At 46.8% G+C, this 283,945-nt stretch overlaps 10 protein-coding genes, 1 non-coding gene and 4 pseudogenes across 31 annotated transcripts; 8 read left to right on the top strand and 7 right to left on the bottom strand.

Moving 5' to 3' along the window:
- LOC118731520 overlaps nt 1-19,400 on the top strand; it is a 38,270-nt pseudogene extending 18,870 nt beyond the window's left edge.
- Nucleotides 19,401-26,915: 7,515 nt separating this feature from the next.
- Nucleotides 26,916-29,903, bottom strand: CHP2 (calcineurin like EF-hand protein 2). The gene is made up of 7 exons (XM_036460225.2): nt 29,771-29,903; nt 29,477-29,549; nt 29,311-29,391; nt 28,306-28,436; nt 28,075-28,136; nt 27,252-27,374; nt 26,916-27,071 (listed from the first exon to the last, which is right to left on the bottom strand). The coding sequence occupies exons 1-7, from the start codon at nt 29,835-29,837 to the stop codon at nt 27,018-27,020; spliced, it is 591 nt and encodes a 196-aa protein (XP_036316118.1). The 5' UTR covers nt 29,838-29,903; the 3' UTR covers nt 26,916-27,017.
- A 19,410-nt stretch (nt 29,904-49,313) lies between these two features.
- LOC118731673 lies at nt 49,314-49,420 on the bottom strand. Its single transcript, XR_004991931.1, has one exon. It is a non-coding gene; the product is annotated as a U6 spliceosomal RNA (small nuclear RNA).
- Nucleotides 49,421-54,562: 5,142 nt separating this feature from the next.
- ERN2 (endoplasmic reticulum to nucleus signaling 2) lies at nt 54,563-71,609 on the top strand. 4 transcript variants are annotated; one of them, XM_036460251.2, is made up of 22 exons: nt 54,563-54,856; nt 55,157-55,262; nt 55,627-55,660; nt 55,888-55,960; nt 59,487-59,559; nt 59,681-59,788; nt 60,087-60,188; nt 60,958-61,222; nt 62,930-63,008; nt 63,093-63,240; nt 63,354-63,475; nt 65,102-65,257; nt 65,517-65,646; nt 68,180-68,264; nt 68,383-68,572; nt 68,649-68,748; nt 68,821-69,020; nt 70,105-70,252; nt 70,327-70,454; nt 70,903-71,026; nt 71,099-71,166; nt 71,247-71,609. In XM_036460251.2, exons 1-22 carry the CDS (start codon nt 54,770-54,772, stop codon nt 71,475-71,477), a joined length of 2,757 nt encoding a protein of 918 aa, XP_036316144.1. In that variant the 5' UTR covers nt 54,563-54,769; the 3' UTR covers nt 71,478-71,609. The 4 variants fall into 4 exon arrangements, with proteins under 4 accessions (XP_036316144.1, XP_036316143.1, XP_036316142.1 ...); XM_036460250.2 differs by having other exon boundaries at nt 65,499-65,646; XM_036460249.2 differs by having other exon boundaries at nt 65,496-65,646.
- Nucleotides 71,610-82,968, bottom strand: PLK1 (polo like kinase 1). Its single transcript, XM_036460253.2, has 10 exons — nt 82,308-82,968; nt 81,489-81,657; nt 79,610-79,754; nt 78,729-78,822; nt 77,361-77,580; nt 73,690-73,845; nt 72,867-72,944; nt 72,533-72,687; nt 72,260-72,442; nt 71,610-72,089 (listed from the first exon to the last, which is right to left on the bottom strand). The coding sequence occupies exons 1-10, from the start codon at nt 82,710-82,712 to the stop codon at nt 71,883-71,885; spliced, it is 1,812 nt and encodes a 603-aa protein (XP_036316146.1). The 5' UTR covers nt 82,713-82,968; the 3' UTR covers nt 71,610-71,882.
- Nucleotides 82,969-94,758: 11,790 nt separating this feature from the next.
- DCTN5 (dynactin subunit 5) lies at nt 94,759-121,366 on the bottom strand. The gene is made up of 6 exons (XM_036460265.2): nt 121,214-121,366; nt 120,451-120,519; nt 109,641-109,759; nt 105,346-105,457; nt 101,237-101,339; nt 94,759-96,320 (listed from the first exon to the last, which is right to left on the bottom strand). Exons 1-6 carry the CDS (start codon nt 121,259-121,261, stop codon nt 96,223-96,225), a joined length of 549 nt encoding a protein of 182 aa, XP_036316158.1. The 5' UTR covers nt 121,262-121,366; the 3' UTR covers nt 94,759-96,222.
- Nucleotides 115,458-116,949, top strand: LOC118731594 (40S ribosomal protein S4, X isoform-like). The gene has a single exon (XM_036460264.2). The coding sequence runs from the start codon at nt 115,557-115,559 to the stop codon at nt 116,346-116,348; it is 792 nt and encodes a 263-aa protein (XP_036316157.1). The 5' UTR covers nt 115,458-115,556; the 3' UTR covers nt 116,349-116,949.
- Nucleotides 121,367-121,493: 127 nt separating the features above from the next.
- On the top strand, nt 121,494-148,904 carry PALB2 (partner and localizer of BRCA2). 7 transcript variants are annotated; one of them, XM_036460241.2, is made up of 13 exons: nt 121,494-121,673; nt 123,974-124,033; nt 124,166-124,268; nt 127,418-128,839; nt 131,554-132,215; nt 132,505-132,576; nt 134,803-134,964; nt 136,240-136,325; nt 136,819-136,977; nt 137,938-138,054; nt 142,356-142,443; nt 144,582-144,730; nt 148,397-148,904. In XM_036460241.2, the coding sequence occupies exons 1-13, from the start codon at nt 121,626-121,628 to the stop codon at nt 148,605-148,607; spliced, it is 3,339 nt and encodes a 1,112-aa protein (XP_036316134.1). In that variant the 5' UTR covers nt 121,494-121,625; the 3' UTR covers nt 148,608-148,904. The 7 variants fall into 7 exon arrangements, with proteins under 7 accessions (XP_036316134.1, XP_036316133.1, XP_036316137.1 ...); XM_036460240.2 differs by having other exon boundaries at nt 131,410-132,215; XM_036460244.2 differs by lacking the exon at nt 144,582-144,730 and having other exon boundaries at nt 131,410-132,215; nt 148,397-148,526.
- On the bottom strand, nt 148,431-185,904 carry UBFD1 (ubiquitin family domain containing 1). Of its 5 annotated transcripts, none has more exons than XM_036460262.2 (7): nt 185,744-185,904; nt 185,223-185,555; nt 184,180-184,388; nt 180,836-180,901; nt 180,617-180,722; nt 177,384-177,466; nt 148,431-148,563 (listed from the first exon to the last, which is right to left on the bottom strand). In XM_036460262.2, exons 1-7 carry the CDS (start codon nt 185,766-185,768, stop codon nt 148,531-148,533), a joined length of 855 nt encoding a protein of 284 aa, XP_036316155.1. In that variant the 5' UTR covers nt 185,769-185,904; the 3' UTR covers nt 148,431-148,530. The 5 variants fall into 5 exon arrangements, with proteins under 5 accessions (XP_036316155.1, XP_036316152.1, XP_045426226.1 ...); XM_036460259.2 differs by lacking the exon at nt 148,431-148,563 and adding an exon at nt 171,499-174,986; XM_036460261.2 differs by lacking the exon at nt 148,431-148,563 and adding an exon at nt 175,667-175,969.
- NDUFAB1 (NADH:ubiquinone oxidoreductase subunit AB1) lies at nt 156,901-168,938 on the top strand. Of its 2 annotated transcripts, none has more exons than XM_036460267.2 (5): nt 156,901-157,109; nt 165,628-165,750; nt 166,763-166,850; nt 167,899-167,997; nt 168,663-168,858. In XM_036460267.2, exons 1-4 carry the CDS (start codon nt 156,948-156,950, stop codon nt 167,988-167,990), a joined length of 465 nt encoding a protein of 154 aa, XP_036316160.1. In that variant the 5' UTR covers nt 156,901-156,947; the 3' UTR covers nt 167,991-167,997; nt 168,663-168,858. The 2 variants fall into 2 exon arrangements, with proteins under 2 accessions (XP_036316160.1, XP_036316159.1); XM_036460266.2 differs by having other exon boundaries at nt 156,902-157,109; nt 168,788-168,938.
- LOC118731671 lies at nt 183,115-183,233 on the bottom strand (annotated as a pseudogene).
- Nucleotides 185,905-185,999: 95 nt separating the features above from the next.
- EARS2 (glutamyl-tRNA synthetase 2, mitochondrial) lies at nt 186,000-204,642 on the top strand. 6 transcript variants are annotated; one of them, XR_006739513.1, is made up of 10 exons: nt 186,000-186,305; nt 188,651-188,806; nt 191,401-191,590; nt 193,528-194,000; nt 194,716-194,824; nt 198,041-198,194; nt 198,322-198,431; nt 203,081-203,216; nt 203,349-203,530; nt 203,664-204,642. XR_006739513.1 is itself a non-coding variant. In XM_036460254.2 (10 exons), exons 1-9 carry the CDS (start codon nt 186,152-186,154, stop codon nt 203,457-203,459), a joined length of 1,614 nt encoding a protein of 537 aa, XP_036316147.1. In that variant the 5' UTR covers nt 186,000-186,151; the 3' UTR covers nt 203,460-203,461; nt 203,664-204,642. The 6 variants fall into 6 exon arrangements, 4 of the variants coding, with proteins under 4 accessions (XP_036316147.1, XP_036316148.1, XP_036316149.1 ...); XR_004991903.2 differs by having other exon boundaries at nt 198,301-198,431; XM_036460254.2 differs by having other exon boundaries at nt 198,301-198,431; nt 203,349-203,461.
- Nucleotides 204,643-214,441: 9,799 nt separating this feature from the next.
- On the bottom strand, nt 214,442-241,875 carry CDR2 (cerebellar degeneration related protein 2). 2 transcript variants are annotated; one of them, XM_036460219.2, is made up of 5 exons: nt 241,577-241,875; nt 230,311-230,423; nt 219,525-219,673; nt 217,769-217,930; nt 214,442-216,268 (listed from the first exon to the last, which is right to left on the bottom strand). In XM_036460219.2, exons 1-5 carry the CDS (start codon nt 241,653-241,655, stop codon nt 215,434-215,436), a joined length of 1,338 nt encoding a protein of 445 aa, XP_036316112.1. In that variant the 5' UTR covers nt 241,656-241,875; the 3' UTR covers nt 214,442-215,433. The 2 variants fall into 2 exon arrangements, with proteins under 2 accessions (XP_036316112.1, XP_045426225.1); XM_045570269.1 differs by lacking the exon at nt 230,311-230,423.
- Nucleotides 241,876-244,223: 2,348 nt separating this feature from the next.
- On the top strand, nt 244,224-245,811 carry LOC118731519 (annotated as a pseudogene).
- A 29,873-nt stretch (nt 245,812-275,684) lies between these two features.
- Nucleotides 275,685-275,785, top strand: LOC118731684 (annotated as a pseudogene).
- Nucleotides 275,786-283,945: the final 8,160 nt, after the last annotated feature.

The following is a 283,945-nucleotide window of genomic DNA, read 5'->3' as shown; positions in this document are numbered from 1 at the left end:
GCAGATAATCAGTGATGCTCTCTCATCGTGGATGTTTCTTTTTCTCCCTCTCCCTTTCTCTCTGAAATTATATATATATATATATATATATATATATATATATTTAACAAAATGGCTTGGTTCAGGAATGCATCCTAAGATGATAAAAATATGAAGAAAGGCAAGGACGTAACTGCCCAAACCTTGGGGCCATGATTTCCGGGGGGGGGGGGGGGGGGGCGGGAGGAAAGGGTCCAGGACCCAAAGGAAAGGGAGGCGGGGAGTTCCTATTTCTTGATCTAAGTGGTGGTTACTGACTGTGGTATTTGCTTTCTGGAAACCCCTTATGCTGTCCGCTTACGCGTTATGCATTTTTCTACGTGTGTTACATACCCACCCACCCCCCAAAATTTAATCTGTTCTACAGTGTGTGTTCTTCACACTTCCAATGACAAGGGCTCAAACCCATCCCAGGGGGTCCAGCAGGTACAGATGCCGCGTCCAGGCTGCTAACCCCTCCTTCTTGTGCCAGTTACAGCTTCGTGACCATTCGTGGCTGCATGGGCATTGGTAAGGTGGCGATGGAAGTGGGCAGTGTTTATTTCCATCACAAGGTCAGGGCTCCTCTTCAGCCCACCAAAATGCCAGGAGCAGGAGCAGGAGAGGGGGCAGGAGCAGAAGCTGGAGTTGGGGCAGGAGCAGGGGCAGGGGCAGGGGCAGGGGCAGGAACAGGGACAGGGACAGGAACTGGGGCAGGGACAGGGAGGGGCAGGGGCAGGAGCAGGGGCAGGGGCAGGGGCATGAACTGGGGCAGGGACAGGGGCAGGGGCAGGAACAGGAACAGGGGCATGGACAGGGACGAGCAGGGGCAGGGGCAGGGACAGGGATGGGGGCAGGGACAGGGACAGGGATGGGGGCAGGGACAGGGGCAGGGGCAGGGACAGGGATGGGGGCAGGGACAGGTGCAGGGGCAGGGGCAGGGACAGGGATGGGGGCAGGGACAGGGGCAGGGGCAGGGGCAGGGACAGGGATGGGGGCAGGGACAGGGGCATGGGCAGGGACAGGAACAGGGGCAGGGGTAGGGGCAGGAGCTGGGGCAGGGGCAGGGGCAGGGGCAGGAACTGGGGCAGGGATAGGGAGGGACAGGGGCAGGAGCAGGGGCTGGGGCAGGGGCAGGGGCAGGGGCAGGAACTGGGACAGGGGCAGGGGCAGGAACAGGAACAGGGGCATGGACAGGGACGAGCAGGGGCAGGGGCAGGGACGGGGACAGGGATGGGGGCAGGGACAGGGGCATGGGCAGGAACAGGGGCAGGGGCAGCGGCAGCGGCAGGGGCAGCGGCAGGGGCAGGGGCAGAAGCAGTCATAATCCTAGTGGTTGACTCCTATATGGACGTGATTGGAACAAGGCTAGAATTTCCACAGCAGGTGAGCTTCTGAGAAGAGTAACGTGCTCTGTGCCCCATCAACTGAGAGAGGAGAACAGAGACCAGAAGAACAGCTCCCTGGAGGGGAGGGCGGTTCAAGAAGACCTCCAAGGAAATAGAAAGAGCAGCGAGGGGATGGCCACCAGGAGCCTAGGAGGAGCCATGTTTCAAACGCTGTGGTCATGTTCAAAGGCTGCCGAGTCCTGTGGGAAGCAGCTGAATCGCTGGTTTCCAGAGCTGCGATTCCTGTAATCTGCCATTTTCGTCACGTGGGCGCATTGCCACTGAAACCCGTTAGTGTGAATTGCGTTTTGCACGGTAGCTCCGGAGGAATAAGCTTCTCCCAGTGGCATCTCTGGGACCAGGATGAGCTGAGTGAAGAAAGGACGCTCACCTTTTTACTTTCTATGTTTCCGAATTATTTTAATTTTTACAAAGGGCATTCATGCTTTCAAAATTTTAAATGAAGGCATTCAAATAGCTACATGTCAACTAACAGTAGCATGATGATGTTGAAAGAAGGGGCCAGAAGCCCTGAGCGTGGAGGGGCAGGGAACTAGCTGGGGGTGAGGACAGATGGGTTGGGAGGGTGAGGGCTGAGGATGTCCCAAGTGTGGGCGTGACAGACAGGTAGTGAGGGGACTGGATCTAGCAACTGCGGAGGGGTGTGGTTTGCATGTGGGGGGAGAGGGGGAGGAGGGGGATACAATGGGAAGTAAAGGGGTAATTGCTCCCCACCCCCAAGGAGAGATACACACCCAAGGAAGAAGCCAGAGCAGAAAGCAGAGGCAGGGTGCAGGTAACAGCACAGGGTAAACCTAGCAAACTGTGCTCCAGCTCACCTGGCCTTAGATCTACCCAGCGCGGGTCTGGCAGGCAGCTCAGCTGGTCAGAGCGGACTCCTGACACACCAAGTGCGGCATTCAATCCCATAAGGCATCAACCGATGGAGACGTGGAAAAGTGGAACAACAAGTTGATCTCTCTCTCTCTCTCTCTCTCTCTCTCTCTCTCTCTCTCTCTCTCTAACAGAATATCTTTCTAACAGTATATCTTTTTGAAGAAGAAGAAGGAGGAGGAGGAGGGGAAGGAGAAGGAGAAGAAGAAGAAAGTAAGCCCTGGCCAGCTTGACTGATGGATAGACCATCGGACCAAGGACTGAAGGGTCTCAGGTTGGATTCCGTCAAGGGCACATACCTCGGTCGCAGGCTCAATCTCTGGCCAGTCAGGGTGCGTGCAGGAGGCAGCCATCAATATGTCTCTCTCACACTGGTTTCTGTCTCTCCCACTCCCTTCCTCCCACTCTCTAAAAATCGATGGGAAAACATCCTCGGGTGAGAATGAACAAAACAAGAAAACAGAAATTTGCAAAGTGCCCTTTCATCACATCCTAACAAAACATTGATTGGATCTTTTATTTGATTTTTCAGTCTTCCTTACTAACTTCATTAGCAACAAGGACCTTATGGTGACACAGGGAATACTCTGAATTGCTTGCTTCTCACCCTGGCCAGTGTGGATCAGGTGGTTGAGCATCATCCCAGGCACCAAAAAGTTGCCGGTTCAATTCCTGGTCAGGACACACAGCTAGGATGTGGTTTGATCCTAGGTGCAGGGAGGCAATGATGTATCTGATGCATCTCTCTCCTCTTTTCCTCTCCCTTCCTCTCTCTCTCTTTCAAGTCAATAAAAACATTTAAATAAATTGCTTCTCTCATCCTTGAGGGTGAGATAGTAAGTTTCACCTTTGCCTGCCACGCATGTCATTTGAGCCAGCGGGCAGGAAAGCCGTTTGTGGGGATGTGGCCATGACGATGCAGATTCCGGGAATACATGGTGGGCAACTGGCTCCATCAACACAGAAGGTTCCCCAGGTTGTTCCATGGACGCTGCGCTCCTCAGCCCTGCATCTTACACCATCGGACTGTGGGCTCAGCGGTGTGGAGCGGTTGCAATGCAGTCAGACTTCCTACTTCGAGCTGTGTCCACCAGGGGGCGTCCCTAGACCTCTGAGAGGAGTCAAGGGGAAGCGCATGAAAGGGAGGGAAGGGCGCCTTCTCCATGGGAGGTGAACAGCCTGGGCCGGTGGCCACATCAGCTGCCCCCATGCAAATAACGCCCGTGCGTCCCGTCCCGTTTGTCGGTCAGCTCACGCTCTGCCATGGCAGAGTCAGTAGTGGTGATAGGGAGCTCTTAACCCAGAGGCCACACGCATTTACCATCTGTTCCTCACAAATAAAGCTTGCCCACTGGCCCTCCTCCATAAATGGCCCCTGGCGCTGACCCATGAGGAGCAGCGTGTCAGCGGCCGCAGGGCAGCACCATAGCAGGCTGCGGGGGAGGCACCGTTACTACCGCCCACTTCCCGGATAGGATCCGGAGCGGCAGCGGGGGTGAACAATTGCCCAGAGTCTCGCAGACAGGAACTGTTGGGATTAAGATTTAAACCCAGACAGTCTGGTTCTAGAATCTGCATTTTATTTATTTGTTTTATTATGTATATATTTTCCATCGTTTTTGTGTGTTTTTTTAAGACAGAGTGGAAGGGAGGGAGAGAGAGAAACATCGATGTGAGAGAGACACATCCACTGGGCCAGGGATCAAACCTGCAACCCAGGTCCGTGCCCTTTGACTGGGATTGAACCCTTGATCCTTCAGTGCATGGACCAATGCTCTTAACCACTGAGCAGCCCCCCCCAGGGCTAGCGTCTGCACTTTCAACAATGTGTTTTTATTGATTTTCAGAGAGAGGAAGGAGAGGGAGAAAGAGATAGAACTATCAATGATGAGAGAGACTCATCACCCTCCTGCACATCCTCTGCTGGGGATGGAGCCCGGAACCCAGGCATGTGCCCTGACCAGGAATCGAACCGTGACCTTCTAGTTCATAGGCTGCCCCTCAACCACTGAGCCACGCCGGCCGGCCCAGAATCTGCATTGTTAACCCTCACTACAATGCTCCCTAAGGTTTCCATAAAGGGAAAACAAAAACAAAAACAGCACATATGAACACTCATACTCTTCAGAGCAACAGAGGAAGCTGGCAGGAAAATGACACCTATTCATTACAATAAATTATTGAGTGAAAACATATTTTTAATCTAAAATTCCGGACTCCGCCGTCTTACAACCAAGTGTCAGGGCAGACTGCAGACATTGCCAACCCTGTGGGCCTCACAGCATTTCCCAGCAACGCGTCCCCTGGGTGCCCGCAGGGGACTGCTCCGTCCTCTGGGTGCCCTGCAGGGAGTCCTCCGTCCTCTGGGTGCTCTGCAGGGGGCTCCTCCGTCCTCTGGGTGCCCTGCAGGGAGTCCTCCGTCCTCTGGGTGCCCCGCAGGGGGCTCCTCCGTCCTCTGGGTGCCCGCAGGGAGTCCTCCGTCCTCTGGGTGCTCTGCAGGGGGCTGCTCTGCAGAGGAGAGTGCAGGGTGGGGGGACGGGACACGGTCTGCAGTGGGAGGAGGCAGAGCCCCTTCAGACTGAAGCAGGAAACGGGGAGCCTCCCGGTGGGAGCTGGCATCGCTTGGCTATTGCTGTGTAATGAGTCACCCCAAAATGAGCAGCTTAAAGCAGCACGTATTCATTAGCTCACACAGTTCCCAAGGGTCCAACACACGCTTCTGGGCCACGTCTTCGCCGAGGCTGTCACCACGAGGCCGCGGCCCCCTGAAGGCTCCAAGGGGCAGAGGAGCCCCGCCCCCCTCACCCCCAGCCCCCCCTCCCGCCACAGGCGCAGCTCCCGGGCGGGCGGAGGGCCCGAGGCCAGGCCAGAGGCGCAGGCCTCCCACTCCCCCCGACCGCACAGCCGCAGGCTCCATTGGCCACCGCAGGCCGCCCTGACGCCCCGGGAGGACATTTCGGAAGCGGTGCTGGCACTGGCGGCGGTACTGGAGAGCAGCGAGGGCAGGCAGACAGCTCCTCGCAGGGCAGCTCGGCATCCTACAACCAAGGTGCCGCGTGAGGGACAGAATCCCGCCCAGCCGCTCCCCCTGCGCATCTTGAGCAAGGTCATCCCGCGGCCGTGCCTCCCGGTCCCGCCTGGGAAACAGGGACAATAATAGCTCCTGCCCGCGGGGCTGCAGGAGACGGACAGGAGTTACAGTCTTACTCTCAGAACGGTGGCTGGCACAGTGTCTGCTGGCCCCAGTAAGCAGCTTTTCCAGGGCCACTGAGCCGGGAGGCATGGAATGGGGCTTTAACCTTCACCCTTGGGGCTCGTATCCCGCCGTGTGACAATAGTTCTGAACCGTGTGATCTGGCCAGTAAGAGCCTCCCCTCCCCACGGCCATGCCCACCGCCCAGCAGCAGCCAGCATGGCAGGTTCTTGGGCGTTCTCTGTAAAGTGGCTACATGTATTGCACGTCATTCTTCAAATGGCCATTTTTAGAGCCTAAAAAAACAATGCTCAGCGTTCAGTCCCAGCAGACGCCCTATCGTGGACGTAAGGAAATATCTACAGAGCCCAACAATGTGTCCGTCTGCCCCGAGGAGCCGCCCTCGGCTGCGGACAGAGTCCGCGGAACTCCGGGCACCCGAGGGCCCCCCCATCTCTCCCACGTTCCTGCCTCTGGCTCACATCCAGGCATGGCGCTTCCACATCGAAACGCAGCGGTGACACCAACAACACGGTAAAAATGCCGGTGCTCGCTGTACATGGCTGGCATGTATGGGTTAGGCAGAGGGGCCAAAAGCAGGTTCAGACATATTTTTAATGCACTGGATTTACCTAATATGGATAGACCATTTCTAGGCAACCTCTCCAATGCTGCGCTCGGAGGAGGATGGGAATTAAGGCACAAACTTGGGAAATCCTAGGGAAATAATTTTTCTGGCATTGGCACAGTGCCAGGTGGGACCTGTATTCAGCTGCTCGCAGCAGAGACCCAGGACTGAGCAGCTTGGGTCTGTTCTGTGACGTGAAAGACGAGGGCTGGGGTGGCAGCTCATAGAGCTAGCTCCCTGGGATCCAGGCTCCTCCTGTGCTCAGCATGTATCTTCAGACCTCAAGGTCAAGGTTAGTTGCACTCACATTGAGACTGGAGTTCGTGCCCTACGCAGACAGAAGAGAAAGGACAAAAGATGAGAGGGCTGTCTTTTGCAGCTGAATTAATTACTCCTCTTCCTCGGGCTTGCAGGCCTGCTCACATCTCGCCGGCTGTCCGAGGAAACTGAGCGATGCTGTGCTTAGCTGGGCCCTTGGCCACTCCAAATACAACCAGTTTCCACCATTAAAGAAAGGGAAGCAGATGGGCTCCAGAAGGTATCGTGCAGTCTCCAACAAGAGGTATCACTGTGCTTAAGACGCACAGAACTCATTTCCCCCAACCCTGTGCCTCCCCTCGGACCCCCAGCCCTCTAGGTGGCACCGTTCTCTAACCAGGTGCTCCGGTGCCACCCTGTGAAAGTCTTGGATCCTCCTTTTCCTTCCCCCACATTCAAGCCTTGCATGTTTTGTTGACTCTTCCTCCCAAATGTCCCACGTCTTTCTAAACAGATCTAACCTCCACGTTCACCATCCCTGTCCAAGACATTCCCATTCCTACCTGACCTCCCAGCTCCCACTCTTTTAACAACAGTTTCTGCCCTAGCCAGTTTGGCTCCGGGGATAGTGTCGGCCTGCCGGCTAAAGGGTCCTAGGTTCGATTCTGGCCAAAGGCATATGCCCGGGATGCAGGCAGCCAATCAATGATTCTCTCTCAATGATATTTCTATTTATCTTTCTCCCTTCCTCTCTGAAATCAATAAAAAACACATATATTTTTTTAAAAGAAAAAAAAATTAACATTTTCATAGCAGGTCCTGGGGGCCTTCTAGACCTGCTGAATCAGGATCTCTAGAGCAGAGACCCAGGCAGCTGCACTTTTACAGCCTTGGGTAAGCTGTCCTTAATATTAAGTGCATTTAACAAAATGTACCGCTTCAAGCACTTTAACCTCTGCCATTCGGTGACATTACATGCGTTCACAATGCTGTGCCACCACCACCACCATCTTAGCTGTAGAACTCCTTTGTCATCCCAAACGGAAGACCTACACCCAGTGAGCATTCAAAGCCCATTCTCCTGACCGGCCAGTGTGGCTCAGTGGTTGAGCGTCAACCTACGAACCAGGAGGTCATGGTTCAATTCCCCACCAGGGCACATGCCCAGGTTGCAGGCTCAATCCCCAGGGTAGGGCAGCGATCAATGATCCTCTCTCCTCATTGATATTTCTATTTCTCTCTCCCTCTCCCTTCCTCTCTGAAATCAATAAAAATATATTTTTAAAAACCCCTCCTGCCCCACCACAAACCTGCTTGCTGTTCCTCCGGATCTGCCTACCCTGGACGGCTTGTCGGTGAATGGACAGGGGCATGATGTGTGCAAGCTCTGTCCAGGTGGCAGCGTGTGCCAGGGCTCCCCCCCTCTTTACAGCCAGTGACATTCCATTGCGTGGACACAGCACACGCTGCTAATTTTGGCAGAGATTTGGGCTGCTTGCCCCTTTGGGCCACCGTGAATAACGGTGCTGCGAACATTCAAATACAAGGTTGCACACCGTACTCGGTGGTTTGGTGTAGACCTTGGAGTGGCATTGCTGGGCCATATGCGGATTATGTCTTTAAGTTATTGAACTATCAAAACTGCTTCTATTCTGTTCCCTTATTTATTCTTCACACAACAACCAAAGTGACTTCTTTAAACATTACAACAGATTATGTTACAATCCCACTTAAAACTTTCCAGTGGCTTCCCATTTCTCTTAGAATAAAATTCAAACTCATTATAGTGGCTGAGATATATAGTATGGCTGCCCCTCTTCCTCCACTATACAGCTTACCACTCTCTCCCGGCTTACCGTTCTTCCCTCACTTCCCTGGGCTGGCGGCCTTTCCCTGTTGGCCTTGCTCTCAGCCTGCAGGCCCCGGCTCGCGTACACCTCCTTCGCCAACCACCTACCTAAGTGCGCCCCGCCCGCCCTCACCGCTGCCTGTGAAATCACCCTGCTGTATTACTTTACAACACTCACCTTTCTGTGAACTTATTGTTATTACGCTTTTTATTTCTTTTTTGTTTCTTGTTAATTCTCACTCAGGGATATTTTTCCAATGACTCTTAGAGAGAGTGAAAGGGAGGGGGAGAGACAGAGAGAGAGAGAAACGTTGGTGTGAGAGAGACACATCAATTGTTGCCTCCCGCTTGGGGGTAGGCTACTGGGAGAGGGGTTCAAGCCTGCAACCAAGGTATGTGTCCTTGACTGGAATCAAACCTGGGGCCCTTCAGTCCACAAGCCAGTGCTCTATCCACTGAGCCAAACCGATTAGGGCTGAACTTACCTTTTTTATATATTCATTTGTTGTATTATCTGCCTTCCTCTCTAGAATATGAGCCCTATAAAAATGGGATTGTCTCTTTTTTAAAATATATATATTTTTTATTCCAGAGTGGAAGGGAAAGGGAGAGAGAGATAGAAACATCAAAGATGAGAGAGAATTATTGATTGGCTGTCTCCTGCATGCCCCCTAAGGGGGATCAAGCCTGCAGCCCAGGCACATGCCCTGAGCTGGAATCGAACCCAGGACTCTTCAGTCCACAGGCTGACGCTCTATCCACTAAGCCAAACCAGCCAGGGCACAATGGGATTGTCTTGCTAATCCCTGTAACACTTGTGTCAGAGAGTTCATGAATATTCATAACTAGTTAAGCAATCATTCATTGAATCTGAAAATATTGCTCCGAGTCAGGAAAGGAAGGGTCGGTAGGGATTTCAAAGAGAAGTCGATGACCTGAGTATTAAATTAAATAACTTTTGTGAATTACTTTTGTGCCGGGGAATGACCAGCAGACCTCTTAACTATTAAGTAAGTATACACAAATATAATTATGAGACTTCAAATGTAAAACTGGAAGAAAGTCAGGGAGAATGCTTCTCTAAAGGAAACACTTAATGGACTGGAAACCACATTTCCCAGCAGAGTGGCGCTCTGACTTAGAGCACCAGACCTGACCACTTAGGAGTGGCGTGACCGTGAGAATATTGCTTCCCATCCACTCACACTGTGGGCTTCATAAAATGCCTAACTCAGGGGTTTATTGTAAGAATTAAAAATGAGGTGATGCTGTGGGGCGTGGCTCAATAAGAAGTTGCCATTACTATTGTGCCTAGCGGTACAAGGAAGAGGCAGACACTGCACGGAGTAAGGAGTATGGTTGATGGGGGCAAAATGGGATTGTTCATAGCAGCACAATTTTCTTTTATATATATATACATATATATTTATTTATTTATTATTTTTTTTATTAAATTATTATCTGTGTACATATTTTAACATTGCCCCCCCCATACATACCCTCCCTCCCCAGAGTTTTGTGTCCATTGGTTGTACTTATATGCATGTATACAAGTCCTTTGGTTGATCTCTTATCTCCCCCAGATCTCCCTACTCTCCCCGCTATAATTTTACAGTCTACTTGTTGCTTTACTGTCTCTATATCTATCTTTTGGTTTGTCAGTTTATTATGTTTTTTAATATCCATAGATGAGTGAGGCCATGTGGTATTTCTCTTTCATTGACAGGCTTATTTCACTCAGCATGATGTTCTCTAGTTCTATCCAGGTTGCTGCAAATGATGAGAATTCCTTCTTTTTTATGGCAGCATAGTATTCCATTGTGTAGATGTACCAAAGTTTTTTTTTGATCCAATCATCTGCTGACGCATAGCAGCACAATTTTCAATAGCTAAGATCTGCAAACAGCCCAAGTGCCCATCAGTAGGTGAGTGGATAAAAAAGCTGTGGTACATTTATACCATGAAACAAAGATTCGTGCAAGAATGAGCCTTTCTTCCGCTGGCTGCCGGCACCACCTTCGCTCTGCCCAGAGTCGCCATTCTGCTCTAACCTGGAGCTGCCTTTCTGCCTTCCCTCACTGCCCAGAGGCCCAGAGCAGCTGGAGTGGTGCAAAACGCCTGCATCGTTGCCATGGTGACGACACAAGCGTCATGCCCCCCCCCCTCAGAGCTTGCATATGCAAATTAACCTACCAACTTTGTTGGGTTAATTTGCATACTCGCTCTTTTGATTGGCTGGTGGGAGTCACAAAGGTATGATGGTCAAGTAGCATGTTACTCTTTTGTTTTGTTTCGTTTTCACATTTGTTTATTGTTTAAAGTATTTTCCCCCCCATTGACCTTCCCCCAGCCTCTCCTAACCTCTGCCTCATGCCCTCATTTCCCCTCCCCCGCCCCCTGCCAGTGTCTTGTGTCCATTTGTTGTGCTTACATGCATGCATACAAGTCCTTCAGTTGATCTCTTACCCCCCTCCCCAACACTCCCCAGCCTTCCTGCTGTAGTCTGTTTGATGCTTTACTGCCTCTGTATCTGTCTTTTTGTTCATCAGGTTATAATGTTCTTTATTTTCCATAAATGAATGAGATCATGTGGTATTTTTCTTTCATTGCCTGGCTTATTTCACTTAGCATAATGCTCTCCAGTTCCATCTATGCTGCTGCAAATAGTAAGAATTCCTTCTTTTTTATAGCAACATAGTATTCCATTGTGTAGATATACCATCGTTTTCTAATCCACTCATCTGCTGATGGGCATTTAGGCTATTTCCAAATCCTAGCTATGGTGAATTGTGCTGCTATGAACATAAGGGTGCATATATCCTTTCTGATTGGTGTTTCTGGTTTCTTGGGATATATTCCTAGAAGTGGAATTACTGGGTCAAATGGGAGTTTCGTTTTTAGTTTTTTGAGGAAACTCCATACCATTCTCCACAGTGCTGCACCAATCTGCATTCCCACCAGCAGTGCACGAGGGTTCCTTTTTCTCTGCATCCTTGCCAGCACTTGTCGTTTGTTGATGATAGCCATTCTGACAAGTGTGAGATGGTACCGCATTGTCGCTTTGATTTGCATCGCTCAGATAATTAGTGACTTTGAGCATGTTTTCATGTGTCTCTTGAATTTACTTCTGTCTTCTATTTAGGTCCGTTGCCCATTTTTTTTATTGGATCATTTATCTTCCTTTTATTTAGTTGTATGAGTTCCCTGTAAATGTTGGAGATTAAATCTTTATCAGTGATAACATTTGCAAATATGTTCTCCCATACAGTGGGCTTTCTTGTTGTTTTGTTGATGGTTTCTTTTGCTGTGCAAAAGCTTTTTATTTTGATGTGGTCCCATTTGTTTATTTTCTCTTTAGCTTCCATTGCCCTAGGAGCAGTATCAGTGAAGAAATTGCTTCGGCATATGTCTGAGATTTCACTGCTGGTGGATTCCTCTAGTATTTTTATGGTTTCCCGTCTTATGTTTAAGTCCTTTATCCATTTTGAGTTTATTTTTGTGTATAGTATAAGTTGATGATCTAGTTTCATTTTTTTGCATGTAACTGTCCAATTTCCCAGCACCACTTATTGAAGAGACTGTCTTGACTCCATTATATGTTCATGCCTCCTTTGTATAATATTAATTGAACATACGTAGTTGTTTGGGTTGATATCTGGATTCTGTATTCTATTCCATTGATCTATATGTCTGTTCTTGCACCAGTACCAGGCTGTTTTGAGGACAGTGGTTTTGTAATACAGCTTGAAATTTGGTATTGAGATCCCACCTACTTTGCTTTTCTTTCTCAAGATTGCTGTGGCTATTTGGGGTCTTTTTTTTTATTCCAGACGAATCTTTGGAGAGTTCTTTCTAGGCCTGTGAAATATGCCGTTGGTATTTTAATGGGGAGTACATTGAATCTATAGATTGCTTTAGGTAGTATGGATATTTTAATGATGTTGATTCTACCAACCCATGAACACTGTTTATGTCTTCCTCTATCTTTTTTTTCAGTGTCCTGTAGTTTTTCGAGTATAGGTCTTTTACCTCCTTAGTTACGTTTATTCCTAGGTATCTTACTATGCAGCAGTAAAAAAGAGGAATCTCTTACCCTTTGAGACAGCATGGAAGGACCTGGAGAGTATCATGCTAAGTGAAATAAGTCAGTCAGAGAAAGATAAGTATCACATGATCTCACTCATATGTGGAATCTAAGTAACAAAATAAACTGATGAACAGAGTGGATCCAGAGACATGGAAGCATGGAACAGAGTGTGAAATCTCAGAAGGAAGGAGGGGGAGGGTGGGTGGGTGAGTAGGGGGTAATCAACCAAAGACCTTGTATGCATATATGCATCACCCAGGGACACAGACAATAGGGTGGTGAAGGCCTGGGCTGGAGGCAGGCTGCAGGGGGTCAATGAAGGGGAAATGGGGACATATGTAATATTTTTAATAATAAAGAATTATTTTTTTTTTAAACTGGAGACAATTGCCAAAACTGGTTTTGCTCAGTGGATAGAGTGTCAGCCTGCGGACTGAAAGGTCCCAGGTTCCATTCCAGTCAAGGGCATGTACCTTGGTTGGGGGCACATCCCCAGTGGGGGGTGTGCAGGAGGCAGCTGGTCAATGTTTCTCTCTCATCAATGTTTTTAGCTCTCTGTCCCTCTCCCTTCCTCTCTGTAAAAAATCAATAAAATATATTTTAAAAAATAAAAATAAGAACTGGAGACAAAAAAAGGAATGATTATATTTCATTTTATGGTATGATTTGAGGGTTTAAAGTAAACATATTATGTCATACTATATAAAGTGTGTATGTGTGTGTGTGTGTGTGTGTCTATGTTATAGATAAGTATAAGTGTACTTTCTTTTGATTTTTCTGTAGCAACATCCCAATTGGTTTAATTATTTTGGTTTCATGATAAATGTAACTATTTAACCTAGAGGTTAAACACATATTTAAACATATGACATATGTTAATTATTCAACATAAGTATGTTTTCTTTATTTTGCTTTCACAATGAAGGTTAACTGATAAGGTAAGGCCCATCTTCCTATTCATCTTTTAAATGCCTACTTCCTGTTTGGCCACCATGGCTCACTGAGCGTCAACCCATGAACCAGGAGGACATGCCCAGGTTGGGGGCTCGATCCCCAATAAGGGGTGTGCAGAAGGCAGCCAATCAATGATTCTCTCTCATCCTTGATGTTGCTTCCTCTTCCTTCCTCTTCCTTCCTCTCTAAAGCCTACCTCCTTCCCTGTGGCCATGCGTGGTAAGTAAAAGATGGCACCTGTCCTTTTTTTTTTTTTTTAATATATTGATTTTTTACAGAGAGGAAGAGAGAAGGATAGAGTGTTAGAAACATCGATGAGAGAGAATCATCGACCAGCTGCCTCTTGCACACCCCCTACTGGGGATATGCCCGCAACCAAGGCACATGCCCTTGACCGGAATCGAACCAGGGACCTTTCAGTCCGCAGGCTGACGCTCTATTCTCTGAGCCAAACCGGTTTTGGCGGCACCTGTCCTTTAATCGTCCTCCTTGCTGGAGGAGTCAGCCTGGCCTCACTTGCAAGATTGGTGACTGGTTTCACATATTACGGCCGAAGGGAAGGGATCCAGTTTGACGCCCAGGCTTTTCCACTTCCTGTCTCTGGGAGCCCTGGCTGCCAGGGAAGACACCAGCCTTCACGTAGCTGTGCGGTGAGCCGGCCTTCCAGGTTTTCTATCCACACGCCACCCTCTGAGCCAAGTCAAGTTGGACCTGCAGCCCTGTCTGCCCACTGAGCACCACAGTGGCCTCAGTCTACACACATGCAGGCCTGCCCACTGAGCACCACAGTGGCCTCAGTCTACACGAATGCAGGACTGCCCGCTGAGCCCTGCCGCAGCCCTGGCCCACGGTCCCCAGGTCAGTTTCTGGAGTGGCAGTTGTCTTAGCCACCATGAATTAGGGTGACCTGCTGCCCTGGGACGCATCACATGACGGGTAGCGACTCCCTGGGCGGGTAGATTTTCCTGCCCGTTGACCTCAAGTGAGAGTGTGACCTGCTTTGGCCAGGGCGTCCAGCAGACAGGGCGCTCGGGTCCGCGCAGACGCCTAGCCATTGTTCCTGCAGCTCCTTGGCTGTCCCTCCCGTGGGTGTGGTCCTGCAGCATGAAGTCACGTGGAGCAGAGCTGCACTGACCCACAGGCAGCAGCAGGACCCAGTGAGCAAGAAGCCCCCTCAGCCATGGAGATGAGGTACAGCTGCTCCGCGGCCACTCCTAGCGTGAGGCCTGCACGCCACTCCTCCCCGCTTTCAGCGTTACTGGGAAAACTCGTTTCCGCGCCAATGCCCACGAAAGAACATCCAAGCCCATAGGAAAGTTTGGTAAGAGCATATTGAGCCAAATTGTTGAGGACATGCCTGAAAGCAAGATCTCAAGGGATTGAGAAAATGCTCTGGGCCAAAACCGGTTTGGCTCAGTGGTAGAGCATTGGTCTGCGGACTGAGAGGTCTCGGGTTCGATTCCGGTCAAGGGCATGTGCCTTGGTTATGGGCACATCCCCGGTAGGGGGTGTGCAGGAGGCAGCTGGTCGATGTTTCTCTCTCATCGACGTTTCTAGCTCTCTATCCCTCTCCCTTCCTCTCTGTAAAAAATCAATAAAAATATATTTTTTTAAAAATGCTCTGGGAATCTCAAGCTCCTGGCCATGGCCAAACTTTGGAAGAAACAGCAACAGGAAAAGGAGGCTGCTGAGCAAGACCCAGATAAGGACATTGATGAGAGTGAATCCTGATCTTGTTCATGTTTTATTATTTTTATAAATTAATAGTTTGGAAAAAAAAAAAAAATGCTCTGGGAAATGGCAGGTGTGCTGTTTCTTTTATGCATTAGAATCAAAGGGGACACCAAGGGAGAGTTACAGGAAATCCACTGGTGGCGCTAAGGAGGCAGGGGTGGGGGGTGGGGAGGGTGGGGGGGTAAGCCAAGCCGGGAAATCTAGGGCTGAATGAGTACTAAGCCAAGTGGAGGAGGGCATGCTCCGCTCACGTTGCAGGCTCAGCATAGCTAACGCTCACAGCACATAGAGATGGCATCAGGGAGTGAGACGACGATGCGGGGTCCTGGGTCTGTGCTGCGGTGCCGATGGTTTGCCCGCAGGGGCCTGGGGCAGAAAGTTACTCGGACATCTCGAAGGCGTGCTCTCTAGATCATGAGAACAGTGGCAGGGCTCACTTGAGGTAAAGATCTGGGCCAAAAAAGGAAGCTAAAGGCCTGGGACATGACCACCTGCCATGAGCTGACCAGTTGGGGGACTTCATGTTTAGACCATTCTGCGTTGTTACTTTTGGCCATTGAGTTTGAGAATCCTGCCATGCAATGCGGGCCCCCCCAACCCCCCAGCTTATCAGATGTAGTAAAAGGCCCCTTTCCAATCACAATAGAGTGAAAATGTCACACGTGTTTCTGGCATCCCCAGCAGCTACAGGTATTCTTGTTCTGACTCATGACAAGGGCCGTCTTTGAGGGGGGTGGACTTCTGGTGAAGATTTTCCTCAGTGATCAAAATAGAGGGACATAAAAGGAGCTGTGTATCTCTAGCCACTCAGACACCCTTTCTACACTCTGTCCTATGAGGACTCAATGGCTAGAGCTACAGCAGCCACCTTGAAGCCATGAGTGAAAAATCCTGAGAATTAAAAGCCAAGTATACCAAAGAGTGGAAGATAAATACCCTGTTTCCCCGAAAATAAGACAATGTCTTATGTTAATTTTTTTCTCCCAAAGTTGTGCTAGGTCTTATTTTCAGGGGATGTCTTATTTTCGGGAAAACACGGTAAAATGTTGGATCCTTGCCCTAGCTGGTTTTTCTCAGTGGATAGAGCATCTGCCTGTGGACTGAAGGTCCCGGGTTTGATTCTGGTCAAGGGCATGTACCTCAATTGCAGGCTCAATCCCAGCCCTGCAACCAATTGATATTTCTCTCTCTGTCTCTCCCCGTCTCATCCACTCTCTCAAAAAATCACTGGAAGAAGTATCCTGTGTGAGGATTAACAACAATAGAAAGAGCTTGGATCCTTAAAATTGTTAGCCACTCAAACATTCTAAGACTGCCTACCACCAAAAATATCTTATAATGTGAGTTAATTATCTTAATTGTTTAAGCCATTGTTAGTTGATCATTCTGTTATTTGTAGCAAACCAAACTAATTCTTCCTAATAAAAGAGTAACATGCAAATTAACCATCACTCCACTACACCCACAAGCCAGGCCCACCGGCCACGCCCACCAGCCAATCAGAGAAAGTATGCAAATTAACCCAACCAAGATGGGTACAACCACAGAGAGCAGGAGGGAGGCTTGGATTTTCCTGGCAATGGAAGAAGCCAAGCTTTCCGCCTGCCCTTGCCAGCCTAAGCCTCCTCTCAAGTCTACAAAGTTTCAATTATAGAAGATACACAAACCCCCAAAGAAATGGCTGCTGGCCATGGAGTGAGCAGGAGGCTTGGCTCTGCTCCAGGCTACAAAGTTTCAATTGTAGAAGGTAAATAAATTCCAGATACCAGGGTCTCCGCTTGGGTCGCCAGGGGGTATGGCTGGCCTGCAAACCATCACAGGCCCCTCACCTAGGCTGCTCCACACCCCAAGGGAGCCCCCACCCTGATCCGGGACACCCTTCAGGGCAAACCAGCTGACCCCAACCCATACACCAGGCCTCTATTCTAGCTAATAAAAGAGTAATATGCAGATTGACCACACAAGCTGGCTGACCCCATGTGGTCAAAGATCCTGCCCCCATGTGGACACAAGATGGCCACCACAAGATGGCCAGCAGGGGAGGGCAGTTGAGAGGGACCAGGCCTGCAAAGGAGGGCAGTTGGAGGTGATCAACCCTGCAGGGGAGGGCAGTTAGAGTAATCAGGCCTGCAGGGGAGGGAAGTTAGGGGTAATCAGACTTACAGGGGAGCAGTTAGGCATCAATCAGGCTGGCAGGGGAGTGGTTAGGGGGTGATCAGGCTGGCAGGCAGAAGCGGTTAAGGGCAATTAGGAAGACAGGCAAGCGAGCAGTTGGGAGCCAGTAGTCCTGGATTATGAGAGGGATGTCCTACTGCCCGTTTAGGCCTGATCCGGTGGGCAGACAGACATCCCTCAAGAGGTCCCAGATTGAAGAGGGTGCCCGCTGGGCTGAGGGACCCTCCCCCCTGCACAAATTTCGTGCATCAGACCTCTAGTTAGCATATAATTACCTGTTGATTTTGCCTTTCGGATATATAGCCCTCTTCTTTCTGGTAACAGCATTCTGGTTCTCCTTTAGTGAATCAGCACACACCACACACACACACCACACATACGCATGATACATTTGATTGAAGCGAGATTGCATTCTCCAGGGTCTGGAGAGAACATGTGACCAGGCTGGCCAATCAGAATGGTATGTCCACCTGGCCGCAGTGAGGAGCTGGGGTTCACTGCTGGGAGCTTGGGCAGGACTGTGTGGAGAGCTCTTTCCACTGAGATTGCTGTTTACGAATGAAGCCAACACTAAGAAAAGCAGAGCTGAAACAGAAAGACTCCTTTCTGATGACACCATTGAGCCTCGAGGACTCAAATTTTCCTGGTCTACCTTTGGACTTTTCTTCCAGTTATATGAATCAATAAAATTTTATTCTTCCATAAACTGGTTAACAGTGGAAAAAATCCTATCAAAGACCAGAGTTCTAGTTGACAGATAAGGCGCAGGGGCCTCCGCGGAAGTAGTGGAGGGGAGGGGAAGGACAAGACACAGCAGCTCTGCCAGGTGGCTGCTGCTGGCACCTGCGTCTTCCACAGATCACAGGACCTGCCAACTCAGTGACCAGAAGCAACAATACAGAATGGTCTGAAGGGCAAAGTGCCCTCCCCAAGGTTGTACGGAGAACCCAGAGCTTCTGTCGCACGTTTTGCGATATGGGGCAGAGCAGCTCCACTTGAATATCCTGGAAGCTGTCCCCTCGAAGGAAGAGGACCAAGAGCTGGAGAGGAAAGCAATAGAAGAACTCCTTAAAGAGGCAAAACGTGGGAAAACAAGAGCACCTATGGGTTGGTACCAATAAAAGATTTCTCATTAACACAATTAAGAACACACTCCCCACAGGAAGAGCAAGATCATGAACAAAAAGAGGGCGATGAGGAACCTGCGAAGAGCCAGAACCAGACAGAAGAAAGCCGGAAGAAGCACAGAGCCCACCCTTACAAGCACAGCTTCCACGCTCGAGGCTCAGTCAGTCATTCTCCCCCGAGGAAGCGGAGCAGCCAGGACAAATATGAAAAATGGTCACGCAAGCGATGAGGCAGCGAGGGAGAGCCAGCAGGACTGTCCCCAGTCACAGTGCTGCTATCTGCGGGACACTGGGATGTGCAGAGGTTATTGAGGACATGCCCTGAGCTGGCAGGGCAAACACCTAAGAGCAATTTTTACAGAGGGTCCTTTGTCCTTGTGACAAGCAAAAATGACATAGAAACTCTTCAAGGAAATTAGTACAAAGGAACTTGCTTTGAATATGTGTTGGCCAGTGTAAGCTACTTCCGCAGTGTGGTACACATTTGTGTTGTTTCTATTCTATTTCATTAGAAATTGGTTCCAAAATAAATGTAGAACATAAAGGTTTGCAGAGATTGTAAAAACTAGTTCCAGTTTTTCTGGATGTGCTACAATTGTAGTCATTTCTCAAACTTTCTCAAAAAATGAAATACTTGTAAATCCTATGTGTTACATTTCGGAGTGACAAATTTAAAACTTAGAAATAATTTTTAAGAAAAGTTATAGCTTTCCAAGGGCTATAAATTAACAAGAAACTCTTTGATAACTCTGCATTTGCTTTCCTTTAAGTGAACAATGTAGGAAACTCTCAAATGGCTTTGAATTTAGTGCTCCATCACTGGGCAGTGGTTAAAGATTGCCTGTGCACTCTCACACTTATTCCTGAGATAAAAGTTTTTTTATAGTTAGTTTCTTTTGAATATGTAAGTTTTAAGGGTGCTTTAAAGAGAAATCTCTCAAAAGTTAAAGTGGACATAATTCTTTTAATGCTACGTCTTATTTAGCTAAAAACCTATAATAACCACTCTTAGTATAGTTGTTTCAGAAATCTTTTGATTTTAAATAAAAATGCATTTACAATGAAAAATAAATAAATATAAATAAATAAATAAAAGGGCCCAGACACAGTCTCAGAGCTCTGAACCTCAAGGTATTTCTACTGAGCCACACCCGTGCTCAGGCAGGGCTATAGCAGGAGCCAGGTCTGCACATTGCCTGATTAATATCTAGTTTATTGTGTTGGCTGGGTGGGGCTGAGGGCAACTTAGTTTCCTTCTATGTGAGAGTCGGGTTCAGAATTCTGACTGTCTTCCTGGTCAGCTAGGGAGAGGCAATGGTCGCCACCATAGGTCCCCCCAGTGTCACCACGGGTCCTCTGCTTGCTCCCTGCACACACTGTCCCTGCACACACTGTCCCTGCACACACTGTCTCAGTCAGTCACCTTGGCAACAAAAAGGGCTTGGTCTGGAGCTCCCATCTTCTCTCCAGGATGTGTAGATGGCTTCTTCCAGAAAATGCCAGCTCAGGCCCAGCCCTTCCCAGCAGCTCTGGAGCAAGTGGGGACAGCTCCAGTGCCCCCCCAGCACACGGGGCCCCTCTCCAGTGAGGATTCGGGGCCCAGACTCAGCATTGCTGCACCCCAGCATAGCACGGTACTCCCCCCGCCCAGGGTGTACTGTTACCTCAGCCCCTAATGTGCCCCAGCTCTCCAAGCTTCCAGGCTTACCAAGTCTGCACACAAATGTCAGCAGAAGACAGTGGCTTTCAGCATTTCCAGCTTCGCAGTACAGCGTCTGTCCCATAGCCCTGCCACTCGTCCCGGGACCCGACCTGGGGAAGGGCCTCCATTTCCCTGGCCAAGCTCTACCGATCCAGTCTGACCAGCAGGCAGCCCGAGACCCAGGATGTCCAGCCACCGAGGCTGCCTCCACATGGTCCCTTGGGACGCAGACTCCCAGGACCACTTCCTCACAGCAGCCCAGCCAGCAGCTCCCCACGTGCAGTCTTGGGGATCCCCAGTGACCCCACTGGTCGTTGGCACAGAGCAGAAGCGGACGGGAGGCCTCTCCCGAGAGCCTGTGGCCCGGGGTCTGCTCGGCGCTGTGGACACTGGGAACCGCTAGGGACGCTGACACTAGGAGTCGGCCTGGCTGGAAGCTTTAGGTCAGGGTTTCTGAAGTTTGGTCTTCGGCTGTCCCACATCTCTCATTTAAAATACAGATGTTGGCGCTCTACCTCCCCGGAACACACTTTGCCTTTCCGTCCCCCTTCCCTTTCCCCTCCCTGCCCCAGGCACTTTACCATCAGCTTCCTCACTCCCAAGCTCTGAGGGCCCTTTCTTTGCCTCCATAACTTGTTTCCTAAGCCCATTTCTTCTAGGAATTACTTCTTCTACCTCTGTTTTACCAAATAAATGCTCTCTTACAGCTTGGGTCTTGGCTCTGAATTCTTTTGTGGCCGGAACCCAAGCACAGAGGCTGCTGATCCCAGGTCGGTCTGACCCCACAAGTCAGCACCTCTGTGGTCCCTGCCTCTTGCTTCCCAGGTTCATCTATGTGGTAATATGCATCAGCCTACAGCAAGCATGTCAAACTGGCGGCCTGCGGGCCATATGCAGCCCACAACGAATAATTTTGTAACCCAGCCAATATAATGGTATGTAACAAACGTTTTAATAAAAACTTCATAACTTAATTTTTACAATATCCTGTTGTACATAATTATTAATAATGAACTACAATGTTTGCTAATGACTGATGACTATACTCGTGTTGCATTCATTTCCCTTATGTACCTTATACTCAGGCACTCCGTTTCTTGCCACTAATATTAGCAGCTAATATTTTAGAGCTGATTGCCACGTCTTGGACTGACTTGTTTGGTGTGTGCAACAGGAAATATTTTGCTTTGATATAACAAGAAAAATAGGTTTGTTTGCATTACGCTTATTAATTTGTGCAGTTATTCAGTGTCTGGTAAGTTAATGTTCAAGAAAAAATATTAATTTTTATTAAAATGTTCTATTATTTTATGTTAATGATTACTGATTTATTTCAGCCCTTTGTATTCAGCATGTCTCTATCGAAATAAATCTACGTTTCTATGAAAATTGAAGCTTTTGCTTTTTTGTGGCCCATATAAACTTACACCTTGTTTATTTGACCCGTGTTAGCCTTGGAGTATGGCATGCTTATTGTAGGAAGTCTGTAAAATGAATTTGGAACTGTCGATATATTATTAGGTCCGATCAAGTCATTGAATCAGCACCCCTACGCCTGGGAGCTGCCATTTAGATCACTTTACAACCACCATTCCCTTGTGCTTAACCCATGTTCAACAAACTGCGGCTCTCGAGCCACATGCATCTCTTTGGCCCCTTGAGTGTGGCTCTTCCACAAAATACACGGCCTGCGTGAGTCTATTTTGAAGAGGTGGCACTTGAAGAAGTTTAAGTTTTAAAATTTTGGCTCTCAAAAGAAATTTCAATCGTTGTCCTATTGATATTTGGCTCTGTTGACTCATGAGTTTGCTGACTGCTGGCTTAGACCACATTCCACTTGCTAAGACCATTATCCTTCCCCTCAGGACCTTCCTGGTACCCGGACCCACCCAGAGTTCTCATCCAGAAAAAGCCTGCCTAGAGTCCTTTAAAATCTCTGACTCCCCACCCCACCATTTGGGGGCTCAGCCCATCTGGCTTTCCAGAGGACCTGGTTTGCAACCCCTTACTACAATACTTCCGACCTCCTGCATTCCTTTCAACGACCCAGCAATTATGTCTCCTGCTTTGCTCAAGTTATGTTTCTTCAAACTGAAAGTGTGTCTAAAATGTCTTCATAAAGTCCATCTAAGAAATGCTGGTTGTTTGCTTTTTTGTTTATTATTGGAACTTGAGGTTTCTAATAGTTTAGAGTTCAAATTAAGTTGGAAAGAAATTGTATGGTTTTGGTAATAGGATTATAAGATATGGAATATATTTTGAAGGGAAAAGAAAGTGAATTGTTTTAAAGTTGGTTGTTTCTGAATGAGTAAAGAGAGTTGGGAAAGTTGTAGAAAGGTTTGTGAATGTTGTAGGTTTGTAAAGAGAAATGTTAGAAGGAAGTTATATAAATGACAGGCCAAATTGAAACTAAACTTAATACAGTAAATACATTGCTCTTAATTTGACTCCAATAAAAATGACAGTGGTTTTAGGGAGGAAACGTGTTTCAATAGACTCTAAACTACAGCTATCACTTTTAGCCTCTACTTCGATCAGTTGTCTTCAGAGTTTTATTTTTCACCTATGAGTTGCATTGGATCCTGAATTTTTCTAGTGTTCTTAAATATTTGACTACAACCCTCCAAACTAATGCTTAATTTTTCTCCAATTCTTTGTCTTGGAATTAGTGAGAACTAAATGTTTTTTTTCCTTCCACTGGACCATTTTTTCTAATTCTTGTCATTCTAGCTTTTGCCCCAATAGGTATTTTTAATAATGTTTTTATTGATTTTTTTTTTTAGAGAGAGGAAAGACAGAAGTATTACCCAGGCTGGGAGGAGGCTGCAACCAAGACATGTGCCCTGGACTAGAATCAAACCCAGGAGCCTTCTGTCCACAGGCCCACGCTCTATCCACTGAACCAAACCAGCTAGGGCTGCCCCAATATGATTTATAACAGTGTTTGTCTCCACCAGCTTACAAGTCCTAGTCAGACTCAGGAAGTACCACCTCTAGACACCCTGACGGAGAGCGAGGGTCTCTGGGCTCTGAGATAAAACATCACCCCTTTTCAGCAGGAAGCAGCTACAGAAGAGTCCCTGTGCCCCTTTTCTCAGAAGAATTCAGAGGCAAGGTCTGGAGGGGGATACTGCAGGCAGTTAGACAGACATGAGCACAGCAAGGACACAGACCAGGTACTGGGGTCACCAGGTGGACAGCCCCAGGTGCCAAGCAACAGGACAATCAATTTTAGGGTTTGGGCCTCGTCCCCAGGTGGCTCTTCCTCCCCTCGCTTATCAAGGGTCATGTGGTTTGGACCCCTCCCTGCAGGTAACATCCAGGCCTCAGGTGTTAGTTCAGCTCCAGGACCAGCTGCGTGAATAACAAGCCCCTGCCCTGGTGCCGGCCAGTTGGTGGAGACCACAACGGAGAAAGGACACCCCTGGAAACTGCTGGCTGTCTTAGTGAGATCTTCCCCAGGGACCTCCCCTACAATCTTCACTTCTAAAACCCATAGGAGGGAAGACCTGTGTGCTCTCCCTCCTAGGAGAACACCTGTGCCTTCCCCATTTCCTTCCCCTGCCCCCCCCCCATTCCCCCCAGGCACCTTCCATCACCTTCCTCACTCCGGCTCCCGCCCTGTTCTTTACCGCTATAAATTGCTTCCTAAGCCCATTTCATCTAGGAATTACTTCTACCTCCGTGAGTTACCAAATAACTGTTCTCTTACAAACATAAATAAATAAATGAATAGATGATAGATAGATAGATAGATAGATAGATAGATAGATAGATAGATAGACAGATTTTTCTGGAGACTCCAGGAGCTCTCAAAAAGAGCAAAAGGGGCCAAGGGTCTGAGTATTTTATTTACCATCAACAAAATTTGAGAAACACTATAATGGGGAAAACAGACCAGTTATAAAGAAAGTCAGCCACCATCTATCATCTCGCTCCTCTATTTCTCTTTATATACAAATCTTCCCCACATTGCCTGGAAACAAGAGCCACTCTGAGTTTTATCCCTCCCATCCCCCCCCTTTAATAGGCCCAGAGACTGACTAAACACCCTCAATCACAAAGTCTGTGTTCAGGTGACAGTCCTAACCAAAACCACACAATTCCCTCAGCAATCAAACACCCTCTCTGCTTCCTCCCTCAACTAGGAGAGTCCTCTGTCAGAATCACACTGCAATGGGAATGCTAGCGTTGGGATGGTCAATGCCCACCCGACAGTACCAGAGGCCCAGGCTGCACAGTGACCTGTGACCTCAGACTCCCAACGTCAGGAAATGCCAGGAGGCAGACGCTCCCACAGCCCTCTCACAGCATCCACAGCACGGGCAGTGTGTGCCCCATTCTGGAAAGTGCACTCCGTCTGAGGTGGGCTTTGTCCAGAGTGCGGAGACAAGGCGCTGAGAGCCGAGTACTGGTGAAGTGACCCAGAAGCACTGGTGGGAGGGAGACAGGACCAGGGGGCCAGCCCGGGGCTCTCACAAGCAGCGTAGCACTGGGGCAAACGAGGCCCTGCCTGCTGGGGGTTTCTGTGCCTGTAAGTTGCCCCTTCTGAGGGTAAGAGACAGTATTAACCACAATTTCTACCTGCCATTGGCTGGGGCCTGCTCCAAGGGTCAGTAGCTCCCGGGTGCTCCAACCCGCCCTTCACACAGCAGCATGCACGCTTGGCCAGCAAGGCCCTTGTGCAGTGTCACCATGCTTGTGGGGAGAAGCCAGGAGGATCCTCAAAAAATTACAATAGCCTTGGCTGCTTTGGCTCAGTGGATGGAGTGTCGGACTGCGGACTGCGGACTGAAGGGTCCCGGATCAATTCCAGTCAAGGGCAAGTAACTCGGTTGCAGGCTCTATCCTGTCTCTGGTTGGGGGCCCTTGCCAGTGGCAAGTAATGGATCTCTTACATCGCTGTCTCTCTCTCTCTTTCTCTCTCCCTCCTCCATTTCACTCTCTCTAAAAATCAATGCAAAAATATCATTGGGTGAGGATTAACATAACATAACATAAAACAAAATAAAATAGAACTACCATATGATCCAGCAGGATAATGAAATCAGGGTCTCAAAGACACTGCACCCCATGTTCACAGCAGCCTCATCCTCAGCAGCCAGGACATGGGAACAACTCAAATGTTCATCCACAGAAGCATGTGGCGCCTTCTATTCCAGTGTATGCTTGGCTCCGTGGCTAGAGCATCAGCCCGAGGACTGAAGGGTCCCAGATTCGATTCCAATCAAGGGCATGTACCTCAGTTGCAGGCTCGATCTCCACCCTGGTCAGGGCACGTGTGGGAGGCAACCAATCAACGTGCCTCTCTCACATAGATGTTTCTCTCAGTCTTTCTCTTTCCCTCCCACTTTCTCCAAAAATCAATGGAAAAGTATCCTCGTGAGGATTACAAAAACAAAAAGAGGAAATCCTACCCTTCGTGACAAAGTGGGGGGACCTGGAGGCATTGTGCTGAGTGAGATAAGGCAGCCACAGCGTTTTCGGATGGCTTGTTATATAAGGCCTGTAACAGCCAAAGCTATAGAAGTAAACAGAATGGTGGTTACCAGGGCGTGGCGCGGGGGACATAGAAAACCGCTGTTCAATGGATATAGTTAGTTACACACGGCAAGCTCCAGAGCTCTGCTGTTCCACATTCTCCTCCAGTATGCCCAGGCCCATTAAGGTTCTGTGCACTTAAAAATTTAAGCAGGTAGGCCTCATGGTGAGTGTTCTTACCACATAAATTAAAAAAAAAAAAAAACACACGCAAAAAACTAAAAAACAAAGGGATAAATTTTGGGAGATGACTATGTAAAACCTTGATTATGTCCAAACTCATCAAATTGTGTGCATGTGGTGTCGCATACCAATTAGAGCTCACGAAAGCTGGGGTCGGGAGCGCTGGCAGGTGAAGCCTTGCTGGAGTGCTAACCACGGGCTCTCCTAGACCGCAAAGCCCTGCCTGTTGCCTTGGCCAATGTCTGCAGCGTGTGCGTTCCCCACAGCCAGTTCCCCGGTGCGGGGCGACATTACCCAAGGCAGAGTTGGGGCGAGATGAGCACAGGTGGCTCTCACGTGTTGATACAAGACAATCCCAGCACAGACCTGAGCGAGGGCGTGGCCAGGACAACCAGCATCTCCCAGAGCTACGGCCACGTGCTTTGCTACAGACCTAGAATCTTACAATTTTATGTGACTTTCACACTCCTTTTGTGATATGTCAATTTAAACATCCCCAAGGATTTACTCTCAAAAAGTTCGATTTCATAGCATAGAAAGGTATGTCTTATTTATAATGTATTATCTCTCTCCTCCCCTCACCCAAATCACAGCAGCACGCACCCATGGGACCAAGAAGACCTCATGGTCAACTTCACGGTGATGGATAGCTCTTGTTGTCTGACCAGCACAGACAAGAGCTACTAGCACTTCGTTGTCCTCTAAGCAACCATCCCTTACCCCACCTGAGTCCTCAGCACCTACATTTCCTCCCTCCAACAGGTAGCACATGACACAGGTCTGGCCAATCAGAACGTTCCATTCTCCTGGAGAAGGGACCAGGCCCCAGGGAGCTGATGACACTCTTTGCTAGAAATCTTTAAAAAGAAAACCTGTTCCCACTGGACTACTGAGGAGCCGCTGGTGGCCAGACCCTTCTAGAATGAAGCCAACATACACACAAATGAGAGAAATGGAGAAAACTAAGGCAGACAGCATCCTCTGAGCTCTCAGCTCAGCTCTGCCTGAGGACACTTTCAGACTGTTATCTGAGCCACCGCACCCCTTTTAACTGAAGTCCCTTTGATTTGGGATTTCAGTCACTGGCGTCCAAAATGTTGTTGGCTGATTTATAGGCCTGACATCAAGTGAGTTGGACGTTAGTGCACGCCCATCCAGCGCTGTTGCCTGGAGCCTAAAGAGAGTTCAGTGTAGAAGAAGGGTTTATTGGAGCCCCTCCCTCCGTGCGGGCTGAGAATGAACACTGGGCAGAACTGGTCTTTTCAAGCTGGCCTCACGCACAAAGGTCACTTCAGGATCCGGATGCTCATCTTCTGCTCGATGTTCATCTTCTCCAGGGACTGGTGGGGATGGGTGCAGTTAAGAGAACTTGAACTTCAGCCCTCTAGTCTTCCAACTTCCTCTCCCACCTCACGGCCCCCAGGGAACCCCTCTCTTTCTGCCCTCCTCCTCCAGGCTCCATTTCCCTGTCCATCTGTCCTGGGAACTCATCCTTCCAAGTCCTCAGGCCCCGTTCTGACCTTGGTGAACTCCAGGAAGGACACAGCCCCATCCCCATCTTCATCGGCCTCTTGCACCGTGCGGTCAGTAATGCTTTCCAGCTGCTCTTCCGTCACCTGCACCCCAACCATTAGACGGAGCACCTGGGAGGAGGAAGAGACGGCCATAAAGAGGAGGCACAGGGACTACTAGCACCCTCCCCCAACCTTGTCCATGTCGCCCCAAAAGTTACAAAGTATTAACGATTTCATAACCCACTCTTCCTTTGTTCACCCCTTCCCATCACATCCACCAATAGTTTCCCCTACTGCTCCTCAGTGTAAGCCCTCACTACCCCTCACTCAACTCAACAATATGCCCAGCCCATTCTCAACTGCAGCCTCAGAACCCAGCCTCCACCCCAGCCTCCACCTCATCCTCCAGCCAGTCCCAAACCCCCACTTCACTACCTGGATCCCAGTTTTTCAATCTCCATTGCCGTTTGGGGCCAGATAGCTTCTTGCTGGAGAGGAGGGGCTGTCCTTTGTAGTGGAATGTTTAGCAGCATTCCTGACCTCCACCCTCTAGGTGCCAGCCCCACCACCCCCTCCCCAGCTGTGATAACCAAAATGTCTCCAGATATGGGCGATGTCATTCAGGGGGCAGAATCACCCCCAGCTGAACCACTGATCTATTCCCAACCTCATTCCCACTGCTTCCCCATCTCTCAACTAACCCTCACTCCAACCCCACCCATTCCCATTGCCCAGGCCACACCCCCAAACCATCCCCCACCACCATGCCATTCAACCCCCCCAACCCCACCCCGTGCACGCCACATCTCTGCTCTTGTGCCCTCCCCACCTGTAGCATCTCGTGCCTGGAGATCTTTCCATCTCCATCCAGGTCGTAGAGCTGAAAAGCAACTGGGAAGAATGGGGAGGGAGAGGAAGGTGGGTTTCCCTCGGTTCTGGTCCAGAGGGGCAGGGAGGGGCAGGGAGGTCGTAAGGGCTCACAAAGGGAGTGGAGGGTGCCTGGGGCCCTCACGGGTGTGGAAAATCTGGGGTCTCACTTAGGGGGACCCTACCAACTCACAGCGAAGTTTGTTCATTCTGCTGTTGAGGGGTTCGGGTTGCATGGGGTCCCGGGTTCCTGTGTCCTCATCATCTACAGGTCGGAAATGAGCCAGGACTCGGGCAAAGTCGGGGAATTCCACTCGAAGGCTCCTGGGAGGGTGAGAAGGGGGAGGCAGAAGCAGTGATTACCTTGGCCTTCCTTCTGCCCCCATCCCTAATATCCCTCACCTTTCTCCGCCAACCAAATCTCCCCCACTTACCCCCCACTTATTCTCCCCACCCAATCTCCCCCACCCATTCCCCCCACCCAATCTTCCCTCACCTATTCTCCCCACCCCATTATCTCCCCCACCCAATCTCCCCCAATCATCCTGTTCACGCATTTTCCCCCACCCAATCTCGTTCTCATTCTCCCCCACCCAATCTCCCCACCCATTTCCCTCACTCATTCTCCCCCAACAATTCTCCCCCACCCAATCTCCCTCACCCATTCTCCCCCACCCAATCTCCCTCACCCATTCTCCCCCACCTAATCTCCCTCACCCATTCTCCCCACCCAATCTCCCCACCCAATTTCCCTCACTCATTCTCCCCCACCCATTCTCCCCCCCAATCTCCCCTTCCAATCTCCCTCACCCAATCTCCCCACCCACTTTCCCTCACTCATTCTCCAACAATTCTCCCCACCCATTCTCCCCCACCCAATCTCCCTCATCCATTCTCCCCCACCCAATCTCCCCACCCAATCTCCCCACCCAATTTCCCTCACTCATTCTCCCCCACCCATTCTCCCCCCCCAATCTCCCCTTCCAATCTCCCTCACCCAATCTCCCCACCCACTTTCCCTCACTCATTCTCCAACAATTCTCCCCACCCATTCTCCCCACCCATTCTCCCCCACCCAATCTCCCTCATCCATTCTCTCCCCATCCAATCTCCCCACCCAATCTCCCCCCCGCCCCCAATCTCCCCACCCATCTCCCCCCACAGTGCCACACAAGCTTTTCCCTCCATCTCCCCTCACCCATCAGGGAAGAAGCTGTCTATAATGCGATCCCCCAGGGGGTTCACGGCCAGGGCCCCGATCTGCTGCAGGTCCATGCGGCTGGAAAGGAGGTTCAAAGTGAGGAGGGAGGGAGGATGGAGACGGAGGGTCAGCGGGGCACCGGAGGTCACAGGTCACCCCTCACCTCAGATAGCCCTTCTTGTTACTGTCCAGGGCCCGGAACCGGTGGTAGAGGCGGAGCAGGGTGGCCTGCGAGACTGCGGGCGGGAAGGGACAGGGTGAGCCCCCTGCGCCCCCCAGAGCTCGGGGGCGGCCGGAGGGCGCGCGCTGCTCGGACCCGGGCGGCGGGAGGCTGGAGGCGGCGCGCGCCCCCGGAGGCTCCCCGGCCCGCGCCCCCGCGGACCCCGCCGCCCCCTCGCCTCCGGCCGGGGAGCCTGGTGCCCAGCCGGGAGCCCGCCCGCCGCAGCCCGGCGCTCACAGCCCGTCTCCCGCCGAATGCGCTCCGCGTCCGGCACCTGCGCCGCGCGCGAGCCGCCCGAGCCCATGGCGCCGCCGAGTCCTCCGCCAGCGCGGCCGCGGCCCGGCCGAAGGCCACCGCCAGGCGGGGCTCCGGCTCCGGCCCCGGGCCCGCCCTCCGCCCTCCGCCCTCCGCCCGCCCGGCCCCGGAGCAGCGCCCGAGCGGCGGGCACAGGCGGCGGCCCAGGGGCGCGGTCAGCGGGCGAGGCTGGGCGAGGCCGGTCCCCCGCCCTCCGGTCCCCCCGCCCGCCCCGCCCCTCCCGCCCGCCTCCGCGGGCCCAGCCCTCCCAGCCCCGTCTCCCGGGGCCGCGAGTAGGGCCGGGGTAACACAGGCCCCTCTGGGCGGGGGGAGCGGAGCCGGTAGGTCCAGTCCGCACGGCCGGCCTGGCCCCTCCCCAGGCAGGGGGAGCGGGAGCGGTGTCACGGACTCCCAGAGGGGGGCAGGGGAGGGCCCCGGGCCAGAGGGGGCGCAGGGCTGAGTGGAAGGAGCCCTGCACTTGGCACTTGCATCGCAGCCCAGCCAGGCACTGGCTGCCTCCTGTCTGGTCCGCACACGCGGCTGCTGCTGGATGAGCCGGTGCTTTCCAATCAGGAGACTGAACCAGACCAGAGTCCCTCTCTCCCCAGAGGCCGGAGTCTGGCCCCTCTCGGCCTCGCTGCTGCAGCTGGGAGCAGCTGCCAAGTTCAAATGGAGCCCGGAGCCCGGGGCGCTGTCCTGGGGTGCAGCGCCCACCCAGCCCGCCACGCCCTCTGAGCCAGGGCTCTGGTAGACGCCCCAGCCCGGGGCTGATCAGACCTCTGGCCGTGGGCTCGCAGGCTTCAAGCACACCGCTTGTGCCAAGCGCTCGCTTGCATTAGCACACACACTCCACAGCACCTGCTAAACTGTGTCCCTGCTTTTAAAAAAATATATATGCATATACTTATTGATTTCAGAGAGGAAGAGAGAGAGAGGTAGAAACATCAATGATGAGAGAGAATCATTGATGGGCTGCTTCCTGCACGCCCCCTACTGGGGACCCAGCCTACAATCCATGCACGTGCCCCTGACCCTTCAGTCCACAGGCTGCCGCTCTGTCCACTGGGCCACACCGGCTAGGTGTTTTCCTGCTTTCATGCGGCGGAGGCTGCCCAGAGAGCCAGATGTGAGCTATTGTAAAGCATGAGAGAGAACCACATGGCCCCCAAAGGGGCAGTTTTTTATTCTTTATGTATCAGGCACAGGTGCAAATACAGTATGTCAGCCATGTTAAAATTTCTCAGGAAGGGGTAATCAGAGGGAAAACTGTTCCTTAAGTGGCGACAATAATGAAAACAGAAAGGCTGAGAAACTTGGCTGTAAAAGAGCAAGCGCCCCAGGTGTCCAGTGTGACTTTATCCTCCCCTGCCCCTCCCCCATCACAGTCTCACATTCCCCAGGGGCCGCTCATTATGCTCATTACAAGGGTTCAAGTTCATATCCGCCCCGGAGAGAGAAAAGCTGGAGAAACAATTGAAGCTCCAGCCCCAGGCAGAGACTTGCATCAGAGAAGCCTTGAAAATATTGATCTAAGAAGTGCTTGCTTCTCTTCCTGGTACTCCAAGGATTAAGCAACTGGCAGAAGGAATGCTTGGTTCCCCCTCTCTCTCTCTCTCTCTCTCTCACGCGCGCGCACACACACACACACACACACACACACACACACACGGAACGCTGTGATCAGGCTGGGAGTGCAGTTGGGGTGAGGTTCTGAACCAGGGGGGGTACGGGTCCCTGGGACATTGCAATAATCACCTCAGGCCAGCGTGGGATGCTGACCTTGGAAAGAGCCTCCACAGCTATAATCTCTGTGTCAGCGCCACTTGGAGTGGATGCGGCCAGAGAGTAATTAACTACTCCCATCCCGAGCCTACAGGAGCACTCACTGGAACCCACTCCTCTTCGCACACAGTAGCGCTTACATCAGCTTCACGATATCCGATATCCGTAGCCTCGTCTGTTTGGGCATTGAAAAGGGAAATGCTTGGGGAGGATTCCCCCTGCAGAACCCAATGGACTGGCTGAGGTTTTTTGTGTGCTTTTTTGCTTTGAAGCTGTATAAAATGTGCTGACAGTTCTCAATGAAGAAATACTAAGATTCAAGTGGTGAGAAATGCAGATGCAAGAATAGTCAGGAAAATATAGAACTCTTACAACTCAACAGGAAAAAAGACAAGTATCCCAATTATAAATAAAAAAAATGTTTGCATTGCTTTGTTTCTTAAATATTGGTCACCTGGAACTTATATAAATCTCAAACATTAGTTAAGCAAACAATGCAAGCCTATCAAAAAGGACTTTAAAGCTTACAGAGCTTTGAAAGTTCAACTTCCACAATGGATCTTAGCCAAAAGGCCGAGAAGCAATAAAAGTTCAACTTTGAAAAATACGGCAGAATAAACATTTTTCTTTACAAGACTTTGAAGGAGTTTGGCTGAATTTTGAAATTATCATAGTGTGGTAAAATGGATTGAAGAGGCAGAAGCCAAAGTCATATGACCTTATCTTCCAACATAAATGATGTCAGTTAGGAAAAATGTAAATTATTTTTCTGGTAGATACTTTTATCCAGTTCTCTGGTATGTTATAAAATGGCACATTCCAAATATTATTATAATCACGCCTAAAGAGAGCACTCCTTTCTTAACCATTTATGTCCATATATTCCCATCACTATAAATATTAAAGTGTTTACTGCCTTGAGCTCAATCAAGGCGTGGTGTGACTTTACAGTGAATCCTTTATTATCCTGCAAGGCATGGCATAACTGACTGTATGTAGGATGGGTAGTTCTCATTTCTTAACTAGTTGCTCTGCTCTTGCTCGCCCACATAGGTACAGTATCCGCTGCCGCTCCTCATCCTGTGGGGACCGGCCTCCCTCCACTTCCTTTCCTCCTGGGAAAGGAAGCAGGAAGGCTGCCCCGGGCTGTGCTGCCCCGTTTCCATCACCCCATCGGACAAGACCTGTGAGCGGCAAGGCTTAGGCCCTCCCCCCAGGACAGTCCCCTGCACCCAGGAGAGCCGGTGGCCGCTTCGTCAGCTGCCTGGGGAGGTTCTTGGGTGAGTCGGTGGGGAACCGTGGGGAAAAGGCGGAGGAGTGCCATTCCTTCTGCTGCTCCACCAGGTGTGAGCACCAGCTTGTCCCCCTCGGGTGTGTGACCATTGCCTGACTCAGGGGCTCAGGCAGCTGACAGCCCTATCCAGTTTTGCTGGCTGGCCCCTTCCCTGGAGAGGTTTCAGAACATTGTCGGGGTGTCTGCTGGCCAGTTCACCCTGGGCCTCTTGCTGTATTTCCCACCAGCTTTCACCTCTTCTCATTCTTCTTTTCTTCTTCCAGGTAAACTTGGGGAAATTTAAATGAGTTAGCCATGAAATAATTAAAGCAGAAATAATTAAAGTAAGAAGAGCAAGCAGTAAGAAAGCCCAGCCACACAGCAAATTTATCTTTAATTCTTAGATCCGGGTGCCATGCGGGAGCTCCAGAAATGAGGGGACAGCAGAAAGGAGAAAAATGCCATCGTCCCATGATGCCATGGCAGCAAAAGCCCCACGTCCAGGTGGAAGGAACCCAATTTTTAAATGAGCACAAAAACTTGCATGGATATTTCTCCAAAGAAGGCATACAAATGGCCAATAAACACACACACACACAAAGTGTGCTCAACATCATTAGTCATCAGGGAGATCCAAATAAAACCATACTGAGATATCACTTCACACCCACTAGACTGGCTGGAAATTAAAACAAAACAAAACAAAACAAAAACAACCGAAATAACAAGTCCTGGCCAGCACGTGGCACCCCAGGCATTGCCGGTAGACATGAGAACGGTGTGGTTGCTGTGGAGAGCAGCTGGGAGATTTCTCAGTGAGGTAGACACAACTTCCCTGTGAGCAATTCCACTCCTAAGTGTATACCCCAAAGAATTAAAGCAGGTGCTCAAACAGAAACCTGGACATGAATATTCATAGCAGCATTACTTGTAAATGAATGTAATGGGTTTATATAATAGAACATTTTTCAGCCATAAAAAGGGATGAAGTACTGGCACATGCCATGCATGGATGAACCAGAAAACCACTACATTAAGGAAATAATCCAGTCCCAAAGGACCACATATTTTATGATTACATTTATTATAAAACTAGAGGCCTGGTGCACAAAATTTGTGCACAGGGCGGGGGGGGGGGGGGGGGAGAGACATGGGTGTTTGTCCTTCAGCCCAGCCTGCATCCTCTCCAATCTGGGACCCCTTGAAAGCAATTGGACATCCCTCTCACAATCCAGGACTGCTGGTTCCCAACTGTTCTCCTGCCTGTCTTCCTGATTGCCCCTAACCCCTTCTGCCTGCCAGCCTGATCACCCCCTAACCACTCCCCTGACAGCCTGATTTATGTCTAACTGCTCCCCTGCCACCCTGTTTACCCCCAACTTCCCTCCCCTGCCAGCCTTGTCACCCCTAACTGCCCTCCCCTGCAGGGTTGATCACCTGCAACTACCCTCTCTTGCAGGCCTAGTCCCTCTCAACTGCCATCCCCTGCTGGCCATCTTGTGGAGGCCATCTTGTATACACATAGGAGCAGGATCTTTGTCCACATGAGGGCAGCTATTGTGTGTTGGAGTGCTGGTCAATCTGCATATTACTCTTTTATTAGATAGGATAGAGGCCTGGTGTATGGGTGAGGCCAGCTGGTTTGCCCTGAAGGGTGCCCCAGATCAGGGTGGGGTTCCCTTGGGGAGTGGGTCAGCCTGAGTGAGGGGCCTGTGGTGGTTTGCAGGCCAGCAATGCCCCCCGGAAACCCAAGCGGAGGCTCTGGTATCTGGGATTTATTTACCTTCTACAATTGAATCTTTGTAGCCTGGAGCAGAGCCAAGCCTCCTGCTTGCTCTGTGGCAGCAGCCATTTCTGTTTGGATTTGTTTACCTTCTATAATTGAAACTTTGTAGCCTTTTGTGGAAGCTTAGGCGGCTTCCACTCAAGGCTACAAAGATCCTGCCCCTGGCTTGTGGGTGTAGTGGAGTGATGGTTAATTTGCATATTACTCTTTTATTAGATAGGATGTTAAGAATAAGCAACCTATAGAGACAGTATATTCATGGTGGCTTGGGACTTGGGGAGCCAGAGGGAAAAGGGGTTATAGCTAAAGGGTATGGTGTTTGTTTCTGAGGTGGTGAAATTTTCTAAAATTGACCGCAGTGATGGTTGTACATTTCTGTCTATACACTAAATCCATAGAATTGTGCACTGTAAAGGGTGAATTGTATGCTATGTGAATTATGTCCCAATAAAGCTATTAAAAAAAAAAAAAAGACAAGAATAGCCAGGAAAGCTCTGGAGGTTGAACTAGCTCTAATGGATTTTTAAATACACTTAAAGTTCCAATAATAAATGTGGAGATAGTGCCGGAATATACTGTACATAGACAGATAAGAAACACAAGAAAGTCAGAAATAGATCCAATACATATGGGGATTTGGCGTGTGATAAAAGTCACACATCAACTCAGTAGGGAAATGTGGATTATTCAATAAAAGACACTTGGGACATCTGCCTTTTTGGGGGGAAATAAAGCTTCTTATATCAAAATTAATTCCAAACAGAATAGAGGTTTAAATGCTAAGCAAAACCATCCAATAGCAGAATAACACTTAGAAAGATTTTGTTCCCATCCTGAACTGGAGAAGGCCTCGCAGGGTCTTGCAGAGTCTTTTGGGCTGCAGGTTTTATTTTAGTTATTTTATTTTAAGACACCATTATAGGGTTTTAAGCTGGAAAGTGAGAGAAAGCAATTTCTGTTTTGACAGCATCACAAGAATCGTTCTGGCTGCTGTGTGGAGATTTAACTGGGCAAAGTGGCAGCCGAGGGGCCACAACAGTTCAAGCGAGAGGTGAGGGTGACCAGGTTGTGGCAGTGAAGGTTGTAAAAGGGGTCAAATTTGGGTCCCATTTGGAAAGGAGAGTCCGCAAGATTTGTGATGTACCGGATGGAAGAAGTTAGAGAGAGAGAGGCGTCAAAGATAACTCCCAGGTTTTAGTACTAAGCAACTGGAAGGTGCCGTAGCTGAGGTAGTGAAAGAAGGAAGGAGTACCTTTCAAAGGAAGAAAAATGTAAAGTCCTTGTACTGCTCATTGTACATCCTAATACAAACATCACATAGTTAATCAGATGTGCGAGTGTGGATTTCAAGAGAGAAGTTGGGACAAGGGTTATGTTTTCTATGTTGTGTTTTTACTTCCATTTCATCTCAAATGTTTTCTAATTTTCTCTGTGATTTCTTTGACCCATCACTTGTTTGAGAGTGTTTCATTTCCTCATGTTTATTAATTTTCCAGTTTTCCTTCTCTTATTGATTTCTAGTTTCATTCCATTATAACCAGAAAGAATGCGTGGTAAGATTTTAGTACTTTCAAACGCATTGACACTTGTTTTGTGGAATGGCATTGGACTTATCCTGGAGACTGTTCCATGGGCATTGAAAAGAATGTATTTTCTTCCATTTGTTGTGTAGAGTCTTCTATATGTCTGTTTAGTCTAGTTGTTTATAATTTTGTTTCAAGTCTTCTGTTTCCTTATTCTGTTCTGATGTTCTATCAAGAAGTAAGAGTATTGAATTATCAAACTATTATTCTAGAACTGTCTATTTGTCCCTTCAATTCTGTTTATGTTTGCTTTAAATAGTCTGGGGCTCTATTGTTTGTTGCATATCTACACTAATAAAAGAGAAAAATGCAAGTTGACTGTACTTTGTGATGCTCACCAGCTAATCAGGAGTGGGTATGAAAATTAACCCAACAGAGATAATGGGTTAATTTGCATACACAAACGCTGAGCAGCCAGGGGCGGGGCGGGATGCTTGTATCATTGCCATGGTGATGACACAGGTGTTCCACACCCCCTCAGCAGCTCCGGGCCTCTAAGCAGCCTGAGAAAGTGGAAAGGCAGCTCCAGCTGGAGTGAAGATGGTGCCAGCAGCCAGGGAAGGAAGGCCCATTTTTGCACGAATCTTCGTGCATCAGGCCTAGTATGTGTATAATTGTTATATATCCTTGGGGAATTAACAGGACTATACATTTTGAGAGTTATTAGTGTGTAGATGGTATTTGACCTACGGCAGCACAGCCAAGGGTTCAGTGAGCCTGAGGGAGGGCGGTGAAGGATAGATAAGAAAGACAGACAAGAGAATCAGCTGGGTCTAGGTGGATCTTCTGTGCCTGGCTGAGGCCACAGAACGGATCCAAACTGCAAAGCTGATGCTTTATTTATAGTCAGGGATAAACAAGGTAATTTACAGTGTTCTTTTAAGTTTCACTTGTTTTGGCAGCACTTGCTGCCCCTCCCACAGCCCATTAGCCACCCAGGAAAGATCTAGGGATCAGTCACAAGATCAAGCTTAATTATGCTTAGAGGACTGTGCCCTCCAAGCTGGGACTTGTTTGTTACTTTGCCAGCAGGTCAGCCTGAGGCTTAACCCTATAACCACTCCCTACAGTATTAAAACTATGAAATTTGGTAAGATCATCTATGATGTGAATGGAGAAGAGAAGGCCCAGGACTAAGCACTGGGAACCCCTCAACATTTAGAATTTATGAAGAGGAGAAGGAATTGACAAAGGAGGTTAGAAGGAGTGGCCAGTGAAGGAGAAGGAAAATCCAGAGGGTAGCTGGCCAGCTAAGTGAAGAAAGTAAGTCTGGTAGTAACAATCAATATATTCAGTCCAGCAGGCATGGCTCGGTGGTTGAGTGTCAACTGATGAACCAGGAGGTCACGGTTCAACTTCCAGTCAGGGCACATACCTGGGTTGCAGGCTCAATCCCCAATGTGAGGTGTGCAGGGGGCAGCTGATCAAATGATTCTCTCTCATCATTGATGTTTCTATCTCTCTTTCCCTCTCCCTCTCTGAAATCAATAAAAATATATTGTAATTTTAAAGAACGAGTTAATATACTTATACATGGAAGTTCACAGCTCAAATGCCAAGCTGGAGTTACAGGGCCGTGGTGTGGATTAGCTGTATCAAGGGCTGGCACACTTCTGCAAAGGTCTGACTATTTGAGGCTGGTAAATCCCACAGACTCTGTCACAGCCACACAATTCTGCTGTTGAGCAAAAAGCAGCCACAGGCAATTCTTGGACGTTGCTGTGCTCCAGGAAAACTTTACTTATACACACTAAATTTTGAAATTTATACCATTTCCAGGTGTCACAAAATATTGTGGGGTTTTTCAACTATCTGAAAATGAAAACACTATTCTTAGCTTGTGGGCAAGATAAAAACAGGCAGGTGGTTGGTCTGGCCCCCAGGCCATTGTTTGCAAATCTGCTCTAGATTATAATTTATGTTCTCTATAGTTCTGTGCTCAGAAAACCAATATACTTTCTCTTTTAAGTTCCCCAGGGAAATGAGAATTTGCGTGAAGACTGGCTTAAACTGGAACCCAGTGGACTTACCATCTTGAGTGCCTCAGAGGCTAATGGATGGCCATCGTTTTTATAGACCCTTGGGACAATTTCTCCCATCTGGGGAAGGAATCTCAGAACTAAAGCCAAAGGGGGGAGAAGGCTAGAGAATCTGTTTTGGGAAAGGGCTTGAAGTAGGACAGTTCTGGAGGGCATGACAGCAGGAGTCATCCCTGGAACAGTGCAAGAATGACCTGGCTGACCTTGCAATTCCTAGGTGTATAGAAGGTAGATAACTAAAAAGAAGCTATTAAAAAAGAGAAAAGAACACTTCCTACAAACTGTTAAAGAGAGATCTCCAAGATGATTTAAACAAAAAGAGTAAATTGCAGAACAGTGTGAATAAATGTGCTATCTTTTCTGTAAAAGATTGAGAAATTTATCCTATATAATAAAAGCCTAATATGCAAATTGTCCCCTTGGGCGGTCATTTGACTGGCAGTTTGATCACTCGCTATGATGTGTGCTGACCACCAGGGGGCGGCACAGAACATAATCAGCATTGAACTGATGGACTTCAACAAGAGTGGATCGTGGTGGGATGGTGGAGCAGGTGAGAGCGTGGCAACAGGCCAAGGTGGGGCTGCGGGGTTGAGAGGCTGGAGGTGCAAGCTAGGTCCTGATCCCCACAGGCCACCCTGATAGACCCCACCCATACACAAATTCATGTACCAGACTTCTAGTTATCCTACCTAATAAAAGAGAAACATGCAAATTGACCATACCTCCTCTACGTCCACCAGCCAATCAGAGTGAATATGCAAATTAACCTAACCAAGACGGTGGTGACCATAGAGCTAGAGTGAGCAGGAGGCTTGGGTTGCCCCCTGCAATGGAGGAAGCCAAACTTCCCGCCTGCCCTGGCAGGCCCTGGCCTTTGCTCAAGGCTACAAAGTTTCAATTATAGAAGATAAATAAATCCCAAATACCTGCTTCCAGCCAGCCCTTGCCTCCACTCAAGGAGGTGCTGAAAGAAAAAAGAAAGAAAAGAAAAAAAGGAGGGGCTGGGAGCTTGGGTCGCCGGGGACCTGCAAACAGCCATCAGCCCCTCACCCAGGCTGCCCAGCAGGACCCCCACCCTGATCCGGACACCCTTTAGGGCAAACCAGCCAGCCCTCACCCATGCACCAGGCCTCTATCTATACCAGTGGTTCTCAACCTTCCTAATGCCGCAACCCTTTAATACAGCTCCTCATGTTGTGGTGACCCCAACCATAAAATTATTTTCGTTGCTACTTCATAACTGTAATTTTGCTACTGTTAATGAATTGTAATGTAAATATCTGTGTTTTCTGATGGTCTTAGGGTCGCCTAAGATGGTTACATTATGATTCATAACAGTAGCAACATTACAGTTATGAAGTAGCAACGAAAATAATTTTATGGTTGGGGGTCACCATAACGTGAGGAGCTGTATTAAAGGGTCGCGGCATTAGAGAGGTTGAGAACCACTGATATATACTAATTAAAGGGCAATATGCTAATTAGACTGGGAGACCTTCCAGGAGACCTTCTGGACGTTCTTGTGGACAAAGCCATGGCGGCGGGGCTGAGGGAGAGGCGGTCAGAGGCCTCGAGGGGAGGGCAGTTGTGGGTGATCGGGCTGGTGGGGGGACAAGGCTGTTGGGATAAGCAGACCAGCAGGGGGGCCAATTGGGGGCAAGCAGACCAGCAGGGGGGCCAGTTGGAGGTGATCAGGATGGGGGGGGGGGCAGTTTGATGTGAGCAGGCCAGCAGGGGGGGCAGTTGGAGGTGATCAGGCTGGGGGGGGGGGTATTTGGGGGCAAGCAGGCCAGTGGCAGGGGACAGTTGGGGGTGAGCAGGTCGGCAGGCAGAGTGGTTAGGGGCAATCAGGCAGGCAGGCAGGTGAGCAATTAGGAGCCAGCAGTCCCAGATTGCAAGAGGGATGTCTGATTGCCGGTTTAGGCCTGATCTCTGTAAACCAGCATTTGGACATCCTTCAAGGGGTCCCAGATTGGAGACGGTGCAGGCCTGGCTGAGGAACACCCCCCTCCCCATGCATTAGTCTATACTAATAAAAAGGCAATATGCTAATTAGACCAGTTGTCCAGCCTTCTTTTCAATGAAAGCCATGGTGGTGGGGGCCAAGGCAGAGGCAGTTAGGGGCAAACAGGCCAGCAGAGGAGGACAGACAGTTAGGGGCAATCAGGCCAGAGGTGGGGGGGTAGGGAGAAAGGGGAAGTGTGCAGTTAGGAGTGATCAGGCAGGCAGACAGAGGAGTTAGGGACAATCGGGCAGGTGAGGGGTTAGGAGCCAGTGGTCCCAGATTGTGAGAGGGATGTCCAAGGGGTCCCAGACTGGAGAGGGTGCAGGCGGGGCTGAGGGATCCACCCCTCCATGCATGAATTTCATGCACTGGGCCTCTCGTGTGTATATATATAATTTGCATAAGAAAATCTGGAAGGTACCTAAGAAACTGGTCAAAGAGGTTACCTGGAAGGTAGGAGGGAGGACACGGCCCAGGATGGGCACTAGCACTGGAGGGGACTTTCAGACAGTTGAAGGCTGTCTCAAATAAACGCAGTGGCTGCCAGAGGACCAGATGAGGAGCCAGGCCACCTCCCCACACTGAGGCTCCTTCGTTTCACATGTTGGTTGATTTGATAACTGACCACTTGTTTTTTCTCTTGCCTGTTTTAAACGCTCTCTTAGGTTTCACATGCACCAGCGAAGAGTGAGCTGGTGAAACCCTAGGCTTCTACCCTCGACCCCCAAAATAACAGAATCCCAGGCCTGAGCATGCTCTCTCTAGCTGGGACCTCGCGGGGGTCTTGTATGCTCCAGGGCCTGTAAGCAATAAACTCTTCCGCTGCTGAAGTTTCCTAAGGGTTATTGCTGAAGGGTGTTTTGCAATTGTGATAAGAAGTACAGGGTCAATCCAGTTGCAACATTGGTTTGGAAAGGGAAGATGTCTGTGGGAAACAGGCATTCCTGGCAGAGGGCATTGCTGCCAACAGACTGAGACCGTCCCAAACAGTAATGTGTTGACCCTAGGGCAGCTATGGTGACCCGAGGCAATAGAAAATTCTCAGCCCCGCCGAAACTGGTTCTGCTCAGTGGATAGAGAGTCGGCCTGCGGACTGAAGGGTCCCAGGTTCGATTCTAGTCAAGGGCATGTGCCTTGGTTGCGGGCACATCTCCAATAGGGGGTGTGCAAGAGGCAGCTGATCTATGATTCTCTCTCATCGATGTTTCTAACTCTCTATCCCTTTCTCTTCCCCTCTGTAAAAAAATCAATAAAAAATATATTTAAAAAAGAAGGAAAGAAAATTGTCAGCACCATTGTAATATTATGAGACTACCATCATATATGATCGTCACTGACCGAACATCATTGTGCAGTGCATGACTATGTTCCATCTGGAATGCTTTAACCCATAATTATCTTGAAACTCAAAACAATGATAGTGAGTGAAAGCCAGACCCCCTCAAAAAAAGAGTGTTAACTGTATGATGCCATTTATGTAAAAACCCACAAAATACAAATCAATCCGTAGTGAAAGGAAGCAGCTCTGTGGCTGATGGCAGACAGAGGGGCAGGAATGGAGGGAAGGAGAAATTACAAAGGCACCCTGAGAAACTTTTGGGCATGATGGTTATGTTCACAATCTCTCTCTTTTTAAAAAGTATATATTTTATTGATTTTTTTTTTTTACAGAGAGGAAGAAAGAGGGATAGAGAGTTAGAAACATCGATGAGAGAGAATCATCAATCAGCTGCCTCTTGAACACCCCCCTATTGGGGATGTGCCCGCAACTAAGATACATGCCCTTGACTGGAATCGAACCTGGGACCTTTCAGTCTGCAGACCAACGCTCTATCTACTGAGCCAAACCAGATTTGGCAATGTTCACAATCTTGATTGTGTGGTGGTTTCATGGGTGTATGCATATATCAAAACATTAAGCTGTGCCTGGCCAGCATGGCTCAGTGGTTGAGTGTCAACCTATGAACCAAGAGGTCATGATTTGATTCCCGGTCAGGACAGATGCCCAAGTTGTGAGCTCGATTCCCAGTGTGGGTAGTGCAGGCGGCAGCCGATCAGCCGATCAATGATTCTCGCTCATCATTGATGTTTCTATTTCTCTCTCCCATGCCCTTCCTTTCTAAAATAAATAAAAATGTATATATTTTTTAAAAGCATCAAATTATGCACTTTTAATATGTGCATTTTGTCAATTATACCTCAATAATCTTTAATTTCACCATTTTTTCTATTTTTAATTTCAATTTTGTTATATTTTATAATATGTACATCTATAATATTAGGTCAGAAATTATGTATGTAATTTATCAATGCAACTTTCTCATTGGAAGAGGAGTGTAATCACAAATGCATGGAACTACCTGGTTGAAGCCTGTGGCAAAGCTCACATGCTTAATTGCTGCACTCTACTGCCCCCTGCTGTCAGCAGGTTTTGTGGCCACCCTTGACCTAAACTTGCTTAGAATTTTAATGAGGAAATATGAATTCAGAGGCAAATATTTTTATCAAAGATCCAGCTAGAACCAAATTATTTTACATAAAACACACACATGCATACACACCTGTAACCATGCCTACACATACACATATGCCCACACACATAACATACATACATAACATATACACAATACACACACTTGTATACATATCCACACAAAACACCCCCCCACCCACACACACACACATACACACACATACACAAACACACACTGCGGCTGGAAAATAGTGGTGAGAGATCACAGTGCTGGTACACAAATATTAGATACTACACAACAGCATAGTTGCTCAGTAAGCCTGAAGCATTGTGTTTGGGGAATGAGGTTTCTATTACAATATAGTTTATTACAAAAATTAAACAAAACTACCTGGGGGTTGTAAGGGCTGCGAGGGTGGGGAATAGGAGATATCTGTAATTCTATCCACAGGCCCACGGGACCCTCCCCCAAACGGCTGTCCGGAGCCGATTCGCCCTCCTCCAGCCCAGCCTGCGGGTTCCTGGCGCCCAGCGTGGGAGGAGCAGAAGGTGCAGGGCCCCAGCCGGGGCTGTGGCCTCGGACCTGGCGTGCTCTCGGGAGCTGGCTGGCTCCTTGCCTGCAGACCCTTCTGCCCAGGCCCTGGCCGGCCCCGGCCGCAGGGCTCCTCCCCTGGGCCGCCACAGCACGTGGCGGCGGGCACGGGTGGGGGGGTGGGGGAGTTGCGGGTTAAGCTCACAGCCTCGCGGGGAGGAGGGGGCCAGGCAGAGCCAGGGCTCAATCTCTGCCAGGGCACTGCCTGTTTGTAAGAACTTGTTAACTCGAGTGCATTAACCTGTGAAGCTTACTTTGGTCCTCTGTGGAAGGGGAGCGAAGAAACCTTCCTGGCAAGTTATTGGCAGACTAGGTAGGTGATGTGTGTGACGCCAGGAGAGGGCCTTATATTTTTCAGCAAAGCTGCTTGCTGCTCAGAGGGCGGAGCTGTGAGCGCTTTACATCCTCAGATGGCGGGGTGTGGACACCGGGCTGCAGCTGCTGGGCCGACGTAAGGAGCTACTGCCCTGCTAAGGACTCACAGCACGTGTGCACAGCGACTGTGACATACATGGGATAGAGCGAGGTGTATTTTTAACAGCTTTTTAAAAAAACTGTTTTTTTGTTGGTGGTGGTTGTACTCCTTCATTAGTATCCCATATCCCCTCTAGTCTTCCACAAAACGTTTGCTAACAAATCGATATATTGCTTCTGTGTTTTTACCCATGCTCATAGAAAATAATCTGCATCAGCCCTGACCGGTTTGGCTTGATGGACAGAGCATCAGCCTGCAGACTGAAAGGTCCCAGGTTCGATTCGGTCAAGGGCATGTCCCCAGTGGGGTGTGTGCAGGAGGCAGCTGATTGATGTTTCTCTCTCATCGATGTTTCTAGTTTCTCTTCCTCTCCCTCTCCCTCTCCCTTCCTCTCTGTAAATAATCAATAAAATTTATTTAAACATAAAATAAAATTAATTAATCTGCATCCCTATGGCTTTACAGAAATGGTTCCTATAATAACGGTCACCCACACATAATTAAAGCATGAGATTTACTTTGAATCTTTGTGGTGACAAATTCAGGCCCCTTTCCTTTGGAATAAAGTGAGTTCATTGTCCAAAACAGTAGATTCCTATACTGTCTGCATCTTGCAATTCTTACTTGATTGTAAGTCCTGGAAGCATCTTTCCAGCGAATGAACACACTACTGCCAAAAATTCTCTACCCAGCAAAGCTATCACTCAGAATCGAAGGCCAGATAAAGAGCTTCACAAATTTTAAAAAAAAGCTAAAGGAGTTCATCACCGTCAAACCAGAATTATATGAATTGCTGAAGAGGGTTCTTTAGGAAGAGAAAGAAGATAAAGATAAAAATTATAATCCACAAATATGTAACTATCAACAAGTTAAACTAAAAGCCAACGAAATTAAAAAACCTGATGAACAATATTAACTGGTGAATATAATAGAATCAGAGGTATGGAAGGAGAGTGGACTGACAATTCTCAGAGAAAAGGGGAGAGAGGGATACAGGAAGAGACTGAACAAAAACTGTGCACCTATGGATGAGGACAATGGGGGGTGGGGAAAGGTCAGAGGGTGGGGTGGGAACCTGGTGGAGGGAAGCAATTGGGGTGGGGGGAAGGAACATTTGTAATAATCTGAACAATAAAGATTTATTTAAAAAAAAATAGTATGATAAGCCCCCAAATACTCACAAGTCAGCTTCCACAGTTATCAGCACTCTGCTATCATGCAGCCTTCTTTTTCCCCATTTTTTAATTAAGGTATTATATGTGTACATATCTTACCAGTGCCCCCCCCATTCCCATACATGCCCTCACCCCCCAGAGTTTGCATCCATTGGTTATGCTTATATGCATGCATACAAGTTCTTTGGTTGATCTCTTGTCTCCCGCATGTCTCCCTAACCTTCCCACTATAATTTGACAGTCTGTTTGTTGCTTTACTATCTCTGTATCTATCTTTTTGTTCATCAATTTATAATGTTCATTATTATCCATAAATGAGTGAGATCATGTGGTGTTTTTCTTTCATTAACTGGCTTATTTCACTCAGCATAACATTCTCCAGTTTCATCCAGGTTGCTGAAAATGATAAGAATTCCTTCTTTTTATGGCAGCATAGTATTCCATTGTGTAGATGTATAGTTTTTCTGATCCAATCATCTGATGAAGGGGATCTAGGCTATTTCCAAATCTTAACTACTGTAAATTGTGCTGCTATGAACATAGGGGTGCATATATCCTTTTTAATTGGTGTTTCTAGTTTCTTAGGATATATTCCTAGAAGTGGGATTACTGGGTCAAATGGGAGTTCCATTTTTAGTTTTTTGAGGAAACTCCATACTGTTCTCCACAGTGGCTGAACCAGATGTCAATCCCACCAGCAGTGCACGAGGGTTCCTTTTTTCTCCACATCCTCGCCAACACTTGTCCTTTGTTGCTTTGTTGATGTTAGCCATTCTGACAGGTGTGAGATGGTACCACACTGTCATTTTGATTTGTATCTCTCAGATAATTAGCGACTTTGGGCATGTTTCCATATGTCTCTTAGACCTTCCTTCTGTCTTCTTTTGAAAAGATTCTATTTAGGTCCGTTGTGCATTTTTTTTATTGGATCATTTATCTTCCTTTTACTAAGTTGTATAAGCTGCCTGTAGATGTTGGAGATTAAACCTTTATCAGTGATAACATTTGCAAATATGTTCTCCCATACAGTGGGCTTTCTTGTTGTTTTGTTGATGGTTTCTTTTGCTGAAAAAAAAAAAGGGGGGGCGTTTTATTTTGATGTAGTCCCATTTGTTTATTTTCTCTTTAGCTTCCATTGCCTTAGAGGCAGTATCAGTGAAGTTCTTTTGGCATATGTCTGAGATTTTGCTGCCTGTGTATTCCTGTATTCCTTTAGTATTTTTATGGTTTCCTGTCTTATGTTTAACCATTTTGAGTTTATTTTTCTATATGGTGTAAGTTGGTGATCTAGTTTCTTTTCTTTCTTTCTTTCTTTTTTTTTTTTTCATGTATCTGTCCAATTTTCCCAACACCATTTATTGAAGAGACTATCTTGACTCCATTGTATGTTCATGCCTCCTTTGTCAAATATTAATTGGGCATAGTGGTGGGTCAATATCTGGATACTCTATTCTATTCCATTGATCTACATGTCTATTCTTGTGCCAGTACCATACTGTTTTGAGAACAGTGGCTTTGTAATACAGCTTGAAATCTGGTATTGAGATCCCTCCTACTTTGTACTTCAATGGCTAATACTTCCAGTACTGTGTCAAACAGGAGTAGTGAGAGTGGGCATCCCTGTCTTGTCCCTGTTCTTAGGAGTTTTAGTTTTTGCCTATTGAGTATGAATTTCTTCTTTCTCGGGATTCCAGATGAATTTTATTCCAGATGAATTTTAGAAGAGTTCTTTTTAGGTCTGTGAACTATGCCATTGGTATTTTAATGGGGAGTGAATTGAACCAATAGATTGCTTTGGGTACTATGAACATTTTAATGATGTTGATTCTACCAATCCACGAACATGGTATGTTCTTCCATCTTCACATCTTCCTCTATCTCTATTTTCAGTTTCCTGTAGTTTTCCGCATATAGGTCTTTTTCCTCCTTAGTTAATTTTATTCCTACGTAATTTAGTTATTTTGGCGTGATGGTAAATGGGATTGCTTTTTTAGTCTCTCTCTATAAGTTCACTATTGGTGTATAGAAAGACCATAGATTTCTTGGCATTAATTTTGTATCCTGCTACATTGCTGAATTCATTTATTAAGTCTATTAGTTTTTTTATGGAATCTTTTGTGTGTTTTTTTATGTACAATATCATGTCATCTGCAAATAAGGACAGCTTTACTTCTTCTTTTCCAATTTGGATGCCTTTTATTTCTTCTTCCTGTCTAATTGCAATGGCTAGTGCTTCCAGTACTATGTCAAACAGGAGTGGTGACAGTAGGCATCCCTGTCTTGTTCCTGTTCTTAGATGGAATGGTTTTAGTTTTTGCCCATTGAGTATGATGTTTGCTGTGGGTTTATCATATATAGCTTTTATTATATTGAGGTATGATGCTTCTATTCTCACCTTGTTGTTTTTATCAGGAAAGGGTGTTGGATTTTGTCAAATGCTTTTTCTGCATCAATTGATATGACTATGTGATTTTTATCTATCAATTTATTTATGTGATGTATCACAGTTATTGATTTGCGGATATTGTATCATCCTTGCATTCCCGGGATAAATTCTACTTGGTCAAGGTGTATGATCTTTCTGATGTACTGTTGGAGCCGATTTGCTAGAATATTTTTTTGAGGATTTTGGCATCTATGTTCATGAGGGATATTGGCCTATAATTCTCTTTCATTGTGTTGTCTTTATCTGGTTTTGGTATTAGGGTGATGCTGGCTTCATAAAAGGAGCTTGGAAGTGTTCCTTCCTCTTAAATTTTTTGGAATAGTCTGAGGAGTATAGGTTTTAGTTCTTCCTTGAATGTTTGGTAAAACTCTCCTGTGATGCTGTCTGGCCCTGGGCTTTTGTTTGCTGGAATCTTTTTGATGACTGCTTCCATTTCTTTCATAGTTACCGGCCTATTGAGCTGTTTAGATTCTTCCTGATTGAGTTTAGGAATGTGTCCATTTCGTCCAGATTGTCCAGTTTGTTGGAATAGAGTTGTCCATATGATTTTTAACAATCTTTTGTATTTTGACGGGTTCTGTTATTTCACCTTTTTTATTTCTGATTTTGTTTATTTGGGTCTTCTCTCTTTGCTTCTTGGTGAGCCTGGTTAGAGGCTCATCAATCTTGTTTATCTTTTCAAAGAACCATCTCTTGGTTTTGTTGATCTTTTGGATTTTTTCTTTGGTCTCTATGTCATTTATCTCTGCTCTGATTTTTATTATTTCCTTCCTTCTGCTTACACTGGGCTTTTCTTGTTGCTCTTTTTCTAACTCTTTGAGTTGTAGAGTTAGGTAATTTATTACCATTGTTTCTTATTTTTTGCAGTAGACTTGTAGAGCTATGAACTTCCCTCTCATGACTGTTTTCACTGTGTCCCATAGATTTTGGATTGTTGTGTTTCCATTGTCATTAGTTTCCATGATTTTTTTTTTTATTTCTTCCTTGATATCTCCAGTAACCCAGTCATTGTTTAATAGCATGTTGTTTAGTCTCCATGTGTTTGATTTCTTTGAATTGTTTTTATTGTAGTTGATTTCCAGTTTTATGACACTGTGATCTGAGAAGATGCTTGATATGAATTCTATCTTCTTGAATTTGAAGAGACTTTGCCTATGTACCAACATGTGGTCTATCTTTTAAAATGACCCATGTGCACTTGAGAAGAATGTATATTCTCTAGCTTTGGGGTGAAATGTTCTGAAGATGTCATTCCATCTGGTCTAGTGAGTCATTTAAGACTGATGTTTCTTTGCTGATATTTTGTTTAGAGGATTTGTCCAATGGTGATAGTGGGGTATTAAAGTCCCCTACTATGATTTTATTGCTGTCAATCTCTCCCTTGATATCCTCCAGAAGTTTTTGTTATATATTGAGTGCTCCTGTATTGGGTGCATATATGTTTACCAGAGTTATTTCTTCTTGTTGGATTGCTCCCTTTAGTATTATGAAGTGGTCTTCCTTATCTCTTGTTATGTCCTTCACTTTGAGATCTAATTTGTCAGATATAAGTATTGCTACCCCAGGTTTTTTTTTTTCTTTTCTTTTCTTTTATTTCCATTTTTCCTGGAAAACCTTTTTCCATCCCTTCATCCTCAGTCTGTGTGCATCTTTTTTTCTGAGGTGGGTTTCTTGTAGACAGCAGATATATGGGTCTTGTTTTCTAATCCAATCTGTTACCCTATGTCTTTTGATTGGGGCATTTAATCCATTTACATTTAAAGTTATTATTGATAGGTACTTATTTGTCACCATTTTTATTCTATACCCCTGTGTTCCTTCTTCCCTTCCTATTTCTTTTTTTTTTTTTTTTTTTTAAATATGGAATGCTTCACGAATTTGCGTGTCATCCTTGTGCAGGGGCCATGCTAATCTTCTCTGTATCGTTCCAATTTTAGTATATGTGCTGCCGAAGTGAGCACCCTATTTCTTTTTTTATAGCAGACCCTTTAGCATTTCTTGCATTGCTGGTTTAGTGGTGATAAATTCCTTTAGTCTTTTTTTTTTTGTCTGTGAAGCTCCTGATTTCACCTTTAATTTTGATTGATAGCCTTGCTGGGTACAGTATTCTTGGATTCAGACCCTTCCTTTGCATGACTTTGTATATTTCATCCCATTCCCTACTGGTCTAATGAGCTTCTGTTGAGAAATCAGTTGCTAGTCTGATGGCAGTTCCTTTGTATGTATAATAACTTTCTGGCTCTCTCTGGCTGCTTTTAAGATTCTTACTTTGTTGTTGGTGTTTGCCAATTTAATTATAATGTGCCTTGGTGTCAGTCTTTTGGGGTTCATTTTGCTTGGGACTCTGCGAGCTGCTTCAATTTGTGTGGGTTTTTTCTTCCCTATATCAGGAAAGTTTTCTGTTATTATTTCTTCAAACAGGTTTTCCATTCCTTGCTCAGTTTTCTCTCCTTCTATAACCCCTATTATGCAAATATTGTTTTGTTTTGTATTGTCCCAAAGTTCCCTTAGGCTCTCCTCCTGCTTTTTAATTTTTTTTCTAGAAGCTGCTCTACATGAGTATTTTTTTTTCCATCTTGTCTTATAACTCACTGATGCAGTCCTCTGCTTCTTCATGTCTACTCTTGATGCTTTCTATTGAATTCTTTACAGTAGCGATGCCATTTTTCATTTCTTCTTGGTTCATCTTTATTTCCTCTTGGTTCTTACCTACATTGTCGAATTTATCTTCCATTTTTTTTAGCCACCTTATGACCATTTCCCTGAATTCTTGCTCTGATAAGTTGCTTGCCTCTAAATCGTTTACTTCCTTTTCTGGTGATGCCTGCTTTTCTTTCATATGTGGAGTGTTTCTTTGTCTCCCCGTGGTCTCTCTTCTCAGGATGTCTGGTTATGTAGTTCTCTCCTTTCCATGGTGGAGTGAAGAGCTCTTGAATTTGCATGTTTGCACCAATTGGGGACCGGTGTTCTGGGGCTCACAGATGTTTGGTGGTCGCCACAGTTGTGGATTTTCAGGTTTCTGATAAGATCCACTTTCCCTTGCAAGGTGGCACAGTTTTCCATCTCCAGCCTTCTTTCTAATGTTTGTCCATATATGGGCATAATGTGATATATTACTTTTTAAGTACTTGTTACTTTAAAAAAATTTTGTTTAACCATTTCTCTGACTGCTAGTGATTTTGAATGCATTTTTGAATGGTTATAGTGGTTCTGATATAAGTGTCTACTCATAGCCTTTGCATATTTGGGGGTTGTTTTTTTCTTGTTGATTTATACAAGCAGTGTGTATGTGTTCATCTTTATCTTCTGTGTTGCTCATATTTTTCTAATCACGTGTTTATTTATGGTATCTTTTGTCCTTCTAATGTTTTTTCTTTCCTATACTAGAGGCCCAGTGCACAGATTCATGCATGGTGGAATCCCTCAGCCTGGCCTGCGATTAGGGCCATTGGGGCATCACACCCACTTCCGATCAGGGTGATGGGGGTTGGCCAGCCCAGGAGGGACCACAGGAGGGCTCCAGAACATATCTGGCCATCTTGCCCAGGCTCTATCAGCCTGACCCCAACAGCAAGCTAACCTACCGGTTAGAGCATCTGCCACCTGGTGGTCAGTGCACATCATAGCAACCTGTCCAGTGATTGACCGAATGGTCAACCAATCTGTTGGACACTTAGCATATTATGCTTTTACTAGTGGCCCAGGGCACAAAATTCATGCACTCGGGGGAGGGGTATGTCCCTCAGCCCAGATTGCAAGAGGATGCAGGACAGGCCAAGAGACCCCACTGGTGCATGATAGGGGCGGGAGAGACATGAGAAGTTGGCCAGCTGGGGAGGAACTGCGGGAAGGCTCCAGGGCATGTCCAGCCCATCTTGCTCAGTCCCAATCGCCTGGACCCCAGCAGCAAGCTAACCTACTGGACAGAGTGTCTCTGTCACCTGGTGGTCAGTGCACATCATAGCAAACAGTTGAGCAGCCTTAGCATATATTACGCTTTGATTGATTCAGTGGCCGACTGGACACTTAGCTTATTAGGCTTTTATTATATAGGATTGTATAGGATGTTACAAATATATTTTTTTCTTTTATAGCTTTTACATTTTTTAAAAATATATATATTTTTATTGATTTTTTACAGAGAGGAAGAGAGAGGGATAGAGAGTCAGAAACATCAATGAGAAAGAATCATCGATCAGCTGCCTCCTGCACACCCCCTACGAGGGATGTGCCCGCAACCAAGGTACATGCCCTTGACCGGAATCGAACCCGGGACCTTTCAGTCCACAGGCCGATGCTCTATCCACTGAGCCAAACCAGTTTTGGCGCTTCTACATCTTTTGATGTAGAAGAAAATACCCACAAGCCCAGCTTGTGTGGCTCAGTTGGTTGAGCCTCATCCCATGCACCAAGAGGTCACTGGTTCGATTCCCTGTCAGAGCACATGCCTGGGTTGTGAGCTTAATCTCTATTAGTGGGTATGCAGGAGGCAGCCGATAGATATTTCCCTCTCATCAAAATTTCTCTCTTCTTCCTTTCTCTCTCTAAAATAAAATTAAAAACATATTTAAAAAAGAAAGAAAGAAAAAGAAAGAAAGAAAGAAAGAAAGAAAAGAAAGAAAGAAAGAAAGAAAGAAAGAAAGAAAGAAAGAAAGAAAGAAAGAAAGAAAGAAAGAAACTACCCACAAAACAAAAAGACAGCCCAGTGGATGTGGCTCAGTGGTTGAGCATCAACCTATGAACCAGGAGGTCAAGGGTCAATTCCCAGTCAGAGCACAGGCCCTGGTTTTGGACTCAATCCCCATTGCGGGGGAAGGGGGGACTATGCAGGTGGCTACATAGATGGTTCTCTCTCATCATTTATGTTTCTATCTCTTCTTCTCCCTTTCTCTCTGAAAGTAATAAAAATATATTTTTTTAAAAAGAACAAATAAAAATGAGGCAAGCCTGTGAATGTTGTCCTGAGTTTGGAGCAGCAATCGCAAAGGTCTCTGGGAACATGAGGAGGGGTTGCTGAGCAAAGGAAGGGTGGAGGACCCGTGGGTGCCCGCCAATGGGCTCTGGAACAGGAACAAAAAGAACAGGATTTAGTTGAGTTGGAGGCACAGCGAAGAAACTGATCACAATCATAGCAGACACTTGTGCTGCCTGCCTCCTCCCCTTTAGAGAGCCCGGCACCCCATCCCCAATTGCTGAGCGTGGTTACTAAGGGCTCAGCTAACGGAAGCTGCTGAGCCTGGGAGGCCATAGCCAGGCCCTGGGAGCGGCCAGCAGCCCAGGCTGGCAGGCCAGGGAGCAGCAGGCCGGCCTGCGGACTCCCTGTGGGAGAGGCTAAGGGTCCTCCAGCCGAGCCCCATGCCGCTGGCTTCTTTCTCCCCTTCACCCACTTCTCTCACAGGCCCCTGGGCTCTGCTTCTGGGAAGCCCAGCTTGGGACGGGGATGCCGGTCTGGTGGCCAGGTGAGAGGGCTGCGTTGGACAAGCACCAGGAAGGGGCTGGAAGGTGGGCAGAGGCGGGGGCCGATACAGTGTCGTTAGGTCAGGGGCCGGTCAGGGAGGGTGAAGGGTGGCAGGGTGGGAAGGCTACTGAAGGCCCAGCCATTCGGAGCTGTGAGGGGGTCCGGGTGGGGGTCCCGTCACGGTCACAGGCGGAGGGGAGGCTCTGGGGAGGCAGGAGGGAGCGCCAGCCCCGCACCCCGCGGCCGGGCGGGCGGCTGGGGCTCCCGCAGCGGCTCGGGCTGGGGCTCCCGCTGGCGGCGGCGCGGCAGGTGAGAAGGGGCGACACCGCCTCCCAGGTCAGGTCGGGGGCGGGGGGCGGGGGGAGGGGCCGGGGGGCGCGGGGGCTGGAGCCGCGGGGCAGCAGGGCGCCTGGCCCTTCTCAGCCCGGTGACCCCGCGGGTCCCTGCGAGTGAAAAACTCTCCGTTTGGGGAGTTGCCGGCGTGGACAGGCTCAGGGGACCCGACACCCCGCCTCCCCGCTCCGGGGCGGATGCGGACGGGGCTGCGCGAGCGCGGGCTTTGCGGAAGGGCCTCCCCACCTCCTGGGATCCCCGGTGCCCGGGAAAGGCTGCCCGTGCCCAGTGGTACAGCCATGGAAGGGGGGCAGGGGTGTCACACAGGCCTTTCTCCCGGGAACAGCCGGGCTGGGAACCGGGGAGCGCGATGTGGCCTGGGGCAGCCCGCCGGAGGGGGGCGCAGGCAGGGAGGGGTACGCAGGCAGGGAGGGTGGACGCAGGCAGGGAGGGTGGGCGCAGGCAGGGAGGGGCACGCAGGCAGGGAGGGGCGGGCAGGCAAGGAGGCAGGAGGGTACAGGCAGGGAAGGGGCAGGCAGGGAGGAGGGGCGCAGGCAGGGAGGGGCGCAGGCAGGGAGGGGCGGGCAGGCAGGGAAGGGGGGCAGGCAGGGAGGAGGGGCGCAGGCAGGGAGGGACGCAGGCAGGGAGGGGCGGGCAGGCAGGGAAGGGGGGCAGGCAGGGAGGAGGGGCGCAGGCAGGGAGGGACGCAGGCAGGGAGGGGTACGCAGGCAGGGAGGGTGGGCGCAGGCAGGGAGGGTGGGCGCAGGCAGGGAGGGGGTGCAGGCAGGGAGGGGTACGCAGGCAGGGAAAGGGGGCAGGCAGGGAGGGATACGCAGGCAGGGAAGGGGGGCAGGCAGGGAGGAGGGGCGCAGGCAGGGAGGGGCGCAGGAGGCCCAGCGCTGAGCTCCGCCTGGAGTGCCGGGGCAGGTAACGGGCCGTCAGCGGGCGCCCCACGCCCAGCGCAGCTCCGAGCCCACCCCGTGGTTGCCAAGTGGAAATGTGAGCCCAGTGCGCTGACATCTGGTGTTTCCAGAAAAATGTGAAAAATCGGAGATCCAGACTTTCCAATATTTTAATTGGCAGTTAATTTAAAAGCTGTTTTTAAATGCGATTGCGGTCAAACCAAGTCCTGTGCGAGCCAGGGGGCCGCAGCCGCTTCCCCCGGCCCCTCCCGCGGGCCGCCGCGCAGGTGGCAGGCGGAGGGCGGCGGCGCCTGACTCCCCACCCAGCGCAGGTCCCGGCGCGGACGTGGCTGGGGGGGGCGGGCACCCGGATATCAGGGCTGCAGCCGGAGCTCAGCCTCGCCCTGTTTGTTCAAGGAGGGGCGAGCGCAGCGAGCTGGCCGGCAGGGGCCAGGTGGAAGGGCCGCTCCAGCCTCCCCAGCACCCCAGGCTCTATTGGGGGGCGCAGCCTGGCACCCAAAGTGCTGAGCTGGCCTGGGGGGACGAAGGAAGGGGCCGCCCTCAGGGAGGCAGACCGGGTGGCCAAGGAGAAGGAGACCGGTGCTGGGATTTCGGAGATGGTGGTTCCAGTCCCAGCCCTGCCATTAGCTGCCTGCGTGGCCCGGTGCCTTACCTTCCTGAGCTTCTCTCTCACCTGCACAAAGGTGAGACACAGCCTGGCCTCAGGGCCTCGGGACCAGCGGCGGCGCCCCCTGTAAAGGTCTTGTGTCTCCTTTGGGCACCCAGAAGGAACTGGGTGGGGTGGGGAGGCTGAGAGGTCAGGGCTCCGCTGTAATGGGTCCCTCTCTAGGGTCAAGGAGATCAATGCGTGGAGCCAGCAGCTTCTCCAGTCATCTTCCTTCTCTCTCGTCTCCAGGGGACCAAGGAGGCACAGCCAGCCCTGCCTGGGCAAGAGCAAGGGATGGCCCCAGGCCCTCAGGGGGTGACTTCGTTTCCCACTGCAGGTCCAGACCCTCAGGCGGGAGAGCCTCCTCCTTGTGTCCACCTTGGATGGAAGTCTCCACGCACTCAGCAAGCAGACAGGGGACGTGAAGTGGACGCTGAGGGATGGTGAGCAAGGGGCGGCCACTCCTTCCTCCTTGGACCCCGAGTTAGAGTGGTGTCACTATGACATAGAGGGTAAGAACATGGCGTCTAGCCTCTCACAAGCCGGTGTCTGAGGGCAGCTTCGCCGCTTAGCAGCTGTGTGGCCTTGGGAGAGTCACTCTACCTCTCTGAACATCAAGGTCCTCACTGTGGACGGAAGCCAGGGGTAATGGTCCTCCCTGCAGAGCTCTCAGGGAGCATGCAGTATATACTCGTCACATGCTTGGGTTGGGGCCTGGCACTCGGTAGCACCCGGTGAGTAGGAGCTATGATTGTGGGTGGGGAGTCCGGAGGGGGCAACTCATGCTCCCCGTCCCTGTCCCTGCAGATCCCATCATCCAAGGGCCAATGTACGTCACCGAGTAAGTGAACCTTCGGCCTTTTAAGGGCGGGGGGGGGGGGCATCTGGGGGATGGCGTGGTGACTGAAGGGAGTGGGGGTGGAGGTGGGGGTGCACGGGGCCCAGAGCTCTGTGGTGTGTCCTGTGAGGGTGGCTCCTACTTGCTAGGTAGTGGGGGGAAAGGGTGTCTTTGTGAAACCAGGACAGGTGCCTCCAACCCCTCCTTTCCCCATTCCTCTCTGCTCACAGAACTGCCTTTCTCTCAGACCCAGCTGATGGCAGCCTGTACACCTTGGGGACCCAGAAGCAGCAGGGATTGATGGTGTGTTTCCTTCAGTACTTGGCGGTGGAGAGCCCGAGCTTTTGTTAGGGAGCACTGAGGGGGCAGAGCGACAGTCCAGCCAGGAGCTGAGTGCTCTGCAGAGGATGCCAGGGCATCCTTCTCCTTCTCCCTTCTCCCTCTCCCTGTCCCTCTCCCTCTCCCTTCTCCCTTCTCCCTTCTCCTTCTCCTTCTCCCTTCTCCTTCTCCCTTCTCCTTCTCCTTCTCCCTTCTCCCTTCTCCTTCTCCCTTCTCCCTTCTCCCTTCTCCCTTCTCCTTCTTCCTTCTCCCTTCTCCTCCCTTCTCCCTTCTCATTCTCCCTTCTCCCTTCTCCTCCCTTCTCCCTTCTCCTTCTCCCTTCTCCTTTCTCCCTTCTCCTTCTCCCTTCTCCTTCTCCCTTCTCCCTTCTCCCTTCTCCCTTCTCCAGCCTCATCTCACAGTGCCCTCTTTCTTGTCTTTCTTTCTTATTAGGAGGTTGGGGTCTGCACATTGTGCCATTCTGGAGACTAGAGTGGCTGGAGGGGCTACCACAGCCTGACATCCTGGCATCTGGTGGCTTGAATGAATGAATGAGTGAATGAATGAACTTCCCTTATCCGCAATAGGTGCCCTCAGTCCCTTTCAGGAACATGGGCCTTCTCTGTCCAGGTGGTGAGGGCCTCTTGTTGGTGGCCCTCTATCCCCAGGAGCCCAGTTCTCTTCCCTTAGGACTGTGTCTGGGATACGTCTGGCAACAGCTCTGTATATGCAGTTTTGAGCTTTTTCTGTGTATATAACTTTTCATTGATATAATTTCAAGTAGAAGAAAAAATGTAAGAATAGTACAAAGAAATTCATTTCCTTCACTCAGATCCATTAATTTTAACATCATATTTGCTTTATTTTTTATTTTTTAAAATAAATCTTTATTGCTCAGATTATTACAATTGTTTCTCCTTTCTCCCCCCATAGCTTTCTTCCACCCGGTTCCCACCCCACCCTCTGCCCTTACCTCCCCCTCGCCATTGTCCTCATCCATAGGTGTATGATTTTAATCCAGTCTCTTCCTGCACCCCCATACCCTTTTCCCCCTGATAATTATCAATCAACTCTCTTTCTTTGCCCCTGATTCTAATATATTCACCAGTTTATTCTGTTCCTCGGATTTTTAATTCACTTGATTTTTAGATTCACTTGTTGATATATATGTATTTGTTGATCATAATTTTTATCTTTTCTCTTCTTCTTCTTCCTCTTCTTAAAGAATACCGTTCAGCATTTCATATAATACTGGTTTGGTGGTGATGAACTCCTTTAGCTTTTTCTTATCTGTGGAGCTCTTTATCTGCCCTTCAATTCTGAATGATAACTTTGCTGGATACAGTAATTTTGATTATAGGTTCTCACTATTCATCACTTTGAATATTTCTTGCCACTCCCGTCTGGCCTGCGTAGTTTCTGTTGAGAAATCAGCTGATAGTCGTATGGGTGCTCCCTTATAGGTAACCAACTGCTTTTCTCTTGCTGCTTGTAAGATTCTCTCTTTGTCTTTTGCCCTTGGCATTTTAATTATGATGTGTCTTGGTGTGGTCCTCTTTGGATTCCTCTTGTTTGGGGTCTTTGTGCTTCCTGTACTTGTAAGTCTATTTCTTTCACCAGGTGGGGGAAGTTTTCTGACATTATTTCTTCAAATAGGTTTTCAGTATCTTGTTCTCTCTCTTCTTCTGGCACCCCCTTAATTCTGATGTAGGTTCGCTTGAAGTTGTCCCAGAGGCTCCTTACACTATCTTCAACTTTCTGGATTCTCTTTTCTTCTTGCTTCTCCAGAGGAGTGTCCTTTGGCTCTTTGTATTCCAAATCTTTGACTTGATTCTTGTGTTCCTCCAGTCTGCTGTTGGATCTCTGTATAATATTTTTTATTTCAGTCAGTTTATGTTTAATTACTAGTTGGGTCTCATTGAATTTATCAGCCTTTTCTATGAAATTCTTGAAAAACCTTATAACCATGATTTTGAACTCTATACCCAGTCTTTTGTTCTCCTCCCTCTCTTTTGTTTGAGATCTATTTCCTTGTCTCGGCATTTTTGCTGCTTCCCAGAGTTGGTAGGGTGGCTTTGTGTGTTTGGTATCCTATATGGCCCAGTGGGTCAGCCTCCCCAGTTACCTGAGGTAGACACTCTTGGTGCTCCCCTTTGTGGACTGTGTGTACAGCCTTGTTGGAGTTAAGACTTGATTGTTGTTGGTATCACTGGGAGGATTGACCTCCAGGCCCATTGGATGTGAGTATCAGCTGTGTCTACTCCGAGATACCTTCTGTATTGGAGACAGTCTTATAGGATCAGACTTGCAAAATTGCAAGAGCCTCTTGCTCCGCTTGGATGGGGTGGAGTCTCAGGGCTGAGCTGACAGTCTTGGCTTCCTGTCAGCCCTGCCCTTGTGCACTCGCCTGAGCTTCCTCCTGACCTCTGCCTTCTGTGGCTCCCCTGAGTTTCCTCCTGACCATCCAGATTCCCCTGCAAGAGCTTGGGTGCCCCAGCGGCTGGCCCAGAATTGGGTTGAGTCCCTGTAGTCTGGAGCTTCTGACTCCTTCCGCTATGGAGAGGCCACGGCAACCTCTGCCATCAGACCTCTTTGCGCGCACTCACTTGTGCGCGGCTGTAGACCCTGCCCACTGGGGCTCCTGCCTCCCCCAGTCTCCCAGTCTTCAGGTGCCTTTCTCTACAGTCCAGACTCCACCTGGGTCCACAGGGTTTTGGCCAGGATTGGGGTTCAGTGCAGTTGGAAAGGGTTCAGTGCAGCCGGGGGCTTCCTTTCCCCTCCCGCCAGCCAGGCATTCAGCCGTCCTTCCTCTCTGCACACGAGCATCTCCCTACCTCAGCACTTTGTGTCTCCCAGTCCAATCCATGAGCCTCTCTCCTTCTTTCTAGTTGTAGATTTCCCACTCCTCCAGCTTTCCTGTGGTTTTGGATGATGTCTGTTCTGTCTTTTATTTATTTTGAAATTGTTGTGCGAGGCGGCAGCTTAGGTGCTTACCCAGGCCGCCATCTTGGTTTCTCCCCATATTTGCTTTATTATTCTCTTTTGGTAGATGGTAAATAGATTAATAGGTAGAATGCTGAGAATATTGCATTTTTTTCCATATAAAATGTCTTTTTCTGAACCTTTCAAGAGCGAGTTGCAGGCACTATACCCTTTACTTCTAAAGCGCTGTATATTTCTGAGGCCTCTTTCCCACGTAGCCTGAGCCTGTGTGTAAATGACTGATGCCAGGAAGTTTAACAGTGGTGCATGGCATCACCTACTCCAGCGCGTGTTAGTTCTGTGAAGTGTCTCAGTGGTGTCCCTTACTGTTCCCTGGCCCAGGGTCCCTGCCGGAACCGGCCCAAGTGGTTGTCCTGTCTCTCCGTGTCTGTAAATCTACAGCCGCTCCCCCGCTTCTCAAAGGCAAAGCCCAGCTACTGGCCTCTCTGGGAAATGGAATAATATCTACGAGGATAGGCTGTGTGAGCTCTTCCGCTCTCACTCCTCCCTGGAATGCTTCCCTCCTCAGAAACTGCCGTTCACTATCCCTGAGCTGGTCCACGCCTCCCCATGCCGCAGCTCCGATGGCGTCTTCTACACGGGTAAGCGCTTCTCCAGCCCAGCCTGTGGCCGGCCTGGCACCAGGGACAGGGACCTAGGTCCTGATGGGCCGCACACCCCTCCCGGCCATCTGGAGGGCTGGCACTCTCTCCACCTCCACAGGCCGAAAGCAGGATGCCTGGTTTGTGGTGGACCCTGAGTCAGGGGAGACACAGATGACACTGACCACAGAAAGCACCTCCGCGCCCCGCCTCTACATCGGCCGCACGCGTGAGTCAGGCCCCAGCTGCTCCCCAGCCCCGGGCAGCCCCCCCTTTTGCTCTATCCAGGCCTGGCAGTTGCTATCCAAGTTGAGTGAGGCCAGTCTATCCATTTGTCAGTCAACAACTATTTCACTGAACAAAGAACTGGAGATAGAGCAGCAACCAAGGTAGATGTGGTTCCTGGAATGCCCAGCCTCTACCCGGGCTGGGTGTTCAGAAGCCTCACCCCCATAAGATAAGGCCCGCTGAGGTGGGAGGAGCATCACGTGGGCATGCCTGGTAACCTTGCTTCGGGGCATCCTCAGAGTACACGGTCACCATGCATGACCCCCAGGCCCCCGGCCAGCGCTGGAACACCACCTACCGCCGCTACTCAGCACCTCCCATGGACGAGTCCCCCGGGAAATGTGAGTGCCACCTCTCTCTGGAGCAGTGTCCCCAACTCAGGGATCCCTGAGTGGCATCCGTGACCAAGCTCACCACATTTTTACCCATTTGACCACTTCAGGGACCCCACATACAACACCCAGCATGACCCTCCTGTACCCTGAGCAGCCCTGACATCTTCACTCCTCCACACTCCAAGTGAGCCAAACCAGGTCTCCCTCCATCCTGGGCAACTCCAAGCAACCCACGCATCCTGAGCAGTCCCCAAGTGTCCTCAGTGGCCCCCAATGTTGAATGACCCCTGAAAGACGACCCTGACCATCTCCTTGATACTATGACTGTTCTACCAGACTTCCTGATTCACCTTGCAGGTGCCGCTTGGTGCCCCCTGGTTCCCTGACTCCACCACTTCACATGAGAGATGGTAACACTTACCCATCACATGCCCCCAAGTCACCCTGTTACTCATCCTCAGTGGTCATCAGCCAGAGCATGAGTGACTGACTGCTCCACATCCTAAGTGATCTCTGTCAAGCAACACAGTCACTTTCAGATGACCTTGACTGACCCCTACATCCTACCCAGCTCCCTGTTGACCCCAAGGGATCAAAGTGCCCGCAGTGAAATGACTGACTTTACCATGTCCTGCAACTCTCCAGGTGATCTCACCTGAGCTCTACACCTGAGTGACCCTCCTGATGGTCACCCCCAGAACAGCTTCCCACCCCAAGATGCTCTGAGGCGCTTCCCGCCAGAGCTCCCTGAGCACATCGCCATCTTTCTTGGCAGACATGAGCCACCTGGCATCCTGTGGGATGGGCCTGCTGCTAACTGTGGACCCAGGAAGTGGGGCCGTGCTGTGGACACAAGACTTGGGCGTGCCTGTGACGGGCATCTACACCTGGCACCAGGACAGCCTGCACCAGCTGCCCCACCTCACACTGGCGCGGGACACCCTGCACTTCCTAGCCCTCCGCTGGGGCCACATCCCACTGCCTGCCTCCCGCCCCCAGAACATAGCCACCCACTTCTCTGTCTTGGACATCCAGCTGCTGTAGGTGCTCATGCCTGGGGACTGGGGAGGACCCTCTGGAAGGGTTGTAGCCCAGGCCCAATGGGCAGGCATGATGTCTGACCATGACATGCCAGTACAGTTGAACTAGGGTTCAAACTATTTCAAGCTGGTATTGACCAGCCAGTTGGCTATTAATAAACAACTAGTGCCCTCATCACCCCTGGTGTGTTCCAGGACCCCCAGGTAGCCCCACTGATCAGCAAGTGACAGGGTTAGATCTGGCCGAGGAGGGGCCTCCCGGCCTCCACTCCAGTGCTGCAGCGGGCACCTGGTCTGCTTGGCAGGTGCTGTGCCTTATTGGTTTTTGAGACTAACTGTCATCCTGCCTTAAAGAACTCAGAGCCTTAGAGTTCCCATCTTAGTGAGCGAGAGACAGGCTGGGAAAATCAAGGATTATCCTCTCGGTTTGTTCTGTAAACACTAATTGAGCACTTTCTGTGTGCCAATCACTTGTTAGGCTCTAGGAGTACAGTACTGCTGTCAGTGTTCCTACCTGCGGAAATCTTAGAGTCCAGTAAGGAGACAGGGGTGTGAAGAGGCAATTGTGTGTGCTAGAGGTGGGATGAGAGAGGTTTGCCAGGGGGATGTGCGGGAAGAGCATCTACACTGAGATGGGGGAGGAGGCAGTGGTGGGACACTTCCTGGAGGAAAGGGCCTCTAAATAGAAACCTAAAGGATAAATAGGAAAGCGGGGAGGCTTCAAAACAACAAGCATTTATTACTTTTCAGGCTTCTGTGCGTCAGCGGGCTGGTGTTCAGATCTGGGAGGATTTAGTAATTGTGTGCGGTCAGCTGGTGGTTGGCTGAGTCTGGATGCCCTCGGATGGTCCACACACCTTCCTCATAGTTGATGGGCTATTGCCTAGAGGGTATCATATAAGGTCTCTCTGACCTCATCAGGCTAGCCGGGGCTTCCTCCCTGGTGGTCTTGGGATTCCAAAGAACACACGAGAGGACAAGCCCCTTTGCACTTCTAAAGCCTCTACTTGTATCACGTTTGCGATGGTCTCACTGTCCCAAGCAAGTCACATGGCCAAGACCAGAACTGACGTTGGAGGGGACTATACAACAGTGTTTTTCAACCTTTTTTGGGCAAAGGCACACTTGTTTCATGAAAAAAATCACGAGGCACACCACCATTAGAAAATGTTAAAAAATTTAACTCTGTGCCTATATTGACTATATATAAAGTAATTCTCTCTCTCTTTTTTTTTAATATATTTTATTGATTTTTCATAGAGAGGAAGGGAGAGAGATAGAGAGGTAGAAACGTCGATGACAGAGAAACACCGACCAGCTGCCTCTTGCACACCCTCTACTGGGGATGTGCCCGCAACCCAGATACATGCCCTTGACCGGAATCGAACCTGGGACCTTCCAGTCCGCAGACCGATGCTCTACCACTGAGCCAAACCGGTTTCGGCTAAAGTAATTCTCTTGAATAGGAATCAAATAAACACAAAGAAAGTATTTTATAATTACTTTATTATGAAATATTAAGTAAACAAAATAGTGAAAAATTATAAAATTCTTGTCTTGTCTGCACCTACGGCACACCAGGCAACATCTCGCGGCACACTAGTGTGCCGCGGAACAGCGGTTGAAAAACGCTGCTATACAAGAACATGGTGCAACTGAAACACCACAGCCATTACTCATCCCTCTCCTCCCCCTCTCCCCCACTAGGATGACGCTGTATATAGGGAAGGATGAAGCTGGCTTCTATGTTTCCAAAGCACTGGTTCACACAGGGGTGGCCTTAGTGGTGAGAAGGGGTCTCTGAGGGGCTGAGAGGAGGGGATGGAGCAGAAGAGACCCCTCACTCATGACTCTCCATCTTCTGCCATAGCCTCGTGGACTGACCTTGGCCTCCATCGATGGCCCCACCACAGATGAGGTGACACTTCAAGTCTCAGGAGAGCGAGAGGGCTCACCTAGCACGGCTGTCAGATACCCCTCAGGCAGTGTGGCCCTCCCTAGCCAGTGGCTGTTCATTGGTGAGATTCCCTAGCTCAAATTTGGAATAGATGACAATGAAGGAAGTGATCCTGGCTTCTCATCTGGAAGACTGAGGTCACCTTCAGCCCATGGGCTTTCCCCTGTCCTTTAGGACACCATGAGCCACCTCCAGTCCTGCACACCACAATGCTGAGAGTCCATCCCACCCCGGGGAGTAGAACTGCTGAAACTAGACCCTCCAAGAACCTGCAGGCCCCAGCCCTATTATTGGAGGTCAGTGCTAACGGGCAGAGGGAACACTGGCTGGTTTGGCTTGTTTGATGGAGTGTTAACCCTCAGACTGAAGGGTCCCAGGTTTGATTCCAGTCAAGAGCACGTAACTTGGTTGCAGGTTTGATCCCTGGCCCCAGTCAGAGCATGTGCTGGAGGCAACAAATCTGTTTTTCTCTCTGTCTGTCCCTCTCCCTTCCACTCTCTCTAAAACTAAATGGAGCTGAAACCAGTTTGGCTCAATGGATAGAGCGTCGGCCTGGGGACTGAAGGGTCCCAGGTTCGATTCCGGTCAAGGGCATGTACCTTGGTTGCAGGCATATCCCCAGTAGGGGGTGTGCAAGAGGCAGCTGATCGATGACTCTCTCTCATCGATGTTTCTAACTCTGTATCTCTCTCCCTTCCTCTCTGTACAAAATCAATAAAATATATTTTTAAAAAATAAAATAAAAATAAATGGAAAAATATCCTCACATGATGATTAACCAAAAAAAGTAAATTCATAAAAGGGCAGAAGGCTTGGAGGGAGACTTGGCAGGTGAGTGGGCAGCGATAGGACATTTTCCTTAGCCTTCTATGAATAACATTTGGAGTGGGTCAATTGACCTCACACAATTTCCCAAAAGGAAAACTATTTTTGTTGTTAGATGTGTCAAAAAGATATTGGTCATCTAAACTGTGAAACATGGGTCACAGTTTTCTTTACAAACAGAAAACCTGTGAAAGCATGCTCTCCTAGGAGAGAATTGGACAAGAATCACTAGTAGTTCAGGGTTAGAAGGAACAGCCCTGCCTGGGCACCATGGCTTAGTGGTTGAGTGGTGACCTATGATCTATAGCAAGGTTTGATTCCCAGTCAGGGCACATGCTGACTTGATTTTCAGTGTGGGGCCTGCAGGAGGCAGCCAATTAATGATTCTCTCTCATCATTGATGTTTCTGTCTCTCTCTCCCTCTCCCTCTATTAAATCAATTTTATTTATTTATTATTGATTTCATAGAGCAAGGGAGAGGGAGAGAGAGAAAAAACAAACAAACAAAAAAAACCCATCAATGATGAGAGAGAATCATTGATAAGCTGTCTCCTGCACTCTCCCCACTGGGGATCAAGCCCACAACCCAGGAAACAAGCAAACTTCTGTTTCATAGGTGGATGATCAACTACTGAGTCACGCCAGCCAGGCTATGAAATCAATTTAAAATATATATATATATTTTTTAATTAAAGAAGGAACAGCCATGACCTGGAACAATAATTCTCAAGTCTGGTTGTTCATTAGAATCACTGGATGCCCACTCCAGCCCCATGAATTAAGAACCTCTGGAGATGGATAACTACATTTTTTTTTGTGTGTTGCCTCAAAACTATCTGTATTTTTTAGTGACAGTCCAGGAGTTGCTGGTCACCAGCTAGGTTTGGGACACCCAGATGCTTCAGGACCACGGAGAGCGCCCGCTCTGCACCATGCGGGCACTCAGCGCTGCCCCGTCAGCACCGCGGAGAGCGCTGTCCCCACCACACGGGCCACTCACTCACTGCCCCTAAACTAAACCCAGCCCTGTGCTGGTGACAAAGGCTAGGGGTTTCCCAGTGACAGCAGGTGCTGAGTGAAAGCCCATGTGTTCCCAGCTCCTGAGTCTGAGACGGAAGGAACCTTGGGACCTGGAGCTGCACCCTGAAGAGAACATTGCAGACTTGTATCTAGGACTGGGACCCCAAGACCTGCTGGTGGCCAGCATCACTGCAATCCTCCTGGGAGGGTGGATTCTCTTCTTCATGAGGCAGGTAAGCCTACCACCCAACCTTGGGTCTGTCATAGGGGAACCCAGGGAGAACTCTGCCCTCTTTTCCAAGACACTCAGCAGCTCCAATTCTGCCCCTGCCACCCTCCCAGCGGCACCCGAGCCCCTGTTACTGCGCTGTCTATGTTTGTAGTCCAGTGCAGGGCGTCTCGGGCACTGTTACTGGGGCCCCCACAGGCAGGGCATAGCAGGGCTGAGCCCTCCTACGCCCTGTGTTTCAGCAGCAGAAGCCGGCAGAGAAGCAGCAGCAGGCCCTCCTGGCACCTGAGGGCCCCCCTCCCACCTCACAGGGTGCTCTGCCCCAGCTCCCAGGGGCCACCCCACAGGACCAAAGCCCCTCTGAGCAAAGCCAGCCACTGGAAGACCCTGAAGGTGAGCTTAAGTGGCAGGAAAGGGCTTGTCAAGGACAGAGAGTCAGTGTGTTAGGACCCACTAGTGGAGTCGCTGAGCCTGAATGAGTTAAGGATATTTTGAATAGTGCCTGCTATGTAGCCGAGCACTCTAGAAAGGTCTGCCATTCTTTTTTATTATCGTCAAAGATTCTGGGTCAGACAGACCTGGGTGTGGACCCAGCACCATCTGTCTCATGGAAATGGTAGCACCTAGTGACATCCCCTCATTGGGAGAGACCACCCGTCATTGTTAAACCACACAGAGGCGCCGGGCAGAGTGGCTCAGCTGGTTAAGTGCTGTCCCCTGCACCAAAAGGTTGCGGGGTCCAATTCCCATTCAGGGTACATACCTAGGTCCTAGATTCTGGCTTCAATCCCCAGGCGGGGCTTGTGTAGGAGGTAGTTGATAGCGCTCGCTCTCTCTCTCTCTCTCTCTCTCTCTCTCTCTCTCCTCTCTTTCTCTTTTCTCCCTCTCTCTTCTGTATCTCTTTCAAATCAATAAAAACATATCCTCAGGTGCAGATTAATTTTTTTAAATCAGCCCTGGCTGGGTGGTTCAGTTGGTTGGAGCATTGTCCTGTGCACCAATAGGTGGTTGATTGATTCCCAGTCAGGGCACATGCCTGGGTGTGGCTCTGTCTCCAGTAGGGGCCATGCAGGATGTTTCTCTCTCTCTCTCCCTTCTCTAAAAGTCAATAAAAAAAACTATTCTTAATTTTTTTTAATTTTTTAATTTGTTTTTTAAAAATATATTTTTATTTATTTCAGAGAGGAAGGGAGAGGGAGATAGAAACATCAATTATGAGAAAAAAAATCATTGATTGGCTGCCTCCTGCATGCCCCCTGCTTGGGATGGAGCCCACAACCCAGGCATGTGCCCTTGACTGGAATCGAACCCAGAACCCTTCAGTACACAGGCCAAATCAGCTAGGGCAAAAAACAAATAAACCCCTATTTAAAATCATACAGAGGTGATGGTATTAATATGTGTGCTAAAATAATATCATATTTGCTAACAGTGACAGTAAATTACCTAGATACCATTTGGCACCATTTCCCCTCTTTAGAGCTTTTTATTTTCTAAACATTCTCTTTTTTCTCTCAATTTGCTCCTGTAAACAATCCCTTCAAGCCTCCTCTGGTGCACAGACTGCGCCTTGGGCCTTCCCCATGCTCTCACTGGTCTCCTCTACCAGTTCGGCTGCTTCTTCTTTGGCTCTGGGCGGGGCTGTCCTTCAGTCCTTCGCATAAACTGCCGCTGGCACCTCCTGGTCCCGCTCAAACCCAGCCTCCTGCCCGGGAGCCTGCACTCAGGCTAAAGGGCACTGCCACGTGGCTCAGTGTTTGGTGCTGCTCCCAACTTACACCTGTGTGTTCACCTTCCTCTGCAGAGGGAGCAGCTATCCTGCCTCAGGGGTCACCCTTTTAGGAGGCCCCCCGCCGAGCCCTGAGCAGCAGCTCCTGTCACCTTACAGGCTCGGGGTAGGCTCCACTGCACCCCAACGCACTCATCTCCTTGGCGCTTTGGACCTGAGACACCCCATGTGGTTCTCGTCCAATGGCCCTGTCCTCCCTCCGTACTGTCCTGTTGCTCTCACCACCACAGCGCATCAGGCCCCAGTCACTGACAGGGTTCATTCCGCCCCAGGCGTCCTCTCAGGTACTTACAGGTCACATCACCAGGCATCCTCCGAGACCGAGAGGATGCTGAACCCCAGCCCTGGCTCAGCCAGGACACCTGCTTATATAAACACCTGCTTTTTACCCGCTATAAAAATAACCTAAGTGATCGCAGTCATTCAGTGCAAGCATCTGAGCACACAGCACCCGGGGGGCCTGTGGTACTCCTTGGAGACACTCTGTGGAATACTGGCCTTCCTCTATTACACACATTTGGAAAACAACGATGCTTTCACTTCTCTTGTTGCAAGTGCCTACACTCTTTACTTTGGCATCCTCATGACTGCTAGGCGGAGCCTAGAGCAGACAGCAGCTGCTCGGCAGTGTGACACATAGGGGGCCGGGTGAGCACAGGGGCACGCCTCAGGTGTGGGGGGACTAGCGAGGTGGCTAAGCTCTGGCCCCAGGACAAGATGGAATTCCCCGAGAGAGCTGCGGGGAGCGGGTGGAGTGGCCGGGTGGCACCCACAGCACCGGCAAAGGTTCAGAGCTGAGGGAAAGCAGGTGCACACGCTGGAAGCTGGAAGGAGGGCTGCACACTCAGGCCCACGTGTAGGCCAGCTGGGCCAAGGAGCAGAGCCACCGCGGGAAGACGGAGGGAGTGCTGGGGACTGTGCCCGCTGCGGAGCAGGTGCCTGGTCTGTCTTGCTTTGCAGATGAGAAAAACCAAGGTCCCACAGCTAAGCGACTTGCCCCGGCACACACACAGTGCATGCAGCACCAGGCGTGGGGCCTGCGCAGTCTGGCACCAGGCTGGGCATGGAAGGGGAAGGAAGGGGAAGGCCGGGCCGGGCAGTGGTGGCCCCCTGAGACCCCGCCCTCCTCTCCCCTAGCTGAGCAGCTCACTGTGGTGGGGAAGATCTCCTTTAACCCCAAGGATGTGCTGGGCCGCGGGGCAGGCGGGACTTTCGTTTTCCGGTGAGTGGCAGCCAGGAGCCAGGCTGGAGACGTGGCTCTCACAGCTCTTCCCGCGTGGTCCCTTGGAGAGCTCTCCTAACCTTTGCCCTCTCTGGACCTCCCTTCCCCCACCCGCCAGGGGACAGTTTGAGGGGCGGGCAGTGGCTGTCAAGCGGCTCCTTCGTGAATGCTTTGGCCTGGTGCAGCGGGAGGTCCAGCTGCTGCAAGAGTCAGACAGGCACCCCAACGTGCTCCGCTACTTCTGTACAGAGCGGGGGCCCCAGTTCTACTACATCGCCCTGGAGCTCTGCCCTGCCTCCCTGCAGGAGGTGAGGCTGGGGCGCAGGGCGGTGTGGGTGAGGGCCGGAGGGTCCTGGCCGCAGTGACCTTGTCCTTGCTCCTCAGTACGTGGAAAACCCGGAGCTGGACTCCTGGGGCCTGGAGCCGGAGACAGCGCTGCAGCACCTCATGTCTGGCCTGGCCCACCTGCATTCTCTACACATAGGTACCCACCCGCCCCCCTCCCCATCTCCCTCCCTGCCTTCCCCAGGGCGCTCAGCTGCCTCCGCTCTCACAGTGCACCGGGACCTGAAGCCAACCAACGTGCTCATCACGGGGCCTGACAGCCAAGGCCGAGGCAGGGTGGTCCTCTCTGACTTCGGCCTGTGCAAGAAGCTGGCAGCCGGCCGCTGTAGCTTCAGCCTGCGCTCAGGGGTCCCCGGCACAGAGGGCTGGATGGCCCCTGAGCTCCTGCAGCTGCCGCCCCCCGACAGCCCGGTGAGTCCTCCACCACCTGGCCCAGCGCCTCCTGCCCAGGCCCAATCACACCGTGTGAGCTGAGCTTGCTTCTTCATCTGTCAAGTGGGTCATTCATCCTTTCCTACCTAGAGCAGTGGTTCTCAGCTGGGCACTATCCACCACCCAGGGGCCCTGGTAATGTATGGAGATATTTTTGGCAACCACGTGGTGGGTAGAGGGGTGTTACTGGCATCTACTAGGTAAAGACCCAGGATGTTGCTAAAGATCCTTTGGCCACGCCCCACAAAAATTTCAGGCCCCAAGTGTCAGCAGTGCTGAGGTTAAGAACCCGGGCTAGAATGGTTTCAGCTCTCCCCTGCGCTGCAGAATCACCAGGAACTTAAACGGGCCAGCTGCCCGGCCCCACATCCAGTGACCCAGCCCGACCTGCTGGGGCAAGGCCAGGGTTTTCACATGCAGCCGGCGCTGGGTGGAGGGCGGGGAGCATCAGATGAGCGAACATAGTTGGAGCGCAGTGCCTGACCATAGAGACCTAAGTTTGGGGCCCCAGGTTTGTGTGAGGAAGCAACAGTCATGGGCATAGATGACAGCGGCACAAAAGGAGTCGGCAGGCAAAGCTGCTCCCACCCTGAGGTCTAGAGAGACAGAGGGAGCCACCGCAGGCCCAAGGACAGAGGCACGGCTAGGAGCCTGCCAGGTCCTTTCGCTTTTTAATGAGTGGCCAACATTTTCACTTCCTGAGTTCTGGAGCCTCTTGGGAGGCAGCCAGCAGAGTTTAGTGCAGGGCGGCTATGGACAGTCCTCCCCGCTCCCCCCTCGCCCCCTCTTCCCACCTCCGCCTCCTGCCACACGCCCGGCTGGCTTCACTTCCCGATGCTCCCTGCTAGATGTGCAGGAATGGCGCCTGGAACCCGAGCTAGCTCCGTAGGGGCAAAGATTTGGGTAAAAACCATGGGACCCTTCAATGGTGCAGAGGGGAGGGCCCTAGCTAAGGGGCTGCCTCTCAGAAGCATCCCCGAGTTCTCTGAGCCAGACGCCCCTGGGAGAGGCCAGACAGCCGAGTCCTGGGCGGACGTCCTCCTTACACGCCTCCCTCGCCCAGACCAGCGCGGTGGACATCTTCTCCGCGGGCTGCGTGTTCTACTACGTGCTCTCGGGCGGCAGCCACCCCTTCGGAGAGAGCCTCTATCGCCAGGCAAACATCCTGGCAGGGGCTCCCCGTCTGGCTCACCTGGAGGAAGAGGCCCACGGTGAGAGGGACCGGCCCAGCAGAGGGGGGAAGCAGGGCCTGAGGCTGGGAGCCTGACGCACCCTCTCCCCACAGACAAGGTGGCTGCCAGGAGCCTGGTGGAGGCCATGCTGAGCCCCCGGCCGCAGGCGCGCCCCTCCGCTCGGCAGGTGCTGGCTCACCCCTTCTTCTGGAGCAGAGCCAAGCAGCTCCAGTTCTTCCAGGTCAGGGAACCTGGGGACGGGCTGGCAAGTACCAAGGGTGGGTCCTGGGCAACAAGGAAGGGGAGGCCGGAGTGGCCAACAGAACAGGGACTTGTCTAGCTGCACTAGGCAGCCTGACTCCGCACCTGAACCAAGATGGAGCAAATCCTTAACTGCCATCTTGGTGCTCCAGTCCACTCGTGTGTGTGTGTGTGTGTGTGTGTGTGTGTGTGTGTGTCCGTCCCCAGGCCGCCCCTTGTGAGAGCACACCTGCTTCTCTCAGCCCTAGTGGTCACTCGGCTGAACCTGTGCCAGGGAGCCCATTCCACCGGGCATGAGCCTGAGCAAAGCACTGTCCCTGAGCCCGTTTGCCCCTGTGAGATGGAGAACAGTGCCCACCCCTGGGTTGGTGAGGGCCTGGTGGGGTAACAGGAGCTGGTCACAGGCTCAGGAGCTCTATGGGACCTAGGACGTCAGTGACTGGCTGGAGAAGGAGTCCGAACAGGGGCCCCTGGTGAGGGCGCTGGAGGCAGGAGGCTGCGCCGTGGTCCGGGGCAACTGGCACAAGCACATCACAGTGCCGCTGCAGACAGGTAGGGCCGGGCACGAGGGGGCTGGAAGGGGAGCCCAGTGGGGACTGCTTAGCCCACGTTTCCCGCCCACAGATCTGCGAAGGTTCCGGTCCTACAAGGGGACCTCGGTGCGAGACCTGCTCCGCGCCATGAGGAACAAGGTGCGTCTGGGCTCAGGGGCTTGGCTCTCGCAGAGGCTCGGTCTCCGCTTCCGCTGAGCCAGGCCCGCTCTCACCCACAGAAGCACCACTACAGGGAGCTCCCGGGTGAGGTCCGGCAGGCGCTGGGCCAGCTCCCCGACAGCTTCGTCCAGTACTTCACTGACCGCTTCCCGCGCCTGCTCCTGCACACGCACCGCGCCATGAGGAGCTGCGCCTCCGAGAGCCTCTTCCTGCCCTACTACCCGCCGGGCCCAGGGACCGGGGAGCCGTGCCCAGGAGCTGCTGGGAGCGGAGGCCGGCTGGCCGGCTGAGGAGCCCGGCCTGGGCTGAGGCTGGCTCACGTGGGAAAACCGCAGAGGCTTGGAAGCCTGGGGACAGATACCGAGCAAAAGACGTGCCGAACGCCCAGGCGCCAAACACCCTCGGAATACAAGAAGAAAAAGAAGATTCTCACGTGTTTAATGTGTATAAAGGCAGGGAAAGGACAGTCCTGAATCCAACAGCAATATTCTGTACATACAGTGCGGGTGAGAGGGAAGGAAGGGGCCATAGAACCCACACGCAAACATGTACAAAAATAACTTACACAGCCCCGGCTGTAACGGCTGTCTGCACGCCCAGGCTGGGGCACGCTATAAAAGCCAGCACCCGGGGAGCTGGCCAGAACGGCCAAGGTGCTGGTGGGGGTGCTGGGGCACCAGTCCCAGGGGGCGGGCCTACGAGGAGGCCTTGAGGCGGTTGGCGGCCGAGCGGGAGCTCAGCAGCTTCTCCACCATGGTGCGGGCGTAGCGGAGCCGGCTGGCCAGCTCCTTGGAGCAGCCGAACTCCTCCAGGAGGCTCAGGCGGTACGTGCGGAAGTCCCGCTTCTCGTTGATGTACGTCACGGCGGCCATCAGCGGGCACAGGATGAGCTTGGTGTGGTCCTAGGGGGAAGGAGGGACAGACGATGACCAGTGAATTGGAGGTCCAGCTGTGTATGTGGGGGGGAACAGAAGGACAGTCCAGCTGGTCGGGGCCCTCACCCCACTCCCTTCCTGCTGCCGAGGACAGGGCGCACGTCTCCCCGCCCCGCCGGCCCGCCCCCCCGGCTCGCCTGGAAGAAGTTGATCTGCACACAGCCATTGCTGAGGTGCAGGATGATGGCGCTGCGGGTGCGGAACCAGGTGCGCAGGTAGGGCAGCCGGGCCAGCTCGTCGCCTTCCCGGGGCGTGATGTTGGCCCCTGCCTTCAGCAAGTGCTCGCTCATGTAGTTCCGGAAGTACTTAAGGAGGGTGATCTAGGTGGAGAGTCAGAAGTCCAGAGTTAGCCCGCCCCGGCCCTCCCCTCCCAGCAGCGCGGGCCACGCGGGCGGGAGGCCAGCACCCACCTTCTTGATCAGGGAGTTGGGGTGGGAGTTCACGGTGAGGTAGGACTCTGTGCCGTCGCGCTCGATGTACTGCAGGCTGTCACCGTCGTTGTAGAGGATGAGGCGAGTCGAGTCATTGAAGAGCACGCCCACGCTGTTGTCACACAGTTGATATCCTAGTGGAAGTGGGGAGACCTCAGAAAGGGGAGCAGGGGGACACAGAGGCGCTGGCACTCGGGGGTCCGGGGTGGAGCTGGGAGAGTTGGGAGAGGACCTAGCAGCCAAAAGAGGCTGGGACAGGTCAAAGGGTCACAGGTCGCACCGGGGTCAGCCACCCATTCTGGAAGAAACCTACCGAGGCCGTACTTGTCCGAATAGTCCACCCACTTGCTGACCCAGAAGATGGGGATGCAGGCGGGATCCTCCGCCTCCTCTGGGATGGAAACAGACAGATGATTGGTCAGAACCAGGCTCTTACGCTCAGTGAGCAATTTGAGCAAAACCCAGCCTTCGTGGAGCCTGCATTCTAGCCACAGGGACAGAGACAAATCAAAATAAATATGAACAAAATATTTAAGTTGCTTCTATCATGGTGAGAGTCAGTGGCTGGCAGATTCTCTAGTTTTCTAAGTTTGAGGATTTAAATATTGTGAGAAGACAATTCCAAATACATCAAAATGTTATACACAGTGACCGCAATAACCCCTTCTCTACCACAGAAAACCAGTATGGGAACCTCAGAGTCTGAGGGGTGAGAGGTGCCAGAGGTGAAATAAAGCCGGCACGGGGGATGCCAGTGCTAGGAGCGGTGCCAGGAAATGCTCGAGGGGCCCCCGGAGCAGACATCTGAGAAACACGTGTGAGCCACGCAAAGCTCTGAGGCTGGGCCCGTCCTGGTCTGCTAATTCAGCCGTCTCGAAGGCCAACCAGGAATTCACTGTTCAGAAGAGACTGTGTGGACAGGTACCCAGGCCGCATTGAGGTGCGGGGAGATGGGGGACAGAACCCAGGAGTCAGAAGGGAGGGGCCAGACCATGGAGGGCCTTGGACGGCAGGCTAACTCATCGGGATTTTAACCCACAGGAAATGGGGGAACTGAACACACTATGAGGACAGGGCCCGGGCGGGGCCGCACTTGGCGAGCGGAGACTTCCCGGCCTCGCGGCTGCAGTACCCACCTTGCCGGACCAGCCCCCGCTCCGAGGGCTTGGAGGCGTTGACGCTGTTCAGCTGCTGCAGCATGTCCCCGAGGTGGCAGTCCAGCGCCTCGCTGGCGTCGCGGACCACGGGCTCCTCCTTCTCCCGGGGCCGCTCCGGCGCAGGGTGCTCCGTGCCTAGGAGAGGAGACTGGTCATTGGCTGGGAGGGCGCGGCACCCGGCCACAGCGGGCCCTCGCCCGGAGAAGACCCCTGTTAGCTCTGTTGCGTTGGTAAACAGTCAGTGCCCGGCCCTTGGAGCTCAGGCTCTAACAGGCCCCTGAACTCACTAGCACCCCCAGCACCAGGCAGACCTTTAGGAAGGTCCACAGCCTCACACGGTCAGACACGCAGAATTACGGGCACCGTCAGCATCCAGGGCAACGGGAGGGGAGACCGGGATGAATTAAGCGGCACTTAATAATGGAAGAGATTTCCCACCCTAAAATGTGCCTTATATACTTCTATGAGCAACAGTCTGAAAAGATCCACACGGAGACGGGACATTGGTCACTTCTCAAGGTAGAAGCATGATTTTGTCTTGAGCTTATCTGTGTAATTCTTTTCCCACTGCCATGTGCTCATTCCCCTCGTGAAATATGAAATCCTTCTCTACAACATTTACAGATCAGATTTTCAATTTTAAAAACGATGCTGTGGTAAAGACTTAAGTGTGAAATATTTCGGATTTGCCTTTAAAACTCTAGCAAAAAAAAAAAGGAGGAGCATGTGGAATATAGGAAAATGTAACTGATTGGTTTTAGAGAAGAAAGAAGAGGGAGAGAAAGACAGAAACATTAGTGATGAGAGAGTCATTGATAGGCTGCCTCCTGCAAGCCCCCCACTAGGGATGAAGTCCACAACCCGGGCATGTGCCCTTGACCAGAACCGAACCTGGGACCTTTCAGTTTACAGGCCGACAATCTATCCAATAAGCCAAACTGGCTAGGGCCAGTTCTCTCTACTTTTGGGTAAGTTTGAAAATTTCCATTTACGAAGTTTTTACAAAATGTTTTATGTCCAAAAATTAAAGCCAAAAGAAGAAAGCAATCCTTAAAATAACACAATTACATGATAGCCCAAAGAATAAATATCCATGAGTCCAGACTGACATAACTGAATAAATACATGGGAGAGAAGCACCAGCTCCTCCTTATGGAAGAATTCCCATGAATGAATGTGCAGGGGCCAGGAGAGAAACATCACTGTCAGAACACCATGGTAACAGCTGCCATGGCAAGAGCCACCAGGAGTGCTGGCATTGGTGGGCGGAGTCTGAGGAGCAACCGTCTCCCAGCAGCCCCTGGCAAGACACGTTTTAATGACCAAGAGAAAACAGTGATGCTGCAGAGGAGAAGCCCATCAGACACCAGCAAGACCAAGTGATCAAGACTGACATCACTGGCCTGGCCCGTGTAGCTCAGTGGTTGGGTGTCAACCCATGAACCAGGCGGCCACAATTCGGTTCCTGGTTAGGGCATATGCCCAGGTTGCCAGCTTGATCCCCAATAGGGAGCATGCAGGAGGCAGCCCATCAATGTTTCTATCTCTCTAAAAAATCAATAAAAACATTAAAAAAAAAAAAAAAAAAAAAACTGACATCACCAATAAATGTCAAAAAATTAACCCAAAAGAAAAATAGATAACTTAAAGTAACAGTATTAGATTATAACCTAAGCAAATGAACTTGTATATTAAATTAATATAATTAAATTGATACTATATCCACACAGAAAAGTATTTCAAGTGATATTTTTTCAAACTATATTATCTTTAGTGAAATATATTCCCAGAACAAATAGAACTGCAAGACATTCATTCATTTAACATTCATTTAACAAAAAGGACTAGTTTGTATATGTTGAAAATGTATGTGTATTAAAGTAGGGAGACAAGATTTTCTGTTTAAGAGAAAAGAATTACAAATTTAAAATCAAAGAAGTAAAAACCCTAAAACATTTTATTAGAATCACTTGTAAATTACCAAAAGAAAAGTAGTAACTTCACAGTAGAAAGATTACTATAAAACAAGATCGTATCAACATTAAATTTCCTGCTGAAATTGGTTTGGCTCAATGGATAGAGCGTCAGCTTGGGGACTGAAAGGTCCAGGGTTCGATTCCGGTCAAGGGCATGTACCTTGGTTGCGGGCATATCCCCAGTAGGGGGTGTGCAAGAGGCAGCTGATTGATGACTCTCTCTCATCGATGTTTCTAGCTCTCTATCTCTCTCCCTTCCTCTCTGTAAAAAATCAATAAAATATATTAAAAAAAAAAAAAAAAAACACATTAAATTTCCTGAACCCGATAACTGTGCCATGTGCTGTGGTTTAGTAAAAGAATCTTTGTTTGGAGAGATAAATACATTGAAGTATTAAGTTGTAAAGATTAAGATATATAACTCAAAAACAGTTCAGAAAAAAGAGAGGGGAGAGAGGAAAAAAGGGTACTGATGAAGCAAATGTGAAAAAATATGTGAATTGTGGATCTGGCTAAAGTGGATAAAGTTTTGTCTATTTTCCCAAGTTTGAAATATAACAAGTTAAATAAAATGCTGAAGAAGTGTGAATCAGGCCCTAGCCGGTTTGACTCGGTGGATAGTCTCTGCGGACCCGTCCGTACCTCGGCTAGACTCCTCCCGGCCTGCGCCCCAGGCCGGGCATGTGAAGGAGGCGACCAATCGATGTGTTTCTCTCACATCAATATTCACCAATATTTCTGTCTTTCCCTCTCTCTGAGAAACCAATGGAAAAATCCCCGGGTAAGGATTAACAAAACAAAAAAAAATGTGAATTGGAAATATCACCATAAACTCAGCCGCACCCCCCCCAGCCCCCCGCCACCCACACACACACACACACACACACACACACACACACACACAGTATTTCCAATTTTGTCCTCCGAGGAGACCTAGAAACAATAAGAACCTAACCAGTGGTGTGTGGTGTGATAAGATGTCCATCCTTTTAAAGACACTCACTGAAGGTAGGGGATAAAATGGTCCGGTGGCTGCTATTAAGTTTAAAACCTCAGAGGAACAAAACAGGAGGTGAGGCACACGTGGCACACTCTTCGGGACACGAGCCTGGTGGGTGCTCGGAGCCCACTGCCCTCAGGTCTCTGTGGACATTTGAAGTTTCTCAACGAGCCACACAGGAGTGAGGATTAGAATTTCTCAGGTGTGCCGTGCAGTCCACTCCGCTCTTGGAGCCTGACAGGTGTGATTCAGCCGTGCTCGGTCTGTCTGTCTAACACAGCGGTTCTAAGCCCTCCTAATGCCAAGGCCTTAGGCGACCCCTGTGAAAGGGTCATGACCCACAGGTTGAGAACCGCTAGCAGGGTGGCCTAAGACCATCGGAAAACACAGATATTTACATTACGGTTCATAACAGTAGCAAAATTACAGTTATGAAGTAGCAACGAAAATGGTTTTATGGTTGGGGGCCACCACCACATGAGGAGCTGTATTAAAGGGCCGTGGCGTCAGGAAGGTTGAGAACCGCTGTTCTAACAGATCCAAGGCACCTTCCTGCGGAGGACGGGGCCCTGGGGAGAGTCCGTCCTGCTGCACCCTCTGGGCCAGCCACCCACACACTGGGAACCCAGGCTCTTTGCGGAGAGGGTCTGTGGTCTGCCCAGGCCTTGGTTTACCTTTATTGAGGACTGAGAGAGGCTTCCGGTTGCTGGGGTCCAAGCTGCTGGGAGCAATGGAAAACCTGGGTGGGATGGTGAGGCAGGTGATGGGCAGTCGGGCGGGGATGTAGCCAGAGGTAAAAAACTCATCGCTGAGCAGCTCGTGGACGGTGGGGCGGGCAGTGGGGTCCGTCTGAAGCATCTTCTGAATGAGGGAGGCGGCCACGGGGTTGATGTGCTGGAGCAGAGACAGGGAGAGCCATAAGCCACGTGTGGAAGCCCCAGGTGCAGCACGCCTGGGACCTGCAGCCTGTCCCCATGCAGCCCTGGTAGCACAGGCCCAGACAGCGACTACACACAATGCGGTTCCCCCTCAGCTTTGCTGAGCTGACAAGCGTGAGAATGGTGATTCTCCTTCCTCTTGATCTCAGATGGAGCTGAGGTTTGTCCCTGAGCTTGCTCCTGCATGATTCCAACCGCTCCCCACTAGACTGGAGAACACAGGCTGTGGGGTCACAGACACCTGGTGTTAGTCCCAGGTCTGCCCACAGCACCAGTTCATCTGTAAGATTGGCCACAGTACCAACCTGGAGCCCCGGTGAGACGGTTCTGTGGGCTATAACCCAGCACAGGTCAAATGCATAGCAACAGCCCAGCATTAACTCCACACCCACTGTGTGCCAGGGAACATCCTAAACACCCCATTATTCACCCGTTACCTGCACAGAAACACGCCAGGGGTGGAGCCCTGTGACCGCGCCCTTGCAGATGAGGAAACGGGGCACAGAGAGGTATGTGCCTAAGAATACGCACTCAGTGTTCGCACCAGCACCCACAGGGAGGCAGTCCAGCAGCTCGAGGACCCACCCCCTGAACCGTGCCATGCTGGGTCCCATCGGACAGTTAGCTGACCCTCTAGGACTCCGTCTTCATGGGGACAGGGCTCCTGGCTGCACACAAGAACGCTAACCAGGAAAGCGGCCCTGTGCCAGGTGCGTTTCACACCAGGCTGGACTCGGTGGTCCACGTCTGCCTGCCGAGGCAGCGGCTCCGGCTCAGACAGGCCACAGTTCAGAAGGTCCAGGCCGCTGGCCCATCTGCATCAAGTCCACTGTCAAAGCTTATACAGCACTTCTCCTGCCTCCGTCTTTTTGGTGTTTGTTTTCCTCGGAAATCTACAAACTCCCCTACCCTGGAAAACATGCTCTTGCGCACAGATGTTCAGTCCTGCATGCAGTTTCAGACATGGACCCTCGAAGGCTGAGGCTGGCTGAGGTGTGGAATTGACCTCTCTGTGTGTCCCCAGGTTCTAGCTGGCTCAGTAAATAGCTTTAGGGGCAAGGGGGTAACAAAACATAATCAACAACTCCAAGTGTTTTTAGTCACCTTGGGAATACTGTAGTCATTCTTCTTAATGCGGAGGTACGTCTCTTTTAGGCAAGATGTCTCAAAAGGTGGTTTGCCCACCAACAAGGTATACCTGTAAGCACAAGGAGGGATTTGGCTCAGGTTCTCAGCAAAACACAGGAGGGATGTCTCAGGCCCAGAGCGAAGGCCAGGCATCCTCTGGACAGTCCCTCTGCCCCTGAGGACAGTTCCCAAGCCCACGGAGCCGCCCAGACAGGACACGGGCAGAGGCTCAGCAGATGGGAGGTGAGGAGAACAGGGTTCTTGTGGGCCAGAGATTTTCAGCAAAAGCCAGCAGTGTTCAGGGTCCCAGAGGCCGCCAGCCCATACAGAACTCGTCACGATGGGGCTCCCCGCTCCTGCAGAGGCAGCTCTGTGTTTAAGAGTTCTGTCCTTGAAGCCTGGAGTTTTCATCTGAAATAGCTCCACTGGAAAGATATGAAGGCCATGGCCACCACTCACTCTGACTCCAGTCCCAGGCCATCAAAGCCACACCTGAAGGCGCTCTCCCACCTCTCAGCTGATGGCCTCGGCCTGGACCGGCCGCAGGCAGCGCTCCTGCAGCTCCCGCCCCATGCTGCTTTCTAAACAGTGGTTCTACAACTTTTGTGCACGGGATCAGCCAAGGACTTGGTTAGAATCTGGATTCTGACTTGGGTGCTCCATGTCTCTAAGCGATGGCGCTGCTGGTCTGTGGACCACACTTTGAGTAGCAAGGGGCCCGGCTGCAGGAACCCTACAGCCTACACCACTGTCAGGAAGAGACAGGGAATAGGCTTTGTTTTGGGGTAGTCTGCCCGCGGGACACAGGTGGGATTTCCAAGAGCCCCTGCGGAGGCCAGGTGGGTCCCCCAACTTACATAATGCACCCAATGGACCACACGTCCACCTCGAAACTGTGCCCTTTCTTGCTCAGCACCTCAGGAGCTATGTAATTGGGAGTTCCGCACAGGGTCTTCTTCCTTTCCCCGTCATATTCGACCTTGGTTGCCAGTCCAAAGTCCCCTGGGACAGAGGGAGGAAGGGGCAGTACTCAGATGCCAGCCTCTGTCATCTGTCACACAGACGGCTGTCTTTATGGTTCCTGTTGGGCCACCGAGAATCAGGCTCACCTGAGCCCTCAAGCTCTCCTCCTTGTACGCAGCCAGGCCTCCCCGGCAATCCCCCACCATGCCGGCCCCAGGAGGGGGCCTGTCAATGACCCCCCAACCCCGCTAAGCTCCTAAAAGGGAATTGGCAGGGGCAGAAACTAAGGGGTCAAGCAGGCAAACTTCAGGACTGCTACTAGGCAAGCCTGTGAGGAGCAGGGAGGGATTGGGACTTGGCAAACAGGGGGAGTCTAAAGGGAACCGCTGCTTTTCAGCCCAGCAAAGAGCTGCCGAGGGAATGCTGTCCTTGTACCGGGAGGTTTAGGAAGAGCTGCAGTCCCAGCCGCTGTGGCTCTGGTGGTTGGCATCGTTCTGTACACCAAAAGGTTGCTGGTTTGATTCCCGGCCAGGGCACATGCCCCAGTTGCCAGCTCAGTCCTGGTAGGTGTGCAGGAAGCAGCCAATCGATGTCGCACTCTCACTTCAATGTTGATGCTTCCCTTTCTCTCCCCCTCTCCCTTTCTCTCTAAATACCAATTTAAAACTTTATAAATAAATAAATGAATAAATAAAGCACCAATCAAAACTTTAATGTCCAGCCTCCCAGTTTTAAAAATGGAAAAATCATTTAAACTCTTTTAAAAACATATTGTCAGAAACAACAAGTGTTAGAGAGAAATGGAGAAAAGGGAACCCTCATTCACTGCTGGGGGGAACATAGATTGGTAGAGCCACTGTGGAAAACAGTTCGGAGGTTCCTCAAACAGTGAATAGAGCTATCATATGGCCCAGAAATCCTCTTCTGGAATCTACCCCCAAATTTTGAAAGCACTTATGAAAAAAAATATTTTTATTGATTTCAGAGAGGAAGGGAGGGGGGAGAGAGAGATAAACATCAACGATAAGAGAGAATCATTGATCCACTGTTTCCTGCATGACCATTACTGGGATGGAGCCCTCAACTAGAGCATGTGTCATGACCAGGAATCAAACCGTGACCTCCTGGTTCATAGGTCAACACAAACCACTGAGCAACACAGGTGGAGTGAAAACACTTATTTTTAAAGACATATGTACCCTTATGTTCATTGCAGCATTATTCACAGTAGCCAAGTCCACTTGGCTACTTAAATGTCCTTCAATGGATAAATGAGAAAAACAACTTAAATGTCCTTCAATGGATAAATGAGAGAAAAAAATGTGTTACATATATACAATGGAATACTACTCAGGCATAAAAAAAGAGGAAATACTGTCTTTTGAGACAATATGAATGAATCTTGAAAAGTATTTTGTTAAGTAAAATAAGTCGGACAGAAAAGGACAAGAACCATGATTTCACTCATGTGGGATACAAAACAGAAAGCAACAAACAAACAAAACAAACTCGTGGACACAGTCAACGGGTACCCGAGGGGAACAGGAATGGGGGAGGATGAAGAGTAAAGAGGGTCAAACATATGAAGGAGCCTAGACTCTGGGTGGTGAGTACACGCTGCATACACAGAGTATGTCCCCTGACACTTACAGGGATCAGCAGCCCGGACTTCCTCCCGGCTCCTCCTCCCTCCGGCCTCCTTCCTATTGCCCTCTCCCAGGCTCTTCATTCCCGTCCGTTGTTGTCGGGGCCCCTGCAGGCCCAGCACCTCACCTATTTTCACCTCTAGGTCCTCATTCAGGAAGAGGTTGCCTAGCTTGAGGTCCCGGTGAATGACCCGGTTTCGGTGCAGGTACTGGCAGCCAAGGACCACCTGCCGCAGGTAGTAGCGAGCCTCGGGCTCCGTCAGTGCTTTCCTCCGTTTGTGCAGTTCCAGGAGAGACTGGGGCGGGGAGAGGAAAGGAGGAGGAGGAACGGGGAGGGGGGTCGGTAAGGAGGCCCTCGATGGAGGCGGTAACATTAGGTAAAGGCAGCCCAGGACACCCCCAGCCCCAGCCCCCTCATTTCTCTTCCAGAACGGCGAGGATCTGGGCTCTCCCATAAACCTGGCCTCACCGTTCACAGCACCCCCTCTCCTACCAGCTCCTGCCCAAGCGCCTGGCCTGGGACCCCTCGGCCAGCCCCGCTCCCTGACCTCGGAGTCCCCAGTAACCCCTTCCCGCGCTTTTCGCAGCAGCAGACCCCTTTCCGGAACCTCCCAAGTCTAGCCCCCACCGCCCTCTCCCAGACACAGGCCCCGTCCGGAAGCTCCAGGCCCAGGGCACCACTGCCCCGGACTCCACCCTTAGCAACTCCGGAAGCCCTGGCGTCCATGAGCAGGGCGCCCCCCACCCAACACCCCGCGCCCAGCAGCCACCGTCCCCGCAGCGACGAGCCTCGGGCTCCATGAGCCGGAACCCCCGCTCCAGCAGCTCCCAGCTCGGCCCGGCTTCTCCCCGCCGCCCGAGGTCCCCGCACCCCCTCCCGGGCCTCCCCGCAGCTCCGGCCCGGCCCTCCACCCGGCCCGGCAGCTCGGCCCCCACAGACACTCACTCTCCGGCGGCAGAGCTCCAGCACCACGAACACGAAGTCGTTGTCCTCGAAAAAGCCGTGGAAGCCTACGACGTGCTGGTGGGCGAGGCTGCGGTGAATGGATATCTCCATGGACATCTTCTCCTTCTGGTGCGGCTTCAGCAGCAGCGACTTGGGCACGATCTTGCCCGCGAACACCTCCTTCGTGTCCGCGTCCGAGATCTCGAAGCACTTGGCGAAGCCGCCCTTCCCCAGAAAGCGGCCCCGCACGTAGCGCCGCCGGCTGCGCGGGTCCACCAGCACCTCCGGGATCTCCTTCCCCGGCGGCGCCGCCGGGGCCCCCGGGGCCGCAGCGCCCGGGCCCCCGGCTCTCCCCGGCTCGGCCGCCGCCCGCGCCAGCTTGCCTGCCGCCGCCGCCGCACTCATGCTCCCGGACTCCCCGAGCCGATCCGCAGGGTCCGGCCGAGGCTGACACCGCTCGGCTCCTCCTCGAATTCAAACGCGGCGCCGGGAACGTTACAAGGGCCTCCGCGCCGCTGATTGGCCGCGGGGATTTAAAATCCAAACCCGCCCGCCGCGCGGCACTCTGGGTGCGCTCGGCCCGCAGCCGCCTCCAAACAACGCGGCCCGGGCGGCGGCGGGGGAGGGGCCTTGATTGACAGGGAGTCGGGACTGTAGACACGTGGGGTGCCTGGGCCGTAACCCAGCCGGAGTTCTGGGCTTCTCCCTCTCTCGGAAGCCCGGAAGCCCGGAAGCCCAGAAGCCGGGGAAGTGCCTCCTCGGGGAAGCTTTCCTTAAACCTTCCTCCACCCCCACCCCATCTTCTAGAATATAAACTCCGAATAGAGACCCGAGAGAGAGCGAGCGTGGGAGAGCCTTGGAACCCGCCTCCATGCCATCAGTTCTCTTCCGAGCCAACCCCAATAAACTAAACTCCAAGTGAGAACAGGATGCTCGCCATAAATTTGCATCTTTATGTCAAGGTCCCTACTCCTCTCCTTCCGGTAACAGCTGCTTCTGTGACCCTGGCTTACAGAGCATCGTATGGTCCGGGGACCACCACCATTGCCACCACCTGGGAGCTTGTTAGAAAGGCAACTTTTCAGGCCCCGCCGCAGGCCTGAGGAGAGCCTGCCCAGGTGATGCCTACACATACTTAAATTTGAGAAGCTCCCTGCCAAAGAGTAGACCCTCAGTGTTTGGTCAGAGGGAGGGATGGCTGCTCGGCACAGTGCCTGGCAAACTGACCGGCCAATGCCAAATCTGGCCTGCAGGGGTGTTTTGTTTGGCCCCACTTTTTATTTATTTTTTTAGCCCCCATTTTAACATTTGGATTTATTTAAAAATCAAGAGCTCTCACAAAATTCAGATCTATGGCTTTTCCTGTAAAACAAAAACAAAACTAGCAGCTCTGGCAACTCTGTCTGCATTTGGTAAAATGTTCCCATTTTACCAAAGTTCCCAGCTCCCCACCTGCCACCTTTGACCGTTTGCCTACCTGGCTACTGTAGACACCTGAATGGCAACCCTGGAGTGGCAAAACAGCCAAGTTAGAAGCCCTTCCTGTGTGTCTCTGATAGAGCCCAGCAAGAGCCAACCGCATTGTAAGTACTTTACTGCCACCCGGTAAACTGAGCGGCAGCGAAGGTGTCCCTCCTCCCCCAAGTCCCAAGCTCCCGGTGCAATGCCTGGTAAAAAGGATGGCAAATGTTTGCTGAATAAGAGGGAGTGATGTTGTTTTTAATTAAGTCATTATTTTTTTTTAAATCTCTGTGGTGTAGCCGAAACCGGTTTGGCTCAGTGGATAGAGCGTCGGTCTGCGGACTGAAAGGTCCCAGGTTCGATTCCAGTCAAGGGCACGTACATTGGTTGCAGGCACATCCCCGGTAGGGGTTGTGCAGGAGGCAGCTGATTAATGATTCTCTCTCATCGATGTTTCTGACTCTCTATCCCTCTCTCTTCCTCTCTGTGAAAAATTAATAAAATATATATATTTTTAAATCTCTGTGGTGTATAGTCTTCTATTTTTTTTTATTGAAGTTGATTCTACATACAGAAAAAGTATACATAATTGCATGGCTCAGTGAATTTTCAAGCTAAACATCCCATGTAAACAGCACCTAGACTGAGAAAGAGAACACTACAGATAGATACCTCAGGTGTCCCCCTTGTGTCTTGTATAGGGGTCCCCAAGACCACTCCCTAGTTCGATGATTCACTAGGAGACTCATATACTCAAAATAGAGCCCTTCTTATGGCCATAGGCGATGTATTACAGAGAGGCTGTGAAGCAGAATCAGCCAGGGCAAGCTTCCCCGAGTCCTCTACCAGGGAAGTCACTGGACACACTTAATTCCTCCATCAATCGGTGTGACCACAGCAAAATGGGTGCTGACTCAGTGCCAGGGCTTTCACTGGGGCTGGCTGCACCCTCCGCCTAGTACACTCCAAGTTCCAGATTCCCAGAGGGAAAGCAGATATCCAGCAAAAGCACTTGGTTTGCACACAGTTTGGGCACGGGAAGCCACTCATCATTTAGCGAATGAGAAGAAGCCTCCTCAAGTCCAAGTTCCCAGTCGCCAGCCAAGGGCCAACCTTGCAAACAGGTCTTTGCAAGGAGACCAGTCTCGGGCTGCTTTATTAACTCATTTCTACACAGCTGACCCTTAGCCCTGGGCCCAGGCTTTTTTGCAGCCAAGTTCTTATCTGTAGGACCCCACACAGGGGAGACCCGACCTCCACTATACCTATAAAGGGTCCTGGATTTAGCTCTTCAAATGAAGTAACTCCCAGTAACCGTGAAAGTCTGTCTTAGGAAGCCAGATGGCCCCCCCCTTAGTTCCTGTCTGGCACGTTTTTACCTGGCCCAAGGCATCAACTCAGGTACAGCACAGCTGTGGCCTGTAAGTTCCAGCTGCCCCGAAGCCCCCAGGGCCGAGCTTACTATGTTAGGCTACACCAAGGACAGACAATGGTCAGGCAGAAGTAAACAGTGCCCCAGTGTAGGTAGCTCCTACTATGGGAACTCCCTCCCGAGAGTTCCCAGGCCAGTATGAAAAATTCACCCAGCCCAGCGGTGTGGCTCGGTGTTTGAGAATCGACCCATAAGCCCAGAGGTCACATCCTTGATCCCCAGTAGGGGAAGTGCATGAGGCAGCTGATTGGTATTCTCTCTCTTCGATGTTTCTATCTCTCTTGCTCTCCCTTCTTCTCTCTCTAAAATCAATTAAAAAGATATTAAAAAAATAAATTTTTTTTTTCAGTCCTTGGTTTTCCAGGGATTGCCTGAAGGCTGCCTGGAGGGAGGCGGTTCCCATGTTTTGTGTCCATGGTACCAGTTTACGCACCTCAGGAGCGTGGACAGCACTTGAAGGTGTTCTGATGGAAAGTTGCAGGAGCCTCCTCTGTTGTCATAGCCAGTGCTGCCGGGGTAACCACAGACTCAGCAGTCTGAGCTCAGAGTCCGCCCAGTGCATGGGGGGAAGCACTGGAAAGCTTCCAGAAGAGTTCTCATAAACAAAGATCAGAATGCTCCCCACCCCCAAGGCTCCCAGGTTTCTGTTTTCTGGTTACAAAGTCAGCATGCCACACCACTCAGCAACCCTAACTGCACACATATCCTTTTCTTTAAAAAATACTTTTCTTTATTGATTTCAGAGAGGAAGGGAGAGGGAGAGAGAAATATCAATGATGCTAGAGAATACTGATAGGTTGCCTCCTACATGTCCCACTCAGGGGATCGAACCAGCAGCCTGGGCAGGCGCCCTGATGTGGAATCAAACCCTGACCTACAGATTCAGAGGTTGATGCTCAACTTTGAGCCATGCTGGCCAGGTTCTTTACTTTTTTTGATTTTACAATGCACCATAGACATTCCCTGCAACAGATGAGACTCTGCTACTGAAACATAGAGGGCTGCAGCTGGTTAGCAAGAAAGACACCCAGAGCAAAGTATCCGCATAAGGTTAAAGCGCTGAGCTTAGCGAACAGGAGACTACACAAGAGGAATGTCTTCAACGCTCTTTTGTGGGGCCCTACAGCCTCCCGAGTTCCCTTGGAATGTAAACATTTTTGCATTCACATAACGCGTGTCTCCCTCCCTTCCCCCTATTTTTGTCTGGTTTTCTTCACCTCATCCTCTACCCGAGGCAAATCCTCAAATTCTCTTAGCTCCTCACGGCTCAAATGCATATCCATGTGTGGCCTCTTTGTATTCCTTGAGGTACTGAGCCAGCCCTTTGTTCTTTTCCTTTTGGCTTTTCTGGGTACATCATCCCCAGTTGGGTGCTTTCCTGCAGCCCTTGGTTCGATGGCTGGTTTTTCTTCTTTTGGTTTTTCCCTGACAGGCTCTGACTGGCTCTCCCTGGCTCTCCTGGCTGACTCTGGCTTCCTGGCTCTCTGGCTCCCCCTGGCTCTGACTGGCTCCCTGGCTGTCGCTGTCTCTGGCTCTAGGGCTCTCCCTTCTCCTCTAGTACTTCCTCATCTCTTGTCTCTCCCTTGTTCTTCTCTTTCCCTCATTTTCTAACCTTTCCTCGTCTTCCAGAGTACTAGCTCCTTGTGGCTTTGCAGCATTGAGGGTACTCCTCACTGCTGGCTTCCCTGGATTCTCAGGCATCCGTTCACTTTCCCTGCAGAGCTTTTCCCTGTTGAGATGTCCCTCCTTTTCCTGTCCTGTGGAATTCTGGACAGGTTCCTTCTTTCCTAGCCCGGCCACGTGCTGAGAACAAAATCACACAGACCTTTGCCCCCGTGCCCATTCCTTCTCACTCGTGTTCCTCAGGCAGCGACAAGGCCTTCACACTGACTGAAAGAACCCGAGTAATCATTCGGAGTTAGCAGACGGCTCAGGGTCTGACCACAACCAAGGAGCTACATTTGTTCAATCACCTCTTATTCTCAACCAGTCCTTTCGCCTGGAAGGATTGTACAAAAGAGGCCTAAAAGCATTCAGCCAGAAAGACATGTTCAGGAGCTGGTCAGGCTGTGTGAAGGCTGAGCTGTCTTCCCCAGATTCCTTTGCTGAGCCCTGACCCCAGCACCTCGGAACATGAACTCAAAGAGGTGACCAAGGTAAAATGGAGGCATTCGGGTGGGCCCCAATCCCATATGACAGGTGTCCTTATGAGAGGAGATTAGGACACAGGCAACACAGACAGAGGGGTGACCATGAGAAGATAGAGCAAGAAGGTGGCCACCTGCAAGCCAAGGAGAGAGGCCTCAGGAGAAACCAACTCTGCCAGCAGCCTGATCTCGGCCTTCTGACCTCCTGAACTGAGGAACTAAATCCTTGTGTAAGCCACCCTCTCTGTGGTAGTTAATGGCAGCCCTTGAAGATTAATAGAGGATGAAACTGAATTTTCAAAAATTTCAAAATGGGTCTACATAACCTCCTACTCTTTACCCAGAGTAGCCTAGAAAAGATCAATCCCTTTCTAAAGACAGCTATCCTATATAATAAAGATGTAATATGGAAATGGTTGTTACGGCATGAAGCGTAACAACTGGCATGAAGCATAACAACCGACCACATAACAGTAACAACCAGATCAAGGCTCAGCAGGAGGGTGGGGCAGAGAGATACAAGTGGGTGGCGGAGAGCTACAGGAGGGGGCAGGGCAGCAAGCTATGAGGAGAGAGGAGGGAGGGATGGCAGGGGGAGCTAAAGGGCGGGGCAGCAGAGAGCTACAGGAGGGCGGCAGCAAGTTACTGGCAAGCTACTGGTACACGGATTTGTGCACAGGGCTATTGGTATATAAATCATCACCCTGCCTTCCTAAGGTGTCTGTACCGGGGGAAATAGGAAAGCAGAGTCAGGCTATCAAACCACTGTGGCAAATTGCAGTAATCCAGAAAGCTGAACAATGTAATAATCCCAAAGGAGGCCCAAAGGCTGTTCTGTCAAAAGCAAACAGAGGGGTCACAGTTTCTGTAATGTGTTCTCTAACTGACAGCTTTTGGCCAGGATCACAAGTTAGGATGCAATTAGCCACTGATCAAAGAGCTGTTCAGCAGCTTGATTTTAGATGATCCCATCAGAGAGCAAGCCCTTTCTATGGCATGTGTATGTAACCCAAATGGCCCAGCCAGCATCTGGGACACATTTCCTAATTCAGAGCTCCACAGAGGGGATCCTGAGTCTCCAGAGGCCCCAAGGCCTGAGTCCTGCTCACGGCGCCTGTGTCTGCTTTCAGTCCAGCACAGCTCCCGCAGAGCTGAAAAGGCATGAGCAGCCAGTCTGCATTTTCAGCTTCTAGTCGGATGCCAACGATCAGGATCGGTGAATTTGGGATTCCGAATGAGCCAGCTGCTTTCCTTCAACAGCAGCAAAGGTGTGCTACAGTGCCAGAAAGTCCAAATCCAAGTGGCAAGCACAGCTTCCTTCTTATCCTATATAATGAAAGGCTAATATGCAATTCGGCCAAACAGTCACTATGACACGCACTGACCACCAGGGGGCAGACACTTAATACAAGTGATGCCTCCTGATGGTCAGTGTGCTCCCTCAGGGGGACCACCACTCAGCCAGAAGCTCTGAGCTGGGCTCAAGGCTGGCAAGCGCAGCCACAGTGGTAGGAGCCTTTCCAGCCTCCAAGGCAGTGCTAAGGATGTCTGACTGCTGGCTTAGGCCCGCTCCCCTAAGCTGAATGCCCCTCAGAATCCCCCGAGGGCTCCCGGACTGCAAGAGGGTGCAGGCCGGACTGAGTCCCTCTTCCTCCCCCCACAACCCCAGTGCATGAATATAGTGCACCGGGCCTCTAAAAAATATGAGAGAGCCCTAACCAGTTTGGCTCAGTGGATAAAGCATCAGCCTGTGGACTCAAGGATCCCAGGTTGAAGGATCCGGTCAAGGGCACGTACCTTGGTTGTGAGCACATCAATAGTAGGGAGTGTGCAGGAGGCAGATGATTGATGTTTCTAACTCTATCCTTTTCCCTTTCTCACTGTAAAAAAAAAATTAATAAAATATATATTTTTTAAAAATATGAGAGAAACACATCTATTGGTTGCCTCCTGCAAGTTTCCTACTGGGGATTGAGCCTACAACCAGGCATGCACCCTGACTGGGAATTGAACTGGTAACCTCTTGGTTCATGGGTCCATGCTCAACCACTGAGCCAGACCAGCAAGGCACTTCCTTTTTTTTCTTTTTAAAATATATTTTATTGATTTTTTACATAGAGAAAGGGAGAGGGATAGAGAGCTAGAAATATCGATGGGAGAGAAACATTGATCAGCTGCCTCCTGTACACCCTTCACTGGGAATATGCCCGCAACCAAGGTATATGCCCTTGACCAGAATCGAACCTGGGACCCCTCAGTTCACAGGCCGATGCTTTATCCACTGACCCAAACCATTTTGGGCTGGGCACTTCCTTTTTATCTTGTCCATCTTAGAGTCCAAACTGACACACTCAAAAATACGCACATCAAACTAGGTAGTCATCAGCCAATCTGGGTCAGACATTTGATTTCAGCAAAGGCTCATTATTAATTTAACTGCATTTTCAGATTCCAGATGTGCATTTCCATCCAGAGATTGCCTCTCTGTTCCTGTTGTCTCCCGCTTTCCAGAGGCGCCAACAGACCAAATCATAGCAACAATCATCAGTTATGGAGATTTGTTCTGGTTTCAATACCCAAAGAATTTAAATTCTAACTCGCTGGTGGCAAAAAGCAAGAAAGTTGTATATCACCAACACCTTCTTAATTTAATTGTATCTTTCTTTGATTGGGATGATTCCTCTAGCATTTATGAAATTATAAGCGTATATTTTAAATCAACTTTATCATATATGAAGATACAACAGAAACAAAAACACAAAATCATGTTTTAAAATTTTTTCCTTTTTTTCATTGCAAATTTACTTAACCCCTTGGCAGAAAATTCAGCACTTACAGGCTTCCATTTAAGGCCTGCAGCATTAACTCTTTTCTGCACAGATCCTGTCCAATAACAAACCCCAAGGGTAGCTATCCACTCTCCTAAGGTCAGAGTTTTTATTGTTGTTTTTAAAAAATATTTTTTATTGATTTCAGAGGAAAGGAGAGAGATAGAAACATCAATGATGAGAATCATTGATCAACTGCCTCCTGCACACCCTACACTGTGGACCAAGCCTGCATCCTGGGCATGTGCCCTGATCTCTAAGCTGTAAGATCCCTATGGGCAGGGTCTGGCTCCACCTTATTCTCCACTGTGTCCCCAGGACCTAGGGCAGTGCCTGGAAGTCAGCAATGGCCCCGGAAGTAATAAATGAGCAATGTAGCATGATGTTGGGCCCCTCTTCCTTGCCCTAAAGGGCAGCCAATGTACGTTCTACAAAAGCATCCCCCCTCCCTGGGGGCTCAAGAAGTGCTTCAGTGACCAGGGACTATGGGAGCTGGTCTAAGATGGCTGCACATTTTGCTAACACTAAATGACCAGGCATCTGGACACATTATCCCAACACTGCCAGTGCTGTATCAGGGGACTGCAGCTCCACAGAAGTTATCCCGGATCAGCAAGCTAGAACGGACCAGCAATGGCAACCATCCAGATCTGAGATTAGCTGAGGGCGAGTCAGAACACAGCGGGGGCTCAGTGTTCTGGATACCTGTGGACTCTCACCAGCCAGATCAAAGTGCGAAAAAAGGCCTCCCTAGCCAACAAGATCTCTCTTTATGCAAAGAACCTCCTAAGGATGTGTTAAATAGGAGCAATGTTTGTCTGATTTATTTCAAGTCTGCCATTACCGAAATGAGTTGGAGTGACTAAGAAAGGAACTGTGGCCTTAGGCTCTGAGTGAATTGGCTCACGCAGAATGATTAATTCAGAAGCCACCACAGATCCCAACCAACCACAAGGGCCCCATGCAGCCATGTGGAACAGAATCTGTCAACAGGAGGCTCACAAGTCAACCAGTCAATCTTGTTCCCTGCAATGTGACTTATCTGGCCTAGGGGGAAGTTAGTGAGAAGAGAGATTCACATTCAAGTAATCACCCCAATAAGTATGTGCTGGATACTGCCATCTCAGGAGCTCATGGCTAGTGTGGATTCAGACAATGACACAGGTACATAACTAGAATTCTACTAGACCTTGACAAGGACCCTGCCATAGTACTACAGGTCCATAAAGAAGCAGTTCCAAGCACAGGAGCATCCTCCAAAAGGCTCTTCATTGAATATTCTACGTTGGGCAAGCTACTTCCTCTCTGTGCCCCCTAATCTAGGCCCAGGCACCACTCAGGAGGTACCCCTCCCCTCCCAAGACCAAGAATGCTAGATTGGGTAGGGGTAAGGGTAGGCAGAGAGAAATGAAAAATAAAGACATCCAGAGAAAAGGAAAAGGCCTGACCTGGACATCTGATGGTTTTTCCTGTTGGCATCCATTCTTCCCTTGTCTGGTACTGTCACCTCCCCTCCAATACCACCACCAGCCCCAACTCTCAGTCCACATGGGTATGTGCCCCAGGCCTATCCGATCAGTGTATTCTGTCTTCCTAGCCACAATGATTCCTTGAGGCTAGATACCTCCCTGTTTTGGATCAATGACAGCCAGGTCCAGGGGTTTTGACAGGAAGAGGAGCGCTTTCTACCCATACCAAGCTATGGGGTCACTCAGGTAGCCTGAGGAGGAAGTCAATCCAAAGGAAAGCAGCATTGAGAGCTGAGGAGACGGGGCCCTGACCATGCTGTTGTGAGTTCTAGGATCCAGTCTGACACCCAATCTAACCCTGACCTTATAAGCTAATGAGCCATTAACTCCCCCTGTCCTAAGCCAACTGGAAAAAGTCCCAACCAAAGGCTCTCCCACTGCCCGCTCTACTGGGAGTATTCAGAAGACAAAATACTTTTTCCTCTGGGATGATGAAGGTAACTGTCTGATGACAGGTTGTCCCCAGGGAAGCACCTCCGTGGAGACAGAGTCCAGCTGGCCTTTCCCAGTACACACACAACCATCAACACACTTTCAAACAGTACCAGTCCATGTGACTGATTTTGCAGTAGTTGGTGTTTTGGTCTCCTCAGCACCTTGTTTTGTTAGTGGGCTTTGCTATTTCTCCACCATGAAGGGATGAAGGAAAGGTCATGACCCAGATCAGATTTATTATAGTGCTGTGCACCCTTGGCCTCAGGGAGTGATCAAAGAGGGCATGGGACTCACAATAAACCACTGAGAATCTTTCTCTTGGATTTTCCGAATTAGAACTGGAGGGAAAAAACTATTATTTCAGGGTCATTGAGCTGAGAGGACGTCAATCTGGAGATGTCAGCTGCCACCTGCAGTCGGAGAGAAGGAAGCCAAGACACAGCTGGGAGAGCTTGCTTTGTCTCACTATGGCCTGTGTTGCTGCCCAGCTGGAGACTAAATTTACAATCGCCCTTATTGCTGGTAGAGCCCAGCCACCAACCTACCCTGAAGTACTTGCCTATCCCTGCACTGTTAGGTGAGAGAAATGACCTTCAAGCTTGTTTGACCCACTGTATTTTGATGATCTGTTCCAGGAGCCCCATCTGTTCCTTTATTAATGTGAAGATGAAAAAGATATAAAAACAAACTGTCTTGATGGGGCTTAAATCTCAGAATACCACTGACCCTTCAATGATGATGTTATTACTTACTTCTAAGTGCCAGGAACTCTCCTTAATTTTTACATAGAACACCTCATTTCATCTGTACCAACTCTAGAAGGAGCCACTGGAATTCCCATTGTACAGCTCAGACACTGAGTAACTTGCCCAAGGTTCATATCTCATTGCCTCCCAAGCAAGTTTTTTCCATAATTTGTTGCGTAAGCCAATAAAATCCCTTTCTTGCTTAAATTGATTCAAGCTAGATTCCTGACACTTGTAACAGAAAGTGGTTTTAATTGGATTTTTATTTCAACTAGTTTGTACATTCCTCTATGGAGTGCCAATCGTATGGTACAGAATTTTCAGACACTATTAATGACTGAAAGCAAGATAACTCTCCTAAGACACCTGCTCGCATTTACAATAACTACTCAGACCACAGGTGTAGCTACAAGAGAGCAGGACACAAGGCCAGGAGACGACCTTCTCAGAGGAGACACTAGGCTTCTTGCCTGTGGCAGACATCATCAGGTGGTTCACCCCAAACCCTTTCCCAATCCCCTTCTCTTGTCTGCCTGAAAAACAAAATACTAATTTTCTCAGCTTTCTGTACAGCCAGATGGCACATTCTGGGGCAATGAAAGATGTAACTGGGAAGGATTCCAGCACAGTAACTGAAAGCATGGACTATAAGAGACAGAATGCCTAGGCTCACTATTGCATGAGCTGCATACATTTGGGCACTGACTTAACCTCTGTTCCCAGAGAAAAGGTGCACCGACCTCATGGTGGATGTAGAGATTAGATGAATTAACAAATGTAAAAGAACTCAGTAGAGTACCTGGTATGTGGTAAACACTCTGTGTCAGCAATTGCTATTTTAATCACCAGTGTGTGCCAATATGGAGCAACTTTTAAAGTAGATTGTTGATTCAAAGCAGTTAGGTGCAGAACAGCTCAGCTCATGTTTGATCACATTTGTATGATCATGGAGGAGCCGGTGTGTGCACATATACTAGTACACACCTGCTTGTGCATATACAGGTTGCCTCTGCCAGGAGAGACCAAAACCTGCCCAGAGTGGTAGCCTCTGGGATACTGGAGTGAGAAGACCTACTTCATTACCTGGCCCTTCTTTCCTAACTGGGCTGGACTTCTGGAATCATATACTTAAAGATTTTTAAACTATTTTTGTTTTAAGAGACTCAACCCCCTTCCCACTTTCTCTTAGTTTGCATTGTTCCCCAACAAAATGGGCAGTCAAGAAATTATGGCAATTATATTTCAACTAGAGGCCCAGCGTGTGAAATTGCATGAGACCCAGAGCCGCCCTGCATGAGCCCTGCCAACTGCGAGGTGCTCCATGCACCTTCTGGTGAACGGTTGTTTGGTCGTTAAGCCATTACGGCATCACGACCATAGGCCTTTTATAATATATATAAAGCCAGAAAAAATTACAAAAGAAAATGGAAAGTTAGTTGCATAAAATGGTAAGCTATCCAAACACAGGTGGGATGGAAATCTGTTGGACATGTCCTGGAAGATTTCTCTAGTGAGCAACAGGCTGTATTCTGCCAAATCTAAGATGCACCTTTTTGTGGCACAAAGGGAGAAGGGAGCTGGAGGAGAGGTCAGGGTATGACTAAAAAAAAAAAAAATTGCAATTATCACAGGCGACTGGTACAACAGGAAGCACAGAAGGTGTGCTCCTTGGGCAAGCTTGTCCCTTCTGAAGAGCCTGGGCTCTGGAACCAGACGGGCAGTGCTGTGGCTCCTGGGTCAGCCACTCCTTGTATTGGACCAAGTTACCTAATAGTCTCATCTGTAAAGTGAGAACAAGGTCATAAAGTGCTCGAAGAATAGAGGTAGCCATTGCTGGAGGGCAAGAGTGATCACCTTCAAATGAGTTGTTTGCTTGTCAATCTTTTAATGTACAAACATAAAAAAAGACAAAGCAGAAAGCAGTTTTACATTGAATGAGTAAAGATAATTACATACAGCTGCCAACCCCACAGCTGGATACTGAATCTCTACAGCTCCTGCTAGATCTTAACTCCAAGGCTGAATCGTCCCAGCCTCCTCACGGAAGCAGAGCATTAAGCAAGGCCAACATCCCAGCCTTCACTTCTAATCCTCCTTCTAAACCAAGAGGTCAGAGCAGAACCAGGGAGTGTTGCACTATTACCCAGAAGACAATATGAATGGCACTGGCGACTTCCCTGACTGCTCGGGAGTCTGCCACAGAGTGACTTAAGAGGCTCCTGTGTATACAGGTATTTTGGTCTGAATTGTAAGGTTTACAGCAAATACAGGATGGGTCAAATAGTTCTAGGCCAGGGAACAATTGTCACAAATGTCAGGTCTTCAGTGAAATAAGACATACTGCTGTCCCCAAATAACCTGAGGCAAGGAGTGGCTGCCTGACCAGTCCATCCACATGGGAGACTCAAACCTGGGACTTCGCAAAACCAAATCTAGGTACTGAGGGTCCTCCTTCTAGTGAAAGCCAATGGCCCTGCCATAGAATGCTTGAAAGTCTTTTCTTAGTCACCCTTGGTTAAAATGACAGTTCAGGCCCCAGCTGGTGTGGCTCAGTGGATAGAGCATCGGCCTGTGGACTGAAGGGTCCCGGGTTCGATTCCAGTCAAGGGCACATGCCTGGTTGTGGGCTCCATCCCCGTGGGGGGCGTGCAGGAGGCAGCCGATTAAAGATTGATGTTCCTATCTCTCTCTTCTTCTCCCTTCCTATTTGAAATCAATTTAAGAAAATTTTAAATGACAGTTCAGGTTATTTGGGAAAGAAATATTAACTACCCTTCCTTTCATGTTTCAGTAGCCAACAGGAATCCGGGCCCTGAAAACCCACAAACACTTTTTCTCCACAATTATGAGCAATTGCAGCAACTGGCCAAATGTGCTAGCAACAGGAAAGCTGAGAGCGAACCATGTGAGTGGGTCTCATGGTGGGGAACTCATGGCCACAAGCAGCACACTGGCTTCATGACTGCCATGCTGGACAGAGTGCCCTGCTCTGCAGCAGGTCTCAGCAGCAGCCAGCCATCCACATGACCAAGAGTGGGAGTGCTACGAACAGACGACTCTGTGTCCCACAGATAACGGTATGAAGTGAGTGTTAATAGGTTTGGTTTAAGCAGAACTTTTGGAGACAACGCCTCCAGATGGTCTATTATTAAAGTCTTAAGAGCTCAGAGCCGAGGATGATTGAGAAATTCAGAAGAATTAAACAAAAAACCCAACAACAAATAAGAAGGGGTAGAAAGTGTGAAAGACTAAGAGCTCATGGTAGATGCTGACTGGCTCACTATGTCCCCAAGTTCATCTTAGAGCTCAAGTGAATTCTACACGTGAGACAGAGACATTAGACCTGAGTCAAGGGCAAAAACTTCTGGTAGTAGCTCTTGGTGACATCGATCATCAGCTCCTGGGTACATTCGGGAAGCTCCCCGGAGAAGAGTCCTGGGGAAAGAAAGACCTGGTCAAGCATGGGGAGCCAGGGAGGCCTGCGGCAAAGTGCCGTTAAACCCTAGAGAGCCTTTCTTTAGTCAAAATTCTAGGTTTTCCATCTTTGGTGCTAACAGAATACTTCCACTGACCACCTTCTGGACGATAAGAATGTTTATGTGTGGGGAAATAAATAACCCTGCTCTCAAAATGGAGAAATCTATTCCAAGTAAAAGAGCTTAGCACATTATTGCATGATCTGAAGTTGAGGCATCTGTGACTACATCAGGGGTTGTTCCAGACATGGATAGGTCCATCTTTGAATTCTGGTGTGACACCTCCTGGGCAAGTCAGGGTGCGCACTCTTAAGGTAAGAAACTGCCCTGCTATTCATACATGGAATGAATCCAACATGCACCAGACAAAGAATGGGTCAGAGTAGGACAGAAATGTGCTATATACAGGGAGAGAAAAGATGGGCCTTAGATTGAAGGATATGCAGGAAAGAGGTATTTTCCTACACTAAGGCTGGAAGTGTAAACTCATACGGCCATTTTGAGTAATTAAGGAATAGCTAGCAAAACTTTTAGAAGTTCATACCCTGTGATCTGACAATCTCAACTTCAAGTATTTTTTCCACAGATAATCTTGCCCAATTGCACAAGGTAAATAAAAGCATCAATGCCAAAACCGGTTTGGCTCAGTGGATAGAGCGTCAGCCTGAGGACTAAAAGGTCCCAGGTTCAATTTCCGGTCAAGGGTATGTATTGTACCTTGGTTGCGGGCACATCTCCATTGGGGGTTGTGCAGGAGGCAACTGATCAATGTTTCTCTCTAATTGATGTTTCTAACTCTCTAACTCTCCCTTCCCCTCTGTAAAAAATCAGTAAAATATATATTTTAAAAAACAAATAAATAAAATAAATAAATAAAAGCATCAATGCAGTTTCTAATCATAAAAACCCAGGTACTATACAACTTCTAATGACCCCTTATACAGGGCACAGACTAATTATGCTGGGGTATATTTATGCATTCAGAGGAATGAGGTGTGCCCTGGACAGTGTGGCTCAGTTGGTTGGGAGTTGTCCTATGCACTGAAAGGTTGCTGGTTCAATTTCCAGTCAGGGCACACGCCGAGAATATCTACACACTGACAAGAAAAAAATATCCAAAATGTACTGTTAAGGAAGCAACTTTCCACACAGAATAGAGTATGATTTTGTTTATATAAACATAAAGTTTCATATATTCATATTATATACCCATATACCTATACACTCATATACAATACATACAAACACATACATATGCACTTTTATTTTATTTTTCTAAATATATTTTATTGATTTTTCACAGAGAGGAAGAGAGAGGGATAGAGAGTTAGAAACATCGATGAGAGAGAATCATCGATCAGCTGCCTCTTGCACACCCCCTACTGGGGATGTGCCCGCAACCAAGGTACATGCCCTTTGACCGGAATCGAACCTGGGACCTTTCAGTCCGCAGGCTGACGCTCTATCCACTGAGCCAAACCGGTTTTGGCTGACTTTTATATATATATACACACAGTGAAAGAAAATAACAGGTAGAAGTAGTGGTCTAAAGAAATAACACAATTTGGGGGGCGGGGAAACAACTGATAATTCAGGCACCTTTTACAAATAAGCAGCCCATGTTAGATTTGAAAATTCGTTTGGTCTGCACAGTATTTAATCTTTCTTAAAAATTAGTAGCCAAGCCCTAGCTGGTTTGGCTCAGTGGAAAGCATCTACTTGAGGACTAAAGGATCCCAGGTTCGATTCTGTTCAAGGGCACATGTCCAGGTTGCAAAGTCGATCCCCAGTGGGAAGAGTACAAGAAGCAGCCAATCAATGATTCTCTCTCATTGATGTTTCCATCTCTCTCTCCTTCTTCCTTCCTCTCTAAAATTAGTAACAATATATTTTTAAAAAATTAATAGCCAACATATAATTCAGAGATATCACGTAAACATTCAGATTTTTAGCTCCTCGTGATATTTAAGATCTCATAATCTCTCTCTCTCCCTCCCTCAATCTTTAAAGAAAAGTGCATTGCTAGAGAAATCTCTTAATCTCTTTTAACTTATTAAAGGTTCTTAGAACCAACTTATGGCTAACAGCAGAAGTCAGGGAAGCACTGCTAAATATTTCAAATCCAAAGAAACACTGTGTTTGGTGCTTCTGATGAAGGATCTAAGGTGCCTGGGTCCTTAGTGGTCATTGTATAAATCAGGAAACTGAGGCCTAGAGAGGGTGGGTTGTTCAAGGTGTGAGAGCTGGTTAATGAAGAAGTCTTGATGTGCACTTTGAGCCCTTATTTAGAGTTTAGTACTTTCTGCACTGTAATAAGATACTTCCCATGTTCATTTTATGTAGTTTCACAACAAATGCTAGCCATCTAAATGCTTCTGTTGGCAATCTCTATCTATACTAGTAAAAGGATACTATGCTGCCGAAGCCGGTTTGGCTCAGTGTCGGTCTGCGGACTGAAAGGTCCCGGGTTCAATTCTGGTCAAGGCATGTACATTGGTTGCGGGCACATCCCCGGTGGGGTGTGTGCAAAAGGCAGCTGGTCGATGTTTCTCTCTCATAAACGTTTCTAGCTCTCTCTCTCCCTTCCTTTGTGTAAAAAAATATTAAATATATATAAAGGATACTATGCTAATTAGACCAGGAGACCTTCTGGATGTCCTTCCGGACAAAGTCATGGTGGTGGGGCCGAGGCAAAGGCAGTTAGGGGTGAGCAGGCTGGTTGGGGGGGGGGAGTAGTTAGGGGGGCAATTGGGTGTGAGCAGGCCAGCAGGGGGTGGAGGGGGGTAGAAGGGAGAGGGGCCGTTGGGAACAATCAGGCCGGCAGGTACAGTGGTTAGGGGCCATCAGGCAGATGAGGAGTTAGGAGTCAGTGGTCCCATATTACAAGTTGGACATCCCCTGGGGGGTCCCAGATTGGAGAGGGTGCAGGCTGGGCTGAGGAACAAATTTGTGCACCGGGCCACTAGTCTTTAATAAGAGGCACAGGGTTTCAGGAAAACTGGCATTTGTGTTCATAACCACCTATGTTGGGCTATTACACTTGACCTGATAATGATGGGCTATTACTTAAATAATTTGCATAATCTGCCTGGCCTGGGGTCCTCTGAGTTTTTGGCTCCTGGTCCAGATTCTTTCTGTATGATTTGCCTCTCAATTTGTTCCATGACTCAGTTTCATGGTGTGGAGCCCTCAATGATCTCTGTCATCAGCCCTAAGTTGATCAAAGGACCTTCAATAAGTTAAAAGACATTAGGAGATTTCTCTAGCAATGAACTTACTTTTTTTTCTTTTTTAAGAGAGAGGAAGGGCAGGAGACAGGGGGTGAGGAAGAGAGAAGAGAAAAGAAAAGAAATAAAATATCAGTGTGATAGAGAAACACTGATCAGTTGCCTCTTGTACATGCCCAGAATGGAGACTGAACCCACAACCTAGGTATGTTCCCTGTCTAGGAATCAAACCCACAACCTTTTTGTGTATGGGACAACACTCCAACCAACTGAGCCACCCAGCCAGGGCACAATGCACTTCTCACCTCAAATGAGGTGTTTATCTGACAATCTGACCTAGCACTAGCTGAGAACAATTAGACATTTTCTCAGTGGAATGTCATATGAGGAGAATTACTAAATTAGTCTCTTCTTCCTCTGCAAAAGCAGAGATGCATGAAATAACAGAATGGCCAATTTCCACCCCAAAGAATTTGGGTGGACGATATTGTCCATCTTTGAAACTCTTATTCAGTTATCTGAGTAATGAGACTGTTTAAACTGGAAAAACAATTAAGCCACACAGTAGCAGATATCCATCTATGAATTTGTGATGTGCCTGTGTATACATCACAGAATTTCAATCATGTAAACACGCATACTAAGAAATAACTTTCTCCCTGGCCAGTTTGACTCTGTGGATAGTGTCAGCCTACAGACTGAAGGATCCCGGGTTCAATTCTGTCAAGAGCACATGCCTGGATTGCGGACTCGATCCCCAGTGGTGGGCGTGCTGGAGGCAACCAATCAATGATTCTCTCTCATAATTGATGTTTCTATCTTTCCCTCTTCCTTTCCTTTCTGAAATCAATAAATAATATGTATTTATTTTTAAAAAGGAAATGATGCTTAAAGTGGGGGAAATATGAGGTTCCATGTTCCTTTGATTTCAGTGTTTCCCAAGCTTTTTACGATAAGCATGTATTACTTGTTTCCTCACATGCTGTGTAATCAGGAACTCTTAGCTCATGAGGGGTTTTACCTAAGAGCATTCTGTCAGCCAAGGTCAAGAGGTGATAATTTACTTCTCTCAGCTGTCCTAGAGTTGCCATTGGTATTAGACCACGCTATACGTTAACTTTTCAATTTGGACATTTCTGGGCAGGGCAGGAAGTATAAGTTCAAATCACCAACCAATGTGCGCAGAAGGCCGTAGTTGGAATTCTCTGGAGACTTCCTTTTCCCATCTAGCCACCCACGCCAAGAGACGTGTCTCTCTCTGCTCTTCCTGAGCTGGTGGCACTCGTGTTCTATGTCAGCTTTTATTGAGGGACACCCTCCAAGAGGCCCTCTGCCATGTGTGGGCACAAGGCTCTCTGTCTTCCCCACACAGTATCACTCCCTCAGCCACTCCTTTCTGAAGACAGCGTCAACTGAAGCGTGCTTCCAGGGTCCACTTCGTTTCCTCTTTATTCTGACTCGTGAGAATGTCTTACCCAACTATGCATTTAAAAGGATACCTGGCATATTGTAAGCAGCATTCTCACATACTTTGTAGCAGAAGAATTTTTAAGTCAGCTAGACTACCATGCTATCAGAGACAGAAACTGCCTGCATTGCTTTTGTGAAAGAAAAGAAACGAGTTTTCATAATCAGTACCGACGGTTACCTGGGCAGCCTGAGAAGACGGTGAATGGTGGGACCACTGTTTCTGGAGGTAGTACTGTGTTGTCAAGAATTTTGCAGCAGTCTTTCAACACACACCGGCGCCCCTAAAATTACAATATTATTAACAGGAAATAGATCAAGAAATAAGAAAAAACATGGATGGCTATTTTATATTTTCTCATCTGTGATATCTTACAATAGCGAGGGATAGTGACAAGAGGCTTGGCCACAATTCTCCGCTTCAGATGGTACCTGACAAGCAGGAGGAGGTAGGAATATGTGTGCAAGTGTGCGTGTGAGTGTGTGTGTGGCGAGGGTGCACATTTCAGGTGGAGGTTATATGCTGGGGACGTCCAGGTTATCTTAAGCATTATAGACTATATGCCATTCACTCTTCTAAGGGTTCTGTTTAATTTTCTTCTCTTTATTTAATTTAGTGGACATATGTTTTGCTTGCTCAACATCAGTTCCCTTTTCCTCTGGTAACAGAACCTTGTGTTTCTGTTGGGAACCAGCCCTATGCCCAGCTCAGCCCATGTGCTTCCATTTCCATCCCACACTCTAAACGCCAAGCTGACCACAGAGACTGTCTAAAGCAGCGGTTGCCAAATTTTCGAACCTCATGGACCACTGGTTGGCCATCACTGGTCTAGAGCCGTGGTCGGCAAACTGTGGCTCGCGAGCCACATGCGGCTCTTTGGCCCCTTGAGTGTAGCTTTTCCACAAAATACCACGGCCTGGGCGAGTCTATTTTGAAGAAGTGGCGTTAGAAGAAGTTTAAGTTTAAAACTTAATTTGGCTCTTCAAAGAAATTCCAATCGTTGTACTGTTGCTATTTGGCTCTGTTGACTAATGAGTTTGCTGACCACTGGCCTAGAGATTGGAATGTGAGCCAAAAACCAGTCTGATGAATCTCAAAATCAGGGATTCTTCCGGGAACACTGGGGGAAAAAGCTCTTCTCAACGAAGTTTCTAAAGGATGGGACAGAAACAGGAGCGCTATCTTGTTTCCATGAGGAAAGACCCAGCCTGAAATGCTCATACAAAAAAGCAGAAAGGAAAAGGAGGCTGATTCTCACTTCTTCATTCGAAGCCCTAGAGCCACTTATGCAGGAAATTAGAATCCACTTCTACACTAATGACTCGTATTAGTCCATTCATCTGTTTGAAGGTGTAGTCTGAGCCTTCTGTCTGACTTTATCCACTGCTACCCATTTCCACTGCCATCACCACGGCATTCTGAGGGGAAGAGAGGACGTCTGGAGAGCCATCTGTACCCTGGGTTAAGGGGAAGGAGAGGCCTGAAAACAGTTCAGAGGTGCGCCTCAGGCTACTTGCACCAACTTACATTTACATCACCAGTTTCACTGTGTGAATTACCAAAGAATTTTACCAAAGAATATGAAAGATACTTTCATTTGGTTGTGACCAAAATTTCCCCATTATTAAATATCCAACTATACCCAAATAGGATGCATTTCCAGGAATTAAAAGACAGATTAATACAATAGATAGATTGCCAGATGAATTTTTTTTTTTTTTTTTTACCTCTAAAGCACTTATATTTCTAAGGTCCGATTTCTCAAGTGTCTACTAAGTTGTCTCTAGCTGGGTGGACAATAGCTTGGCAATACTTGGCAATAACTTTAGCTCAGAAGCAAGTCATTCCTGCAGCTATTCATCCTCCTTGCAAAGTTCTCTTCCATGAATTCCCTGATATTGGCAATTTCAAAAATCCAGCTGGTGACCAGCTTCCTCATAATTTCCAAATGACTCAAAGATGGTATCTTAGCTCCTAATAACTCAGACTAAGCACATGGAGCCCTGAATGACAGGAAAGAGAACGTGCTATGTAAGGCACAATACATTCACATACAGAGATCTGTGCACAGTGGGCCCTGACAAAGTGGCTCAGTGGATAGAGCATGGGCCTGCTGCAGACTAAAGGGTTCTGGGTTCGGTTATGATCAAGGGCACATGTATGGGTGTGGGCTTGACACCCAGTAAGGGGCATGTTTTTATCTCTCCCCCTCTCTTCCTCCCTGAAATCAATAATATATATATATATAGTGAGAGAGAGAAAGAGAGAGAAAGAGAGAGAGAGAGAGATAACAAAACAAAACAAGAGGAAGAAAAGGACAGGAATCTTCTCACTGTGTATTACCAGCCTGCTTTGTCCACTAACTGACCATTCTGCCCACTCAGAGAATGATGTTAATTTTAGTTTCAGAGCTTTCTGGGTAAAGACATCAATTAGATATCAGTAAAATAAAAAAATGTAGGTACTTCTAAGGCATAATGAATTGGTAATAGTAGAGAAAGTTAACAGCTAAAACTACTTCTTTTTCTTTCCTGGAGAATTTTCCTGAAGGAGGTCAAGAAGTGCATGTTGCTAGCATTAAGCTACCTATCTCTCCTGATGCAAGTTATTCATCATCTCTGAGCCCTAGTGTCATCTGTGAAACAGGACATAAAACCAACCTGCAGGGATGCTGTCAGGATCAGAGTGGTAAATGCGTAACTCACAGCACAACAGCGCCTATTAATACTGCCTGTTGGACTTTTCCCACTGGCAACTGGGCAATTCTGATTAATACCTAAAACTTCACATATTCAAACAGTCAAGTCTACCACGTGGATGCTATAGGGAGGACAGTGTGTCATGAGGCACGCCAGACTCTTTGAAAAGATACTTATATTACTTGAGAATCTGTAAGGTTCAGCAAATGAGGACAGAACTACCACTACTGAACAATGACTATGACATGACAGTCAACTGATACATTGAAAAGTGACCCAAGAAGCAGAGCACCTGACAATGGGACTAGACTTTCCGGGCCTGGGAATAGCATCTGGCTATGACCTTTCAAATGTCTGCTGCAGGGCTAAAGGACAGGGCTGAAGGCCTAAGCTGCTACGCTGAGGTCTTCTTGGCCACAGAACATACCAGAAAAACCCAGCTGTGGCTTGGAAAGCCAGCTTGTCAATGGGATGAGGGACAGGCTGGATTCCACTATCTCCCCCTTCCTTCCACGGCAGGCCAAGACAAAGGCTTTCTGCCTCTAACACTAAGCACTCTGGAGGAGCATACCTGGCAAAGCAACCTCCTCCCTTTATTCTGAGTAACAAGTCAGGTTGGAATGGTCCTCGCAGCAAGGTGTTCTGCCCTGCACGGTGCCTGTGGCTCCTGGGACGTTAGCTGCACAGCTGCTACAAGTTTTCTGATACTCCAGCATCAGAGTCTCATCCAGAGCAGAGAGCCAGCTCTGTGTTATTAGGAGCAGCCATGAAAAAAATATTGGTTTTTCCTAGAATATGGTCTGAAGTACAAGTTTAAAGTGAAGGAAACATTTTCCCTATACAGAGTTTGGCTCTGATCATTAACATTCTTATAAATCCTGCCTGAAATCAAGCTCCTCATCTGTGAAACGCCAAGAAGCCCAGCCTTGTGAAGCCTGAATGGACCAAACCAACTGACACCAAGTCTCCTGGGACCAGATCCTCCAGGTTCTGCTGAGCAAGGTGCCCCCATGCACCCTGCATGCCCATCACCCTCAGCTCCCTACAGTTCCCCTGAAGTCAAGTCCTGTGGTGACTCTGAGCCTTCTCATGCCAGCCTCTTAACCGAAATGCCCATCCTCCCCTCAGATATGAGCCAGTTTTACCTCACCCTTCACTCACCCCTCACCCCACCAGACAGTAAGCTCCCTGAGGTAAGGCAACAGGTAGGACATATAATAGCATGACCATTCATACTACCTGGATTCAAATCCCAGCTCTACTTAATAGCCTCATCACTCCTATAGTATTTAAGATCTTCAGTCTTTGCATCTGCAAACAGGAACAACAAAAGCAACTACAACCCTCTTGGATGATTGTGAGGAGTAAGTGAAAAAATTAAAGGAAAGTGTTTAGCATCACAGGGAAGAGGTTCAATAAAGATCAGCCATGATCATGAATGCCTAGGAAAAAGCTCCAAACGAAATAATAATGCCAGCGGACCAGAAGCTACTTCTGCCATGTCTGGTCACAGAAGCAGAGGCCCACTGAGGGGAGGGACAGGAGCTGGAGGACAGTGAGGCTGCTTAGTTACCAAGTCACCATACTCACAATCACACAATTCTTGCCAACATGAACGTAAGAGCCAATCTGAGCTGCGTTGACCACACAATCTTCCTCAATAAAAACATGGTCCCCAATATGTAAAGGGAAGAATGCAACCCTATAGAAAAAAAAGACAAACAAAGGTCAAGGTGATGCATTTCTGGTCAAGGCTTATAAAATATAGATCCTAATCTCAAGTTCATCATCTTGTCTTATTAAAACTGTTTCTAGTAAGGAAGGAATCTTCAGACTAGAGAAATTCTATAATTTCCCCAGTATTTTGTCAGAGATGGCAAATTTATATTTCAAACTTTATATCATTATACTCTATAAATTTTCCCACTAGTTCAATATCAGAAATATTAGCAAGGAAACAGCAAGGCAGAAGGGGCAAGATATTCTAAGCTAAAGGCACTGGCACCAAATAAAAATGAGTGCCTGTGTGCTCTCATTCCTGCTTCCTTTGAAAATGCTCACAGATCACATTTTTAATAATCCTATATAAGAGCTAATATGCTAATTAGTCCGAACAGTCGAATGACCTTCCAGACATTCTTCCCGATGAAGTTGGGTCTGGGAGGGCCAGCTATGGCTGTGAGGAGCTGTGAGGGGTGAGCCCCTTGCACGAATTTCATGCATCGGTCCTCTAGTCAGCTCTATAATACGCCAGGGGCTGACATCAGGTTTGTGGGATATAAATGCTAGCACACAACAATCTGAAAATGGATATATTCCTTCATTTTGCTGAGTGCCTACTACAATATATATCAGACTCTATGCTAGGAATTGGGGATATAATAGCAAAGATAAACAATGCAACCGTGCCCACAAGGTGCTTACAATAGAGAGAACAAAATTAAATAAGTGATTAGATAGCAAGTAGTTAGTTAGTTAGTTAGTTAGTACTGAGGAAATGCTACAGAGGAAAACTACTATGTCATGTGAGAATATAACAAGGAATGGAGGTTTGGTAAAAGCTTAATTGAAAGTGACATATATAAACCAGGACTTGGACAGGATTAGGTGTCAGTAGGCTTTCTGAGAGCTTCTAACATTGCTCTCATTCTCCCAGTTTCCTAAAGTGTCATGGACAGTGGTTTTGTGATCATATTTACAAGTAATTTCAGTAACTTAGGATGGAAAACATTTGGACTGAATGAACATAAAGTAGGTGGATGCTCCTTGCCTCTTTCCAGCCCTGGGTTCTATTCTGTCAGGATTATTTTGTCAGAGATGGCAAATTTATACATATACATATATACATAATATACATATACAAATACATATACACACACACACATATACACACACACATACACACACACATACACACACATATATAGACATATACTGAGTGTCCAGATTATGATGATCTCTGAACGCAGCGTAGACTGACCAGAGTTGGGATTTTAAAATAAGTTTTTCCATGTATAAGAACTGCATAATGGGTAGTTAGAAAGCAGAGGGCTTACTAGCCAAAGGCTGGGGACCACTATCTCCTGGTCCCTTGATATTTCAGGATTTGCAAGCTTTCCCTTATACATAAGTACAGTGAGTGGCCAGATTATTATGCGTTCAGAGATCATAATCATCTGGGCCACTCTGTGTGTGTGTGTGTGTGTGTGTGTGTGTTTATATTTATTGTATATTTAGAAAACTATGTCAAATGTAAATACTCTTTAAATTTTCCTGAATTCACATTTTTAGCCTGTACACCTTATGTGGCAATGAAGTCCCTGAATTCATCATAGTCTACAGCAGTACCATTAAGTTAAAAATTCCAAACTTTGTACCATTATCAGATTCTGGGACATGCATATATGTGGGATAAAATCCCTATCACCTCCTGTTCAGGTATTGTTGCTATTTATAATTTCATATTTCTAAATTTCTCATGTGGACCATTCTTATTTACACATCCCTTCACTCGTCAACAAACCCCTACAATATGCCAGACTCTATTCGAGGAGTTGGGGATACAATGGCAAGGATAAGCAATGCAATGTTCATTCTCGACGCTTTTCTTGGGCCATACCTAGCCCAATAATGCTTCAGCAGAAAGTGGAGTCAACACCTCTAGCAGAGTATCGGTCACTACACAAAATTACAAAAGGGAATCTACCACAAGGTTTTCTGGTTTCCCCCAATAGCCTTCTGAGCTAATGAGTGAATAATTTCCTGTGAATGCTTTAGCATGACTCCCTACTCCAATCCCCATATATCATGGAAAGCCTGGAGCCCAACATCATTAGGCGAGATGCAGGATTATCCCTGGTAAAAGCATGGTTCACTCCTAGCTATTAAAGTTAGTCTGAGTTAGCTGCTCTCTTCTCCGTCCCCACTTTACCTTGTTCAGACCCATGTGCCAGGACTATCACATCACATAGTGGTGATCACATTACACAGTAGCTATGTGTTTATGTAAATACTGGTGTCCTTGTGCACGGATTCATACCCTTTGAGAGGAAATTAATTAGAAGAAATGTTTTACTATTGCTATTCACCCTTACTCTATAAATAACAACACAAAGCAGATTATTATTATAAATCACACAGGAAGAACAAATGGTAAAATATTTAACCGTGGCAGTGTATTACTATATTCTGTGGAGTGAGAAAACCTGAATGCATTTTCAAGTTCTACCATTTCTTACTTCTTTTCAATCGGGTCAAGTTTCTAAACTTCCTAAATCTCCATTTTCCAGCTAATGAAAATAGGATTCTACTGAGTCTCCTATCTACCTACTCCAGGACTTCTGTGAGGATCAAATGAGATGAGGCATGTGAAAATGCTTCACAGACATCTGGTTAAAGTGTAAATGTTTGCACCTGGCTATAAAGCAAGTCGTGTTCCTGGACTGAAGAAATTCCAAGGAGGCTAGCTGCTAGGAAGAGGAAGCCATATGATGTCATTACCCGGCGCCCACAGCAACTGTTTCCAGGCTGGACTGGGCTGTGAGCCACATTTTGTGCCATGGGGTCTTGACATTGTTGGCTGCGATTTGGTGGGGTGTTGCTCCCAGGTGGTGGCAAGGCCTGTGTCCCACTTGGAGGAAGCCGAGTGTTGGTTTGTCAGCAACAGGTTAATGGTGCCGTGTATTTTTAAGTGGCCAATGCACGTCATGGCAGCTTCTGTATTGAGGGTCTGCCCCCTGGTGGTCAGTGCGCATCATAGCTACTGGCCGGACAATGGATACTTAGTGTTTTATATATATAGATTTCTACCACTAGGTTTGAAGAAGCTTGAGGTAGGCCCGGGCCAGGTAGCTTAGTTGGTTAGAGCATCATCCTGATATGCCAAGATTATGGGTTCAATCCCTAGTCAGGGCATATACAAGAATCAACCAGTGAATGCATAACTACTGGAACAAATCAATATTACTCTCTCTTCACCTCTCTCTCTAAACACACACACACACACACACACACACACACACACACACAACCTTGAGGCAGGAATGCTATTTTATCCATCTTTATATGCCCTGCTTATAACCTAGCGACTGGCATAAGGGAGTATTCAATAAATGCTTGTTGAATTACTAGATGGAATGGAGATGGTGTCACATGTAGGAACCAGGCGAGTAAATTAGTTAAGGAGAAGGGAAACAAAGAGAATACCACCATGTAGGTAGAGTGGCCAGTTTTCCTGTCTGCCCATGGCCTTTCTTGGACACTCCTTATTCCCACTGTGAGATCAGTGGGCATGACTTGACCTGCCCTCGGGTCACAGCTATTAGACGAGGGGTGAACATTTAACTCATGCTGAGCCAATCAATTCCCTCTCCCATGAATTTTAAATAAGACCTAAGATCTCTAGTTGGTATCTGCTGGAAGTCTAAAAGGAGAAATGATATAAATAAGGGGCTGCAGTAGCAAGGTCAGCTCCAGTAGGAGAGGGGAAAGACAATTCGAGAAAGAGGAGAGGAAAACAGAAGTGCAGAGAGGACAGATAAATACAAAGGGTCATTTTGGAGACAGAGATACTAGATACACAGAATAGTTGTCTTGATTCTGGCAAGGTGACTACTTTGGGGTTCTAGCGCGTCTTTTTCTACCCCGAGGTTCCATCAAATATGCCTGTGTCTGTTTAATAAGAAACCCCTTTGCTTTTGCCAGCTTACGTGGATTCTGTTTCTGACAACCAACCATCAATTAGATAGGATGACCACCACCAGAATTCTTACTCAGCATCTCCAACAACAGCATAGACCCATTCCTTGCAACACAATCAACACAGGAGAACACCACCATTAGTAGCAGCTTGCCCAAGACTGAAACAAGATAATTAAGTTACATACCCTTTGCTGAATTTCTTGAATGGTGGCCTTATGACACTCCGACTTTTCACAACACAATGACGTCCAACTCTTACATTTGCCAGATCTCCTCGGATAATACAGTCATTCATCACAATGGTCTATAAAATAAAGCACACTTAAAAATTATCAAACAGATGAAAACATAACATAAAAAGGGCAGGTAACAAGACCCTGACTGAGAATTGTGGTATGAGTTATTGCAAGCATGTCAAACTCACGGCACACACCACATCTAAATAATGAATTTGGCCGAAACCGGTTTGGCTCAGTGGTAGAGCGTCGGTCTGCGGACTGAAGGGTCCCAGGTTCGATTCCAGTCAGGGGCATGTACGTTGGTTGCGGGCACATCTCCGGTGGGGGGTGTGCAAGAGGCAGCTGGTCGGTGTTTCTCTCTCATCGACGTTTCTAGCTCTCTATCTCTCTCCCTTCCTCTCTATAAAAAATCAATAAAATATATTTTAAAAAATAATAATAAATAAGTAAATAAATAATGAATTTGGCCATGAGTTTGACACTTAATCTACTGAGTCTAATGTTCTCCTAAAGGTATAACTTGCCAGATTAAGACCTTGTATGGAGTCGAAACTGGTTTGGCTCAGTGGTTAGAGCGTCGGCCTGCAGACTGAAAGGTCCCAGGTTTGATTCCGGTCAAGGGCATGTACCTTGGTTGTGGGCACATCCCCAGTAGTTGTGCAAGAGGCAGCTGATCAATGATTCTCTCTCATCGATGTTTCTAACTCTCTATCCCCCCCCCCCCTTTTTTTTAAAGACCTTGTATAGAGCCTGATTTGAACAGATCAACTGTAAAAAAATATCTTGAAATACTGGAAAGACTAAATGTGGATTGAGAATTTTTTTTTTTAAATATATTTTATTGATTTTTTACAGAGAGGAAGGGAGAGAGATAGAGAGCTAGAAACGTCGATGAAAGAGAGAAACATCGACCAGCTGCCTCTTACACACCCCCTACTGGGGATGTGCCCGCAACCAACGTACATGCCCCTAACCGGAATCGAACCTGGGACCCTTCAGTCCGCAGACCGATGCTCTGCCACTGAGCCAAACCGGTTTCGGCTGGACTGAGAATTAGATGATATCAGGGAATTACTAATTTTTTTAAAACTTGTAAGAGAATTGCCCTCATAACACTGACTGCATAGTTTACTATTAAAGTCCCGTCTCCGTAGACTTTCTGAGCCATGGACAGTGACTTTTATCCGCATTATTATATGTATGCGTTACAAGGGTAAGTTCAGCCCAGTGGGAAATTGAGATATGCCAACAACAGCAATTACAAAAATGTCATGATCAGAAAAGAGGCTTATGTAAATGGAAGTGTGATGGAGAAACTGAAGAGAATTGCTATCGGTGAAATTACCAGAGAGAATGTTGTTGTGGCCTCCCCCAACCATGTGGACTGGCAGGGGCTTGAATTCATTATTGGAAATGATCACAATTCTTTCACATCAATATTGGTCTTGTTGTCCAGCCAGTGTGGCTCAGTGGTTAAGTATTATTAACCTATGAACCAGGAGGTCATGGTTTGATTCCTAGTCAGGGCACATGCCTAGGTTGCAGGTTCGAACCTCTATGGGTGCAGGAGGCAACCAATCAATGATTCTCTCTCATCATTGGTGTTTCTATCCCTTTCTCCTCCCTTCCTCTCCGAAATATATTTAAAAATGTATTTTAAAATATTGGTTTCCTTATTAATGTCAATAAATCTTGGATGTCAAGGATCCAAAAGACTTAAGAGTATTTTATTATCTTGTCCGGGTACTAAAGTGTTTGGTCTTCAGTCTTACTGTATTACACTTCAAGATTGGACTGAGCCAGGACCGGTTTGGCTCAGTGGATAGAGTGTCGACCTGCGGACTGAAAGGTCCTGGGTTCGATTCCGGTCAAGGGCATGTACCTTGGTTGTGGGCACATCCCCTGTGGGGGGTGTGCAAGAGGCAGCTGGTCGATGTTTCTCTCTCATCAACGTTTCTAACTCTCTGTCCCTCTCAATTCCTCTGTGTAAAATCAATAAAATATATTAAAAAAAAAAAAGATTAGACTGAATATTGGTGTGGAAACAAGGGTGGTAAGAGTAGCAGTTTTTAATTATCATTATTAGGAAATTTTTGTGTAGATCAGGCCAATTATTTTTTATAAACTATAAGTGATTCTTTTTTTAATTTAAAAAATATTTTTGTTGATTTCAGAGAGGAAGGGATAGGGAGACATAGAAACATCAATGACCAGAGAGAATCACTGATCGACTGCTCCTGCATGGCCCCTACTGGGAATCAAGCCCTCAACTTGGGCATGTGCTCTGACTGGGAATCAAACCATGATCTCCTGGTTTATAGGTCATGGCTCAACCACTGAGCCATGCCAGTCAGGCAATAAGTGATTGTCTTTAATAAATACATAACAAAATGCAATTTTTATTGTTTTATAAAGATTTGAATGTGTGCAAAAAACCCCCACAACTGCTTGTAGCTGAAGATGTTCCCCTTATATCACAAGCTTTACCCGGAACAGCTTTGACTAGTCCTTCCTGAATGAACAAACTTCATTATTGGGAACACCTGGAGTAGGCCTAGTTTATGCACCTCCTTGGATTGACTCAGACCCACCTGCCCCCACGTCACGGCTGCTTGCTCAACAGGAGTCCTGGCGGCTCCTGACTTTGCCTTATCTGATAACACAACTACCTCCAACTTCATGCTCCCGAGGGGGACTCACTGTGCTTCTGGTACCTCTCCCAATGCCTGGACTCAGATTAAGTGTACTCTGCAGGGTATGGTATCTGCCTTCCCCAGAGATTGCCCAGAGGTTGAATAACACAACCCAGAAATTTGGGGGAAATAATGCCCCATATTTGTTAAAGAGCAGGTATTCTTGAAATGTCTGTTGAATAAATGAATGAGGTAAAAAAAAAAAAAAAAAAAAAAAAAAAAAGTGTATATGGCTGGGATTGCAGCTGGAACAGTAAACAAAGCACCAGATCATGAGGAATTACATATGCTGAGCACAGAACTTGGACTTTTTCCCTAGAGAATATAAGGAATCAATAAAGATATTAGCCAAGGATTGGAACAAGTGAAGGTTCATTTTAGAAATATTACTCTAGAAGAAGTCCAGAATCTGAATGGAGGAGGGAGAACTTTTACTGTAGGGAAAATAGCCCTTTAGATGACTTCAGTGGATGAAGGTAAAAAGAGATAATGATAATTAGTTAATTAGGGAAATATAAATCAAGAACTACAATGAGATATCATTCATACCCACATCCAAAAAATAAAAAATTACAAGTGTTAAGATGTGAAGAAACTGGTACTTTATTGCATTGTGGTGGAAATGTAAAATGGTTCAGCTCTTGTGGAAAATAGTTACAAAGTCACAAAACTAAACAGAATTACCACATGGCCCAGCCAGTGTTGCTCAATGGTTGGGTATCAACTCAGGAACCAAGAGGTCACCAGTTTTTGTTTTAAATATATTGTTATTGATTTCAGAGAGGAAGGAAGAGGGAGAGATAGAAACATCAAGGATGAGAGAATCATTGATCTGCTGCCTCCTGCATGCCCCCTACTGGGAATCAAGCCCACAACCCAGGCATGTGTCCTTGATTAGAATCAAACCCAGGACGCTTCAGTCCACAGGTTGATGTTCTATCAATTGAGCCAAAACAGGTAGGGCGAGCTCACCAATTGGATTCCTTGTCAGAGACATGTCCAGGCTGTGGGCTCATTCCCCAATAGAGGTGTGTGCAGAAGGCAGCCAATCAATGATGCTACTCTTTCATCGATGTTTCTCTCTCTCTATTCTGCTCCTTTCCTCTCAAATAAATAAATATAAAATAAAAGGTTTATCTTTAAAAAAAAGAATTAGCGGAGGAGAAACCAAGATGGCGGCATAGGTAAACTGCTGCCTAAACCTAAACTGCTGCCTCGCACAACAATTTCAAAACTACAACTAAAAGACAGAATGACATCATCCAGAATCACAGGAAAGCTGGCTGAGTGGAAATCCTACAATTAGAAGAAAAGAAAAAAGCTCACGGAAAATCAGAGGAGCTGCAAAGGACTGAGACATGTGCAGGGAGAGGAAGGGCGGCCGAGTGCCTGGCTAGCTTTCTCTGGCGGGAGAGGGAAGGAAGCCTCCGACTACACTGAACCCCAATTCTGGGCAAAACCCCATAGACCCAGGCTCAGACAGGGAGAGTCTGGACTGTCAGGTAGAGAGAAAGTCACACAGAGAATCAGAGACTCAGGGAAACCATGTCAGGCAGGGGTCTGGAGGCACGCGCTCGCACAGAAAAGACTGCTGAGGCTGCTGCTGGCTCTTCCTAGCGGAAAGGAGTTGGAAGCTCCTGACTGCACTGGACCCCAGTTCTGGGCGAGCCTGGGAGACTCTGGACTGTTGGGCAGAAACTCAGAGGAGCCAAAGAAGGGAGAGGTCTGGAGGTGCATGTGCAAGCGCAGGGCGGATGGGAAACCAAGACTGTCTGCTCAGCCCTGATACTCCACCCCTTCCAAACTGAGCCAGAGGCTCTTGCAATTTTGCAAGTCTGGTCCTATAAGGCTGTCTCCAGCGCAGGTCTCCCAGCATAGACACAGCTGAAACACATAGCCAGTTGGCCTGGAGGTCAAATCTTCCCGGTGATACCAACAACAATCAAGAATTAACTACAACAAGGCTGTACACACAGACCACAAAGGGTGCATCAATAGTGTCCACCTCAGATGACTGGGAGGCCAATCCATTGGGTCATATAGGAAACCTAGCACACAAAGCTACCCTATTAAGTCAGGAAAGCAGAGAAAATGTGGAGACAAAGTAACAGATCACAAAAAAAAGAAACGGAGAGAAAAAACGACCGAATATAGAATTCACTACATGGTTATAAGGTTTAAAAGGCTGATAGCCAAAACCGGTTTGGCTCAGTGGTAGAGCGTCAGTCTGCGGACTGAAAGGTCCCAGGTTCGATTCCGATCAAGGGCATGTACATTGGTTGCAGGCACATCCCCAGTAGGGGATGTGCAGGAGGCAGCTGGTTGTTATTTCTCTCTCGCCAATGTTTCTAGCTCTCTATCTTTCTCCCTTCATCTCTATAAAAAAATCAATAAATATATATATATATATATATATATATATATATATATATATATATTTTTTTTTTTTTTTTTTTTTTTTTTTTTTTTAAAGGCTGATAAATTTAGCCAGATCTTCAAGGATATGAAAAAGGACCAACTAGAAATTAAACATACACTGACTGAAATAAAAAATATTATTCAGACCCAACAGCAGACTAGAGAAACACAAGAATCAAGTCAAAGATTTGAAATACAAGGCAAAAAACACTCAACCAGAAAAAAAAAAAAAAGAATCCAAAAAGTTGAAGATAGTGTAAGGAGCCTCTGGGTCAACTTCAAGCAAACCAACATCAGAATTATGGGGGTGCCAGAAGAAGAGAGAGAGCAAGATACTGAAACCTATTTGAAGAAATAATGACTGAAAACTTCCCCCACCTGGTGAAAGAAATAGACTTACAAATCCAAAAAGCGCACAGAATCCCAAACAAAAGGAATCCAAAGAGGACAACACCAAGACACATAATAATTAAAATGTCAAGAGCAAAAGTCAAAGAGAGATTAAAAGCAGCAAGAGAAAAAGTTGCCTACAAGGGAGTACCCATACGATTGTCAGCTGATTTCTCAACAGAAATTATGCAAGCCAGATAGGAATGGCAAGAAATATTCAAAGTGATGAATAGCAAGAAACTACAACCAAGGAGACACCACATTGCGTCGGAGACTGAGGCGCGGCGGGTGACTACTTTCCTTTCACAAACTTCGTCTTTACTAGCAAGAAGAGAACCCTCTCTCCGTACCTAGTGCAGCCATGGCTCGTGGTCCCAAGAAGCATCTGAAGCGTGTAGCAGCTCCAAAGCACTGGATGCTGGATAAACTGACCGGTGTGTTTGCTCCTCGTCCATCTACCGGTCCCCACAAGCTGAGAGAGTGTCGCCCTCTCATCATTTTCCTGAGAAACAGACTTAAGTATGCCCTTACAGGAGATGAAGTAAAGAAGATCTGCATGCAGCGGTTCATTAAGATCGATGGCAAGGTCCGAACCGACGTGACCTACCCTGCTGGTTTTATGGATGTCATCAGCATTGATAAGACGGGAGAGAATTTCCGTCTGGTCTATGACACCAAGGGCCGCTTTGCCGTTCATCGTATCACACCTGAGGAGGCCAAGTACAAGCTGTGCAAAGTGAGGAAGATCTTTGTGGGCACCAAGGGAATCCCTCACCTGGTGACTCATGATGCTCCTACCATTCGCTACCCTGATCCCCTCATCAAGGTGAACGACACCATTCAGATTGATCTGGAATCTGGCAAAATCACCGATTTCATCAAGTTTGACACCGGTAACCTATGTATGATCACCGGAGGTGCCAACCTGGGAAGAATTGGTGTGATCACCAACAGAGAGAAGCACCCTGGTTCTTTTGACGTAGTTCACGTCAAAGATACCACTGGCAATAGCTTTGCCACCCGGCTCTCCAACATTTTTGTCATCGGCAAAGGCAACAAACCGTGGATTTCCCTTCCCCATGGAAAGGGTATTCGCCTCACCATTGCTGAAGAGAGAGATAAGAGGTTGGCGGCCAAACAGTTGGTGAAATGAGCTGACGTGACATTAGAAGAATCTTTCACTTAAAGATAATGCAGCATGGGGGAGGGGGTGGGGCGATAGGGGAAATGAACATGCCCACTAATAATTCATAACTTAAATTTCATTCTCTTTTCCTGTGGGACTTAACAGCTAAATAGTATGACAGTCCTTTACCCAAAGTCATTCTCACTTCAGCCTCTTCCTTTTTTAATATACCTGAGTTCGTTCGTTGTACTTTTCAGTTTATAACCAGCTATCTGCTCCTGAACAGCTCTCACAAAATTTGTTTATTCCCTTTTAGTCACATTTCTTACTTCCTATCTCATAGTTGTATAGGCAATTACTCTGATGTACGGTATTTTCAACATATATTTGAGTTTGTAGGTTTCTAGCAAAATTAGGAGTTTTGTTTTGACTATGTAATTATAATTGAAATGCAAATACAGATTTTAGTTAATAACAATTTATTAATATTGGTTTGTTAAATGTAACAAATACACCATACCACTGTAGGATGGTAGTAATTGGTGAAACTGATGCCAGGTACATGACAGCTCTGTACTATCTTAAGTTCTCTGTAAATGTAAAATTGCTTTAAAAAATAAAGTCTATTTAAAAAAAAAAAAAAAAAAAACTACAACCAAGATTACCGTACCCAGCAAAGCCATCATTTAGAATTAAGATCAGATAAAGAGCGTCACAGAAAAAAAAAAAAAGATAAAGGAGTTCAGCACTGCTAAACCAGAATTATATGAAATACTGAAAGATATTCTTTAAAAAGAGGAAGAAGAAAAAGATAAAAATTATGATCAACAAATACGTATCTATCAACAAGTGAATCTAAAAACCAAGGGAATAAAAAATCTGATGAACAGTATTAACTGGTGAATATAATAGAATCAGGGGCATAGAAAGGGAGTGGACTGACAATTCTCGAGGGAAAGGGGAGTGGGGGTGCAGGAAGAGAATGAACAAAAATTATATACCTACAGATGAGGACAATGGGGGGTATAAGGGGAGAGGGTGGGATAGGAACCTGGTGGAGGGGAGATAGGGGGGAAAAAGAGGAACAACTGTAATAATCTGAACAATAAAGATTTATTAAATAAATAAAGAATTGAAGGTCAGATAAAAAGCTTCACAGACAAGAAGAAGCTAAAGGAATTCATCATCACCAAACCAATATATATATATTTTTAATTTATTTATTGAATTTTCACACAGAGGAAGGGAGAGGGTTAGAGATCTGGAAACACTGATGAGAGAGAAACACCAACCAGCTGCCTCCTGCACACCCCCACCGGGGATGTGCCCGCAACTAATGTACGTGCCCTTGCCTAGAACCAAACCTGGGACCTTTCAGTCCGCAGACCGATGCTCTATCCACTAAGCCAAACCGCTTTTGGCACCAAACCAATATTATATGAAATGCTGAAAGGTATTCTTTAAGAAAAGGAAGAAGAAAAAAGTAAAGATAAAAATTATGAACAACAAATACATATCTATTAACAAGTGAACGTAAAAATCAAGTGAATTAAAAATCTGATGAGCAGCCGAAACCTGTTTGGCTCAGTGGTAGAGGGTCAGTCTGCGGACTGAAAGGTCCCAGGTTCGATTCTGGTCAAGGGCATGTAAGTTGGTTGCGGGCACATCCCCGGTAGGGTGTGTGCAAGAGGCAGCTGGTCGATGTTTCTCTATCATTGACGTGTCTAGCTATCTATCTCTCTCCCTTCCTCTCTGTAAAAAAAATCAATAAAATATAGATATTTTATTAAAAATCTGATGAGAATAAATTGGTGAATATAATAAAATCAGGGGCATAGAAAGGGAGTGGACTGATAATTCTCAGGGATAAAGGGGTATGGAGAGTGCAGGAAAAGACTGGATAAAAAAATGTACACCTATGGATGAGGACAGTGTGGGGAAGGTAAGGGCAGAGGGTGGGGTGGGAACCGGGTGTAGGGGAGCAAGAAGGGGATAAAGGAAAACTATTGTAATAATCTAAACAATAAAGATTTCATTAAATTTAAAAATAAATAAATAAATAAATAAATAATAAAAGAATTACCACATGACCCAGCAATCTGATTCCTAGATATATATATATATATATATATATATATATATATATATATACACACACACATATATTTAAAAAAACTGAGAACAGCTATTGAGATTGAGCCCACAATTCAGGCATGTGCCCTGACTGGAAATGGAACTGTAACTTCCTGGTTCATAAGTCAATGCTCAATCATTGAGCTATGGGAGCTGAGCACAGAAAATGTTTTATAATTAGTTGATGAATTTCCAAATGAGGCAGATGAAGTTAATGGAATTTCCTATTTCTGTGCTAAACAGTGTATCTATAATTACTAATTATATCTATTTACTGAACTATTTTCCTTTCCATTAAATCTCCAGTGGATATTATGGGCTAATGGAGATAGAAATTATATCTTTATTGAGAATATTTGTGACCTCTTGATTACAGTTAGACTATTTTCCCTCTGGAGATTAGAGGTTTAACATTTCAAGGAAAATTTAGTATTCCAGGTGGCAGGAGACACAGACTTCAATGATTATTAGTCTCAAATATATCTTGATATTTTCTATGGTTCTAAAATGTTCTAATATTACTTTCAAGTTTATTTTTAAATTTTTAAAATTGTATCCCGAAGATATTTTTCCATTGATTTTTAGAGGGAGTAGAAGACAGAGAGGAAGACAGGGCCCCGGTCAGGGAGGGAGCCTGTAATCAAGGTATGTGCCCTTGACCAGAATTGAACCCAGGACCCTTCCACTGAGTCAAGTTGGCTAGAGCTATCTTCAAGTTTATATTTATCTCTCTGCTATTTTAATTTATTCAGACTAAAGATTTTGAACTTTTCATATTCCATTTTACAAACTGGTCTCAAATTGTATACTCTTTACAAATTCTCACATTAAGTCTAAGTGTTTCAGTTAGTACTGATTCAATATTTTTTATCAAACAGATAAATACGTATTACTTTAGTTTCTACACTAAACATTTTGTTATATATTTATGGTTTGTGTCCAGTATTTCAATACTGGATAATAATTTCAGTTGTGGATGCCATTGTATTATGTTCCTGGCATAAAAGGCTTTCTGTTGCTTCCTTTTATTGAACCCCTTTTGTATTTAATAAATTCAATCTGGAAAATTGAAAAAGAGAAAATTATATATATATATATATATATATATATATATATATATATATATATATATATATATATAAATAAAACCTAAGGAACCAGAACGACAGGTTGCTAGGACGTGCACTGTTCACCAGGGGGCAGTCGCTCAAAGTAGGAGCTGCCCCTGGTGGTCAGGGCACTCCCAAAGCCAACCTCCCCTGGCTGGCCAACCTCCCATGGCCCCTGGGCTGGAACAGAGAACCAGTATAGGCGGCAGTGGGCACGGCCTCTTTCTCAGGGGGGATGAGGGCGAGCTCCCTCCTCAGGGCTGATGGCCAGCCTCCCATGCCCTGTCCCTCCCCCTGGCCAGCAGGCCCTGATTGGCCCACTGCCCATCTACCGTGGTGGTGCAGAGGCGAGGGAAAGGGGGTGGAGGTAGGGAACGACATGGCAGCGGGTCACCGACCATCGCGGCATCAGTGTCCAGCATCCATTCCTTCCATGCCCAGCCTCATGGCCATCACCTCCTCTCCAGCTGGCCCCTGATTGGTCTAGACCACATGTGTCAAACACAAGGCCCGCGGGCCAAATCCGTCCCGCCAGGCCTTGCAATGTGGCCCGCACCGCGCTGTCATCACTGCACTCCGCTGCGTTTCCATCACAATGACAGTTTATGACTGTTCAGTAAACCATTCGGCCCGCGATTTAGGCTGGATTTTAGATTTTGGCCCCTTCTCTGATTGAGTTCGACACCCCTAGTCTAGACCCAATTGGCCCTGATCGCTGGCCAGACCTAAGAACCCCACCTGTGCATGAATTCCATGCACTGGGCCTCTAGTTTTTAGATATACAGCAATAAATGGGAGATGTGGCAACATTTTATCTGCCCTGCTGAAGTAATAATTTGTGAAAAGAAAGCAAAGGTACGCATCCAGGAGATGGCTTTGTCCCTTACCTTGCCATTGAGAACAATGTTCTGACTTCCGCACAACACTGACTGGCGACTAACTTTGTTCCCAGATGCCTGAAAAGAAACAGCAGGACATGAGAGGGAGCAAGCTGAGTGGGTTTTGAGCTATAGGTTTCCATCAAGAAAGAAAGACTTGAATATAGGGTGTAGTCTACAAAGGAATGAGTCCAAATTTTTAATAAAGCAAGGGTGGATTAGGAAATATAGAGATTCAAGGAATAGATCCAGAATTTCGATGTGATATGTCTGTCTATAGCCTAGTGGCATCAGAGATATTGATTCAAGTTCCAATTCTATACCCCAATTTTAAAGCTCTAGCCCCAGGTTAACGGCTTCACCAGTATCACATAGTTGTGAGAATTCAATGAAAAGCAAAATTATGGTAGTAACATTGACTGAACAATTTACACACATCATATATTGACATCATATATGTGCTAAAGAACCAGTCTTTAGCACAGAATAATCAATGATGACAGGTTCGTTTTTTAAAAGCCCGAAGTCTGGAGCTGTAATTATATTAGGATGGACAAGACATGTCCTGCTTTCTAGAAAGCACTTTATCTCTACGAGGAAATCGAGATTCAATGAAAACGCCTAAACTGGCCATTTAAGGAATAAATAAGGCCAGACCTATACACGCCCATACAGCCACAGGGACGCGGGTGGGGCAGGGACAAGATGGGGCACAGGCCCCAAAGGGACCCAGGCCTGGAAAGGGAAGCGCCGATGCGTGGCCACCGCGCACCGTCTCGATGTACTCAGACTTGTTGTAGAGCAGCTCGCCCAACTCCATGGCCACCTAGTCCTCTCAGCAGCTCGGGCTGCAGTCAAAGCCTGTCAGCCGCTCGGTCCGCCGGGGTGCCGGAACTTCCGGCGAGCGCTGCACTTCCGCTCCCAGGCTGCCTCGGGCCTCATTCCCAGCCCCGCCCCCGCGAGGCGGCCCCGCCCCGCCTCAGCAGTCCCGGCTGCGCGTGCGCACCCAGCGCGGGCCGCCATTGGCCGGGTGGAGGGCGCGCGGGAGCTCGCTGGTCGCGCGCTGCGGACGCCCCGGGCGCCCCATTCCTTCCCGGGTGGTGGCGGGGCTCGGCCCACGGGAATCCCGAGTCCGCATTCCCGGGGCCGGCGACGGCTGCTCCTCCCGTTCGTCCGCCGGCCCGATGGAAGAACCTTCTGGGAAGCCCCTCAGTTTTGAGGAGAAGGAAAAGGTGCGGGGGTGCGGGAAGGGCTGGCTCCAACTCTGACCCCTCCGCCAGGATTGTGGGTCGGTCCGCGCCGTGCAGAACTTGGTCCGCGCTCCTTGGACTCGCGCTGCCCCGGGAGAGGAAGTGTGGGAGAGGCTGTACTCGCCTGGTGGCATCTAAACACACTTTTTTTTCCTTGCAGCACTAACATAAATACAAAATGTAAAACTAGACAAAGCTCTGCCAAGACCGGTTTGGATCAATGGATAGAGCGTCGGCTTGGGGACTGAAAGGTCCCGGGTTCGATTCCGGTCAAGGGCATGTACCTTGGTTGCGGGCACATCCCCAGTAGTGAGTGTGCAAAGAGGCAGCTGGTCGATGTCTATCTCTCATCGATGTTTCTAACTCTCTATCTCTCTCCCTTCTTCTCTGTACAAAATCAATAAAATATATATTTAAAAAAAAAACTTGACAAAGCTCAAGTCCCCATCCACACCCTCCCGCTGCCCCACATTCTCAGCCGTAGCTTCACAACCCCGGCCTGGGCTGGCGGAGGCGCCCTTGTCTCTCACCACCAAAAACGGTATGTAGTTTTTGGAAAGGAGAAAGCTCATACATGGTACAATCAGGATGGTTCTGCAGCTTTCGTTTTCCTTCTCCATGACTGACATCCGTGTTAGTACATGTTTATCCACCCAATTCTTCAGGTTCTGAGTAGAATACTGTAGTGTGGAAGTGCCATCTTTAGCTATTACTCTGCGGAGGGACTTACTAGGTGGCTCCTGCTTGGCTTCTACAACAGTAACAGTGTTGCTCTAGCCATCTGTACTATGCCAACTTGTGTTTATGCTGATATTAGCTAGAATGTATCTTGTGGTGGCTGTTCAAGCTTTGTGCTACACTCTTCATTCACATTAACTTGTCAGTCCTCTTACCGTGACCTATTTTTCTTTTCTCTTTTTAATATCGGAGAAAGGAAGGAGAGAGAGAGAGAGAATGATCAGTTGCCTCCCACAGGCACCCGGGGATGGAATCTGCTGTGACAGGGAATTGAACCCATCACCTTTTGGGGTATGGTGACGCCCCAACCAACTGAGCCACACCAGCCAGGGCCCTGCCTACTTTCCAGTGGGGGTGAGAATCGCATTTACAAGTCAAGATAATTCCCAGATAATTGATAAGCCTGGTGACTGATAGGACTTTGAAAGGAGCAGTCTGGCATAGATTTAAGAGCACAAACTAGAGCTGGACTGCATGGGTTTGAATTACATACCGTTTATAAACTGTGATCTTAGACAAACTGCTTTCCCTCTGATCTTCCCTTGCCAGCTCCTTCCTCCTCAGGTCTAGGGTCAAATGATGGTCCTTAGAAATGATCCCTGGCCACCCTATCTAAAGCAGTCCATTTCCACAACTCAGGAGCTCCCTGTTTGCCTAGATATTGATTATCATGTGAAATCATGTTTATTTGTTTTCTGCTTATTGTCTGCATCGTTCACTATAAGCTTGGCCACGCTGTATGTCTAGCACCTGGAACAACAGCTGATGCCTTAGGAACTAATGCAGCTATTGTCCCCAGGTGGTAGAGATACCTGGACCAATAATTGACAAATAAGAGATTCCATTCTCCAAGTGAATATCTGAGGGTGACAGTTCTTTGTTGTTAATTCTCACCTTAGGATATTTTTCCCCATTGATTTTTAGAGCAAATGGAAGGGAGGGGGAGAAACAGAAACATTGATGTGAGAGAGGCATTAAATGGTTGCCTCCTGCACACGCCCCAGATGGGGCTGGGGAACAGGCCTGCAACTGAGAGGTACGTGCCCTTGATCGGAACTGAGCCCGAGACCCTTCAATCCGAGGGCCAAAGCTCTATCCACTGAGCCAAATGGGCCAGGGCAAGTGTGACAGATCTCGCTGCTTTGGAGGTTCTCTCGTGAGAATGAGGTCTGGGGGAACAGAGGTAAACAGATAACAGAGAAATAAATACCATGATAAAGGAAGCACAGAGGAGAAGTGTACTGTCTACCTGGATTGAAAAAGAGCCTAGAGGTCTGTTCCAGGGCAATAAAAATCTAAGCTGAGGCAAGTGGAATAGGCAGGAATCAGCAGAGTGAGTTGGGGAGGAAATGCAGGTGAGAGCAAGCAGCTGTGCAGAGGTCTGAGACAGTAGAGGGCTGGTGCTTTGTGAGAAGTGAGAGTGAGGGCGAGTGCCCTCCACTGCCTCTGGCTGAGGGACCAGCTGAGCATGGCACACTCATGTCTGGTAGGCACTGTGCCCCTCTCTTTCCACTGCTCAGAATTGTCTGGTGTTTTTCTTTCAGTTGAAGGAAAAATTAGCATTCTTAAAAAGAGAATATAGCAAGACTCTGGCCCGTCTTCAGGTAAGTGAATCTTATTCTCTTAAATTGAGGTATTGTAGTACAAACTATGAACAATTCTTTATCATAATCAAGAGTTAAAAAAAAATAATTTGCCCTTAAATTTGTTCCTTGAGCTGCTTTTGCTTTCTCTAGCGGGCCCAAAGAGCTGAGAAGGTTAAGAATTTTATTAAGAAAACAGTGAAAGAACAAGATTATTTGCTCCAGCCAGAAGTTTCACCACAGCTAAACCACTCAGGTAAAGCTAACCACTCACTTATGCTTGCTTTATTATTCACTTTCCTGGTGTATTTGCTGTGGTTCTTCTCCTCTTGAGGATGCAATGGACTCTTTAAAGTGCACAATTGGATGGTTGTTTATATATATTCAAAAGAGCATGCAGACATCATCACTATTTCTAGAACATTTTCACCATTCCCAAAAAGAAACCCCTTACCATCCCGCCCCTAACCCCTGCAGACCACAGATCTACTTTCCGTCCCTGTGGATTAACCTTTTCTGGACAATTCGTGTAAGTGGAATCATACAACGGGTGGCCTTTTGGGACTGGCTTCTTTTACTTAGCATTATGTTTTCAGGGGCCATTCACCCCAACATACATACACCCAGGCTTGCATCATTACCCATCCCCCTTTGCAGCTGAATAACGTTCCATTGTACAGGTGTACCATCATTTGTTAATCCTCACCAGAGGGCATTTTTTCCTCATTGATTTTTAGAGCAAGTAGAAGGGAGGGGGAGAGGCAGAGAGAGAGAAATATTGATGTGAGAGAGACTTGCGCCCTGACTAGGGCCAGGGATCAAGCTCGGAACTGAGGTACGTGCCCTTGACTGGAATGGAACCCATGACCCTTTAGTCTATGAGCCAGTGCTCTAACCATTGAGCAAAACCAGCCAGGGCAAAGTAACATCATTTGCATATCTATTCATCAATTGATGGACATTTGGGTTGTATCTGCTTTTTGGCTAGTATGAATTTGGGTTATTAAGCTACCATGAATATTCATATACAAACATTTGTATAGATACTTGTTTCCAATTATTTTCTGTATATGCCTAGGCATGGAATTGCTGGGTCATATGGTAATTCCACATTTAACTTTTTTTTTTTAATTGACTTTTAGAGAAAGAAGTGTGGATTTGTTGTTCCACTTATTTATGCATTCATTGATTGATTTATTGTATGTACCCTGACTGAGGATTCAACGTGCAATCTTGGCTTATCAGGACAATACTCTAACCAACTAAGCTAACCAGCCAGGGCTATGTTTAACTTCCTGAGAAAATGCCAAACTTCCCTATAGCAGCTGCACCATTTTGTATCCCGCTACAATGTGTGTAAGGATTCCAATTTCTCCACATCCTCGCCAGTACTTATAATTTGTCATTTTAGCCGGGACCGGTTTGGCTCAATGGATAGAGCGTCGGCTTGGGGACTGAAGGGTCCCGGGTTCAATTCCGGTCAAGGGCATGTACCTTGGTTGCGGGCATATCCCCAGTAGGGGGTGTGCAAGAGGCAGCTGATCGATGACTCTGTCTCATCGATGTTTCTAACTCTCTATCTCTCTCTCTTCCTCTCTGTACAAAATCAATAAAATATATTTTAAAAAAAATTGCCATTTTAAAATTATAACCATCCTGGAGGATGTGAAGTGGTATCTAAGTTTGGTTTTAATCTGCATTTCTCAGTGACTAATGATGTTGAGCATCTTTTCATGTGTTTAGAGACCATTTGACTGTCTTTAGAGAAATGTCTATTCAAGTCCTTTGCCAATATTTTAGTTAGGTTATTTGTTTTTTAATTCTGGGGTTGTAAGGGTCCTCGTATGGTTGCTATTTGACCCTTATTAGATGCATGACCTATAAATACTTTCTCTCATTCTATGAATAATAAACTATGCTTTCAGTTGGGTTGTTTATTTAGTGCTCTTTTTCCCTCTTAACTTTTAGTAATTACACTTAATGCTTAATTATTGGAAAGATTTTTTTAGAATATATTTTTATTGATTTCAGAGAGGAAGGGAGAGGGATAAAGAGAGAGAAACATCAATGACAAGAAAGAATCATTGATAGGCTGCCTCCTGCACACCCCACACTGGGAATTGAGCCCACAACCTGCACATGTGCCCTGACTGGGAATCACATCATGACTTCTTTGGTTCATAGGTCGATACTCAACCACTGAGCCATGACAGTAGGGCTGGAAAGATTTTAAAATTAAGTTTTTGCATATGTACAGAGAAAAGTGTCTGGCTGGAAATACTCTAAAAAACAATGGTCATGCCCTAGCTGGTTTGGCTCAGTGACTAGAATGTCAACCTGCTGACTGAAGGGTCCCGGGTTCCATTCCAGTCAAGGTTGCAGGCTTGATCTCCAGTAATGGGCATCCATGAAGCAGCCGATCAATGATTCTCTTTCATCATTGATGCTTCTCTTTGTCCTTCTCCCTTCCTCTCTGAAATCAATAAAAACATATTAAAACAATGGTCATTTCTCATGTTAATAATTAGGTCATTTATAATCATAAAATTGGAGGCTATTGAAATAGGAATGAGGTTTTAAAATTACTTGAGCCTTGGCCAGTGTGGCTCCGTTGGTTGAGCATTGTCCCGTGCACCGAAAGGTCACTGGTTCCATCCCCAGATAAGATACACACACAGATTGCAGATTTGATTCCCAGGCAGGGCGCATACAGAATGCAATGGATCAATGTTTCTCTCTCATATCAATATTTGTCTCTTCCCTTCTTTGCTCTCTGTCTCTAAAATCAATAAAAATGTATTTTTTAAGAAATTTCTTGAGCCAAAAAAAACATGAAATAAATTAAGTGAGGTATGGGGAAATGGGGAGATATTGGTAAAGGGTAGGGAGTTTCAGTTACACAGAATGAATAAATTCTGGAGATCTAATGTACAGCATGGTGCTAATAATGAATTGTGCATGCATATTGTGTACTTGAGAGATATGTAACTGTGTGAATTGATGGATATGTTAATTAACTTGGTTATGGTAACACTTTACAGTGTATACACATATCAAAATATCACAGGTACACCTTATATTTGTATAGTTTTTATCAGTTGTACCTCAGTAAAGCTGCAAGACAACTAAGAAAAAAATGACTTCAATAAAAATAGATAATCTTCTAGTTTAAAAGTCATTCTTTCTAGCATAATTGTTTACATTTATTTAAAATTATTATGAATAGATTATGAAATATTTGAACTAACTTTGATTTGCTTGAATGAAATACATCAACTCTTAAGTAAATATTTATATAATATTTTAAAGTAATATAGTATTTATATGTAATATTTAAAAACAAATGGGGAATTTTTGGTTTCATTTTAAAAGGAAAATATTAATTATATAAAATTTTCTCCTTAGAACCTAAAACTAAAGTATCTTCTTACGATGCATTACAAGTCAACGCCCGTCTCAATGAAGAAACTGGCGACATTGAGCCCAAGTCCTCCAACGCTGGCCATGGCCCAGTGGAAGGATTACACGTTCAGAGAACAGACGATATACGAGAGCATTTTGCCTACAGTATCAGTGACCCTGATGTTGAAAAAAGGCAGAGTAAGCAGCCAGGGAGAAGAAAGAAGCAACAGAAGAAAACATTTACTTCACAAGAGAGAGAATCTTCCTTTGACACTGATCTACTTATCCTGTCTAGAAAAAACCTAAAGGAACAAGAAGAAATCAATAGAGAAAATCCTGAAACACCTGTAGCTAAAATAAGAACTAACTTTCCAACTCAGTCTGACCTTCCACATCCTCAAGCACCAATTGCAGAAACTAACGGAGGGAGTGTATTAATTCCACCAAATGCCAAACCACCGAGCAGTGTGGATGCTCTTTTAGGAGGGAATCGTTTCCCCACGGTGTCCCCACCTCCTCTGCATACTCCATCAGACAGCAGTAGTGGTCAGCACCTCCAACATAAGCCTTCGAAAAGGAACTGTGAACTTACTGCTCATGGCTTAAAAAACATTAGCTCTACCTCACCTGTAAACTTAGAGGCACATGACAAAAAAATGACTGTCTTTACAGGTAACCCTGAGGTAAATAAAACTGTAAGTCCAAGTGGCCAGCTGCCTAGAAGTCCTGACTTAGAGGCTGATAGTGCATATTCTGTAAATGAATTTGCTGATAACTTATCAGCAAATGAAAACCAAAACTTAAAAAAACAAAATCACTCAGAGAAGGCTTCGGTACCTCCCAGTAGTGCTCTTGAAGGTAGCAATGAACATTTCCAGGAAAATGAGGTTCTGAGTCAGTGTAAAAGTCTTGGCTCAAAAATAACCTCTCCTGTTTCTGCAGAAAATCAAGCGCATTCTTGCACCATGCTCGGAGGCCTTTTTCCTGCAGAGTATTATGTAAGAACAACGCGACGTATGTCAAATTGCCAGAGGAAAGTAGCCCTGGAGGCTGTAATTCAGAGTCACTTGGGTGTCAAAAAGAAAGGCATTAAAAATAAAGAATCTACTAAAAATTTAAAATTTTCCAATGAAGAAACTAACCAAGATGAATTTAGGGTGTGTGACAGGTATACAGAAAAAGCAAGTTCCAGAAGTCCTTTTCAGAGATTTCTCTCACTAACTGAAGTCAGCTCTCCCACGGGGCATACCATGGATGATTTTTCTAGGACCTCGGTTTCCCAGTCCTCTGGTAGAAGACACAGAGGGAAAAGGAAGTCAATCCGCACCCCTACGTTACATCATGGACTACTTTTGCCCACTTCTGGCACATCAGGTGTTAATAGATCCAAGGACAAAGATCAGAATGAAAAAGCAGTTATTCATGGTAAGAGGGAAGTGCAAGGTAAATCGAGGTGTGGTGGAGGATGCGGATGACGATGGCCTCTGATGCTTATCATGTGCCTGGTGCTGTCTAATTGTCACAGGCACTAACTCATTGAATCATCACAGGAGGTAGAATCTGTTTTTATCCTCACCTTACAGAGGAAACTAAGGCATAAGGAGATTAAAGTGCTTTAATTAATTAAAGTGTCAGAACTGGGGTATAGACCTGGCCATATGATGCTAGAGTTCACTATTCTGGTTGGAAAAGTTGACACAGAGAGAAAATATATTGAAAGCTTCCTTAAAATTAGTATTCAGGTACAACATAGTCTTTATCCAAGGTTAGAAATATAACTAATATAGAAAGTGTTTGTAAAGTAAAATGAAATTTGATATGTGTCAGAGTGAGAGGTCATTGAAAGACTCTCACAGGAATGATTGTGGAATAAAATACAATCAGTCTGAGTAAAATAGCCAATATAATCTCTCTGAGCTCTGTGGGATACAAGATTTTGGAAGCTAGCAAGTGAATATTTATTCATTTACTTGGGAGTTCTATCTGATAAACTGAACATGAAAACTGGATAATTCACTCTGCTTCTATACTAGAGGACAGCAAACTTTCTCCACAGAGCATGTAGAAAATTGTGCTCTATCAGAGCTACTCAAGTAGAATGCAGAAATAGCCACAGACAGCATGTAAATGTGACCATATTCCAGTTAACACTTAATTACAAAAATAAAGCCTGCTTTCTTTGTGGACTCAGCCCTGGTCTGTGTGCTATAATTTATATATATATTGATAGATAGATATAGATATATCTGTAGATATAGATATATAAAAAAGCCTAAGTGACTGAACAACCGGTCACTATGACACTCACTGACCACCAGGGGCCAGACATTCAATGCAAGAGCTGCCTCTGGTGGTCAGTGCACTCCCACAGCCAGCCTCCCGCTGCCCCGATCTCTGGCCAGGCTGAGGGGCCGCACCTGTGCACAAATTCCTGCACTGGGTCTCTAGTTAAAAATAAGAGTCATTGTGATGTATTATCTTCTAAGTCAATAAGAATACAAAGGAATAGAAAGTAGGGCAATATAATAAACTAGAAACTTTCTTTTGTATATGTTGACATAATCTGTTTTAGTAACCTGCAGCTACATTAAAAAAAAAATTTTTAAGTGACCTTCATATATGAATAATTCAGTGACATTTAGTACATTTACAACATCCAACCATAATCCCTACCTAGTTCCAAAACATTTTCATCACCTAACATGGAAACTCTTTACCCACTAAGCATTTGATGGTCATTCCTTCTTGCCTAGCCTTTGGCAACTACCAATCTATTCTGTATGGATTTACTTATTTCATGTCAATGTATTATACAATGTGCGATCTCTTATGTCCGGCTGCTTTCACATGTTCTAGCATGTATCAGTACTTCATTCTTTTTTTAATGGCTGAATAATCCATTGTATATATATGTACTAACATTCATTTATTAGGTAATGGATGCAGCTGCATTTTGAATGGTATAGAAAAATTCCAGTCGCTAAGAACCCTATATAATAAAATCCTAACATGCAAATCGGCCAAATGGTGGAATAACCCCTCACTATGGCACGCACTGGCCACCAGGGGACAGGTGCTCAATGCAGGAGCTGCCCCCTGGTGGTCAGTGCACTCCCACAGGGGGAGCACTGCTCAGCCAGAGCCGGACTCACGGTGGGCAAGCGCAGCGGCCATGGTGGGAACCTTGCCTGCCTCCGAGGCAGCGCTAAGGTGTGAGCCCAGCTTCTGGCTGGCAAGCACAGAGGTGGTGGTGGCAGGTGGACATCCCCCAGGGGGTCCTGGACTGCAAAAGGGTGCAGGCCAGTCTGAGGGACACCCCACAACCTCCCAGTACACTAATGTCATGCACCAGTCCTCTAGTAGTAAATAACTCTTTGCTGGCCAAGACCGGTTTGGCTCAGTGGATAGAGCGTCGGTCTGTGGACTGAAAGGTCCTGGGTTCAATTCCAGTCAAGGGCATGTACCTTGGTTGTGGGCACATCCCCAGTAGGGGGTGTGCAAGAGGCAGCTCATCAATGATTCTCTCTCATTGATGTTTCTAACTCTCTGTCCCTCTTCCTTTCTGTAAAAAATCAATAAAATATACTTTAAAAAAATAACTCTTTGCTGGAAAAGGGGACTAAGTATTCTTCAGTGAGAAGAGCCAGCATTTTGTAGACTGCATTCTGATAGTTTGTTGGAATCATAGTTCTAGAGCAGAAAGGACTTTAGAGATTCTTAGCCCACTTCCTTTCTGACCAGGGAAGATGAGGTGCATTGACTTGCCCAAAGTAGCACAACAAGTGCTACTAAAGCTGTCGGCAACTGTACAAGGAGAGCTGCCAGTTAACCACAAACCTGTGGCTGATTGTTGAACGGTTCTCTGAGGTTTGAGGCTCATGGAGGGGAAAAGAGATGAACCTGTTATATCCTGTTGGAGTTTAGAAGTGCACTGTTTCTGGGGAGGTTAATGTCTCTTGTTGGGTATTTGTTATTGTTGTTCCTTTCTATTTTAGGGAAGGAAAGTCACTGCCAAAAAGAGGACTCCTTTTCCATTAATAATGCTTATTTAACTTTGGGCGGTAATGCTTCCAGTGCTCCGTCTCATAAGAATGAAATGCCAACTTTAAAGCAACTGTCGTCTTTTCTCAAAATCACAGACTTTCAGTTACCTGATGAAGACTTTGGGTCTCTTAAGCTTGAAAAACTGAAGTTCTGCTCAGAAAAACTGATTGAGCCTTTCAGATCAAACGTGTATGGAGAGAGGCATCTGAAAGAGGGAAATGATCTTGTTTTGGAGGAACTGATTCCTAAGCCAATCCACATGGAAATGGAGGACTCAGGAGAGGAACTGATTGTTCTACCAGGAAAAGCACCCCCTGAAATGCCAATGGGAAAAAGCCAGCCTGCGCATAAGGGCCTTTCCTCGCCCGCATTACTCTTCACTCCGGCAAATACTGTTACACCTGATGGTGATGGCAGACCCACAGCGGATGTGTGCTCCCCCGCTTTCCCCGTCTTAGGCACTACCCCCGCGCTTGGCTCCCCAACACCCTCTGACAAAGTGTCTGCGGAGGTTGTTGAACTGACTTCACCCCAGCTTTCTCCTGGGAAAGCCAGGGATAGTAAGCAAGGACACAGTTGCACCAGCCAACCAAAATTAGATGGCAGCCTGCGTGTGACAGGAAGAAAGGGACAGCCTGACTGTGACTATGATTCTGGCCCCCAAGCGACACCTTTCGCCACTGAGTCATGCGCTTCCAAAGAAAATCCGCTCTGTGCAAGCACGTGCCTTGACTCATGGAAACATTCCATCGAACAGGTACAATCTGCTTCCTTTGTGACACTTTCTCTGAAGGAATGGAACACCTCAGTGACTTCTGCACACATTGGCTCCTCTGTTTAAGAATGCTTTGATGTTTCCTTGATAAGACATCACTGTAAACTTTTAAGCTCATTCTGGGGGAATTAAAGTTAATTTTAAAATGTGTTTAATGGCTTTGTCATCAGTGAAGCAGTTTGCCATGAGAAGTAGGCATTTTGATGAGTGAGTGGTGCAGCAGATGTCGTACATAAAGTGTAGATTAATGGTGTGACTTTTGTTTCTACAGACTGAATTAGCAGACGTTCCTGCTTGTGACAGCTTAAACCCAGGCAACCTACAATTGGTTTCAAAGTTAAAGGTCAGAACGCTGTTACCTTCTAATGTGTCTTTGTCTTACATGTAAAAAATGTGATGAATAGGAAAACGGAGAATTTTATTAGATAGATTTTCATTTTTTAAAAAAATATTTTGAGATCATCCGAAGAAGTTAGAATGTCAAGCTATTGCCAAGAAAACTTAAGCTCATTATTAACTGAATTTATCTAAATAAAAATCAGATGTTAACAGAGGAAGAGAAGGAAAGAGGAGGCATTTGTGACTCTCCTACCCAAATCATGAAATGTTTCTAGAAGAACCACTTATGGTGATATATCTGAAAACGGGTAGCAGTTCTTGATTGTGATGTAGTGAATGGTTAATCTTTATATGCTGTGTGATGTATGTGGTTCTAAGAAATAAAAAGTACAATATTCTGTTAATGAGCCCTGGCCAGTTGGTTAGAGTGGTTAAACTTGGCATTCTGATTTACCAAGTTTGCAGGTTCGATCCCCCGACGGCACATACAAGAAGCAACCAGTGAATCCATAAAATAAGTGGGACAATAAGTTGATTTCTCTTTTTCTCTCCCTCGCTCTTTCTCTGTCTTTCTTTCTCCCTTTCTTTCTCTCTCTCTAGACTCAATAAATTTTTCTTAAACTGATCATTGCATTAAAAACAATGTCATTCTGTTAATGACATTTTAGTAAATCCTGAGAATTAGATTCGACCTGTGACTTAATTAACTTTGTATTCATGGTGTAGACTAGAGTATGGTTTCTCAATTTCAGCACTGTTGACTTTAGGGGCTGGATAAGTCTTTGCTGTGAGAGGTTGGGTGACCTGTGCATTGCAGGAAAGCCAGTGATAGTAACAACCAAAATGTCTGCAGACATTGTCAAGTATTCCCAAGGAGGGTTACAAAATTGCCCCCAGTTGAGAACAACTGGTAAGGAAGAAAGAGCTTAAAACCCCATAAACTGTTTGACAATTATTGGCTTTGTGGCCTTGAGCAAATTATTTAGCCTCTGAGTTCCATATTCCTTTTCAATAAAAGATACATAGTAATACTTATGTTATTTCAAAGCTATTCTTGAATCAATTTTAATAATTTAGTTTCTTCAGGAATCAACCGTTTCATGGTATCTTCAAGTTTATAAATAAAATTCCCCATTTCTAAAAAAACACTTTTTTCAGATTTAAGAGATTTGTCCATTCTGCTGGTCTTATAGAAAATTAATTTTAAAAATATATACATTTTATTGATTTTCCACAGAGTGAAAGGGAGGGAGATAGAAAGCTAGAAACATCGATGAGAGAAACATCGACCAGCTGCCTCCTGCACACCCCCTACCGGGGATGTGCCCGCAACCAATGTACATGCCCTTGACTGGAATCGAACCTGGGACCTTTCAGTCCGCAGACCGACGCTCTATCCACTGAGCCAAACTGGTTTCGGCAGAAAATTAATTTTTTGTTGTATTGATTGTTAGTTGAAGTTTTCATTTCCTATTTCATTTACTTAGTAACTCCTTCTGTGTTCCTTTTATTGTTTTTTTACTTTCTTGAGCTGCTTTATCTTTCTGCTTTTGAATAAATTCATTTATGATTGATTATACAGTTTTTTGAGAAATCTCGCTTTGGCCACACACTGCATGGTTTTTTTGTTTCATTTTGGTTTTCACACGCTGCATGTTTGGATGCCTAGTGCTCTCCTTACTGTTCATGTAGAAATAGTATGTTATTTCAGCCCTGAGGAGTTCATCAGGATGTTTAATTTCTAAGTGGGTAAGTTCTTATGGGCTATCTTGGTGGTTAAATTTGAATGTATTCTATTCTGGAGTAGTCTATTCTTTAATTTCTTATTTTTTAAGGTTTTTGTTTGTGTGTTTTTTGAGAGAGGAAGAGAGAGAGAAACATCAATTGTTTGTCTCCTGTATGCACCCCCACCAGAGACTGAACCTGTAACTTAGGTCTGTGCCCTGACCTGGGATCCAACCTGCGAGCTTTAGGTGTTGGGACTAGGCTCCAACCAAGTGAACCACCCAGCCAGGCTGGAGCTCTACTTTTAAATTACATGAAGGTGTATGGGCAGTTTTTTCTGTTACCTGTAAGACCCACCATACCTCTATTTTGACCTGTATAAAACTTTCATTACACTTACTTGGTATTTAATTAATCCTTGTATGCATCACTTTTCATAATGATTTTTTTCATAAAACAGACCCTACGTATCCCTTTAGCATAACATTATTGCCACTCTGGTTAGAATCATTCAGGTTCCTGTTCCGTGGATGTGAGTGCCGTGTGGTGGGAAATAGCTGGTGTCAAAGAGCCGTGTATCATAACTGCTTGTGAATATGCAGTTTCTCTTTGGAAACCTCTGGATACTGGACAGTGGGGAAAACTGTATTCCTGGCACTTTGCAGAGGTGAGTCCAAGTCTAAAAGAGATCTTGCAATTATTTGTATGATAATGGATGGGCAGCTCACTAAAGAGGGAGCGGGGTCTGTGACTGCGAAATAGAACAGGGAGAAGCCTCCTTAGGAGAATTCAAACAGCAGAAAGTTGTGCAGTGAGCACCAAGTCCCTGCCGTCTAGTCTGCAGTTCACATTGTGCTGCATTAGCTTTCTCGCATGCTCCTCCAGAGGTGGATCTTGATCTCAGTCTGATGAAGCAGTTTGGCATTTCCTTCTGTTCTGACTTCTAAGCATGCTGACCCCCACCGATCTTACCCTTCATGAAAGCATGGTTCCCTTGTGTTCTCTTCAGGTCCTGTCCGCCCTCATACATGTCTGCCTGTACGCTCCTAGTGGCTTACAATTTTTAAACTGCTTTTTCTCACTTAGCATATAAACATTTCTCCTTCATACTTACCTATGTAGAATTTTATTTTTATTTCTAGATTTATTCAGGTATAATTGACAAATAAGCTTGTAATATGTCTAATGTACACTCATTGATCATTTGATATGTGTATACATTGGGAAAGGAATCACACAATTAAGTGAAGGAAAACATCTATCACTTTGCATAATTACCTCTTTTTTCTTTTTGTGAGAACCTTGAATATCTATTCTCCTCTCTTAGCAGATTTTATTCTTGTTCTCTAGTATATATCCACAGCTTCTTTTTTTTTTTTTTTTAATATATATTTTACTGATTTTGTACAGAGAGGAAGGGAGAGAGATAGAGAGTTAGAAACATCGATGAAAGTCATCGATCAGCTGCCTCTTGCACACCCCCTACTGGGGATATGCCCGCAACCAAGGTACATGCCCTTGACCGGAATCGAACCCGGGACCCCTCAGTCCCCAAGCCGACGCTCTATCCATTGAGCCAAACCGGTCTCGGCTATCCACAGCTTCTTGTTCTGTGCTTGTGCTCAATAAATAAATATTTGTTCAGTGAATAAATTTATTTTAATGGTTTTATTGGCTCAAATGCCAGAATTTGCTTAACTGTTCCCCTGTTGGTAAGAGCATAAGCTGCATTAATAAACGCTGCAGTAAACACTGTTATGTATGCAGCTTATTTGGATTTACGACTCATAAAAAAGGATTTTTGCTGAACCTTCTCAGATTTCCAAATGTTGGAAACTATTCTGGTATAGTAAGAATAAAAACTGATGCAACAAATTTTGGAAAATTTAGATTGATTAAAAATGAAACAACCAAACATTATTTTGGCTCTTATTTTATTTAGGTTCCAGTGTTACAGATAGTTCCCATGCCTGATGTGTGTAACCTTGTGTGTGTGGCCTTGGGGAATTTGGAAATCAGAGAAATCAGGTGCGTGGTTCTCCAGAAGTTTTCTTTTCCTTTATCTTTCACTTGACCCCGCACTGAAGTTTCCTTTTAAAATTTGAACCTAGTCCTTTACTATTAAAGACTTATCGATATTTGTGCCCTGGCCGGTGTGGCTCAGTTGGTTGAGCGTCCTGTGCACTGAAAGGCTGTAGGTTCAATTCTCGATCAGGACACATGCCCCAGTTTCGGCCTTGATCCAAAACCTGGGCTTCCCTGAGCCTGCCCCACATACATTTAAAAGGTCAGCCAGATATTTAGGCAGAGGTTATAGCAAGAGTTTAGTGCTCTTCTCTGGCTCTCTCCTTTTAGGGTTTCTCTGCCCCACTTTCATGTTGAACCTGTAGGACAAAAGGGAAGCAGCCAGTGGATGTTTCTCTCCCTCTCCCTTTCTCTGTAAAATCAATTTTTAAAACTTATTTAAAAAAAAAAAAAAAGACTCCTGACTTCTCTGCATTTTTTCTTATGTTTGGCTTAGGGCGTTACTTTGTTCGTCTGATGGTGGCTGTGAAAAGCAGGTGCTCCTGAGGACTGGAAACATACACGCTGTGCTTGGCCTGACACAGAGGAGGCTAGTCAGCAGCAGCAGGACCCTCTGTGATCAGCAAGTGGAGGTCATGACATTTGCAGAAGGAGGGTGAGAAAAGCACCAGCTGACTTAACCATCAGATAAAGAATGATTTCATCCCAGGGTTTCGGAGAAAGTTGGATCCCCAGCATCTTGTCTTTCTATGCTGTGGGCGTGGTGTTGCAGGTTCTGCTCAACACTGGAGCGTAGAGCAGTTAGAGGGTGGAAGCAGACGTGCAGGGAGGAAAGCAGCGCAGTGGAGAGGCTCAGCAAATGTTGCCTGTTCCTTTTGTCTTCTTTGAAATCTCTGTGTGCCCCTTAAATATTCCAGGTACCTCAAGATTCTAGACCCTTCTCTTGCTCCACACACTTGGTTTCCATGGCTTCAGTTACTGTCCAGATGCTGACTACTTGTGAGCATACATTTCCAGCTCTGAGTCCTTTCTGGACCTCTAGACCTGCATGCCTCTATTAGACATCTGGGGTTCCCTCTGAGTTTCCTCTGTGTCTGTCGTCACTTTATTGTGATTATTAATCTGTTTTTTATGATAATAATAATAATAAACTGCTGCAGTAATCTAGACGAGATAAATAATTATTTGCTTAAATTAGGGAAGTATTAGTGGAGACGGGGAGAAACAGATTTGGGGTAGGTGAGATGATAAAATCATTAGGACTTGGTGATGGAGGAGCTAGAAAGGAGGGAGACAAGGAAAATGTCCAGGTTTCTGGGCTCCTGGGTGATGGTGCCATTCGCTGAGAAATGCAGAAAGAATCACAAGTTTAAGGAGAGGGCTGGTGAAGTTAGTTGGATATGATGAGTTTGTAGTGCTCGCAGTATATCCAGGTGGATAATTACAAGTAATGCATGTTTGTTGTAGAAAGTTTAGCATATACAAGTTTTCTGATTGGATCTTTTTTCTGGTATTGGGTTAGTGTTTATTGTACAGAGTTCAATAATATGTAGAAGGGCTGCTTAGAAAGTGCTTTGCTACAGAGTTCTGAGTTTTAATACTATTTTAAATGCAGAAGTGAAGAAAAACAGTTTTTGATGCCTCCTGAAGAGACTGTACTAACTTTTGCTGAGGTTCAAGGGACGCAGGAAGCTCTGCTTGGTACCACTATAATGAACAACATTGTTATTTGGTAAGTTTTCCCTCAAGATCCTCAGTTTTCTCTTCTGTGATATAAGGATATACCTCTATTTCACAGGGTCATTAAGATGAGATAAGAGGCTGTAAGTATGATAGTTTTTGTTTGTTTACTGTCAGATGCTAGATACTTAATAAGAACATCATATTAATTCAGACATTGTGAAAAGTATCAGTCTGAGTAGACTCTCAATGAATGAAATCTTATTGGCAAAAATGTATGATTGTTTCTGCTTCTGGTTAATGCTTGAGTGGCTTTTACCAGAGACCAACCCTCCTACTTCAAGTAACTATAAACTCTGGAATAAATATAAAAATCAATTAACTGAAGACACTGGAGAATGAGAAAAAGAAGAAAGATACTGAAGGGGATTCGACCCTTAGAGACAAAGTTTGCTGTCCTCCTGGTTTATCGTGAAAGTGAGGCAGAGAAATTCCAAAAGTAGAGAGCCAGGGAAGAGCCCTAACTCTTGCTATAATCTCTGCCTAAATGTCTGACCTTTTAAATAACATGTAATGTGGGGCAGACTCAGGGAAGCCTAGGTAAGGCAAAAGGAATTGAACTAGGTTTTCAGCAACTGGAATTTTGAGGTTAGCCAAGTTAACAGGTTACTAGGGGTAAGGTGTGGGGCCAGAATCAATATTCTTCGGGGAAACCTAAGAGAATCCAGAGTTTATGTGAAGTGTCGTTTGTGATGTCTAGAATATAATCCAGAATTACTAGATACATAAAAAGTGGTTCATTACAGGACCCAAATGAATAACTTTGTGTTAGGGAAACTAAAGTCAAGGAGTCCTTAGCCACTCTCTTTCCTGACCACATGGAGAACCAGGCCTGTCCATCAGCACTTGCAGGGTTCATTTATATTAGAATAGTGATTTTTTTTTTTCTCTCTCAGAAGCTTTTCCATTAACTGCTTGGAGCCAGAATGGGTCTTGAAAAGAGAAGTTATGATATTAATGTCACTATTGCCTACTCTCCTGCACTGCCCATTGCTATCCTCCTGGGAGTAAAGTAGGAAAGCATGGTCCTGAGAGAAGCCTTGCCCTCCTCACCAGGAGCCTGAAATGGGACCGTGCTCACCTGCCAGGACCCTGTGCTCACACGTCCTGCCATCTCGAGCAGCAGGTTCCCACTGGAGCACTTTCCTCAGGTCTTACTTGAGGACAGTGTTCTTTACAAAGTTCTCTTTTCTATTCGTTCTGCTATTTCTAGAGTCCAGACCTTCATTATTTAGCTCCAAGACTATTAATTTAATCTAGTAATTGCCATCAATAAATATTCAACCACAGATCATCTCTGATGCCATTATTTTATAAACACTCTTACTCCCATCCCTCTCCCCTCTGCCCCAGAAAGAAAACCTTTTGTGGAGCCCGTATTTGCCTTCCTTCAGCTTCCATTTCCCGGGCTGTACTACAAAAATTCCCTTTTCAGTGTCCCATACACCTTGGCTCCCTTGTTTCTTCCCATCCCTCATGTCCCCCTTTTTGCTAATAGTTGTCTTTTGGCATCTCATATACAATGGATCACAACAGAATTTGGGATTGGGATGGGATCTCTTTACTAAAAGTAAGTTTGAGTCCTAAGGGGTACCTTCCCCCACAGTTGCCTTGAGTTCTGTCATACCACCTCAGGCCTTGTTGGCATTTCACTGTCTGAATTCATGGGCCCTGATTTTTAATTTAGCGTGTGCTACTTTGTATTGTGGAAGTCCCTGAAGATAGTGCCATGTCTCCTATCAGTTCTTAGTGCCTGTCTTAGCTACTCAAAGATGTATGGCTCACGCTATCAGAATTTATCTTTTACCTTTGGGCTCTCTATAACTATAAGATGTCCCTCAAAAATGTATATATACTTTGCCATAGCCAGTTTGGCTCAGTGGATAGAGTGTCGGCCTGTGGACTGAAAGGTCCCAGGTTCAATTCTGGCCAGGGGCACGTGTCTGGGTTGTGGACTGGGTCCCCCAGTGTGGGGCATGCAGGAGGCAGCTGGTCGGTAATTCTCTCTCATCATTGATGTTTCTACAATATTTTTCTCTCACTCTCCCTTCCTCTCTGAAATCAATAAAAATATATTTTTTTAAAAATGTATATACACTTTAACAGCTGAGCTCAATTTTGAAAACAAATATATTTTAATAAACACTGCCTTATAACTATTCAAAGTATGTATGTATCTTTTGGGGGACACTCTATACTTGTACATATAGTAGTTGTTTACCTTTCCTGTGGGGACTCCTTATTTGTTGGATGCCTAAAGCAATTCATATTATACTCCAGGTTCAAGTGGTGTGTTTTTAAATATTTTTTTCTGTTTTTATTGACTTTAGAGAGAGAAGAAAGGAGAGGGAGGGAGAGAAAGAGAAAGAGAAAAACATCGATGTGAGAGAGAAACATGCAGAACACACCCCTACTGGGGATGAGGACCCACAATACAGGCATGTTCCCTGAGCAGGAATTAAACTAGCAACCTTTTGGTGCAGAGGATGACTCCCAGCCAACTGAGCCACACCAGCCAGGGCTCAAGTGGCTTGTTTTGAAACTACTGCTGAAGGTTTCAATATTAAGTCTTGGTCAAGCTACATTAACTGAGTACCATCTTTCACTTATTTAATAGATATTTGAGTTTTTACTTATCTGTGAGGAATGTAAATATGAATCCTGCTCCAAGACCCATAAAACCTAGTAGGTAAATAAGATTGCTTCAGCGTTCCTAGTGCCACTATAATAGAGATTTGGACAGAGTGCTTTGGGATTTGGGGAGAGAGCAATTACTATCTACAGAACATGCACTAACCTCTGTAAGGGATACACCTGCTCTGGTGTCCCTTGTATGAGGAAAACCTTGCATACTTGCATGAGAATTTAGCTTCCTGACTTTAGTTTTGTATACAGTACCTGGGCCATAGAAGTTCAGAAATATGTGTCAAATGATTACATTCTACCCTATACAGTATACAGAATATTACATTGAAAGTAAGGTATGTGGACAGTACTATATGGAATTGGAGGTGAGGAGACTTCTGTGGACTGGTGCAGACGGGGAGGAGTGAGAGAGCCTAAACTGAGCTCATGCTGCTGGCAGAAGGTGGGACATGATCTGGGCCATAAGAAATCGATGGGTGTTGGTCAACACAGGGATGGAGTTGGCCAGTAATGGGAAGGCATTCGGAGGGATAACTTGAACAGAGGCAGAGATTGGGAACGTGCATACATGTTGAACAGGTAGTGAGCTGTTCAGCTGGGCACAGGAGCAGTGTAACAGTGCTACGGGCTGGCTTCGTGAGGACTGAGTACCATGACTTTATCCGTGGTTAATGGGAACCGACTGAAAGAGTTTCATAGGCAGAGCCACATGATAGACAGTGTTAATGTCAAGTCCTCAAGCTAGGGAGTGGTTCCAGCAAGCTTTCTTTTTCTTCTGTTTTACATTTAGCCTCTCCTTTCATCCTTTTTTCCATTTTTCACCCCAGCTCAGTCTTTCCTTCTTTCTCCATTATCTTGAGTTGGCTGTAGAATAAGTGGATACAATATTATAGAGACATAATTATAAGTCTCTTTCAGGTGTCATCTCTTGCCTAACCAGATTTGGTTTCCTGACCATTGTCCTCCATGGAAAATTTGGGTATAACAAAAATTGTGACAAAATCATAATGATTAGAGCTATACCATGTAATTTTAATACCAAGTAAAATGAGATAATTGAAACCCTTTCTCCTGGAATTTGGAGAGATTTCTCCATAATGGCATAGCAGAGAGCTAAACTATCAAATTAAACTATTAGCCAGCCCTGGCAGGTGTGGCTAAGTGATTATAATGACAGCCTGCACACAGGTCACAGGTTCAATTCCCTATCAAGAGCATGTACCTGGGTTGCAGGTTCAATCCCTGGCCTGGGTCTGGACCTGTGTGGGAGACAACCAATTGATTTTTTTTTTCTCATGTCAATGTTTCTCTCTCTCTCTCTCTCTCTCTCTCTCTCTCTCTCTCTCTCTCTCTCTCTCTTTCTCTCTCTCTCTCTCTCATTCCCTCCCACTTTCACTCCCTTCCACTCTCTCTAAAAAATCAATGGGAAAAATATTCTTGGCAGTGGATTAACAAAAACAAAAAACCACTGACCAAATTAAACTATAGTGCTATTTTTAGCTCAGGCTGTGACCAAACAAAACAAAGGTACTATGTCCTTTAGTTTGTTCTTGGTCCCCTCCAAAAGGACTTGGTGATAATTAAGTATGATGTGAAAACCAGTTTCCTGGAAGATTGTTACCAGCTTCTCTATTTTTGGTGTCTAAGGAATTTAAAAACTGGTCAGCTCCTGAAAAAGATGCACATTGGTGACTCCTACCAAGCCTCCGTCTGTCACAAAGCCTATTCTGAAATGGTAAGTGCCAATCAGCCGGGCCCATTCCATGTCCATTCTGAGTGTTACCCTTGGTATTCCTGAGTGACAGCAATAATTTAGTAGTAATTAACTGGCCCTCCTTGTTACCTATTTTTTTCAAAATTGGATAGCAGTGTTTGTTCTTTCTTGAATTGGATGAAAATATGTGTTGGTACGGTATGATTGGTTGGTGAATTTTCTGGCTGTATGACTTAAGGGCAAACATTAATTTTTGGCTGTGAATTTATACCGAGAAATAATATCCTATTAACAGAATTGGCTCCCAACCACTTTGCCATAAACGCTTTATGATGTGAATGAATATCACAGACATGCTTTCCTCTTAGACTTTAGTGTTCTTGCATAGAAATGAACCACAGCCTCTTAGTCATTGTGGTTTTGGCATCTGATCGGGTTGGAGGTAGTTGTCCCAGGTCAGGAGTAACTGCTCATGCATGTTTGCGCTGTTGAGCCACAAGCAGAGGCAGAAGCAGCCAGCTCGGTGCAGAATGGAGACTCCCTCGCCCGGCCCCATGGGAACCCCTGCGGGCCTCAGCATGGAAGGCTCTGGACGCAAAGGGTGCATCTCTCCGAGCCCAGCAGCATCTGTGGACATGAGTGAAACAGCTTTGTGGTCTTAGGTCATCTGTCACATAGTGTTGAGGCTTATTATTCATCCTAAAATAAAAGGGTCGAATTCGTCTGTGGAATTATTAAATTAACTATTAAGTGCTTATCTTTGGTATTACAACATTAATACCTAGGTACTTCCTTTTAAAACATTGAGAACAGAAATGGAAAAAAATAGTAAGAGTTCCTATTTTATTATAAATAATAAATTATACTTGAGGGCAGGAATTGGCAAACATTTCTGTAAAGGGACAGACAGTAAATGTTTTCAACTTTGCAGGCCACGTGGTCTCTGCTGTAGCTACCTGCTCTGCCCCTATCGCACAAAATCACCCAGAGATAATGTAAGAAATGGGTGTGGTACATTCCAATAAAACTTCCCCTTACGCTTTGAGCCAGATTTTACCTATGAGCCATAGTTTGCCTACTCCTAGTTAAGTGTATGGCATTTAACATTTTTTAACTCAGTTATTTTCTAATTATAAAGGTAATGCATTCTCATAATAAAAATGGTTATTCTGGCCCTGGCCAGGTGGCTCAGTTGGCTGGAATGTCATTCTACACAATAAAAGGTCGTAGGTTTGATTCCCAGTCAGGGCACATAACCAGGTTGCAGGTTTGATTTCTAGTTGGGGAGTGTGCAGAAGGCAACTGATCAATGATTCTCTCTCACAGTGATGTTTCTCTCCCTTCCTCTATTTAAAATCAACTTTTAAAAAAATTTAAGGCAGTCATTCTGGGAATGTATAAGGCAGAAATGAGTGTAATTAATCCTAAGAAGGCCCAATGATTAATTTTCCCTATTTATCCCCAAAGATAATTATTTTAAACATGTAGCATACATACAGACATGTATACATATGTGTGTGACAAGTATCTCCACACACAATGTTTATGAGAACATGTAATTTTTGGCAGGCCCAGTTTATTGGAGCATCATCCCATATACCGAACGTTGCTATTTCAATTCCCGATCAGGATTTCTCTTCCTCCCTCCCGTCCTCTCTCCCTTCCTCTCATCCTCCCTTCCTCTCTCTCTCAAGTCAGTGAAAACATATCCTTGGGTGGGGATTAAAAAAAAGATGTAATTTTAAAGCTGGGAGAGGTTTGTGACACATTTTCCCACAGAAACGACCATGGGAAAAGAATCAACTGGCTTAAACTCTAGTTGCCATTTATGATTGTATTTATGGGAAAATGTGTTCCGAATGTTCAAAACCCAATTGACAAATGAGTGTTTCCAGTTTGAGGTCTCCCATCATGTGTTTACTTGCCCTCTTTCTCTGAGTCGGCGTTTCCTCACAGGGGAGGCCTGGGGTGCTAGCCACGTGTAAGGTGGAGGGCTGCTGCTTTAGCCCGATTCACGCCTGCAGATACGGGAATGGCTGGGGGCCTGACAAGTCTGTTGGTCTTTCCTGTGAGTCTTTCATTTTGTCTCTGCCAACTCTTGCCTTTTCTCACCATAGTCCTAATGATTTCTTTGGTTATTAATTTTTCTTCTAAATCAGGGACTCCTTTTTGTTGTTCTGAGTCATCCTTGTGCCAAAGAGAGGGAGCCGTCGGGAAGCCCCGTGTTCCAGCTCATTGCGATCAACCCCAAGACTGCCCTGAGCGTGGGTGTGATGCTCTACTGTCTTCCTCAAGGGCAGGCTGGAAGGCAAGTGTGTGACTGCTGGGCAGTGAGTGTGATCTTTGAAAGGCACCTGTGCACATAGAAACCAAATGTTTTTGTGTCATTTAGATGAATGGAAACATGAAACACTATACATAGGTCAAAATAAAGAATGTTAAGAAGTATAGTGTTTGCCGAAACTGGTTTGGCTTAGTGGATAGTGTCAGCCTGTGGATTGAAAGGTCCCGGGTTCGGTTCCGGTCAGGGGCATGTACCTTGGTTGCAGGCACATCCCCAGTAGGGGGTGTGCAGGAGGCGGCTGATCTATGTTTCTCTCTCATCGATGTTTCTAACTCTCTAGCCCTTTCCCTTCCTCTCTGTAAAAAATCAATAAAATATATTATGAAAGAAAGAAGGAAAGAAGGAAAGAAAGAAGGGAGGGAGGGAGGGAGGGAGGAAGAGAGGGAGGGAGGGAAGGAAGGAAGGAAGGAAGGAAGGAAGGAAGGAAGGAAGGAAGGAAGGAAGGAAGGAAAAAGTATATAGTGTTCAGCCTTGGCGGGTATAGTGTTCAGCCTTGGCGGGTTCAATTCCCAGTCAGGGCACATACTCAAGTATTGGATTCAATCCCCAGTCAGGGCGCATGCAGAAATCAAGATTGAGGTTTTTCTATCACATTATTGTTTCTCTCTTCCCACTCCACCACCTCCCCTGCCCATCTCCTTCCATCCTCTCCCTATAAATCAATTTTTGAATCAAGCCTGAGTCAGGTTCCCTGTATACTGATACCACTAGGATGGCATTGGATAAGTATTTTATGTGTATTTATGCCCTGTTTTATCCCATAATGAAAACATTTTAAATACAGAGTAATTAATATTCTCTACAGGAGATTTATAATTTATGTTCTTTCCATTGAAAAAAGTTTTAAATGTACTTTAGGAAAACATCTTTACTTCAAAATTTGAGCCTCCACCTAATATTGATCTATTAGAGGCCCGGTGCATGAAATTCTTGCACTTGGGGGGGGGGGTCCCTCTGCCCATCCTGTGCCCTCTAGCAGCCCTCCTGCCACCTCCACTGCACTCACCTGCTCAGTCAGGGCTTCTGGCTGAGTGGCTCTCCCCCTGTAGGAGCACACTGACCACCAGGGGGCAGTTCCTGCATTGAGCATCTGCCCCCTGGTGGTCAGTGTGTGTCATAGTGGCCCGTCGTTCTGCTGTTGGTCAATTTGCATATTAACCTTTTATTTTATAGGATTAATAAATATTTAGGTTTTTTTTAAGGTTTTTTTTTGTTTGGTTGGTTGTTTTTTTGTTTTGTTTTGTTTTTTGTGGAGGGTTTTTTGAGAGATGGGGAAGGACAGAGAGAGAAACATCAACCAGCTGCCTCCTGTACACCCCTCACTGGGGATCAAGCCCACAGCCCAGGAATTGAACCCGCAATCTTTCAGTGCGTGGGACAGTACACAACCAGCTGAGCCACACTGACCAGGGCTCGTATGAACTATTGACTGTGAGAAGGTCTGTTTATGGGTGGCACTCTGCATGGTGCTGGTGATATGGCAGTGAGACAACATGCATTTTCATTAGGCACTTCCTAAGGGCTAGGACTATGTTGTCAACTATTTCATGAAACCTCACAATAATCACCATGTCTCCATTTTACTGATGAAGTTAAATAATTTGCCCAGAGTCACACATCTCTTGCTTAGTTAGAATTCAAAGCCAGGTAGCTGACTGTAGAGCCCCATCTTAAAAAGGCAACCGGACTTCTGCCTTATGATTATACTCTTGTGGCAAAGATACCCACCAAATGTGGAAATAGGATGCTCTCACATTGTGACAAGTGCTTTGAAGATAGGAACAGGTCATGTGATACAGTGTGGGTGAATAGACGAATTAGGTATGATCTTTCTGCAGAAACAACAGCCTGAGTAATAACAAAAGCCCAGTCATGCTAAGGACTAGGCTTAGAACCTGCCAAGGGGAGAGAATAGCAAGTCCAAAGATACTGAGGAGACTGAATTTGGCCACGGTGAGCTAGGGTGCAGGGGGTGTAAGATGCATCAAGAGATAGGCAGGGACTGCACAGGTGTTTATGTACCGAACTGCAAAGAGAAGCATCCCTATTTCCACGTATTTTTGTTCATGTTGCTTTGGAGAGGATGGTTTTCACCTCTTTAAAATACGTATATATAAATATCCTATCTAATAAAAGAGTAATACACAAATTGACTGTGCCCCTGCTATACCCACAAGCCATGCCCTCTAGCCAATCAGGATCGAGTATGCAAATTAACCCAACCAAGATGGCTGCAGCCATGGAGTGAGCAGGAGGCTTGGATTTCCCTAGCAATGGAGGAAGCCAAGCTTTCTGGCCTGCCTTGGCCTCCACTCAACGCTACAAAGTTTCAGTTATAGAAGATAAATAAATCCCAACATAAATGGCTGCTGCCATGGAGCGAGCAGGAGGCTTGGCTCTGTTCAAAGCTACAAAGTTTCAATTATAGAAGATAGATAAATCCCAGATACCAGGTCCTCTGCTTGGGTCACTGGAGGGCGTGGCTGGTCTGCAAACCACCATGGCTCCCTTGCACAGGCCACCCCATGCCCCAAGGGAACCCCCACCCTGATCTGGGACACTCTTCAGGGTAAACCAGCCACCCCCCACCTGTGCACCAAGCTTCTATCCTATCTAATAAAAAAAGTACTATGCAAATTGACAATCACTCCAACACACAAGATGGCTGCCCCCATGTGGACATAAGAAGACAGCCACAAGATGGCCAGCAGGGGAGGGCAAGGTCTGCAAGGGAGGGCAGTTGGAAGCTATCAAGCCTGAAGGGGAGGGCAGTTAGGGGTGACCAGGCCAGCAGAGGAGGGAAGTTGGGGGCGACCAGGCCTGCAGGGAAGGGCAGTTGTGGGGGACCCAGGCCTACAGGGGAGAGCAGTTGGGGGAGAGCGGGACCAGGCCTGCAGGGAAGGGCAGTTGGGGGGGACCCAGGCCTACAGGGGAGAGCAGTTGGGGGAGAGCGGGACCAGGCCTGCAGGGAAGGGCAGTTGGGAGGGGGGGCAGGCAGGCCTGTAGGCGAGAGCAGTTTGGGGGGGACCAGGCCTTCAGTGGAGGGCAGTTAGGGGCAATCAGGCTGGCAGGAGAGTGCTTAGGTGGTGATCAGGCTGGCAGGCAAAAGCAGTTAGGAGTAATCAGGAAAGCAGGCAGGTGAGTTGTTGGGAGCCAGCAGTCCTGGATTGTGAGAGGGATGTCCCAGATTGGAGAGGGTGCAGGCTGGGTTGAGGGACACCCCTTCCCGTGCACAGGGCCTCTAGTCATATATAATACAACCCAATTGACCGAACAGTGGAACAACTGGTCACTATTATGCACACTGACCACCAGGCAGCAGACGCTCAATGCAGGAGCTGCCTAAAGGCCCCAGGCCAACCAAAGCAATTGCCAGCTGGGGCCCCCTAATCACTCCCCAATTGCTCGTCAGAAGGAGATGTCTGGCAGCAGGGGGCAGGGCCAGCAAGTGGGCTGTGCCAGGCCGGCCAAGGCGGGTGCCAGCGGGGGTCCCCCGATCACCCAGCACAGATCCCACAGATGGGTCCTGATCACCAGCCAGCCTAGGGACTCTACCCATGAATGGATTTCATGCGCCAGGCCTGTAGTATATAATATGGTTTGAATAATTTCTTCTCTGTTTGATGTTAGGTTCCTGGAAGGTGATGTGAAGGATAATTTCGCAGCAGCAGTGTTGACTTCTGGAACAATTGCCATTTGGGACTTACTTCTTGGACATTGCACTGCTCTTCTTCCACCCATCTCTGACCAGAACTGGTCTTTCGTTAAATGGTCAGGTACAGATTCTCATTTGCTTGCTGGACAAAAAGACGGAAACATATTTGTATATTTAATAAGTTAGGGTAAGGTGAAAACACGGTGTTCTGGATATATTTTGCCTCCTAGTATTCTTTGGAATTGTAACTTTAAGGAAAGTATCTGAATGGCATTTAAAGTAATTATTTGTATTCTTTTAGACAGACTTTTTATTCTGATGGTGATGGCCCTACTGATCTTTACTGTTCATTTATATATTGAGGTTAATTTTTGTAATTCCTCCCTTTGTACATTTGCTTTTAAGAGTGTATATAAAGCTTCAAATGTTAATAAATATTTATTTTGCATTCTCTCCCTCCTGGGAGCATGCCCACACCTTTCTTGTCCCTTTCTTTCTTGGGTGGCTTTTTCTCCCTGAGTTCTAAGGGTCCCCGTGAGACTTTTAGCCAGGGGAACCAGGGTAGCGGTAGCTAGTCCCAGGCCATCCCCTGACCCTGTCTCCTAGATCTTGACTTTTCAATGAGGCAAAGCAGCCCCGCCTAGTCCCTCTCCTGTTGCTTCTTCTAGTCTAAGCCCTTCCTTGTTTCAGTGTCCCCAGTTTTAATAAATGTACTCTCAAAATAAAAAATACAGTCCTGACTAGTTTGGCTCGGTGGATAGAGAGTCGGCCTGCAAACTCAAGGGTCCCAGGTTCAATTCTGATCAAGAGCACGTACCTTAGTTGGGGCACATACGCAGTAGGGAGTGTGCAGGAGGCAGCTGATCGATGTTTCTCTCTCATTGATGTTTCTGGCTCTCTATCCCTCTCACTTCCTCTCTGTAAAAAAAAAAAAAAAAAAAAAAAAAATCAATAAAATATATTTTAAAAATAAATAAATAAATAAATATATATTTTGATACATTATGGTTGGTATGTTATTTTTTTCTCATCTTATTAAGATAATTTTACAAATAGAATAGTCAGTGATGTTTGCATAGTAAGAGTAAATTGCAGTTAACTTACTATATTAACATGCAGTATATTCTTATGCCATTTAGCTTTATTACTACATTAGAGGCCCAGTGCATGAAATTTGAGCACTTGGGGAGGAGGGGGGAGATCCCTCAGCCTGGCCTGTGCCCTCTCACGTTCAGGAGCCCTCAGGGGATGTCTGATTGACGGCTCCAATGGGGAGCAGGCCTGAGCCATCAGTCAGACATCCTTAGCGCTGTTGTGGAGGCAGGTGAGACTCCCACCACCGCGGTGCTACCCTGTAGGAGCGCACTGATCATCAGGGCAGCTCCTGCATTGAGCATCTGCCCCCTGGTGGTCAGTGCACATCATAGCGAGCGGTTGAGCAGCCTTAGTATATCATTAGCATATTGGTTGATTGGTTGATCCGACGACTGGACACTTAGCATATTAGGCTTCTATTATATAGGATATCTATTAAAAGTAATACAAGACCTGTTGAAATATGTTAATTTAGAAAGTTGTTCTTGGTTGGTACATGCATCCATGACAAGAGTGTCTGCGTTAGACTGGAGTCACTGAGTGACCAGCACAGCTGCACCGAGGATGTGTTGCCTTTCCCTGAGTGATCTGAGAGATGGAGGTGTCTTAAAGCCCTAATCTGGTGGTCATTGGGAATTTTGTCACAAGCTAGAAGTCTTTATTTGCCTAACATCCTCATTGATAGTATATAGTCATGATCCATATAATATGACTATTTGCTCTATTCTTTTCTATGATACCTTTTTACAGTGTTTATTGGTTTTTGCTAACTTCTTTATTACCTTTTAATATATTTGTGTAAAAGATTTAAGTTTCTCTCCCACAAGTAAGATCCTAACTTCACATTTGCTAGCACATAATAGGTAATAGAAGACTTTTCACAGATTTCATTGACTCAAAAGCCCTGAGAAACATATGTGATATCGATTAAAGAGTTAAGAAAACGGAGGAGCCAAGCAATAATTCCAGCTCGTTAAAGTTGAACAAACACCGAGCATGTACTTGACACAGTCACCTTGAAGATGATTGCCAGGCCACTGCTATTCGAATACACAGTCCAATGAGGGAGACAGTGTGCAAAGCAATATTAAATACTGTGTCTCAGGTATTTTTAATTCTTTATTGTTTAAAGTATTACAGCTCAGGGAGGGCCCTGTTAGGGCCGCTCTTGGCCCCATGCCTCCTTTCCCCCCCTAATTGACTTCTCCCCAGCCGTTTGGACCCCTAGTACATTCCCTTCCCACCCTACTCTCTGTGCCCATGGGTTATGCTTATATGGGTTCATACAAGTCCTTTGGTTGATCTCTTAACCCTTCTACCCTCCCCTGCCTTTCCTCTGAAGTTGGACAATCTGTTGATGCTTCTATGTCTCTGAATCTATTTTTGTTCATCAGTTTATGTTGTTCATTATATTGCACAAATGAGTGAGATCATATGGTATTTTTCTTTCACTGACCGGCTTAGTTCGCTTAGTACAGTGCACTCCACGTCCATCCAGGCTGCTGCAAATAGTAAGAGTTCTTTCTTCTTTATAGCAGCGTGGTATACCATTGTGTAGATGTATCACAGTTTTCTAATCTACTCTTGCTGAGGGTCAATTAGGCTGTTTCCAAATCCTAGCTATTGTAAATTGTGCTTCTGTGAACATAGCGGTGCATATATCCTTTCTGATGGGTGTTTCTGATTTCTTGGCATGTATTCATAGAAGTGAGATGGGTCAAATGGGAGTTCCATTTTTAATGTTTTGAGGAAACTCCATACTGTTTTCCACAGTGGTTGCACCAGTCTGCATTCTCAACAGTGCACATAGCCATTCTGACAGGTGTGAAATGGTACCTCATTTGTGTTTCAGATTTAAAGGGTGTGTGTACAGTGCTGCTATGGAAACTCAAAAGATGGGAAGTTAGCATGACATGGGGTTTGAGAAAAGCTTTGTGAAGGGTGACAATGGAGCTGAGTCTTGCAAGGTCAGTCAGTGCACATACAGGCCGAAGGACAGTATGTTGTGAGCCATAAACAACTCGGTACGAGAGAATTATGTTTGGGGAATGGAGTCAGAAAGCTACTGTAGAAGGGAGCCAGGGAGCTTATGAGTATGTTAATAAAATGGGGCTTTATTTGGGAGACAAGGGGAGATTTGGGAAGAAAATAAATTAGCAGGGCTGAGGGAGTGCAGGATTAGGTAAATGAAGGAGCCTTACATTTCTAGTTTGGTGGGTATGGTGTCAGCAATTGAAATAGAGAACACACAGGGGAAGATACTCATTTGGATGTTTATAGACATCTGGTAATAAACAGTTTGACACAGGGCCACCAAGTTCACAGAAGAGTCCAGGGCTGTTTGCCGGTGGGAATTAAAACCTTGGTGTGAAACAATTCTGAAAATTGGTATTCTTATTTATTTAAACAATGACAGGAAGGAAGGAAGGAAGGAAGGAAGGAAGGAAGGAAGGAAGGAAGGAAGGAAGGAAGGAAGGAAGGAAGGAAAGAAAGACTTGGTCTCAATCTTAATATTGAACCGTTTACCCACAGGTCTTGTAGGCTGACATTTTCTCTTTGCTGAAGGGAAAAGTAGCTCTCCCAAAATGTATCATTTAAATAAGAGGCAAGTTATTGTTTGACCAAAAGGATTAGATGGAACACAAATGTAAATAGGTCATGGGAAGAGGGGGTCTCAATTTAGTAAGCAGTAAGGCTCTCTTTGACTTTTCCCTCTTGTTAATGCTACATGTCACCATCACGGTCTGTCCCATGGGTCTATCCAAAAGTGTGGCCTGGAAGGCATGATCAGAGGCTGGCGTGTCTCTGGTGAATTGCACAAACCTATGGGCCCTGGTCCTTGATGCCAATCAGTTTTCTACTTAAATGGAGCTCAAAATGGAGCTTGGCCATTTATTCACTGACCATTCCAAAGAGGTGTTACAATTGCTCTTCCAATTGCATAAGCAGTGGAATGGTGGTGGTCAAGTCAGGGTGCAGGAGAAGCTGGAATCGATTGCTAGCACTGCCATAGAACTCTGATTGGCATCACCAACAGCACGATGGTTCCTGAGGCTTTTCCTCCTGATTGGTTAGATCAAATATACCACCTAAGAAAGGCCTTCAGGGACCAGCCTATCTAAAGTCACACACCTTCTGTGCTCCCTCACTATTTTCCTCCTCGTTTATTGCTCTTCCTTCTATTTATCATAGCTTCCTAGAGTTGTTTATTGGGGGGGGGGGGGTGTGTAATATTGTTTGTTTATTGTCCAACTTCCCACTGGAATGTAAATTCTATGGAAATAGACTGCCTGTCTGTCTTGCTCAGTGCTGTAACCTCAACAACTAGCACATCAAAGCTACTCCATTTTTTAGTGAACACGTAAACAGAAATATCTTACAACACTGAGATTATATTATGCATTCTTTTTTTATATATATATATTTTTTTACTGATTTTTAGGAAGAGAGGAAGGGAGAGGGAGAGAAAGAAACATCAATGTGAGATGTGACATTGATCAGCCTGGCCAGTGTAGCTAGGCAATTGGGTGTTGACCTGTTCGGGAGGAAACTAAGATGGCTGCAGAGGCAAATGCCCAACTGCAGCCTCACACAACAATTTCAAAAAATACAACTAAAATATAAAGTGAACATTACCCAGAACTACAGGAAAGTTGACTGACTGGAAATTCTACAGCTAGAAGGAAAGAGAAAACCAGAAGGAAAATCAGAGGAGCTGTAAAAGCCTAAGGTACGGAGACATGGTGCACACGTAGGGAGAGGACGGAGCCAGAGAGGAGGGGCGGCTGAGTGCCTGGTTGGCGTTCCCTAGCGGGAAGGAGATAAAAGCTCCGGACTGTGCTGAATCCCAGTTCTGGGCGAGACCGTGGGGTCCCAGGCTCATACAGAGGGATTCTAGGCTGTAAGGTGGAAATTAGGAGAGCGGCGAAAGGCAGAGCCTCGGAGTCGTGCACATTGCGTGCAGAGGACTGATTGTTGACTGTGCTGCTGGATTGCCCTAGCAGGAAGGAGACAAAAGCTCAGAACTGCACTGAACCCCACTTCCAACTGCACTGAACCCCAGTTCCAGGCTCATTGTGGGAGAGACTAGACTGTCCGGTAGTGGGTGAAACTCGAGGGCACCTTTCTGTCAGAGGTGCTTGCAGTGAGTACCAAAGGACACTGAGGAACACTGAAACTCATAGGGCAGGGCTGACAGGAAGCCAAGGCTGTAGGCTCCACCCTGAAACTCCACTCCATCCAAGCTGAGCACAGAGGCTTTTGAGTAAGGCTGTCTCCTGGCATAGACACAGCTGATCCTCACAGCCAGTTGGCCTGGAGGTCAGTTCCTCCCAGTGATACCAACAACAATTAAGACTTAACTAAAAAAGATTATACACACAGTCCTCAAAAGGGTGCACCAAGAGTGTCCACCTCAGATAACTGGAAGGCTGACCCACTGAACCATATAGGACACCTTAACACACAAAGCCACCCTACCAACTCGGAAGCAGCGAAAATGCCGACACAAGGAAACATCACAAATGAAAGAAATGGAGGACCAAAAGCAACAGGATATAGAGTTCAAAACCACGCTTATAAAGTTTTTCAAGAATTTCTTAGAGAAGAATCCAGATGGCTGCCCAGGTAAACACCTAGCCGCAGCTGCACACAACAATTTCAATAAAATACAACTAAAATATAAAATGGACATTACCCAGAACTACAGGAAAGTTGACTGACTGGAAATTCTACAACGAGAAGCAAGGAGAAAACCAGAAGGAAGCGCGGAGGAGCTGGAAAAGCCTAAGGTACGGAGACACGTGGTGCGTGCGGAGAGGACGGAGCCGGAGAGGAGGGAGGCCGAGTGCCTGGCTGGCGTTCCCTAGCAGGAAGGAGATAAAAGCTCCGACTGTGCTGGGCCCCAGTTCCGACTACTCTGAGCCCGTTCTAGGTCAGACCCCGGGGACCCAGGCTTATCCATAGGGAGCTGGGCTGTAAGGTGGAACCCCGGGGGAGCGGCGAAAGGAGGTCCCGGAGGCGCGCACATTGTGCGCAGAGAAGGGATGGTTGGCTGTGCCGCAGAATTGCCCTGGCGGGAAGGAGACAGGGGCTCCAGACTGCTCCGAACGCCACCTCCAACTCCACTTCCAACTGAACTGAACCCCAATACCGGGCTCTTTGGGGGAAAGCCTAGACTGTTTGGTTGCAGGCGAAAATCGAGGGCACTTTTCAGAGGTGCTTGCAAGTGCTGAAGGACCCTGAGACCCAGGAGCCGCATAGGGCGGGGCTGATGGAAGCCAAGGTTGTAGGCTCCACCCTAAAACCCCGCCCCATCTGTAGCTGCGAAATGGGACAACGAAATAGATCACAAACGAAAGAAATGGAGGACAAAAAGCTACTGGATATAGAGTTCAAATCTACGCTTATAAGGTATTTCAAGAATTTCCTAGAAAAGATCGATAAGACCTATGAGGATATATGAAAAGAGATCAACTAGAATTAATAAGGAGTCAACAAGAAATGATAAGGGATCAACAAGAAATAAAGAATACATTGTCTGAAATAAAAAATATTATACAGAGTCCTAAAAACAGAATGGAAGATCACAAGAATCAAGTCAGATTTGGAACATAAAGAGCCAGAAGACACTCCTCCACAGAAGCAAGAAGGCAAGAGAATCCAGAAAATTGAAGATAGTGTAAGAAACCTCTGGGACAATTTTAAGCGAACCAACATCAGAATTATGGGGGTCCCAAAAGATGAGAGAGAGCAAGATATCGAAAACATATTGAAAGAAAAAATGACAGAAAACTTCCCCCATCTGGTGAAAGAATTAGACTTACAAGTCCAGGAAGCGCATAGAACTCCAAACAAAAGGAATCCAAAGAGGGTCTTGAGGGTCTGCTGAATCAAGGGATGAAGGCTTAGATCTGGATGTGTTGAGTTGTTGTAGCGCTGGGGTGTTGATCTGTGAGTGCCTTGTGTGGGGTCTGGATGAGGTTGGTTGATCTATTTGGAAATGTCTTTTGTGTGAAGTGTATCCTTGGGCATGTGGAGGTATTATTGATTTGAGAAAATGCTAAGTAACTGATTTACTATCTGAAAAATTTAAAGTACTGAAAGTTTAAGGTCTCTTGCCAAAAAGAGGTTTTAAAGCTAACACCTTAATTTTAATGGAGAAAGGAGAGGACAAGCCCTTCCCACTCAGACCAGGTAATCCAATTCCAGCCAGCAGCTATCTTTAAACAATGTGTTCATTTACATGGCTATCTTTAAACAATGTGTTCATTTACATTTGAATGGCTACACCTTTTGATAGCCTAAGGGCAAGTTTACATGTAAACAAGTTTGCTTCTCAATTCCCAGGGCAGAATAAACAAGGTTTAAAATTATTAGATTTTAAAATTTATTCTTAAAAATATAAAAGTTTATTAATAAAAAAAAAAACAACAAGGAAATTAAAAAACCTGATGAACAATATTAGCTGTTGATTGTAGTAGAGTCGGAGGTACGGGAGGGGAGTGGACTGACAATTCTGGGGGGAAGGGGAGTGGTGGATGTGGGAAGAGACTGAACATAAACTGTGCACCTATGGATGAGGACAATGGGGAGTGAGGAAAGGGCAGAGGGTGGGGTGGGAACCGGGTGGAGGGGGGAAGAAATGAGGAACCTTTGTAATAATATGAACAATAAAGATTGATTAAATAAATAAATAAAATTAATAAATGGTCTTAAAAAAAAAAAGTTCACCCGTTCGATTGCTGGTTAGGGCACATGCCCAGGTTTCAGGCTCATCCCCCAGTAGGGGGTGTGCAGGAGGCAGCTGATCAATGTTGCTCTGTCATTGATGTTTCTATTTCTCTATCCCTCTTGCTTCTATATATAATCAATAAACATATTTTTAAAAAATTGATCAGCTATCTCCTGCATACTTCCCACTGGTACATACCCTTGACTGGAATCAAACCCGGGACTAAGGTATATGCCCTTGACTGGAATCGAACCTGGGATCCCTGAGTCCGCAGGCCGATGCTCTATCCACTGAGCCAAACGGGTTAGGACTAGTCTTATATATTTAAATCAACTCATTTTCACATTATTTTATATTGTTTTGACATATTAAATAGTTTTAATCCCTAGGAAGAATCGCGGCATCAAACTTTTTAAATAAATCTGTTTCAGAATCTTCGGAGAGAAGGTGGAAGTAAGTTCCTTCCTTGTGTCAGTGATGACTGCTCAGGGCCCCGGGGGGCTGCGTGGTTGTGGTCTGGGCCCTGCCTCTGGCTGGAATGGCTGGGCCGGCGCCCCGAGGGTGCAGTACCGCCAGGGGCCGCCAGGGGCCGCCACCGCCGAGTGGGGCTCTGCAGCGCCGCTCTGTGCGTCGCCCGCGCCGGCGGGAGGGGACTAGACCGGCGGGCGCAGCGCAGTGCATGCTGGGTCGGCGTAGCCATGGCGGCTCGTGTCCTTTCCTCCTGTGTCCGCCGCCTGCCCGCGGCCTTGGCGTCGCTGCCCCGGCTTCCCACGCTGGCCGCCGCCCGGCCGCTCAGCGCCACGCTGCGCCCCGCGGAGACCCAGCCGAGGCCCCGGGCTCCGGGCTCGGCGCTCGCGCAGGTGACTCGTCGTGACTTTGCCGGCTCGGCAGGGGTCAGGGACGGCCTGGGGGTGGGGGCGGGACCCGGCGGCGGCCGCGCGGGCCTGGCGGGTGCGGGCCTCTGGCTACGCCTCGCTCCCAGGCCCCCTGGCTGACGGTCAGGAGGGCCCTGCTGGGAGGCCTGCGACCTCGTGGCACCCCTGGGTTCGAATGTCGCCGCCGCTTCGGGAGACTGGGGGCTAGTCCCTCCGGGCTCAGCCCCACCTGTGGAGCCGCCCGGGGGCTCCGAGAGGGCGTTGGCGCCTGGCCCGCCGGCAGCGGCAGGCCCCTTCACCCAGCCGTCATGCCAAGTCGGTGGTAGCTTGCTGGGGGGAAACTAAGGCGCAGCGTGCGGACCCTCTGCCTTTTCTGGGCTCAGGTAGCACCAGCTTTTTATGTGATGGGTCCTGTATGAGGATGAACTCCCTAGCACCCCTCCCCCCGCATTCGGATTTCTCTTTGGGGTGAGGCCTGGCATGGGGTTTTGTTCAAGCTCCCCAGGTGACTCTGAAGTGCACCAAGGTTAAAACTTAAGGTAGGAGAGACTCCCAAGATCAAGCTGAGAAACCCTCGACTCCAGGACCTCACTGTAACAGTGGTTCCAACCCTGACTAAGATGTCAGAATGAAAACAGGATGCCCCGGGGCCAAATCAGTCAGAATTAATGGAGACTTGGGCGCGGGCGCCTGGTGATTATTTTGTGCAGCCAATGCTGAGATTTACTGACACTAGCACCTTCATTCATAGGACATTGTCCTGTTGCCTGAATTGGAAGTAAATCATCACCCTGAAGTTAAGGGAGAAAAGCAGCATGCGGGGGTTATGTGTGTGTGCTCCCGAGGCTGACTTCAGTGTCTGTCCAGAAGCAAAGCAATTGTCCCTGTTCTTAGTGTGCTGATACTCAACGTGGTTGTGCGGACAGGTCACCTTGGTTAAAATTCAATTCTGGAAAGGGACTGAGAGTCTTCATTTCCAATGCTCTCCAGATCCTGCTGCTGCTGGTCCTTGGACCATGCCTTTACTATTTTGTTGTTAATCTTCACCCCATGATATTTCCTCCATTGCTTTAGAGCACATGTGTCAAACACAAGGCCCGCAGGCCAAATCCGTCCCGCCAGGCCTTGCAATGTGGCCCGCACCGCGCTGTCATCACTGCACTCCGCTGCGTTTCCATCACAATGACAGTTTATGACTGTTCAGTAAACCATTCGGCCCGCGATTTAGGCTGGATTTTAGATTTTGGCCCCTTCTCTGATTGAGTTCGACACCCCTACTTTAGAGAGTAGGAAGAAGGGAGAGACAGAGAGAAACATCAGTGTGAGAAGGACACATTGATTGGTTGCCTCCTATATGCACTCCAACCAGGGCCAGGTATCAAACCTGCAACCCACGTATGTGCCCTTGACCAGGAATCAAACCCGTGACCCTCGGAAGCACAGGCTGGTGCTCTAACCATTGAGCACACCGGCAAGGCTGGCCGGGCCTTTAATAGGAGAGTGCCCGAAGATGTTCCGTTACCTGTGCTTAGTTTGCATGTACACTGAGGAACTGTTTTGTTTATATTTACAAGTGGTTTTGACTAAGTGCTCCCATTTAGGCACCTTATGTTTGTGGATCGAAGTGGAGAGTAATTAATTGTTCATGCAAGGTACTGAGGGACAGCTATGTGCCTGCTAGCCTGTCAGGGGCATTGAGAAGCTTCTAAGAGAGACAGTGTTCAGGTCTTCACTGGATACTCTGCCGTCGTCATGTTAAACCTGCGTCCCCTGCACCCCTCTCCCTGGCTGTCCTCACACCGTTTCCCTTGGCCTGGCCCTTTCCTCTTCTCCCAGTGGGCACTCTCTGCCTTGCCTAAACCTTTCACGTTGGTAAACTCCAGAGATCTCTTACCACACACGCTCCTTGGACTGTCTCCTGGTTTCTGTTAGTGCCCAGTCACCTCCATTCTGTCTGGGCTCCTCTCATCTGGATGGGTGCTCATTCCACCCATCCCTGCTGCTCGTTTTCCTCCTCAAGATTCATCCATTCTGCTGATCTCAGAGCAACCGGTTACTCACCATATCCTTTCCCCCTTTAAAAAAAAAAAAAAAAAGGAGCTAAAGCAGCATTTCTGGGTATAAAAAGATACTTAAAAAGGAGCCAAAGCAGCATTTCTGGGTATAAAAAGATACTTAGAAATAGAAGGTAAGAGCCAAAACCGGGTTGGCTCTGTGGATAGAGTATCAGCCTGCGGACTGAAAGGTCCCGGGTTCGATTGTCAAGGGCACATCCCCAGTAGGGTGTGTGTAAGAGGCAGCTGATCTATGTATCTCTCTCATCGATGTTTCTAACTCTCTATCCCTCTATCTTCCTCTCTGTAAAGAAAGAAAGAAATAGAAGGTAAGAGAAACAAGGGTAGAGTCTAAAAATGGAGCCTAAAGTCTGATATTTGACCCCGGCGTCTCTGGATCTACACTGTTGCAGCCACAGCACAAAGCATTCCCAGAGACTCCTGTGGGATGTGGTACCCACATGAAGGCAAAGCACTGATGCAGGGACAACTTGGCTGTTCTTGGCACCAGCACCAGATGCCGTGGGTGACAGCGATGGACTCGGGCTATGGTGTGGCCACATCATTCATTCCCCAGTCAGACAGACAGACCTATTTTGTCTCACCCGAGGCTATGCAGCCCCGGCCTGCCTCGTCATACCAGAGCCTGCGTGCGTGTGCCACCTTCCCTAAGTCCCCAGCAGTAGGAACTGGCTTCTCCCCAGACACATTACACTTTCATGCCTCCTTTCCTTTCCTGGGCCTGCCCTTCCTCCTGTGCTTTTAACTCCAAGTCTCCTTCTCTTCCTCTCAATGAATGCCTTTTGTTACTGGGACAGCCTATCAATACCTTTGCTATGGCTCTTGTCTCTTCTTTTAAAATGTTTTTTATTGATTTTTAGAGAGGAAGAGAGAGAGAGAATCATCGGTGCCCTCCCACATGAACCTTGACCTGGGTCAGAGACCACAACCTGAGCATGTGCCCTGACTAGGAATTGAACCAGCGACCTTTTTGGCACACAGGATGTCACTCAGGCAACTGAGCCACACCTGCAGAGCTCTTGTCTCGTTTTTATTACAGCTGAAATTATCTGTTTGGGTGCTTCTCTGAAAATCGAGGTCCTGTCTTTATTTTGGTCATTCCAGCCCATAGCACAGTGCACAGCATGCAAGGTAAAGCTTTCCCGAGGCTGAGATGGTCATGTAAATGAAGGCAAAGCCGGCCACATGTCCACATGTGAGGACAGGTGTGTGCGCGGTGCAGAAGCAAGGACTAAGCCCAGCGAGCATGGTCTCGGCAGCACGCAGGGCCGCGGGGCGGAGGACGGGCCTGGCACGCGGTGGCTGCCCCGACGCCAGTGCAGAGAGGCCGCGCTGCGGGGGGCGCCGCACTGCGGGGGGGGGGGGGGCGCCGCGCTGCGGGGGGCGCCGCGCTGCGGGGGGGCGCCGCGCTGCGGGGGGGGCGCCGCGCTGCGGGGGGGCGCCGCGCTGCGGGGGGGGGCCGCGCTGCGGGGGGGCGCCGCGCTGCGGGGGGGCGCCGCGCTGCGGGGGGGGGCCGCGCTGCGGGGGGGCGCCGCGCTGCGGGGGGGGGCGCCGCGCTGCGGGGGGGCGCCGCGCGGCCCCTGAGGAGCGGCTGTCTGTCTAGGTCAGGGAGGGACCGTCAGACAAGGTTCGGTGGAGGGGAGGAGACCTCCCAGCCAGCCGTGCGGACGGCAGAAGGGTGGGGGTCGGCCTGGTCGGCGAGCAGGCATTTTGCAGCCGGAGGGGCAGGAGCCCATTTCCGAGCAGCGGGCTGAGGTGTCTGCTACCCGGCTGGGATTGTAGGGCCAGTTGGTCGAGATGGCCGTCCAAGCTGTCTCCTTAGGCTGGGAGAGAGGGGTTCCGATGGAAGCTGATCAGGCTCGGTCACTCTGCTGTTCCCGAGGGGAGTCCCTCCTTCCCGCACCGGTGCCTTCTCTGAGGTCTGGGAGAAATAGGATTGTGGAGGGCACACCTTGGGGAAGAACAGGTAACATCAGGAACAACACGTGAATCTTGTTTAAACAGTGGAGACCCAGCGAGCAGGAGCAGTGAGCCCGCCAGGAGGTGGGTGACAGTACACTATCTCACAGCACGTGAGAACTAAAAGTGGGGTGTGGGAAGTGCCTGTGGCAGCGCTGTAGTCTGACCTGGTAAGAATCAGTAGGAACCTAAGGGGAGGCATGCGAGGAAGCCGGAGCTCACTGGCAGGGCAGCAGCGTCACCCATCCTGCAGGCAGCTGCAGAGCACACTCCCTGTGCCTCCCAACAGTCCTGGGAGCTCGGCATGTTTATCCCATCTTACAGGTAGGGAAACGGAGGCATAGAAAGATTCGTAATGCCTGGCCAGTGTTGCTCAGTGGTTGAGCATCAACTCATGAACCATTCCCGGTCAGGGCACATCCTAGGGTTGCAGGTTCAGTCCCCAGTAAGGTGCATACAAAAAACAGCTGATTGATGGTATTTTTCTCTCACTGATATTTTTATCTCTATCCCTCTTCCTCTCTAAAAAGAAGTCAATAAAAATATATTTTTAAAAAAGATTAGTAAGAGCGACCTAGTGCTACAATACAACCAAGGCAGTCTCATTCCAAGGTCTGAGCTCTTACCCATCTGTCTCTGCTGAGCCCACTATAACTGCCCACTTTACATTGGCATGAGGCCCCTTTAATTTCACTTAATCACAGTGCCCACCTGGCCTCTGCAGGCACTTGCCCTGCTGCCAGGACAATGCTGACCCCTAGTGGGCCACATGGGGAGTTGTGTACAAGCACCCCTTTCTCTGTCCCTCTCCTCAGCAGTAATTCCACCTCCCACCACGTCTTGATCTGCACTGACAAAGCCTCCTCCACTAACTATCGGGTCTAGTAATAATTAATGTCGTTTTTAAACATTCGTTTAAAATCTTGCTTGGCGTTGACTTGTATTGACATAACCTTCAAACACGTGGTATCTACAGAACGTGTGAAGTGCAATTAACAAGTTTTGCTTGAAAAAGTTTGTGTTTGGTTTGGTTTTTGTTGCAAAACTAGGGCTAGGAAGATGGCGGATGAAGAGCATATTCGGCACTGCATGCTTTACGAGTTCCAATTAGGAAGAAAAGCAAGTGAGGCTGCAAAAAACATCTGTAGTGCTCTTGGTCAATATGCAGTTAGCGCCAGAAAATGCCAGCTTTGGTTTGAGAAATTTCGCGAGGGAAATTTTTCGTTAGATGACAAGAGTGGTCGAGGCCGTGTGTCCAATTTTGATCAAGAAGCTCTTCAAGCTCTTTTGGTGCAAAATCCTCAAATTACCCAACAAGAGCTTGCGACAACTTTATAAATTGTTCACAAAAAACAATTTCCAATCAATTGCGTGCACTTGGCAAAGTCCAAAAGTTTGGAAAATGGGTTCCTCATGAGTTGACCGACAAGAACCATAATCAAAGAGTCACAATTTGCAGTTCGCTCCTCTCTCGTCAAAACCGTTTGCCGTTTTTATTTTTTATTTTTTTAAAATATATTTTATTGATTTTGTACAGATAGGAAGGGAGAGAGGCAGAGAGGTAGAAACATCGATGAGAGAGAGTCATCAATCAGCCACCTCTTGCACACCCCCCACTGGGGATATGCCCGCAACCAAGGTACTTGCCCTTGACCGGAATCGAACCCGGGACCCTTCAGTCCCCAAGCCGACGCTCTATCCACTGAGCCAAATCAGTCTCGGCCTGTTTGCCGTTTTTAGAGCAAATTGTTACCGGAGATGAAAAATGGGTGCTGTATGTTAATTTGAAAAGGCGGCCTCAATGGTTGGACAAAAATGAGGCTCCGCAGCCCACGCCAAAACCTGACTTGCATGCGAAAAAAGTGATGTTGTGTGTTTGGTGGAATTTTAAAGGAATTCTTCCTTATGAACTTTTACCATCTAACCAAAGCATTACAAGTGCAGTGTATAGTGCCCAATTGGAAAGGTTAGCCCAAGCTTTAAGAGAAAAAGAACCCGCGCTGATTAATCGGAAGGGCGTAATTCTTCACCACGATAACGCACGACCGCATACTGCAAGAATCACTGCTGAAAAACTGCGCCAGTTGGAATGGGAAGTTCTCCCTCAACCTGCATATTCTCCTGATATTGCCCCTTCTGATTACCATTTGTTTCGTTCTTTGCAAAACTTTCTTCTTGGAAAAAAATTTAATAATGAAGAATGCCTCAAAAATGCATTGACCGAATTTTTTGCAACAAAATCACAAGAATTTTACAACAAAGGGATTAAAATGCTTCCTGAGCGTTGGGCACAAGTAGTAGAAAACAACGGCAACTATATTGTTGATTAAATTTTGTTGTATTGTTTAAATAAATTCGATTTAAAAAAGTATTAGAAAACGACATTAATTATTACTAGACCTAATACATCCTTCCTCAAGGACTTGTCTGACATTACCACTGTTCATCTCATTCCTCCTCCCGCTTTCTTCAGTCCTTTCTGCTGCTGCATTTTATTTGTGGCTTGAAAACCTCTTCTAGTCGTTGATAAGGCCTGGTGACATTCCCACGTCAGACACTTCCTTACCCCACGCTGTCATTGGAAAGGGAGACCGTAAAGTCAGACAGAAAGAGTAAGTGCTCCAGAAGTACCCAGAGTACTCTAGAAACCTTATAAACAGCTCACTCTTAGACCTCACTTCAGTGCCGGGCCCTTTCGTTGGTAAGTGCTCATACAGAGGTGTGTGCTGATTTGGTTCACTTGGTGTTTTTTTGTTGTTTTTTTTTGTTTTTTAAATTTATTGATTTTTTTTTATAGAGAGGAAGGGAGAGGGATAGAGAGCTAGAAACATCGATGAGAGAAACATCGACCAGCTGCCTCCTGCACACCCCCTACTGTTGATGTGCCCACAACCAATGTACATGCCCTTGACTAGAATCGAACCTGGGACCCTTCAGTCCACAGACGGATGCTCTATCCAATGAGCCAAACCGGTTTTGGCACTTGGTGTTTTTTATCACAATTTTTCATGGGCCTTTGTCTCAGGCACCTGAGCCCCAACAAGCAAAACCTATTTTCTATGGGAAACACCCTAAGAACTCCAAACTGCAGTATTAAAATCAGCTTTAGAAGGTAACAAACCAGTTCAGATTAGGGACTTCCATAGCCAGCGAAACTATCGGTCGGTTTTGTTTTGCTCTGCGCTGTACCTTCCAGTTTAAACCCGCCGGCCAGTGAGTTGGAGCTCTTCTCACATGTGGTGAAGGGTGCAGGAGGCCCGTCAGACCCTGGCACCCAGGTGACTATAAACAGATGACTGGCAGAGATGTGAGATGGCCCTCCATCGTGTCAGAGGTCACAGGCCCAGGCCCTGAAGGGGAACAGACTGCACTGAGGACTGTCGGGCTCTTCCTCTCCTTTGGCGTGGGAGCCAGCGCTCGGGCCAGTGTGGCCCGCGGTGTGAGCTGCGCAGTTCCCGTGGCAGCTCTTCTCCCTGTGGGTCATGCCCATTAGAGGTGGCAGGGGCTGCTGCTGTAGACGCCACAAGGAAAACGTGGGCTCTTCTGCAGGCCCAAGGTGATTTCAGTCTCACTGAACGGGACCAGTGTCCAAAGCCAGTCCTGGCTCTGAAGGAAGGAGGGCCTGCTGCTGCTGCTGACCGCCTAGGCCACGTGTCAAACACAAGGCCCGCGGGCCAAATCCGTGCCGCCAGGCCTTGCAATGTGGCCCGCACCCCGCTGTCATCACTGCACTCCGTTGCGTTTCCATCACAATGACAGTTTATGACTGTTCAGTAAACCATTCGGCCCGCGATTTAGGCTGGATTTTAGATTTTGGCCCCTTCTCTGATTGAGTTCGACACCCCTAGCCTAGGCCCTAGGCCAGTGGTCGGCAAACTCATTAGTCAACAGAGCCAAATATTAACAGTACAATGATTAAAATTTATTTTGAGAGCCAAAAACTGACTTCTGAGCATGGCCACGGTTTCAATTGCACTACATGCACTCCCACACGTGGTATTTTGTGGAAGAGCCACACTCAACGGGCCAAAGAGCCGCATGTGGCTCAAGAGCCGCGGTTTGCCGACCACTGGCCTAGGGCAGCAGAGTACCCAGCAGGGACCCGGTGCCACCCGGGGGCCACACTTAGAATTCGATGGGTGCGTTCTCTAGAGCCCTAAGTGATTTGTGGAAGGTACTTAATACAGGCCAGTGCATTTACTGGGAGGCATTTTATTTGGTAATCTACTTTTCTTTTATTGATTTCACAGGGGGAGCAAGGATGAGAGAGAAACATCAATTTTAAGAAAATCATTCATCAGCTGCCTCCTGCACACCCCACACTGGGGACTGAGCCTGCAACCCAGGCCTGTGCCCTGATCAGGAATGGAACCGTGACATCCTGGTTCCTAAGTCGCCCTCAACCCGAGCCACGCCAGCGGGGCGCTTGCAGCCTGTGGTTCAGTGTTCCCTTCCTGCCCTCGCCCTAGGTCCCAGGCAGCGTTCCACAGCTGTGCCGCCAGTACAGCGACGCGCCCCCACTGACGCTAGAGGGGATCAAGGACCGTGTTCTTTATGTCTTGAAACTCTATGACAAGATTGACCCAGAAAAGGTAATTGATGTGGTTTACATGCTCCTTTTCTTTGCATGAGTATTGAATCGCGTGGTACAAAATGCAGGCGTCCAGGCGGATTGCAGTCCAATCTCCCTGCTCAGCCCCATTCCCCTCTGGGAGGCAGCAGTGAAAGCAGCTGCTTGTGCACCTTCTCAGATACTGAGCGTGCGTGCAGGGCAGTAACACACACACACGTTCTGTGTGCTGCATGGCCCGTGTGTCCCCTCCCCCTTTAAAAAAACACAGTGGTACGTGTACTGGAAACACTGTTATGCACCTTTCTGAACCTTTGGAGTTTTTCTCAGTGACATGAAATTTCCTTCTTTATCGATTGAATCTGTTGTATGAGAATAGTGGGTTTTGGAGGTTTTTTGTTTTCTGAGGTGCAACTGACACATTAGTTTCAGTTATTTGCTGCATATATTATGAATTCATCACCACAGTAAGTCTAGTTAATATTTGTCACCACACAGTTGAAAAAAGTTTTTCTTGTGACGAGGACTTGAAAACCTACTCTCTTAACAACTTTCAAACGTGCAAGATGGTGTTCCTCGGTGGGGCCACCACGCTGGACGTGTCACCAGGACAGTGGTTGCAGGGGGGCTCTGAAGCACTCCCCCGGGATCCTGAGGTCTGAATTAAGGACAGGTGGTGACAAACACCACCGCTATTCTTGAGGGGAAGAAAGTCACTCCTAAGATGTAGTATCTTCGTTAATAAGGCAGCAAGAAAAACCAAATCTTGAAAGTCATTCAGAGCAATGAACAAAGATCTTAATATGTAACGTGAAAATCATTAGCTTTTTATATAAACAATTCAAAACAGGTTGAAAAATTGACATGTAAAGCACACCAAGTGTATGTCGTTAGCATGTTAGCGGTATGATGTTAATTATGGTCCCTCCTACTTAAAAACAATCTGTGTGATGTTTAACACTGTACCACTTGGGTATCTTGTGAAGCAGAAGCTCTCACAGACTGAATTTGTATTTGGTGTCCCTTTCTTGCAGCTCTCAGTAAATTCCCATTTTATGAAAGACCTGGGCTTAGACAGTTTGGACCAAGTGGAGATCATCATGGCCATGGAGGACGAATTTGGTAACACTCACAGGCTGAAGCTTGGGTCTCCGTATTGTGTGTGTGTGTGTGAGTGATTTGAGAGGGAGAGAAACATTAACTTGATGTTCCACTTATTTATTCATTTATTGATTCTGGTATGTGCCCTGACGGAATGGAACCCTAAACCTTGCTGTATCAGGATAACACTCTTAACCACTCAGCAGCCCAGCCAGAGCCCATAGAGTGATTCTTGATTTGGGTGTGTTAAAGTGAAAGAATGTGGGGAGTCTGAATTGGGATTTGAATCAATATATTGTACAAATAGAAACAGTAGGCCCCCTTTCACACACAACCACACACACGCGTGCGCCTGCGCCGTGGTTTCCTGCGATGTCTCCAGTACTTGCTCCAGGTTGTTCTGGTTTGGGACAGTTAGTTGTGCAAATGAGACCATTCAAGGCTCCACAGCTAATTTGGGGGACCTGAATAGAAGCCATCCCCAGAGCAGAGCCTAGTAAAGACTCCTCGCAGATTGTGCCAGTTAGGGGCCTGAAGTCTGTTGCGGTAGGGTATGGTGGGATTCTTGTGGAGTAATGAAATATTTAAAAGTGGATAATGGTGATGGCACGCAACCTTGTGACCATGCTAAACACCACTGAATTTCACACCTTCAATGGGTGATTTCCTATTATGTGAATTAGATCTAAAAAAGAACTGACCATTCTACCCAATACAATATTTACACAGTCCAGACATAACTGAGTCACAACTTGGATTCAGGGTTGCTGGAAACTTGATGTACTTGAGGGTTTTACAGAGTGCTTTCGAGTGTAAAAAATTTGCTTTTGGCTCACTAGCTGTGGCTCAGTGGTTGAGTGTCAACCTGTGAACCGGGAGGTCACGGTTCAATTCCCCATGGGGGCACATGCCTAGATTGAGGGCTCGATCCCCAGTGGGGGGCATGCAAGGAGGCAGCCAATGGATGATTCTGATGTTCCTCTACCCCCCCCCCCCCCCCTCTGAAATCAATAAAATGTAATAAGGGATTTACTGTTTCTACTCTCACACGTTGTAAATTTCACTTTAGGTTTTGAAATTCCTGATATAGATGCGGAGAAATTGATGTGTCCACAAGAAATTGTAGATTACATTGCAGATAAGAAGGATGTATATGAATAAAGATCAGGTAAATAATTTTATATAGAATGATTTCTCCAATAGAATTAACCTCTGTGGGGTTCTTCAGTAAAGTGAGAGTCAGGAAGAAAAGGAGAATGGGAATGCCTGACACGTTTTACTGGTTATAAAATGCAGGCCAGGCCCTCTGGTTATCTGCCACTCCAAGGCACCAGCCTCAGTGATGGAATCTTTATCCTCGACGAGGGTTGAAAGCACTTAATTCCTGGACAGACTCCCTCGGGGGGTAAGCCCTCCTAACAGCAGTCTTGTAGAAAATACTGCACCAGTTAACGAAGAAGCAGAGACCACTACCTCGCAGGGCAGCCGAGGCCAACCCAGCTGCTGTCCAGAAGTTGGGATGGCCTAGCTGTTGGCTGTTAGAGACTCATGAGTAAGAAGACGGACTCAGGAGTCACACGTGTTTGTCAGCTCTGTCCCATTCTGAAGTCTGGTGGTCCTATGCAGGCTTTCTGGCCTCTGTGAGTCTCAGGTTTCCCATATGTCCAGTGGGGATAAAGGTAGGACCTACCGGGATTTTGGTGAAGGTGAAGTTCAGTGGCATGTGCACATCACTTACTACCACGCGTGATGGTAAAGAAGCCAGTCAGCAAATAAATGTGGTTGTTAATTGGGCTCTAGGATAACCAAGTGGTGAGACTTGTTAAACTTCAGGTACTGTGGTTTAACACCTCAGAGCTCTTGGTGTCAGGTCGGTAACCAGACACCAAAAGAAATGCTGCGCTTAGTTGGGGCACTTGCTGTGTCTTTATTTTTCTTTCTTGCTGTGTCTTTTCCAGACCCCTTTTCTTCACCAAGAAGATAGAGGCGAGCGTCTGGCCAAGAGAACCAGTTTTGGCATCATTGCTGACATCGACAGAGCAATTCTGTTTAAACTTGTATTTAAATTGTCTAAGTTTTTGTGCCCTTTGAAATAAATCTATAAAACAATATTTTTGTCAGTCTTTAGTTTTTCAGTGATGTCTGTAAAGTGCATTTTTATATTGACTATGCTTAATAGGGTTTTTGTTGTTAATCCTCACCCACGGATATTTTCCACTGATTTTTAGAGAGTGGGAGGGGAGAGAGGAGAGACATCGATTGGGTGCCTCCCACATGTGCCCCAACCAGGACCAGGGATTGAGCCTGTAAACGAGGTATGTGCCCTTGACCCAAATCAAACCCAGGACCCTTCAAAGTTCACTGGCCAGAGCTGTGCTTAATATGCATGACTTTCTGAGTAGTGTACTTAGAATGAAACGGGTCACATGGGACGTCATAATTTTAGCGTCTGGGCAATTCGTTCTGAGTACTCTAACGCCCATGGGAGCTGCACATTTTGACAAAAAAAAAACCAAAAAACAAAAACGTATGTGGCGTTCGTTGCCACCTCAGTCAGGGCTCTGCTGCAGAGGGGCCAGTTTGCAGCATCCAGAAGCTGTTCTAAGTCCCACAGGAGCCAGAACAAGAAGGAAAACACTGAATCCCAGATAATTTCCTGGCAATGCTGGTTAGGGTCTAAGTGTTCAAACAATAGCAAAGGCCCTTCTGCTCTCTGAAACCAATAAAACTTTATTAAGAAAACACACACACCCAGGAGTTCTATAACATAGGGTGACTGCAGGAAGGGCTGTACCAGGAGTTATATGACACTAGAGGCCCGGTGTGTGAAAATTCACCAGGAGGGGGCTTCCCTCAGCCCAGCCTGCCCCCTCTCACAGTCCAGGAGCCCTCAGGGGCAGGTGACCTAGAAAGGAAGGTGATGCCCGTCACACCTGTGCTGCTGGCAGTGCAAGGCTCAGCCGGCCCTGGTTACCTGAGCCCCAGGAGGCCCTGAGCAGCTAGGCAGCCGCATTCCGAGGCTTGCCTGTGCCTTGGGCCAGCCCTGGGCAGCTGGGGGGCTGAGGGGCGGGACTCCAGAGGTAGGCACACAAAGCTGCCAGGCCCACCTGGGAGCGGGCTCAGCCTTGCTACATGCCTGCCACCCCAGCAGGGCCGAGGGGACTGGGTGCCGTCATCTTTGAGGGGTGGGCAGTCAATTAGCATACTCCCTTTTTTAAAAAAATATATTTTGATTTTTTACAGAGAGGAAGAGAGAGGGATAGAGTTAGAAACATCGATGAGAGAGAATCATCGACCTGCCTCTTGCACACCCCCTACTAGGGATGTGCCCACAACCAAGGTACATGCCAGAATCGAACCTGGGACCTTTAAGTCCGCAGGCCAACGCTCTATCCACTGAGCCAAACCGGTTTCGGTAGCATATTCCCTTTTTATTAGTAGGATGAATGGATAGCAGGAAAGGTTGTGCCAGGAGAACAGCATGAGGTGGACAGCAGAAAGGGTTGTACCAGGAGTTATAGAACATGGGTGGACAGCAGGAAGGGTTGTATCAAGAGGATAAGACAGGCCAACAAGGCTTCGAACAAAACAGCTTTGTTAAGTAGGATGGCAGGTCAGCTCAGCCGAGCACAGCCACGTGGGAGAATCACCTTTACTTCCGTGTGCACTGCCTAAACTGACTTGATGGCCCTTGAGCTTAGAAAAGGACATTGCTACTTGTCCTAATGGCTGTCTGGCTTGTGGATCCCAGAGCAAAGGGGTGTTAGCTGTGAAAATGTGGGTATGGTGTGCTATTCAGGCTGCAGGTTACCCCCTCCCTATCAAGGAGCCTGAAGCAACCATTCAGAACTGGATAAACCCGGAGGAGCCCGCTGGAGTGGGTGCCAGCAACGTGCAGCCTGTGGCAGTGGCAGCCCCCTGTGGCCGGACAGCACTGCTTCGTGGTTGTGAGGTACGGGAGCAGCGGAACGAGCCAGGAGGGGCTGTGGGACCAGAACCTGGGGAACATTTCCGAAGCGATGGGAAGGTGAGTGTCCGTGGAAGTGCTGGTGTCAAAGCCCGTTCACGCCATGGCCTGTTTGCTCCTGGTCTTTGTGCTGCGGCGGGAAGTGGAGCTCCACCCCAGGCGTCACCGGCCACGCCCTCCGAGGCTACCTGGCTGGGTGAGGTCACAGAGGCAAAGCCAGGTGAACAGACAGCGAGGCAGCATCGCCTCCAACAGCCGGAGCCAGAGCAGGAGGCGGCGGCCTGGCAGTGACTTTGACTCATACAGAAGTAATCAAATCAATTCTCTTTATCAACTTTTTTTGCAGGATATACTCAAATTTGGATATACTCAAAGGCAGAGAAGACAGGAAAATGGTTCACCACAACTGGTTAAAAAAATGGCTCCAGCCGGGACCGGTTTGGCTCAGTGGATAGAGTGTCGGCCTGCAGACTGAAAGGTCCCGGGTTCGGTTCCGGTCAAGGGCATGTACCTTGGTTGCGGGCACATCCCCAATGGGGATGATTCTCTCTCATCAATGTTTCTAACTCTCTATCCCTCTTCCTCTCTGTGAAAAATCAATTTAAAAAAAAAAAAAAATGGCTCCAGGCCCAGTTCCAAATATTGGTCAATCCCCAGTATGAATGAGGCGCATGAAGAATCGGAAGGAAAAAGGAGACGCAATTAATTATCAAACTTTAATGGATAGGCTAATCTTACAGGATAAACAATAAGACAGCTAGTCAAGGTTACACTTTTTAAAAAATCCAGCAGCGCAAATCTAACAGACTAAATACGTTCATCTCCTCCCAACAGGCATTTGATTAAAAACAAAAACCAGACCAGAGCATACACAAGAAAACATGGTACTTACGTATATTGTCAATTTATTCGGGAGCACTCTTTAAGAAAAAAGAAAGCAGTTCTTGAAATTGGGAAAGCAGCAGGCCACTCGGCCTGGAGGGAAATGGGCCAGATGTTCTGCACCGGAGGCCCTGACCACCTGTAACTTCAGAAGCCACCAGGCCCTACTAGGAAGGAAGCAGGTGCCAATCCTAAGTAGAGATGACATGGTTACAAAGCCTAAACGAAGGACCAACCTTTCCCAAGACGACAAGCAGAACAGAGGCAAGAAGACCGTGGCACAGGGTCCACCCTGCCCCTTCCTGCCCCGGCACAGAAAGGGAGCCGGAGCGGGAGCCCGGGAGCTCTCCCAGGCACATGGGTACTGAGAGAGGGGAGAGCAAGCCCCTTCTGGCTGAAACGTGACAAGTTTCCAGAGCCGTGGCAACGTGGCAGTTCGTCTCTCTGGCCCTTGGAAGGCAAAGCAGCAACTAAGGAGACTCCTGCGGCCTCGCCGGCCTCCTGCGCCCTCAGGTTATAGGAAAGGACATCCTTAGCTCAGCTCAGCCTCTTCAAGGAGGAGCTGATACTACTTGCAGAAGGCCCACCAGCAATTAAAATACTTACATACGCAAAAAAGCACAAAAACTTAACATCGAAGAGTTCAGGATTCACAAGTCTAAGTTCTCTGCCCAGGCTGACTGAGCGGCCTGCCCTCGGCAGCCATTCCTCTGCCATTAGTTGCCAAGGGGCCTCCGGGAGGGAAAGAAAGGCATGGCGCCAGGGAGCCACCACCTGCAGGAGGCCCAGCACCAAGTCCACAGGGAGAGCAGCCAGGAGGCCGAGGGGGCGCCGCTCGGACAGGCCGTGCCCACCTGCTCCTGCACCTGCGGCCCTATTTGGTCCACCCACGCCCGGTGCCACCGTGAGGGACAGTCAGGACCCCGAGGAAGGCTGGTCCTCGGCAGGAAGAGCTGCACAGAAACCATCCTGACGAACAGTAACACTGGGAGGCCTCTGGAGGGAGAGCAGTTTGCGGACAGACTCTCGGCACACTCTGGGCCTTAAGAAAACAAATGCCGAGACAGCTCCTGGGACCAAGTGACAAGACTGCAAATACTGCTGGGGCCCAGACTCGGATCCAAATCCAACGCCTCCCCAGGGTTCTGGCCCGTCCCCTCTGCGCTCCCACAAGGCCTTCCCACAAGATCTCCATGATTGTTCCGGCAGTCAGTGAGCCCATCAAACACTCCAACGAAAAGATGTCAGTACATTATTGTTAACATACATACAGCATTTCAAAGTAAGGGGAAAGCACCATTTTACTGAAAATAAAAAGGCTCACGCAGGCTGTGGTCCTGTCTGGAAATGACGCCAGCCTGAGTGCGAAGCGGTTTGGCCCGTGGGGAGCAGGCAGATGGGGCAGGCTGTCCCGGGACGAAGGGAGGGCAGCTGGCGCGTAGCCAAACAAACAGGGTCAATGCAGACCTGGCGGGAAGGGCCGGAGAGCAGCAGGGTGAGGCCAGCCTGGGGACGAGGACGCTGCTCCGAGGAGAGGAGGCGTGTGGCACTGCCGGACAAGCCGCCAGGACCGGGGCACTGGCCAGCGAGCCGAGCCGAGGCCGGCCTGCCACGTGGCGGGGCCTGCAGGAGCGTGGGCAGCAGGACAGGGTGCAGCCCGTCGCTCTCCGGCTCCCGGGGAGGGGACGGCTGGCAGTTTCTTGGACACTACCCTTCACCGAGGTACTTCTGCCCCGAAGCGAACTGGGAAGGGACTAGAGCGTGAGAAGCACGAGCCTGTCTTTGCCGGCTGGATTCCTGAACTACATTCGGAGGGAAGGTGCAGATCACCGTTCACTGGCTCACACATGCTAATACAGTTCACAGAACAAGGACGAACAGCCTGGAATCGACTGCAGGTTTGGAAACTCTCTGGCCAAGCCCCGCAAGAGCCTGCAGCAGCGAGGGGGGACGGCAAGGGCAGCAGAGGACAGCACAGCACAAGGATGCCCTCGCAGGAGACTTTCTCATTCCGTCAGCCAAGCCACAAGGAGACAACAGGGTTCACGGGTACAAAGAACAGAAGGGCTAACCCAGAGGAGGGCGAGCTAATCACAAAAGCAATTTATCCCACATTTGCTGTTGCAACACATCGCCAACCCACGAGGCCAGATGTCCTCTTGATGAGAAAGGCATCTCTGACGAGGGAGGAAGAACTTGAACACAACGCACGAGCGAAGGAACAAATGGAGAAGCACAACTGAAATAACCACTGGGATGCTTAAGAAGCTTTAAACTTGCCATGTGAGCCCTGGCTACATGGCTGCAGAGCGGTCTCACACGGCACCTCCGGGAAGAGGTTGTGCCAGCTGGGAACTGCAGGTCCTGCAGCAGCACAGCCAGGCGCATTCAGGCCGGCTGGGCGTCAGAACCATCGCAGTGAGGGTTGCAGGCAACCATCAATGCGGCAATGACCGCCCCAGAGACCGGTGCCCAAAGGCCAAGGTGTTTAGACAAGAGTCTGTGAGAGACACTCTGCTGCTCACCAGACACCAGCACGTGGAGCTCCCTGACCCAGCAGCAGGCGGCAGAGGCGGCCAGGAAAGGAAGCAGTGATGAGGTACAAAAGGAGGAACTGACATCTTTGGGTTTTCAAAACAAAAACTCCTATCCAGGAAGTGAGAAAATACAAAGGGAAAGAATTAAATCTGAGTCAATGGACAGAAAAATATGGCTTACCAACCCTCCCACTTTGCATAAAATTTTATATGAAAAAGAAACAAAACACCCCAACTCATCAAAACACAGTCCAAATGTTTGCAACCAAAGATTTATGAAAATATTTGTTGAAATCACTTTTTTTAAAAAGCAGAAAGCTTTTGACCATTCCTTTCTAAACAAAACCTTGGCAGATCTACTCTCAAATACACTTAAGAGTATTCCACACAACACTTTCCGAGTTCAGATTTATTGGTTTCCACTGTACTGACTTTAAAATGGTACGAAGCTGACTGCAAGAGGGAGCCGGTGATTTTAAGTTAGGATTAAGCTACGGTGAAAGATCACCACCTCTGGCTTCGGCCACCACATCACCTTAGACTGGGCACAGACTGTGTGTGAACAAAGGTCCAGAACTCTGAGGTCCGGGGTGCTGCAGGCCTCTCCCAGCAATGTCCTTCACTGTGGGTCAGTCTCCTGGGCCAGAGGTGAAAGTGCTTTCAAAAATACTGCCACTTCCCCAGCACAGTGTCTTTGATTGCATCCACATATTGAGTTGGAACCCAGTACACCCAGTAGTAAGAGGCTTCCGTGGGGCCCAACTGAAACGCCTGGAAGGGAAAAGGAAAACCAAGCGACACTTCAGAGGTGGGAGGCTGAGCGGCAGCACAGCACGCACAGGGGAGGGCTGAGGTGGCCTGACCTGCAGGGAAGGGGAGACTTCACGTGGGGAGCATTCTCTTGTCCAAAAAGGAGCAGCAGCAGCAGCAGCACAGCGAACCCTAAAGCAGTGGTTCCCCAACTTGGGACCCATCAGAGCCTGGAGGGCGGGCTTGTCCAGCAGATCGGTGGCTCCCCTCAGCCTGCAACTTGGAGGGCTGGCAGGGCCCGGGCAGCTGCAATTCCTAGGAGTTGCTGACCAGGCCCTCGTGGGAACCACTGCCCCAGAAACAGGCCCACAGGCACAGGAACAGGGGAGCGCTCGGAGCAGCCCTGCCAGCAGGGGAGCCACTTGGAAGCAGCCTGCTGTCCCGTGAGGGGACGCACCATTAAAAGTGATGTGGCCTGTTTGTGTGAGTTGGATCTACGGTAAATACAGACAGAGCACAATGTCGAACCAGAAAAGCAGCTGCAGAACGACACAGACCACGAGACGACTCATGAAAAGTGAAAAAACAGACAGTTGAAGCCTGGTCATGGACAAACATGAAAATGGAAGCAGAGCGGGGCAGGCCAAGTGGGAGGTCGTGAAGAGGGCAGAGGGGAGGGGAGACAATGGGGACGAACTCACTGCTGGTAAATTTTCTTTTATTAAAAGATGATTCAAAACAAGTTACAAAATATTTGCAATTGTCACTTCTTGGTGATGGGTATATGGGTTTGCTGTAATAGTCTGTCCTTCCTTGTATTTTTTTAAGATTTCTCTAAAAAGAACAAAGCACAGCCACCCCCTTCTACTGTGAACTCTGGCAAGTTAATCTAGTGACATGGCGTCTGCAGAGAGGGAACAACACTCTCATAGGACAAAGGAAAAGTGCTGATGAACGGTGCTAGAGAAGAGAGGGGCGATCAGAGCCACCCCTGCCAGAAACGACTGGAAAAAGTGAGCCTTTAAATGACACGTAAGGCATTGCCCAGCCACACCAATCACTTAGGAGGTTCAAGCTGGCCCCTCAACCGGTGTAAAACCCTCTCACCAGGCTGCTGATCACCAGGCTGCACACACTTCAGGGCCACACGGGCAAGGCACACGCTTCAAAGGGCAATGCAGGAGTGGATGAAAATATCAAAATCCAATTTCAGCCCAGCTGGCGTGCCCAACCTATGAACCAGTAGGCCATGGTTTGATTCCCAGTCAGGGCATATGCCCAGGTTGCGGGCTTGATCCTCAGTACAGGGTATAGTGGAGGCAGCTGATCAATGATTCTCATCATGGATATTTCTATCTCTCTCTCCATCTCCCTTCCTCTCTGAAATCAATAAAAATGTTAAAAAATAAAAAATAATAAAATAAAATCCAACTTTTAAAGCAAAAAAAAACCTGAGTAGGCAAGCAATCCATGTGCAGGCCTTAAAGACTCCAGACACCAGGTTGGAGGGCTGCCACAAGGCCCATGATGTGGTCACGTCAGAGGGGCACCCAGGAGCTTGGAGCCAGGGCCTGGCAGACAGGCAGGGCAGAAGAGGGGCAGGCTGCAGGCCCTCCCGTCGGTCTACAGAGCACTGCCAGGGTGCTAGCGCCCCTTCTGCTGGGTCCTCCAGCTCCTCCCTCTGCTGTGGACGGGGAGCCACACCCATGGTCAGCACACACTGCTCCTTCTCCCTGGGACGGGCCAAGGCAGCTACCTCCCTGCGGAGTGGACGCTGAAAACGGCCTCTTCTGACAAAGCCAGGCGGCCGCCCTCTCACCGGCACTGCTCAGGGCAGGCCCCTGGCCCAGCGGTCTCCAGGTCTGGACAGCTAACTTCGTGTTTCAAGCGGCCCCTCCAGACAGTGCTGGGAAGTAGGCGGCGTGCCTGGGCGGCTCCGTTCTCTGAGCTCTCTCTGCCTGCACAGACGGCAGCGCCTGCACACGTCCCGTCTCGGGAGAGCGCAGCCTGCGTCAGAGCAGACCCCCCTCCCCACAGGGTCACGCCACGTGCCCGCTGCAGCCTGGGATGGGCGACACCACCCGAGGGAGGAGGCCTGGTCCCAACACCGAGACTCTGGGAGGTTAATTCTACGCACAGAAAGAAGGTAGAGGAAAGCCACGAGCCGCTCCTCCTCCTCCAGCTGTTTTCCTCGTCTGAAGACAAAGCGTTACAGATAAAGGGAGGCAAAGACACCCACATACCCCCCGAAACTGCTGGACCTTCGGGGCGGGGTGGAGGGGGGTCAAGAGAACTAGGTAAGTCATGGGCGAGTTCTAGAAGAAAGCAGGGGCTTGGACGGGCGTCTCCTGGAGTGTCTCCTCGGTCACGCAGTCCCTGCTGGAGCAGTGCGGGCCGCGGCCGCACCCGGCTACTTACCATCATGTGGTAGTCCTCGTGCCCCTCGATGGGTTCACTGACCACGTTTTTAATGGAGCCCATGGGAAGCTTCTCGGTCCGCTCTGAGTTGAGAGGAAGGACAGCATTACTCACAGGCCTCCTGTTCTCCTCCTGGGACTCAGCAGTCCCTCGCCAGGGCGGTGGCTCTGGCCCCTCCTGCCCTCCAGGGTAAGGGACCAGCCCTCTGACAATGGCCCGAGAGCCCTGTGTGGGAACTGGCACTTCTGAGGAGCGAACGGGGACCAGGACGTGACATGGCACAGTCGGGGACCTTTCCTGTTCTTAACCAATAAACCAAGAAGCTCCACTGCACCCTTCCTGCCCAGCCCAGCCCTGGCTCAGGCCGCTGGTGCCTGAGACAGTCAAGAGAGCCAAGAACAGAGGCACCAGCGTGTTCGGGGTTCCCACAGAAAGGAAGGGAGACTGCTGGCTGTGAACAACCAGGCTCTGGCCCAAGATCTTGCGCCCCCAACGCGTCTCCTAGGCCCCACCCCCCATACACACACACACACACACACGAAAGTTCTCGTAGAACACTTATAACCTCTCTGATTAATAATCAAGGGCACATGGATCAGAAGACATTCTGTAGCAAGTTTAAGGGTGGCAGGTGTGAAAGGCAGTGCAAGGGAGGCGGGGGGAGGGGGAGCTGCGGGAAAGAGCAAGTGCAGCGGGAGGGGGGCGGTGGCAGGAGGTGGGGGCATCTGCCGACAGGAAACCACCCCAGCAGCAGCAGACACCCCAGGGACTGGAGCAGCTCTCAGCAGTCACAGCAAGTTTAACCACACTAAAGCCTTGGTAGACAGGAAAACCTGGAAAAGGTGAAACCTGAAAACAGGGAACTTGACAAACGGCAGGAACTGCGAGGCCGGGTTCTAGCGAGCGGATGAATGGGACATTTTACTCTGTCTGGGGGCCTCGGCCTGGGAAAACCGGGGTGGGGAGAGGAGACCTGGCTGACCGGCGAGGTCAAGATAGCAACCACCTTGAAATGTCAGTGGTTTTCACAGAAAAATATGGGTTTCTGGCTTCTTTTGAAAATGCAGATGTAAGAATCCTGGGCCCACTTCCAAGAGACCATCAGCTGGATTACAGGTGCGACTGCCCTCCCAGCAGGGCACAGGCTGCACCTGTGCTCCCTTTCTGGCTCCCTCTGTCCCGCTCCCTCAATTAGGAGCCCGTGAGCATCCCGTCGAGGAGGAAGCCAGCAGCAAGACAAGCCAGTGCTGGGCGCCCACTTCCAAAACGCGCTGCCCTCTGAGGGAGGAGGCGACCCCAGGGGATGGCACTCACGAGCAGGGAGAAGCTGGCAGGGCAAGGAGACAGAGCTCTGGGCGGGATGAGAAGCGGGGCTGTGGCTGACCCCAGGACATGAATTCATGGCCACGCCCCTTAGCAAGGCTGGCGACCAGTAGCCCCCACACCTTCCTCTCGCACAAGCACTCCCTAAGGAGCGGCCTGGCTGCACCTACCCACCAGGCCACTGGTGTCTGCCTCCCATTAGGCCGCCAAAGCGGAAGAGGCAGGGCTTTAGCCAGCAGCGCAATGATGGAGGCTAGGCCAGACCACTGCGAGCGTGGAGAAGCAGGGGATGGCAGGCTCACACTGAAGAAATGACAGGGGTGACGGGACCGGCTCTGCAGAAAACAGAGACCTACTGAAGGGGCCGGGCCCTTGAAGAATGCGGGAGCCCTTAAGTAGTTTGCAAAACTTGCTCTGATCATGCAGTTAGAATCAAACGTGAAGAAAATACAGCAGTTTGTCACACAACTGTTAGAGGACTCGAGCGTTTTTGGCATTTCATTCTTTGCTCACTTTAAGACCCAGGATAGGGGTGAAAACAAACTTAGTTTCATATTTTAGATGATAAAAATCTCACTCCCCATCACCCAGCCCTGATTATTTCCCATGAAATGTTGGTCCCATCTGAAGCAGAGGTAATGGCCTGTCTCTGAAACTAGTCAGCCTCAGAGGACAGGACCCCCTGGACTTCTCTTCAGCGTTTACCTCGAACATTGACCACCTAAGTGCGGGCAGAAACAGGTGCCTTAGGCATGCTCCGTCCCCTCCGGGATCTAATGGTCAGACAAGCCGGACAGTAATGAGTGCTCTGGGCACATAAATGAAGTGATCTGTGAATGGGGGTGTGAGGGGCATGTCAGGGGCTTCGTAGGAGGGCATTTAGGTTGGGCCTTGAAGCGTTTATTCCTCACAAGAATGGGAGGAGGCTTGCAGGTAAGGACACAGCATGAACAAAGGCACGGAGCTGTGCAGAGCATGTGGGCGACATTCGGCGAGTGGTGCTGGACACAGGGTATGACAAGGTAAGCGGGACAGGAAGCTAAGTCACAAATTTAAAGGGGGTCCCTTTATTAAGAACACTGACCACTATGGTTAAGCATTTGAACTTGGCCTTAAAGAGCTAAAGGTTTATGAGCACAAAAACCAGTGAGAAAAAAAACCAGTCCAGAAGGTGGGCTGGGCAGAAGAAATCAGAGACGGGCAGAAAGCAGGCTAAGCCTTTCAAAGACCAAGTTTGGAGAAGCTTGGAGTCCTAAGCAGCGCAGCAGAGGGGCAGAGAGACAGGGACTTTGGAGCGCAGCTGGAAAGACTGAGCCATGGGGGAAGGAGAGCAGCCAGGCACCTCCCAGCCAGCAGCAAGCCAGGCCCTCCACGTACAGGGGCCGGTGGGCAGGCAGAGGGCAGCCAGGGCAGGAGGGCTGTCCCCAGCACTAATTAAAATGTGATCTACAGGGGCCAGCGGGTGACATAAATGACGGATGCTGGCCACAGGCAGGTGAGATGGGACAGTGGGAACTGTAGCAGCCATATGAACCTGCTACTCAGTCCAGCTGCTGGTTACCCGTGAGAATCCAAGTCCAGACCAGCTAAACCTTCTGATGTTTTTCAAACGAAGCCAAAATCAGATCAAGTGCAATCGCCAGTATTTTACAGATCGTGTGCAAGCAAACAAAACCCTCATCTGTGGGCCACACATCTGGGACCTCTGGACAGGCCAATGTTGGATAGATTGGTCCTGAGATCAGAATGAGGGGGAAAAGGTCCAAAGAGAAGCATCTAAAGCAAAGTCAAAGCCAGGAGTGCACAGCCCAGAGCAGAGATTTGAGAATGAGGAGCAGACTGGCATTGGGGAGGGAGTGCTTCTGGGAGCCGGAGGCAGCGAGCCGGCCAGCGCAGGAGTGGTCACGTACCTTTAGTGCCGATCCACAGCTGGTCTTGTTCTAGCTTAAAGGTGAGTCTCACTTTCCCTCCAGATTTATTGTACATGCCAGACAAGGGCACTGTGGGCAGGCGCTCCTGTAGCGAGAGGGAGGGACCAAAGTCAAAGGAGGACAAATACAGGATGACAGACAGGATGAGATGGCAGCCAGGCCTGGTTCTGAGAGTGCTCACGACAGAGCACGGCTTACCTGGGCCCCCTTAACCGATGGCATCACGTCTTCAGGTTTCCCTTTATCCAACACTTTCCTGTGTTGCTGCAACGTAAGTCAAAAGAGCTCATTAAATGAAGGTAGACTGCATGTTCGCTGTCTTTGGGCGTGTTTACGGCTTAAACATCATTTATCGTGGAACCAACCACCATGATCTTGGCTCCGCTGGTCACCTTTATTTCCCTCAACGTCTTATCCTCAGGGACAAGTCCCTTATACATGACTTTCTGCATGGCTGGCGGGAGACCTTGGGAAAAGGCAGCAGACAGTGAAAGGAAAATCGAAAAAACGTACTTGGACCAGTGCACTTTGACAACAGATCCCAAAGGGAGCACTGCCCTACCCCCCCATGACTTTTGCACACCTTCGTCCTCTGAAAAGCAGGACGAAGAAAGCCTAATGTTCTGTTCAGAAGCCTGGACTGCCCACAGACAAGGCCTCCGACACAAAAGAGCAGCCTGGGCAGCAGACGCCTGTGCGGATGGAAGCGTAGTTAAAGCGCTCAAAATGGGGCTGGGAGGCCTGAGGAAATGGACCCTCGGATTCACTGAATTTTAATCAGTCACACCTGGCTGCCACACTTACATCAAAGCTAGAGAAAGCAGGACCTTACAGACTGGTAATTCAAAGAAAGCCCACTTCCTCCCGCAGTCCCCACTGACAGGATTCAACACCAAGCTGAGAGCCACAGAGGGTGCTGCTCTCCTGACAGGCTCCAAATGGCAGCAATTCTGCCAACTTACACTCCAGACACCTGGCCCGATGCTGGTGCGCTGCTCAACTGCCTAAAGGGGCAACGCGCCATAAATGGGACTCGTCTGCGTCACCCTCAACCCCAGTGAGACACAAAGCTTGAAGACCGCGTTCCCCAAGACCAATGCTGATTACCCGAGAGCCTGACCCTATTAAGAAGCCTCTAGCCGAAACCAGTGTGGCTCAGTAGATAGAGCCATCGGCCTGTGGACTGAAATGTCCCAGGTTCGATTCCAGTCAAGGGCATGTACCTTGGTTGAGGGCACATCAATCAGTGGGGGAGTGGGGGGGGTGTAGGAGGCAGTTGGTCAATGATTTTCTCTCATCTACGTTTCTGACTCTCTATCCTCTCCCTTTCTCGCTGTAAAAACTCAATAAAGTATATAAAAAAAATAAAAAAATTTAAAAAAGCCTCTAACCCAGTCCACCCCAGGAGTGTGAGGCAGCTCCTTATGGGTTCTAGCAAGGCTCCCCCAAAACAGCTCCTGACTGGCCCACATGCGTGAACCTGGTTTCCGCCCCATTTGTGGCTATGTAGAAAGACACTGTTCAGTAAAGCTACAACTACGGGGCACTGAGTGGGCAGAGGGTAAAAAATTAACCCAAGTTAAGCGCCAGGTGGCCATAAGCCTCACTGGCGAGGCAGAAACCCTCCACTGTGCAGACCCGCCGGACGGCCAGACTGCTAACAAAGGATCCCCTGTACGTCAGTCCCAGATTTCTGAGCCGCTGACAAAGTCACAAACATGGGGCCCCCACTAGGCCACGTGATGCCGTGTAACTGGCGTTAAACACTGCAGCATGGATTCCACTCTGAATTGGACTGGGACTTCACAAGCACCTTCTGGAGAATTTCCCCTGCATGGAACAGTTCTAAGCCTGGTAAGTGATCATTTGTAACCCAGAGCCTGTATTCAAGAGACATGTATGCTCCCAGGGTGTGGCCAGTGGGAATGCTCACATCTGCATTCCCATATCTGACACCTCACACATGTGGCAGAGCAAGACAGGAATATGGAAATGAACTCAATTGGGTATAAGACATTTTAACCCTACATTTGGGAGTGGAAGTGTCCTCATAAACAATTTTTAGATGTTATTACAGATTTACAACTCCTTATTTTACTTATTTTTAAAAAACATATTTTATTGATTTTTTACAGAGAGGAAGGGAGAGGGATAGAGTTAGAAACATCAATGAGAGAGAAACATTGATCAGCTGCCTCCTGCACACTCCCTACTGGGGATGTGCCTGCAACCAAGGTCCATGCCCTTGACCGGAATCGAACCTGGGATCCTTGAGCCCACAGGCCCATGCTCTATCCACTGAGCCACACCGGTTAGGGCTACAACTCATTTTAAACCCCATAAACAGAGGACTGTTTATGGGGTTTAAAGTAAGGAGCTATAAAAAAGTTTTGAACTTTTATGAAGGCCAAAAATTTTAGGGTGGTTTTTTGTGTGTATGGCTTTTTGTTTTTATAAATGTAATTTTCCCCCCCTTAAGCCTACAGCACCCAGTAATCCCAGGCGGTCTCCCATCCAAGTACTAATGAGGCCTGACCCTGCTTAGCTTCCGAGATCAGAAGAGATCGGGCGCATTCAGGGTGGTATGGCCGTATATTTTTAAAATACGTCATATATCCTCCACAGAGTTTGGGGCAGCACCATTATCACCAACCACACTAACATTTTTATGATAAAACATAACTCTTCACGTTAACCCTGGTCAGGTTTTGCTGCCATATTTACACGTTTTGCGAGTTTGGAAATGCATAAACAAGGGGATATGGACTGTGACAGAAAACTATGTCCTTCCCACCGCTGGCCATGTGCCTTGCTGCCTGCCACTAAAACCAGTGTTGGTCAGCTGCATGCTCTCCCTGGGACACAGGAGAGGAGGAGAACACTACCAAGCGTGGCCAGGAGGCTCCCTAACAGGGACTGGGCCTGGTGGGTGACAAGATCACAGTGATGGCTCTTCCACCTGGCATCCTCTGACAGTGCAACACACTGACCTCCAAAATGAGCCGCAGAATGTGAAAGCCTGGCCCCTATTTTCAGGGAAGGGGGGGGGGGGGGAGATATCGGCATAGTTTTCTTCCTCGAGCTTCACTCGGCTTCCTGAGGGGGTCAGTTTAGAGGAACCTCTAAAAGCTATTGATGTTCATGTCTTTCCAGAAATGGGCTTGTTGACTTGTGGGAAGCCACACACCAAAAAAAACAATGGAAGCACTTGCACAAAATGAGGAATTAGTTCTAGCAATGGCATTTTCCTCTGGCACTAAACGGGAGAAACCCGCGTCTGACTCTGAAGCCTGCCTTTACAAAGGCCTTATCCTAAAGTAGATAAGACTTGAGACACACTGACCCGCCAGATGAGACAAAGTTGCAAATCTCAGGTAGTTGTCACCTCCACTCAACAGCCAGCGGCACCCAACTGCTGCCATAAATTTCCATCATGGGCCCTGTCCAAAGAGGAGCTTATTCTAGGGAGAATATAACCAACCACGGCTCCAGAGGACAGTGCCTCAAACTTCCCAGAACGAACAGTCACATGACGGACTCACTTTCTGCCTGCACAGCGGCTCCTTCTTGTTCTCTTCGGCCTTGGCGTCCTGCTGCGCAGAGTCTTTGGGCGTGTTTACTGCTAAAACGTCATTTATCGTGGAACCAACCACCATGATCTTGGCTCCGCTGGTCACCTTTATTTCCCTCAACGTCTTATCCTCAGGGACGAGTCCCTTATACATGACTTTCTGCATGGCTGGCGGGAGACCTTGGGAAAAGGCAGCAGACAGTGAAAGGAAAATCGAAAAAACGTACTTGGACCAGCGCACTTTGACAACAGATCCCAAAGGGAGCACTGCCCTACCCCCCAGGACTTTTGCACACCTGAGCAATTCACAACCTGTCTCAGCCTCAGTTTCAAATCTTTATAATAGTGACACTAGTTCCCTCTGTATGGAATTGTCTTAAGGACCACAAGACAGGACAAACAGTATTTAGTGCAGTTCCTGGTAATTCAGTAACTGCTCGATAAAAATTAGCTGTCATTCATTCTAACTTGTCCCTCAATCTTCCAATCATCCAAATATTAAGCGAGAGTCCACCGGCCTCAGGGATACAAAAACCAATAAGGACTAAGTTCTTGTTTTTTTGGGAGCCTACAAGCTAGAGGAGCAAGCCTAGAGGGGGAAAATCATTGCAGGTGGCAAAGTGCTGACAATGAGATGAAATGAAGTAACAGGAACACCTGGGAGTGGTCACCAGCAGCGTTTCCACGACTCCCTCAGGAGACTGCCTGGTGTCGGTTAAAAATAAACTCCTGGCCACATTCCAGCCCCACTGACTCAAAATCTCGGGCGGAAGGCATGGAAGCTGTAAACTTTACAAGCGCCTCAGGTGGTTTTTATTAGATGCTTGGGCAGCACTAATTAGAAGCCTGGCGTAGGAGCCAGGCCTGGGCTTCGATCCCAGCTCAGCCAGCCACTTACTAGTTCTACAATGCCAGGCCTCATGGTGCCCTTCTGGGGAGTGGGCATCCTAGGACCCACTTGGGAGGACCTGTGAGCACGGGGCCCGCGGGCGGGGCTGCGCGCCACGGGGCTACCTGTAATCGAGTGAATCTTCTGCTTCAGCTCGGAGCCGGTGCTGTCCAGGGGGAACTTCACGTCGTGCTTCGTCTTGTTCCAGATGATCTTCAGGTCCACCAGCTCGCGGGCCGCGCCGCCGCCGCCCGCGTCCTCGCCATTGCTGACCGAGGCCTGCGCCGCGGGGTCCCCCGGGGGCTGGGCCGGGGCCGGCTGCAGGCTGCCTCGCGCGGCACAGGCGTCCTCGGCCGCCGCCCCCGCCGCCGCCTCGGCCTCCACGCAGTTGAGGGGCCGCGCGGGCGCCTCGGCCGCCACGGTCTCGGCCTCCGTGTCCATGCCAGGCTCCTCCATGCCTGCAAGGGGGGCAGGGGTGGGCGCTCGCCGCGGGCTGGGCCTGGGGCCGGACCCACGCGGGCGCCGCCGCACCCTGGCTCCCGAGTCCGGGCTCTCCCCACCACCAGCCCCCGGGCCAGGCCGCGTCCCCGCGGAGCAATCGCTTCACCCGCGCCCAGCCTGGCGCCCTCCACCCCGCCACACTCACCATCCGGGGCCCCGGCCGCCGCCATGATGATTGTGTACAACACCCACCGCGCCCGCAGGGACCGCCGGGAAAAGGCGAGCTGGCGGAGATTGGCCCCCGCAGCAGCCCCTAATCTCGCCCCGGCTAACCGGAAACAGGTGGAGGTTTCTATGGAGACCCGCCTCCTCCGCTTCCCGGGCTCGGCCCCTGCCACGCTTTAGCTTTCCGCGGCCGAGGGGGCAGGGCCCGGGAAGTCGCCCGCTCCAGGGGCTCTGCCCTCTAGCGGCCGAGCCGGGCCGCAGCCGAGCAGGGGGCGTGGGCTCGCAGGCTAAGTGGCTGCGCCTTTAAGGGGCGGGGTTGGGCCCAGTGTGGCGGAAGCGGATTGGCCGGGAGGAGTCCCGGAAGTGGTTCTCGGAGAAGCCCACGTGGATGAGTCGGACCCACATGGCGGTGCTCTTGAGGACGCTGCTGCGGCCAGGGAGGCCCCCGGGAGTGTTGGGGCGCTCCCTGGGACGGCGTGAGGCCAGCCTGGGCTCCGGTTCTGGGGCTGCGGTGCGAGTGCGGTTCGCCCCCAGCCCCACAGGTAATCTTAGGCGATGTGACGCTGCAGGCCGAAGCCATCGTCCGGGGCCCGCCCCCAGAACGCTTTCCAGCGAACCTCTTCCGGTGGAGTTAATGCGAGGGCCGCAAGACCCCATTTTGCAGGGCCAGGAGCAGGTCCAGGAGCGGAAATTGTTCGCGTTGCAGGAATTTCGTTGTGTTTATTGGATTGCCCCATCTCTTTCGGTCTCTTCTTTACGTATTCAGTAAATGTGTACCAAGGGCAAACTGCGAGGTTCTGTTCCTCTGCGATACAACGACCATCTAGAAAGTAGGGCCCTTGCTCTGGTGGCCGACAGACGTGTACAAAAATACTGTAATTTTAGGCAGTCACGTGTGCCATGTGGGAAATGAAGCAGGAGAGGTGACGTGTTAGTTTAGGACAAGTAGGATGCTCAAGAACATTTTGTTGAGGTGACATTAAAGCTGATAACCAAATGAAAGGAATGTAGCATGTAGGAGGAATCTTCTGAGCAGAAGAATTGCAGGTACACAGGCCTTGCGGTTAGTGTTGGAGCTAAGCAAGCCAAAGGGAGTTAGGGGCCATTGTACAGCCTATTGGAGATCTCGTCAGGGCCTCCCCACCAGTTCCCAGAACTGAGCTTCCTTTTTTTTAGCCCCTGCTGAGTTAGAGCCCTGTTTCTTGATTAACCCACCAGTTCCCAAAACTCTTTTCTCGAGAGGCTGCTTCTGCCTTCTCCACAATGAGCGTGCCCCTCCTGAATCCCAGGGTCAGTATACAAGGCTACCTTTGTGGCAAGATCCCATCTGCACTTTTGTAAAATCAATATAAGTGGATTACTAGAAAAATGAAAACCTAAAAAGCATACTTTATCTTTAATTAAACAAAATGGTTCTGTCAAAGTGCTGCTCTCAGCATTTTGCTCTCAATTTCTATGCTTCCTCGCAACAGTGAGCAGACCAGCACTGGTTTGGGTGCCAAAGCCTGAGATTGGGTACAAATTTTTGGCTTTGCCACTTCTTCCGAGCTGTGTGACTTAGAGAAATTACTCAGAGGCTCTGAGTTTTATCTGTCAAACAGGCCTAGCAATAGTACCCCACTCATGTGTTTGAAATAATGTAGCTGAGGCATTTAACAAGGTCTGGTACTTATAGAAAGCACTTAATAAAGTAGCCTCTGTTTTAATTTGTTGTTATTAGTGTTTTCTTTGTTGTGATTAGTGTTTGCTGATTTGGAGGAGAAGCCCATATGAGTACAAGCAGATAAAAGGATTATCAAGCATCACAGATCATTACAATAGCTAACTGAAGGGTGTTCTTTGGTCAGCATTTAGGCCTCACTGCAACCCAATAAGGAAGGTTTCTATTTTGTGTTTTTAATTCCTCTCATAGATGAGGAAATGGAGCTCATACACATTAAGTCAAGTGCCCAAGGGTTGCCAGCTAATAAATGGTGAAGCAGAATTTCAATCCAGGTCTGTGTATCTATAAGAGGTTTCACTTTTAACTGCTAGACCGTCTTCTATCTTGGGACCACTGGTTTTATGGTGGCCTTGCAATAATCAGCTGGAGGTCACACATGATCTGTTGACATGAGTCTGCCTGACCCTAAGGGAGCTGTGCTGTCTCCTGAACTTGGAGGTGCAGGTGAGCTCATTGTGCAGACAGGGCGGTGGGCTAAACCTAGGCAGGCAGGTTAAGAGGAAATAACAGCCTGGGAAAATTGTTCATTTTAAGTTGTCAGTCAAGAAGGATGGAAAAGCAAAATCTTAAGAATTTAAACTCAGGTGAAGAGAAATATGGACTCAAACGTTAATTTTGGTTTGAGTGTAAAGCCAGCACTTAATGTAACAATCTCAAGTAGACAAAATTCAAAATGTATAATGAGGATAGTCATGACAGTGCGTATTTTAAATGGGGTATTTTTCCCCAAGCAAATCATTGAATTTGCATAAATTAAATGCATGTGTGGCTTCAGTGACAGTGGCTTCAGTGACTCGGCCTCTGCCTCTCCTCCTTTGGGTGAAACTTGACCTTGAGGCAGATCTCACAGTAGAGTGGTGGATATTTGGAGGTAGTTGGAACATTTTTACAAAATGTTCCCTGGGTCAACAGTTACCTACCTGCTGGGACAGGTATGCCAAATGTGGGTGGTCTGCCTGTTCCAGAAAGAGGGGCTAAATGAGTCGTCACCCCGTCCTCCCTGCGGTCTGACTGTCTAGGTGCTAGCTGGAGAGGTGGGACGGAGGTAGTGGTTTCTTGGTCTTTGATGTTCTTTGAGACATTCTGTTACAAACAGATTGCTTGCCCCTCAACTGAGGCTCGCCAGCACATTCCCTGACTTGTCTGACTGTCCTTTTCTGCCAGGCTTCTTGCACCTGGGTGGCCTCCGCACTGCCTTGTACAACTACCTCTTTGCCAAGAAGCACGGAGGGAGCTTCATTCTGCGGCTGGAGGACACGGACCAGACCCGCCTGGTGCCCGGGGCAGCGGACAATATCGAGGACATGCTGGAGTGGGCAGGTGAGGCTGGCTGGGAAAGGACCTGCAGCCTTCCCACAGTGCCCAGGAGGGAGAACAAGGGATTCCTGGAGAGATGGGGGTGTTTGTGCTGCCTGGGGTGGCAAGTGCCATCTGAAAAGACTTAAGCTCCCTGAGGAAAAGCTCCACGCTGTTTTGATCCTGTTCTTATCCCAGAATCTGAAGTCCTCCTAGGAGCAGGCAGGCATAGGCCCAGTGTAGGCTGGGCCTGGGGAGCTGGACCTGGGTGAGCGGAAGTTCAGCCCTGCACTCCCCAGTGGGGATGCCGGCCCAGCTTGTCAAATCTTCTGCCTTCCGAGAGGAGACACAACCCCAGGGTTCTGTTGTTTTTCAGTGAATATTTCCCACTGTGAAATCTGAGCTCAGGTTTTTGAGGGCTTTGAACCACGTTATATGAGTGAAAGAATGAAAGAAAATGTTATCAGCCTCTGAAGTGGATTTTCTTATGGGAAGTTTGATCCTGAGCACAGCCAAGTTCAGGGAGGACAAGGAGCATGTGATGGTGTTCCTGGGTCAACAGTTGCCTACTTGCTGGGACAGGTATGACTAGCTAAGCTCCCCAAGAAAAAATACCAAGGCTGTTTTGAGATGTGTATTTTATTTTATTTTTATTTATTTATTTATTTTAAATATTTTATTGATTTTGTACAGAGAGGAAGGGAGAGAGATAGAAAGTTAGAAACATCAATGAGAGAGAGTCATTGATCAGCTGCCTCTTGCACACCCCCTACTGGGGATATGCCCGCAACCAAGGTATATGTCCTTGACTGGAATCGAACCCGGGTCCCTTCAGTCCCCAAGCCGACGCTCTATCCATTGAGCCAAACCGGTCTCGGCAGAGATGTGTATTTTAATCTCAGGGTTGCTAAAGGGCAGAAGCCAATTTCATTTCTGTCTTTTGTCGTAGAGGGCTGTACCAGATACTAGGTCGAGATTAGCTGAATAATTCAACAAGGTCACTTACTGTGACCCAGGAAGTGTTCCACCAGTGAGCAGAGACCCTGTGCTCAGTAAGTAGAGGAGACAGGCAAACAGATTAATTCATCCCTGTGATACTGAGTGGTGATGAGTGCTATGGAGAAAGGGCAGCAGGTTAGGGAGCCCGTGGGGAGGGGTGCTCGTTTAGACGTGGTGGTCTTCGCTCTGCAGGTGACGCTAGAGCAGAGACTTGCACAGAGTGAGGGCCAGCCCCAAGGTTACTCAGGGGAAGAGTGTTCAAAGCAGAGCGGATTGCAGATGCGAAGTCCCCACAGAAGCTAAGTCCCCTAGAGGGGCAGCCGAAGGCCACAGCGGCCCAAGCACAGTGAGCAGGCAGAGCAGTGGGGCGTGCGGGCCATGGAGAGAACGCTGGCCGCATGTGGGCTCTGCATGGGCACGCGGGGTGCTGACGAAGAGGACATGGAGCTCTGAAAGGCGACTCGCCCCTGTCGCAGTGCTGGCCAGTGCGTCCAACCCAGGCGTCTCCTCCCGAATTTGTGTGAGCACCGGGTGTGCCGGATTACCCCGAGTTCATCTGAAAGCTTTTTGAGGGCAGAATGGCTATCCTTCAACTCTTGGGTGTCCCTTCTGCCCTCTCCTGGAAGCGTTCACAGTTGAGCATGTCCTCTGTGACCTGGAACCAGACCTTGGGCTGGGGTTTGGCTGATAATAGATCACGTTTCCTCCAAGGTTTATAGTGCAGCTGCAGAGGGCTATGTGCTTTGTGAGCACTGATGCTTTTTAAAAAGTATTTTTTATTGATTTTTAGAAAGAGGGAGAGAGAGAAACGTTGACACTGCTGCCTTCTGCGCACATCCACAGCCCAAGTGCCCTGACTGGGAATCGAACTAGCAACCTTTCAGTGCATGGAATGTCCAGACATCGGCCATACCGCCCAGGGCCCACTGATGCTTTTAGTTCTCAGTCACTCTGCACAGTGAGCTGTCAGCCGCACTTTTCAGAAAAGGGAATGCAAAGAGGCCGTGCCGGGAGTGGAAAGAGCTTGTATTCTGGGCCAGCTCACCTGGGTTTGAATACAGTTGTGCCCCTTCTTCTTGGCCAAGTAACCTAACAAAGTCCCTCTGTGCCTCAGTGTCCTCGTTAATGAATGGGGGTAATAATGACATCTGCCTGGTATGGTGGTTCTGAGGCTTAGTGAAGATCACAGAATAGAAAGACGGCTGGCAGGTTCTAGCACTCTGGTGCTCCCACATCTGGATCCCTTGTCACAGACAAAGCCCAGAGTCCAGTGTGATGGCTGTGCCCTGAACCACACTCTTCCTCCTGAGTCAGCTGGTGCAGGCCTGGGCCGTTTCCCCTCCCCAGGGAAAAGGGGATGGAAGAGGAAGTGCAGTTGGGAGTGTGGACGTGGAGCCAGCACGCCTCCACCTGACTCCTCACCCACCAGGCTGCGTGGCGTGGAGCAAGGAACCTCTGTGCTCGAATTTCCACCTGCGGAAGGGAAACCGTGGTAGTGCTGAACTCGCACGTTGTTGGACTAAAAGTTCTACTCTGTTTGCCAGGCCCTAAAGCCGTGCCTGGGAGCCAGTGTCGCATGCATCTTATTAACTGGTGATCACTCCCTTTCCGTGCTCCAGGTATCCCCCCTGATGAGAGCCCCCATCGGGGAGGCCCCAGGGGGCCCTACCTGCAGTCCCAGCGGCTGGAGCTGTACGCCCAGGCCACGGAAGCTCTGCTGAAAACCGGGGCTGCTTACCCCTGCTTCTGCTCTGCACAGCGGCTGGAGCTGCTGAAGAAGGAGGCCCTGAGGAGCCACCAGACGCCCCGGTGAGAGCCCAGCCTGCCAGGCTGCCACCCAAAGTCGGGCATGTTAGCTGTTGCTGCAGAACAAATTACCCCCAAACTTTTACGGTCTCACAGTTTCTATGGGTCAGGACGCTGGGCACTGCTCACCTGGACCTTTAGCTCAGGGTTGCTCCCAAGGCTCAGCTCGCAGACCACCGGGCGTCCTGGCTGTTGCCTGGACACGTCTGCTCTTTGCCGCGTGGGCCTCTCCATAGGGCAGCTCACAGCATAGCAGCGGGCTTTCCTCAGAGAGACCAGGGAGAAGCAGGAGAGCGAGGCAGACGCCAGAGTCTTTCGAGGAAGTGACAGCTCATCGCTTTGGTTCTACCCTGTGCATTAGGCGGAAGTCACCAGGTCCAGCCCATGCTCACAGGAAGGGGACGGCACAAGGACAGAGACCAGCAGGTGGGGCTATAAGGGGCAGGGTTTGAGCTGCCAGCCGCCTTCGGTCCTGGGGAGTAACAAATCAAGTAGTTTTAGTTACTTTTTATTTTGACAAAGTAGGATTTTCTCATGTTCAGGAAAATACACAAACAAAGCTCTCTCCCAACGCTGACTCTACCTACTCAGTCCTCTCCAGAGACAGCTGGTGGTAGAATTTGCTCGTGTCTCCTGCAGAGACATTCAGTACATACACTGATACATGCCTGTTATTTCTCTTTCCCCCTTCAAATGGTAGCACACAGTGAGGACTGCGCAACTTCTTGTCTTAAGAGTCAGTCTGTATCTGGCCACAGGTTTTTTTGTTTTGTAAATTTTTGTTTGTTTTTTTAGTTCACAGATTTTTTTGTTTGTTTTTAATATATTTTATTGATTTTTTTTTATATATAGAGAGAAGGACAGAGAGTCAGAAACATCGATGAGAGAGAAACATTGATCAGCTGCCTCCTGCACACCTCCCACTGGAGATGTGCCCGCAACCAAGGCACATGCCCCTCACGGGAATCGAACCTGGGACCCTTCAGTCCGAAGGCCAATGCCCTATCCACTGAGCCAAACCAGTCAGGGCCAGTTTTTTTTTTTTTTATGCTTACATGGTATTCCATTGTATGGATATACCATAATTTACTTAATCAATTCCTTAATAATGAACCTTTATGTCATTTCTAGTATTTGTTATAAAAAAAGAGAGCTATGCCCTAGCCAAGTTGGTTGCATACACCAAAAGGTTGTCTGTTCAATTCCTGATCAGGGTACATACCTAGGTTGTGGGTTCAATTCCAGTCTGGACATATGTGGAAGGCAATCAATCAATGTTTCTCTCTTATATTGATGGGGTTTTTTCTCTCCCTCTCTCCCTCTCTCTCTACTTCTCTCTCTCTGAAAATCAATAAGAATATATCCTTGAGTGAGGATTAAGAAAAAGAGCTGTGCCTGGCCAGTGTGGTTCAATGGTTGATCATCAACCTGTGAACCAGGAGGTCATAGCAAGATTCCCAATCAGGGCATATGCCTGGGTTGTGGGCTCAATCCCCAGTGTGGGGCATGCAGGAGGCAGCTGATCAATGATTCTTGCTCATCATTGATGTTTCTCTTTCTCCCTCTCCTCTCTGAAATCAATAAAAACATGTGTGCGTGTTTTTGAAGAGGAAGCTGTGATAAATGATGTGACAGGCATCATTTGCACACATGCGGTGTGTTTTTAGAGACCTTCCAGGAAGTGCTGCCTGGTGGCCCTGCACTAGCTGCACTCCATCAGCGGTGGCTTCATGACTTAGTTCCAGTTTCAGCAGGGTGTTTGCACAAGGGCTCGGATGTTTGGATAAGTGCACGACATCCCTTGCAGCACTGCTTCTTCACTGTAAACACTGGACTTACCCAGCGACAGAAGGGGGCTTTCTTTTACCAAGATCCATGTGGTCTTCAGAGACATAGATCATCAGTGTTGTTAGCAGCTATGCTGCTCTACCTCCCAACAGGTATGACAATCGGTGCCGGAACCTGAGCCAGAAGCAGGTAGCTGAGAAGTTGGCCAAGGACCCCCGGCCTGCTATCCGCTTTCGCCTGCAGGAGGAGGCACCAGCCTTCGAGGACTTGGTGTACGGCTGGAATCGGCATGAAGTAGCCAGTGTGGAGGGGGACCCGGTCATCCTGAAGAGCGATGGCTTCCCCACATACCACCTGGCCTGCGTGGTGGATGACCACCACATGGGCATCAGCCATGTGCTGCGTGGCTCGGAGTGGCTGGTCTCCACTTCCAAGCACCTGCTGCTCTACCAGGCCCTGGGCTTGCCGCCACCTCACTTTGCCCACCTGCCCCTGCTCCTCAACAGGGACGGCAGTAAGCTGTCCAAGAGGCAAGGGGACATTTTCCTGGAGAGTTTTGCTGCTGCCGGCTTCCTGCCAGATGCCTTGCTCGACATCATCACTAACTGCGGCTCCGGGTTCGCAGGTATCCACTCACCCGAGAGCTCCCGGGGGGGCCACAGCAGTGAGGCGCCAGGGCTTGGGTGCAGGACCATAGTTCATTCAAAGCTAAGCCTTTGTCCTTGCCTCAGACTTAGAGCCCAAATCTTAAAGAAGCACCAAATAGGATAGGATGACCTCTGTGGGGGAGATTTCTGAAAATAGTCTGCTTATTGTTTATTTTGCCCTAGTTTAATCCTTAAAATATCTTTAGGAGGTATGATCTGCACTGATTATAAGAGAATTGGGAGGTTAGGGAATATGCCAGGGTCCCAGCTAATAGAGGACGTGACAGGTTATTTTCAGCTGAAGCCCCCACAATGCCCAGTGGGACAGCATTGCTCTGGAGAAGCAGCCCCGCACAGCCGCTCTCAACTTGGGCTGCTCTTGGACTCACCCGGAAGCTCAGAGCACTGGTGCTGGACCCCACCCGGACCAGCGGGGTCAGGGTCTCAGGATGGCCAGACAGTGGGTACCGTCCCTGCAACTCATGTCTCTGAGGGCAGTGAGTGTGGTCAAACCATTTTTTTCCTTAATGACAAGCCTTTCTGCAAGTGAAAGTTCAGTTTGACCTTTGATGTAACAATAGCTAGAGATTAAATCCTTTGGTGAAAATGGGAAAGGGAGCCGGTGCTCGCTCAGCCTCCCTTGGAGCTGGATGTCGAGGAGGGAGTTGAGTGCTGGGCTTCCCTCACTTGCAGAGAACCAGATGGGCAGGACCTTGCCAGAGCTGATAGCCCAGTTTGACCTGACCCGGATCACCTGCCACTCAGCCCTGCTAGACCTGGAGAAGCTCCCAGAATTCAACAGGTGAGTGGGGAACTAGAGAGCCCTGGTGGAAAGGGGCTTTCTTGCTGATGATGGGTCCTCACAGAGGGTCCTGTGGGCTCCAGAGTCACACACCTGATTCTGACTATGAGCTCGTGTTTAGTGCTGTGGGAACAGTCACCTCACCTCTTCAGGCCTCTGTTTCCTCTTCTCTATAACAGAGCTATTAAGAGTTCCCACCCTGTGCAATTGTTTTAAGAGTTGAATTGTTGGGGGGGGGGGGCACTGGAGGGGAGCAATGGGAGGATAAGGACACATTTCTAATTCCTTAATAGAGGTGGGGAGAGGGAAGGAAAAAAAGAGTTGAGTTAAATTCAACATTGCATCAAAGTATCTGCGCAGCCCCCAGCATGTAGAAAGTGCCTGACCAATGGTAGGTATTCTTTTATTGTTACCACTAGAGGCCCAAAAAATGAAATTCATGCACGGGCAGGGAGGGGGTTGTCCCTCAACCCAGCCTGCACCCTCTCCAATCTGGGACCCCTTGAGGGATGTCCAACTGCCTGTTTAGGCCTGATCCCACCGGGATCCAGGACTGCTGGGTCCCAACTGCTTGCCTGCCTTCCTGATTGCCCCTAACCGCTTCTGCCTACCAGCCTGATCACCCCTAACCACTCCCCTGCCAGACTGATTGATGTCTAACTGCTCCCCTGTCAGCCTGTTTGCCCCCAACTTCCTTCCCCTGCTGGCCTGGTCACCCCTAACTGCCCTCCCCTGCAGGGTTGATCGTCTTCAACTGTCCTCCTTTGCAGGCCTGGTCCCTCCCAACTGTCCTCCGTTGCTGGCCATCTTGTGTCCACATAAGGGCAGGATCTTTGACCACAAAGGGGCAGCCATATTGTGTGTTGGAGTGGTGGTCAATCTGCATATTATTCTTTTATTAGATATGATAGAGACCTGATGCACGGGTGGGGGGCAAGCTGGTTTGCCCTGAAGGGTGTCCCGGATCAGGGTGGGGGTTCCCTTGGGGCGTGGGGCGGCCTGGGCGAGGGGCCTGTGGTGGTTTGCAGCCTGGCCACGCCCCCCGGCGACCCAAGTGGAGGCCTGGTATCTGGGACATATTTACTTTCTACAATTGAAACTTTGTAGCCTGGAGCGGAACCAAGCCTTCTGCTCAGGGGTGGCAGCCATTTCTGTTTGGATTTGTTTACCTTATATAATTAAACTTTGTAGCCTTGAGTGGAGGCTTAGGCCGGCAAGGACAGGTGGAAAGCTTGACTTCCTCCATTGCCGAGGAAATGCCTCTTTCCTGTTCTGTGGCTGTAGCCATCTTGGTTGGATTAATTTGCATACTCACTCTGATTGGCTGGTGGGTGTGATTTGTGGAGCTGAGTGATAGTTAATTTGCATATTACTCTTTTATTAGGTAGGATTATTTCTGTGTACCCCTCATATAGGTTCTGTTGACTGCCAAAGCCTTCAGTTTAGAACATCTCCCTTCCCCCTGACCCCCCAACCTCCTGGCCAACACTGAGGAGCACTGTCTCATGTCACCCGCCAACACTGAGGAGCACTGTCTCATGTCACCCGCCAACACTGAGGAGCACTGTCTCATGTCACCCGCCAACACTGAGGAGCACTGTCTCATGTCACCCGCCAACACTGAGGAGCACTGTCTCATGTCACCCGCCAACACTGAGGAGCACTGTCTCATGTCACCCGCCAACACTGAGGAGCACTGTCTCATGTCACCCGCCAACACTGAGGAGCACTGTCTCATGTCACCCGCCAACACTGAGGAGCACTGTCTCATGTCACCCGCCAACACTGAGGAGCACTGTCTCATGTCACCCGCCAACACTGAGGAGCACTGTCTCATGTCACCCGCCAACACTGTGTCAAGAGTGCTACACTAAAAAATCTTCAACACAGTTACCCTTCCCATCACTGCTGACATGTCCCAGTCTAAGGGCCTGGGTGGCACACAGCAGGAAGATTGCAGCGAATCCTTGCCACCTTCCCTGGCGCACTGAGGGATTGGCTCTCCTTGGGCCCTCATTGTATGAGTGCCCAAGACTGCAAACCAGAAATCTCTGTTAACTGGGCAGCCTCTACTCTGCTCAAGCCAACTGAAGCAGGGCGCACAGGGATGTCGGAAATCTTTTCTTCTATTGAATGATGGATTTTTTTCTTTTTAGAGGGGGAGAGAGAGAAACGTCAATTTGTTTTGCCACTTATTTATGCATTCTTTGGTTGATTCTTTTATGTGCCTGACCAGAGATTGAACCTGAAACCTTGGCTGGCATATTGGGATGAAGCTATAACCAACTGAACAACCCAGCCAAGGCGAGAAATATCTTTTTTTAAAAAAATATATTTTATTGATTTTTTTACAGAGAGGAAAAGGGAGGGACAGAGAGTTAGAAACATCAATGAGAGAGAACCATCGATCAGCTGCTTCTTGCACACCCCCTACTGGGGATGTGCCCGCAACCAAGGTACATGCCCTTGACTGGAATTGAACCCAGGACCTTTCAGTCCACAGGCTGACACTCTATCCACTGAGCCAAACCGGTTTCAGCTATGAGAAATATCTTATTTTTGTGTGATTTCTTTCTAATTTTAAATTGTTAGATATGATATTTTTACTAGAGGTCCAGCACACAAATTTGTGCATGGGTGGGGTATCTCGGCCTGGCTGGCAATCAGGACCAATCAGGTCCCATCTACCCAGTCCCAATCAAGCTGATCTGGCCAGCCAGCCAGGGGTAGGATATGCAGGAGATTGGCTGTGGAAGCGCACTGACCACCAGGGGGCAGCTCCAGCATTGAACATCTGCCGCCTGGTGGTCAGTGAGCTTTATAGCTACTGGTCCTTGGTCACAGATTGTTGTTAATCCTCACCTGAGGATATTTTTCCTTTGTTTTTTGTTTTGTTTTTTTTGTTTTTGTTCTTGTTTTAGAATGGAAAGTGGGAGGGATGGGGAGAGAGAGAGAGAGAAAGACACATTGATTGATTGCCTCCCAGGCGTGCCCTGACCAGGGCTGGAGATCATGCCTGCAACCAAGGTATGTGCCCTTGGCCAGAATCAAACCCAGGACCCTTCAGTCCGCAGGCCAGACTGGCCAGGGCATGTTAGCTACTATTTTAGAAGCAGCATGTCTCCATGTTGTTTGGGCCCCCAAACTACCTGTTTCAGACCCGGCCAGGTCCCTTGCCTGCTGTAAGTGTGGAGAACTCCTTTGGCTTTCCTCCAGGCTGCACCTTCGTCGGCTGGTGAGCGATGAGACCCAGAGGCGCCAGCTGGTGGGGAAGCTGCAGCTGCTCGTGGAGGAGGCATTTGGGAGCCAGCTGCCAGACAGGGCTGTCCTGGACCCAGCCAATGTGGAGAGGATCCTCCTGCTGAGACAGGTGGGGCTGGGAGCTCCGGGAGACTGAGGGCGTGGAGGCCCCCCACTCCTCCTTCCAGCCTGTCAGCCCTGTCCCCAGCGCACTGAATGGCTGCCTCTTTCTCCAGGGTCACATTTGCCGCTTGCAGGATTTGGTCTCCCCGGCACACTCCTTCCTGTGGACTCACCCTGCTGTGGGTCGAACGCAGCTGGATGCCATCTCAGAGCAGGTGGATGTGATTGCCAAGCGCGTGCTGAGGTGAGTTCCCGCAGGCCAAGCTCAAGGCTCTGTACCCTCTTCCCCCTCCCCGCTTGGTCCCCTTCACCCCAGGGCTGGGCGTTAGGGCTCGCAGCACAGCCCGTGGCCAGCGAGAGGTTTGGGGGCGCTAATCGCTCACCAACGCTCTTGGTAGGAGGGGAGCCCAGAGGAGCCCAGGCTCTCCCGGAAGAGATGATGCATTCAGGTTCCGGGTTGGACCCACTGGGTTCCGTTCTGCTCCACCTGTTACTCACCCAGGTAGCTCACCTGCCCAGATGGCCTCACTTTGGCCACGTTACTGCACCTGTGTGAGCATCGTTTCCTCAGCTGAAAGGTTGCTTACTGTAACAGTACCAGAACACTTCCGGTGACGAGAGCAGACAACAGCCATGGTGGAGGAGGGCTGGTCTGTGTAATTGCATGGTCAGACAAGGGCTGATTTGAAGCTAATGTGTGGCCCAAAAATATATCACCACGGCCCAGTTTCTCTGTCCTTTATTCTGCCCACACCCCTCCATGCTGGCTGCTCCGGTAGAGGGAGAACAGGTTTCTCTCCGCTATGTGTGTACTTCTCCTTACCTCACAGTCCAGGGCGGACAGCTTTCCTCCTTGTCTCCAGGGTCCCACCATCCCTAGAGTTTGTTCTTGTCCCTGTGGTCCATGGTGGCTCATGGACCATCGAGAATTCAGCCAGAGGAGAAAGAAGGAAAAGAGGAGGCAGACAGGACATTTCTCTCCCTAAGGACTTGACTTAAAAACTGTCCCGCTAGCTGGAACTCTTGTCTTAGGGCCACACCAGGCCTAAGGAAGCCTAGAAAATGTACTTTTTTTACTTGTCAGCCATGTACCCAGCTAAAAGTTTTGTTAATTATATAAAAGCGAAAAAAGTAACTTGTCTAAAATGATACAGCTAGCCCAGCCGGGGTGCTCAGTGGTTAGAGTCGGTGTGCACACCAAGGGCCCTGGGCTCGATTCCCAGGGAAGGGCAGGTACTTGGTTGCAGGTTCTCTGGCCCTGATTGATTGTGTTCAGGAGACAGCTAGTCAATGAGTCTCTCTCACATCAATGTTTCTCTCTGTCTCTCTTCCTCTTCCCCCTCCCACTCTCTGAAAAAATCAATGAAAAAATATCCTCAAGTGAGTATTAACAACAACAAAAAAGAATACAAGCATGTGACAAGAAATATAAATGTATGTCCCTGGCCAGGTAGCTCAATTGGTTGGATCATCGTCCCAGTGCCCCAAGGTTGAGGGTTCCATCCCTGGTCAGTGCACATGTAGGAATCAACCAATGAATACAGAAATAAGTGGAACAATTAAATCAATCAATCAATCTCTCTCACATCAATAAATTTTTTTAAAATTTAAAAAACATACAAATGGTACAAGAGGGTTTATAGCAAAACTAAGTCTTCCCTCCCTCCTCTAGCCCTTGACAGAAAGGCAGCCACACTTAGTAGTTTCCTTTGTGAATTGTTTATATTCAAGGATATGTATATACAACTTTAGTCCTATAATTTTTTAATTTTGAAATTTAATATTTTGGTTATTAATACATTCAAACCTCTTAAGCCTGGATTTAAAACCTAGAAATTATAAGAAGGTATATATTCAGGGAGTCCTATTTTTAATCCTTGTCCCCTATTAGCCCATTTCCAAAACCCTCTGTATTGTTACGACTGCTCTTAATTATGTCTGTAAATAATCCTTCTGCCGAATCGTTTTGGCTCAGTGGATAGATCGTCGGCCTGTGGACTGAAAGGTCCCATGTTTGATTCCGGTCAAGGGCATTTACCTTGGTTGCGGGCACATCCCCAGTAGGGGGTGTGCAAGAGGCAGCTGATCGATGGTTCTCTCTCATCGATGTTTCTAACTCTCTGTCCCTCTCTCTTCCTCTCTGTAAAAAATCAATAAAATGTATTTAATAAATAAATAATCCTTATCTTCCCTTTTTTTTTTTACACAAAAGGTACAATACAAGAACACCATTCTATGCCTTTTTTTCCTTTTACTTAATATATATTTTGATCTGCCCAGTACTTGGAGGGCATCCTCATTCTTTCCTGCAGCTAGCTACACCTAGCCCATTCCTATACCACTTTGCCACAATTTATTTAACACCCCCTCCTGTTGGACATTTGATTGCTTCCAGATTTTGCTGTTAAAACAATTCACAGTGATCTTACCTAGACACCATTAACATGTTCGTAAGGATAACGCCAAGATAAAGTTCCCAAAAGAGCTATTATTAGTAATAATGCTTTCTTTATTTGGGGCATTCCACTCTAGGGGCTGTTGGTTGTTATTCACTGGAAGTAATGTCATAACTGCCCATCCTGCCTCAGGCACTGTTTGTAGAGGCGCTCCCCTTGAGGCAGGAAAGCTGATACACAAATGACCAGAAGCTGCCAGATCTCTCAAAGTCCTCCTGTGCTCACGCCAAGCTGCAAGCCCGCTCTCCCGTGCCCTGAGCTGCCGTTGCGGGCTGCCCAGGACCTGTCCCTTTCACCTGCTCCTTGGCAGCTTGCTCCCTGCAATGACATGAGGAGGGTGTCTATTTCCCCCACATTTTATATTTTCGATATTTTGTCTCCATTTTGTAAATAACAATCACGTAACCCAGCCTATGCTGCGATAAGAATGATTACTCTGTCTCCAGTTGGAACTCAGTCGCTCAGGTTCTGGAGTTAGTAGATCTGTCTGTGCTGAAAGGCTATTTGTTCAGGTCACTTATGAGCCCGTACCCTGCGCCAGCAGCACTGCACATGGAGCAACCTCTGGGACAGAGCTGTCCGGACCCCAGGTGAGCAGGTGGTGTCAGAGTGGGCATCGTGGACCATCTGCCTCAGTCTCTGCTCAGTGGGGGACAGACTCCCCACCCTGCCTCCGTCTCTTGCTCTAACTTCAAAGCAGGGCTGGGGTGAGGTTTTTGCAAGGCTACCTCTAACAATAGGGAATTCCTCTTGAACTCAAACACAGTTTTGGGAGCAGATCTCAGCTGGACTGCCAGGAGAGGGCAGTGATTGCCGGCTCCTGGAGCTTAGGTCCTTACATGCTTCCATCTGAGGGCAGAGGATGGTTGTGGCAGGGCCCTCGCTGGGGCTGCAGTCCCCTGATTGCTTCCTTTCTGCTCTTCTATGTTACATCCAACAGTCTCCCTGTCCCCAGTCTTGAAGCTGTTTCAGATCATTTCCTAGAAGGCTCCATACTTCCAGCCTCCATCTAACCCTGTCCTGAGTTTCTTTAGATACTTTTGCAAAGCCTCAGAGCTCTTGGGTGTAATAATATTGGCTAATAACTAGCTTTTTATTGAAATACCGGAGGCCTGGTGCATGGATTCGTCTCATGCTCTAAGTGACAGGACAACCAGTAGCTATGATGTGCACTGACCACCAGAGTCTCGCAATCTGGGACCCCTTGGGGGATGTTGGACTGCTGGCTTCAGCCCAGTCCCTGCAGGCCAGGCCAAGAGACCCCACCGGTTCAGGAATCCATGGACCAGGCCTCTAGTATGCATATAAGATCTTTGGTTAATCTCTTCCTGCCCTCTCCCTGCCTCTCTGAGATCCATCAATTTGTTCCATGTTTCCATGCCTGTGCGTTGAATGTCTGCCCCTGGTGGTAAGTGCACATAACAGCTCCCGGTCAAACAGTCATTTACACTTTTATACATTACTACTGGTAGAGGCCTGATGCACAAAAATTTTTTAAAAATATATTTTATTGATTTTTTACAGAGAGGAAGGGAGAGGGATAGAGAGTTAGAAACATCGATTAGCTGCCTCCTGGGGATGTGCCCACAACCAAGCTATATGCCCCTGACTGGAATCGAACACGGGACCTTTCAGTCCGCAGGCTGACACTCTATTCATTGAGCCGAACCGGTTTTGGCACAAAATTCATGCATGGGTAGGGTGCCTAAGCCTGGCCAGTGATCAGGGCCAATCTGTGGGGTGACCAGTGGGGCGATCTTGGGGCGGGGGCGAAATAGTGATGGCACCCACCTTGGCCAGCCTGGTGCCACCTGCTCACTAGCCCCATCCTTCACCGTGGGGTTATTGGGGAATCCCCACTGGCACCCGCCTTGGCTGGCCTGGGGCCTGCGGGGGGAAGCTCCTGGGTTGAGCCCCTGGTGGTCAGTGAATGTCATGGTGACTGGTTGTTCCACCAGTCATTCCGCCGTTCAGTTGATTTGCATGTTAGGCTTTTATTATATAGGGTAGATGAGACCTAATACTTTTGAGTACTTACTACTGTCAAGCACTGTGCTTAGTGCTTTGCTTGTTTTACTGTAGGCTCAGCATACATAGTTCTGTGAGGTGCAGACCCTCAGGTGGGAAAACGAGGCATAGAGATGACCTGCAGAGAGGCAGTTGTTAGTTAATCCTCTGGGTGTGGTACCCTCTCCGTGTGCCTATGTTATGCCCTCATGCTGGGATTCTCTGCTATGCGGTGCCCTGGTGGGTTTCTCTTCCTCAGCTTGGGTGGGTCGGATGTGGTAGGTCCTCCCTCCCCCCTCTCCCCAGGCTGGCCTGAACATTGACTGTGTGTGCCCTTTATATTGTCGCTGATTGATAGTCTTCCGAAGTTCTTCCTCCTGCTCTCTTGCATTGGCCCCTGCGGGCCCCTCATAGACTGGCCCACTTCTAGGCTTTTAGAAGGACCTGGCACCAGCTTATCTCAGGACGTGCTGAATGCAGAACTGAAGAAGCTGCCCGAAGGCCTGCCTGGCACCAAGTACAGTCACGTGATGAAACTCCTCCGAGTGGCCCTCAGTGGACAGCCGGTGAGGCGGGCAGATGGGCTGGACTGTTCTGGGAAGCCCTCACTACCCAGTCAGCTAACATTCACCAGCAGCACTGAGCTCATCTTTCATACAACGATGAGCACTCCCCTCACCCACTCACTCACCAGACAGCACCTATTGAGTGCCTCCTGTGCAAGTGCTACGCTAGGTACAGAGGACACAGTAGTAAATCAAACACGCACACTCCCTTCCGCCATCCTTCGTGGGCTGGCTGTTGATTAGAGGTCACAGACATGTCAATAGAGGAAGAAGAGGCTCCGGGGATGCAGCCTCGGCCTCAGAAATGAAAGACAGTGCAATGCAAACTGCCCTGGGGTACAGGCAGCGGTGTTGGGGTTGGCTGGGGTATGACTTCCGCAGACCGAGGCTGGGCATGGTCTCTGAGGCAGCCTAAGATCATGGGCGATGCTTTCTCTTTGTTCTCAGCAAGGACCGCCTGTAGCTGAGATGATGGTGTCCTTGGGACCAAAGGAAGTGCGGGAACGAATACAGAAGGTGCTTTCCAGCTGACGGGAGAGGTGCCAGGCGGCGGAGGTGGCCTAGGAACCTGTGCGTGTGGAGACTGCCTTCGGAGGGAGGAGGGGTCCCGGGGCCCCCGGGAACTTGTAGCAGGAACCAGAGTCTGTGCGCACACAGTGTACACGTGGCTCCATGCAGCCCATCCTCGCCCGCTGGCTGGGAAGCCCAGCATCTCACCTCCCTGCATCTACAGAGGACGGCTCACGTCTGGTTCCCATGCAGCAGTACATGGCGGAGGTTTCCAGCTGGTTCCTGCACTGTCCAGAGGGCTCGTGTGTAGGCCGCCTTAGCTGCATAACAAATGCCACAGAGCTGGGGGCTTGAGCAACGAGTCATTTCCTCACTGCCCAGGAGAGTGGAAGTCTACAGGGAAGGTGTTGGCGGGTTTCTTTTATTCTTGGCTTGCTGATGGCTGCTTTCTGCTGTTCCTATGTCGTTGTCCTGAGGTGCCCTTGGTGCCTCTGGGTGCCCAAATGTCTTAGGACACCAGGCAGATGGGATTAGCACCCACCCGAATGGCCCAGCTGCACATACAGTTAACATTCGGAGGTCTCAGCCTTAGGCCTTAGGACCTTGGAGGGGACACAGTTCAGTGCATGTCAGCGTGGCAGCAGCCTGGACTCGGTTCTCGGCCCAGTTTGGACTCAGAGTGGCAGGGCTGAGCTGAAAGTCACTTTCTCGGGGCTCATCACGGGACAAGACTCATCTGTCAGGGTGGGCTGGGGAGGAGCACTTGTGGCTTACACTTTTTTCGTCCTGGACTTGGGGCAGCCTGCCTCCCTTCCCTAAAGACTGTCTGCTGCTTTCCCAGTTCTTCAGACATCGTCCTTGAACTCAGGCCTTTGCCCTGCCTAATAAGCATCTTTTTTTATTTTTTAATATATTTTTTAAATTGATTTTTAAAGACGGGAAGGGAGAGGGATAGAGAATTAGAAACATCAAAGAGAGAGAAACATCGGTCAGCTGCCTTGCACACACCTTACTGGGGATGTGCCTGCAACCAAGGTACACGCCCCTGACCAGAATCGAACCTGGGACCTTTCAGTCTGCAGGCTGACGCTCTATCCACTGAGCCAAACCGGTTCCGGCTAATCTGCATCATTTATTCATATCTACCTCCTCTTCATAACCATTATGGTCTGAAATGAGATGTTCTTGGGGTGAAGAGAAATAGCTAACGTAAAGGGAAGGCAGTGGCTGGGTACAGAGACCCACAGGCCTTCTCGGTGTCCCGGTGCCGGCCAGCCTCAGAGGCCCCAGTCATTGCTTCCTCCTGGCGTTCACCCGAATAGGGCTGAGTTGAGATGCATCATGGCTTCCTCCTTGTCCTCTTGGATCCCTTACTCTGCGGGAAACCACTTCCCTGGAAGACAAGCAGCCCTGTGGAGAGGCTCATGAGGCAAGAACCGAGGCCTTGCCGGCAGCCAAGTTCGTGCCATCTCGGAAGTCAGTCTTCCAGCCCCAGCCCTGCCTTCAGGTGACCACATTCTGACCGACTGCAGCCTTCATGCAAGAGCCTTAGCCACAACCACGAGGCAAGGCTGCTCTCAAGTGTCAGACACACACAAGTGGCAGGTAACCGGCGTTCATTGTCTGCAGCCACTAGGTTTTGCCCTGCCGGCTGGCTCGGTTGGTCAGAGCACCATCCCGATGCACCAAGGTTGCAGGTTCAGTCTCTGGCCAGGACATGCAGGAAGCAACAGTGGGTGCGTGGGTGGAGTAACACATTGGTGTTTTTCTCCCTCTCCCTCTGAAATAAGTCAGTAATAAAGCTACTGGGTTTAAGGATAACTTGTTGCCCAGCAAGTGTTCGCTCTTCCCCTCTCCTTGTCCACGGGAGAAGGGAAAGGGGATAAAGAATTCAGTGAGCCTGGCTGGTGTGGCTAAGCATCAGCCTAAGAACCAGGAGGTCACAGCTCATTCCTGGTCAGGGCACATGCCTGGGCTGCTGGGCTGCGGGCTCCATTCTTGGTAGGGGTCGCAGCCAAACTGATTCTCTCATCGATGTTTCTGTCTCTCCCTCTCCCTCTCCGAAATCAACAAAAATACGTTTTTAAAAAACAGTTTTGTTGAGCTTCACAGCTCGTCGTCTTGAAAAGTAGATCATAAAGTTCTGTGCAAGCACTGGACACCCGCTGTGCCTGACGAGGTTTACTGGAGATTACGTCTATGGGGTCTCGGCTGTGGGAGAGGCACGGTGTCTGGGAAAGCCAGAGGCCCGGCTGGCTGTGAGGAGCAGGCGCCACGCCAGGCTTGCTGCAGTGGGGGCACGGGGACTGCAATGCTCTATGGTTTGTTTCCCTGTCTGCGTTTCCGTCAGTTTTGGGTGGTGCGGCGGAGATGCGGGTGCCAGGAGGAGAGTTGCTGTTCTCAGCTGGGAGAGGTGTCCCTGGGGGGTGCTGTGCACTAAAGGAAACGCGTTTTTCCAAAAGGGACACGGGGACAAAATAGTGATTTGTGCACTTGCCTGAGGTGCAGCCGTGTCAGGTTTCAGAATTTGCTGAAATGCTTTAGTCCATTATTTTATTCCATCTTCACAATCCCATGAGAGAGCCATTGTAATTCCTGTAATACAGTGTTTCCCAAACTTCTCTCATGATGAAGATCACCTGGTGGAGTTGTTAAAATACAGATTCCTGAATCCCAAATAAGAAGTGCTAAACTAGAATTTTTGGGAACATATAGGTAAATTTGTATACTTAAGTTGTATACTAGAATTTTGGGGAACATATAGGTAAATTTGTATACTTAAGTTGTATACTAGAATTTTTGAGAACATATAGGTAAAATTGTATACTTAACCTATATGGGACCACTGGTTTTATGGTGGCCTTGCAATAATCAGCTGGAGGTCACACATAATCTATTGACATGAGTCTGCCTGACCATAAGGGAGCTGTGCTGTCTCCAGAACTTGGAGGAGCAGGTGAGCTCATTGTGCAGAGCGGGCGGTGGGCTAAACCTAAGAAGGCAGGATAAGGGGAAATAACAGCCCTGGGAAAATTGTTCATTTTAAGTTGTCAGTCAAGAATGATCCTATACAATAAAGAGGGAATATGCAAATTGACAATCACTCCATCACAAAGGTGGCAGCACCACAGCCGAGGCCAAGTTCCCATAAGGAACCTTAATAAGCAAATCAGCAGGGACCTGAGGCTATGTCCTCCCCTAAGGGGACCTCAGGCTACGCCCCTGCCCTTGTGTAAGACTGGGGGACCTCAGGTTGCACCCCCTGTCCTGGTGCCAGGCCAGGACACCTGAGGCTGCACCCCTGCACCTGGAGGGGCTTGACAAGGGATCTCAGGGGTGTCCCCCATTGGTGGGGCTTGACAGAGGACCTCAAGTCATGCCCCCCCATCCCACTCTGGGCTGGGGGATCACAAGCCATGCCTCTCATCCTGGAGCCAGGCCAGGGGACCTGAGGCTATGCCTCCTGCCCAGCACGCTTGGCAAGGGTGGGACTGGCCGGGTCTGGATCTTGCACACGGGGATCTGGATCTGGGTCGCTCGTGATTTTGAGGAGCGACCTGAACAAGGGGGTTGGGGGCTTTGGGAAGGCTAGGTGATCACCCAGAAGCAGCCAAGCCAAGAATGGGTTGGGGCCAGGGGCAACACCTGGAAGTGGACCAGGGGATAAGCACATGGGGCCCTGTGAATGAGGACGGGGGTCCCGAGTGGCCACAAAAGCCCCACCTTCCCGTGGTCCACGCTGGAAGCCAGCAAGAAGGTCCCTTGGCCTGAAGGAAGGGCTGGCTTTCCCCGTGAAAGGGGCAGAAATCTAACCCTCACAACCCGGGGAACAGTAAGTACCTCAGGAGGGGTGGGTCAGTGCCCCCAGAGTGGAAAGTGATTTTCGGGGACTTGACACAGCTCCCTCCGCGATGTCTAAGCCCATACACTGGGCCGTGGGGGTCACAGGACACTCCGTGTGAGATGCCCCGTGGTGGGGGCGGTGGAGGCCTCCGAGGCTCATGGAGACCCATGTCTGTCCGAAGGGGGGGCTGGCCTCCCCCTGCTTGTGGACCTGGGCCCTAGGTGGGAGGCAACCAGGGAGCAGAAGGCCATCTGCCCTTGGGGCTTTTAAACGCCGAAAAACACTTCCAGAGGTGGGGCCCTAGGCCCCCTTGTGAGGGAAAGGGCAGCCTGGCCAGTGCTGCTCGCTCATTGGTCCAATGAACCAGGGGGCGGGGTTTCCTGAACCAGGGGGCGGGGCCGGGCCCAGAGCTGAAGGCGCTCAAGTCAAAGAGGGCCAGGTGAACAGCTGAAGGTAGTCATGTCAACAAAGGGGCGGGGCCAGGTGAAGAGCAGGCAATTGTGACCCAATCAGGTGAAAAGCTGGTAGCCAGGGAAATAGGGAGGGAGGGGCCACGGGGTGGGGGCAAGAAAGGCCTGTTGGCAATGAGGCTCAGTGCCAGGCAGCAGCGACCTAAGCAAGGAGGTTGGGGTTTTGGGAGGCTGGCTCCATCATCAGCCAGAAGCCGCCCAGCAATGAATGGGTTGGGGCCAGAGACAACACCCCAAAGTGGTCCAGTGGATAAGGCCATGGGGCCCTGTGAATGAGGATGGGGGTTCCCAGTGGCCACAAAAGCCCCATCTTCCCGTGGTCCAGACTGGATGCCAGCAAGAAGGTCCCTTGTCCGCAAGGAAGGGCTGGCTTTCCCCGTGAAAGGGGCAGAAATCTGGCCCTGAGGGCTCAGCCACCAGTAAGTACCTCGTTTTTCTGAAAATAAGACATCCTCCGAAAATAAAACCTACTTACAGGTTTCCTTCGGAGTGAAATCTAAGGCATCCCCTGAAAATAAGCCCCCCCCCTCCTCCCCACTTGGCTACACATGAGAGTTTTGGTCCACTGATTGGGAAAGAAATGGAGTCACAAGAAATTCACCAGGAAATTCAGGAATTGGATAGTCATGATGATGTTCCAGAAGATGTTGACATGACTGTCATTGAATAAATGAGTAAATTGTTGATAGTGTAGGATTCACAGTTTGTCTGGTTTGTGTTGACAACTACCATACTACCGTACCATACACAGGAAATAAATTTCCTTTATTTTCATTTAACAATAAATGTGCACCATATTCTTCTTCATGGAAAAATAAGACAACCCCAGAACATAAGACCTATCTCATCTTTGGGAACAAAAATTAATGTAAGACAATGTTTTATTTTTGGGGAAACAGGGTACCTCAGGAGGGGCGGGTCAGTGCCCCCAGAGTGGAAAGTGATTTTCGGGGACTTGACACAGCTCCCTCCCCGATGTCAAAGCCCATAGACATTGCTGTGGGGGTCGCAGAACACTGGGTTGTGAACACCCCAGTGGTGGGGGCGATGGGGCCCCCGGGGCTCATGGAGGCCTCTGCCTGTCCGAAAGTGGGGGCTGGTCTCCCCATGCTCTTGACTGGGGCAATTGGAGGGAGGCAATTTGTGATCAGAATGCCATCTGCAGTTGGGGCTTTTAAGCATAGAACACCACATCCATAGGTTGGTTGGTAGGCCCCCCCCCCCCCCCCCCCCCCGTGTGTGTGAGGTTTTGGGCAGCCTGGCCAGTGCTGCTGGCTTACTGGTCCAATGAATGATTTGCGGGGTTTCTGGAAGAAGAGGGCGGTGCCAGGCCAAGAACTTAAGGCGGTCAAGTCAATGAGGGGGCGGGGCCAGGTGAACAGCTGAAGGCATTTATGTCAACAAGGGAGGGGGGTCAGGTGAAGAGCCAGCAATTGTGAGGTAAGCAGGAGAAAGGCTGCTGGGCAGGGACACACAAAAAGGCCTGGGTCAGTCAGGCCTGGCTCCCTGGCAGTAGCCACCTCAACAACGGGGCTGGGGGCTTTTGGGGGTAGGCTAGGTGATCAGCCAGAAGCAGCCAAGCCAAGAATTGGTTGGGGCCATGGGCAACACCTGGAAGTGGTCCAGTGGATAAGGCCATGGAGCTTTGTGAATGAGGACGGGGGTCCCGGGTGGCCGCAAAATCCCCACCTTCTTGTGGTCCAGACTGGATGCCAGCAAAAAGGTCCCTTGTCCTGGAGGAAGGGCGTTTTCTCTGAATGGGGCAGAAAGCCTTCCCTCAGTGCCTGGGAACCAGTAAGGACCTCAGGAGGGTGGGTCAGCGCCCCCACATTGGAAAGTGACTTTCGGGGACTTGACAGAGCTCCCTCCCGATATCAAAGCCCATAGACAGGGCCGTGGGGGTCGCAGGACACTCCACTGTGAGAAACCCTGTGGTGGGAGCGATGGGGGCTCCCGGGGCTCAGGGAGGCCCCTGGCTGTCCGAAAGGGGGGGCTGGTCTCCCCATGCTTGAGGATCTTGGCCATGAGTTGGAGGCAACCTGTCAGCAGGCCATCTGCAGTTGGGTCTTTTAGGCACGGACACCACTTCTAGAGTTGGGCTGGTAGGCCCTCCTTGTGTGAGGAGCAGGGCAGACTAGCCAGTGCTGCTGGCGCATTGGTCCACTGAATGATTGGGCGGGCTTTCTGGAATAAGTGAGCAGGCCAGGCCGACAGCTGAAGGTGGTCCAGTCAACCAGGGGGTGGGGGCAGGTCATCAGCTGGAATATGTCAAGTGATGAATGGGTTGGGGTCTGGTCAGCAGGTGAAAGTGGTTGTGTGGAAAAGGCCATGGGGCCGTTAAGGAGGACGAGTTTCTCAAGAGCATGCAAAATCCTCACCTTCCTGTGGTCTGGACTGGATGGCAGCAAGAAGGTCCTTGTCCTCCAGGAAGGGCTTTATCCAGCCAGGAATGGGGCAGAAAGCTGTCCTTCAGGGCCCAGCAATCAGGAAGTAATTCAGGAGGAGGCAGGTCAGTGCTTCCAGAGTGGAAAGTGTTTTTCTCAACTACAACAAGACTGTGCACACAGCCCGCACGGGGACGCAACTAGAGTAGCTGGGGAGGCCAAGCCAATGGGCCCTCTGGAACACCTACTGCCCAAGGCCACTCTACCAACTCACGGAGACATAGTGACTCTACAGGGAAACAGCCAACATGCGGAGAAAAAGAAAGAAATGGAAGAAAACTTGAATACAGAGTTCAAACAATGCTTACAAGGTTGCTCAAGGATCTTAATGAGAGCGTCAAGGGACTTAGTGAGACTTTTAAGGATCTTAGTGAGAATTTCAAAGACATGAAAAGGTCCAATCAGAAATGAAGACTACACTAACAAATGAAAAATTTATTGGGAGTCAATAGTAGAATAGCAAGCTGTGAGTTTGACATGCTTGGAGTAAAGGATGTCAAGAATCAAATTAACAATTTGGAATCTGAGAAAGCAAAAAATATCCAATCAGAAAGGCAAAGGAAAAAAAAAGAATTAAAAAATGTTAATGTGAGTTGCCCATTTTTTTAAGATAGCCCTGGCCAGTTTGGCTTATGGATAGAGAGTTGGCCATGGACCAAAGGGTCCCAGATTCGATTCTGATCAAGGGCTCGTACCTTGGTTGGAGGCTCCTCCTCCACCTGGTCAGTTCAGGCAGGAGGGAACCAAACGATGTGTTTCTGTAACATCAGTGTCAAAAGAAACAGACAACAAAACAGGCAGCCAACCAGATGAGAGATGATATTTGCAAACAGTATCTCTGACAAAGGCTTAATTTCCAAAATATGTAAAGAACTCATAAAACTAAAAACCAAACCATCCAATCAAAAAAATGGGTACAGAACCTGAAAACACATCTTTCCCAAGAAGACATACAGAGTCAATAGATATAGAAAATATTTTCAACTTCGTTGGCAATTAGGGAAATGCAAATCAAAACTACAATGAGATACCACCTTACACCTGATAGAGTGGCCATTATCAACAAGACAAGCAATAATAAATGTTGGAGAGATGGTGGGAAAAAGCAAACACTCATTCACTGCTGGTGGGAATGTAGATTGGTACAACCACTACCGAAAGCAGTCTGGTGATTCCTTGAAAAATTAAGAATAGAGCTACCATATGACCCAGTAACCCCACTCCTGGGTATATATTATACTTGAAAAACTTGAAATCATGTAGTCGCAAAGGTATATGCACCCCTATGTTCACTGCAGCATTATTCATGGAGGCCAAGACATGGAAACAACCAAAATGATAAAAGACTGGATAAAGATGTGGTACATATACACAGTGGAATACTACCCAGTCATAAGAAAGGATGAAATAGCACCATTTACTACATATGGATGTGTCTTGAGAACATTATGCTAAGTGAAATAATTCTGACAGAAAAAGCTAAGAACCATGATTTCATTATATGTGGGATATAAAACTGAAGCTTATGAGCATAAAGAGCAGAGTGGTGGTGCCAGAGGAAGGAGGTAGGAGGAGGTCCTAATATGAGATGACAGATTTGAATGGTGGACAAATGGTGCAATATGCAGATTTTGTAACATAGAAACCCACACATGAAACCTATATGTTCATGTTGACCAACGACTCCCCAATTGATTTAATAAATCAACAAAAAAAAAGATAATTTACAACCTTAAAATATTTAAAAAAAACACACAAACAAACAGAAAAATTGCTGAAATTGAAGACATAAATGAAAATACAACTCATGTTAATGAACTGGAAGACTTAATATTGCTAAAATGTCAATATTACCTAAGGAGATTTACAGACTCAACACAATCACTATCAAAATCCAAATGATGGTTTTTGCAGAAATAAATGGTGCTGGGAAAACTGGATATCAACATGCTAAAGAATAAAGTTGGACCTTTACCTAACATATTAAAAAATTAACTCAAAATGGATCAGGACCTCAATTAAGACCCAAAACAATGAAACTCTTAAAATTTTATAAAAGTTTATGCATTAAAAAGACACTATGAACAGAGTAAAATGGCAAGCCACAGAATGGAGGAAAACATTTATCAATCATATTGTCTGATGAGGAGTTAATACCAGACTATATGGAGAACTAAAATTCAATAAGAAACCACCTGATTCAAAAATGGGCAAAACCCTGGCTAGTGTGGTTCCATTGGCCATCACCCCATGCTCTGAAAGGTCATCAGTTCAATTCCTGGTTGGGGCACATGCCCGGGGTTGTGGGCTTGATTCCCAATGAGGGGGTGGGCAGGAGGTAGCATTTAAATTAACTTATACATATATATGTACACACACATATATTTACAGACATATGTATCCATTAACTGGAATACTATACAGCTACCACAGCCCTAGCTGGTTTGGCTCAGTGGACAGAGCATCGGCCTGTGGACTGAAGGATTCTGGGTTTGATTTCAGTCAGGGGGCAGCCAATCAATGATTCTCTCTCATCATTGATGTTCCTCTCTCTCTTCCTCTCTGAAATCAATGGAAAAAAATATATATTAAAAATAATAATAATAATGTAGTCAGTAAGCCTAAGCTCTTTCAATCAAGAGTGAGGGACAGATGACGTTCGTCAGGCACAAAAGCATGAACAGATCGCCTGCTCAATATTCACATGCTCCTAGACCATGTAGTCAGATAGATGATTTCAAAGATTCATGGTTCAGTAAAAATGGAAGATGCAGAAGAGTGCTTATGGTATACTTGTTTAAGAATATGGGTCAAACATGCGAGTAGCCCTGCACAGGAATCGTACGCCAGTAGCTCTCTGTGGGGCTTGGCCGCTCCACTGCCCAGAGGCTCTCGCAGGGAGAGCTTCAAGGGACTGAGACTTTTAAATACCTTAGTGAGAATTTCAAAGACATAAAAAGGCCCAATCAGAAACGAAGGCTACACTAACGGAAATGAAGTGTATCTGTGCCCCAGCCTGGCCAGAGGCCCATCTTCGGCTAGGCACAGAACACGTGCCTTGTCACCAGGCAATGACTCGTGTTCCCCACCGCCCCACCCGGCTGCTCCGTGCCCGCTGCCCAGAGGCCCTCTGCAGCTGGGGTGGACAAAGTAAGCATTCCATCAGGCTGCTCACACTACCCGCTCTCAGAGGGTAGTCCCGACCCTGAGGACTTTGTGACAGAGTGATGGTTAATTTACATATTATCCTTTTATTAGATAGGATATATACATAGAGTATTTTGGAAGTCTACACAAAAAACCTAACTTGTATAGTTGGTTCTGGGGTGGGGATGGGTTAGAAGATCAGGGAAGACAAGATAAGTAAGTTTACAAGCTCTTTAAACTCAAATAATTCAAAAGCAAAATTTATGAAGTCAATGCTCATTTAAAGTTTGAATATTATGTTTCTTTCCCATAAATGAATTGAGAAAATGTTTTGAGAATCAACTGGACAAGTGCTATTAATTCAGTACCCAGTCTGATACTCCTAAAATAGTGAAAAATTAGAGAGTATATAATGTGAAAATGTGTTTTAATCATATAGTAATTTTAACCAACACTTGTCAGTCTGAGCAGAACTGATGTTATTACATAATCCCAAGGACTTGTGTAAAGGAAATGGGGTGTGGAGGAGAATCACTATCAAGCCTTGATCTGAGTGGTTCAGTTGGTTGGGCATTGGCCCATGCACCAAGGGGTTGCTGGCTTGATTCCCAGCCAGGGCACATGCCTAGTAGGGGATGCGTAGGAAGTCAACTCACAGATGTTTCTCTCTCTCTCTCTCTTCCTGTCTAAAAATAATTTAAAAAATTATCAAATTTCCTAATGGTGTTTGTTGGAAGAAAAAAAGAGTGAACAGTTGGTTACAACAGTGAAATGGCTTAAGCTTAAATTAATAAGCAATAGACCCATTTGTTCATTTTCATAGGTATTTTATTTGGTTTTTAGAAAAATATATACAATTACTAGAACCTTAGTTCCCTTAAATAGTTTTAAATTAAAGTATGCAAGTGCGAGGAGTCATCCATTTCCACAGTTACAATGATGTCAACACTGTTCAGTAAAGCAGCAGACGGGGTTCCTGCAGCCAAGCCCAACCAATGACAGGACCACAGGCATTGAGCAGGTCAGCAGCTCAGACGGCACAGGAGGGGTGTGTCCCCTTTGTTGGAATTTAGGAAGGAAAGAGGTGTGTGCTCGGCTACTCTAACACTGTGCTCCCATGAACACACCTGGACATGGGGTGGAGGCCTTTGGAGCGCAGGCTGACAGGCAAACGGGTCAAGCAGAGCTCGCCTTTCTGCAGGGTGCTCAGTGCTTTAGATCTGGTAGGCTTACCTGTCACAGTTCGACTGGTAGCAAAGAAAACCCAAAGGTGTGGAGGGCTTGTTAATACTGTTTCTTTGGAAAGACCCCTACTTTCTCCTGAATGGTCTTCATGAACTCACAGTATCCAACAGTGCTTGGAAACAGTTCAGGTTGGTGGCTGACTTCCACATTTTTGAGAAGCCAAGCCAGGAGGCAGCAGAGACCACCTTAGCTTAGTTTCCACGGCCCTTTCCCAGTGTAGCAGGCATGGTGTCTATCAGTACATCCTATGGAAGCTCCAGGCCTACCTTTCCAGGAGCACAGCTCTGCCCCCACTGTTTCTAGGGCTTCTCAAGAATGGCAGCCTAGTCAGCGCCAGCCAGAGGCCAGTTTGTCATGGGAGGGACTTACTGAAGGGTTTAAAGGGAACAGGGTTAGGAAACTGATATCAGGAGCCATCCTCTTTCCTTACTGTATATACACACTTGCTGAGTAAGCAAAGTAGTGAGCAGCTTCAGGCTTTGGGGTCTACCAACACATGTCTGAGTGGGAGAGGGTTGATGGGCGATAGGAAATGAGCAGGGGAGCTGGAGGGCCCATTAAGGGGAGGGGAGAGAACGATATTTCATTCTCTGCTCATCAATCTCCTGCTTCGTCTTCTGGATGCAGCTGAAGATCTCCTTAAAGAGCGCTTTGTATTCAGGAGGTGGTGTGCTGGTGGGGGAGCCAGCAGGCTCGGAGGCACCAGTGGCGAGTGGGTCCCTGGCAGCTGGGTCCCTGGCTGGAGCCCTGGCAGTCTGCACAGCCTTGTGGGACAGCAAGTCCCCCTCCTGCTGCTGGCACTTCTTCAGCAGCTCCTCGTACTTGGCCTTCAGGGCGCTGTACTGTGTGTCCACTTCCTGCAGCAGGGACACGCCCCTCTGCTTCACAGCTTTGGCCCTCCGGATGCAGGTCTCCTCATGGCCCTTCACGATGTCGCCCCCGGCCAAGCTACTGAGCACTGTCTCACTGCTGCTGCGCTTGAGGGGCCTCCGCTGGGCCTCGGGCACCGTCATCAGCATCTCCTCCAGCAGGCTCTGGCCAGGCTCTTTGAAAGGGACAAGTAGGGAGTCGGGCACCAGCTTTTCAACCCCATTCATGAAGGGACGCTCTGACTGCAGCACCTGCCGCATTTCAGTCACCTCCGCCTCCAGCTCCAGCGCCCGGGCCCGGTAGGCATCGGTGGCCCCCAGCTGCTGCTCCAGCTCATTGTTCTCCTTCAGCACAAGCCCGTACTCCTCCTCCAAGGCCACGCGCCTCTGCCGCTCCAGGCTCAGCTGTGCCTGCAGCGTCCTCACTGCCTTCTTCAAATGCTTGTTTTCTTCTTCGTCGGGGCTTGGCTGACTTGGCAAGGAAGTGATCTTTTCTGCAAACACATGGTCATACACAAAGTGTCTAGGGAAAATATGGAGAGAATATATTAACCAAGTTGACTGAGAATGGTGAGAGGAAGTGTAATGACTTTTTTCAGCTAAATATTTTGTTAAGACATTTCTTTAGGCACAAAAACTTCACTGGGATTTCTGTTTTACTGAAGTTTCAATATTTTTCTTCACTCTAATGTAAAATATAACCCCAAAATTTGTAGTCTATCAGAATGCAGGGACTGAATTTTTGCCCATTCCTCATTAGAGCAGTGGCTAAAAAGAAATTGTATGAAGTGGGCAAATAAAACATATTTGAAAATATAATTTTTGAGACTAACTTTTTAAACATGAAAAGTGTCCAGAACACCCATTCCCAAAGACCAGTAGTCTATTAGCTTTCAAGGGAACCAGAATGGCCAGTGTTTCTTGGCCTTGGAAAGATTCGACTCTCTGGGGTAGTCTTAAAAATTATTGATGCCGTTGCCAGGACCGGTTTGGCTCAGTGGATAGAGTGTCGGCCTGCCGACTGAAAGGTCCCGGGCTTGATTTCAGTCAAGGACATGTACCTTGGTTGCGAGCACATTCCCAATGGGGGGTGTGCAAGAGGCAGCTGGTCGATGTTTCTCTCTCATCGACGTTTCTAACTCTCTGTCCCTCTCAGTTCCTCTCTGTGTAAAATCAATAAAATATATATTAAAAAAAAATTATTGATGCCTGGGTCCTACCCCCCGATTCTGACCTAAATGGTCTGCTGCCCGGACTTGGCTTTTTCCCCAAGTTCTCCGTGTGGTTCATAATATGCAGCCACTGCTGCAGTGGTTTTTAACCAGGAGTGTACATCAGAATCACCTGGCAGCTTTTACCCACACCCGAGGGAATCACTTGTATTGCAGTCGGAAAAACTCAGCAGGTCATCTGATGAACCAAGCCAAGGGTGAGAACCACCAAACACAGAGCTGGCCTCTCTCCCTGTTCAGGATCCTTGGCAACTTGTAACTGTATTCATCTGTGTGAAGACTTGTTCATCTGCCTTTGTGGAATGGAAAGCTCCTTAAAGAGGGCAGGAACTGTGTCTATTTTACTTCCACTCTTCATGCCTAGTAGCCCCTGACACAGCAGGTGCTCAGTAAATAGTTTTAAGGAAAAATTCAATCTTATAACTAAATTATAAAGGCATTTCTTTAGACACTGGGATTTCTGTTTTACTAAAGGTTCAATTTTCTCCTTTACTCTAATGTAAAATATAACCCCCAAATTTGTAGTCTATCAGAAGTACTGCATTTTATTTTAAACTAAGATTTAACACATTAATAGCACGGAAATAATGCTCCCAAGACTTTAGAAAATGAATTTCCATGAAATTGCTAATACCCAAGAACTCTATAATTTGCAATTAGTGGTTTTGTTCAAACCACTGGTGGTCTAAAAGCCACGGGATGTTTCTTAAATATATGTTGAATCTACAGGAATGCAGACGGCATCTGTGTTGAGATGCTCGCCATATGCGCTGTGGAGGGCCGGCTCTTACTGGCGTAGGTCATACAGCTCTTTCAGGCCCGCGAAGCTGGGGGCCGACTTTTGGCCATGCTTCCCCTGGCTCCTTCTCCCTTGGCCAGATGACTTCAGCTCCTCCACTTGGCTCTGGAGGTGATCGATGTTGGCTTGCAGGCATTCGATTGTTTCCGTCAGACTGTGAGGGACAGACAGAACCATTGCTGCTTATCACATGAAATTGAGGGCACAGCAGTGAGGAGAGATTAGCTGCCAGTCTCTCAAACTGGGCTTTCTTAATTAGAAGGGAATGCTCTCTAATCTCTATTCCTCATAAAGAATTAAACCTTACCCCATACTAACCCAAACCCATGACAATCGTGCTCTTTTCCAGTTTATACTAAACTAGAGGCCTTGTACATGAAATTCATGCATGGGTGTGTGTGTGTCCCTCAGCCCAGCCTGCACCCTCTCCAATCTGGGACTCCTCGAGGGATATCCAACTGCCTGTTTAAGCCCGATCCTACCTGGATTGGGCCTAAACAGACAGTCAGACATCCTTCTCACAATCCAGGACTGCTGGTTCTCAAATGTTCACCTGCATGTCTTCCTAATTGCCCCTAATCGATTCTGCCTGCCAGCCTGATCACCCCTAACCACTCCCCTGCCAGCCTGATTAATGCCTAACTGCTCCCCTGCCAGCCTGGTCACCCCTAACTGACCTCCTTTGAAGGCCTGGCCGCCACTAACTGCCCTTCCCGGCAGGCTTGATCACTCCCAACTTCCCTCTCTTGCAGTTGGTCCCTCCCAACTGCCCTCCCCTGCTGGCCTAATCACCCACAACTGCCCTCCCTTGAAGACCTGGTCCCTCCAACTGCCCTCCCCTGCTAGCATCTTGTGGTGGCCATCTTGTTTCCACATGGGTGCAGTCATCTTTGGCCATATAGAGGCAACCATCTTGTGTTGGAGTGATGGTTGATTTGCATATTACTCTTTTATTAGATAAGATAGAGGTCTGGTGTATGGGTGGAGGCCAGCTGGTTTGCCCTGAAGGTTGTCCTGGGTCAGGGTGGGGTTCCCTTGGGGCATGGAGTGGCCTGGGTGAGGGGTCTGTGGTGGTTTGCAGGCCAGCTATGCCCCCTGGCAACTCAAGAGGAGGCCCTGGTATCTGGGATTTATCTTCTATAATTAAAACTTTGTAGCCTTGCCGAAACCGGTTTAGCTCAGTGGATAGAGTGTCGGCCTGAGGACTGAAGGGTCCCGGGTTCTATTCTGGTCAAGGGCATGTACCTTGGCTGCGGGCACATCTTCGGTAGGGGGTGTGCAAGAGGCAGCTGGTCGATGTTTCTCTCTCATCGACATTTCTATCTATCACTCTTCCTTCCTCTCTGTAAAAAATCAATAAAATATATTTAAAAAAAAAAACAAAAACAACAAAAAAAAACTTTGTAGCCTTGAGTGGAGCCAAGCCTCCTGCTTGCTCTGTGGCCACGGCCATTTTTGTTGGGATTTATTTGTCTTCTATAATTGAAACTTTGTAGCCTTAAGCAGAGGCCTGGGCCAGCCAGGGCAGACGGAAAGGTTGGCTTCCTCCATTGCCAGGGAAACCCAAGCCTCCTGCTCTCTCTGTGGTTGCAGCCATCCTGGTTGGGTTAATTTGTATACTTGCTCCTGATTGGCTGGTAGGCATGGCTTGTGGGTATAGCAGAGTTATGGTCAATTTGAATATTACTCTTATTAGATAGGATGACTCCCTCACCCTGGGCTTCCTCAATGAATTTTAGAAAGTTTACCTCAGAATTTTCTGTTGTGAGGCCTTGCTGTCAGCAACAAGCTTTTGATTTGTTTCTTCCAGCTCCCTTGCCGTGACATCTAGCTGCTCATAAACTTTCGCATGCTGCTCATTCATCTGCCGCAGGAGCTCCACCTGCTTGGTCAAGTACTAGAAGAGAAGGTGGATGCACCCAGTCACACAGTGAACACATGAGGGGGTCCTGCAATGCAATTCTGACACAAACTCTCTGAGTTAGTGACCCTACAGGTCACGAGGGCTCAGTCTCACAAAACTGCCCGCACTTCAGATCAGGACCTGTACTTCCGGCCAACCAGCTGTAATTGGGAGGTTTCCCACGACCTCCCCTTATGTTCAATAATTTGCTACAACAATTCACAGAACTCAAGAAAGCACTTCATGTGCATTTACTGGTTTATTCATAAAGGAATCAACTCAGGAACAGCTAAAAAGAAGAGATGACAGAGCAAACTGTGAGGCTGGGGCAGGGCACAGTGTCCACACCCTCTCCAAACACACAACCCACCCTCCTAGAACCTGTTTTCAGAGTTTCATCAAAGCCTCATTAGAGATATGACTGATTAGATCATCACCATGTCACCATTGTTGCCTGAATGCAATCTCCATCCTTATCCCCTCCCCAAAAGCTGGAACTGGGCTGAGAGTTCTAGCCTTTCTCTGGCAATCAGTCCCAATTCTATCAGTCAGGAGATTTCAAGGGTTTTACTAGATCTGTGCCAGGAACTGGGACAAATATATAATTTCTTTAAAATATTTATTTTTTATTTATCTCAGAGAGGAAGGGAGAGAAACATCAATGATAAGAGAAAATCATTGACTGACTGCCCCCTAATGGGGATCAAGCCTGCAACTTGGGCATATGAACCGATCAGGAATCAAACTGTGACCTCCTGGTTCATAGGACACATCAGCCAGGCAATATAATTTCTATTACACCACAATAACACAGGTTTATTTTATGAAAAGAGGAACTTTAAGTCCCAATTAAGCTACCTGTCTTCAGAGGAGGTGAGTCCAGGCCATGTTCTACATACTCAGTTCCCCTAGTGCTTACTAACCTCCTGTGTATCACTAAGGACAGTCAAGCCTTAAAAGCACACAACATGCAAAATTCACACTCAGTAGGAAAAATCTCATGAGAAAAAATGACCTCACAGAGAAAGAAAAGGCACAGAAAACGTGATCATGCTTAAGGAAAAGTTTCATGTTTTGTAGAACTAAGAAAGCCTAAAGTGGAGGATTTCAGGTGATTTTCACTTGGGAAAAAATAATTTTCTTTTTATCTAAGTAAAACAAAACTGGAGGGGGTATGGTGATAACATTAATTTAACCCAAAAGAGATATTTTAGCTCATTATTCAAAGACTTATTATTCTTAATTCTGATATTTTTATCAACATAATCCTTATTCATGAAAAATTACTTATTTTGGTGTTGCTACATTGCTTTCTAAATGGCAAGGATAAGGGCAATAAACATAATCTAATGCCTTGGCATTCAGTTATTTAATTTCCTACTTGACTCCACCAGAAGACACAGAAACAGTAAAATTCCAAATGAAATATTTATAGGACTTCTATAAAAAAAGGTAAGTCTGGAGCATTACAATGATCAAATGGCAACAGACAAAATATATTACTTTAAAAACACATTTCTTGAGGCTTTTTATAGGCTTGGTACATGAGATTGTGCACTGCGGGTAGGAGGGGAGTGGGGAACTCCCTCGGCCCAGCAGTCAGACATCCCTGTCACAGTTGGGGGCTCTTGGAGTCTGGTACCCCTCGCTCCTTACCTCCCGCCTGCAGCGGAGGCAGGAGAGGCTCCGGCCACTGCCGCTGCGGTTGTCAGCCATGAGCCCAGCTTCTGGCTAAGCAGTGCTCCCCTATGGGAGCGCACTGACCACCAGGAGGCAGCTCCTATGTTAGCATCTGCCCCCTGGTGGTCAGTTGAGTGTCATAGCAACCAGTCTTCTGCTGTTAGGTTGATTTACATATTAGGCTTTTATTATACAGGATACAAGTATTTGCAAAGCTAACAGGCTTTTCAAACAACAAGATAAATGACCTCAATGAGCTCGTTAAACAGCAGTGTAGCAGAGCTGGAAGAACACGCATGGCCTTTTTTCAAATCTGGTCACATAACTTGGGAGCAATGTGTTGAGAAATCAGCTCTCACAATTTCAACTTTCTCATCTAAATTCTTGGGGCCTCACAAACACAAAATGTTTTAGAAAATTTTGAAAGACAACCTGGCACATGCCACACATACTTTATAACACCCCCAGTGAAGTCTGAGTATCACTCTGTAAACAAGTATTAATATTTCTGCATCAACAAGTATGGTAAGGAGCATAAATAGTCTCAGTTCAAGGTTTGCTGCCCCCTCCCTCCCCCCAAAAAATTGCTGCAAACTTGAAGAAAAAAAAATCTTGTTTTATAACGCTTTTGGGTTCAGAATTGTACAAGAGAGGTTGAAGATCAGTTCACACCTACTTGTAGGTACTAATGAAAGGAGGTAAGCAGCACAGGGCATGATTCCTGTGGAGTCTACGCCTACACTTTGCTTCTAGCCCCACGGGTTCTCCCGGTCCCTGGGACACTGACTAAGGGTCTCTTAGGAGAAGCCTTTCAGAACTGCAGGGGCCCTTAACCTTGTGCTCTGGCTACTAGCAATGTCACAGCAGATCCCTGTCACTTACAGGAATGTGTTCAATCTCTTAGAGGAATACTGGAGTAAAAAAAAAGGTTTAGAATCACAGGAAAATATGTAATAGTTGCAGAAAAAATTCCAGTTACTTTATACCAAGTATTAAGTTTCAAGTACTCTGGGACCAGTCCACAACTTAAAAGAAGCCTAATGCATGGACCAGACACTAAATATTAACTTACAACAGGAACTGTTCCTGCTAGTGACTGAAATATTCCTATCTTCTGCAGGACACATCTACTTCATAAAGGACAGGTGAGAAGCCAATTCCCACAGAAGCCTTTGGGCGGGCAAAGGCTCAGAGAAAAGAGACGGTCTAATGGGAGACATTGGACTAGAGGCTAAGAGCATAGGCTTTAGGATCAGAATTTGGTTTGAAGTCCCACTTTGCCTGACTGACTTTCAGCAAGTAACTGAATTTTTCTAAAGTGAGATCACCTCATCATCCACCTCCTAAAGGTGCTACAGCTGTAAAGGGTCAGCATGGTACCTAGCATATGAAAAACTGTTCATTAAGAGGCAGCTACTGTCATCTTTATGTAGTTCCAGTTTTCAAACTTTACATGTGCCAAGATTCATCTGGAGGATTACTGAAGTATAGAAACCTGGGCCCTTTCCCCTAGAATTCTCATTCAGTGAGTCTGAAGTAAAGCCAGAATTCTGCATTTTTAGCAAAAACCCAGGTGATGTTAGTACAAGTGGTTCGTGGGTCACAATTATTACAGAAATATTGATTTTGGATGTAGAAAATCCTGGAAACTTCCCCTCCCCCAATGTCCTTTTCTTGGATCTGGGAGATAGAAGTATTCTCTTGGATAAACAATTTAAAATTAAAAAAATATATATATTTTTATTGATTTCAGAGGGGGGAGAGAGAGATAAACATCAATGATGAGGATCTTGGTTGGCTGCCTCCTGCACACCCCCTACTGGGGATGGAGCCTACAACTCAAGCATATGCTCTTGACTGGAATTGAACCCAGGACCCTTCAGTCTGCAGGCTGACACTATATCCACTGAGCCAAACCAACTTTATTGATGGACTTGAGAGAAAGAAAAACATTGATTTGTTGTTCCACTTATTTATGCATTTATTGGGTGTTACTTGCATATGCCCTGACTGGAATCCAACACACAATCTTGGTGTATCAGATGATGTTCTAACCCAGTGGTCGGCAAACGCATCAGTCAACAGAGCGAAATATCAACAGTATGACGATTGAAATTTCTTTTGAGAGCCACATTTTTTAAACTTAAACTTCTCTATAGCCACTTCTTCAAAATAGACTTGCCCAGGCCATGGTATTTTGTGGAAGAGCCACACTCAAGGGGCCAAAGAGCCGCATTTGGCTTGCGAGCCATAGTTTGCCAACTACTGCTCTAATCAACAGGGTTATTTAGCTAGGGCAACAATTCTGAAGCTTAACCTAAGCCTTCTGAGGACTTAGTTTAGTTGCAGTTAGTCATTAGGATTAGGCTGCAGCCCAGCAGTGGCTCAGTAGTTGAGCGTCGACACATGTACCAGGAGATCATGGTTCAATTACTAGTCAGGGCATATGCCTAGGTTGCAGGCTTGATCCCAAGTGTTGGGTGTGCAGAAGGCTGCAGATCAACGATTGTCTCTCATCACTGATGTTCTATTTTTCTCTCCCTGTCCAATCCTCTCTGAGATCAATAAAAATATATTTTTAGAAAAGATTAGGCTGTATATTAACTGTATACAGTACCATTCTCTACCATGTTATATATGTTTTTAGAATCATAATCCTCTGAAATTACATACCATTTACCTTAACCTTGAGTGCTTCTTCCTAACTCCTCAGCCCAACCAAATATTGAGTCTTTACAGAATGCTAATCTTTATCTACTACGTTATTAAACTTTCTATTATGGATAATTTCAAGCATATGTAAATGCAGAGAAAATGGCTTAATGAACCTCCATCTACCCACCATCCAGTTTCAACAATTATCAAAACAGTCAATCTTGTTTCATTATTTTCATATTTATCTTCAGTAATTTAAAAGCAAATCTGAGACATCTAATTCAAGTATACATATCTATATATTTCTAAGATACACTTTTAATTTAACCGCAATTCTAATCATACCTAAAAACTCCAATAATTCCTTAATATCATCTCTCATGTTTCAGTGTTAATACTATCCCAACTGTCTCTTAAATGTTTTTCCAGTTTCATCTGTTAGCTATTGTCTTCCTTATTTCACACTTAGCGGGTACATTTACTCTAAAATTTTGGAGCTGCCTCAGTCATGGTTCCTTGTCCTTTAAGACCTTTACCCTACTCTCCACTCACCTGCTGGCTCTTTCTAATCCAGCAGTAAACCTGGAGTTTGTGGGTAAAATTGAGAGGGCCTTGTAACTTGGATGTGGGGAAAGTTTCACCTTTATCTTCACTAACTTCTAAATGAAATTTAGCATTTCCTTCAATTATGAATGGTGGCATTCACCACTAATAGAAATTTAGGAATTCACCACCAACAGAAACAATGATATTTTCATATCTCACTAATTGTTGCAGCAGAAATCTTGATTTATTGGTTACACTTATCACTATTTGAAATTACAGTTTTTAGACCGCCATTAATGTATTCATAAAGATACACCTATATTACTAATCAAACATCCTTCCCCCCCCCAATATTTTAATAGGCATTCAATAATAGATTCCCAGTATAATTCTTTGTATGTTGTGTATTCTGAGGGGAACATTACAGGCCTCAGTAGACATCCAAAGGGATGCACGACACAAAAGTGGTCAAGAGCCCCAATTACCCTTCAGGCCTTTCTCTAAAGCCTTTTCAGACCACTTCTCCCAAGGCACCCTATTAATCTCCCTCAAAACACTTAACACCATAATAACGGAACTGTTTACTTATTAATGTCTTTGTTTTTTTTTTTTTTAAGGTATATATTTTTATTGATTCCAGAGAGAGAGAGAGAAACAACAATGATGAGAGAGAATCATTGCACTACCCCCTCCACATCGGAGACTGAGCCTGCAATTCGGCATGTACCCTTGACAGGAATCGAACCCAGGACCTTTCAGTCCACAGGCCATTGTTCTATCCACTGAGCCAAATGGCTAAGGTCTTTTTTCCTATAACATTTTTTATTGATTTGAGAGAGAAAGGAAGAACAATAGAGATAAACATCAATGAGAGAGAAACATCAATTGGCTACTTCCAGAATGCCCCCCACTGGGGGGATCTGGGTCTGCAACCCAGGCATGTGCCCTGACAAGGAATCCAACTGATGACCTCTTGCTTCATACATAGGTCAACACTCGACCACTGAGGCACACCAACCGAGCAATGTCATTGACTTTCTAAGCCTCCCCTTATAGATGTGGCCCACTTAGCACAATTTCTGACACATAGTAGAGACCTAAAAAATACTGGCTGAATGGCCATTTCTAGACCTCTCTTCACAACAGCTGATCATGCTTTATACAACTCAGACTGTGACACGTCCAGATACTTAAAGGTTTTGAGAAGGACTTTGGTTATAGCCCTCTTAGAAAAAGACTCTATTGGCCACTAATTCTCTCCCCTCTTGTTGTATTTTCAGATTATTTCCACATATTTATGCCCACAGCACACATATGCCTCAGTAACCTGAAAGTCATTTACAATCCCTACCAGCTATTATGTGAGTTCCAAGTTGTTGCCTCTTTTGCAAGATGCTCAAATTAGAGTTATAGCCAATGTAAAGGAAACACGTCAATATGCAACTAAGCACAAAGAGGCTATTTGAAAAACGACAGTAAGAACTCCTCATTTGATACATACGTGATAGCCCTGGCTCGGGAGCTCAGTTGGTTGGAGCATCATCCTGATACACCAAGGTTGCTAGATCGATCCCTGATCAGGGCACATACAAGAATTAACCAAGGAATGCATAAATAAGTGGGACAACAAACTGATGTTTCTCTCTCTCAAATCAATCTTTTTTAATTTATTATTTATTTATTTATTTATTATTTATTTATTTTGTTAAAGCCTGTGATAAAAACAAAATGAAACCATTTAGAAAGACCTTGTGAAACTTTGCTCTTACAGAACTTGGCTTTAAAGATAATCCAAAAAATGGCAGGGAGCTTGTCTTCCCGTGGTCCAAGTTTAATCTTGTTATTAAAACTAAGCAGAAAACTCTTCACTTCTCCAAGAATCTGTGATTGGTTACCTAGCAAATGAGTCCAAATTGGTGAGCAAATTAAAAGAGAAATTATTAGATCTCTCAGCAAATTCTGACTTAAAGGCAGAGAATCCGAAGTTTATACAGTCAGATGCTGCTCTAACGCTTGCTTTCTAAAACTTCAAATGAGCACTCGTCATTTTTTTCTGAATGTAGAAGGAAATGGATTAGTTCACTTTCTACCCTTAAAGAAACACAGATATGCTTCTAATGTTCTGGTTTTCCCAATTCAGAATCTTTGAATCAAAGTTTCAAATGAATCTGACTGGATCCTAAAATTCAAGTGCCAAGAAAAGTTCATGTACAAAAGAATTTGCTGTATCAATCAGGGGAAAGGGAGATGTTTAAGCAAACAGTGGGAGAACATAAGGGTAGCAAAAAATGTCAACTTACAGGTAAGATTATAAAAGTTTAAGTGCAGTGAGTTATCTCTATGTCTTAAAATTTGTACAGGTCACCTCAATTATTAGCACAGGGTTCAGGTTATGAACAAAAGTTACAAAATAGGCCCCCTTTACAAATGAGGCAAACGTATGAAAAAGGAAGGCCTTCAGGATTATATTAACTACTAGAGGCCTGGTGCACGAAATTCGTGCACAGGGTGTGTGTGTGTGTGTGTGTGTGTGTGTGTGTGTGTGTGTCCCTCAGCCCAGCCTGCACCCTCTCCAATCTGGGACCCCTCAAGGGATGTCTGGGCAGACAGACATCCTTCTCACAATCCAGGACTGCTGGCTCCCAACTGCTAGCCTGCTTGCCATCTTGATTCCCCCTAACCGCTTCTGCCTGCCAGCCTGAGCACCCCCTAACCACTCCACTGACAGCCTGATAAATACCTAACTGCTCCCCTGCCTGCCTGATTTCCCCTAACTGCCCTCCCCTGCAGGCCTGGTCCCCCACAGCTGCTCTCCCCTGCAGGCCTGGATCTTCCTCAACTGTCCTTCCCTGCAGGCCCGGTTGCCCCCAACTTCCCTCCCCTGCTGGACTGGTTACCCCTAACACATGGGGCAGCCATAGTGTGTTGGAGTGCTGGTCAATCTGCATATTACTCTTTTATTAGATAGGATAGAGGCCTGGTGCAGGGGTGGGGGTCAGCTGATTTGCCCTGAAGGGTGTTCCAGATGAGGATGGGGTTCCCTTGAGGTGCGGGGCAGCTTGAGCAAGGGGCCTGTGGTGGTTTGCAGGCCAGCTACACCCCCTGGTGACCCAAGCAAGGCCCTGGCATCTGGGGTTTATTTTTCTTCTACAACTGAAACTTTGTAGCCTGGAGCGCAGCCAAGCCTTCTGCTTGCTCCATGGTGGCAGCCATTTCTGTTGGGGTTTATGTATCTTTTATAATTGAAACTCTGTAGCCTTAAGCGAAGGCCTGGGCCGGCCAGTGTGTGCGGAAAGCTTGGCTTCTTCTAAACCTTAGCCTCCTGCTCTTTCCAGCTCTGTGGCTGCCGCCATTTCTATTTGCATTTATGTATCTTCTATCATTGAAACTTTGTAGCCTTGAGTGGAGACTTCTGCAAGGGCAGGCGGAAAGCTTGGCTTCCTCCATTGCCGGGGAAACCCAAGCCTCCCTCCTGCTCTCTGTGGTGATAGCCATCTTGGTTGGGTTTATTTGCATATTCACTCCTGATTGGCTTGTGGGCGTGACTTGTGGGTGTGGTGGGGGTGATGGTTAATTTGCATATTACTCTTTTATTAGATAGGATGTATGGTGCCAAATGGATACTAGACATATTGGAAAATGAGTTTGTAAGTTATATAAATATACAATCACTATGCTATACACCTGAAATTAATATAACATTGTATGTCAATTATAATTGAAATAAATTTTTTTTTAAGAAAAAGAAAAGAGATTCATGAAAATGTTTTTGGAAGTACTACAGGCTTACTTATTTTATTTTTTATTAATCCTCACCCAAGGATATTTTTCCATAGTTTTTTGAAGAGTGTAGAAGAAAGAGGGAGAGACAGACAGAGACACATCGATTGGTTGCCTCTTGCATGTGCCCTGACTAGGGCTGGAGATAGAGTTACTACAGGCTAAATTTATTTGAGTAGCTTGTACATATATTTAATTTTATATTTATTTAATCATTAAGGTCTGAATTGGATACATCATTTTCATTATACTTTGCAACATCTCATGGAAGACATTAGGCGATGGAGTGTTATTTGTAGATTTGGAGAATCTCAAAGATCTTTGGATTTTTTTCAGAATGCCAAACTTCTAACTGTTTAACTGTTTAATCATTTTAACTGTTTAATCATTCTCAACACCACACAAATTTAGAAAGACAAGTTACTTGGGTTATAAAGCAATTGTATTTGTTATCTCCTACAGGTACAAATAAGCATCATTATCTTAATTATGCAAATATTTGGACTTTTTTTTTTTTCCATCTATACTTGGAAAATCTGCAAAAGTACCAGTAATAGTATTCAGTTATAGCTATTTATAGGCATTTTTGTAAAAAACATCCAATGTATTAAGACTATGCAAAAGCCAAATACCAATAAATATTTATCACAGTGTATATTGTTTATGCACTAGGACCTCTAAGTGAAATTTTCCAATGAGCTGAAAAACAAAGTCTATGAATCAAAGTAAGAATGAGTTCCTTAACTATGTATGACATCTAGCTAATTAGTAATTTAAAAACACCTCATTTTTCTGCATTTTTAGATTTCTGCAAAACTCTGTAATTAATTTCATGTATGGCATGTTCCATGCTCTTTAGATGATGAGTGTGCTAAAATTGGTAGGTGATGATTTCAATATCATTATAATAATATGTACCTTCCTAGAATTATAAGTGTACCTTAGTCATATGACTGCTATATTCACAAATCCTGATGAAGATTATTATATGTACCTTAATTATGGCTACTATGTAAAATTAAAGATATTGAGATTATAAATTTGCCTCACTTTTTAAAATTAAATATATGTACAAACTACTCAAATAAACTATACTCACTTATAGTTTATTTGTATTCAAAAACTGAAATTTGTGGCCCTGGTTTGTATGGTTCAGTTGTCTAGAGAGTCATCCTATATACTGAAAGGTTGTGGGTTTGATTCCCAGTCAGGGGACATACTTAGGTTGCAGGTTTGATCCCTAGTTGGAGTGTGAGCAGAAGATGATCGATGGATATTTCACTCACATTGATGTCTATCTCTCTTTCCCTCCCTCCCTCTTCCTTCTTCTCTTGATTACTTTGAAGTCAAAGACTTCAAATTCTTTCATAAATCTAATTCTTTCTATTTCGATCATTTTAATTATATGGTTCAGTACAAAATCAGAGCTTAGTAAATTCTTAACATTGTTCTAAGATCTTTTACATTTTTGCATGTAGACACAAGCTGGTTCTACTGTTACTTTAACATCTGGGGTGGAGATGGGAGTGGGGGACAAAAGGGAAGGGCAGACCCAACCAAGAAGGCTCAACAGTGTGAGTTTTCTCTTTTAAGTTGGGTGGTGGGTGCATAAGTGTTCATTTTATTATTTATTTTCTCATACCTCTTTGCAGAATTCATTTTTCTTAAAGTGATATTAAGTATAATATCCATAGCTTTATTTTGCTTTACATAGTGGCAAATACTGGACCATTTACTTCAATATACTTCACCAAAGGTGCAGAGAGAACTCTTTCATCACTCAGACTACAGAGTTGGGAAAGCCTAAAAGTAGAAATCAACCTCTCTGTCCTCTCTGATGGTTCTTCTTCTCAAAGAAGTTTGTGTTAGAAATTAAACATTGCTTTTAATTGCAGGTATCACTTTAGCAGAATGATTGGTGTAACAGCAGCAATATGCCACGCCTCCAAGTGTAACTCTGAGTAAATTACCTCAATTTCCTGTAACTGCTCCTGATTGGTTGTGTACATCTGCTGAAGAGAATCCTCCAACTCTGTGTTCCGATCCAGTAATGTCTTCCCAAGCTCAGCAGCAAGTTGAAGATCTAGCACAAGTGAATAATGCAAATAATATCACTTCAATATTTTATATAACCCAGGCCATGAAATAAAAATGAACCGAGACCCAACCCAACATTGCAAATTTAAGTCTGATCCCGGTAGAAGGTGGAATGGCCCAGAAGGAAAACTGGGTCCTACTTAAGATCCAGTTGAACTGGGGCCCTCTACTTGTACCATGCTCTTATGGATTCCTACTTTTAAGATGTGAAGAAGACTGATCTACTTTATGGAGATACTAGAGGCCTGGTGCACTAGATATTCATGCATGGGGCGGGGGGGAGGGGTAAGGAGGGGTAAAGGGTGTCCCTCAGCCCAGCCTGCACCCTCTCCAATCTGGGACCCCTCGAGGGATGTCTGACTGCCCGTTTAGGCCCGATTCCAGTCGGACACCCCTCTCACAATTCAGGAATGCTGATTCCCAACTGCTCACCTGCCTGCCTAATTGTCCCTAACTGCTTCTGCCTGCCAGCCTGATCACCCCCTAACTACTCCAATGCCAGCCTGATTGATGTTGTCTAACTGGTCCCCTGCCAATCTGTTTGCCCCCAACTACCCTCCTCTGCTGGCCTGGTCATCCCTAACTGCCCTCCCCTGCAGGATTGATTGCCTCCAACTGCCTTTCCTTGCAGGCCTGGTCCCTCTCAACTGCCCTCCCTTACAGGTCTGGTGCCTCCCAACTGCCCTCTCCTGCTGGCCATCTTGTGTCCACATGGGGGCAGCTACTGTGTGTTAGAGTGATGGTCAATCTGCATATTACTCTTTCATTAGATAAGAGAGAGGCCTGGTGCACTGGTGGGGCCAACTGGTTTGCCCTGAAGGGTGTCCTGGATCAGGGTGGGGGTTCCCTTGGGGCATGGGACAGCCTGAGTGAGTGGTTTGCAGGCCAGCCACGCCCCCTGACAACCCAAGCAGAGGCCCTGGAATCTGGGATTTACCTTCTACAATTGAAATTTGTAGCCTGGGCAGAGCCAAGCCTCCTGCTCGCTCTGGCGGCAGCCATTTCTGTTTGGATTTGTTTACCTTCAATAACTGAAACTTTGTAGCCTTGTGGAGGCCTAGGCTGGCAAGGGCAGGCGGAAAGCTTGGCTTCCTCCATTGCTGGGGAAGCCTCCCTCCTGCTCTCTGTGGCTGTAGCCATCTTGGTTAGGTTTATTTGAATAGTCGCTCTGATTGGCTGGTGGGCGTAGCAGAGTGATAGTTAATTTGCATATTACTATTTTATTAGGTAGGATACTCATTAGTCTAGAAGTGATCAATCAGCATTGTGACTTTTTTTTTTAGCATTGTGACTTCTAAAATCATAATTATTTGCTAATGGAATGGATTTATTCATATCCTATCTACCTACTTTTTTTGACAAAGCTTCAACCAAAATATAGGCAGATATTTAAATAGCCTCCACCCTGGCTGGCCTGCTCAGTGGTTAGAGCATGGGCCTGCACACCAGAACTGACTGGGTTCAATTCCTGGTCAAGGGCATGTTCCTGGGTTGCAGGTTCAATATTCATTCTCAGTTGGGGCGTGTGCAGGAGGCAACCAATCAATGTGTCTCTCTCACATCATGTTTCTTTCTTCTTTCCTCTCTCCCACTCTTTCTAAAAACCAATGTAAAAAATATCCCCATTCCTTAGGTGAGGATTCAAACAAACAAACAGTCTCTAAAGTTCCTATGAAATCTTGCCAAACCGGTTTGGCTCAGTGAATAGAGCTTCGGTGTTCGGACTGAAAGGTCCCAGGTTCGATTCCGGTCAAGGGCATGTACATTGGTTGTGGGCACATCTCCAGTAGGGGGTGTGCAGGAGGCAGCTGGTCGATGTTTCCCTCTCATCGACGTTTCTAGCTCTCTATCTCTCTCCCTTCCTCTGTGTAAAAAATCAATAAAAAAAATATTAAAAAATAAATAAATAAAGTTCCTATAAAATCTGATTGCTGTAAATGTGCATGTATTATTGCAACTGTCAAAGCAGTTTGTTATTATAGATCCTGGCCTCCAAATGGAATAAAAATTAAGTAAAAAAGAAGAAGCAGCCAAAATCGGTTTGGTTCAGTGGATAGAGCGTCGGCCTGCGGGCTGAAGAGTCCTGGGTTCGATTCCGGTCAAGGGCATGTACCTTGGTTGTGGGCACATCCCCAGGAGGGGGTGTGCAAGAGGCAGCTGATCGATGATTCTCTCTCATCGATGTCTCTAACTCTCTATCCCTCTCTCTTCCTCTCTGTAAAAAATCAATAAAATATAGAAGAAGAAGAAGAAGAAGAAGAAGAAGAAGAAGAAGAAGAAAAAGAAGAAGGGAAATACATCAGTAATATGGACATTGCTCACCCCAGGTCTTCCATTTTTTCTACTTCTCTTCATGTCCTTCTCCAAGATGAGAAAACCAGACAAGCAGCACAGCAAATGTGAGGTAGTTACATGTCACTTGTTCTTACACTACTTTGATTTAGCACAGAACCATATTTCTATTTTGAACCTCACTTTTCGACATGCTTCTTAAGTATATATGCACATAAGACAGGATTGTTTGTATTATACACAATCCCAGAAATAAAAATTAAATGTTACCCAAAGGACACTAAGTAACTGAAGTACTAACTGCATAAACTTCATAGAGAGACCCTTTAATATAGTGGGAATGAACTCAACTGAGTAGGAAGATCTGACACCCAGTGCTGACTATCACTTACCGATAAACACGTTCAAGATGGGCCTTTAAATGTCCCTTCACTTAGTCTCTTGTCTAAAGACAGTATGATTGTGAAATAAAATGAAATAATACAGAAGAAAGCATTTTATGAAGTAAGTTGCAATACAAAAGCAAATAGTACCAGTAGTACTAGTATTGACTCACAAATAACTGTTTATTGCTGGGCATCACACTAAGCTTTAGTTACAGATGGGTTAATACAATGATTCTAGATTAACAAATGAAGCAAGATAACAAGTAGATAAACTTGCAAACTGTGATAAACACTCTTCATTCATACATGTATGCATACATTCAATAATACCAGTGAGGAACAGAGGTGAGGAAGTAACACGGAGTCACTACAGTCAAGCTACTGTATTACTGTAATCAGGCCAAGGCTAGAGAAAACAATACTATTCTTGTTTTAACTAGCCTGGGAACTTAAAACTTTCAAAATTCCAGTCCTGTCAATGCTTGGATATACATCAAACCTTCAGGTAACAATGTGATTACCCCTGAAGGACTAAGGAAACAATGTTCACTTATCCAGACCACCAGTTATACAATCCAGAGGCTAAGGATTTATTTTTTACTATAAGAACTCTTAGTTTTTCATTTGTCTTCAGAGCATTCTGGGTCTTGCCTTGTGTTTCTGTTTTGCAAACCCTAAGACATTTGAATAAATCTTTATCACTTATTTCTAGCAATGCCTCTACACTTTTTCAGTTGGTCTGACACCAGGTACCATTCTGGATACAGGAGACATAAGGGTGAACTTAGCTAAAAATTTCCTGCCCTCATAAGCTTATATTCTACTAGTGGCCTGGTGCACGAAATTTGTGCACATTAAAAGGGAATTAATTAGAGGAAATATTTTAATACTAGTAGCCCTGCACATGAATCCATGCACCAATAGCTCTCTGTGGGGCCTGGCTACTCTGCACCTACTGCCCAGAGGCTCTCCATGGTCCACAGACCCATCCTCGACCAGGTGTGGAATGCCTGCCTCGTCACAAGGGCAAGGACACCAGAGTTCCTCACCCTGGCCTGGCCAGAGGCCAGGCAGGAAACAGTTGCCTCAACACTGCAGCATTTTGTCAGGCCGCTCATGCTAGGACTGGGGGACTCCTGTGGGGCTGAGAAGACTGGGTGCCGCCATCGTGTGGCTATGGGCACTGCCGTCTTTGTGATGGAATGACAGTTAATTTGTACATTACCCTTTTATTAGATAGGATTGCATTTGCCCTTTCTCTAAATAGAAATGTCAGAGGTGAAAAACAATTAGTAAAATGTATATGAAAATCTTCCTCCTGTCAGAGTCAGGGGTGTTCTGTGGGACCCAGAATCTAGTCCCCTCCCATCCATGCACGCCTCAAAATCGCATGAGACCCAGAGCTGGCTGGCCCCATCCCTGTCAAGCCCTGCCAGGCAGGGGCGCAGCGTCAGGTCCCTTGGCCTGGTGCCTGGGCAGGGGGCAAGCCTCAGGTCCCTTGCCCTGGCCCAGTGCGCCATGCAGCCTCAGTTCCCTGCTGATTGCTCCTTAAGGCTTGTTACGGGAACTTGGCCTCTGCTGTGGGCACAACCATCTTGTGTTATGGAAACACTCCGCCCTGTGCGTGCCACCATCTTTGTAGCGGTGTGATGGTCAATTTGCATATTCCCTCTGTATTAGATTGGGAGAAAGAGAATGATAAAATATATATTAGCAGGAAGTGCTACTCAAGAGAAAAAATAAAGCAAGGAAGGGAAATAGGAAGAGTATGAATGTAGAAGGTTGAAATTTAATATGACAAGAGTGACAGAATTAAGATATGAAGAAACAGAATAAATGACCCATGTCTATCTATCTAGGTGGCCAACATTCCAGGCAGAGGCAAGACAAGTAACAAGACCCTGGCAAGAAGCATCACTAGAGTTAATAAGGAGGTCATGAGGCTGGAGCAAAGTGTGTGTAAGAGACAAAAGCCGGGGAGCAAATAGCAAGTGGATACTGCAATCATCTGAGTCATAGACGATAGTGGCTTGGGCAGGGTGGCAGATTTGGGAATGGAGAGAAGGGGCTGGATTCTAGATATGTTTTGAAAGTAGAGCTAAAAGGAGGTGTTAACCCAACTGGATGTGGTGTGTAAGAGAAGAAAAAAATGAATTTGGTGATAACAAAGGATCTACTTGAGAAAGGAAGGTCACAAGGAAAGTCACCCTGAGGACACGTTTTAGCTCAAGCTTGAAGGATGAGGACCTCACCAATAAAAATTGCAACACAAGAGAATGTGGCATGTCCTCGATAAAATGCCAGTGTGAAAAAAGCATGAGGGAAAGAGTGGTAGGAGATGAAGTTGGAGATGTAGGCAGGGATCGGATCATACAAGATTTTATGGGCCATGGTAAAGCTTGACTTCTATTCTAAGTATTCTTAGTTAATGTCACGAATATATTTATTATGAAAAGGTATTTGTTACAAAAACAGGGACCTGTACTACATGATTTTAAAACTTAACTTGTAGAGGTTGACAAATAAGGTTTACATCTATTCATGACCACCAAAATTAAAACTCAACCTAGAATAAGTGGTAACAAAACAAGCAATACATTTTGTCACCTGGTACTGTTCATTCTAGTGCAGAACTAGTGGTCTGCTTGGGTGATTTTCTCTCATTGGGAAATAAAGCAGCAAAATCGACCTTTCACCACTCCAGCTCACAGTAAACATTTTACATTTAAAATAAATTAGTGTACTGTTGATAGACAGGTGTTAAATTCTCTCATGATTTAAGTATTAACAATGCCTATTAACCTGTCAGAATGGCCAACATCAACAAATCAACAAACGACAAGTGTTGGCGAGGTTGCGGAGAAAAAGGAACCCTCGTGCACTGCTGGTGGGAATGCAGACTGGTGCAACCACTGTGAAGAACAGTGTGGAATTTCCTTAAAAAACTGAAAATGGGACTCCCATTTGATCCAGTAATCCCACTCCTAGGAATATATCCCAAGAAACTAGAAACACCAATCAGAAAGGATATATGCACCCCTATGTTCATAGCAGCACAATCTACAATAGCCAGAATTTGGAAACAGCCTAGGTGCCCGTCAGCAGATGATTGGATCCAAAAACTATGGTACATCTACACAATGGAATACTATGCTGCCATAAAAAAGAAGGAATTATCATTTGCAGCAACCTGGATGGAATTGGAGAACATCATGCTGAGTGAAATAAGCCAATCAATGAAAGAGAAACACCACATGACCTCACTCATGTGTGGATAATAAAGATCATTATAAACTGATGAACCAAAAGATAGATACAGAGACAGTAAAGCAACAAGCAGATTGTCAAATTTCAGCGGGGAGGGGAGGAGGATCTGGGAGAGATAATAGATCAACTGAAGGACTTGTATACATGCATATAAGTACAACCAATGGACATAAAGCTCTGGGGAGGGAGGGGACGCGTGGGAGGGAGGGAGGGGAAAAACAAACAAACAAACAAAAAACAAAACAAAACAAAAAACAATGCCTATTAATATACTAAGTACTTCAGATAACAACTCTATGAAATAACATCTTGTATTCACAAGACATAGAACCTTTATGAAAAGCTCAAATCAATGTAAGAGACAGTCATCTTTGTATCTTTTCAAGGTATTTAGGCCAGTTTTTCAGATGAGACAACTTTAAACACAAAGATCCTAACGGACCTGGTCAAATCTACAGGAGTCACAGACAAAAACACTTCTATCATCAGATTCTAACTCTCTCATCACCATTCTCCACTTCATTATCCATATCTACACAGTTTTCAGATGATTGACAGTGTGACCACACACTTCTTCAAGATAGAGAGAGCAAACTTTCCTAGTCAGGTACGTAAGCTTTTCACAAATGGCAATGAGAAACTAGAGTTGAGCTACCTAGCTTCTATTACCTGTTCAATCAAAGAAAGTACATATAACCTCAGGCAAGCTAATATATTGTTTTCACTAAGTGAAAATGGAAATGATGCAAAGCTAAAGATGTTCCAGAAATAATTATTGTGTACCCATAGGGTATGCAATGTGTATACAGTGCCACATAGAAATATCCACACTATATTGAAGACTAAGTCTCACCTGGCAGACTTTATAGTGGTGAGTAATTCCTTACTGGGAAGGACCAGAGACGCATCAAAGATGCTCTAAACTGGCAATCAAAATCTGAATCAAAACTAACTTTAGCCGAAACCGGTTTGGCTCAGTGGTAGAGCGTCGGTCTGTGGACTGAAAGGTCCTAGGTTCGATTCCAGTCAAGGTCATGTATGTTGGTTGCGGACACATCCCCGGTAGGGGGTGTGCAAGAGGCAGCTGGTCGATGTTTCTCTCTCATTGACGTTTCTAGCTCTCTAACCCTCTCTCCTCCTCTCTGTAAAAAATCAATAAAAAATATATTTAAAAAACAAAAACAAAAAACTAACTTTAGACCACGGTCACCTACTTCCATCCCATTACAAAACCACCTAAGCTCTTAATACACAGCCAGGAGCAGCTCTCCTCCTGCTGCTGCACAAAGGGATGCCAAGCAAAGCACTTTTCCAGTCAACAGTAACCAGAAAAGAACTTGTCCTATCCCAGCCCTTATTTCCAGTTAAACAAAGCCCAACCGGGCTCAGTAACTTCAATACTCAGTCTCCTACAAATTTCACAGGCTGTTTAGGATAGAATCCTGGCAAGACAGTATCAACTTACAAGAAAGGGCCTGTGAAGTGACACTGCAAAGAGGATATTACTTCATCTATTAGTTTAAGGACAAGGGTCTTCTTTTGGTCTTTAAAAAAAAACTTCATTTCCTGTCATCTAGCATATGGCTTCCAAAAGGAACCAAAAGCTGGCAGGAAGCCCAAGTAAGTTTTTAAAAAAATAATTAGTGGTGCAAATGGGAGAGTATTCAATGTTCTTTACTATTGTTTTAAATTAAGGAATAAAAGAAAAGTTTGAAGCCCGTATGCACCTGCTCATCTATTTTCCAATAAGGATTTTCATTAGGCGGTTGTCTTTTCTAAATCCTGAACTGGCCTCAGCAGCACTAAAAATACCACAGGTTTACTGCAGGCTTGAGAATTACAACCTAGCAACACTTTCGTGTTTAATATGCTTTCACTAATTAGCCTTTGCAAGCAGTAATAATCCATTTACACCGTTAGCTTTAAACAGATACTCCACTCAGCCCTATATGCAGAAAAAAATTAGCTCTAGCAGCCAGAGTGTATTTTTAAAAGTATCTTTCTTCCAGAAAACAGAAACCTTTAAATTCCACTGCTTTTACATCTTTCTTATTTTCCTCATTTTCAAAATCATATAAGGATAATGTATTAGCAGTGGTCTTCAGCAGTAATCCAATAATATTAAGGCTGAAAGCTTTTCCTATTACAAAGTCAAATGCGTCATTTGGTGATGCTTCTATATACCTCCTGTTGCCAATGTTACTATAATTGGAAGCAAAAAATTTGAATATAAACATCAAGAAAAACGGTGATGTCAGTTTTAATGACCCTCCACACAGTGATTCAGCAAATTACACACCAGGAAAATGTACCCATCTTGAAAAGAAGCAGAAGTCTTAGGATTCCTTAAAACTAAGATTTCATTTGCTGATCCATGCAATAGAAACCTGAATCTTTATTCTAAGCTTACACAGCTCACCAAACAACAATTATAACAGCAGCTGGTCTGAAGGAAAAGCCAGTGTCTGAAGTCTTTCCACCTTGCTCTCAGGGGCACGTTTCAAATAGAAGGCTCCTGCTGTCCCAGAAAGGATCAGGCGCGCAGAGATCATTGTCAGTATTCTTCCTGTGCCAACTCAGCCCTCTGACAAAGGCAATCTCTTCATCAAAGTGTTTTGTAAAAGCAAAGGGTTTTCTCCTTTTGCCTCGCACAGCTTTACATGTTTCTATAAAGGTATGAACAGTAGACCAGAGCCTTTCAAAGTCAGATTCCCCCCGCCCCCCTGCAATTTTTTTTTTTTAATATATTTTATTGATTTTGTATAGAGAGGAAGGGAGAGAGATAGAGAGCTAGAAACATCGATGAGAGAGAGTCATCGATCAGCTGCCTCTTGCACACCCCCTACTGGAGATGTGCCCGCAACCAAGGTACATGCCCTTGACCGGAATCGAACCCGGGTCCCTTCAGTCCCCAAGCCGACGCTCTATCCATTGAGCCAAACCGGTCTCGGCCCCCCTGCAATTTTAATATAAAAAATGCCCCAGCAAACTGATACAAAAATTCAGTCTATTTAATCTATTGCTAAAGGGGAAAAAGTGTGTAGTTCTGACTTTGAGAACAGGATCTTAAGTTATTGTAGTAGCTCTCTCCAAACAAGGCTCACTCAATCAAGTTAATACAGGCAGACCTGAAAGATAATGTGGGTTTGATTCTAGACCACTGTATTGAAACAAGTATCACAGTCAAGTGATTCATAATCTTTCTGCTGGTGGAGGGTCTTGCCTTCCATTGTAAAAAATACACCACCACCCTGACTGGTTTGCTCAGTGGTGACAGCTCAGCCCTCTGACCAAAGGGTCACTGGTTCAATTCTTAGTCAAGGGCATGTGCCTCGGTTGCAGGTTCAATCTCTAACCCCGATAGGGCATGTTTGGGAGGCAACCAATCTAAATGTCTGTCTCTCTTCCCCTCCACTCTCTCTAAAAATCAATGGGAAAAATATCCTCACTCCTTGGTGAGGATTAAAAAAATAAAAAAAGCAAAACCATTTTAATGCAATAAAGTGAAGTGTGATAAAATAAGGTCTGCCAGCAGTGAGGATGTTAACAAATGAACAGATGTCTGCCCTTGATAAAAGCCCACTACATGTACTTATTTATCAATCTGTTTAACAGGACAGATCTGCTGTGCCTGCAGCCTTCATTCTTTTACAGGCCATATTCACAAGGTATGATTTTTGGAATTTCACATCCATTCCTACACCATACACTTGGTTATGACATACAGGGTTTGTCAAAGTCCACTATGATAATGGATGTAAAAGTCCTTGGAGAATCACGGGACAAATTCCAAATGCAAACTGGCATGAAGGAGGTTCAGACCTGTGTTCTCTGAGCTTCATTAGTTTAACACCTGATGACTTCCTTCGGATCAGAGGTTAAGAAGCAGGTCCCCAGCCTATACAGACCTATGCTTCTTAAACGCAGGGAAGAAAAATATTTAGCTTTGATTATACAAACTGTGTAGTTTTTTAGAAGGAAATCTTGCAATTGCACGTTGGTTGTCACATTAATCCTAGAGAAAGTATCAAAGTAGGCCATCAATCCTTATGGGGAATTCTGAAAACAGGTTCGTTAAAATGTAAGACACGTTTATCTTGTGGGCATAAAGACTATGATGGTAAATACTGCACTGCAGCCGTCAAATAGCTTCTACTATGTGAACAAGCATAATGGTAAACTACTTTGATTTCAGTGACTGTGCACAGCACACTGACTTAAGAAATCACCTTCCCCCAAAAGGTGCTTGTTTTATTTTCCTTTTCTAAGTGTGAGTCATTCTACCCTCCCCCCAATTCAATGGTTAACATGAACAAGCATCATGGTCATGTAATAGTCACTAAATGAAATGCTAATTTTCAGTGCAAGTTAAAGCCATGTAATAGTCACTAAATGAAATGCTAATTTTCAGTGCAAGTTAAAGCTAAACAAGTTGCATTTACATGGAATTGCAGAAAAGGAAGATGCCTGAAAAAAAAATCCCGAGGATTATTCCGCATAGAGGTTAGGGAAGTTTGCTCCCCAATAACAACATCTTCTACCTCCATAGTTGTTGGGATTAAGTGACACCTGTGTGAAGGGCCAGTCAGTGCCTGGCACACAAAAAGGTTCTCCAATCGCAAGTTCCTGCTATTACCATGCAAAAGAAGGGGGCCTTCTCCAAATCCAAGGCCCTCTGAAGTTTTTCTCGAAATCCAAGGCAAACCTGTTTTTAACCAACAAGCTGGAGTTCAGGGCGAAGGAAGAGGCAGAGGCAGCAACGCCTTCGCCCTTTGGGCACCGGGCGAACGAGGCCCCGCATCCCCCCCCCAGCCCAGCATCGCGCCCGGAGGCTGGCGGCGGGGCCGAGCGGACAGCGCCCGCGGCCCCGGGGGGAGCGTGTTCCAGACCCCTGGCCGCTGCGGCCCGCTGTCCTCACCTGGAAAATGGGGTGAACACAAAAAGCTCCCTCCCAGTTCCTGTGCGGGGGCCGCCGAGCACAGGTCCCGTCAGGGCGCGCTGCCCCGAGGGGCCACGCCCGGAGGGCGACCGGGCGGCGCAGGGGCCGCCGAGGCCTGCGCAGCCCCCGCAGGGACGGGCAGGTGCGGCCGGTCCCCGTCCGGTGAGCCCGGCCCGCCCGCCCGGCGTCCCTGCGCCGCCGGCAGAAGCTACTTTTCAGCAGCCCCGCGGCCCGGGGCCTGCGCCTCCCGCTCACCTTGCTGGAGGTCCTGCGGGTCGTACCAAGGCTCGTCCTCCTTCATCTCGAACTCCTCCACCAGGTTTCCCGCCAGCATCTCTGCCGGCTCCTCCGGGGGCAGCGGCCCTCGCCGCCGTCCCGCCTCAGCCGCTGCCCCGGGCGCTCCGCCGGCCCCTCCGCCCTCAGCCAGAGCCGCCCCGGGCGGGACGCACGGCCGCCCGTTCGCCTCGCGTCGCCCAACGGCCCCAACGGCCGGCACCGGCGCGAGCGCGCCCGCCGCAGCCCCGACCCAGCCCGTCCGGCCGCGGCCGGGCCCAACGTGGCACTGGGGCTGAGCCTCCCACCGCGATTCAAACCCGGCGGCGCCTTGGCCAATGGCGAGCGGGCCCCTGGCCGAGCGGCAGCGACGTCGTCCAACCGCTTCTCACCGCAGGCCGCGGCTCGCCGCAAGCAGCCAATAGGATCTCAGGGGGAAACAAAGAAGGCGGGGAAAAGCGAGGAGGTGCGGCCTGAGGGCCCGCCCCCTCCTCCGCCTCGGCCGCTTTGGGACCCGCTCTGGTGTCCGGTTTGGAGGTGGCGGCTTGCGCGGCGCCGCTGGCGGGTGTCTGGGCGGCTGGACAGCCAGTGGTCAGGCTACGTGGCGGGAGGGCCAGAGTCCGGCCTCGAGCGTGGCTGATGCCGTGGGGCGTCCTTCGGGCAGGCGGGGGTGCAGACGGTTCCAGGAACCCGAGGTCACCTCCCCAGCGGCCCTCTGGGTCTCTTGACTTGCAGATTCGCTCGCCTTGATGCTGGAAGTTAAGGGTGGGTCGGGAGTTTAGGGCTGCCAGCCGTCTGAGCCCTCACCTCTACCCCTCTGGAAACTGTACACTCCCTTTAAAAGGGCTGCCCGGGTCCAGTTGGGAACCTGGGGGCTGGAAGGGGTGCAGTTGAAGCCATCTCCTTAGGAAACAAACAAACAAACAAACTGTGAATGCGATTTTTAAAAGGTTTGAGGTCACAAGTTATGCTTCTGGGGTCTTGATATTGCACCTGGAGAGAAGAGAATGCCAGTTAATAGATGTGGAAGAAATAATGGTGTTAGATGATAATAATCATAATAAAAGAGAAATGGTAAATGCACAAATTTCTTTCTTTTGAATCCAGGTATCCTGACCTACTTTTTATTCCTAAGTTAAAAATGAAGAAAGCTAGGTCCCATGTAAAGCCTTTGCTTTCCTATTGTCAGTATTCTGGCAGAGACCAAAAGAAAAGAATTTAAAACCATTTAATTTCAGTCAGTCATTACTGATGAAGCTCTTTGGAAAGAGAGGTGATTGGATTAGGATTTGCTGATGATGGCTTGTGGAAACTGAAGGGCTAGAATCATGAATCTGACCTTTAAGAAACTCATCTTCCACAGCCACTGTGCTGCAAGATTTTTCTTCATGACACAGAGCTCATTTTGACCCCAAATGGTGAAGTGTACTGAAACATTCTTTAACATTTTCCTTGAGAGAGAGAGAGAGAGAGAGGAGAGAGAGAGAGAGAGAGAGAGAGAGAGAGAGAGAGAGAGCTGGAGAATTAAAGTTATTGATAGTTTAAAAGCTACTGATAGTTAAAAATGAGAAGAAAAAAAAAAGGCCATGCTTTCTGCTTTTTGGTGCTAGTGGGTTCTTTATAAGGACACTATTTAAGGGAAAGGGTTTTTTTCTTTGTTTTTGTTTTTTTTCCTGGAAAAGCTTGAACTAAAACTTCATTGAAAGATGCTAACTTTCAATGCTGAAAGCCCTGCCTCTGAGGGGTCGTCAGCATTCTTTTGGAGTCTACTAAGCTTAGAAATAATCATGAGCAGTCAGTCTCTTCAGCAACAAATATTTAGTTTAGTAGCAGGTTAATGAATAACAATCCCGGTGGTATTTAATGCCCCTGCCCAGCCCAATCACGGCTACTTTCAAACTCTCTGCTGTCAACAGGAGCCAGAGGTCCTTTGCCCCTGGTTGTAAAGATAAAATATTCTTGTTCTGTGTTTTGTTGCTGTAGTAAAATCAGGTGAGAAGAGACTTTATAGAGCAGTGGTGGCTTAAAAGAATTGTAAGTGGTGATTTTTCAGTTAGATACTTACAGAAATAAGTATTAAGGTGACAATCTAAAATAAAATATTGATAGTTCTTTTGCAAGTTGAAATAAGGAAGATTTTCCCTCTCAACGTGTACAAAGAAGTTCAGCCTATAGAATCTTCATAGTGTTATTAAACCATGAAGATACCCAAATTCATATTTCAGACAGGATGGATGCTTAACTCAAATTATTTTTAAAAATTTGATCTCAACTCAGCAAGCTTATGACCCTTTGCAAAATTGTGAGTTTCTAAATTCCTGCCTTCTGCTTAATGATAGGACAGCTGAGAGGGTGTGGTGTGCTTCTTCTAGCATGCCTGAAATGAAACGAAGGAAAAGAAGCTAAATTTGGGCTAAATTTGTACATTGGCTTTTGGGTTTTCTGACCCTTGTTCTTGGCCCTCTTAGTAACCCGGTAACCTCTAGCCTCAATCTTTCTTCTCACACCAAACGTAACTCCCAAGAGTGAGGTCTTCACCAGTAGTTCCCAGCTTTTGCAAATCTGAGAATTTTTGAAAGCCCAAAATGTTGGCTGACATCCACACAATAGTACTTGTATATTTCAAGTGTTTAAACACTGCATGTTGACAATAATAAATTAAAAAAATGCAAGTTTGCATTTTTTCATTACAGCTGAATCTAGTATACATATTAGCAAATATTCTTTATTCAGTCTGTGTCTGCATGGTCAGCATATAGTTTTAGTAACCGTTTATGATTCTCAGGCCCTGTTTTCCATAGCACTGGAATTATCCTTGAAGGACAGTTTCTCTTCCCCTTTCCCCAATATAAAGTGCCGCTCTTTGAGCCACATACCCTCTCCCCACTGGATTTGCCCTCCATTCCCTAGGAAATTGGGCAATGCAGACTGCAGTGTCTGCTTATTTCCGTAGGCTTATTCAAGCAATTTATAGCTCTCAAGTTATCTGAAAATTGTTTGTTTTCTGATGCAATAAAGATTGTGGAGACCAGTGTTCTAGTAAGGCAGGGATGAAACAGGAAACTCATGGTGTTATCTTAAAACTACCTCAAGATTAAAAGGAAGATAAATCTATTCCTACCCTAGCTTGGTTAACCTTTTCCTGTTTTCCAGTTGAGTAAATCATGTCACGGAAAGAATAAGACAATCACCAGGTTTAAGAGGAACATTGATCAGAGCAAGAATCAGAACGTGTTTTTTTCTATATCTGTCTTAGGTATGTGCTTTGGGAAAAACTATAGTCTGTCAGGAGAAAAGAAAAAATACATCTTCAATACAAGTTTGAGACGATGGTGTCGCTGGTGCCTACAAAGGTGCTAGAGTCAGACCTGCCGAGAGCGGTGGCACTTTTGAAAAGTCTCGAGGAGCAGGTAATGGCTGTAACTGCACAAGTTCAAGATCTGACAAAAAAAGTTCAAGTGAGGACCTACCCTACAGAGAGGGTGTCAGCCTATTGGAGGTGGAAGACTGGTACATTGTGGATGAATCATTTCATTCTGGACAAAGCCTCAGAGCTTCAGGGACATGCTGCAGTTTTGAAACTGGCGGAGATTTGCACGGTTTTAGAAAACTTTGTCCCTTGGACCAAAAACTGAAGTATTAAATTGACAAATGGCTCATGAATATAGTGACAGGCAGCCTTAGTGAGAATGACCCACTCGTTTTAAGCCTCATCCCAGCAATATGATGAGCAAGTTGAGCTCTGAGGATGAAGAAGATGAAACAGAGGAAGGACAGTCTTGGGGCTTCAGGGAAGAAATCCGCAAACAGAGCAGTTAAGTAATATGTTGCACCCCCTTGGTTCCAGTACATTATGATGAAACAGACTGAGTGGGAGAAGCATCTCGAATGAGCCAGGAGGCAAGCTTTGAGCAGCTCTGCCATGCGTGAACTTTAGGAGCAGTACTCATGCTCCAGAGGAAATCTGTGACACCCGCATCTTCAAGGTACTCGACAGAGTCAGGAGGATCAACACAGGATTAACTATGAGGAGAGCATGAAGTGTGTTTAAGTGTCAGTAAGCGAGAGAAAGGATGATGAAAATGTGAAAATGTCATGAGCTCACGGCTTCATTCTCTCACGCACTTCAGTGACATCAGTGCTTTGACAAGAGGAACGCTCATCTTGATGAGGGTCAGAATCCTATTACGAAGTGGAAGAAGCCCTCACCGGTTTGACTTAGTGGATGGAGCATCAGCCTGCAGACTGAGGGGTTCCAGGGTCAATTCCGGACAAGGACACATGCCCGGGTTGCGGGCTTGATCCCCCCCCCCCCAGTGGGGGTCATGCAGGGGTCAGCTGATCAGTGATTCTCTCTCATCATTGATGTATCTATCTATCTCTCTCCTTTCCTCTCTGAAATCAATTAAAAATATATATTTTTAAAAAAGTGGAAGAAGATACCCAAGAAAGGTTGGAAGAATAAAGGTTTTTGGAGCGGCAGTGATTGTGGATATGTATGTATGTATGTATGTATGTATGTATGTTTTGGCATCCTGGGATACTTTCAATTTCACTGTGTGTCAGTTTTTGTCCTTGGAACTTACTGTTTTCTCTGGACATGTGGAAATCTATTAATAAAACTGGTTTTACTTATGAACAAAAAAATATACAAGTTTGTACTACTGAATGGAGAACTTTATGTTAAAATGAACAGAGAACTTTATATTAAAACCAGAGGCCCGGTGCACAAAATTTGTGCACAGGACAGGTGACCCTCAGCCCAGCCTGCACCCTCTCCAATCTGGGACCCCTCAAGGGTCAGGCCTAAATGGGCAGTCAGACATCCCTCTCACAACCCAGGACTGCTGGCTTCCAACTGCTCGCCTGTCTGCCTTCCTGATTGCCCCTAACCACTTCTTCCTGCCAGCCTGATCACCCCCTAACCATTCCCCTGCCAGCCTGATTGATGCCTAACTGCTCCCCTGCCAGCCTCTTCAACCCTAACTGCCCTCCCTTGAATGCCTGGTCATCCTAACTGCCCTCCTTTGCAGGCCTGGTCCCTCTCAACTGCCCTCTCCTGCTGGCCATCTTGTGCTGGCCATGTTGTATCCACATGGGGAAAGGATCTTTGACCACATGGGGGCAGCCATATTGTGTGTTGGAGTGCTGGTCAAGCTGCATATTACTGTTTTATTAGATAGGATAGAGGCCTGGTGCACAGGTGGGGGCCAGCTGGTTTGCCCTGAAGGGTGTCCCAGATCAGGATGGGGGTTCCCTTGGGGTGTGGGGCAGCCAAGGTGAGGGGCCTGTGGTGGTTTGTAGGCTGGCCACACCCCTGGTGACCCAAGCAGAGGCCCTGGTATCTGAAATTTATTTATCTTCTACAATTGAAACTTTGTAGCCTTAAGCAAAGGCCTGGGCTGTCAAAGGCAGGTGGAAAGCTTGGCTTCCTCCATTGCCAGGGAAACCCAAGCCTCCCTACTGCTCTCTGTGGCCGCAGCCATCTTGGTTGAGTTTATTTGCATATTCGCTCCTGATTGGCTGATGGGCATGGCTTGTGGGTATAGCGAAGGTATGGTCAATTTGCATATCCCTCTTTTATTTGATAAGAATATTATCCCAGCTTCCTTTTCATTTCCATTTGCCTGAAAGTTATTTTTTCTATTCTTTATTATCAGTCTGTGTGAGTCCTTTGTTCTGAGGTGGGTCTCTTGTAGATAGGAAATATATGGGCCATGTTTTCTTATCATTTACCTAACCTATGTTTTTTGATTGGAGCATTTAATCCATTTACATTTAAGGTTATTAGTTACTAGAGACCGGTGCATGGATTCGTGCACCAGTGTGCTCCCTTGGCCTGGTCTGTGAGCATTAGGCCAAAACCAACTCTCTGACATCCCCTGAGGGGTCACAGATGCAAGAGGGTTCAGGCTAGGCTGAGAGACCTCACCAGGGCACCATCAGGGCTAGGAATGGACTATGGGAGGGCTCCAGGGCATGTCTGGCCTGTCTTTCCCAGTCCTGATTAGCCAGACCCCAGCAACAGCTAATCTCCCAGTCAGGTGTCTGCCTCCTGGTGATCAGTGCACGTCATAGCAACTGTTTGAACGGTCAAACAATCTGAGGGACAATAATCATATTAAGCCTATATATATAGTAAATATATAGTAAATATATATATATATATTTATATATAAATATATATATATATTCACTAGTAAATATATATATTTATATTTACTAGTGAATATATATATATACTAGTGACCTGGTGCACAAAATTTGCACACATTAACAGAGAATTAATTAGAGGAAACAATTTAATATTGCTATTTGCCCTTTCTCTATAATAGAAGTGTCAGAGATGAAAAAAAGTAGTAAAATGTATATGAAAACCTTCCTCACCCAGCGTCAAGTCCCCGCCCACCCACATGCACCTAAAAATAGTGTGAGACCCAGACCTTCTCCTCCGCCCCCCCCCCCCCCAATTGGGTTTGATCCAGACCTGGCCAGTTCCATCCTTGTCAAACCCTGTCAGGCAGGGGGTGAGCCTCAGGTCCCCTGGCCTGGTACCAGGACGGGGGGGGGGGTGTGTGTGTAGCCTGAGGTCTCCCAGCCCAGACCGGGGGGGGGGTGCACATCCTCAAGTCCCCCATCAAATCCCTCTGGGCAGGGGTGAGGTGGTGTGAGTTCCCTGACCCAGCATGGGGATGCACCTTGAAGTCCCCCGTCAAGGCCTGCTAGATGGGGGCATGGCTTGAAGCCCCCTGTCAAGCCCAGCCAGGCAGGGGGTGCAGCCTCAGATCCCCTGGCCCAGTGCTGGGGTTGGGGGTGTGTGGCCTGAGGTCCCCTTTTAAGCCCAATCACAGGTATCAGGCCTAAAAAGGCAATTAGATAGCCCTCTCACAATCCGGGACTACTGTCTCCTAACTACTTACATGCCTGCCTGCCTGATTGCCCCTAACCACTCATCCTGCTGGCCCAATCACCCCCAACTGCCTCCCTCACCACTGGCTTGATCGCCTCCAACTGCCCCTCTTCTGCTGGCCTACTTGTCCCCAACTGCCCCGCTGCCAGTCTGATCATCCCCAACTGCCCTCCACTGCCAGCCTGCTTGCCCCCAACTGCTCTCCCCTCCTGGCCTGATCACCCCTGATTGCCTCTGCCTCGGCCCTGCCACCATGGCTTTGTCCAGATGGTCTCCTGGAAGTTCTCCAGGTCTAATTAGCATATTACCCTTTTATAAGTATAGATAGATTGGTACTTGTTTGTTTCCATTATATATTCTTTATGCCTGTGTTTCTTCTTCTCTTTCTATTTATTCTTTTTTTTACATAAATTCTTTAGCATTTCTGGCTTGGTGGTAATAAACTCCCTTAGCCTTTTTTTTGTCTGTGAAGCTTCTGATTTCTCCTTCAATTTTGAATTATAGCCTTACTGGGTATATTATTCTTGGATTCAGTGCCTTGCTTTGCTTCTCTTTGTATATTTCATTCTATTCCCTTCTGGCCTGATGTGTTTCTGTAGAGAAATCAGTTGATAGTCTAATAGGAGATACCTTATAGGTAATATTCTGTCTCTCTCTGGCAACCTTTAACATTCTTACTTTGTTGTTGATTTTGCCAACTTAATTATGATGAGTCTTTGTTTTTTTTGTTTGTTTTTTAAATATATATTTTATTGATTTTGTACAGAGAGGAAGGGAGAGAGAGAGTTAGAAACATCAATGAGAGAGAGTCATCGATCAGCTGCCTCTTGCACACCCCCTACTGGGGATATGCCGGCAACCAAGGTACATACCCTTGACGGGAATCGAACCTGGGACCCTTCAGTCCCCAAGCTGACGCTCTATCCATTGGGCCAAACCGGTTTCGGCTATGATGTGTCTTTGGGTTGGTCATTTTGGAAATCAACTACAGTCCTCTGCTCTACCAACTGAGCTATTGAAGGGATGTGTGTTGGTCATTTTGGATTCATCTTGTTTGGGACTTTATGTGCTTCTTGGACTTGTGTGACTTTTTCTTCCCAAAATCAGGGAAGTTTTCTGTTACTATTTTTCAAACAGGTTTTCTATTCCTTGCTTAGTTTCCTCTCCTTCTGGCACCCCTAAAATGTTGTTTCATTTCATGTTTTCCCAAAGCTTCCTTAGGCTCTTTTGCTTTTTAAGTTTTGTTTTTTATTTTTTGTTTGTTTGTTTGTTTGTTTGTTTTTTCAGTTGCTGCTCTGCTCGGGTGTTTTTATCTACTGTATCTTCTAACTCAGTGATGCAGTCCTCAGCTTCTTCTGGACTACTTTTGATACTTTCCATTGTGTTCTTTATTGTTTTCTTCATTTCTTCTTGCTTCTTCATTTCCTCTTGGTTCTTACACATGTTGTTGAATTTGTCTTTCCTTCTTTTCAGCATGCTTATAACCTTTGCTCTGAATTCTTTTTCTGACAAATTGCTTGCCTCCATTTCATTCATTTTATTTTATGGTGATTCCTCCTCTTCTTTTGTATGGGGATTATTTCTTTGTCTCCTCATTATTATTATTCCTTTATGATTGTTTCTATGTATTAGATCAAACTGCCATGCCACCCAGATTTTTTTAGTTTGTCTTATATAGTAGACAGGAGGTCCAGTGCATGAATTCATGTACATTGAAAGTAAATTAATTAGAAGGAGCCTGGTGGAGTGGGACTGGGGCGAGATGGGCCAGACACACCCTGCAGCCAACCTCCTATAGTGCCTTCCTGGCCAGCCACACCTGGGGTGGCACTGGGGCTTGAAGGGCATCTGCAGAGTGAGCAGAGTCCCTCTGACAGAGTCCCTTGGCCTGGACTGTGGGGATTGGTTTAAGGCCCACTCTGTTCTGTCTGCCACGTCTCAGTTTCCGGTTAGGTAGTCAGCGCCATGTTGAAGTTCCAAGTGATCCACCACTCCTCTGTTTGTGACTATCTTCACAGCCTTGGCTGTGAGCAGGCAGGAACAATCTGCCTGCTTTGCCTGCCTGCCTGCTGTCAATCTTAATCTCTCAAGCATCTGCTTCTGACAGGGCTTTAGGTGGGGTGGTGCTTTATCGCTTTTCAGGACTCAATGGCCCCCCTTCAACCCAGTCCCTGAGGGCTCTTTGGGGCTATTCCTCATCTTTGTGTCCTCTGTGCAGCTCAAGGTGTAGGTTGGGTGTGACTGTATTGGCTGTCTTGAGGCTGCTGGGAGGGCTGGCTCTTCAGGAGAAAATGGCTGCTTAGTTTGGAGGGTCAGGAAAGTCTCAGTGCTGGATTCCTGTCACTTCTCCCTGACCCACTCTCCTCCACAGCCTCTCCCCAGACCCCACACATCCGTACCGACACCTGCACAGCAGCCTTGGTGAATGTAATTAAAAAGTCCTATGAACTGGGTTTAGCAAATAAAAGGCAAAACAACCACGTGACTCTGAGTTCCTCTCACCCCAGGCACCAGCTCGCAGGCTGCCTTTCTGGGCGCAGCCTCTCACAGCTATGGGCTTAGAGCTAGAATCTCCAGCCGCCAGCAGCCTGTGGACCTCCCCTCACAGTTGGATTTACACCTGTCCCCAAGGTATGCAGACTTGGTGCCCTGCAGCTTTCTTCTGACCCTCTTGGCCTGGTGGTTGCATGTCTCTCTTCAGCCCAGATCCCCGGTCCTATCTTTGTCCAGGTGTTCTCTGCCCTTCCCAGCTGTGTCCAATTTGCCAATTCCGGGTGGATGTTATTCAATTTAGTTGATTTTTCTATCTCCTTTGGGACAAGGCACAGGACACATCTGCCTATTCAGTTGCCATTTTTTTTTCTCTCCTCTTTAAAAAAAGTTGTCTTTTTAAATTGTTCATAGTATTACAGATATCTCTCATCTCCTCCCCTGCCTCAGTGGCTTTCCTTTTGAGGAGGTGAATAAATAAAAGGAGAAAAGAATGAATAAGTGCTCTTTCTAATAACTGTTTCAATAGGCCTGAGACTCCACATCCACTCCCCTCTGAAGAGCAGAATAGTAAGTGGGTCATGAGCATGGAGTCTGTGTGAGAGGAGTTTGGCTCCTCTCTCACTAGCTGTGTGACCCTGGGAAAGTTACTCAACTACTCAACCTGTCTGTGCTCAATGTTCTCATCTACAAAATGAGAATAAAAACAGTGCCTGACTAATGGAACTATGATGATTACACTAATTAAAACATACAATGTACTCAAAATGGTACCTGACACAAAACAACACTCTGGAATTGTTATATCTTACTTATTAAAACTCAACACACACACACATCCCACACACACACTCACAAATGTGTGCACACTTCCACACAAAAGACTCAACACAGCAAATATTGATGAGTCTCACTGTACACACAACACTGCCTCTATCTCTATCTTGATTTAGGCTTCTTTGGCATAAGCTTACCAACATTTATGCTAGGAAATATTACTTATAAACTCATTCAGTAAAGAAAAACATGTTTGTAGAAGGCTTTGTTTTAGAGAAAAAGCAGTCTCATCATTTTTGTTAAATTACTCATCATTGGTTCTTATCTTTTTACATATTAAATACAAAACTATAACTAACAATTAAGCATATTATATGTTGAGTAGATGAGAGAGACAGAAAGAATTTGAGGAAAAGATTCTTAGGTGAAGTAATTTGAACACACAGCTGTTCAATGTGTCAAAGTTGGCATCCAAACCTAGGGACATCTGATTTCAGAATATCATTCCACTATGCTACATATTTCTCAAATTATTCATTTATGGCACATTTTATGTATTAGAGATTGAGAATGAGTAGCTTCACTTCAATATGTGAGCTGTATAACTGTACAACATTATATGCAGGTATGTAAGGGGATTTGCTGGTTGTTTTTCATCCTTTCTCTTACAGAACTCTAAGAAATGCCTTGGATTACATCAATCACTGAGCCATTGTGTGTGTGTGTGTGTGTGTGTGTGTGTGTGTGTGTTTAAAATATTTTTATTGATTTCAAAGAGGAAGGGAGAGAGAGAAATATCAATGATGAGAAAGAATCATTTATTGGTTGCCTCCTGCACACCCCACACTGAGGATTAAGCTTGCAAGCTGCACATATGCACTACTGGTATTTGAACTGTGACCTCCTGGTTCATAGGTTGATGCTCAACCACTGAGCCATGCCAGCTGGGCGAGCCATTGTTTTTAGTATATAGAAAATGAGCTCTTGTTACTTGAAAGTAGAGAAGTAAGCAAAAAAACCGTTAAGGGGACAAAGCCCTTGTGTATTAAAGAACATTTGTATTCTACTTACATCACTCAGAATGCTCTTCTAATTGTAATGTATGCATGTTTGGTTAGGGAAAACTTTTTAGGGCTAAACAATGTACTTTTTAAATTGAAAACCAAGTGTATTTTCTAATCTTTATTAATGTACATATGTATGTTTAGCATAAACTTTTCAGTCTAGAATAATGAACATTTTCATTGGTAGCAAGAAAGGCAGGAAAAAAATATATGAGTGCTCAACAAAATTTTTTAGAATTATAAAAATACTATAGGTATGAAATTCGTGCACTGGGGGGTGCCGCTCAGCCTGACCTAATTGCCCCCAAGTGCTCTCCCCTGCAGGCCTGGTTGCCCCCAACTGAGCTCCCCTGCCAGCCATCTTGTGATGATGTGGGGGCAACCATCTTGTGATGACATTGGGACAGCCATCTTGTGAGGGTCAAATTGCATATTATCTCTTTATTATATAAGATATAAGATCAGGTGTGGCATCAAAACCAGAAGAAATGTAGATAGAATCATAAACTATTATTTATCTCTAGTGTTTGATTTTTAGGGTAAAAGTTCATTTCAGACTTATACTACAGTAAGGAAAATATTGAAATATTTATTCATTTGTTCAATAAATGCTTGTTTTGCCTCCTGTGTGCTAGGTAAATTCTGGGTTTTCACCCCAAATTTTAAAATTCAGATTTGCTTTAAACTTGAGTTGGACCATTCACATTAACATAGAGCAATGCTGACTATTTCTAGTGACGGATTCTTTCAGATGGCTGGTTTTAGTAAAACCTCTTCATATTAGTGTGAAAATAAAAATGTTGGAAACCATTTCCTGGTTTATTTGTTTTGTAGGGAATAATAGCTATTTCTTTGTTATTTATGGGATATTATTATCCTTAGTCAATTTTAATGAATAATAATTATTTCTAACTATGAGAGACAGTATTAGTTTTCTGTTTCAATGGGTGTTATAAATGAGAAGCAATTTTATTTTTGCTGAGAACAACTCTTCATTTATTTTAAGTATATATTTATTTATTTCAGAGAGGAAGGGAGAGGAAGAGAGAGGTAGAAACATCAATGATAAGAGAGTCATTGATTGGCTGCCTCTTGAATGCCCCATACTGAGGATTGAGCCTGAAACTCAGGCATGTGCCCTGCCTGGGAATTGAACTGTGATCTCTTGGTTCATAGGTCAATGCTGAACTACTGAGCCATGCTTGCTAAGAGTAAATGGGATTTTTAAAGTTTCTTATTCTGAGGGTGCATTACTGGTGTATAAAAATGTCATTGATTTCTGAATGGTAATTTTGTATTCTTTGCCAAATTTATTTATTAAATCTTTCAGTGTTTTGATGAGTCTTCAGGGTTTTCTATGTACACTATCATACCATCTATGAATAATGACAGTTTTACTTCCTCCTTTCCAATTTGGATGCCTTTTATTTCTTCTTCTTGTCTGATTGCTTTGTCTAGGACTTCTAGTACTATATTGAATAAGAGTGGTAATGGTGGATATCCCTGTCTTTTTTCTATTCTTAAATTAAACACTTTTAATTTTTTCCCATTGAGTTTGATGTTGGCTGTAGGTTTGTCATATATAGTCTTTATTACATTGAAGTAAATTCTTTCTATTCCTACTTTGCTGAGAGTTTTTATTATAAATGGGTGCTGGATTTTGTTGAATGTTTTTCTGCATCTGTTGATATGATCATGTGATTTTTGTCTTTCAATTTGTTTATGTGACATATTACATTTATTGATTTGTGAATGTACTAGCCTTGTATCCCTGGAATAAATCCCATTTGATCATGTGTATGATCTTTTTAATCTATTGTAGGATCTGGTGTGCTAATGTTTTGTTGAGGATTTTGGCATATATGTTCATCAGGGATATTGTTCTGTAATTCTTTTTCTTTGTTGTGTCTTCGTATGGTTTTAGAATTCGGAAAATTCTGGCCTTGTGAAAAGAGCTTGGGAGTATTCATTCCTTTTGGATTTTTTGGAACAGTTTAAGGAGGATAGGTGTTAGTTCTTCTTAGAATATTTGGTAAAACTCACGTGTGAAGCTATTCTGTCCAGACTGTGTTTGCTGGATGGATTTTGGTCACTGCTTCAATTTCATCAGTTGTTGTTGACTTATTCAGGTTTTCTGATTCCTTCTGATTGAGTTTTGGAAGATTGCATGTTTCCAAGAGTTTAACTATTTCCTCCAGGCTGTCCTATTGTTGCCATATAGTTGTTCATAGAATTTTCTTACAATCCTTTGTATTTCTATGATGTTAGTGGTTAATTTGTCTCTTTCATTGCAGGTTTTATTTATCAATATTTGGGTCTTTTCTCTTTGTTTCTTGATGAGTCTGTCCAAAGGTTCATCAATCTTGTTTATCTTTTCAAAGAACAAGCTCTTGATTTCATTAATCTTTTGTATTATATTTTTATTCTCTATGCCATTTATTTTTGATGCCACTCTGATCTTTATTATTTCCTTCTTTCTACTTCCTCTAGTCTTTTCTTATTGTTCTCCTTCTAATTCTTTTAGTTGTAGGTTTATATTGTTTATTTGAGCTTTTTTTTTTTTTTTTCTTCTTTTCTTTTTTCTTTTTAGTTTCCTAAGGTAGGCCTGTAATGCAATGAACTTCCCTCTCAAGACTGCTTTTGCTGTGTCCCATAGATTTTGGTTGTTGTGTGTTCATTTCCACGTGTTTCCAGGAAGTTTTTGATTTCTTCCTTTACCAAGGAATCCATTCATTGTTTAATAACATGCTATTTAACTTACATGTGTGTGAATGTTTGTGAGTTTTTTTTTTTTTATTGCAGTTGATTTCCAGTTTTATGCCATTGTGATCCAAGAAGATGCTAGATATGATTTCAATCTTCTTGAACTTGTAAAGACTTATTTTGTATACTGAGATGTGGTCTATCTTTGAGAATGTTCCATGTACACTTGAGAAGACTGTCTATTCTGCAGCTTTTAAATTCATCTGATCTAATGTGTTGTTTAAGGTTGCTGTTTCTTTGTTGATTTTTTTATCTGGAAGATCTATCCAGCGATGTCAGTGGGATGTTAAAGTTTCCTACTATGACTCTATTGCTGTGTAACTCTCCCTTAAAGTCCTCCAGGAATTAAAAAATACATTTAGTTTCTCCTATGTTGTGTGCATATATGTTTTCCAGAGTTATATCCTCTTGTTGGATCAATCCATTTAGTATTATGTAGTGATTTTATTTGTGTCTTGTTATGAAGTTTATTTTGTCAGATATAAGTATTGCTGCCCCCACTTTTTTATTTCCATTTCCATAGAAAAATTTTTCCATCCTTTCACTTTCATGCTATGTGAATCTTTTGTTCTGAGATGGGTCTTTTGTAGACAGCATATATATGGATTATATTTTCTTATCCATTTGGCTAACATGTCTTTTAATTGAAGTATTTAATCCATTTACATTTAAGGTTATTATTGTTAGGTATTTATTTATTGCCACTTCTATTGTTTATGCCTCTACTCCCCTCTTACCCCTCTATTTTTCTTCTTGTTACAACAGACTCTTTAGCCTTCTTGGAATGTTGGTGTGGTGGTAATAAACTCCTTTAGCCTGTTTTTTTGGAAGCTCTTTATTTCATCTTCAATTTTGAATGGATAAAATTGGATAAAATTGTTTTGGTTTCAGATTATTGCTTTTCATTACTTTGAATACTTCATGTCAGTCTTTTCTGGCCCATAATGTTTCTGTTGAGATCTCAACTGACTGCCTTAGGGGAGCTCCCTTGTAGGTAACTGATTTTATCTCTCTTGCTGTCTTAAAGATTCTCTCTTTGTCTTTAATGTTTGCTATTTTAATTATGATGTGTTTCAGTGTGGGTTCCCTTGTGTTCATCTTAATTGGGACTCTCTATACTTCCTGGATTTATTTGATATTTTTCTTTGCCAGGTTAGGGAAATTTTCTGCTGTCACTTCTTCAAACAGTTTCTGTAGCCCATGCTCACTTTCTTCTCCCTTGGTACCCCTATAATGCAGATGCAGATGTTGTTCTGTTTCACATTGTCCCAAAGTTCCCTTAAACTATCCTTGTGCTTTTAATTTTTTTTTTCTTTTTCTGCTCTAGTTGAGTGTTTTTCTATCTTGTCTTCTGAATTGCTTATTTGATCCACTGCTTCATCCTGTCTATTTTTAATTCCTTCCAGTATTTCCTTGATGTCAGATATGGTATTCTTCATTTCCAACTGGTTCTTTTTCATGGTTTCTATGTCCTTTTCCATGCTAACATAGTTCCGATTAATTTCCTTATAGTTCTCACTAAGTTCTTTGAGCATCCTTATAACCATTACTCTGAATTCTATGTTTGGTAAATTGTTTACATTCATTTCATTTAGCTGTTTTTCTTGAGATTTCTCCTTTTCTTTCATTTAGGGGTTGTTTCTTTGTCTCCCCATATTAGTTGTGTCTTTGAGTTTATTTTATGTATTAGACAGAACTTCTATGACTCCAAGTCTTCATGCTTTATGAGGTGGCCTTTTGTAGTAATTGTCCCGTGGGACACAGTAATTTGAACTGCTGAGCTGGATACTCTAGAAGTGTCCCTTTTGTAGGTTATTTGAGCTTTTCTATTGTAAATGGGTCTTGATTTTTGTTGTCTTGTTCATGGGTGGGATCTCCTCTCAGGATGGCTTTCTGTGAAGCTCAACTCCGACTATGTTCTGGAAGCTGTTGTAAAGGTATTGGACTATAGATAGTTTCAGGAGCCTCTTGAGGCTTCATATGATGTCCTATCCTGACCCTGGTTCCTGGGGGCCTATTAGGCCTCAGTAGCCTCTGATTTCTTCCACACCAATGGTGTCATCTCATCAACTCATTCTCCATCCAAAAGATTTAGATTGCTCTCCTAGAAGCCTGGTTCCTTGGGGAGTTCTTTGTATCACTTTCTTATGTGGCTCTGAAATGCTGGAGCTGATGCTCTGCAAACTTCCTTTCTCCTTTGCTGCTTCTCCTTGTTAAGTTCTGCCAATCTTTTGATGTCTGACTTCTAGAATTATGATCTGTGAAACTCAGCTATATTTCATTTGTAAAATAACTATATTTTATATATAGATATATAATACTTGGGAGTAGTTAAGTATGTGCCTAATATCTCTTTACTGTTATACTATATAGTACTTCATTTTTCCTTCTGATCTGTGCTTCCTAGTTATAAAATGTTCATCTGTGTACTTTAAAATTGTTTCTAGGGTGATTGTGCAAGCTTCCTTGTTTAACCTGCTGCTAGCTGACATGGCTGATGCAGACTTACTGAAGTTTAGTCAGCAGTAAGTAGTATATTTATTTAAATACTAGCTACAAAATATCACATGGAGGCAGGACCTATGAGAGTCTCCATATCTCAGTTATGTTGCCACTACAAATCATGTATCTTAAAAATAATCATGAGAGGCACCACTGGGAATTAGAGAACTAAACATAATAAGATAGTCATAATTATTTCTCTGCTTCTGAAAGGACACCATTATTTTTTATCCCTCTGTCCACACAGCCAATGCTACAACAGTGTTAAATATCAGAAACCAAAATGATATTTCAGATAGCTTTATGTCCTACATATTGCAATTTGCATTATTGCACTGGATAATGTAAATTGACCTTTGCGTGTGACATTGCAAGAATTAAAAAAAATTAAAAAGTGAATGCTGACAAGGAGAAGTTATGTTCTTTGGTAGATCTGTGTTTTAGATTAGCTATAAAACTCACCTGATTTGAAACATTAATATATATGTGTGTGTATATATATATATATATATATATATATATATATATATATATTTCAAAGAGGAAGAGAGAGGGAGAGAGAAAATCGTTGATTGGCTGCCTCCTGCGCACCCCACATGGGGCTTGAGCCTGCAAACCATGGAGGTGCCCTATTCAGGAATCAAACCATGACCTCCTGTTTCATAGGCCAATGCTCAACCACCGAGCCATGCTGGCTGGACTGGAAATATTTTCTGGTATGTGCTCTATTTTACAGATTAGAGAGTCATATGTTATAAGAGAAGCACATTATTAGACCTGTAGCAACATTTAGACTATATGACCTCTTTTAAAAAAATAATTCTTTATTGTTGAAAGTATTATATATGTCTCTCTGTCCCCCCCCTCCCCCCCTTGACCCCATTCAGCCTGCCTCCACCCAACCCCCACCCCAGGCCTTCAGCATCCTATTGTCTGTGTCCATGGGTTATGATGCATACATGACCTTTTTTTTTTTTTTTTTTAATGCAACTTAAATTGAGGAAAACTTTGCCAATCCAGTTTCTTGATTTTCTCTTTATAAAATTCCTTTCCTGGTTCAGTGTTTTGTTGCTAAGTCATATTTACAATAATGAGCAAGATGGTTCCTTACAGTTCAGAACCACATCTTTACTTTTGTGTCCCTAGTGTCCAGAAAAGTAAGTAACTCAAATCACTTTTAAAATATGAATAAATTAACAAGAAGTAACTTCAATAAACATACTACAGCTCTCAAATCATTTTTGAATGTGTCTGAGTCCAAATAAATGAAATGTCTCAAACAGTTGGAAAGGGAGGGGTACCATTGACCAAAGGCTTTGTTCAATCAAGCCTCACACCAGCCTTGTGATTTATGATTTTTTACAGAGAGGAAGGGAGAGGGATAAAGAGTTAGAAACATTGATGAGAGAGAAATATCAATCAGCTGCCTCCTGCACACTCCCCAACTAGGGATGTGCTCGCAACCAAGGTACATGCCCTTGACTGAAATCGAACCTGGGACCCTTCAGACTGCAGGCAGATGCTCTATCCACTGAGCTAAACTGGTTAGGGCTGTGGTAGATATTTTTGACTCAACAATATTTATTTATAGCCTTCTGCGTCAGGCACTGTGGGAAACGTTGGGGACATAATGCAGCAGGTCTTGTAAAAGAGTCTTCTGATCACCTGCCACCCTTCATTCCCTCTAAACTCTTATGTGCATGGTGTGTTGTAGCTTCTGACTAACTGGCTGCTCTTGAGAACACCTATGCTTTTCTGTGCCCATAAGTTTTACTCTTATCACAAGTCAACACTTTTTGTTTCACATCTGTTGCTGTTATAATGCAAGATTTAATTACATTTATATTTTATAAACTTAGGAAGTATAAGTCTGAAATGAACATTATTTCTATGAAAACTAAGTTAAGAATGACCATCAAATCTAATGTGATGAGAACTGTAAATGTTCTGGAGAAAAGGCATACAAGGTCTTCTGTGCCTAGATTACCTTGCAAACAACTTTAGGTTCTCCTGTAACTGATAGTAGAGACAGTAGATCATGTGTTATGATCACTACATGCCAGAATGATGGAACAGACTTTCATTAGTGGACTTGGATGTGAAGAAAAAAACCTAGAGAAGTTATTGATGAATGATTAAAAAAAATTTTTTTTTTTTTTGCTTTAGCTAACTGTCATCTTTATATCAGATAAGAACTAAATACAGTGAGCAAGAACAGATGTGGCCCTTGCCCTTGTGGCAGTGACAGTCTGGTGAGGGGGACAGAGAGCAATAATATTGTTATATCATCATACAATCATAATTGTCCCCATTTTCTGGAAACTAAGACTCCCGAGGGGTTAACTTTCATGAGGTAGTATAACCAGCAGATTGAAGAACTGGGAATGAAACTCAATCTCTTACCTTCAAATCAAACTTTCTCTGTCTGGTCTCATTTTTTTCTTTTCTTTTTTTCTTCTATTTCTTCCTTAGTTGTAAGGTTTCCATCATTAGTTGAACTATGACAAGATTTCAGCTTATTCAAGTCAGTGCACTTAGCCTTCATAAGGCTATCAATATTTTATATGACACAACTTAATTATCAAAAAGTGGTTTGGAAGGATTCTTACTGGACACAAAGAGTAAATCTTAATGAAACAGGGCAGAGAGACTAGGGTTTGAATCTAGTTCTACTGACAAGCTGGGTGACTGTAGACCCTTAATCTGTTTCCAGTCTTTGAAATAGGAGTGACATTATCTTTCTAATGGGGTTGTGGTGGGGCTTAAATGAAGTAATACCTGTGACACACTTACTATAGTACAGAGCACAGCTGTCACTCAGTGAGCATTTTATTTTAATTTTATTTTTTAAAATATATTTTTATTGATTTCAGAGAGGAAGGGAGAGGGATATAAAAACATCAATGATGAGAGAGAATCATCAGTCTGCTGCCTCCTGCACACCCCCCATTGGGGATTAAGCCTGCAACCTGGACATATGCCCTTGACTGGAATTGAACCTGGGACTCTTCAGTCTGCAGGCTAATGTTCTATCCACTGAGCCAAACCAGCTAGGGCTAAGTGTGTCTCCTGTTTTGATATTAGTTTCTTTGTTTAAAGAGTTAGGTTCTTCCAGTTCTGTAACCTCTCATGACTATGGGGTTAGTAAAGATATAATTAATAGATAAAAAAAGTATAGATAAGTCTTCCTTGAGTCTAATGAGATAATAGAAAAAGTATAAAATAGAGTTAAGATGTACTTAAACAAAAAGGTGCCTGATGCATATCTATATATATAAAAGCCTAATATGTTAAGTGTTCAACTGTTTGACCATTGGACCAGTTACTATGACACACACTGACCACCAGGGGTTAGATACTCTGACTGGTATGTTAAGCTTGCTGCTGGGGTATGGCTGATCAGGACTGGGTGAGACAGGCTGGACACACCCTGGATCCCTTCCATGGTCCCTCCCCAGTCATCTAACCTTATATAGTCCCTCCCTGGCTGGCCCCGATCAACCCCGATTAGAACTGGGTGAGACGGGCTGGACACGCCCTGGAGCCCTCCCGCAGTCCCTCCCAGCCCCAGTCGTGCATGGATAGGGCCCCTCGGCCTGACCTGTGCCCTCTTGCAATCCAGGACACCTCGGGAAAGGTCGGAGAGCTAAGTTTGGCCAAATCCCAGCAGGCCAGGCCAAGGAATCCTACTGGTGCATGAATCTGTGCCTTTAGTGTATATGTATGTATACACACACACACACACACACACACACACACACACACAATACTTACACATGGCATTTGTGTGTGACATAAACCCATGCTACTTTTTTTTATTTCAGGTCACCCCTTTCCTCTATGGTTTTGGCATAAATGCTTGGTTTAACAAACCTGCTCAGTCTTTAGCTCCCATGGTGATACTCTTTAGGCTAAACCACTATGCTTAGGGAAACCCAAATGAAAGGTAAAGTGACCTTTGTAGTAATGTATGCAATAATGGAAATATGAATGCAAACTTAGCCTTTTATATTGATTACTAGGCAATTTTCTTGGACTTTGGATATTATTAGTCATTAGCTCACAGATTTTGAGTAAGCTAAAGTCAAAAGTATTAACATCAAAGAAACTTTAATAGTATCTTTAATGGTATTCTTTAAATTATGTGTACTGTCACTGTCTATGTAATTCATACTAAGCTATATATCGGTTGCTTTATTTAAGTCATTCATTCATTTCTTGTTTAATTCCACAAATGTTTCTGAGGGCCTGCCATTATTAGCTGTCAGATTTGAAGGTGTGCGGAATTCAAGATGAATAAGGAGCCCCACAAATTACCAAATACTGTGCTAAGGGCCCTCTGGAAGCATAATGGGGCACTGAGGGATCAGAGGAGATCCTACCTCGGAATGTCTAGGGTCAGGGAGCAGGTCACAGAAGAGGGGTTCTTGAGGTGAGTGTTGGAGGCTGAGTTGGATTTCCCCTTCTGGACACGGAAGAATCTCATTCCTGGTAAGGAAAACATTATGATAAATGTCTGGAAGCATGAGACTACTCTCAAGCTGTTCATTTAGCCTTTCAACAAATGTCATTGAGAGCCTCCCAAGTTGTAGGCTCTGTGACAGGATGTGAGCAGCAGTGAAATCTTGGCCCATACAGAGCTTGTGTTCTAGTGGGAGGGAGACAGACAAGAAAATAAGTTAGTAAAATACATAGTACAATATATTAAATGGAGATAAGTCCTCTGGTGAAAAATCAAACAAGAAAGGATAAGAAGTGCTGGCAAGAGTGCATTTCCAAATTGGATGATGGGGAAGGCCTGTCGAGGAGGTGACAATTGAATAAAGGACTAAAGGGATATGGGAGGGAACCATGGCAGTTCTCTGGGGGAGAGGGGTGGGCAAGATTGTTGGCAGAAAGCACAGCAAGGGCTCTGAGGTGCAGCATGCCTGGCATTCTAGGCTGATGAGGAGGCCGGCCAGTGTGACTGGGCGGGGTCAGGGAAAGGGAGGCCAGATCTCACAGGCCAGGTTTTGGCAGCTCTGTTCTACTCTCCCTGTAGCTTCACTGTGAGGTCAATGGTGATAGTGAGGCAGTGGCTGATTTTTCATTTGATTGTTTAATTTATTTTATCTTTACTAGTAGAGCAGCTTTAGGGATAAAAACGAGCATAAAGTATACAGAGTTCCCATATGTTCTCTGTCCTTCCAAATGCACAGCCTCCTCTATAATCAACAAGCCCTACCAGAGTGGTGCCATTGTGGCAATAGAGGAACCTACCTTGACACATCATCATCATCACCAAAGTCCACTCTTTACATTAAGGTTTATTCTTGTTGTATAGTCTATGATCTTGGACAAATGTATAAGGACATGCTCCACCATTATAGTGTTATACAGACTAGTTACAACTACTCATCTCTCGTCCACTTCTCACCCGGACAACCAATGGTCCTTTTACAGTCTCCATCGTTTTGCTTTTTCCAAAATGTTATATAGTTGGAATCATATAGTATGCAGCTTTTTCAGATAGGTTTCTTTCCCTAGTCTAATTCATTTCAGGTCCTCCATGACATGATCATTCTTTCCTTTTTAGAATAAGATTCCATTGCCTGGATGTACCAGTTTGTTTATTTGGTCACCTAGATGCACCACAGTTCGTTTATCCATTCACCTACTGAAGGACATCTTTGTGTGTGTGTGTGTGTGTGTGTGTGTGTGTGTGTGTGTATTTTTAAGTTTTGACAACTATGAATGAAGCTGGTATAAACATCCCTATGCAGTCTTTTGTGTGAACAAGGAGTGCAATTGCTTGATCATATGGTAGGAAAAGTATTTTAGTTTTGTAAAAAGCTACCAATCTGTCATCCAAAGTTACTATGCCATTTTGAATTTCCACCAGCAAAGAAATGAGAGTTCTTGTTGCTCTATATAGTCACTAGCATTTGGTGTTGCCAGTGTTCTGGATTTTGGCCATAATAATGGGTATGCAGTGGTATCTCATTTTAATTTTCAACTCCCTAATAACACATAATATGGAACATTTTTTGTTGTTGTTAATTCTCACCTGAGAATATTTTTTCCATTGATTTTAGAGAGAGTGGAAGGGAGGGGGAGAGGTAGATTGAGAGGGAGAAGCATCAATATGAGAGAGACACATTGGTTACCTCCCACATGCACCCCGACCAGGGCCAGAATGAAGCCTGCAACTGAAGTATGTGCCCTTGACCAGAATCAAACCTGGGACCCTTTAGTCCATGGACTGAGGCCCTATCTATTGAGCCAAACTGGCTAGGGCTAGGATATTTTTTATATACCTACTAGAGGTACAGTGCATAAAATTCCTGCACTCAGGAGGTCTCTCAGCCTGGCCTGTACCCTCTTTCAGTCCGAGAGCCCTTGAGGAATGTCTGACCGACAGCTTAGACCCGCTCCCCATGGGCCTAAGGCATTCCTTAGCACTGCTGGGGAGAGGCTCCTTCCACTGCCGCTGTGCTTTCCAGCTGTGAGGCCAGCTTCTGGCTGAGTGGCACTCAGCTCCTGCATTGAACGTCTGCCCCCTGGTGGTTTGTGCGTGTCATAGCGACTGGTTGTTCCACCATTTGGTCTATTTGCATATTAGCTTTTTAATATATATAGAGGATTTGCTATCTATGTATGTCTCTGGTTAGGTGTCTGTTCATGTCTTTTGCCCATGTTTAAATTAGGTAGTTCATTTTTTATTGATGAATTTTATGATTTCTTGGATTACAGTCCTTTATCAGATATGTCTTTGCAAATATTTTCTCCCAATCCATGGCTTGCCTTTTCATTCTCTTCACAGCATCTTTAGCAGAGAAATTTTTAATTTTAATGAAGTACACTTAATTACTTACTTCATGAATTGTGCCTTTTGTGTTAATCCAAATAACAGAGCCTGGCCGATGTGGCTCAGTAGTTGAGCATCAACCTGTGAACCTGGAGGTCACAGCTTAGGGCACATGCCAAGGTTGCTGGCTGAATCTCCAGTAGGAGGCAACTGATCAATGATTCTCTCTTATCATTTATGTTTCTATCTCTCTCTTCCTCTCTGGTTCCCTCTCTGAAATCAATCAAAATATCTTAAAAAATAAAAAAATAAAAAATCATTGAAATACCTAAAGTATTTGTCTATTTTTTGAGTTTTTAAAAATCTTTATTGTTGAGGGTATCACAAATGTCCCTCTCCCCCCTACCCCCTGCATTGTCCCCTCCACCTATTTTCCACCCTGCCGTAGGCCTATACCACCCTATTGTCTGTGTGTATAGGTAATGCATATCCTATCTAATAAAAGAGTAATATGCAAATTGATTGTCACTCCAACACACAAGATGGCTGCCACCATGTGGTCAAAGATGGCTGCCCCCATGTGGACACAAGATTGTCACTACAAGATGGTCTGCAGGGGAGGGCAGTTGGAGGTGATCAAGCTACTGGGGATGGCAGTTAGGGGCAATCAGGCTGGCAGGGGAGCAGTTAGGCATCAATCAGGCTGGCAGGGGAGTGGTTAGGGGGTGATCAGGCTGGCAGTCAGAAGCAGTTAGGGGCAATTAAGAAGGCAGGCAGGCAAGCAGTTGGAAGCCAGCAGTCCTGGGTTGTGAGAGGGATGTCCGACTGTCCATTTAGGCCCGATCCCGGTAGTCGTATATCCTTTGAGTGGTCCCAGATTGGAGAGGGTGCAGGCTGGGCTGAGGGACACATCCTCTATGCACGAATTTTGTGCACTGGGCCTCTAATATGCATATAAGATCTTTGTTTAATGTCTTCCTGCCTCCCCTATCCCCTTCCCTCTGAGAATTGTCAGTCTGCTCCATTTCCATGCCTCTGATTCTATTTTATTCACCAATTTATTCTGTTCATTAGATTTCTTATTCATTTACTTTGATTTTTATATTCAATTGTTGATAGTTATGTATTTATTATTGCCTTTTTATTGTTCACTTTCTTCTCTCCTCCTTCTCCTCCTCCTCCCTCTTCTCCTCCTCCTGCTCCTCCTCCTCCGGCTGCTGCTACTGCTGCTGCTATTTCTCCTCTTCCTCCTCCTCCTCCTCCTCCTCCTCCTCCTCCTCCTCCTCCTTCTTCTTTTAGAATACCCTTCAATATTTTATGTAATATTGGTTTGGTGGTGATAAACTCATTTAGCTTTTTCTTGTCTGTGAAGCTTTTTATCTGATCTTCAATTCTAAATGATAGCTTTGCTGGATAGAGTAATCTTGGTTGTAGGTCCTTGCTATTCATCACTTTAAATATTATTTGCCACTCCCTTCTGGCCTGCAAAGTTTCTGTTGAGAAATCAGCTGACAGTCTTAGGGGCACTCTCCTGTAGGCAACTAACTGATTTTCTCTTGCTGGTTTTAAGATTATCTTTTTATTTAAGCTCTTGGCATTTTAATTATGATGTGTCTTGGTGTTGTCCTCTTTGAGTTCCTCTTGTTTGGGACTCTCTGTGCTTTCTGGGCTTGCAAGTTTATTTCTTTCACCAATTAGGGCAAGTTTTCTGTCATAATTTCTTCAAGTAGGTTTTCAATTCCTTGCTCTCTCTCTTCTCCTTCTGGTACCCCCATAATGCAGTTGTTGGTACACTTGAAGTTGTCCCAGAGGCTCCTTACACTATCTTCATATTTTTATATATTTTTTCTTTTTGCTCTTCTGATAGGGTGTTTTTTGCTTCCTCATATTTCAAATAATTGATTTGATTCTTGGAATCCTCTACTCTACATTTGAATCCCTGTACATTATTCTTTATTCCAGTCAGTGTATGCTTAATTTCTTATTGGTCCTTTTCCTTTTCCTTTTTTTTTTTTTTTTTTTCTCGCTGAGATCCTTGAAATTCTCACTAAGTCCCTTGGAGGTCTCATAAAGTTTCTTGATTAACCTTAATACTGTGGTTTTGAACTCTATATCCTGTAGTTTTCTTTCTTTCATTTGTGACATGGTTCTTTGTCTCTGCATTTTGGCTGATTCCCTGTGTTTGTTTCTATGTATTGGGTAGAGCTGCTATGTCTCCTTGAGTTAGTAGAGTGGCCTTGTGTAATAGGTGTCCTATAGGGCTCAGTGGCTTAGCCTCCCAGCTCAGTCACCTGAGCTGGGCACTCTAGTTGCACCCTTATGTGGGCTGTGTGCACAGTCTTGTAATTGAAATTTGATTGCTGTTGGTGTCACCGGGTGAAATTGACCTCTAGGCCAACTGGCTATGAGGATCAGCTGAATATATAGTGAGTGTGCAGGAGATACCTCTATGGAGCAGGACTTGCTTCAGTGGGGCTTTGGTGCTCACTGAGTCTATCCCTTGAATGTGTCACTTATGGATGTGTAGAGTTTTTATCTGGTATGGTATGATGCTGACCACTGGGTGCCACTGCCTGAGGACCCTGACAGGAGCTACTGAGAGAACTGAAGATTCCTCCTCTTTGTATTGGGTTTAGAAATGACCAGGTGAGGCCCAGCTGTGAAGCAAGGCAGGATGGTGCTAGTGCCAGGTCATGGGTCTTTTATTGATAGGTTTGGGGCTCCCTGACCCAGATACAGTTTGTTTGAATAAGGATAGGCCATTCATATGCAAAAGCCACTGTTGGGTGGGGCTTTAAATCAGATAGAGTGGGTCTTGGGGAATCACAAGGGCAGAGCAAACATAAATGGCTGCCAGTCAGCCCTGCCACCTGGGAGTCCCAGCATAGGAACAAAGACCCCCGAGATTGCCTCTGTCTGGGAGAAAGCCACCTCCCAGTTCCTGTCCCAATGCCAGACAGTCCAGTTCCTCCTCTTATGTACTTGGGTCCCCCATAGCCTTGCCTTAGCACTGGAGCTCAGAAGGATTGAATTGGAGTAAGTTCAGTTTGTGCGCTGGCCCTTTAAGAGGACCAGTTGGATCTCCAGCAGCCTTGGTGTCACTGAGCCCCAATCCCCACTTGTTTTTACAGCCCATAGTTATGGGGACTGCCTCTCCCAGCTCTGGGAGCCTGAACTGGACTCTCATGTGGGTCTGGGAGCCTTGCTCTTTGGGGAGGCCTCTGCAGAGACTATTTCCCACGCAAATAAAAAACTGGCACATGTGGGCATCCGTCCAGCCTGTTCTGTGCCTCTGCCCCTCCTACCAGTCTCAGTGTGCTTTCTTCTTTACTTCTCTAGTTGTAGGATTCCCATTCAGCCAGCTTTCCGGCAGTTCTGGCTGATGGTTGTCTTGTTTTTAGCTGTAATTTTGATGAGTTGTGGGAGGTGATAAGTACAGGCATTTTCCTATGCTGCCATCTTGGTTTCTGTAACTGTTCTTTTTCAATAGTTTTATTATTTCTTAAATCTCTGACCTCTCCATATAAACGTTGGATATCAAGTTTTGTTGATATCCACAAAATAACCTGCTGGGATATTTATTGGAATTGCATTGAATTTATAGGTCAAGTAGGGAAGAACTGACATCTTGACAATACTGAGTCTTCCTGTACATGAACATGAAACATCTCTCCATTTATTTAGTTGATTTATTTCACCAGAGTTTTGTAGTTTTCCTCATATAGATGTTATACATATTTTGTTAGATTTATACCTAAGTATTTCATTTTTTGAGGTGTTAATGTAAAAGGTATTATGTTTCTAATTTTAAGTTCCACTTGTTCATGTTGGTGTATAGGAAAACAATTGATTTTTATATATTAACTTTGTATCCTGAAACCTTGCTATAATTGTTTATTAATTCCAGGATTTTTTTGGGAGGGAGGGGGTTCATTCTTTTGGATTTCCTACATAGACAGGGATTTATTTTTTTTAATGGTTTTTATACAACTACTCCACCCCCATTTTATTTTATTTTATTTTATTTTTCAATATATTTTATTGATTTTTTTACAGAGAGGAAGGGAGAGAGATAGAGAGCCAGAAACATCGATGAGAGAGAAACATCGACCAGCTGCTTCCTGCACACCCCCTCCTGGGGATGTCCCGCAACTCAGGTACATGCCCTTGAACAGAATCGAACCCGGGACCTTTCAGTCCACAGACCGATGCTCTACCACTGAGCCAAACCGGTTTTGGGCCCCATTTTATTATGAATATTTTTAATTATACAACAAAATTGAAAAAGTTGTACAGTGAAGGCTCATATTCACCACCTAGATTTAACTGTTTATATCTAATTATGTTGGTTTTAGCACATATTGATCAAAATATCCATCTCTCTATACATCAAGACCTTATTTTCCTCACAACTTTTTATTATGAAAATTAAAAAAATAGTTGAAAGAAAAATACATAAAAATTCATAATCACTCCTTACATCAATTGTGCCATATTGACTTTATTATATTTATGTGTGTTTGTGTATCTTGTTCAGGTTTAGTTGCAGATATAGTGGCACATCATACACTTTATAGTTTACATAACCTTATAGGTTAGTTTACATCTAGAAATAATAAGCTTTCTAATTGGAGCAGAGTAATGACCTGACTTAACTTACCTTTCAACAGTACCCTTCTGGCCACTGTGAGAACAGATTCAATGAGGGCATATGACAGGGGAATCCATCATTTAGGAACATTTTTTTTTGTGCTTGCTGACAGCAGAGGGAGATGTGGCTGGAAACGTAACCAGGCTGACGAGAAGGACCTGCATGCTACAGTTGGACTCTATTAATCCTATACATCAGAGCTTCCCAAATAGGATGACTTTTGACTTTGTTATATGAGTACTTTCTGTGCTATTATTTATTTTTCTTCAAATTTATTTTAAGTCACTAACTTAAAAAATCATAAGTGTCATAAGTAAAATTATAGATAAAATCATTCATTTGGCCCTAACTGATTTGGCTCAATGGATAGAGCATTGGCCTCAGACTGAAGGGTCCGAGGCTTAATTTTGGTCAGGGCCAGAATTGTGGACACATCCGCAGTAGGGAGTGTGCAGGAGGCAGCTGATCAATGTTTCTCTCATCGATGTTTCTAACTTTCTATCCCTCTCCCTTCCTATCTATAAAAAAATCAATAAATTTTAAAAATCACTCATTTGGTGGGTTTCACTTTTTCTAACACAATTAGAATACCTAATCATTAAAATAAAAAGAAATAATGTATAACATCTGAAAATTATCATGTATACTGCCAAGATTGCAGACACCGAACTTTGGGAAAGACACTATTGGCAAAGGAATCCATTAAAGATTTTTAAGCCCTGGAAAGACATCATCTGAATTTTGTTTGAGAACATTCTAGCAATGGTATAAAACAAGGATTGGAGAGGGGGGAAAAATTAAAGCTGTGTTACTCACCACCTGTTATGTAACCAATGCTCAGAATATGGAGAGAAATGGAATAGGTTGCTGCCAACAAGGAGCCTACAGTCTAGTAAGAGAGACAGACATGAGGACATGATTCCAGCAGAGTGGAGGTACTAGTGTTGGGAGTACCCAATGGCAGGTCAGCAGTGCCTTGGAAGCTAGATTCAAGAAGCCTCGACGAGGAAAAGATGCCTCAGCCAGGTTTCAGTGGGTGTGTGGATTCTGTGATTACAGATGGGAGGCAGCCAATGAAGAGGAAGTACATGCAAGCAAGGACATGTGAAATGATGGGCATCCATTCAAGAAATATTGACTGAGCACTTCCTGTTGCCCTGGTCCTGTGCTGAGCCCAGAGAAAAGGGGACTAAAATGCAGTCCTCACTCTGAATAAGCTCACTGTCCATTACAGTGACAACCATGCTGCTCAGTGGCAGTGTTACTGATAGAAGAGGGTGTGGGGTGCCGTGGGAGTGCACCTGCTGAGCATATCATTCCGCCAGGGTGGCAGAGACGATCTTTCAGATGAATTGTGAAAGTGTGCCCAGCACCGGTGTGAGCACAGGATGCATGCGATCAGGTGACACACTTGCAGGAACTGCAGATGAGTCAGTGGAGACATGTGAGTTTGATCCGGACAGGAATGCACTATTATCACCAACCTCAGGACTGATAATTCAGTCGCCTTTGAAAAGAGCACCTTGCAGAGCAGAGAATGGTTTGAAGGGAGGCTACATGACTTGCAGAGAAAGAACAGTTTTGATGGCTGAGTTGATCTTATAGGAACTAGAGCAGTATAAATGGAAGGCAGGGAGGAGACTGACCGGAGGGAGATTAGGCAAATGAGGTGAGCCCTGGCTGGCGGTGCTCAGTGGTTAGAAGGTCGGCCCACACACCAACGGGTCATGGGTTTGATTCTGGGCCCCAGTTGGGGCACATGCAGGAGGCAGCCATTATAGTGTCTCTCTCACATTGATGTTTCTCTCTCTCACTCTCGCTCTCTCTACTCCTATCTCTCTTTCTACCCCCTCCTTCCCTTCCACTCAGTGGAAAAAGATTTTCAGGTGAGGATTAATAAAACAAAGCAAAGTAAAAAAAAAAAAGAAATGAGGTGTGTGAAGAAAGTGACTCTGAATTGTTTGAATAGCATTTGTCCTGCAGAATTGGAAGGACTTTTTCTCCCTCGACTACCTGAGTGTTTTCCACCTACTTTGGGGAAGGTGCATGAAATCTGGAGAAGGTGCATGAAAGGCCCTGGCTGTGCCATAGAAGCAAAGTGTGGTGCCTGGAAGAGGAGATGAACACTCTGGGGTGAAAAGGACACTACACTCACTTGCTGATTGATGTGAGGGCCATGCAGGAAGCAGGGGGCATCTAACTTGTGCTTCTGAGAATTTTCTTTGGGAACAGAGAGAAGGAGGGGCTCTCAGCCTGGCACACATTAGAATAACTTGGAGCTTGCAAAAGTCCTGATGCTCTGACTACACTCTAGACCAGTTAGATCGGAGCCTCTGGGGTGAGATCTGGTGTCAGTATCTCCAAAAGCTCCCAGCTTATTCCATTGTGCAACCAGATTTACTTCCTTGGGAACAAAGACTCTAGAGACCAATTCTTGTAGACTTGGCACAGATGTGGGGATAGCCAGACACATTGGCAATTGAGTCTCATGACACTATAAGCATTTTTAGAGGCACAAACTTAATCAGGGAACCTGAGTATCATTTCTTTGATAATTTGATGTTGGCTTGCCATTTGATTAGGTAACGCTAATCTTAAGTGTCTGACTGAAGTCCAGAGGCCAGGTATACACGCAGCAGGGTTTGGTCAGATGATTAGAGCATGCTCTGAGGTTCACCAGCATGACGAATTTAGCACATATCTATCCGAGATGGATTTCATACTTGCCAACAGGCAGGATTGTAGAGTTCAGGGGCATTATTCTTCCTTCTGCCGTTTTGGAAAGATGGTTAATGATTCCTTGACACAGGTGAGATATGTTGGTCCTACAGGGTGGATTATTTTACTAAGTTTAATAGATCCATATTTACTTATTGACCCAAGGATATACTACTCAGCGGCCTGTAAATGTAATGGTTAAATTGAATTTATTGTTAATGGAGGTTCACAATTGGGATGCTTGGTCAAGAAAATAAGTGTGTAGTCTTCTAAGTATAGGGGGTAAGGCCCTTAACATGGTAATATTAGAAATTGGTTAGCTTGATTGTTTTTCACAGGTAGCTCCATTAAAAATTGCAATTATGTCTATACTTTCCACACAAAAAAAGGAAACAACAATGAAATTCTTGTGCACTATAGAAAAGGGTATGCTCCTTCTCTCTCTTTTTTTTAATTGATATTTTACTGAGAGGAAGGGAGAGAGATAGAGAGCTAGAAACATCGATGAGAGAGAAACATCGACCAGCTGCCTCTTGCACACCCCCTACCGGGGATGTGCCCGCAACCAATGTACATGCTGTTGACCAGAATCAAACCTGGGACCTTTCAGTCCACAGACCGACGCTCTACCACTGAGCCAAACCGGTTTCGGCGGGTATGCTCCTTCTCTTTGGCCAAGTGAGCATGTGATGCTTTTTGGTCAGCACTCCTTTGTGGGGCACTTGCTAGGTGCTAGCACGCACTAGGGATGGAATAGAGTCGCATGGCATGCTGCCCTGGATGCTGACCTGGCATTTGTGGGTGGGAAGTCCTTGCAGGGAGCTAAGTCCAGGGTGGAGATACGCTGAGTGGCCAGGCTATTATGATCTCTGAACACATAGTAATCTGGTCACTCAGTGTAAGCACACAGAGCAAGAGGCCCACAGCTGGCCACAAGTATTCATCAGGGCTGAGGCACTGCACTGACCCCAGGTGGTGGCGCCACCTCACAGTCCTCCCTGCATTTCCGCCGTCCACAGGATGCTTTGGGATAGAGAGATACGCTTTCCCGGCTTTGATTTGCTGAACTGCAGTGTCATCGGTGGATACTTGGCAGGAAATATAAGTAAAATCCATTACTTAAAAAATATTCTTCTGCCCCAGTTGGAGCCTTGTTCAACTGGTTTTCGGATTTGGGTCCTGGTCTAGGCATGTACAAAGGCAACCAACTGGCGGTTCTCTCTCCCATCCATCTCTCTCTTTCGCTCCCCCACACCCTCCTCTCTAAAACTGGTGACCATGTCCACAGGTGAGGATTAAGGAAACAAATGAATGTTCTCCTGCACTCAATCTGCTACATACACAATATGCTTTCACATTCCATGCCTGCAGTTTTCTCTTTACTTGTCTTTTGTCTGAAACCCTCACAATAGTTACTTCCAAAATTATACTTGCAACAAAAGCTTAGAAAGTGACTCTCCTCATGGCAGTGAAGAAGTACATCCAAAATGGACTGTTTAAAGGAGGCTAATTGACCCAAATAACCTCAAGGCTTTGCCGGTTCAGTAATGCCATGTTCCCGGTATTGGGTTGTGTGGTTAATCGTTGGCCATTGCAGACAGGCGCTGTCCATGGAGAGTCACTGTCGCTCCCACAGGAAGGAGCCAACGCTTCCCCTCAAGCAGCACGCGCTTTTTCAGTGACTCCTGCTGGCTATCAGCACCAGGGGGACTGGCTAGGATGCCTGGACGAGAAAGGACTAGCCTTGTGCATTGTACTTAGAGCTGGTGGGTTTGTGCTTCCCAAGTAACAACTCTAGATGAGCCTGTGGCTTCCACTGCAGTTCTGAAATGTTTATTGAGAATTTCTTTACTAACGTTTTGACCTATGGAGGCCATGGAAACAGCCAAGAGAGCTAGAAACAGTCAGCAGTTAGAATCCTGCCTGTGTTCAGAACCTCAAGTTTTGTGCTGGGATGAGACATGACCCCCTGTTACCACCTATTTGTGAGATAGGATTAAAAGCATACAAAGCACCAAAGTCACAAAGGCCTGTGTCCATAGCACCTACTTTGGTGGGGTAGCTAGGCTAGCCAGTTAGTCTTCAACAAAGTTCCTATCCTAAGTCCACGTGCTGACTATAAGGAACACAGGCCCCGTGATATTCTACAATAAATTATTAAGAACATTTGGTCCAAAAGGTGATGTGTGAGACGAATGAGCTTACCAACACCAGGTCAGGAACAGGGCGTTGTGTGAAATTCTGTGAGGGAGTTCTACCCGGGAGTGCATTGGACCAGGGACATGCTTGCTCATTGCCTCTGCCTCCACAGCATGGGGGGGCATTGTGACTTATTTACTCTGCATGGCCAGCACCTAAAGCAGTAGGCGCGCAGTAAGTATTCACTGAGTGAATGACTTATAAGCAGGGCTTAGGAATTCGTTTTCTGCCAGAGATTCATTCAAAAATGGTTGTTTACTTATGTGCTTCAGCAGCACATCCAGTAAAACCTCAACATAACGAATAATTCGGGCAGAAGGCTGCCCATTAAAGCTAAAAGTCCATTATATAATAAAGTAGGTTTTCTGAATGAGTATGTTAAAAAAATTGACAAGTTAGTTTTCCTATTTGTACTTACGTTTGTATAATTAAAATTATGTATGAGGTGGCTCCGTAGCGCAATGGATAGCGCATTGGACTTCTAAAATTATGTATGAAAAGTTTAATTCCATGGAAAACTCTTCATATGTATTACAGTCATTTTAAATTTATTCTGTATAGGTCTAGTAAATTCGTGCATTTACCAGTCATGCAAGTACACAAATGCACACGGCTTGGATGTGGCTTAGCGCACGTGGGAACATGGCCAGGGGACAGCAGAAGCAATTACCTCACATGATTTGCTGTGACCACATGCTAATCATTCGCTGAACCTTGACTTGATTTAAATATGTAGACTATAATTGTAGGTATGTAATATTTATTTATGTTGGCAAAATTATTACAGTATTTTTTCCAACATATGGTCTACTCATTAAAATTTAAAAAAAACAACAGTGAATTGATAAAAAATACTTGTTAATTATTTATTAAGTCTTAGTTAAAAGCAGTTGAAAATTAACAGGGCATTCATTTTCACATATGTCATATGGACTGGAAATATTTTGTTGTTGTTAATCCTTGCCTGAGAATATTTTTCTATTGATTTTTAGAGAGTGGAAAGGAGGGGAGAGACACAGAGAGAGAAACATTGAAGTGAGAGAGACACATCAGTTAGTTGCCTCCAGCACACGCCTGACCAGAGCTAGAGATTGAGTCTACAGCCTTGATTGGAATTGAACCCAGGACCCTTTAGTCCGTGGGCTAGGGCTATCCACTGAGCAAAACTGGTTAGGGCCGGCCTGGAAATTTTGTCCATTAAATCTGAAGTCCATTAAATTGAGGTCTGCGGAATTGAGGATTTATGTCCACTAAAACTGGAACAATTCAGAGGTTAGCATGATCCCCATGCAAGGATGACAGGCAAAGTCATGAAGCGTTCCATATTTTTATGAACCAGATTTGCTGATCTGAACTGTATTACAATGTTAGACATTTTTAAAAATGGTTATTAGGGTTGGAATTGACATTCTAAAAGCCCCAAAACCCAACTGGCCAATAGGTTCATCCCTGACCCAGTAGAGTGGATCAAGGGCATCTCTCCCCAATTAGACTAACATTGTAGGAGGAAGAGGCAATCTTAAGAAAGGGGTAGGGAGACCAAGGAAATTTTTGAAAAGCATCAAGTCACTCAATGAGGTATAGGGCGTGCCTTGGCTTTGCAGAGTGTAACTCCCTTGAGGGGGTGCAGCTTTGATAAGAACAGTGTGAGCCTGAGGACCCAGAGTCGCAGACCACAACCCTGTGGCTATCAAACTGCCTGACTCATTTAGTGCCCGCCCCTGCTTCCTCTCTGCAGGGCTGTCAGTGGCTCACAGGCCCCTTGCCCCTGCGGGTATCCAGGGGTCCCCGCCCACTCACCTTGGCAGAAAAGAGAAAAAGGCTCTTCTGTGGTGGATGGCGTCTCCCAGAGAGCCCTGGTGGCTGGAATCCAATTTCCTGGTAGTTTTGCAACTGGGATCTGTTATGACTAGAGAATGCCAAAGCGCTCAGATAAGAAGCACAGAGGTGCCTTGGCCGAGCAGACACGAGGCTTTTCATAAACCAGTGGCTCCTAAGCGCATGATGTAGTAGTTCCATGACTAGCAGCTCATGGCCTGGGCTCCATGGGTTTCCGCCATCAAAGCCTTGATGAGACTTGTGTTAGAGAAGTGTGTGATTTAGGCGGCTTCAAAGTGGCCTTTGGTTTCTATTGCTTCTTTGGTGTTCCTCACCCAGTTCTCCCATCTGGTCTGTCTTGTGGTGCCGATCAGTGGACAAGCAAAGTGGGAAGACCAGCAACATGCTTGGGTGCACCCACCACAAAAAGTTCACAAATGCAATCATGACCTTGTCTCCCCATCTGCAAAGTCTGTGCTCAGTTATTTGGAACTTCCGGTGTCCTAGTTAGTAGGGGCCATTAGAAATCACTGAACCCTTTCCCACCAGTGGTCAGAGGCAGCTGGCTTATGATAACTTGGACATAAGTGCCAATGGGAAAGGTATATGACTCAGGCCATTTTGGCTGCCAGCGACAGGAAGCTGATGCAGGCTAGCTCACACAAAGCAGAGATGTAACCGCACATGGAACTGAATGCAGGCAGAGCTGAATCACGAAGGTGTGCAGGTGATGCAGGAGCCTCTGTTTCTGCCCTCCCTTCTGTGTTGGGTGCAAGCTTGGTACCACACAGAGCAAGATAGCTCAAGCGTACATGGGCCTGACGCTGGAGATCTGAGGAAATGGGCTTGTCCCTGCAGCACAGCAAAGTTTCCAGGTGGCCCCTGGAAGTCTCCGTGTGAGTCATGGGGCCATCCATGACCTGTGGGTGTAGCCTGAGACCAGAGTGCTCTGACCAGGGCTAGGTGTGTGCCCGACCTTGGGGGTGGGGGTGGGGCAGGCTCCATTGAGTCTTTAGGACTGAGACAGGCTTAGTGCAGAAGAGGGAGAGGATCTTTCTTAAAGGAAGGTATGCTGGGAAGACAAAGCATCATGTGCCCCAGAAATGAGTTTTCAATAGATATTTCAGGTGGGGCAGTTATGTAACCGCATCCCGACAGCACCGGGGCCTCTAGGGGCCACAGTCTGTGCGTTGGATGGTGCAGCCCAGGACTGAAGCCTCTGTGTTTGTCTCAGAGCCCAGAACGTGCAGCAGAGGAATGGGGTGTGGGTAGGCAGCATCATTCACTTCTTGGGTTGAGAAGAGGCAGTGTGCCGGGTGCTCTGTGGAGCAGCCGTTGGGAGGGATGGCCAGACCTAACAGATGCGTCGAGTCCAGAGGACCAGGGCCATTCTCAACTCTGCTGTTAGAGGAGGAGGTAGTGATGGGTAGAGGCCTTCTACTTAACGCCGACCTCCCTTCAGAACTCAGCTCAAATACCACTTCTCCGGAGCAGTCTTCCTGGGCTCACTTGCCATCACAGAGCTTTGTGGTATGTTATGTCATCATTTGAAATAACTTTACTTATGATGACCTGACAGACATCTAGCTCCTGCACACATCAGGTTTGCCTGTCATCAAATGCCCAGCACTTGGCCCAGTGCCTAGCACAGTTAATAACCACTCATTGCCTTTTTAGATGAATGAGCGGTACAGGTAATAGCAACTGGATTTATTATGAAAATGCAACAACTATGTTCTCTTCTAATGTGCTGTAGTTTGATCTTTTCACTCATTTCCTTACCTGGCTGAATTAAGGGGTGCTTTTAGGGAGCCCAGGCAACCAACAGGAAGTTGCAGATAAGCGGGAGCCCCTTTGCTGTATAGGATTTATTTATTTATTTGCAAAACATGTGAAATAAATGCACATGAGTTACATGGAAAAAGGCTAATCTGGAATGTAATTGAGAACTGTGGGAAGTTCTCGGCTGAGAACCCGGACATGCTACTTGTGAACTGGTTTCCTCTCGTGTTGAATGGACGTAAGTTTAGTATAAAGATGAAGGGATGGCCATCTCATGGCTAAAGTGTTATGAGTACAAGGGTGTGTGTGCCTGCACACATTCAGCTCTCAGTCCTCCCAGAGCCCTTCACTGTGGCTGTGCACCAGCCTGGGGACCACAGTTTACATTCCAGTCTCTGGTATGAACAACTGGAAGGTAGAGATTACTCAATTATTCCAAAGAATTAAAATTATTTGATAAAATTTCTGTCATTTTTAAATGAGTTCAACAGATAGCAAACTTTTCTGAAACCTTTTGTTAGATAGCTTTGAAGCAATAAGGAAAAAAAAAAACACTGGAAAAACTGTGTTTTGAATCCCCCTCCACGACCCCCCCCACATGTTAGCTCTTCCTGGTGCTGTGTGTAACATGATTTGCCTGGTCCCGCTGGGCATGGCAGTCACTGATCCTGGTTTGGAGCCTATTCTCAACCAGAATCAACAGACAACACAGGGACCCTTGAAGGCCAATGCCAGCCATCATGGGATTCAAACAGCACTTCATTTGTTTATCTGTTTGTGTAGCGTTTGCATACCAGAAGGCAAAACGATTCTCTATAACCTCTGATTGGTTTAAAAAGAAAACAAACAAACAAAAAATCATGTTTTAGGGCTTTTTGAGTACATACTAAGGAAGTCAAATATGAGTTAAGACCTCTGTTGGCTGTTTTTCAAATCGTCTTGTAGCCAGGACACACCTCTCACTCTTGACTCTTGCATTGCTACATGATTTGTGTTTCCTGGAGTCCTCCTTACTGCATGCCACTTCCCTATACACTGAGTGGCCAGATTATTATGATCTCTGAACACATAATAATCCAGCCACTCAGTATATATATATTATAGAGGCCCAATGCATGAATTTATGCATGGGTGGGGTCCGGCCAGCCTGGCCAGGGGGAGGGGGCCATGGGTGGTTGATTGGCCTGCCTGCTGGTTGAACTCCTGCTCGAGGGGAAAATTTGCATATTAGCCTTTTATTATATAGGATATACACTGAGTGGCCAGATTATTATGTGTCCAGAGATCATCATAATCTGGCCACTCAGTGTATATTTTTAAGCCTCATGTTGCTTCTTTGACTGATTTTATTAGTGAGACATTTTTTTTTCCTTTTCATGATGTAATATTTCATCACCATCATCTGCAGATCTTTCTGTGATTGATCATGATCAATGTGGGGAACTCAAGGACCAGGATAAAATAACTCACATATCTGGATTTATGTGGCTCTCTGGAGACTTGGATTGTAAAGAAATAGAAAGTCAACTTGAGCTGTCTTAAGTAAAGTGAGGTTTCTTATAAAGACACAGCAGGCACATCAATAGGCATCCAGGGACAGGAAATAAAATAGAGTTGAGCCATAAAGAAGTGGACCGGGAAAGACAGGCCTGAAGTGGCTTTCTCTGTTCCTTCATTGTTTCCCTCTGTCTCTGCCTATGTCTCTCTCAGTCTCTCTTTCTGTGTCTTCTCCTCTCTATCTTTGTCCTCTCTCTCACTCACTCTTACACACACACACACACACACACACACACAGAGAGAGAGAGAGAGAGAGACAGAGACAGAGTCACAGAGACAGAGACAGAGATGGTGATGGAGACGAGACAGAGACAATGAATGATGAATGATGAATGAATGAATGAATGAATGAATGGGGACCCTAAGAGGCTTGAAAAGAATATTAAGCAGTCAAATACACATTTTAATGGAATTTGCCACAACCCCAAAAGTAGAACAGGTCAGAAGAAATATTTGAAGAGACAATAGCCAAGAATTTTAAAATTTTTTTATTGTTATGTCTCCTTCCCCCCCCCCCCCTTCAATCTACCCTCACCTTCTCCCACACTAGGCCGTCACTACCCCCTTGTCTGTATCCATGGATTATGCATATATACATACAATTTCTTTGGTTGATCACCTCCCACCCACCTACCCTCCCCCATCTTCCCTCCAAGATTTCTCACTCTGTTCCATGTTTCCATGTCTCTGGATCCACTCTGTTCATCAGTTTATGTTGTTAATTAGATTCAACATATGAGTGAGATCATGTGATACTTATCTTTCTCTGACTGATTTATTTCACTTAGCATAATACTTTCCAGGTCCCTCCATGCTGTCTCAAAGGGTAAGAGATTCTTCTTTTTTCTTCTGCATAGTATTCCATGGTGTAGATGTACCACAGCTTTTTTATCCACCGAACTACTGATAGGAACTTGTATTAGCTGAGAATTAAAAAAAATAATAATAATGAAAGACATCAAACCTAGAAGTTCAAGTTAAGTAGTTCAGAGACCCAAGATAAATACCAGGATAAATATTTGAAAAACATACAAAACAACACATAGACATTTTATATTCAAACTGATAAAAGATAATGATAAACTATTGAAGGCAGTCAGAGAAATAAAACACATTACATAGAGAGGAACAAAAATCAGAATGTTAGCAGACTTTATCAGAAACTACAAGATAGAAGACAATGTAATGACATCTTTAAAATATTGAAGTAAAAAACTTGTCAACTTAAAATTTTATACACAATTCAAATATCTTTAACAATTTAAGATTAAATAAAGATTAAGAGTATAAATGATAATGAAAGGAGATTGGACTTGGGGTGGTAAACACACAATACAGTATACAGATGATGTGCTGTAGAATTATATTCCTGAAACCTATGTAATTTTATAAACCAATGTCACCTCAATAAATTCAAATAAGAAAAACTGAACACATAGATACAGAGAACAGATTGGTGTTTACCAAAGTGGGATGTGGGGGGGATGTGTGAAATGGATGAAGGTAGTCAAAAGGTATAAATTTCATTATAAGATAAATCTTTTTTTATTGTAGACTAGAGGCCTGGTGCACCAGTCCGTGCACCAGTGTGGTCCTTCGGCCTGGCCTGCAGGGATCAGAGGGCCTCCGTGCTGCAATAGCCCGGCCTTACCCACCAGCTCATTGGACTCTAGTCCACTGACCATGTCGATTCACACAGCACAAAGTAGTGCCTGAATGGCAGGTGGCCAGGGAGGAGTCTGGGGCTGCACCGCTCCCACTCATTCTGGCCCCACTGTGCCTGCCACCACCACTTGGTAGGCTCACTGCTGCTCTGTTGCAGTCTCCATGTGCCATCCTAGGAAGACTGGTGGGCCCATGACTGCACAGTCTGTAGAGAGCACAAGGACATTCTTTTAATTCTTATCAGCTGAGCCCGAGGGCACTGGCAGAATCCTGTTATCAGTACTGATTTCTTAATCCATGTGCTTGGAATGAGGAACAAATAGGATCTTGACTCACCCAGGTCTTGATATGCTAAATCTTGTACCAAAAAATAAGGAGCTTACCCAGATTTTGATGAACAGATTCTGGGCTCACCCGGAACTTCTTTTGACCTTAAACTCCCCTTTAGTAGCCAATAAATATGTTGTGTTGTCTGTGGTGAGTATGACTGTCTCTCCATCAAAGAGATGGCACCCACCTAGCTCCCAGTTTTATGAATCTATTCCTGCCTCTTGTCTCTTTCTTTCTCTAATTTCTTAATCCCCTGCTCCTCCCCTCAGGAACCTGTCATTTTTTCCGTGCAGGATGCAGAAAAAGGAGAAACACCACACAGTCGCTGCTCATCATCGCAGCCTCACTACTTGTACAGCCCTGGAGAAGTGGCTGTGGGCTTGCACCCAGTAAGTCCCGATGCTGGGACTGGGAGCCATGAACCGGCACCCATTGGTCAGCTGAGTGGTACTCCTACTGTGGGAGCTCATGACCACCAGGGGGTAGCTCCTGCATTGAGTGTCTGACCCCTGGTGGTCAGTGCACGTCATAGCTACCAATCGACCAGTCACTTAGGCTTTTTCATATACTAGAGGCCTGGTGCATGAGTTTGTGTATGGGTGGGGTGCCTCAGCATGATCTGTGGGGATTGGGCCAAAACTGGCAGTCCAACCCAGCCTGCCACTTCTGCCTGCCACTCCTGCTCATCCCAGCCCTGCTGAGCCTGCCACGGGCTCAATTCCAGTCAGTCCTGATCAGGAGAGGGTGGTGCTGCAGTGGCACTCGCCAGCTGTGAGCCCTGCATCTGGTGCCTATCGCAAGGAGGGTGTGAGGGGTCCAGGATGCAATCAGCCCTCCAGGCTGGCCTGGGATCTGGGATCCATCCACTGACATTCACACTAGTTGTTGGGAGCCACCTGGTGGCTACTTTTATATCATTTATTTTTTGCTGAGTGTCTAGGGAGGGGAATTGGCTGTGGTGCCTGAGGCCAACTTCCAGGAGGCAGGTGGCATTGTCAGGATTATGCCAGCAGTGGCCCGTCTGTTGGTCCAATTCTCCAGAGATTGGACCTGCAAGGAAGACTATTGAGGGAGTGAGTGGCTGCTGCCAGGCTGGTGGGCTCCTAGGCTGCTGGGACAGGTTGGTCAGCTGATTGACACTCCCACAATTGGAACACACTGACCACCAGGGGGAAGCTCCTATGTTGAGTGTCTGTCCCCTAGTGGTCAGTGCACATCATAGCGACTGGTCTATCAGTCATCTGGTAACTTAGACTTTTATATATAGAGATAGATTTAATGGTGATGTAATGTAGACAACAGTGACTTAGTTAGCAATATTATATTGTGTATAGGAAAGATGCTAAGAGAATAGATATAAAGTTATAAAGATATAAAGTTCTCAAAACAAGAAAAAAATGTAAGTATGTAATGATGATGAATGTTAACTAAATTTGTTATGGTATATCAAGTCATTATGTTGTATATCTAAAGCTAATTAAACGTTACATGTACAATAAATAAAAAATGAAAAGAATTTCACACTTGGAATAGAGTCAACAGGTTACTCTGGCCAATCATACTTTAAATATATATCCTTAATTCTCCAATGTTTACAGAATTAATACATAATTTTTAAAAATAACAAAATTTTTATAAGAAAGGTAGTATTTATCAGAAATCCTGAACCTGGCAACACAGATTCCTTATAACCTATTATGCTGTATCATTCAGAAATTTTTTTAGTTTTTTACCTAAATCTATTGCTTTAAAATATGTTTAGGAGATTTATGAAGTTTAAGTCACTTAAGACAATTAATGTAACTAGTATACAGATACCCATAAAATCTAACAAATAGATCTTTTTTTGGTACTTATTTTTTACAAACATATAACTAGTTACTTCATAGAGTTCTTTTATCTGTGAGTCTTATCTGCAGGAGACAAATTTAGAAATAATCAGGAACTTGAAATCACTAATTTGAGATTTTGTTTAAAATTACACATGCTACTGATATAACAGGCAAAATAGAAATGTGATTATTAACATCTTAACATTCTTAACAAAACAGTCCTAATCTCACCAGCTGTTGTCATTATAGATAGTTGCCTTTACAACTTCTCCTTAACACAGTTTGAGAATACATGTTGATTGCTGTTTACTACTAAAAACACAAAAGATTTACTAAAATTAGTTTATAAGACCTAGAAAAGCCCTAATATGTACCATTTTTCTCAAAATGGATGTGAGAAAAGTAAATTTTATAACAGCACCATTTATTCTGGTTCAGTTCTGATGGTTTGCCTTATTAATTTAATATTGTGATTAATGAAAACATTTTCTTAAATTAAATAAAAA

The sequence above is a fragment of the Pipistrellus kuhlii genome, unplaced genomic scaffold (assembly GCF_014108245.1).
Source record: "Pipistrellus kuhlii isolate mPipKuh1 unplaced genomic scaffold, mPipKuh1.p scaffold_m20_p_31, whole genome shotgun sequence".
Classification (NCBI taxonomy): Eukaryota; Metazoa; Chordata; class Mammalia; order Chiroptera; family Vespertilionidae; genus Pipistrellus; species Pipistrellus kuhlii.
Note: the sequence above shows the minus strand (reverse complement) of the source record. Positions and strands in the feature narration are given on the sequence as shown.

Coding starts and splice junctions, on each gene's coding strand:
- CHP2 (XM_036460225.2), bottom strand. CDS start 29,837: ATGGGCTCGGGCGGCTCGCGCGCGGCGCAGGTGCCGGACGCGGAGCGC. Junction 29,392..29,476: donor AACAAGAAGGGCTATCTGAG/GTGAGGGGTGAC, acceptor CCTCCTTTCCAG/CCGCATGGACCTGCAGCAGA. Junction 27,375..28,074: donor CCAGGCACGAGATGCTACAG/GTGGGGAGGGCA, acceptor TCCTCCTCCCAG/GTGCTCCGTCTAATGGTTGG.
- NDUFAB1 (XM_036460266.2), top strand. CDS start 156,948: ATGGCGGCTCGTGTCCTTTCCTCCTGTGTCCGCCGCCTGCCCGCGGCC. Junction 157,110..165,627: donor CGGGCTCGGCGCTCGCGCAG/GTGACTCGTCGT, acceptor CCCTCGCCCTAG/GTCCCAGGCAGCGTTCCACA. Junction 166,851..167,898: donor GGCCATGGAGGACGAATTTG/GTAACACTCACA, acceptor ATTTCACTTTAG/GTTTTGAAATTCCTGATATA.
- LOC118731594 (XM_036460264.2), top strand. CDS start 115,557: ATGGCTCGTGGTCCCAAGAAGCATCTGAAGCGTGTAGCAGCTCCAAAG.
- PALB2 (XM_036460240.2), top strand. CDS start 121,626: ATGGAAGAACCTTCTGGGAAGCCCCTCAGTTTTGAGGAGAAGGAAAAG. Junction 132,577..134,802: donor AATTGGTTTCAAAGTTAAAG/GTCAGAACGCTG, acceptor CACTCTGGTTAG/AATCATTCAGGTTCCTGTTC. Junction 136,326..136,818: donor TTGGAAATCAGAGAAATCAG/GTGCGTGGTTCT, acceptor TGTTTGGCTTAG/GGCGTTACTTTGTTCGTCTG.
- EARS2 (XM_036460254.2), top strand. CDS start 186,152: ATGAGTCGGACCCACATGGCGGTGCTCTTGAGGACGCTGCTGCGGCCA. Junction 186,306..188,650: donor GTTCGCCCCCAGCCCCACAG/GTAATCTTAGGC, acceptor CTTTTCTGCCAG/GCTTCTTGCACCTGGGTGGC. Junction 194,001..194,715: donor CTGCGGCTCCGGGTTCGCAG/GTATCCACTCAC, acceptor CCTCACTTGCAG/AGAACCAGATGGGCAGGACC.
- UBFD1 (XM_036460259.2), bottom strand. CDS start 185,768: ATGGCGGCGGCCGGGGCCCCGGATG. Junction 185,556..185,743: donor GGCGGCCGGGGCCCCGGATG/GTGAGTGTGGCG, acceptor CCCCCCTTGCAG/GCATGGAGGAGCCTGGCATG. Junction 180,723..180,835: donor CATCGGTTAAGGGGGCCCAG/GTAAGCCGTGCT, acceptor CTCTCGCTACAG/GAGCGCCTGCCCACAGTGCC.
- DCTN5 (XM_036460265.2), bottom strand. CDS start 121,261: ATGGAGTTGGGCGAGCTGCTCTACAACAAGTCTGAGTACATCGAGACG. Junction 120,520..121,213: donor AGTCTGAGTACATCGAGACG/GTGCGCGGTGGC, acceptor GTTTCTTTTCAG/GCATCTGGGAACAAAGTTAG. Junction 109,760..120,450: donor ACATTGTTCTCAATGGCAAG/GTAAGGGACAAA, acceptor TTTATTTTATAG/ACCATTGTGATGAATGACTG.
- PLK1 (XM_036460253.2), bottom strand. CDS start 82,712: ATGAGTGCGGCGGCGGCGGCAGGCAAGCTGGCGCGGGCGGCGGCCGAG. Junction 72,443..72,532: donor CCAACTCCCTGATCAAGAAG/GTGGGTGCTGGC, acceptor CTCTCCACCTAG/ATCACCCTCCTTAAGTACTT. Junction 72,090..72,259: donor TGCAGATCAACTTCTTCCAG/GCGAGCCGGGGG, acceptor CCTTCCCCCTAG/GACCACACCAAGCTCATCCT.
- CDR2 (XM_036460219.2), bottom strand. CDS start 241,655: ATGCTGGCGGGAAACCTGGTGGAGGAGTTCGAGATGAAGGAGGACGAG. Junction 219,674..230,310: donor AGCAGTTACAGGAAATTGAG/GTAATTTACTCA, acceptor CTTCTCTTCTAG/TACTTGACCAAGCAGGTGGA. Junction 217,931..219,524: donor TCACAACAGAAAATTCTGAG/GTAAACTTTCTA, acceptor TGTCCCTCACAG/TCTGACGGAAACAATCGAAT.
- ERN2 (XM_036460249.2), top strand. CDS start 54,770: ATGGTGGTTCCAGTCCCAGCCCTGCCATTAGCTGCCTGCGTGGCCCGG. Junction 59,560..59,680: donor CGATGGCGTCTTCTACACGG/GTAAGCGCTTCT, acceptor CCACCTCCACAG/GCCGAAAGCAGGATGCCTGG. Junction 63,241..63,353: donor TAGCCAGTGGCTGTTCATTG/GTGAGATTCCCT, acceptor CCTGTCCTTTAG/GACACCATGAGCCACCTCCA.